General features: G+C 52.9%; 18 protein-coding genes across 39 annotated transcripts; 7 read left to right on the plus strand and 11 right to left on the minus strand.

Moving 5' to 3' along the window:
* Positions 1–664: 664 nt before the first annotated feature.
* TFEB (transcription factor EB) lies at positions 665–14,045 on the minus strand. The gene is given in 10 exon segments (XM_048926194.1): positions 665–2,085; positions 2,087–2,205; positions 2,545–2,692; positions 2,823–2,898; positions 3,204–3,260; positions 3,446–3,566; positions 4,279–4,359; positions 4,432–4,686; positions 4,760–4,998; positions 13,875–14,045. Coding segments are annotated over 9 exon segments (1,356 nt in total). The 5' UTR covers positions 4,955–4,998; positions 13,875–14,045; the 3' UTR covers positions 665–1,781.
* A 1,442-nt stretch (positions 14,046–15,487) lies between these two features.
* PGC (progastricsin) lies at positions 15,488–18,511 on the minus strand. Of its 2 annotated transcripts, XM_048925987.1 has the most exons (9): positions 18,438–18,511; positions 17,956–18,109; positions 17,503–17,620; positions 17,285–17,403; positions 16,702–16,901; positions 16,500–16,622; positions 16,230–16,374; positions 15,918–16,016; positions 15,488–15,779 (listed from the first exon to the last, which is right to left on the minus strand). In XM_048925987.1, the coding sequence occupies exons 1-9, from the start codon at positions 18,509–18,511 to the stop codon at positions 15,627–15,629; spliced, it is 1,185 nt and encodes a 394-aa protein (XP_048781944.1). In that variant the 3' UTR covers positions 15,488–15,626. The 2 variants fall into 2 exon arrangements, with proteins under 2 accessions (XP_048781944.1, XP_048781943.1); XM_048925986.1 differs by having other exon boundaries at positions 17,956–18,472.
* A 2,055-nt stretch (positions 18,512–20,566) lies between these two features.
* LOC125684124 (gastricsin-like) lies at positions 20,567–23,890 on the minus strand. The gene is made up of 8 exons (XM_048925962.1): positions 23,744–23,890; positions 23,175–23,292; positions 22,827–22,945; positions 22,319–22,518; positions 21,657–21,776; positions 21,261–21,408; positions 20,843–20,941; positions 20,567–20,722 (listed from the first exon to the last, which is right to left on the minus strand). The coding sequence occupies exons 1-8, from the start codon at positions 23,858–23,860 to the stop codon at positions 20,567–20,569; spliced, it is 1,077 nt and encodes a 358-aa protein (XP_048781919.1). The 5' UTR covers positions 23,861–23,890.
* A 2,419-nt stretch (positions 23,891–26,309) lies between these two features.
* On the minus strand, positions 26,310–39,972 carry FRS3 (fibroblast growth factor receptor substrate 3). 6 transcript variants are annotated; one of them, XM_048925580.1, is made up of 8 exons: positions 38,725–38,909; positions 37,895–38,157; positions 36,767–36,903; positions 36,464–36,552; positions 35,750–35,936; positions 33,640–33,801; positions 32,939–33,096; positions 26,310–31,341 (listed from the first exon to the last, which is right to left on the minus strand). In XM_048925580.1, exons 4-8 carry the CDS (start codon positions 36,527–36,529, stop codon positions 30,424–30,426), a joined length of 1,491 nt encoding a protein of 496 aa, XP_048781537.1. In that variant the 5' UTR covers positions 36,530–36,552; positions 36,767–36,903; positions 37,895–38,157; positions 38,725–38,909; the 3' UTR covers positions 26,310–30,423. The 6 variants fall into 6 exon arrangements, with proteins under 6 accessions (XP_048781537.1, XP_048781539.1, XP_048781541.1 ...); XM_048925582.1 differs by having other exon boundaries at positions 36,767–37,720; XM_048925584.1 differs by having other exon boundaries at positions 37,565–38,157.
* Positions 39,973–40,179: 207 nt separating this feature from the next.
* PRICKLE4 (prickle planar cell polarity protein 4) lies at positions 40,180–45,742 on the plus strand. 3 transcript variants are annotated; one of them, XM_048925577.1, is made up of 8 exons: positions 40,180–40,335; positions 43,350–43,502; positions 43,593–43,700; positions 43,782–43,919; positions 43,994–44,194; positions 44,414–44,600; positions 44,671–44,985; positions 45,258–45,742. In XM_048925577.1, exons 2-8 carry the CDS (start codon positions 43,353–43,355, stop codon positions 45,731–45,733), a joined length of 1,575 nt encoding a protein of 524 aa, XP_048781534.1. In that variant the 5' UTR covers positions 40,180–40,335; positions 43,350–43,352; the 3' UTR covers positions 45,734–45,742. The 3 variants fall into 3 exon arrangements, with proteins under 3 accessions (XP_048781534.1, XP_048781533.1, XP_048781535.1); XM_048925576.1 differs by lacking the exon at positions 40,180–40,335 and adding an exon at positions 40,373–40,582; XM_048925578.1 differs by lacking the exon at positions 40,180–40,335 and adding an exon at positions 40,610–43,100.
* A 1,174-nt stretch (positions 45,743–46,916) lies between these two features.
* LOC125683994 (uncharacterized) lies at positions 46,917–61,942 on the minus strand. Its single transcript, XM_048925579.1, has 14 exons — positions 61,214–61,942; positions 60,700–60,809; positions 60,302–60,415; positions 58,816–58,953; positions 51,489–51,602; positions 51,091–51,204; positions 50,533–50,612; positions 50,068–50,198; positions 49,816–49,949; positions 49,595–49,717; positions 49,215–49,328; positions 48,531–48,653; positions 47,815–47,922; positions 46,917–47,112 (listed from the first exon to the last, which is right to left on the minus strand). Exons 2-14 carry the CDS (start codon positions 60,757–60,759, stop codon positions 46,930–46,932), a joined length of 1,536 nt encoding a protein of 511 aa, XP_048781536.1. The 5' UTR covers positions 60,760–60,809; positions 61,214–61,942; the 3' UTR covers positions 46,917–46,929.
* On the plus strand, positions 61,764–62,733 carry TOMM6 (translocase of outer mitochondrial membrane 6). Of its 2 annotated transcripts, none has more exons than XM_048925588.1 (3): positions 61,764–61,942; positions 62,044–62,145; positions 62,398–62,522. In XM_048925588.1, the coding sequence occupies exons 1-2, from the start codon at positions 61,809–61,811 to the stop codon at positions 62,138–62,140; spliced, it is 231 nt and encodes a 76-aa protein (XP_048781545.1). In that variant the 5' UTR covers positions 61,764–61,808; the 3' UTR covers positions 62,141–62,145; positions 62,398–62,522. The 2 variants fall into 2 exon arrangements, with proteins under 2 accessions (XP_048781545.1, XP_048781544.1); XM_048925587.1 differs by lacking the exon at positions 62,398–62,522 and adding an exon at positions 62,529–62,733 and having other exon boundaries at positions 61,767–61,942.
* An 8-nt stretch (positions 62,734–62,741) lies between these two features.
* USP49 (ubiquitin specific peptidase 49) lies at positions 62,742–94,641 on the minus strand. Of its 5 annotated transcripts, XM_048925572.1 has the most exons (10): positions 94,571–94,641; positions 87,026–87,109; positions 83,856–83,981; positions 81,142–81,187; positions 80,082–80,226; positions 77,753–79,163; positions 75,799–76,003; positions 73,760–73,868; positions 72,845–73,050; positions 62,742–71,047 (listed from the first exon to the last, which is right to left on the minus strand). In XM_048925572.1, exons 6-10 carry the CDS (start codon positions 79,133–79,135, stop codon positions 70,857–70,859), a joined length of 2,094 nt encoding a protein of 697 aa, XP_048781529.1. In that variant the 5' UTR covers positions 79,136–79,163; positions 80,082–80,226; positions 81,142–81,187; positions 83,856–83,981; positions 87,026–87,109; positions 94,571–94,641; the 3' UTR covers positions 62,742–70,856. The 5 variants fall into 5 exon arrangements, with proteins under 5 accessions (XP_048781529.1, XP_048781531.1, XP_048781527.1 ...); XM_048925574.1 differs by lacking the exon at positions 83,856–83,981 and having other exon boundaries at positions 87,033–87,109; XM_048925570.1 differs by lacking the exon at positions 83,856–83,981.
* Positions 94,642–97,474: 2,833 nt separating this feature from the next.
* Positions 97,475–101,872, minus strand: MED20 (mediator complex subunit 20). 2 transcript variants are annotated; one of them, XM_048925817.1, is made up of 4 exons: positions 101,740–101,828; positions 101,501–101,652; positions 99,820–100,073; positions 97,475–98,104 (listed from the first exon to the last, which is right to left on the minus strand). In XM_048925817.1, the coding sequence occupies exons 1-4, from the start codon at positions 101,751–101,753 to the stop codon at positions 97,889–97,891; spliced, it is 636 nt and encodes a 211-aa protein (XP_048781774.1). In that variant the 5' UTR covers positions 101,754–101,828; the 3' UTR covers positions 97,475–97,888. The 2 variants fall into 2 exon arrangements, with proteins under 2 accessions (XP_048781774.1, XP_048781775.1); XM_048925818.1 differs by lacking the exon at positions 101,501–101,652 and having other exon boundaries at positions 101,740–101,872.
* On the plus strand, positions 101,837–105,214 carry BYSL (bystin like). Its single transcript, XM_048925816.1, has 6 exons — positions 101,837–102,240; positions 102,323–102,461; positions 102,740–102,873; positions 103,101–103,261; positions 103,543–103,645; positions 103,858–105,214. Exons 1-6 carry the CDS (start codon positions 101,837–101,839, stop codon positions 104,204–104,206), a joined length of 1,290 nt encoding a protein of 429 aa, XP_048781773.1. The 3' UTR covers positions 104,207–105,214.
* Positions 105,215–105,659: 445 nt separating this feature from the next.
* CCND3 (cyclin D3) lies at positions 105,660–143,486 on the minus strand. Of its 3 annotated transcripts, none has more exons than XM_048925823.1 (5): positions 143,364–143,486; positions 116,374–116,589; positions 110,308–110,467; positions 109,662–109,804; positions 105,660–107,463 (listed from the first exon to the last, which is right to left on the minus strand). In XM_048925823.1, the coding sequence occupies exons 2-5, from the start codon at positions 116,542–116,544 to the stop codon at positions 107,302–107,304; spliced, it is 636 nt and encodes a 211-aa protein (XP_048781780.1). In that variant the 5' UTR covers positions 116,545–116,589; positions 143,364–143,486; the 3' UTR covers positions 105,660–107,301. The 3 variants fall into 3 exon arrangements, with proteins under 3 accessions (XP_048781780.1, XP_048781781.1, XP_048781779.1); XM_048925824.1 differs by lacking the exon at positions 143,364–143,486 and adding an exon at positions 143,145–143,315; XM_048925822.1 differs by lacking the exon at positions 143,364–143,486 and adding an exon at positions 118,063–118,328.
* Positions 143,487–143,497: 11 nt separating this feature from the next.
* Positions 143,498–150,700, plus strand: TAF8 (TATA-box binding protein associated factor 8). Of its 2 annotated transcripts, none has more exons than XM_048925821.1 (8): positions 143,498–143,804; positions 144,812–144,968; positions 146,066–146,164; positions 146,401–146,463; positions 146,923–147,047; positions 147,353–147,500; positions 148,312–148,415; positions 148,878–150,700. In XM_048925821.1, the coding sequence occupies exons 1-8, from the start codon at positions 143,745–143,747 to the stop codon at positions 149,019–149,021; spliced, it is 900 nt and encodes a 299-aa protein (XP_048781778.1). In that variant the 5' UTR covers positions 143,498–143,744; the 3' UTR covers positions 149,022–150,700. The 2 variants fall into 2 exon arrangements, with proteins under 2 accessions (XP_048781778.1, XP_048781776.1); XM_048925819.1 differs by having other exon boundaries at positions 143,511–143,804; positions 148,273–148,415; positions 148,878–150,699.
* Positions 150,701–152,246: 1,546 nt separating this feature from the next.
* On the minus strand, positions 152,247–154,779 carry PIFO (primary cilia formation). The gene is made up of 6 exons (XM_048926222.1): positions 154,739–154,779; positions 154,280–154,422; positions 153,840–153,938; positions 153,144–153,277; positions 152,735–152,861; positions 152,247–152,333 (listed from the first exon to the last, which is right to left on the minus strand). Exons 1-6 carry the CDS (start codon positions 154,761–154,763, stop codon positions 152,265–152,267), a joined length of 597 nt encoding a protein of 198 aa, XP_048782179.1. The 5' UTR covers positions 154,764–154,779; the 3' UTR covers positions 152,247–152,264.
* Positions 154,780–155,305: 526 nt separating this feature from the next.
* CHIA (chitinase acidic) lies at positions 155,306–166,906 on the minus strand. Of its 3 annotated transcripts, none has more exons than XM_048925936.1 (11): positions 166,712–166,906; positions 166,075–166,104; positions 165,336–165,537; positions 164,895–164,951; positions 157,514–157,679; positions 157,288–157,412; positions 156,764–156,887; positions 156,422–156,607; positions 156,173–156,292; positions 155,928–156,069; positions 155,306–155,574 (listed from the first exon to the last, which is right to left on the minus strand). In XM_048925936.1, exons 1-11 carry the CDS (start codon positions 166,734–166,736, stop codon positions 155,306–155,308), a joined length of 1,446 nt encoding a protein of 481 aa, XP_048781893.1. In that variant the 5' UTR covers positions 166,737–166,906. The 3 variants fall into 3 exon arrangements, with proteins under 3 accessions (XP_048781893.1, XP_048781894.1, XP_048781892.1); XM_048925937.1 differs by lacking the exons at positions 164,895–164,951; positions 165,336–165,537; positions 166,075–166,104; positions 166,712–166,906 and adding exons at positions 157,771–157,827; positions 158,193–158,394; positions 159,165–159,194; positions 159,778–159,802; XM_048925935.1 differs by lacking the exons at positions 155,306–155,574; positions 155,928–156,069; positions 156,173–156,292; ... (2 more) ...; positions 157,288–157,412; positions 157,514–157,679 and adding exons at positions 162,414–162,676; positions 163,069–163,210; positions 163,314–163,433; ... (2 more) ...; positions 164,405–164,529; positions 164,631–164,796.
* Positions 166,907–198,180: 31,274 nt separating this feature from the next.
* BTG2 (BTG anti-proliferation factor 2) lies at positions 198,181–202,253 on the plus strand. The gene is made up of 2 exons (XM_048926199.1): positions 198,181–198,443; positions 199,454–202,253. The coding sequence occupies exons 1-2, from the start codon at positions 198,290–198,292 to the stop codon at positions 199,792–199,794; spliced, it is 495 nt and encodes a 164-aa protein (XP_048782156.1). The 5' UTR covers positions 198,181–198,289; the 3' UTR covers positions 199,795–202,253.
* Positions 202,254–208,622: 6,369 nt separating this feature from the next.
* FMOD (fibromodulin) lies at positions 208,623–240,353 on the minus strand. Of its 2 annotated transcripts, none has more exons than XM_048926073.1 (3): positions 239,205–240,353; positions 212,006–213,016; positions 208,623–210,077 (listed from the first exon to the last, which is right to left on the minus strand). In XM_048926073.1, the coding sequence occupies exons 2-3, from the start codon at positions 212,994–212,996 to the stop codon at positions 209,926–209,928; spliced, it is 1,143 nt and encodes a 380-aa protein (XP_048782030.1). In that variant the 5' UTR covers positions 212,997–213,016; positions 239,205–240,353; the 3' UTR covers positions 208,623–209,925. The 2 variants fall into 2 exon arrangements, with proteins under 2 accessions (XP_048782030.1, XP_048782029.1); XM_048926072.1 differs by lacking the exon at positions 239,205–240,353 and adding an exon at positions 215,178–216,592.
* LOC125684163 (proline and arginine rich end leucine rich repeat protein) lies at positions 239,007–248,223 on the plus strand. The gene is made up of 3 exons (XM_048926074.1): positions 239,007–239,169; positions 245,483–246,443; positions 247,733–248,223. The coding sequence occupies exons 2-3, from the start codon at positions 245,498–245,500 to the stop codon at positions 247,909–247,911; spliced, it is 1,125 nt and encodes a 374-aa protein (XP_048782031.1). The 5' UTR covers positions 239,007–239,169; positions 245,483–245,497; the 3' UTR covers positions 247,912–248,223.
* Positions 248,224–252,343: 4,120 nt separating this feature from the next.
* OPTC (opticin) lies at positions 252,344–255,321 on the plus strand. 2 transcript variants are annotated; one of them, XM_048926000.1, is made up of 6 exons: positions 252,344–252,660; positions 253,076–253,220; positions 254,156–254,314; positions 254,413–254,615; positions 254,761–254,856; positions 254,957–255,321. In XM_048926000.1, the coding sequence occupies exons 1-6, from the start codon at positions 252,418–252,420 to the stop codon at positions 255,125–255,127; spliced, it is 1,017 nt and encodes a 338-aa protein (XP_048781957.1). In that variant the 5' UTR covers positions 252,344–252,417; the 3' UTR covers positions 255,128–255,321. The 2 variants fall into 2 exon arrangements, with proteins under 2 accessions (XP_048781957.1, XP_048781958.1); XM_048926001.1 differs by lacking the exon at positions 254,156–254,314.
* The last annotated feature ends 17,765 nt before the right edge of the window (positions 255,322–273,086 follow it).

Genomic DNA, 273,086 nt, shown 5'->3' on the forward strand with positions numbered 1-273,086 from the left:
CAAGGCTCTAATTAACCAGCAGAATGCTAATTGGAGGTCCAGCACCCCAAAATCCAACCCTAGGAGAAATGGGGATGCAGCCCCCAACACGACTGCAGGAGCACAGCTCCGAGTGCCCCCAGGAGAAACAGCCCACACCACGACACTCCAGTATGTCGTAAATAAATATATTTTAATGATTCTTCTTCCATTCCAGTTCATTCTTTTATACATTTCTTTATAAAACAGTAGTAAAATTTCTTTCTTTTTTTTTTTTTTTTAATCAGAGCACAGTGCATTAAAAAATAAAACAAAAAAAAAAAACAACAAACAAAACCTCCAAAAAAGATTTAAAAAATAACAATAATCCACAGCTGCTTGCTCACGCACTGGGAGATGCCCCCAGCAGCAGGAGGGCCTGGCACAACCATCCTGGAGGACATCATCCCGCCCTGGAGGACCCCTGATCCATCCTGGAGGACGCTGTCTCACCCTGGAGGGCCGCTGTCCCATCCTGGAGGAGCTCTGTCTTTGCAGGCACTAACGGCAGTGATGCCCAAAGGCCTCCGGTGAACACACAGGTTGAAACAGCCCCAGCTCCACTGGCCCCTGCCAGCCCTGCTGCCATCTCTGCCCCTTCCCTCCTCTCCCCCCACCCTCCACACTTCCCCCCACCCTCCACACCACACAGGCACCTCTCCCTTGGGAGCTGGCTCACACATCCCTTCCCCACCTCACCCCACTGCTCCCCATCCTCATGGTGGAACAGGGCACACACTGACCCCCACACAGGCTCCTGCTCTCCAACACCCAACCTCCCCCCAGCCCCACAGCGCTGCACCGTGATGGGGCGCTGCAGAGGGCTCCATGCAGCCTTCCCTGGTGCTCCCCTTTGCGCTTCACAGATCAGTGCAGTATTTTTCACTTTTCCCCTTCGCACCCCCAGCTCCCCCCCCTGCTGCCAGGGAAGCAATGACCAACACCTCACAGCCCCACCGGTGAGGCTGGGAGCATGCTGCCAACAGTGGAACAAGAAGTGATGCTCAGGTTTAGCAATGGGCACAGATCCACCCCTGGCACGGCTGCCACGCTGATGCAGGGCAGGACGTCGTCTCTCGGCATGCATGCAAAGAGTCAGCATCAAAACCACATGCTGCTCCTGAGCTGAGAGCATAGTGTGATGTTTCAGGGCAGAGGCACTTCTGTGGGGTGGAGGCTGATGGACACAGTGCTGCTGGACCTCCACGACATCGAAGCGACGAAATTCCATAGGACATCCCCTCCCATGCCCTGGGAATTTGCTTGCTCCACTGGAGCACCGCTTCTCCCCGCTGCCCTGGAGAGGCACTGTCAGGAGGAGCCCCAGCAGGGAGGTGACTCTGTGACAAAGCCATCAGTGGCACTGCAGGGGAATACTGGGAGGGGGCAGCGAGGCAGAGAGCTGTGAGCATCACACCCAGGACGTGGAGCTCCGAGCCCACACAGGGAGCACAGCAGGGACACGGTGGGAGGCGAAGCAGCCGACATCATGCTGCCTGGCTGGAAAAGCTGCAGCCAGGCCAACGCCACGGCAAGCCAAGAAGGTTGGCTCCAGCTCTGGGCAACAAAAAAGCTTGCAAAAGACATGGTGGTACCCGGTGAGCCTTGAAGCGAGACCCCCGTTGCATAGAGAAAATGTACTCCTATGTAGATTCAAGTGCTCAGCAGGACGGGCTCCTCCCCCAGGAGGAAGAGTGCCCCGTGACTTCACTAACCAAACTTGAAGGCCCAGTCCTTGCCCCCAGCGCGGGCGCAGCTCCTCGTCACAGCATGTCTGCGTCCTCCATGCTGAAGCTGCTCCGGCGACTGCTGGCCTTGGAGGCCTCAGGGGACACGGCCGAGAACAGGGGGTCGGAGGCCAAGGGCAGCATGGTGTCCTGCAGCAGCATCAAGTCCAGCTCCTTCTTGGATAGGGAAGGGAAGGAAGCGCTGTGGCCAGGTTCCAGGCTGTCCGGGAAGCCCTGGGAGCCGTCGTCAAAGCTCAGGCTGTGGGTAAAGTCCAGCTGGTGGTAAGGAGACTGCGGCGGTGGAGGCAGCACCGGCTGTGACTCAGGGTCCGGGGGGGGGCAGCATCCCCTCATCTGCACCGGCCTCTTGCTTGACCACCTGCTGAGCCAGCTCAGCCACGTTGACACCTGAGGGCGAGGAGGTGGGCAGCCCGTGCACGCGCGCCTGCATCTCCAGCTCCTGCAACAGAGGACTTGGGTGGGACACGGCACACGGGGACAGAGCATATGGGGATGTGGTGCTTAGGGACACAGCACGCAGGGACACGGTAGGTGGGCATCCATGGAGGCAGCAGGGAAGGAGAAAGGCACAGAAACTGAAGGCAAAAGAGGACAGAGGGGACCGTGAAGCTCATTGGGAAGGAGCCTAAGGAAAAGTCTGGAACACCCCTGCAGAGCAGGACAATGCCCATCCCAGCTGCCTGGTGACCTGTCAGCCTAGAAGAGAGAGCCTGGCACGCTGGACTGAAATGTTTCAGAGGCTGGAGAAAGCAGGAGGGAAGAGCAGAAGGAAACTCACCTGGATGCGGAGTAGCAGCTGCTTGTTTGTCATCTCCAGCCGCCGAGAGTGGTTCTCCAGGTCCCGCGATCTCTGCAGGTCCTTCTGCATCCTCTTGATGTAGTCCACAGAAGCTTTCAGGATCGTCCCTTTGTTCCAGCGCACATCCCTGTGGTGCAGGATGGAAAAAGAGCTTGGCACCTGCAACTGTTTGCTCCCCAAAATAGCATCTCTTGCCACAGGGCGAGGAACACAATGCCCACTGCTATCCCAGCCCCACAGAAACCAGGGATACATACAGGTCATTGGCCTTGGGGATCAGCATCCCCAGCTCCTTGATGCGGTCATTGATGTTAAACCTTCGCCGCCTCTCGACTGCGGGGCGAGAAGAGAGGAGAGCAGTGAGGAGGGGGAGCACCTCGATGCCCTCCAGTCCGGCTCCCACCCCAGTCAGCACCCATCCAACCTTTCCCCCATGCTAAAGGGAACAACAACAGGGTGCCCTCTGCACCATGAGTGCTTTGCAGAGCTGGGAAAGAAGTGGCTATGGGGGTATCTCCCTAGGAGTGAGATGAGATGGGAAGAGGACTCAGCTTGGAGAGAGGAGGAAGGAGGAAGAAGAGTGACGAGGTCAGAGAGGTAACACCATGCCACCCATGGGCGGCCAGCACCCAACTCACTCAGGTTGTGATTGTCTTTCTTCTGGCGCTCCTTTGCCAGGGCTCGGCTCTCAGCATCTGAAATGGAGGCCCACAGTGTCACCCAGAGGGGATGAGGCTGCACCTTGCCCCATCAGCATCCCCCAGAACCATCCTCTGTGCCCACATGGACAGGGTCCTTGCTGCCACTGCAGTTCCCCACCGTGCTCTGGGGTCAGGAACTAAACCTGGTGCTGGGGACATACCCAGCTCTGGGGACGTACCTGTCAGCTCTCTCTTCTGGGTGAGCTCGGCGGGGCAGGAGCTGCTGGTGACACCAACGAGAGAGGCGGTCACTTGGGGGTCCCCACTATAGACATTCATGTGACTGCTGGACATTGGCAGCTGAAAACCAAAGGGACAGGCAGGTAAGTTCCATCCGGGGCCAGGAGACAGACCCAGCTGTGGGATCGGGGTTCAAGCCCAGCTCCTCAGCCTCTTGGACGCAAGTGTGCAGACAAGGCAGCTCTAATTGCCTTCCTCAGCACTTAAAATAGCTATAATCAGAGCAGCAAAGAAAAACAGGACTTCAAAGGGCACAGCTGGTGCCCTCCCACAGCCAGCATCACAAATGGGACAGATGAATCACAGCTGAGGAGGGCCCAGCAGGACAAGGAGGGCCCAGCAGGATGAGCCCCACATCACAGCACTGCTGCTGGACAGCCAGGGCTCTCAGCCAGGGCTGAGACACAGCGAGCAGCAAAGCCCTCCTGACTCCAGACCTCCACTGCACTGCTCTCCTCCTGCCTCTCTAGTATTTTATAAGTGCTGCAAACTGTCATTAAAGAGGAGCAGAAGCTGAAGAACTGGCTCTGGCAGCTGCAGAAGGGAGATTTCCTTCCCAGCCCCCATGTCAATGGGGCCATCCCACTGCTCCCATGAGCAGGTGAGCCTGCTCTGGTGCCTGCTGCCCACTGGCACGATGGCACATGGGGCAGCAGTGCTGAGGGACGTGGGCAGCTCTGTGTGGGCGATTTCCTGCCAGGATGAGAGCAGCCACGAGCTCCAGCACTGCTGCAGGGTCAGGGCTGGAGGACAGCCACCTCCCCGGACTCACCGTGTTGGGCATGTGGACCTCAGGGTTCATATAGCCCAGAACATCGTCCAGGCGCATGATGTCATCGATGACCTCATCAAACTGAAAGGGAAAGGCATCAGGTTGTCAGCAGGCTCCTCTGGGGCGGCTGTGCCCCCAGCAGCCCCTCCTCACCTCCCGCTCAGGGTTGGAGCCGATGTTGAGCATGGCCATGGGGCTGTTGGGCGCGCTGTTGCCCGCCGAGGAGGACAAGACGTGGCCGGGCCGAACGCTGGGGGACGCAGCCGGGGGTGGCTTTGGTGAGTGGCTGGCAGGGCTGACGTGGGCAGCAAACTTGTTCCCATAGGTCTCAGAGAGATACGCCTGAACCTTCTTGTCCCGTGACTTCTGCAGGTGGTAGGTGGTGGGGTTCTCCAGGTAGGACTGCACCTGCGTGGGCAAAACCCGTCAGCAGCCCTGCACCGCCGGGGGGTCCCCGCATCCCACCCCCCCGGCACCATACCTTGAGGACCTCTCCAGGCACGGGCGGTGGGGACTGGTAGTGGATGGGGGTGTTGATGGCGGGGGTGGAGGCCACCGGCATGCGCTGCTGCTGCATGTAGTTCATCATCAGCTGCTGCTGAGCGCGCTCCCGCTCGGCCTCCTGCTGTGCTTGCTGCTTCATCAGCTCCATCCGCAGCCCGATGCGGGACGCCATGGTGCAGCGGGGCGGTGGGACGCAGGCCAGGCACAGAGGTGACCCTGCAAGGAGGGAGGGGGAAATGCTGTGCATCAGGAACAATGGTAGGGAAACTGAGGCGCAGGGAGGGAGCAGGCATGCCTTGTGTGCTCTGCCTGAGCTGCAGGAGCGGCCCCGCATCCGACTTCACTATGTTGGGGCAACAGAGCCTCCAGTCTGCGTGCCGCCATCCGGGCACTGAGCACCGCCTGAATGCGGGTGAGTCAGACTCTAATGACAGACAGCTCTGCCTGCAGCTCCCCGGGCACAGCGAGGGAGGAGGGGACAGGGCACGTGGGGACAGCCTGGAGGAGATGGAGCACGGCGGGTCTTTGAGCCCAAGAAGCTCAGATGAGCATCTGCAGGAGCTCTCTCTGAGCCACCAACACTGAAACACAGCACAAAGCAAGAGCAACAAGCCAGATGCCAGGAGCAGCCCAAATCAGAACAAGAAAGCGAAGGAGGGCTGGGCAGAGAAGGCAGCGTGGTGCCAGGCACTGCATCCAGCAGCACGGGCAAACAACACGGCTTTGTGCAGGGCCGGCACGCGAGCGGGGTGCGGGGACACACAGCACAGCCCTTGTTCCCCTGCACAAAGGGGATGGCGGCCCGGGGAGAGCAGGGGACAGGGCTGCTGGGAAAGGGGACAGCCATGGGGTGAGGGGACAGCTGTGGGACGACCTGTCGGGGGTGTGAAGCGCTGCAAACCACGGTGCCAAGTTGCCACGTGGGGCTCAGATGGGGGCACGGAGCTGCTGTGTGGGACTGGGGCTGTGCAGAGTCCCCATCCCCTCTCGCAGCACACGGAGCACAGCCGGGCAACCAGGCTCTGGTTTACAGCCAGTCAGATCTGGAGGGCTCTGCTGTTTAAATACAATGCGTAATTGCAGACAAAGGGGGCACGGTGGGGACAACACACCAGGGCTTCGGAGAGGCATCTGATACGCAGTGCCACACAATATCCTAAGGGGGAAATTAAATCAAGCCAGCATGGACAGAAATACGATTACATGGATCAAGAGCCAGCTATTGAACGGCAAGAGGAAGGTAATTAATTAGACATGGTGGCCCATCCGAAGGGGGATGGGAGGAGCCTGGGACAGGCATCAGATGGAGCTTCAGAGCAGCAGGATGTGGGATGAGCAGCATCCCTAGGGGCTGGTGGGAGCCAGAGGGGCCACGACGGCCTGCAGTAAACAACACGACGCAGTGGGGACACATCACAGCTCATGCACACGAGGGACACCATAACCCCAAATGCTGACTGCAAGGCAAGAAGGAAGGCCTCAGAGGACAGCCAGGACTTTGGGTAAACCATCCAAACAGCCAGAGCTAGAGGGGTAAAAGCACTGGCCCCAGATAATGGTGTTTTCTGGGATGTGTTAGCACCAGGGGACGGACGGATAGGATTTCAAGGGGAACCTTTGGGATCATCTACCCTTTTCCAAGCAAACAGCTCCACATGGCCCCATGCCCCAGCAAGCTGCATCCTTGGCTAGGAGTGGAGTGACAGCACAGGGAGAGCAGCAGCAGGAAGGTGACCAACAAGTGGCCAGCATCTCGGGCACCTCATTCCCCAAAGTGTGCAGGGAGAGCAGATCTGCCTTGCTCAGAGCACTCTGAGGCTCCCAGGGCGCCTCTCAGAAAATGGGATGCAGGAGGCTGCCATCCATGGCACGGCACTGCCATCCCATAGCACCACCCATCCCATAGCACTGCCCACCCCACAGCATCATCCATCCCATAGCACTGCTCACCCCATGGCACCGCTCCCCCCAACCTGCCGGGCTGTAGGACCCCCCCAGCTGCCCCTTTGCAGGCAGTGGGGGCAGTGGGAGCAAAAAGTGCTCCTTGTCCACCTGTGAAAGCCCTGTATCTGTAGAGAAGGGATGGGGAAGGTGGTCAGAGTGGGGCTCTGCCCCGGCAAGCAATAAGGAGAAGGGTGGGAAATTAGGTCAGGTTTAAAATAACCCATTGGGTTCTGCTTGGCTTCACCCCCCCAGGGCAGCCGGCAGCTTCTGCTTTCACTCTGAATCAGCCCCAGTGGGAGCCCAGAGCAGGAGGGAGACCTTGGGGTGGGACGGGGACCAGGGCAGCACTGCGGGACTGACACTGCCCAGCACCCACCCCAGGGACACCTCCCACCCTGGGGACACATCCTGCCTCAGCTGGACCGTGTCTGGGATTCCTGTTATTGTAGGGATGGGCAGAGCGCATCGCTCACCAAGTGGAGGGCAGAGCTGGAGATGGAAAGGGGCGGTGGGGGGCACAGAGAGCAGGAGGGACGGAGAGACGGCTGAGGGGAAATATGGGGAGGGCTGGGGGGAACACACTGCCCTGCCAGGTGCCAGGTGCACAGAGATGCACCACAGGAGACACAACCTGGGCAGCAAACCCTGCAGAGCCACCCCAGGGGTCTCCTCGAGGGACAAGCAGAGCCCCACAACAACAGCACTGCACCCCAACGCCCGAGCAGGGGCAGCGTGCCTTGGCTCCCGGCCCCAGAAGCAGCATGGCCAGAGCAGGGGGATTTCTCTCCCTTCCCAGCACCTCCAGCACGCTGCAGCAACACGGTTATTTCTGGCCCTTCCTCTCTTCTCCTCCAGGGGTGTTATTTCAGCAGCCTGCCCCTCCCTCACCCCGGCAGCACTCAGCAATCACTGCGGCCGGAGCTGCCCGGCCACACCGACCCTGCGGCACTGTGCACGGCCCCAGCGCTGCCCTTTGGCCCCTCAGCGGCCGCAGACAACAGCTGATAAAGGAGCCGGCATCGGCTGCTCAGCAACTGCTGTGTGCTCGGCCGTGCCACCCCGGTGCTGCTCTACAACACACGCAGGGACAGGCAGCCAGGTGCACCCTGCTCCCACTGCCACCGCTGCCTCATCCCCAAGCGCACCTCTGGGCTCAGGAGTGCCTGGATGGCAAAGTGAAGCAGCTTAAGAAGCGGGGATTAAAAATAAAATGTGCCACAGGGCAGCTTTCAGATGCAGCCCCTGGAAGGATCACGCTGCCCTCTGCAGCAAAGCAGCACCCACACTGCCAGCAGTGCACGCAGCAAGCACGGCATCTCTTCCTCAGCAGAAACGTGGAAGAGCAGAGGGAGCAACGCTGCACTGCTGCACCCCTCTGCCTCAGCGCAGAGCCCGGCACGCAGGCAGCCCCGACCCCAGGCAGTCAGGGAAGTGAGCAACCCCCAGCCCCAATGCTGCTCCACTGACAAGCACGAGTGCTGAGAAAAGGAAATGGAGAAGGAAGAAGTGAAAGCAGCTCTGCTCCTTGCTGCGGGTGCCCGCCGAGATTTCCTTCCTGGTTCTGATTTTTCAACGTGTTGGTGTGGGGCAGACGTGGGGGCAGAGGGCACGAAACCCCCCTAAATGCCCCAGCCCGGCCCCATGGCAGCACTGCGGGTGATGTGGGGGGGCACAGCGCCGCTCGGCCCCCACTGGGATGCGCTCCTGCAGCACCAGGCGCTCCCTGCTCCCACCCCACGGCTTTGCTCCAGCCTTGTTCTGGGTGCAGAGTGGCAATGACGGCACCCAGCCGACCCCACACCTGCACAGCCGTCAGGGCCAGGCGGGAAGGGGAAAGCATTACCTGGGTAGGGGGCGATGGGGAGGTTTAGGGGGTCTCCGGACACCAGGACTGGCCGGTCACAGCTGCTCCGCGCTCCTCCCTGCCCTGCCCGGCTCCGTGGTTCCTCATTTTTAGGACCCCGCTTTTAATGTGACAGCAGCGCGGGCGGAGGAAGTTGCAAAAAAGGCCCCGGAGCCGCTCGCTGTGCTCACTGCCGTGCTGCAGTCAGCAACACCAGCAGGGCAGAGAGGGACAAAAATAGACGCCGCCACTGCCGCCCGCTGTTGGCTCTGCCCCACGCAGCCCCTCGGGTGACATCCCCTCCTGCAAGCACGGGCGCAGGGACAGACGCTGCCTCTGTCCTCTGAGGGATTGGCACTGGGGGTCCCCCTCCCACCGATCACTGCACCAGGACGGCCATGCTGCCTCCAGCCAGCACGGCCCTGACAAAGCTGGAGGTCGACAAGGACGCATGGGTGATGCCCCACATCCCCTCCTTCTACAAAGCCTCCTGGCACCACCTCCCCTTTGTGCTGACAGCACCCATAGGGCTGCATTCCACCAGGCGACCAGCTGCAGCTCCAGCATCCCCATCAACCCTGTGGGATGCTGCACACACACCTCCCTGCAGCCCCACGGGCGAGCCCCCAGGGAGACCGTGCCACCTCCATGCCACGCTGCCAGCAATGCAGGCTGGCACCTGGCAGCTGCCATACAGCTGGGAATGGCCCGCTGCCTCCCCTCACCCCAGCTTGGCTGTGTGGCTGCTGTTGGGTCAGGTGACACTGGCACCTGGTGGGAGGAAGGTCAGGGCCCTTCGTCTTCATCAGCACATGGAGGAGCACGGCTCTGCTCTGTGCACTGCACGTCCTGGGATGGGGTCTGGAGGTGAGCGTGGCACTCTCCATCCTTAGAGACACCCGGTGCTCAAAACACCCTCAGCCCTAAGCACACTGATCCAGCACCAACACAGCTCCGCTCGAGGCTGAACCAAAGGTCCCGTGCCCACCCAGCCCTCGAGGTTGAGGGTGGGAGGTAAGAAGGGGGAGCAGCGCCGTTCCCAGAGCACAGCAGTGCCCTCGGAGATGGAGCAGCAGGTGGACGGCGGAGCCCCAGCCCCAGCATGCAGCCCTGAAAGGGAGAAGGCGAAGGGGGGAACTTGGCACATCGCACCCGGAGTCAGTTGACAACACCAGTGAGCAACTGAGTCACCAGCACTGTTTTTAGCCCCGGCATTTCAGCAATGTGGACCACGGCGCTGTTAACAGGCGCGTGGGTCAGAGGCCAAATGTTTTCCCTTCCATGCGTTAAATGCTGCTCTTGGAAGCAGCCCAGATATTTAGTGCAGTAAAAACATTAACGGAGCTGTGGGTGACAGCGGCACTCCAGGAGCCCTCACCCCAGCGAGGAGCTGTTGGGGACCAAAAAGCATCAGTGTTTGAGCCAGGGCTGCACATCTCTCATCACAGCAAGGCTGAGGTGGCACCAAGGGCACCCACAGGAGCTGCGTTCCCACCGGTACATGCAGTTAACTTCTATGGGGTTCATAACGCCCCGCTCCTTCACCCCAAAAGGTGCGAGGCGGCACCAGACAGTGGCTGGCACAACAGGACGGTGGTTGGCACAATGGAACCATCCCTGCGGGCGCCGCTGGGACCTCACCGCTGCCTCCAGAGCAGAGCCAAAGCTGCAGGAGTGCAGCACTGATTGAAACATCACTGTCCGACTGACCGCCGCGGGAATTCACAGCCCGCCCGCGCACAGCCCGAGCCGACAAGTTCCTGCCCTCCCCTCCCATCCCATCCAAGCAGGGAGGCAATTAAAAATGAAAGCATTAACGGGCAGAAGGACGTTCCTAGGGGGAAGACGAGCCAACAGCAGTGCCTGGCACCACCTGGGCTGAGTGATCCATCCGCAGCGGAGAGGGGAGAATGGCGTGACCTTGGGGAGGCCCTGGAGTGGGGGGAGGACAAGGAGGAACTGGGCTCCAAAAAGCAGAGCGGAGCCCATCCTGGGGGACCCCAACCAACCGCAGGGTGCTGCTGCCTTGGGGTTACTTGGCAAAGTGCATCGATAAGCAATAAGGGAACCTGGCAGCACAGCGCTGTCCTCAGCTCCACACCTCGGGGTGCACGCAGAGCGGACATGACCCGCCACCTCCCCAAACCCCACATTGCAGGGCTGCCCCGAGCCACCGCAGTGCTGGGAAAGGGGTGACCACACTTCAGTGCCCCCCGGGCACTGCCAGCCCACCCCCAACCCCAGCCCTTCCCACCCCCCCCCCCGGCTCCCAGGAGGAACATTTATAAATACGCCACGTCCCGCCTGGAGCCGCGTCCCGGAGCCTCATGTAACCAAACCGGCCACCCCACGCCACGGCCGCCCCAGCCCAGAGCTGCAGCTGTTCTCCAGCCCCAGCAATAAACACGACAGGGACAGGCTGTGCCATGTCCTGCCCAGGGCCCGGGGCTCTCCCTGACACCAGCCCCACTCACAGCCGCTCACCGCAGCAGGGATGTGGGTCCCACGTGCTCTGCGAAGGTCACGCGCGGAGCCCCGCTGTGAAGGCAGCCCCGTCCTGCAGCAGTTTCTCAGCCCCACACCACGGTCACACCGGTTTGGGCACGGAGCAGCTGAGAGGCGCTGCCCCAGCAGGCTGGGTTTATCCAGGTGAAATCTTCGCCTGCAGCGGGAGCTGGGAGCTGCAGCCCGTGGCCTGGAGCGGGGAGCAGAACAGTGCCAGCTGTGTTGGGTGCTGCCAGGACCAACCTGACGCCACGCTGTGAGCCATAAGCAGGGCACGCAGCCCAATGCACTCTCCTCACCCTGTGCCATTCCTCCTCGGTCTGTGTCAAAGCCACCATCCCCTGCAGACAGCCCATCCCGGAGCATCCGACATCAGGAACAGCTCCTGCTCCCGGGGCCCCCGCTCCCATCCTGCTCCCACCGCCCGGCTGTGCATTCTGGCACCCGAGAGGCAGCACAGCAGCTGCACAAACTGCACCTGAGGCTCAGCCCTGCGCCAAGAGGGGAATTTACAACCAAGGTGTCCCCAGCACAGCGCTGCGAAGGGATGGGGAGAGGAGCAGGGCAAGAGAGAGGGCACAGCCAGCAGGAAGCGCTTCTTCACTGCCTTCAGCTCCACAGCTGTTCATGCAAGAAGTAAATCACTTTCATTAATGTCATGCATGCAGTAAGGAAGGCAAAAAAGGGCGACGTCAGGGCCTTTCAGGTTTATCCAGTGAGAAAGTTGCACTGATTTAACTACAAGAGATCCCAGGCTGTGGGACGTGGGGAGGGACAACACCCCAGTGAGTGGGGCTCGGGACCAGGTGGCACAGCGAAGGCTGTTGGACCAGTGAGGGGATGCAGACGTGTCTCCTACAGCTGCTGCTGGATGCCCCGTGCCAGGATGCACACTGCCAGCCCCCAAAGCAAACAGAGCGGGGGACAATGCAGCCACTACAGGTCAGCATCACAGCACCACAACCACAGGGCTCCCCAGGGGACAATACCCACATGAGGACAGAGATGCACACACCAAGACCACCGAGAGCTATGGGGCGGGCGCTGCTACCTGCAGTGCACCTGTATTTTTGGGGGGTGCATCCCCACCGTGCCCTCCCCAGCCCCGGAGGTGCCCTGCTGTGATGTGTCACTGCTCTGCATGCCTGAGATCCCCCCTCTGCGCTGAGAGCATCGCGGAAACCTCAGCACAGCAGAGGACACGGGCCAGCAGCTCACAGCACAGAAAGGAAAGAACACAGTGGCAGTGCAACCGTGCCCCAAAACACCCGGATATGGGGTCACCCCACCCCGACCCCACCCCAAGCAGTTTCCTCCTGATAAGGGCGGGAGGTGATGGCGGCATCCCTCTGAAAACAGCGGGGTCAGCACGTGCTGCTCACTGCCACACGGTGCTCCGAGCCCCACTGCACAACCCTGCAGGGTGCCCCCCGAGTTCTATGCAGAGCCCCACCCCACAGAGCTCAGCGCAGCCCCCCCCCCCAGAGATCAGCACATTGGGTCTCCTCCCCCATCCCCAAGCTCAGCACAATGCGTGTCCCCCCCATAGCTCAGCATAGGGTCCCACTCCCAGAACTCCACATAGTTTGTCCCCTCCATGGCTCAGCACAGTATGCCACTCCCCAGTATCTCAGCACAGGGTCCATCTCCCCATTACAGTTCAGCACAAGGTGACCCCCCCAGGACTCAGCACTGTGAGCCCCCCCTCCCAAAGCTCAGCATAGGGTCCCATCCCCCCCATAGCTCAGCACAGGGTCCCCCCCAGAACTCAATACAGCATGCGTCCCCCCCGGGAGCTCAGCACAGCGTGTCCCATTCCTCACAACTCAGCTCATTGCCCCCCCCGGAGCTGAGCACTGTGTTTCCCAGTTCAGTTCGTGCTCCCCCCTCCCCCCACCTCCAAACAGCGCGGCCCCGCAGCGGAGCAGCCGTGGCAGGGGAGAGCGAAACGAGGGGGGCGAAAGGGGGGGCGTGGGGGGGAACCCTCCCAAAAAAATCCTCCGTGCAAACAGCCCGTTTCCCAGGGCAGGAACGGCGCCCCGCAGCGCTTCCCGCAGCCCCGCCCGTCCGGCCCCGCACGGCGTTATTTAAGCATGTCGGTACAGCGCGACAATAACCGCCACACTTTCGCCTTTTTTCTTCATTTTTTTGTTTTTAAACAGAGAAAATTCCCCCCCCTCCCCCCCCCTCCTGACTCAGCGGCGCTGTCGCAATCCTTCCCACTCCGCAATTCACCCGCGAATACAGCGGAGGGGACCGCAGCCCCCTGTGCGTGCGTACCCCCCCACCCCCCATAAAGCGCTGTGACCCCGGGGGGGGCCGCCCTCTGCCCCCCCCCCCCCCCCCCCCCCCCATCATCCCGGGAGGGGTTCGACCCCCATAACTGCGAGCGGTCCCGTGAGAGGGGGCACCGCGGGCCGAGCATCTGTGCCTCAGTTTCCCTATGTGTGTGTATGGGGGGGGGGTGGGCAAGGGACACCGCCGTGCACGGAGCGCAACCGCTTCCCCCTTCACCCCCCATTAAAAATAAAGCGGTGGTGCGGCCCCGCGAGAGCGTTATGGAAACGGCGCTGCTCCCCGTTGTTATTTAAAGAGAAGGAGGAAAAAGGAGGGGGGAGGGAGGGGGGGAGGTGAAAAATAAGCATGAAAAATAAACACTCTGTCTCTCTATGTATATACATATATATATACATATATAAGCAAACCGAGAGGAAACAAACCAGCACAAGTTCGCTCCAGTGCCGGGAAGCACAGCCCGCCCCCCATCGCCCCCCTCCCGCTCCCCAGCCCCGCAACTCACCCCGCGGCTGCGGGCGGAGGGAACGCGGAACCCCGCGGGGCGGCAGCGCGGGGAGGCCCGGCCCGGCTCTGCTCGGCTCTGCTCGGCTCTGCCCGGCCCGGCCCGGTTCCACTGCCGGCCGCGGCCTCCGCTGCTCCCGTGCCAAAGGAGGGCAGCACTGCCCGCCCGGCCCGGCTCAGCACGGCCCGCACCGCAGCACGCCGGGATCTGTAGTCCGGAGCGGGGCAGCGCTGCCTGCCGGGACTTGGAGTCCCCGCCTCGGCCACAGCGGCGGCGTTCCGTGCGTGATTTCCTGCCGAACGTCGGGTTTCCAGGCGCTGCTTGCACCAGGGTTGTGCAGCTCCTTGCAAAGTGCCGTGCGTTTCCTTACGCCAGCTCTTTGCCCCAGGGTTGTGCAGCTCTTTCCATCAGGGTTGTGCAGCTCTTTCCATCAGGGTTGTGCAGCTCTTTGCACAGTACCGTGCAGCTCCCTGCACAGGGATTGCTCAGCTCCTTGCACTGCTTCTTATTGCTTACCGGGGGTCAGCTGTGAGACACAGAGGAACAGCAGTGTGTCCCTGCCTGAGGCTCGGGGCCGTTTGGGACCCTCGGGGAGGAGATGCCCCAACACTGCAGAGCTTCAGTGTGAGATGAGCTGTGCAGGTGCTCTGCAGCAGGGAGCAGGGACCTCCCAGGGCTGCCAGCACCTCCCAACCCACAGCCAGGAGTTCCCTGGGCATAGACCAGTTTGCAAGGAGCAGATTGAAGGGGAGGTGACACACTACAGCAGCTGGTCACCATCCGACCAGGACATGGGTGTTGGACCAAAGGTGATGGGACCCTTTGGTGCTGCATCCCCTGTGCATCCCTTGCATGAAGGTTCTGACCTCTCCCAGCCCACAGCACACAAAATATTGCATCCAATTCCCGCTGCACTGCTGGCATGAACCAGTTTTTAGCTGCCCAATTGCAACCACTCGACCATCTCTAAAAGAAAAAAAGGCCCTTTGATTCACTGCAGCTCCAAATCACACCAGGGATGCTCAGGTCGTGCATTTGGTGCATTAGAGATGCGTTCCTGTGGTGATGGTCCCCACGTCCCCAGCCTGGAATAGTGGTGCACAATTATTCCTTCTTTTGGGGATGAGGCAGGAGGGGCTGTGCTGCTCCCCCAGAGCTCTGTGCTGTGTTGCAGGGAGCAATGCCCAACCCCCTCCTGCTCTGCCTGATCCCCGCATTGCTGCGCTAGGGCTGCACCAATATTTTTGCACAAGGCATGGAGGCGCTGGTGTCCTTTCTCAGGTGAGATGACAGAGCTACTGAGAGACCTGAGAAGGAGCCCCAGTCATAAAGAGCTTCTAACAAACCACGCTTAGGGCTCCTGTGCTGTGGGATCTGCCCGCTCCCCGGGAGCAGAGATGGCTTTTGGGGAACCCCTCAGGGAATTCCTCTCCCCAGAGCTGTGCTTGGGGTGTAACAGCAACACCACGGGTATCTGAGGCCCCTCAAGCAGGGGCTGGATGGTGGGACCCCTTGCAGCAGGAGGGGCTGAGGCACGCAAGCCGTCAGCCTGTGCTCTGCCACCACCGAACAAATTCAGCTCAGAGAGCGTTGAGGCTCTGCAGTTTATTTGCAACAGGAGACTGAGAGCACAGCCTTACACAGAAACCTCGGAGAGACAGAGAGCACGTAGAGGAATGTAAAGGCCCATAGGAAACCCACAGCAAGGCTCGCTCAGAGCAGGAGGGGGCTGCATTTTGCTGCCCCACTCTTCTACACCGACTTGGCAAAGCCGATGCGGTTGTACGCCATGTCGAAGATGGTGTAATACTCCTTGAGGAAGACGTCGCCCAGAATCCAGAGCGGCTGCCCGTTCTGGGATGGCAGGTAGGTGACTTCGATCCCAACGGTGCAGTACCCATCGTTCTGTAAGGGGAAATAATGGGGAGTCAGAGCCTGGGGAAGCACCCGGACCCCGCAGCTGTGCAGGGAGGAGAGCATCGCTGTTCACCAGGAGCACCAGGTCTCTGCTGGACCCCTGGGACCTGGGAGGACAATACGTACATTGAGGACGTAGGCAGAGGGGGTCAGCGGGAGCTGCACCCCATTGATGATGAAGGAGATGGTAGGCAAGCTGTGGATCATACTGCAGTCAACTGCGTACTGTGGAGAGAGGGTGATGGGGAGATTATGGCTGGAGCAGCACAGGGAGCAGCACTGGCTGTGAGGCACAACACTTCCCAAGGCCCAGCTGTGCCCCTGCTTCACACACAGCACTGCGCCCTGCAGACACCATCTGAGTTTTGCAGGATTTGTCCAAACCCAGGGCTTGTGGCTCAATTACAAACCCCACCCTGACCCAAACACCTTCCTTACCCCATAGCTGGTCTCCTGGGCCCCCACAGCCTTCAGGAATCTGCTCAGGTACTGCGCGGGCACAGTGAGCAGGAACGTCCCTGTGTCCACGATGGCCTGGCAGCCCTGGCTGCACCAACCCATCGCCGACTGTCCAATAGCAAACCTGAGTACAGAAAGGTGGTGGACATCACTCTGAGCCCCCACCGGGCACAGAACCCACCTTGTCCAGGTCTTGGAGGCCAGAACCTGAGGCTGCACACAGCTCCGTCAGGGATGGATGCAACTCACTCATTGATCGACACCTGCCAGTAAAGCTCCTCGGTCACCGGCGCCCACACGATGTCCCCAGTGAACAGCTGAGAGTCCACTCCTCCCAGCACGAGCTCTCCTCCATAGTTGTAGGTGGGATTGCTGCAAGAACAACGCAGTTAGAGCAGCAAGGAACCTGCGTGGGGACAGCCAGAGGGACAGAAATGCAGGTGGGCTTTACCGAGAGAAGTAGAAGCTGAAGATGGGCTGCTTGAGCTGGTGCTGCTGCAGCATGCCCTGCAGGGGGGTGGGCGTCCCTCCAACCGCGAGCGCAGGGTAAGCCATCCCCATGATCCCATCAAATTGGGCGTAGTAGAACGGCTGGGTGGGCTCATCCCGACTTAGCCCAAACTCCTGGTTTCTGACTGAGATGGTCTGGATCTGGAGGGAGAGGGAGCGCCGCGTCAGCCTGTGCACTCGTGCAAAGAGTGCAAAGCCCAGGAAGGTAAAATCGAAGAGTGCTCAATAGAACGGTGCAAACCCAAAGATTGCAAACAGACAGTGCAAAGCCAAAGAGTGCAAAAGCAGAGTGCAAAGCCAAAGAGCACCCTACAAGGTTGTAGCTGGTGAAAACATCCCTGGACGCCTGGCAAAACAATGGGCAGTCATGCAAACAAAGCAAAAAATCCAGCTGGGTAACTGAAGGGAGCTATAATCACTTTGTATAGCTTCTGCCCATCTCAGGACCTGGTTTGTGCCATGCTATGTGCATAAGAGATATGCAGATCGCTGCCCCCAGCCCGTCCCCCCGGCGGCACACCCACCCGCAGTGTGTCGTAGCCCAGCACCACTGTCAGCGTCCCACTGCCGTAGGACAGCGTAACTTTCTGCCCGTTGTTGATGAAAGTGGAGGATGCGCTGGGTTTGAACTTGGCGTGGTTTCCTGCGGGAGAGACGAAGCAACAGAGCTGCTGGGGGTGCTGTTGCTGTGGGGCTCATCGCCGCTCGGGGGACAGATGGCGACGGGCTGCGGGACACCCACCGCATGCCGGCGTGTTGCAGAGCGTGGAGGGCACCCACAGGTTGGAGGAGCCGGTGTCGAAGAGCACCAGGAAGTTCTGCGGGGGGGTCCCGATGCTGATCTCCCCGAAGTAGGAGGACTGCGGACAGAGGTGGGTTACGTCATGGGACGGGGCTCAGCTCCGCCTCCCCACCGTGCGCCACGTCCCGGCGCCTTGCGGCAGCGCTGCGGATCCCCTCAATCTTACAGCGATAAGATAGGAAAGGGGCTGAGCGGCCTCCTCCCAGATGAAGTGCTATTAGGCATTTCTGGTGTCCCATATAGAAAACCACAGCTTTTCAGGCAGCTGGGGGAAAGCTTTGCTAAACTCTGACCCAAGAGCTTAAAAAAAGTCTGTTCCACTCTCGGAGGCTCAGGGCAAACAGATCGCTCTGACAGCAGGAGGGGGGCAGGGGGAGCAGTGAGAGAACTCACATCCAGGTGGGAGGTCATCGGCTCGTACACAACGTTGTTCTTGCTGAAGTTATATTTCTTAACTGGATCGTGCTTAATTTTCTTCAGGTATTCCTCCAGCACTCCTGCCTCCCTCATTTTCTCCCGTATGGACTTGCCTTTCTTCAACTTGATCCTGCGCAGAGGGGGTGGAGGGGAGAAAAACAAAAAGCAAACCAAAGAAAGCAGGAAATGAGGTGATTTGGGAATTTTCAGATGTCCTCTCCTTTGGGTTTCCTTGCATCTTGCCGTGCTGCGAGCCATCTGCACAGCATCTCTGGGCCGAGGGCAAAGCCCGGGCTGCCGCTGGCGTGGCTACGATGGGTTCTGGAGATGCACGTGGCCAGGTGCACCGAGAACCACATCCCCGAGCAGTGCTCAGGTGCAGCACACACATGTGATGAACGCAGCCGGCCTCTGCTCCCCGAGCTCCCCCCAGCCCTGTGCTGCTCCAGCACACCCACCTCACCAGCCCCTCTGTGAGCTGCAGGCACAGCACGGCCAGCACGAGGCACTTCATGGTGCGGCCGGTGGCCATGGTGCACCCGTCTGGAGAGCGCAGCAGCAGGCTGAGCCGCCTGGCCTGGCTGCCTTTATACTGGCACGCACTGACCGCCTTATCTGCGTGCCTCTGTTTTCCATTACCGCCGAGTGTAACCCTGGCTTGAAGGGTTTCTTTGTATTTTGGACCACGAGGAACTTGAGAAGTTTTTGTCATTAGTGGGGCACCCGGATGGGAACAGAGCACCTCGCACCTTCCACAGCCAAATCAAAGTGCGGCCACTCGATAAGGGCCGCCCTTATCACAGCGGGGAGAGGAGTTATCGCTCTGCCAGCACGCTGCACGGCTATCTGGATCCTTCCAAATCGCTTCAACCTTTCCCAAAACAAAGGCTCTCACAGCTCACGGTGCAGGATGGAAACTGGCTTGCAGGAAGACCCAGCGCCGTGAGGACGTTGAGGCCTGAAGGAGAAATGGGCGCTGAGGCTGAGACTAAAAAACCCTTCCATACTTTGCTTGGTGCCATTGCTGCAGACGTGCCTGCAGCGCCTGCCCAGCAGCCATTCATAGACGGCCTGGGGTCAGAAGGGAAGATCCCTGAGTTCCAACCCCCGGCCCACCCCACAGCACCCTGCACACCATGGGGGTTCATTGCTGCCCCCAGTAGCTGCTGTCTACCCAGCACCGCTGTCACTGCACTCATCCCACACTGCAGCTTTGCACATCTTGTGCTCCCTTGGGAGCGCCAGGTAGTGTGTGTCCTTTGCTGGATACTGAGTATAATAAAGCAATTATCTTGTTTGCTAGCAGGATTGATAGAAAGATCAACTTATTAAGATTGGATAAAAGGCAAATTCTGGCTGAAAGCAAAGAACAGTTATCAAAACGTCAACATACCGCGTGTTATCTGCAGGTCCCCAGGGGACTCAGGCTTGCCAAAAGACAAAGGAATTAGATGCCCTCTACAGCACATGCAAACATGCTACTTTTGTTTCCTTTTGACCCCTCAAAAGTTAAACAGCATCTGTTTGCTAAGTCTTAGTCCAACAGGAAATGGGGAATTCCACTCTCTGCCATCAGAGATGGCGCATCCTTGTAGGGGCAGAGCTCACCTGCACTGCTGGGCATGGGCACGTGTTGGGGCTGGGCTCTGGGCACGTCCTGCTGCTCCTGTTGCACCAACAGACCGAGCAGCTCTCAGGAGAGCACTGCACCAGGCTGCAAACGGCTCTGGAGTCCAGCCTCTGCATTCCCAAAGAGCAGAGGCATTCCCAAAGACATCGCAGTCACCTCTGACTTCTTGGTCTGCTCTAGGCTTTTCCTACCTGTGGCAAAAAGCACGGAGAGGTGACTGGTCCCAGTACCAGGGCAGCCGGCCACCCCCTCTGCTGGACCTGTTGGACACAAGATACTGTGATATAACCTCAGCAAATGGGAGCACGGAACAAAGGGAGCGTGAGCACAGGGCAGCTCAAACAAGCACCGTGCCAGCTGGAACCTCTCCCGAAGGCGCAGACCTCCACCTCCCAGACACCGAGCGGAGATCTGGGCAAAGCCCGCCTTCCACATCCCATGGGCTTGTGCTGGGAAACGTGTAGCCAGAGAGGGCAGAGATATCAGACCTGTGGAATGAGGAACGATGGAGCATTTGGAGCCTGAGATGTTTGCCTAGCACCTGGCTGCTTCCAAGCATTATTTTAGCTGCACAACAGCCTTGTGTGTGGTTGGATGTTGAGTTTGCTCCTGCCGTAAATGGACTACCTGCAGCAAGCCTGGCTGTGTCCTCTGCTCTTACCCCCTCACTTTTATTATGTAGGTATTATGAAGAGGTAATATTTTCAGCTTCATTCGGTTTCATTTGTACCAAAAAAAAAAAAAAAAAAAAGAAAAAAAAAAAAGGAACATAAGGACTGTGAAATAAAAAAACAGACTAGATATGCTTAACGTTATTTTCACTGCTTTTATTTCTTCACAGTATAGTCTGGAAAGAAACCCATCTTCAGTGCAAAGATTTCTCAAGAGAAGGGGTCTGGGCTCTGCGGGGATGGAGATGCCCCAATGCACAGAGCTGTGGCACGGCACTGAGGCTGCCTACACAGCAGTGGCAAAGCCCACGCGGTTGTTGCCCATGTCATAGATGGAGTAGTAGACCCTCAGGAAGACATCTCCAAGAATCCAGAGGGGCTGCCCAGTCTCGGAGGGCAGGTAGGTGGATTCAATCCCAACAGTGCAGTAGCCACTGTTGCTCTGTCAAGAAGGAATAACTGTGTTGGAAAGCTCTGGCTGCACAACTCCAGCCAGCGCCCTCCAGCTGTCCCCCAGCCCAAAGTGCCCCTGGCTGCTCTCCCTCAGGTTCTCATGCTGTACCTGGAGCATGTAGGCAGAGGGAGGCAGGGGGAAGCTGTAGCCGCTGATGACGAAGGTGAGGGTGGGCATGTACTCGATGTTGCTGCAGCTTGCCACGTACTGGGGAAAGAGAAACCACCACAGGTTTGTGCCTGGTGAGTTCTGTCAGTGATCCATGAACCCAGACATGCACACTTTACGAGATCCATCATTTCCTCTGCGGGATTAGAGCAAAGCCTCAAGGATGTGGTTTAGTGGGGCAGTGGTGGTAGGCGGGCAGCTGGACTGGATCGTCTTGGAGGATTTTTCCAACCTCAGTCATTTTCTGAAACTGGATTTCCAATGCTCCCCCAACCCAAGTGCTTGACAGCAACTGCTCACCCACGATAGATGCATCTCCCGCCTCTTCCCCCTCATTTTCCCAGCCCACTCTCCCTACCTGGCCGTTGCTATCAGCTTGAGCTCCAATGTACTGCATCAGCTTACTGAAGACCTGGTTGGGAACGGTGAGGAGGGAGGTCCCCGTATCGACGATCCCCTGGCAGCCCTGGCTGCACCAGCCACCGTTCTGCCCACCAACAGTGAAGCTACGGGTAGAGAAAACAGGCAGCTCATGAAACTCCCTGCTGCTGCAGGAGGAACACAGAGACACGGTATGAGGAATGTTCTCTACAGTTATACATCAGCATTGTCAAGAATAGCTCTCAGAGCCCAGAAAGCCTGAGATTTGAGATCCCTGAAGCCACCAGAGGTGACAGAAAGATTCCTCCTATGGCCGCAGATCTAAGAACAACCAGAGCTGGTGTGGAGGAAGCCGGAGAAAGTGATACTTTACTCTTCAATCCCGATCTGCCAGTAGGTGGTCTGGATGACAGGAGTCCAGAAGATCTGCCCTGTGTACAGGTTGGGGTTGACGCCGCCGAGGATGAGCTCACCACCTTGGCTGCCCTCCTGCCTGTGGGAGGAAGGCACAAGTGATAGAATCATGGAGTGTCGGAGTTGGAACGGACCTCTAAAGGCCATCCGGTCCCATGGCCTGCAGTGCACAGAGACACCCACAGCTCCATCAGTGCTCACAGCCCCATCCCTGCCCCTGGGGGGTCTCTGGGGATGGGACATCACCATGGGCAGCCCGTGCAGCGCCCCACCGCCCTGACTGCAGAAGACTTTGTTCTTATAGCCAACCTAAACCTCCCCTCTCTCAGTTTGAAACCATTTCCCCTCATCCTATCACACAGACCCTGCTATAGAGTCTGACCTCTCCTTCTTACAGCCCCTTTAGATACTGAAGGTCACACTCATGGGTATCAGTAGAGATCAACAGCTACCAGTACCAGCCAGCATGCCAGTAAGTAGAAGGGGTTGGGCAAACAGGAGAGGAGGAAGGAAGCATCAGCTGACGGGCTCTCATGAAGGTTTAAACAAGAAAAATAACAGAATATCCTTGGGAAGCACAAAGGCAGCACAAGGTGAAAGGAAGATCAGGAGCATCCCTACCCACTCAGGTAGAAGCTGAAGATGGGGGAGTCCAGCAGGTTTTCCTGCAGCATTTTCTGCATCACAGTGGTGGCTCCACCAGCAGAGATGGCAGGGAAGGCCAACCCCAGGATGCCATCGAAGGGAGAGTACAGAAAGTTGGTGCCAGGCTCCGTCTCGCTCAGGCCGAACTCCTGGTTTGTGACGGAGATGCCCTGGATCTAGGGATGAGGAAAAGAGGCAGAGCTGCTCTGAGAGCACAGCATGGAGCACTGTGACCCACAGGCACAGTAGGCCATGCAGAGGGGCACCAAGCCAACACGAGGCTCCATCCTGCAGCTGTAAGTGTACATCAGAACAGGGGACTGAGTTAGAGCCAAGAACAAAGTTCCCCTGATTTGCTCCTAAGGGAACACCCCCAGCCTCCAGAAGTGATCAGCCCATGTTTTTCCAACTGCGTATCCTTGGCTCAAGGCTGCAGGGCAAAGTTGGGGCACCCCTCACTCCCCCCATCTGCAGTGTCACTCACTGTCACTGTGTCGAAGCCGAAGATGCCGGTGAGGCTGCCGGATCCATACTGCAGGGAGAAGAACTCATTATGAGTTGAAAATGTGGAGGACTTATTGGGGTTGAACTCGTTGTGGTTGGCTAGATTGGAAAAAACAAAGCAGAAGAGTGATCGTTCCATCCAGGGGCGCTCAACCAGAGGCTGAGTGGCAAGAGAGGTTCAGGGCAAGCAACAGGGACCTGCAATCAAAGCACACACGTGGGCTGCTTTTGATAAAACAGGTGGTAATCATTGCTTGTGGTAAATAAAACAGTGGCAGCCAGAAGTCCCCCTGCTGCCCAGGACCCCCCTTCCTGCCCAGGTGCTCACCGCAGGCCTGGCTCTGGCAGAGTGTGGAGGGCACCCACAGGTTGGAGGAGCCGGTGTCGAAGAGCACCAGGAAGTTCTGTGGGGGGGTCCCGATGCTGATCTCCCCATAATAGGACATCTGGAGGAAAGGGAATAATTTTTACCCCGTGCAACTCCTCAGGCGTGCATGCTAAATCTCAGCCCATGCAGCCACAGGACCGCAGGTTTCCTGGGGCTGCAGGGTTTGCCAGATTCCTGCTGTCCGTTTCCAACAGCGCTGTGCACTGTGCCCTGAACACGGCATTGCTCTCTGCTGCTTCTCCCACCAGTGCAGGCACGGCACAGCAGCTGTGTTTACAAGCAGCACAGAGGCACGCGGACCCTTCCTGCAGTGCCACTGTCAGTGTATTTCCAAAACAGTCCACAGCTGAGCAGCTCCATCAGCACTCACACAAATATGCCTCTTTTCCTGCACGACCACGAGAACAGCTCCTGAAATGAACCTGGTTCAAGGTCTTACACTGAACTTCCCAGACTTCTCTATTCACGTCTCCTTTTCCCCCCGCTGTCCCCAAGGGATGGATACTCACATCCATGCTGTTCGCCAGGGGCTCATAGGCAGTGGCAAAGTTGCTGAAGAACTTGTAGGCAGGGTCATAGTAGCGGTGATTGGCCAGGTAGTCGTGGAGCACGCCGCTCTCCTTCATCGCCTCCCTGATGGACTTGCCCTTCTTCAGCGGAACCCTGCAGGCAACGAGCAGCAGCCATCAGCTCAGTGTGACAGGAAGCAAGTTTCCATCACACTCCCTCGTTTTTGCTCTCCGTTGGTCTTTTTTCCCTCCCTCCCTGCCCTGCTTGATGCTCACCTGCATGCAGGCCCCAGTTAAAACCCAGTGCTCCCAGTGCACGTTTCACATTGCCGCCCTCCCGACTTGCCACTATCCCAGGGGCAGCCAAACCCTCCCCACTCACCGCAGCAGCCCCTCGCAGAGGTGCAGGCACAGCACAGTGAGGATCAGCCACTTCATGGTGAGCTGCTCTCGCAGGCCGTTCCAGTAGACCTCCAGAACTCTACCTGCACCCTTATATACCCCACCATGGCCCCTATTGCCTCCACCAGTGCCATGCACGCAGCCAAGGGTTATCACTGCGGCCCAAAAATTCCCCCACGGTGCTAAGGAATATCTTGGAAACTCTAAAGTCAAATATCAGCAGCAAACACCCATCTGTTTGCAAGCTATTCCTTGAAAGAAAAAGAAACAGCCGATAAGAGCGACCCTGTAAAATTAAGCAAAAAGTCCTAAGAGTCAAGTTTGCTGCTGCCCAACTTCTTTTTGACTTGATAGGGTTATCAAAGACTCCCTTGAAAGAAGGGGAAAAGATTTCATTGTGTTTTCCAGGAATACGATGGAAAGAATAACACGGGTTATCAAGAGCTCTGTTATCTCCCATTTCCATTCCAGTTCTTACCTCTTGCATTTTTGAAAGTCCCAGAATGACCCTGGGGGAAGGAAACACAAGGGCTTGGGTTGGAAAGACACCGCACGTCAAGGCATGCTCCCTTTGGAAGGTGCAGATGGCTCCATTGGCTGCTCTGAGATGCTCTGCTGCTGGGAAGGGCTGTCAGGAGGGACTTTCAAAAGGCAAAGCATTAAACTGCCCCTGTGCACAGTGAGATCATAGCAGCTGGAAAAGCAGGCAGATCCACTCCATACAGAGCGATGGCAGAATCCATGGGATGGGCCAACAGGGTTTGTGCCCTAAGAGATCTCATAGAAGGGCCAGTGGTTCAGAAACTCAGCTGCCACGTTTACCTCTCCCTCCAGAGGTGCAGGGGCTCAAGGAAAAGGAACACAGCCACGCAGAGCTGTTGGCACCATTGGTTCTCTCCTCCTCAGCTGCACAATTTAGGAACACACTCCATGGCAAACATTGCGTGTTCTGCCTTACTATCAGAAGTACAAAACAACTTTCAGCTCAAATGTAATCTTATCATCGAGGTCTGGCTTCACCCCTTGGCCAGAACAAGAGGAACAGAAACAATGGGATTGACCGGGGACGCCAAGGGACAACATTTCCATATGGACTGGATTGGCTTTTTATGGAACCTATATCTCACCTTCAGAGTCCGTAAGGACGAGACAACGGACCCAGTGTCTGCTCATGGTGGAGGTGCACAATTTACTGCCACCTGCAAAAAAAACCCAACTGTGCTCTAGAAAAGAGGCTGGCTGCTGGTGGCGCCATCTCCAGGGACAGCTCAGAGGTAATTCCCCCCTTTGAACCGTGACCATGTTCAATAATTGCCACTTTGTCTCTTTCTTCTTTCCTGAAGGCTTAAGATCATCTGTATTTAAAAAACAGCAAACTCAGAGCATCTTCAAATTAGAGTTTGTAATACCTAATGCTCGTGGGTCCTTGTTTGTTTGCAGTAAGAGAAAGGAGCAGGGTACAGCTCAGAACAGCAGGTTTGGCAGCAGTAGCAGAGGTTACTTAGGAGTTATGCACAGCTGGTAAGATGTGCAAACCGCCCAAATTCAGGAGAAAGCTGAAGATCCTCAAGGTCAAAGCAGCCTGATGCAATGTGCCCAGCACAAGGAGACTGCGTGGGGGAAGGCAGCAAGCACTGCTCCAGTGGCGCACGAGGCCCACAGGGAAGTCCAGCTTCACACCATCCCACGCCCCTCCCCTGAGCCTTTAATTTTAGATAAAAAGCAAAGCCTACTTGGAACTGCGTCACTTCTCCTCCCCGCAACACACAAAGGAAGACACAAGCCCTGTATCGTCACCATATTCCATTTATTCAGTATACACTCGTAGTGCGCGTTAACAAGACACGAGCTCCTCAGTCACACAGCACTATTGTTCTTCACCTGCGAGGTTACACCTGCGTGAAACACAGAGGCTGACTGACACCACGAGGCAGCCTGCAGAAGCGCGATGCAGGGAGGGCGCCCCCCTGGGCACAGCAGCCCCATCCCCAGCGGCCGCGGCCCTGAAGCACCGCCGCTTTTCTGCCGTGTCAGAAATGCTCAGAGGCAGCGGGACGAGTCGCAGAGAGGGGAAGCGCAGAGGAGAGCTCGAGAGAACGCAGATGCACCTGGGCCTCCCGACTTCATAATCACATCCAGCGATGGAAGAAAAACAAATGACTTCCCCTAATGTATTCACCTTTGGTCCTGTTTGGGAACGGGAACCTAAACCTGTTCTGCTGCCTGAGCACGGCGCTTCAGGAGGAGCCAGGCTGCGGGGGAAGTCAAGCTTCAGCCCCCCAAGCTGAGTTTGGGCCTCAGGGTTGGAACCCGATGACCCACGGGGTCCCTTCCAGCCCAAGCCATTTTACAATTCTATATGAGGCAATGCATTCATTAACAACCGCTCGTTAATGACGCTTCACAGTCGAGATACAACCCGAGAAGGGCTAAGCAGCACAACACGGAGGGACAGAAGAACGACTTTGAGAGCAAACAGCTGAGAACGTACAGAAGTGGTGCTGAGCCCTGACAGAGAGCTCCCACTCGTATCTCAAGAGCATCGCACCAATGCTTTGGTGCCTCTTCCCCCATTTTGCCACAGTGACACTGAGGCACAGAGAAAGGACACCCAGCACCCATAGGCACAGAGCAGAACCAGAGCTGGGAACACTGCTGGGATGGGGCTCTAGGGCTCGGAAGGATGCAACCAGAAACACGGACAGCAGGAGCTGAAGCTGGGTTTGGGCTTCCTCACAGCAACCAGCATGGCTTGGGTAAGAAAAACAACACATAGTGCTTCGGTAACATCTGGGACATTCAAAGCTCTTTGCAAAAATATTGATCTTTTAATCCTCAGCCTCTCCTTTGCCACACTCTCTCTGTAAGGCAAAAACAGCTCACAAATAACCAAGCGCCTTCCCTAGGGGGAAAAGCAGGCACGTTAAATGGGTTAGAATTAAAAAAAAAAAAAGATAAACCCTCCCATGATAAAAGACAGCTGAGAGCCACGAGAAGCTGTTCCTACCAACCGAGTCTGGGGAGAGGGATGGGCAGAAGATCTGGGGTACGCAGTCCCCAGGGAAGAAATATCAGGGGAGAAATCTGCTCGGTTCACTCAAAACTCAAACGGGAACCACTCAGCCCTGGGTGAATCCCTCAATCTCTAAACCACAGAAGTGTTTATGGACGCAAGCACCGATTCTAGGCATGCTGCCCTGGGGAGGCCGTCCTTGCAGCACGGCTGGACCACGGGATGCTCATCAGCTGCCCCGGGTGAAGTTTCCCATCCAGCAGGCACTCACACACCTATCAGTGTGCGCTCATTGAGAAAGCCCAGCAAACTTGCATATAAGGCTCAAAGCAAGATCTGCCAGACCCACCTCTGTAAAGTGCTGCACAGGTACAACATAATTCATACAGGTGATTTTTAACCGAAAGAAACGAGTGAGAAGGAAGGAGCCCGCAGGGTTCTGAGGAGGGCTCTGCGCTGCCCACCACGCACATCCCAGGACGGAAGGAACGAGACAGAACCAACCCGCACCTCAACCTCCCGCTGGTTTCTCCTCCTGCAGCTGCTGCAGCTCTGACCACTAGAGGAAGCTGCGACACTGGAGAGCCGGTGGAAACGTTGGGGCGAGAGCCCAGACAGGGACATTGCCGGAGCCGTGTTCAAACTGCTCGGGTCTGTTCCTGCACTTTGCAAAACAGGAGGTTAAGAAGGTAAGAGAGAGTCCCGGTTATTTAAAGAGGACGTTGTGAAGTTTCTCACAAAAGCAAGAAAAACAGAGAAAATCATTTGTGAGCCTGCAGCTCCCAGCTCCTGGTCAGGGCTGCATGCTGAGGGGCACAGAGCAGCAAGGCTGGATGCTCTCAGAGCAGCAAGTGCAGCAGCAGCAGACGTCAGCTCTTCCTTAAAAACGAGACAAGGGAGTTATTTTTCTCCTTTGGACAGGCACAGCAATGCAGGGAATGCTGTAATGCAGCCCCTGTGTGCGTGCCCTCCTCACCTCTCCTGCTTTTGATATCCCAGCAAGGTTTGGGGGCTCCAAAGTTGCTGGGGGAGGAAAGGAAGGCCCAGAGCAGCCGTGAGCCGTATTTTGGAGCACACGTGTCTCAGAGCCCAGCAGCACACCCCTTATTGCACCAATCCACAGCCTGTCATCTTGCTCCACAGAAGTCTAAAATGTTCATCCTTTGTCACTTGTCTGGTAGGAGCACTTGGCATAGCATTTCTCACTGGGCTGTGATGCTGCAAATGCAGGTTCCTACTGGAACCCGGCTCCTCCTGGTGCTGCTGGAGCCACGGCAGGGGATGAACTTACAGAGCAAGAGCTCTGTACTTACACAGTTTTGTTAAAGCTTTATACAGTTCACTTTTTTTTTTTAATGTATACATAAACAATTTCTTCTCTCGCTTCTCCAAATGAAAGTTAGAGATTTTAGGGGGATGCCCATTTTCCTTCAAAGAAAGTCATTTGGCATAATACAAAAACATATCCCTTGGGTTTCCTTTCTGTTACAAATCACGTAAAAGTTGGCACAGAGTAAAGAATGGACAAGAAGAACTTCCCCAAAAAGGGAACAGTCACTGAATTTAAGCATATGGGGCACTTTGGATTCATAGTGCAACAAACAGCAAGTTGAGGATCTGCAGACACAGGTATGGCTCTGTGCACACTTCTGTTGCTTTTCCAGCTGCGCGGCACTGCCCTTCCTCACAAAAGTGCCACCTTTCAGTACAACATCAGGGCAGCACTTAGAAAAGCATCAAAACTATGGAAATGGGGTCTGTGCAGCTCCAAAGCAGGCGATGACTGCGTGCTGTCCTCCTTCACAGCAGCTGCTCACCGACCTCCATGCTGGAAGGAGGAGGGCACAGCTGAGATGGGCAGTGGGACAACCTGCTGGGTGCTGGGCCTCTCCGCTCACATCCCAGGGAGAAGAACAGAAAGCAGAAAGGTGGGACTCCAAAGCGACTCCGGAGCACTTCTGTCTCACAGATACAGCCCAAGGAGGCAAAAAGTAATGCGGGTGAAGCTGCAGCATGTCACCACGCAGAGGGGTGTGGAGGCATGCCCTGCACCAGCAGAGAGCCGACACAGGGCCTCACGTGGAGGCCTGACAGCTCAGCTTCAGCGTCAACAGAAAACTCCACATCAAAGGCCACACATTTACGGAAATTTAGCCCTTCCCAAGTCTGTAGCTGTAGGAAACAAATGACACATTCGCTCTAAACAGGATCAAATATTTCTCATGGACCTGGCCAGGAACGTGGGTGCAGGCAACCACTTTGATAGCGCTCCAAGCCCGGCCACCTCACACCCACCCACCCTCTCTGCAACAGCGAATCCCAGTTAAAAAACACTGAATCACAGCTGCTCTTTTCACTGACGGCAGCCCTACAACGCCAGCAGCTCTGCTCAGACAGAGGGCACATGAGCACACGTGTCGCGCTGGCACCACTTTTGGCCATCTCCACCGGGATGCAAAAAGAACATTTAATAAATAAACCAGTAAACAAATCAACAGTGTTTCTGAACAGCCCCCTCCCAGAAATCAAAACTGGGTACAGTACAATTGAAGGCTTCTATACCCAACCTACAGCCCCTCACACTTGCAGTCTGCCCCTCCTCTTTATAAGCAAAGTATCTTCGGGATATGAGGTTTCTGTGATCACAGTGTTTGTGTCCATGGCTGTCTGTCCTCTTCTATTAGTTTCTAGAGCTGCCCAATCTAAATCGAATCTAAGAAAGGGACAGAAGTATGGGAAGCTTCTACAAGCTTCAAAAAAATAGTGCAGAAGAAGAAAGGAGCAAATTGAGGAGGGAAAGACTGCAGCATGAGCTCCCATGTCATGAGGGACCAGAGAAATCACAAGGCAAAAACTGACTCTGGGGCAGTGAGATGCAGTCAGGTCTCCCCAGAGAAGATCCCAGGCTGCCAGCACTGCTCATGGAGCAGCAGGAATCCAGGAGGGCCAGCCCTGTTGGAGGTGGTATCCATGCAGTGCCAGCGCTACCGTGGGCACCCTCTGCCCCCCTTGCCAGAAAGACAGTGGAACTTCCAGATGGTGTCTTTAAACACCCCATAAGGCTTTATAAAACAAACTGCACAGAGGATGGAGAGGGCAGGACAGACAGATAGAGCAGCGTGAACACCAGCTGTAGGAGCCATCCCATAACACCAGGCAATGGGGCAAATGGGGAAGCAGAAGGCAATGGTGGATGGAAGCCACACCGGGCAACACGCTGAAGGGTGGGTACCAAAGCACAGCGCAGTGCTCGCACCGGGTGCCCTTACAGAGGCAGGTCGGTGCTGTTGTGTCGAGTTTTCCGTGAGGTCCCATCGTCCCTGGGCCGGGCCCGCTGCAGATTGGACATGGCTGCTGTCTTTTTGAGGTCAATCACCGCGTAGGAATCCGTCCGGGGCGCTTCGTGGGAGGCGGCCGGGCGGGCAAGGGAGGCCGGGGCGTTGGGCCGGCCCTTGTGAGGCTCAGCCTCCAGCTCCACCTGGATGTAGTTGAGCTGCCGCGGCTGCTCCAGCCGGGGCCGGGGGAAGTCAAAGCTGAAGACGCTGGGCACGCAGCCGCGCTGGGGTTTGGGCAGGAAGGCGCCGCGCCGCAGGCTGCTGCCCCCGTGCAGCGCGGTGCTCTCTGAGTTCACGTAGTTCTGCAGCGGATCCTCTTCTCCAGCCTCGGGACAGCCGTCGGGAGAAGGCGTCAGGGCGTCCCCAGCGTCCTCCTCGCCCCGGCGGAGCGGCTGGCACTCCCACACCGGGGGCAGCGCCGGCAAGTTCTCGTAGTGCAGCAATGCAGCCCTCCGATGGGAGCAGCCGGACGAGCCCTTGTCCTCGTGGGGGACCTTCACGCGCCCGGCCCGGCAGAGGGACGAGGTGCCGGGGGGCAGCAAGCCATTGAGATTCTCGTAGACGCACTGGGGCGCAGGGCACTCATCCTCGCGCTCGTTGTTGTTGCTGGGAGCACAGAAGTGCGTCCTGCACTCCCGGTGGTGCCGACTGATGCGCCTGTAGTTGGGCGCGGGACCCAACACAAACTTCACCTCCCCGGGCTGCAGGAAGACCTGGGGATTGCGGTCTTCGAGGGAGCAGCTGCGTTTCCTATGGGGGAAAGGAGGGTGGACTTCAGGCAAGGAGTGCATACAATGTTGGCCCCTCAGCTCCTGATCACCACTGGCTGTGTTCACGTAGGTGTGGGACTGCAAGGAGAGAAGCAGAGGGACAGTGAAAGGAGAAGCAGGAGCAAAGCAGCTGTCGGCAGCTGAGAAACCAACAGGAAAGACTGATGAAGCCGGAGATGAAAGAGTTTCAGAAGTTGAAAAGGTTTTGGGAAGCAAAACTCAAAAGACATTTCTGGATTTGTGGGCTGATGGAGGAGGAAAAAAAAAGAAAAAGGAGTCCAACTGCAGAAGGAACAGATAATCTATCTCACATTTGATGCATATGGCACAGAACAAAAACCAAAGCCACCTGCAAAGTATTTTCTTGAGCTCCTTATACTTGATGCATTGCAGCGCTCACACCCGCACAGGCTTGCCTGACAATGGGTGAGATAAGATGGATTATGTCAGGAAAACCTCAATTCTACAACTGAGAACAAAGAGCTGAACATCAAAAATAAAAATAAAAGGAGTCTGAATTTGGCTATGCATCTGCAGATCAAATTAGGGGATGCAATAGCAGCTGATAAGGCAATATGACAGACTCGCAGCTGAGAGCGCCACTGTCAAAGAAACTCAAGAGAATGCTACAGGATCACAGCATCACAGGATGGTTGGTTAGAAGGGTCCCTAAAGACTCCCTGCTGTAGGCTGGGTGCCCCCATCAATCAGGATGCTCAGGGTCCCACCCAGCCTGGCCCTGCCCGCCTCCATGGAGGGGGCACCCACAGCCCTCTGGGCAGCAGTGCCACTGCTTCAGCGTTCCCTGAGCAAAGAATTTCCCCCAGCAGCTAATTTGTATTTCACCTCTTCCAGTTTAAAACTGTTCTCCTTTGTCCTGTCACTGTCTGCCACATAGAAGGTCAGTCCCCCTACTGTTCATAATCTCCCCTTAAGTACTGGAAGGCCCAAAACCTTCTCTTCTCCAGGCTGAACAAGCCCAGCTCCCTCAACCTTTCTTCACAGCAGAGGTGCTCCAGACCCTGAGCATCTCCACGGCCCTCCCCCAGCAGCCCCATGTCTTTCTTGTGCCAGGAGCCCCAGGCCTGGACGCAGTACTCCAGATGGAGCCTCACGAGGGCAAAGCAGAGGGGGAAAACCCCTTCCTCTCCCTGCTGCCACTCCTCTGTTTGATGCAGCCCAAGAGCAGCTGGCCTTCAGGCAGCAAGTGCACACTGCTGGCTCGTGTGCAGCTTTTTGTCCATCAGGACCTTCAGGTTCTTCTCCACAAGGCTGCTCTCAAAGCATTCTTCTCCCAGGCTGGACTGATATCTGGGACTGCCCCAACCCAGGTGCAACACCTTGCACTTGGCCTTGTTAGACTTCATTAGGTTCATGCGGGCCCACTTCTAAAGCTTGTCCAGGTCCCTCCTCATGGCCCCCTTCCCCCTGTCACATTAACTGCACCACCCAGGGATCAAGGAAACCAAATCACTCCACCTAAAGAGAGTGCCTGTTTTAGGGAAGCATCAGAGCTGAAGTCCCCAAGACCAAAATGAAGCAAAGAGAAGAGTGGCAAAGGTACAAGGATCGCCTGAGCTTTGTTGGAGTAAGAGAAACCTTGAATTGCACGGAGCTGCTAGCAAATCAAACTTGTTCATTGCTTGGAAACAGAATTGAGGACATTTGTGTTTACCTGATCGTCAGGCCCAATGAGGGCATGAGTGGAGTCTTCACCCACAGAGGAATGCCTCAGGCTGCTCATGGAGGGGTGGCGGGCTGCCAGGTATGACAGGCTTTCTCCAGGGAAACTGTGGAATCCATTGGCAAATCCTGGGACGCTGTACCCCAGACCTGGGAGAGAATTACAACACAGCATTGGTCCGGTGCAAAAAACAGCAGACTGCATTTCCACAGTGAGCTGGTCCCCAAACTGCACCCTGCAAGTCAGAATCAGCTTGTCTGGAGAAGATTCCTATCACAAAGTGCCTCATATAAATACAAGGGCTAGGCCCTCCTGTTTACATTTATTTGACTCCTAATGGAGGCAGGAATTGAGCAAACCTGAATTCTTCCAGACGTGGTTTCCTTTGGGAACCACCTGACCCCTGTAGGTGCCGCTTTAAAAGGCCTTTTGGCAGAGCTCCAGCTGAACACGGGCTGAAGGGTGACAACCCAGCTGACTACTGAAGGGCTTTTTTGTTGCTGTTGCCTTGGAAACAAAATACCACACTGCAGACAAGTGGGGCCTTAAAATAAACACGCTGTACGGGGCTCACGCAGGCATAAAGGCACAGGTCAGCAGCAAGGCAGCATTCGGGAAATATCCGTGGCCTGCGAAGGGCAGTTTTACACGAGCAGCAGCAGGCATTGCCACATGGGCTGAGGGAAACTTACTGGTGGGGGCCTGGGGGGTGCGGGAGTGCTCCCTCTCTGTAGGGTGACTGTTCCTGGTGATGACAACAGGCTCCTCCACAACGTTGATGCTGTTACACTGCATCAGGTCCTGGAGCAGATTGAAGATCTCCTCCGCTCTGGAACATTTGAAGGCAAAAATCCCTGCAGGGTAACGAGGAGGAGGATCAGAAAAGCAAGAAAGCAATTCTGGCTTTAACAAGGGGATATGTAATTCTGGGCTGTAAATGAACTGGCAGTTTTGATTTCTTTTATTGTGTTTAACATAATCAACCCCTGAAACTCACAGCCACATGAGAACAACTAACATCTGAGTGGATTATTGCATCAACATCACCACGCAGTGCCAAGACTGCCATCTGGCCCAGCAGTGCACTGCTGTAAAAACAGAGCACCCCAATTATCTTCTGACACTCAGCGCCGGACGAGCAGAGGTGTGAAAGATACAAGCGAACCGGTTTTGTTTCGTCTCTAATCTTCTATTTCAGCTCCCCTGGCACAGCACCCAGCTCTCACTGCCAGGGGAAAGGCTTTCCAGGGACTGGTGGGAGCTGAACTGGGCCCCATGGGGTTTCTAGGCGAGGAGGAACAGGAGTGTCCTACTTCAGAAATGCATCGAGTTGAGCAGCGTCTCTCCAAGCAAGCAGCCGAAACCAGAGCTGATATGTGCAGAGCTGAGCAATCCCACACTGCAGCACACACACACACACACACACACACAAACACACACACACGTGCACAAAAGCCATAGCAACGCGGATGGCATGGCAACAACAGTTGCTACTCCAAAAAATAACATTCAAAACATTCCGACCAAAACACAGCTAGATCTGCCTTGTCTAAGACAGCATCAGGAAGGAATCCTCCAAATGAAATTAACTGAGAAGAAAAAAATCCCACAAGGAAGGGAGAAAACCCCTCACAGCAGTGTCACCCCACTGGCTTCTGTCTGCGTTGTGACTGGCCAGCACGTGCCTGCAAAACGTGTTTAACACACGAGGAGCAAACAGCTCTGCTTTATCCATCACCCCTGCCTGGGCCTAAATAAAAAGCAAAACGCGTTCACAGCAGAATTCTAATCCCTAACCCTGCATAAGGCAAAGCAGACAACCTATTCTCACTGCTGAAACACAATTCCAGAAGAGAAGAAGCCCAGATATTAAGAAGGATCATGCGGCACTACAGAGCAGCCCTTTACACAGACACAGTCGTGAAGAGTCCCTGTGGATGAGGAGGAGTCTGCAAACACATCAACAGAATGAGGTAACAAACTCCTCCTGCTCCTGGGATGCACACACCAAGAAAGTGCTCAGCTAAAAGAGAGGCAGACTGGGAGGGGAGCTAACAGGCTCCGTAGTAAAACCATTCCCAGTGCTGCTGACGACTTGGCACAGACCCCTGGGTGACTCACTTCCCTCTTCTGTGCACAGCATCCCTGTGCATAAAAATCAGCACAACACAAAACTCTTTTTCCTTTGCATTACAAAGTGCTGCCAGGCACAGAATAGAACGCGTGAAGCAGAAATAACACCAACCAGGCAGAGAGAATGCGCTGCAAAAACAAATCATGTTTAAGCCACTGCTGCTACTGATGTACGTTTGAAAGCTCTGAGGAATAACCAAATCTGAAGAGGGGTCTGGGAAAAGGTGCAGCTGATGTCCTTTCATTCATTCCCAGACTTAAGGGAGGCTGAACAAAGCTCTAGTCCTGCAGCAGGCGCTTCCTAGCCGCCCATGAAACACAGCTGTGGGCTGCTCAGCGCCTGCTACCAAGCCTGGAGCTGGGCTGTAAGCAGCACTCTGACATTAAATATGTTCCATCTGTTGGAAACTTCAGCTCAAGCATGGCTCATCAATTAACCTCCCAAGTGCCCAGGCACTAGCAAAATGAGACCGCTAGGCTCTGAGCCACAACAGCACTCTCATTAGCGTTTTAATTGAGATTATCAACTGCATGTGCATGCACACGGCGTTCAGGGGGCACCAGAGGCTGCATGAACAACCATTGGTTCATCAGATGCAGAAATGTGGGAAGCCACAAGCAGCAGCTCACTTCTGGGAGCAGAACCCCCAGGAAGCAGCCAGCACTCACCCTGCCCCGTGTGGCAGCGACGGCCGCTCTCGAAGGAGAAGAGGTTGGAGTCGTAGCCGTAGCGGCGCAGGCAGAGGTAGGGCCACCTGACTGCATCTCTCTTGTGAGTGTGCAAGATGAGCTCCGTCTGCGTCAGCTCCATCAGCCCAGCTCCCAGCTCGTTTCCTTCATCGTCCACGTTCGTTACCTGCAGAAGCCACGCAGCTCTCACCAGGAAGCTCGGTGCGTTTGGGAAGGGGGAAAAAAAAAGCCCTCCCACAAAGATCTGGTAATTCCCATGGATTTCCCCTTCATTTCCTGAGATGCCTTTTTCTCAGCTGAGAATTCACTGCTGGCAGAAAGCGCGGAGCCGGCAGGCCTGGAGGCTTCGTGCTCAGCAGTTCAGCTGATGTGTCTCAGCACAGACACTGGAACACAGCCCTGAGCAATAAAAGGTTTCTCTCCAGTTCTCCATTTCCTTGCTCAGGCTGAATCTCAGCATAGAGGAAATTTCTACTGCAAATACAGAAATATCTGCAGCAGAGGGTACTTAATTAAAAACAAAACAAACAACAAAAAAAACCAGCAACATATTTGCAAATCTTATCAAGTGAAAGACTTATCTGCAAGAGCAGCTCTTCTTTGCTTTCATGCCTAGAGCCCAACCCACGCTGGGCTTTGCTAGCAGTGAATGTTGCCACAGATTCTATAATGGGGATAAAGTCCAATACTGACCTTAAATTTGGTGGGGTGGTTGTCTGGGATGTTGTCTCCACACAGACAACTGCAGCAGCTCCCCATGACGCCAGCAGGAGAGGTAATCCCTGGGGAAAGGACACAGAACAGAGAGCAATCAAATTTTCAGACCAGCTCCTCCCAGTCCCTGCCAGCGTGCAGCATTTACAGCCCATACCCTCCTGGGTGCCCTGCATGCAGCTCAGCATGTTTGGAACTCAGACGTTTTTGGCCTCACAACGCCTTCCCCAGTGAATGGACTCTGTGCAATATAAGCCTAATTAAAAACAACAGCTTTCTTACCATTAGGCAACTGGTTGTTTGGGTTTTCTGAAGGTGAGAAAATCCCACTGCCACTGCCTGTCTGTCTGCTCTGGAACTTCACGGTGACCAGGTGTCAGAGCCACCGAGAGCACGAGGGAAACGGCCCCATCTTCCACCTGGCCAGAAAGTTACAGTTCAAGAGGTAAGAAAACAAAGAAGAATAAACACGTGGGGAAGGGATGGCGCTAGGAATGTCTCCTCACACGTCACGGGAAGGAAGAAGGCACACTTTGTGCTCCTCAATGAATATAGATCATAATTCCCCTCCTAAAATGCACAGCACACTTCAAGCAGACATCAGGTGTTCGGACGCACGCTTTGTAAAGCCTCTGCAAATCGTCCCTCTTTGCCATTTATTCCCATTTTCTAGCAAATGTACAGCACTGAGATGAAAGAGCAGACACTGGAGATAGAAGCACGTGCATCCCAAAAGGCAGAGACCAGCAAGTGCTTTTAAAGACATAGCTTTGGAAAAAAACACATCTACAAAGCCTAAAACTAAGAGATATTGATTTCTCAGCTTTGGGATCATATCCAGGAGCGGATGGAAGGGCAGAGAGCAGTGAAGACTCAGGACATGTGACATCTGCTGCTCAGGGATGGGAAGGTGTCTTCATTTGATGGAAGGTCCTTGAGAGTCACAGCCCTATCAGCAACTGAACACAACCACCGATCTGTTTCAGACTTTGAAAACTAACAGACGCCAAGTAACACAAAAATTCAGCCACCTGCTTACAGTCAGTGAGTGCGAGCACCGAGCACGCAGGAGTTACACACCCAGTAGTGAGAAATCAGGGCGACTCTGAATCAATCCCAACAGACCCACTCCCACTCCGGAGCACTGGGTTCAGCAGCAGGTGAACACGGGAAGACGTCACGCTTTGGCAAGAACAGCTGACAGCCTCTGCATCCAAGGCCTGACAGGTACCCAGCCTGGCACCACAGCAGCACATACAACAAAAAGGCTGTTGGAAATCTCCTGCTCTGCCACGCCGGAATTCACCTCACCAGTCCCTCTGAGTCAAACAGTGACTCCTGGGGCCACATCCCTGCGCAGCTGCAGAGGCTCCCCTGTTTGGTTCTCACATCAAGCCACAACCTACTGACCTTCCCTGCAGCTCCACGTCACCCTGCCTGAGCTCCGGCCCTTCAACACCTCTCTGCTGCATCCACATCTTGCAAAGTCCTCTAGTGGGGGAAGGCTTGGCGTGGGGCAGGCTGGAGCTGTCAGCTGCTGTCACCCAGCACATCTCTGCCGCTCTGCATCCCGGCACTGCGTGGTTTTATTCCTCACCGACCTTCAGCACCGATCGCCGATCTGCTGCCGACTCCTCAGGCCGGTTTCTGGGGGCTGCCATCCCATCAGTTCCCTCACGGAAACAAAAACCCCACAGAAAACACGTTATCCTTGCCCTCGTTCTTCTTCGTTCCCCTCTCTCTCCAGTGCTCCCTCTGCCCTGCGAGGGCTCTGGGATGGAGAGCCACCACCTATCCTGAAAACTCACTGCAGCCAGCATGAAGGCGAGGAGAAAAAGCAGAGGGAGAACCTTGAAGGGGGGCTGTGGAGGCACCAGGCTCAGCCCTTCGCTCAGCCCCCCCCTCCAAGCCCCGTAGGGCCCCACAGAAACACAGCGAGCACCGGAACCCGGCATGGGGATGGGGGGAACGGAAGGGGGGGGCAACGGGGCAGAGGGGAAACGGAGGACAAAGTGGGAACTCGGGGAGGGCTAAGGGGTCGGGGGAGGGGTGCAGCGGGGGGCACGAAGCGGTTATTGAGGGGGGACACAAAGGGGTTTAATGGAGCGGGAGGACACGGGGACCTGCGGGTGGGGCGAGGGGACGCCGCGGGAGGGGAGGGGACGCAGCCCGGCGGGCAGCGGCATCGGAGCGGAGCGGAGCGCTGCGCTGCGGGACGAGGCCCGGCCGTGGGTCGGTACCTGAGGCGCTGCCCGGCTCCGCCGTCCGGGAGCTGAGGCCCGGGCCCAGAGCTACGCGCCGGACCCGGGCCCGGCCCCTGCCCGGCCCGCGGGCTCCGAGCTCCGGGTCGGGGACCGGGACCCGCCAGCGCCGCGTCCCCCAGCCCGGGCCGGGGCCCGCCGGGAGCAGCGAGTCCGCCGGCCGCCGCCTAGAGCGTCGCGCTGGGAGGACCCCGGGCGGGCGGGCACGCGGCCGCCAGGGGGCGCGAGAGGTTCGCGGCGCCAAGATTGTGTGGGCGGGGCTGGAGGGAGGGGCGGGGTCACGTGAAGGGCGGGGTCACGTGGAGAGGCGGGGCCGAGAGAGCCGGGGTACGGTGGGGAGCGGGGGGCGCTATGGAAGGGGTCAGCAGCAAAAAAGGGTTCGGAAATAAAAGGACCGATGGATGGGGAGGGGGCTGCCGGGGCAACCGGAGGGGATGGGGGGGCTCAGAGGGGCCGGGAGCTGCGTGGACGTGTCGGTGGGGCTGGAGAAGTCGCTGCCCTCCCAGCACGCGCAGCCGGCGCTCGGGGGGCCCTACGGTGCCCCCAGAACAGCGACTCCAGCCGCTGCCTCCTGCGCGACCCCCAGCCTGGCGGCCCGCCGTCTCCTTATGTGGACTTTACCCATCACCCCCCCCCCCCCCGTGCAGCCGTGCTGAGGGTTGCGGGGCCCTGGGGAGCAAAGTCCTCGCCAGCGACCCAGCGGAGCGGAGCTGTGGCACTGAGGGCCCCCGGAGCGGGGCTGGGCCCTGTGGGGTCCCTGGGAGTCGCCACTGTGCGGCCCCACGGTGGGTGTCGGGGGGTGTGGGTGGGGGACCCCTGTAACCCCACACGCACGCTCCTCCTTCCCCAGCCCGGGGGATTTTTTGAGAAATCTCAAAAATCGGGGATATAAAACACGACAGGGCGCTGCAGGAACCGGAGCGCTGCCCCAGCCCAGCTCGTACTCCGATTCCTGCCCCGATGCCATCGCCGAAGCCGCGCTCAGTGGTTTTGGGAGGAAAGTAGGACATCCCGGCTGCCCTCCGGCTGAGCGCCCGGTGAGATCCCCGCGGAGGTTCCCCACCTCTCCGCTGGGGCGTAATGACACCTCCTCTCTTTTCATGAAGCTTCAGCTCTTTCTGATGTAGGGAGGAAAAATACATCGCGGCGGATCATAAAAGCCATCCAAACGCCGACCTGGGGCGAAGCGGGGCGTGGATGCTCGGAAAATGAGAGGTGGCAAGAGAACGCGATGCGATGGGAGCGCGTTCCCTGCAGGGTTAACCCTCCGCCAGCCCCTGCCCGTCCCCTCCCCGCTCCCTGCCATTGGCTGCCGCTGTGGGTTTAGGCTAACGAGCCTCTAATTGGGACCCCGGCTGACACGGCTCCAGTTTCCTGGGCAGGCAGATCGAAACAACAACAAAAAAAAAAAAAAAAAAGAAAGAAAAAAAGAAAAAGGGAAGAAAGGAGGGGAAAAAAACACAAATAACAACAACAAAGCAAAGGGAACGCTGCCCCGGCTGCGTTTGGATATTGGATGTTTTCCTTTCGTTTTGCGAAGTCCGCTCGGCTCATTGCTCCGACCCGACGGGACGGGACGGCACCGGGCAGGTAGGGGGGGTCCCGCGGGGCTGGGCGGGAGCTCAGCAACGGGGGGAAGCGGATGGTTTCCACGTCCGGGAATTGTTGCGGGGGAAAAGGAAGGGTGGAAAGCGGCGCGAGGGAGAGGGAGGTCGGCCGGTTCTTTGCGGGGAGGAATCGGCGGTGGGAGGGCGGCTCCAGGGGCCTTTGTCTTCGGGAAAAGCGTCCTCGGACGGCGACGTCCTTCGGGAACCCCCCGCCCACTCTCCGGCTGCAGGTGCGGGGTGGAGGGCGGCCCCGGGAGACGCGGCTCCGGACGGCCGTTGTGCCGCGGGGTTCCTCCTCCGCGCGCTGCGAACGGGGCGGTGCGGGGTCGGCCGTGACGGCGCGGAGCGGTGCTGGGGCTGCGCTCGGCACCGCGTTACGGCGGGGTAATGGGTCGGTACCGCTCCGAAATGCCCCGTTATGGCACCGGCCTGTCCCCCTGCCGGCAAACAAGCCGCCGTGCCCCGCCGTTCCCTCCGTTCCCTTGGGTGGCAGAATGGTATGCTGAGCCCCCCTCAACCTGCAGCTCTGCGGGGCTCCGATGGCCCTGAAGGTTTCTGTGCTGTGACGCCGAGCATCGGGCTGCTCTGCCAGCTCGGCCCCGCCGTGCTGCAGGACGAGCTGCTCCGGCTCACCCTGCCAAACGTCAGCTTATCTCACCCCCGGAGAGATGCATCTTTATGGCTCTGCATCTTTATTTCCATGTACATTCGCTGCAGCTGTGTTGACGGGAGCTGAAGCACAAACAGGTTATCCCGTGGGTGAGGTGTGCATACAGAGCCCCTGGGAGCTGCCGGTGTTTGGGGTGTTGGAAGGGGAATCTGGTCCTTTTGGCAATGGCCAGCTTTGTGTTTCCTTGGGGCCGTGGAGCTGTTTAGTGCTCTGGGAAAATGGGGTGGAAGTGCCTGGAAGTGGGGCTGCCGCCGTGGGGAGGCAGCCTCAGGATCCCAACAGCTGCAGCAGGCACAGATCAGCTGCGCTGTGTTAATGGTGTGATCTCCACAGGGAGAGGTCCAGGAGCCCCATGTGCTCCCACAACAGGATGGAGACGGGCTGATCCCAGGGAACTGAAGGGGATTAAAATTCTTGTGTATTTCAGGGAGCTGTGATCCCTTCTCCAAGGCAGGGGCCTCTTGTGGGGTCACTGGGGCAGGCGGTGCCAGTATTTGCTGGGATGGCTGTTTGCAGCCCCATGAGCAGCAAAAAGCTCCGAACAGGCAGGGCTGAACGGTGGCAATTTGGAGAAAGCCCCGGGTTGAGGGGCTCCAAAAGCCCAAGGGCACTCCATGTGGTGGCATTCGGTTCCTTCTGGAGGGACAGCAGCTTCGTGTGAGAAGCAGCTTCCCAGCTCTGTGCTGAGAGCATCCCGCATCCCTCCGCAGGGAAGGGTGATGTGGGACCGCCTGGAGGCAGAGAGGAGGGCAGAGGGGATGGGAGCAGAGGAGACGGACCTGTTGGGGCTGCCCGGCTTCTTAGCATGGGAGGCGCGTATGGCTGTCACAGTCTGCAGCTAATTACAGGGACCTGTCTGCAGCCCAGACGGCTGCCAGCCATCGTAATCACATCAAACTGGGATGGGATGGGCTCTCTTGCACGGCCCCATTGATTCACAGCTCTGTCCCCAGCCTTACCCCAGCGGGCTCCTGCCGGCCAGCCTTGCATGGGTAGGGCCCAGTTTGCTGCGTCCGTGGGGCACCCTGGGGATCCGACAACAGCAGATCAGCCGTGCAGTTTGGGATCTTAGCAAACAGAGCAAAGCTTGGGAATACCATCTATGTCCCATGGGAGGGATGCATTACCCACAGGGATTGAAGGCAGCAGCAGGGTTGGCACCCCACACCCACGGGTGTTTCAATTCAGCACCCCAGGGTCACAGCAGCTCCATCCCAGCTGTGGAGCTGCGGCCGTTTGCTGATCCAACACCACTGGTGGTCCTTCATCAAGCTGGCACCTCTGTGGTCTGCGAATGCACAGAACTGGGTCAGGCGTGTTCCTCCAAGCAGCAATCTGTAGCCATTCTCAGCATGCAGCCGGCCTGCCTGAATGCTGGCAAGGACGGGCAGAGCCCAGGGAGTAAGCCGCCCTTCTGCTTTATCCCATTGACTGCCCATCTGTTGCGTTAATCATTGACCCCGGTGCACGGCTGGGAATCCTGAGCTCAGAGCCGTGCACGTACATCCTGGTGCCCTGAGCCGCGGGATGCTCTGCTGCTGGGGCAGAGCTGCGGGACGGCCTGGAGCCTCCGAGCGCTGAGGTTACCGGCCTCCGTGCCCACAGCTCTCCGCCCTTTCCTGGGGAGCCATTTTGCGGGGGGTGTCAGCCCTCGGGCAGCTCTTGGGCGGTGCCAGCACAGTGCAGAGGTTCCCACAGGGAAAGCCCTGGGCTGCTGTGCGGGGAGCCCCAGGAGCCGCCGCATCGCTTTGTTTTGAAAAGCCGAGGCAGGAAGGAAGCGAGCGGTGACAAACGCTGCGTGGGGAAGGGACGGGACGGGTTCGCACCGCAGAGCCCTGAGCCAGGCACGCCGGGCGAGCAGGAACAGCGGCTCGGGGCAGAACAATAGCAGCCCGGGGGGAATAAATTATTTTCCACCGAATTGGGCGAGACCTCGGTCTCCTCCCACTGCTCCGCTCAGGGACAGGCCACTAACCCCGGACTCAGCCGTGCTGGGAAAGGGCTGGCGGCAGCTGCGGGACATCTCCCACTGTGGATGAGCAAACATCAAAGTGCGGCTCTCCCGGAGCTGCCCCAGGGTGAGCACAAAAGCCCGCGGTCCAACCTCCCCTCCCCACAAGCCTCCCGACATCCTTTCCCAGCGCTCCACGTCCGGCAGGCAAAGCCCCCGCCGCAGGTCTTATTTGTAAACCCGGAGATCGCTGCAGAGACTCAGCGAAGAGCCTCGATGTCCCCGCCGCGCTGACCCTGCAGGATGACGCCTCCTGGGGACAGACTTCTCCGCGCCGTGCCGAGGTTCTCCCGCAGCTCCGCTCTTCTCTCCGCAGCTCATGTCCCGGCCGAGTCCCGCATGGCCGCAGCGAGACGAACCCCCCCCGTGCGGCACCGCCACCGCGCTACCCCCGGCCTCGTCCGACAGCGACTCCGGCTGTGCCCTGGAAGAATACCCGGAGCCCCCCGCAGAGCCCGCGGCTCCCGAGGTGAGCAGCTCCGACCCCGAGGGGCAGACGCGCCTTTAGCTGAAGCGACGCCGCTTCATCCCCTCGGTCACCCGCCTGTGTTTCCCCAAGGTCCCCGCCTGCTTCGAGAGCCGCCCCACGGATCAACCCCGTCCTGCCGGCCGGAGCCTGCTCCGTGTCAGAGCCCTCCTGCAGCAGCTGCCGCCTCAAGACTGCGATGTAAGAAACGCACGCGTTTGCTCGATGCCGCCCTCCCCCCGCTCCGCTGCCGCGGGTCCTTCACCTCCACCTCCCGCGCAGGAGCGGTACTGCCCCGACCTCGAGGAGGAGGAGAGGAAGCAGCTCAGGGCGTTCAGCGCCCGCCGCCGACGGGACGCGCTGGGCCAGGGGGTGGCGGTGCCGGTGCCGGGCTCCCGCCACGGCTGTCCGTGCAGGAAGGTAAGGCCGCTCCACGACGGACAGCGCGGAGCCGCCCCCGAAACGCAGCCTCACCGCGACCCCGTGCTTTGCAGTGCGGCAGGAGGCTGAGCAAAGGAGACCCCGGGATTGCGGCGTCGCGGCTGGGAGAGCAGCTCTGGCACCCGCCCTGCTTCTGCTGCCACGTCTGCCACCAGCCCCTGGTGGACCTCATCTACTTCCAGCAGGATGGAAGGATCTACTGCGGTCGGCACCACGCCGAGCTCTTTCGGCCTCGCTGTGCCTCCTGCGACCAGGTGGGCACTGGGCGATGAGGTGCTTTGGGCTCCGTTGTGCTGCCGTTAGGTGCTCCTGTGCTCTCTGCTGGCAGCTGCAAATGCAGCAGGACGAGCCAGAGGAGCTCCCTTCCTGCACCCAGGGATCCCCATGCCTGCTCCAAAGCACAGAAAAGCATGTTCTGGGCAGTGTATTCTGTGGCTGGGTGCTTATGGGATGATTTGTTTGTTCCCTTCCAGCTGATCTTCTTGGAAGAGTGCATCGAGGCTGAGGGCCGGCGCTGGCACCCGGAGCATTTCTGCTGCCTGGAGTGTGATGCACCGCTGTGTGGGCAGCGCTACGTGATGCGGAGCGGCCAGCCCTGCTGCCGCAGCTGCTTCGACAGCCTCTTTGCCGAGCCGTGCCAGGCCTGCGGGGAGCCCATCGGTACGGCCGTGCTGCCAGAGGGACAGGTGGGCTGTGGGAGGCCCCCCCTTAACCTGTGATCCCCTCGTAGGTGTCGACAGCGAAGAGGCCACACACCAGGGTCTGCACTGGCACGCCTGCGCCGCCTGCTTCTGCTGCAGTCTCTGCCGAAAGCCGCTGCGTGGGCAGCCCCTCACCGCCCGCTGCGGGCGGCTCTTCTGCTCCGAGAGCTGCAGTCTGGGCCGGGATGCGTCCTCTGCTGCCTCCACCACCTCCGATTCCTCTGACTCGGCCTTTGTCTCGGCACCGTCCCCTGACTCGACGCCCGTCTCCAGAGCCAGCCACACCACCAGGGCTGGGAGCACCGCGGCAGCTGGGGGCTGCAGACAGCGGGTGGAAGGGGCTGGTAGGGGACCTGAGTGCTCCACTTGCAAGGGATTGGGAGGGAAATGGAAGCAAATCCAGGCTCTGGGTACTTCACTGGGGGTACAGCACGTGTGTGCAGCCCAACTCAGGGCTGTAGCAGCAGCTGTGGGCTCCCAGCCCACATCCCACATCTGAGGTTTGGTTGGGACAACCCTGTTTTGCATCCTGGGACAACCCCTGCTGCACAGGCAACTGCAGCAAGGCAGGCTCAGCCTTCTTCTCCCACACCCTTCATTGCTTTTTTTCTTCCAGAGGTGCTACCAGATCAGGCCTCTACACATCCTGCGTTCAGGAGCCCAGAGGACCATGGAGCAGCTGTGGAGAGGAGCAAGGATTCTGTGTGCACAGGGATGCTGGGAGCATCAACCAGCCACCCCTCCAACGTTCAGCCCTGCACAGAAGGTCACTGCAGGCTTCTGGGAGGTCCTGAATGCCGAATACTGCCAGGGGATGGAAACCCACACTTCCAAGTGGGTCGGCCCCCTGCCCAACCCGGCCTACATCTGGAGGACATGGACCCACAGGATATCATGGAAGAGGACGATTCCTGGTGTCCCACCTGCTCTTCATCCTCAGACTCTGACTCGGAAGAGGAGGGTTTCTTCTTTGGGAAACCCATCCCCAAGCCCGGGATGAGCTCTGTGGGCAGGGAGCCCCAGCGCCTGGAGCGGGCAGGGCGCAGGATGGCGAAGCTGCGTGGCAGCAGCAAGCACTGCAGCGTGTCCTAGCGCAGGGACGCTCGGTAAGCAGGGGGCCTCAGGCGCTGCAGAGGCTGTGGGGAAGGTGGCACTTTGTGTGGTATTGAAGCAGAGGGGCAGCGGCTGGGGGCCAAATGCACGGGCGGAGGGGGAGAGAGGGGGAGAGCGCCTTGTATGGCGCTGCCATCCTGCCAGAACTTGCAGTGGTCTCAATGCATTGCAAAGACTTTTTAGACACAGCCCAAGGCGGAGGTGGTGGGGGGGAGGGAGCAGCTGCTGGCAAAGCACGGCCTGCAATGCCTGCTGGCCTCTCCCTCAATTAGGAACAGGTAAAGCGAGCAGGGAGCAGAGAACCAGCAGCCCTCACTGGGGTATGGTCTGACTGCTGTCTCAGGCAAACCCAAGGCCCCAGAGAGCAGCTGTGCTCTGGGAGGGCAGCCAAGGACTTAGGACACGGGCAGACACCTGCATGGCACCTGCTGCAGGGATTCCTGCCCAGACTGGCCAGGAGAGATCTGGCCACCAGGGTCAGATCCAGATGCCAGGTGAGGATCCCTCACTTACAGAGATAGCTTGGAGGACCAGAGCTGATGCTGCCCCGCATCGGGCTGTGTCCCCTGCCACTGCAGGGAGGAGACCAGTGGGGCAGCTCTGCCACCATGATGGACGATGCTCCAACAAAGCTCAGCCAAGGCCTGAATACAGAAAAGCCAGCCACACCTGGCCTGTTTGTCTCCAGCCTGGGTTTGCAGCAGCATTAACTGTGGTGCTGGAGAACCATTTTTGAGGGCAGCTGAGGGGCCCCAGGGAAGGACCGGGCTGGGGTGTCACCGTGGGACCCCTCCCTGTGCCCGCTGCCCCAGCAGAACAGGAACGGAGCAATAACAGTGCAAAAATAACTCCTTTTTATTTATGAAGACAAGAACAAACCACAAATTTTAAGAGAACATCCATTAAAGACAAGAACAGAATAAAGAGAGCTCCCCCCTCCCTCCAATAAAACCATCTCCTAAAATGTAGGCCTCTAAAATATGTCTCTAAAATATAGGCCTACGTATGAATCCTATCTTGCCCACACTCCCCAGTTACTGCCTACAACATCAGCCCCAACCTCCCTCCAAACTCAGCCCCCTCCAGCCAACCCCCAACCCCCCAAGAGGGCCCACGGCAGCACATCCCTGCAGCCCCAGTGCAGGCTGTGCGAGCACAGCCCCACAGCTCCCTGCTCAGCAGCTGGGGTGCGTGGCATCGTACTGCTGGATGAAGTCCTGCAGCTCCTTGAGGAGTTGGTTGCGGAGCTCGCTCAGGTTGGCTCTCAGCGCCTTCATCAGCAGCGCCTCCATGGAGGGCTCCTTCTGCAGCAGCATCGTGGACACCAGGGCAAATTGGAGGCAGAAGTCATGGTAGCCCTGCGGGGAGCGGCGTGGTTCAGCACGGGGCAGCCCAGAACCTCCCCGCCAGCAGCACAAAGCGGTTCTTTCTTCCCTGAGCATCCCAGAGGCAGCAGCCTCTCCCCGCAGCGCTGTGCTGAGCTGCCCCACGGCTCGCCGTCACCCGGCTCTGCTCCTTTCCCCCACAGAATCACAGAGTTGTAGGGGTTGGAAGGGACCTCCAGAGCTCATCAAGTCCAACCCCCTGCCAAAGCAGTTCCCTACAGCAGGTCGCACAGGTCGGCATCCAGGCAGGTCTTGAACATCTCCAGAGAAGGAGACTCCCCCACCTCCCTGGGCAGCCTGTTCCAGTGCTCCGTCACCTCACTGTACAGAAGTTCCTTCGCACATTGGTGCAGAACTTCCTATGCTGCAGTTTCCGGCCGTTTCCCCTTGTCCTGTCTCCACTCACCACTGAAAAGAGTCCGGCCTCGCCATTCTGCCCCCCACACCTTAAATATTTATAGACCTGGATCAGGTCCCCTCTCAGTCTTCTTTTCTTGAGGCTGATCAGACCCAGTTCACTCAGCCTTTCTTCATAAGAGATGCTCCAGGCCCTTCACCATCTTTATGGCCCTCTGCGGGACTCTTTCCAAGAGAGAACCCTGTGGGTTCTGAAGCTCCCAACGGCTCTCCTGCCCATGGCCGGTCCCGCTCGCCCTCGCCTGTGCCAGGACTCACCTGCTCGATGCTCTCCTTCTTGGTGAGGATGGCGGCAGAGCGCAGGTCCATGCCGGTGGGCGAATGTGCGGAGCGCGGGGGGCGGGGTAAGCCCTGGAAGCCTGCAGCCTGGGCGGTGGAAGAAGGGAGGTGCAGTTGGACGCCTGACAGGGAGAAGGCCTGGGCAAGGGAACGGGTTGGGACCGGCAGCACCTTGGAACTGCAGGCTGGGGACCAGTCAGCCTGGGGGGAACCTGCTGGGACCCCGCCGCCTTCCTCCACGTGCACGAGGCGGCCCCTTGTTTCCCACTTCCACTGCAGCCCAGGAGCCTTGCCTTCAAGAGCCGAGGGCCCCGCTGGCTGATTTCCCTTCCCCACCAGGCCACAATTCGGCCTCCCTGCAGCACCCTGGTTTGCTTCAGTGCAGCTCGACTCCTGGCCTTGCTCATGCTGCAGCACGCTCTCAATCTCCACGTTCTTTTTTTGGCCTTTCTCCGCACGGACTCCCACTTATCAGCCTCTCCTGAAGAGCCAGCACCAGGGCTGCTGTGGGCTCCGCATCCAAATAAAGCAAGGCTTTACCCCCAGGACGTAATCCTGTGACTGGGGACGCCACAGAGGAGCTCCCCCCGAGGCTCCTGGCCTAGATTAATGCTCCTGGGCCTCCCTGCAGGTGCTTCCCAGAGACACGCGGGCACCATTCTGGCACAGTGCACAGGGCAGGGCTGCGCACATACCAGCTCTGTCCAAGCCCAAGGAGGCTGCCCGGTCCCGGCTGGTGCTGCTGCCTCAGTGCAGACACTGGAGCTGGCCGTGCTGGGCTGTGTGCTGCTGGGCTCTGCAGTAACTTCCAGCGGGATCTGCGAGTGTTCAGATTGGTGAAGGCCGCAAAGAAGCGGTGGGAAGGCGCCCAGGGGATGAAAACAGAGGCTGTGTGAGAACAGCGGGAGCCAGCGCTGCAAGCTAATGCTGCTGCCTTCAGGAAGGGAAACCTCAGGCACTCTTCTCCCAGGAGGAAACAGCACAGAGTAGTGCAGCCACAGGCTCAAACCCACCCCATCCCGGGCAGCCAACACCTCTGCTTCACCAGCAACACGTGGCAGACGCTGCCATGCTTGAGAGGGCAGGCAGAGCTCAGCGTGTGCCTCCAAAATGGGGCCAGCACTGACAGCCTCAGCAGGCTGCAGAGATAATGGACTGTGCGGATACAGCTCAGCACTTCCACTAGCCTCAGGGGCGCTTTGGCTGCGTGGCTTTATCAGTGCAAAGCACTACGGCTGCGTTTCAGAGTCCACACAGAGGCATTTGGATACAGCCCAGGCAAACGGAAGAATGAGGTTCATGGAGGGGACCGCAAAATCCCACCTCCCTGGTGGCACGACATTTAGGCAGAAAGAGGAGACAGATGCATGAGCGCGTACCAGCTCCAAGCCTTCCTCCTCGCTGGTGCTGGATGTCTCCGAGGAGACTGGCTCCAACTCCAGGTCACAGAGCTGCTCGTTGTCTGCAGCTCCCTCTCCTCCTTCGGGCTCAACCTGCAGACACGCAATAGCATGAGGCAGGGATGAGCTGGGAGACAGGACAGGCAGAGTGCTGAAACCCAAAGGAAACTGGGGCATGCGCAGCCCAAGGGAAAAGTCAGGAAAACATCAGGCTGCTCCCACTTCTGTCCAAGAGACACCAAAGTGAAGAGTGAGAGAGAGAAGTGAGGTGTGACACAGGTGGAACGGATCCCCCGAGCTGGGCAGCTCCCGGGGTGAAAGTCTCTCCATCTGCACTCGGGAAAGAGGTGCACACGTACTGGCTTTGCTCCTGCCGCTGGCTCCTGCTCTGCTGCCTGGGGGTCAGTGCCCGGGCTCTTCTCTGGGCTCTTCTCTGCATGCCCGGGCTGTCGCGGTGCCTTGCTGCTCGCCACCAGCTGGCCCTGGGGGAAATCCTGCTGGTCAAGGCCATGGCAGCACCAAGGGATCCACGTGGCCGTGAAACTGGAGTCAGCACCGTGTACTTGGGGTACAAACCCACCTCACCCACCTGCTGCTGGCTTTGCAGACTGTTTCTGCAGGCAGCAGGTGACTGGGGAGCAGCGAGCTGCTCTCTGACCCCTGGCTGGCTCTCCGGGGAGCAGGACCGAGATGGTTTGCAGGATGGATGGTAGCCTGCGGAAACACAACAGCACTTAATAAGCAAAGTGCCAACTCTCCCCATGCAGACGCTGCTGGCTGCACACACCACAGAGGGGTCCTGGGTGGCAGCCAGCGCTGCAGCAGCACCAACCTTGGGAGCTGCGGGGAGAACGGCTGCAGTCTGCTGTCTCCCGCTGGATGGGCCGAAGGAGTCGGTAGCGTCTCCGGCGTGGGCCATAGTGGCGCCGGGGGAAGCAGTCGTCCCAGGAAGCTTCTTGCTCCCTGCAGGAGCAAAGGCAGCCCCAAGGGAAATTCAGGCTGGCGAGGATCTCTGGCGCAACCTCCCACCTTCAGCAGGGTCAGCTTCAACGCTGCGCTGCCTGGAGCACTGTTTAACCCACTGCACCAGCCTGCTGCCCGCAGCCAATTGCTGTGCACCACAGCTGAGCCAAGACCTGTTTGCACATGCAGCACGGCTCCCCCTCCACCCGAGACCCCAGAAGGGACCACCACTCCTCAGCCAAGCCACGCGAGCTGTGCTCAGCCCAGACCCGCAGCAGGATGTATAAGACAACCCCTTTCCAGCCACTGCCCCAGCCTCACTGCAGGCACCCACCATGGGAATCCAGCAGGACGCTGCTCCTGGCTGAGGAACTCAGGCTGGGCGAAGAAGTCCCGGTGACGCAGCTGTGGTATCTGAGGAGAGCAGTGGTTTACACACTGAGCAAGTAAGGAGACAGCCCAGCTGGCATGAAGGCAGCCCATCCCAGGTGTCACGGCCACCGCCATTCCTCCCCAGCCTGCCTCCCTCACTGGCTGTAAGTCCATGACAAACATTACTTTATGGCGCTGCTGGTCCTCTCTGTACATCCAGGGAGGTGGTGGCACATCACGGTTCTGGGAGGACCGTATCCAATTCTCCTCATTCTGGAGGATATCAGCAGGGCCAGGGAAAGGCCTGGGCTGCCTGGCACCAGGCTGCCAAAGCAAACCGCCGCAGGTGAGGCCAGCAGCTCATTTGGAGCAGCAATGCACCCTGCAGGCTTCCAGGGAGATACTGCCTGTGCTCTGTGCTCCCCTTTCCAGTTCTCCTCTTCCCAATGGAATCCCACCCTTTGGACAACCCAAATTTGAAGGAGAACCCCAACAACTCTGCCCACACCCCATCTCTTACCAGATGCATTCTTCCCCTGGCTCTCCAGCGCTGCTGCTCCCACAGAGGATCGCGCCAGTCATCCTGGGGGCTATGAGCACGTGGAGGCGGCGGCCCAACCTGACGTGGATAGGGCTGCAGAGACACAGGGAGAGGAAAGCGGCATGAGAGACTCCCCGCTGCTGCAGCCTCCCCCTCCTCTACCACGAGGATGTCATGCAGGGATGGGGAGCCCAAAACCCTCCCACCTGTAGTCACAGACAATTCCCGGCCTTCCCAACTCGCTCCTGCACCACAGAGATGCTCTTCAAGCTACTCTGCATCCCAAGCAATGGAGCAGTGGGTGCCCACCCTCGCTGCCCCGCTCCCGAGTCCCACACAGCTCCTGTGCTCCCAGCCACAACCTCAGCTCCACCTACCCCCCAGGGAAAGGTCCAGGGCCCCCTCCTGCACCGCTGCCTCGAGGACATCTTGCCAAAGCGTTGCTTCAGCCCTGATCCCTGCACAGAGGTCCTCAGCGAGTCCTCACTGGGCTGTACAGAAAGAGGTGTGGGTGAGTACATCTTGCAGGATGGGCATTATGTCTGTTTGGGGTCAGTTTTGGGGTCAGCTTTCCCAGTGGTGCCACCCACAGCTGTCCCTGCTCTGCTGAGCTCCGCGCACTTGGACCCCCTGAAGCACAACGCGGTACTGCCAGCAGTGAAGGCAGTGCAGAACTGCCCCAGCCCTGTTGTCCCCCAGCCCTGGAGGCAACGAGGCTCCCCGCAGTGCTGGTGCTGTTCCCTCACACCGCACACATCCGCTGCCGGGTCTCCCCACCCATCCCAGATCTCCACCTGCTCACAGCGATGCTTCCACTGCCCAGTGCACCCTGCACAGGTCACAGCGCCCAGCAGCACCATCCCACTATTGTTCCTGCTGTGTTGGCTCACAGCACCAGGGCACTTCACAGACTCCCCCCCCAGCGGCCACAAGGCTCAGTGCTCATTGCACAGTACAGCAGCAGGGCAAGCAGGGCTGGCTCCGCCCTGACATCGCCAACTGGGGGCAGCGGGCTCTTGGAGCAGCTGGGCATCCTCAGCATCCTGCCAGGAGCCACAGCACAGACACCCTCCCCTTGTCCCACCGAGCAGCAGGCACCGAGCTACTGGACAGCAAGGAGTGCAGTAGCAAGAAAACAAACACTTTTATCCCCAGATCGGGGTTTTACCTGGCACGTCAGTCCCAGGGGGCCTCGCAGGGGGCTCACCTGCTGGCAGAAACCAGCATCAGCGAGTGCAGTGGGGACGGAACCTCCTCCACACACAGGGCAGATCGCACCACCTCTGTTTGCTGAATGCAGCCCAACAGGAAGCAGCGGCTGTCAGCAGCTGGCTGTTAATCCCCCCCCAGCCAGCTACCTTTGTACCCCTCCTGCCCGCTTATTTGCTGCAAGGCGCCAAAGCCAAGCTGCAACACTGAGATATAGGTTGAAAAATACAGGATATAAGGGTCCATAACACCGTTTGGTTTTGCTAACTCAAAAAGAATTCGCACATAGCATTGCTTAGTTTAACTTTTGCTAACTCAGAAGGAATTGCTTAGTTTTACTTTTACTAGCCCAAGCACAGACCCAAAAGGAAGCCTTCTCAAAGCAGAAAGGGTCCAATGAGATAACAATGGAAAGAGGAACAAACAGGATAAGAAACTGCAGAGGCACACAGGGTGGGCGAAGAGCTCAAAACTGGGACAAAGGTCGGAAGGACACGGCCAGGAATATTATGGACTTCATCCAGGAACGACCACCAGGTGGGGAGGAGGACATCGAACCTTCATCCAACGACCACCAGAGGAAGTTACTGCATACGCACCGGGGGGAGGGACAGTATGTAAATGAATTCCCAGAAAAGTAATGCATATGTCAATAGGTCTCAGGAAATACTGCTGAACACGTATGGCTTGGCTTACAAACGTACGAGATCCCACTCTCTGGTGTGCAAGCTAGGAGGAGCGCTCCCCCTTGAACCCAGTGTGTGGCGCAGCGCTGGAATAAAGGCGTATCTGCTCTTATAACCCCATGTGGGTTGGAGAGTTTGATTCCACAAATCAGTTTGGCAGCCCAGAGGAGACCAGCTCTGTTCAGCTGCAGGAGCGGTTGAGGAGGGGGACGCCTTTGTCGCGCCCTGAGAATTCTTGGAGGGACTCCCCCTGCTCCTCTGATCACTGTGGGACAGACAAGGACCGTCTGGAAGCGGAGCAGGTACGTTTAAAAGAAGGCTCTGTTAGGCGTACGCAGGAGCAGGGGACTCTGTGAGATGGGGGGGGACGCCCCAGCAGGAGGGTTTACCCTGAGGGTGGACTGGTCCAGAGGTACAGGACAGGAAGATTACATGGGACAGGCATTTTGCAGCACTGTATCTGATTCCAGGGATGGTGGGTTTGAGCCCCACGTCTGGCTGGCACTTGTAAGCCAGGCTGGCGTTGGGCACTAGGAGTCATGGGTTCGTAGAAATCTGGAACTCACGTTAAATGCAGGGATTGTGGGTTTAAGTCCCAGCCCAGGTTAGCGAGGTACAGTGCTGATACAGATACAGCTGCCCAATGGTAACCTACATCACTGAGCCATGGCCAGGAACAGCAATCTGCACTGTTGTTACCATCTGCTGCAAACGTCCAGTGCTGTGTGTTCCAACAACGGCTACCGACACATCTGGGATATCCTCCTAAACATCCAAACTGAGACGGCACCTGAGCCGGCAAACCTCAGTGTCAGAGTGAACGTGGTGTGACTGAGATGTAGCTGAGCTACGGAGGGACAGCGGAGCCCTGGTCCTGTCCTCCCGCCAGGGAAACGGCTGCAGGCAGACGAAGCAGGAGCTGTTAATTGTCTGTACAACTCCCTGTATGAATTATGTTTGATAAACTGGCAAAAAGCGGATCTGAATGGTTTTAGTGTAAATGTAAATGAACTTGTTGGAGTGGGATGAATATGGGAACTTATATGTCATAAATTACGGGGAGGGACAGGAAGACAGGTGTATATTTCACAGAACAAATGTATGCTGTCCAGTTTATGCTATACTAAAGACATAAATCGAGGGTAACGGTGTTACTCGTGCCCAGAGTGTGGACAGGAGTGGGGGAACGAGTTCTGGGGATTGTTTAGGGGAAACTTTAGGATAGAAGGAGCGATTTGTGGAAACGTAAATAAACTAATCAAACAGAACAGCGCTATGGGAGGTCACAAGGGAAAGAAATACCTAAAAAGACACCTTGGAAGGATGTTGCAGGAGGGCCAGGGGGCACTTTGAATAAGAAAACCCTGATAAAATACTGCAACCAGTGGTGGATGCTATACAAGTCAGAAGATGGGGAAAAGTGGCCCCTAAATGGGACCTTAGACTACAATACTATTTTGCAACTAATGCTGTTTCTAAGAAGGGAAGGCAAATGGGACGAGGTCGCATATGCAGACATGTTCTTTACCCTCCGAAACCTCCCAGAATGGCAAAAAGGATGTGGGATGGGGGCCCTGCAGGACCCTTCAGTGTTAGCATTAGAAAAAGAGCAACGAACAACAGGCAACAGGAAAATGAAGCGTTGCTGCTCAGCACATAGCACAGGGCAGCAGTGCACCAGACTAACAAAAACTAGAACCCCTGACGAATTGTTTGGTCACTGTCAGGCTCCAGGGGTAAGAGGTCTTGGTATGAACAGAGAGAATATTCAGAGGAAGAAGAGGATTCTTCCCTCCCCGGAGCTCCCCCAGGTTCCCCTGTTGCTTCAAGAACTAGAAAGCAGCAAAGTGCTTTCTGAGCTCCCCAAAGGGAAGCAGAAGGAACAGATGGGGCACGGATCTGGACAGGGCACCTGAGCGAGACGGCCTAAGAGCAAACCGAGAGCGGGCAGTAAAAGGAATGGAGAGCCACCCCCAGGACTGTCAGTTGGTCCGCCCTGTACGCTATAGAGCAAGGAGCAAGAGAGACTCCTCCAGAGTTTCTGGATAGGCTTAGAGGTACCACGAGGAAACACACATCCTTAGATCCAGGATCAGAAACAGGTATCCAGCAACTCACATCATTGTGTATGGACAGTCGGCAGGGGACGTGTGGCGGAAGCTGCAGAAAATGAGGGGTCTTGATGCACGAAACTTAGAAAGCTGCCCTGAGTTGGGCAGGCTGGATAAGCCATGGCTACGCCTCTCTCACCCCACCTGCCCTATCTAGGCTTAACAAAATGCAGACTAGCACTCCTGTCAAGAGCCTCAGCTGTGCCTGGAATCAGTGAAGGAAAAGGGAGAATAACACCTACAGCAAAGACACAGAAAGCACAAAAGCACGTCACAAAACCAAGGTCTTAAGGAATCAATCAAAGATTCACTTCCATTTTCCTTGACAAATCATACCTTTTCCATACCCATGTTTATTTCCTAATTTGCGTAACTTGTGACTCAGTACTTTCTTGCTTATCACAGGAAGGCATGTGAGAAAAGGGGATCCAGTCAGGATGCTGAGGACATCTTCTGGGGTTCCTCTCAGCCGGCCTGAGACCTGCCCAGCACACAACCCCTGGATCCAGACCTGCGACCGCTGTGCCAGCAAAACAGGTTGTACAGCCTCACCCACCCTAACTCACCTTCCCTGGGACACTGATGAGGTACAGACTGTAACAGCTTGCTCAGAGCACGTTTAGAACATTGTCTGAGTGCAGCTGATAGGGGTCAGGGAAGTGTGCTGCAATCACTGCCTTCCCACTGGTCGCTTCGGAGCACGACTGCAGCCCCCCCTCATCTCCTAAGGGCTGCACACACCCGAAATGGCTCCTCTGCTCCAACTGGTCTCCAATAAACAGAAGCAGACAATTTCTTCTCCCCAGTCACTCTTTTTTTTAACCAACCCTTGTTTAAGGCGCAGCTTAATGCAGAGCCTGCAAACACTGCGCCGTGCCAGTTGCTCCATCAGCCCCACAGCAGCCCTCACTGCTGCCTCATTCCCGCCTCTGGAGGCTCCCACAGGGACGGTGGCTCATGCAGAGAGCAAGCACATCTCCTGGGCACAGAGCCCACACCCCAGGCCAGGCCTCTGCCTCAATCCATGGCTGCCACGCTCTCCCACGATGCTCCCAGCTTTGTGCCAGGGGCATTTTGGGGAGCAGCGCGCCCAGCAGCACGGCCGCTCCGGCACAGCCTGAGGAGCCCAGAGGCAAGGCTGAGAGGAGCGTCTGGTGGCGGCGGTGGCCCCGGCAGGACAGCGCTCAGCACCGAGGGATGCTGCCCTCACCCCCAGCTACACAGACGGCAGAAGCTGAGCACAGAGAGCTCCGCTCCTCGGGCAGGGCTGGCTCAGCCGCGCCGGGACAGCCGGGAAGCTGCAGTTCAGCGCTGCTGGGCTGGCCAACAGCTGCCGGGGACGACGGGCTGCCACAGCCGTCCGGGTCGGCTCACCTTCCAACACCGCAGCCGGCTCCATCTCCCGCTCGCGGCACCGCAAACCCCATCGGCTCAGCGCCGGGCTGCTCGGAAGCTTTGCCCGCGGCGCTGCTGCCGGCCCAGCGCCCCCTGCTGGTGCAGCCACGCACACGGCGCCTCCCCTCTGCCCGCGCTTCCATCGGAGCCGCGTTCCCGTTGCCCCAGCTCCGACAGCCAGACGTGCCGGTGCTCGGGGCAGGCGTCTCGCCCAGCCGCCTAACGAGACCTCTCACTTTCCTGCTGCTTAACGAACATCTGCTTTCTTTCACGCCTGAAAGCCGACGCGGGTACGGATGGTGGTTGGCAACCGGCAGCGATAGCAAGCTGGTCCAAACTGGTCTGTCCTGCAGTGCAAAACTCCCTCCCTGTTCCACAGAGTACAGCAGAGTTTGTGACCTTGTGGTAATGTGGGAGGAAGATAAGGGAGAGCAGGGAGACCAAGCTTGAGCTCCCCAGTGCCAAACACCAGCAAAGGAGGACATGAAAAGGAAAATTCCAAGTCTGGAGCAGGCTCAAACCTTAAAAGCTGCCACCTGAGCAGTGCTAACACTGTCAGGGCAGCTCGTGGCCCATTGGAGCCGGCTGCTGCCCAGCGCTGCTCCTACCGGGCAGATAACACACAGCTTTCCAGCTGGTCGGTTAATTGCAGCCTCCAACAGCTATAAATCAATTAACTAACTGGGCGGATCAATTAGCTCTTTGTGATCTGGGAAAAGAATACAGCAGCACAGACAATACAAATGCATCCCCAGCCTCGGTGGCCACTGTAGCAGCACGTCACCTTGCGAGGGGAGCACCAGCAGCTCCAGCAGCTCCTTGCCTGCTGTTACGTACCAGACCCACGTCCTCCTCCTCACCACCGAGGCATCCACAGACAAGGGGATGAGGAGCTGCCAGGGACGTGGGGACAGTGCCACCTATTTGCAGCATTTACTCCTTGTGCAGCAAGGATCTAAGATGCAGCAGTTACACAATTCGTGGTGTAAAAGTCCAGGACCGCATTTTGCGGAGCTTAGCAAACAGGTGACTCTGCAAGGTATCCTGACATCTGCCTGCATGCAGACAACCACACAAACCCCTGCAGAACAACAGCAGGAAAAGCAGAAGTGACTGTCACTGGAATTTGAAAGCTTTGCTGTCCCTCGGAGAGCAGCACAGCATCTCCTGATGAACAGCTGCACGGCTGTGTGTGCCCTGCAGCAGGGACAGCACAAACCTCTCTGAGTGCCCCGGTGGTGCAAAAGTGTCCTGCAGAGCTGGCAGGGAACAAAGCTTCCACACAGAAAAAGCAGCAAAGGCTGAAGGGGTTAAGGCAGAAGTGAGCCCTGCCTGGAAAATTCACTCAGGCACAGGCAACGTCCCACGCAGCCTTTTAGGCATTCCCTCACTTTCTATGCGTTTCTCTCTTATCTCATGTCCTGCAGGCAGCAAGCCTCAGGCAGCAGCACAGCTGCCCTTATCACTGCTATGAAACACTGTTCCCAGGCACAGAAACCTTCCAGTCCAACCAGCGCTGCCTCGGCCAGGAGCTGATGGCGCTCACCGGGCGCTCAGTTTCCGCACAGGGGAAGCTTGTGGCCAGAGACACCGCAGGCTTTTGTTCCTGGCCCCAAACCGCTGCACAGGCAGCTTGCCAGGCCTGGGCTGGATGTGCCTGCTCACCAGCCAGCGTGCACCACGTGTTTGCTGGCCATGAGCTTGAGCAAGGCTTTTCCCTTAGTGACAGAAGCTGCCAGAAACGGGATTCCAGGTTAGAACTGGAAAGAAATACAGAGAACGAACAGCTCTGCTGGCCCAGGAGCCACCAACTTGGGAACACAGCACGGCCTTGAGGAGCATCCCTGAGCTGTACACAGGAGAAACTCAGACACCTGGAGAGATTCTCCAGAACGAAGAAACTACAAAAACGCTCTACTGCCTGGGAAAGCACAGGTCAGACTGGGAAACTGAAAACCGGCATGGGAAAGCCAAAGTCTGCAATGCACATTGGCCTCTCCACGTGGCCCTGCTCTCCAGCTGGGCCCAAAGATGGAAAGGCACCTCAGCATCCACCCAAGAGAGAGCACCTCAGAGAGAGATGCCCCACAAGAACTTCTCCCTATGATACGTCCCAACGCATGGATCCTTGCACGGACACAAGGCTGGCTCCCTGCACGTGGCGCATCCACAACAGCAGCCCTCATCATCTGCCCCCACTCACAGTACAGCAGAGAAACGTGACCCTGTCTGCCACCCTCATCACACCACCATCCCTCCCCAGCCCGCCTCCCTCACTGGTGCAAGTCCTTGGCTAATGTTACCTTACGGCTCTGATGGTCCTCTCTGCGGTATGAGGGAGGCGGTGGCACATCACGGTCTCGGGGTGCCCTTCTCCAATTCTCCTCGTTGCGGAGGATGTCAGCAGGGCCATGGAAAGGCCTGGGCTGCCTGGCACCGGGCTGCCAAAGCAAACCGCCGCAGGTGAGGCCAGCAGCTCATTTATTGTAGAGTCATGGAATCACAAGGTTGGAAGGACCTACAAGATCATCCAGTCCAACCGTCCTCCCATCACCACTGCTACCACAAGCACTGAACCAGATCTCGCTGCTCCTCATCCAGGCGCCTCTTGAACACTGCCAGGGACGGCGACTCCACCACCTCCCTGGCAGCCATTCCACTGCCTGACCACTCAGAAAAAAAGCCGTTCCTTGTGTCTAATCTAAACCTCCTCTGCTACAACTTGCAGCCACTTCCCCAGGTCCTGTTTGTTGCCTGGGAGAAGAGGCCAAACCCCTCCTCATCACAACTACTCTTCAGGAAGTTACGGAGTGCAGTGAGGTCTCCCCTGAGCCTCCTCTTCTCCACACTGAACAATCCCAGCTCCCTCTGCTGCCCCTCGTAAGAACTGTGCTCCAGACCCCTCACCAGTTTTGTTGGCCTTCTCTGGACACGTTCCAGGGCCTCAACGTCTTTCTTGTAGTGAGGGGCCCAAAACAGAACACAGTGCTTGAGGTGCGGCCTCACCAGTGCTGAGTACAGGGGGATGATCACCTCCCTGCTCCTGCTGGCCATGCTATTTCTAATGCAAGGCTTGTTGTGGCCAAAGTCCAGGACCCGGCGCTTGGCCTCGTTGAACCTCTTCCCATTCACCTCAGCCCAGCAATCCAGCTTATCCAGATCCTCTGAAGGGCCCCACTACCCTCAGGCAGATCAACACCATCTCCCAGCTTGGTGTCACCTGCAAACTTACGGAGGGTGCACTCAAAGCCCTCATCTAGGTCATCAATAAAGATACTGAACAAGATGGGCCCGATCCCCAAGGGACACCACTTGAAATGGGTCGCCAGCTGGACTTCATTCACCACGACCCGCTGCGCACGGCCCTCCAGCCAGTTCCTTACCCAAAGAAGGGTCTACCTGTCCACGCCATGGGCAGCCAGTTTCCCCAGGTGAATACTGTGACAGGCCGTGTCAAAGGCTTTGCTCAAGTCTAGGCAGACTACGTCAACAGCCTTTCCCTCGTCTGCCAGACTGGTCAATCAGCGGTAGAAGGACATGAGGTCGGTCAAGCACGACCTGCCTTTCGTGAATCCGTGCGGCCTGGGCCTGATCCCATGGAGCAGCCACACATCCTGCAGGCTTCCAGGGGGGTTTTGGCCGTGCTCTGGGTTCCCCTGCCCACTCTGCTCTTCCCAACTCTCCACTCTCCCCAGGGGAGTCCCACCCTTTGGACAACCCAAATCTGAAGGAGAACCCCAACAACTCCGCCCACCCCGTGCTGCCCTGCTGCTCGCCCCCATCTCTTACCAGATGCATTCTTCCCCTGGCTCTCCAGCGCTGCTGCTCCCACAGAGGATCGCGCCAGTCATCCTGGGGGCTACGAGCACGTGGAGGCCGCGGCCCAACCTGATGCAGATAGGGCTGCAGAGGGGACACGGAGAGGAAAGCAGCATGAGAGCCTCCCCACTGCTGCAGCCTCCCCCTCCTCTACCACGAGGATGTCATGCAGGGATGGGGAGCCCAATACCTCCCACCTGTAGTCACAGACAATTCCCGGCCTTCCCAACTCACTCCTGAACCACGGAGATGCTCTCCAAGCTACTCTGCATCCCAAGCAACAGAGCAGTGGGTGCCCACCCTCGCTGTCCCACTCCCGAGTCCCACACAGCTCCTGTGCTCCCAGCCCCATCCGCAGCCCCACCTACCTCCTGGCGCGCCCTCCTGCACCGCTGCCTCGAGGACATCTTGCCAAAGCGCTGCTCCATCCCTGCTCCTTCCCCTGCTCGGAGTCGCTCCTTAGCGGACCAGCACTCAGCTGCGAGGAAAGAGGCAGCGTGAGCGCATCCCGCAGCACGGGCGTTCCCATCTCCCCCAGCTCAGCTTCACAGCGCTGCCATCCACAGCCGTCCCCGCTGCGCTCAGCCCCGACCTCTCGGGCCCCCCGAAGCCTTCCCACGCTCCCGGCCCAGCTCGGCCTCCGCCCGCACACGGCTCTCCGCAGGTTTGCGGCACACGCCCGGGAACGGCGCCGGGAACGGGCCGCAGGGCTTGGGGCTCGCCGCTTCTCGCGCGGGACGGCGGCGGAGGGACCGGGGCCTGCTCCGATCCGACCCGGCCCGGCCCCCCCAGCCCGGGCTCGGCGGACTCCCGGGCCGGCTGGGGAGGGCCGGCATCCTCGACGTCCCGCCCGCAGCCGCCCGAGGGAGCCGCGGCACTTACATGTGGCCCTCGTCCCACGGGGCGGAAGGGTCCGAGCTGCGGCAACGGCCCCGAGGGCGCGGGAGGAGGGGGCCGGGATTCCCACCGCTCGGTGCGGAGCCTGTCCTGCCGGCTGTAAGCGCGGAGCGACGAAGGGAAGGGCCAGCGGCGAGGGCAGAGCCGCAACGCCGCGATGCCGGACGCGAAGAGCCGATCGGGCCGCGGCAAGGCGAAGCGAGGACGAAGCGAGGACGAAGCGAGGACGAAGCGAGGACGAAGCGAGGACGAAGCGAAGACGAAGCGAAGACGAAGCGAAGACGAAGCGAAGACGAAGCGAAGACGAAGCGAAGACGAAGCGAAGACGAAGCGAAGACGAAGCGAAGACGAAGCGAAGACGAAGCGAAGACGAAGCGAAGACGAAGCGAAGACGAAGCTCCGTGCGCAGCGCCGCCCGCAACCGCGCTAGGAGGCGCAGGACGCAACAACCGTTACCGGCGCAACGACGCGCGAGAGGATTCGGCACGCGGCGGGGCGTTACCGCGCAGGCGCGGAGCGCGAGGCCGCAACCGGCGGGGGTGGTGACGTCATCGCGCGGCGCCGGGCGGCGCGAGGCGGGATGGCGGCGGGCGGCGCGCAGGCGAGCGGATCGGCTGCATCGTCTCCGCAGCCTCGTCCCCCTCCTCCGCAGGGCCCGGGCGGGTGGCTGCGGGCGGCGTACCGCTTCGCCGCCGACAGGAACGACTTCCGCAGGTCGGTGCGGTGCGGTGCGGGAGAGGGAGAGGGACCGGGCCGGGGCCGGGGCCGGCTCCTCGGGCGCGGGGCCCGCAGGCAGCCGCCGCTGTGCTTTTCAGGAACCTGCTGGTGAACGTGGGGCTGTTCGCCGCCGGAGTGTGGGTCGCCCGCAACCTGGCGGACATCGACCTGATGGCCCCGCAGCCCGTGGCGTAGCGGCGGTGAGTGGCGGCGGGGGCGGCGCCGTGCGGGCGGGGGTCCGGTTGGGCGGCCTCGGCGGGGACGCGGTGCTCCCGGTGGGCCCTTCCAGCTCGGGGCGTTCTGCGGGTTGTGTCGCACGGAGATGTGGTGGGACGGGGGGTTGCGGCTGGAGCGCGCCTCAGCCCGGAGCGGCCCGCTGTGCGCAAGGGCTGTTGTGCGGGATTGCCTCGGGAAGCAGACTGAGACGACGCCGTTTGACTCCACTCTTACAGAGCCCGGGAAGAACTCGGCTGCGAGGCGGAAGAGTTGCCCTCCTGCCACAGCCCGGCACCAAATGGGAGCTCGTCAGCAGTTGTAAGTTCTGAAGTGCTCACAGAGCACCTTCCATTCTTGTCCTTTGCAGAACTGCTGCTCCCACTGAAAGCCGTCCCATGTGAAGCAATGCCAGGGAGCAGAAAAACTTCCACGTGGCAGAGGGAGAACTCCTATTCAACCCATTCTGCAAAAGGCAGTGAGAATTGTTTCTTGGAGGATGTAAAGCCATTGTGCATGGAATTCTTTTCTGTATCACCATTTAGTTCCTTAATAAAGGTAGAATAATTACATGACACAGTGAAATTTTTCTTTTTTTAATAAGAAACTTCAGTTTACAAAAAGAAGGTGTAAAAAGAGTAAAGATTTACAAAAATCATAAAAACATGATTTTTATTTCACACCCGAAAGACAAACAAACAAATCCAGTCCTGGGCTGTGTGCCGGATCCTTGTTCAAAAGGAAAACAGAACCGTGGGAAGCCGTGGGTAAACTCCAACCACCAGAAGGGTGCATGGATCGTGTGCGGCTGAGATGAAGCTGGTGCACTTACTGTACAGGAATCAGGGCTCTGTGGGAAGAAGCCATTCGGTGTTGCATAGCATGTTTGCACGCCGGACTCAAACTACAACTTGCCTTTAGTGACTTCAAGTCCCGCTATGGGTGGTGAAGCTGTTCAAGGGACACTGAAAGCACGACATGAGGCTGACGTGGGAGCTGTAGCTTGAATTCAATCAGAGACAGAACGCTGCAGCTCCCAGAATACGCTGCCTGAAGAGCAGAATGACTTCCCAGCCCTGAGCATTGTGGCAGTCTGACTGCAACATGGCTTTGGATTCTTTGGGCAGTTATGCACAGGGTTTTAAATGAAAACATTCTCTTGCAGTTGTACTGCCTGTGTTTTGTGACTGAGAACTGCCCCCAAAGAGACGTGTATTCCACTACTGAAACATATTTTAAAATGCTGTTTTCGAAGCAGAAATTTTAACATCTTGTAAAGAAATGGATTATCTGTACTTCAAAAGGATGTCAAATTTTGCAGGAACAGTTTTGTGAAGGAAAAGGGGATTAATTAGAACAGTAGGTCATTTTGTAGTTAATCTTGGTTTTGATTTAGAACACACTGATCTCCTCCTGAGGCCTGGGTTCAGCAGGGGGCAGTTCACAGTTAAGTACATAAGGCTGCCATAGGTGACTTACTGGCTGCTGTCTTCACAAACAACTGAAATAAAAGCTGCTCAACCTGCAGTCAGAAGCAGCGCTTCAAGAGTGTTTGCACCGAGCTGCGAGGCAGCCAGATTGCCTGAACACATTCAGTAATTAATTGGATTCTCTCGTCGCTTGCTGCTGCCTTGAAGCGTCCTTGAAGCAGAGGCAGCCTCAGTCATGAGCACAGCATGGGACACAGCAGCTTAAGTCATTAGCGACAAAAGGAGCAGAAACTCAGAGCAGATACCAGAGGCTGTTCTGACTTAAAGCCCCCACAGAAGTGACTGGAAAAAAAAAAAAAAAAATCAGAGAAGCCACCAAACTCCAGTGTTGATCCTTACCCAGGAAAGCAGAGTAGCTTTTTACTCATTTTCGTAGTGGCTGCAAGGGGATTTCATACTGAAAGAAATGCTCGTGTTCTAACCAGCCTGCAGCAGCACCCTTCCAGCAATCTTAGAGTGGGATTAACTTCAGAAACCCTGAGGATTAGCTTTCCTTCTACCCCTGCTCAGGTCAGCAGTGGAACTTTCAGGGCACCAGCAGAAAGGGGGGCTTCCCTGGCAGCATCCCTTGCAAGCCTGTCTCAACTCAAGGGAGTTTGCCTGGGCTGCACTTTTCTTGAAGACAGTTTTAACCATCCTGACCATTGCAGCTGTTTTTACCCAAAAGAAAACTGGTTGAAGTTTTACTGGAAACAAACATACCTACTTGTTCCTTTCCTGTAAAACTCTCATTTAGGTAAATGTACAGAAGGCTGTGCCTTAAACAGCTGGTGGCTGCTTAAACAAAGCTGAAGTTGAGCACACAAGAAACAGGGCCTCTTCCAAATGGGCTGAAGGTTGCTAGTGGCATGTTTCTGTACTCAGCACGTCTGACAAACAAGCTGTACACTTGGTTTTCACATGGATATTTGGAGTTCATCTCATAGCAGTAGGCAACAGCCGTAAGGGCCAGGCTTCATAACTTCATTTAATAAATATGAGGAGAATGAAGATGAGCTAGGAAGAGTTCATGAGTCAGAGGCACAGAGCTGTGCAGAACAGACACTGCACTCCCTGTGCAAAGGAGGAGCCACATGGGTAAGCCACCTGAATTCCTCAGCTACAGATTCTGTTCAGTGCCCCACAAGCTGGCAGTGGCATTGCTCATCTGCAAAGCTCTGGTTTGTCCATGTTATCATACATTCTTTAGCCTCACGAATCCACAGACGCTGCACTGATTCACTCATACTGACTCAGTGTAACAATTATCCCCATAGCATGGATATGGTTCTCTAAGGAGAGAAGGCTACAGCCTAAGTTCTCCATACTTAGCACTGCCGTGCTGGAGGGGCGATTGTTCCTCTTTGTTCCTCTTCAAGAGGAGAAGCACTCAAAAGCCCTACATTCCAATGAAGATGTGCTCACATGGAAAGTGTAAAACAGGAGCAGACACAGAGGGAGCCCTTTTCTACCCCGCAAAGTCCTACTTTGAGGAGTCAGGGCCAGACCCAGCAGTTCAGCACGGAAAGAATCACATTCAGCACCTGCCGCCTCCACTGAAAGCACGTTACTGAGACTAAGAAGTACAAATCAAATGGCGTTCAAATCATCAGCTGCATGATCTCTTGTTTCACTTCCAGCTACACAAGCATTTACAGTGACATGGGGGGCTTTAAGTAGGCAGCTCCCTCTAAAAACTCGAGAATTTGGGGTCCCGTTCCTTAGGAATACTTAATGGAGAAGCACCATTCATTTGGCAGTATGAGATTACCAGTAGGAGAAATGTTTGCACCCAGACTGCAGCTGATGAGACTGCATTTGGGTTTTGTTAATGTCCCTGCCTGCAAAATACATGATCCTCTGACACATAAGGTCACCAAACCCAGTGCCTCCCATTTCTCCTGGAAGTAGATCGCTGCTGTGCTCAGCTTGGCTTGATTTGTCCCCTTGTTTCATTCTCCCTTTCTCCTTGCTGGCCCCCAGCCTGCACAAAATCAGTAGCACAGCACTGCTCTGTAACTGTAGTGCATCCCTCCATATCATGCATACGCTTCAGGACAATAAATAGCAGTGGTTAAAGCCAATTCTGGGCCCATTGGGCTGGTCTTGTCTTTTTTTTCCCCCTCCTCTCTCTACCCCCCACCCTCCCTTCTGGAAATGTACTTTCCAAACTGCATTAGTAGGACTATCGGATCTCTCAAAACTGTTTTGGCCCACCATGCAAATTATCATTTACACAAATGGAACCCATTCACACACAGAGAATCACAGAATTTAAAATAAAACAAGCACAACAGGAGCGGCCTAAAGGCACACCCCTTAAATCAACTAGGACAGATAATCACCAACAGGTACAGGTGACAAACACATTCTGCTTTTCATCATTCAGTCTATGCTGTGGGTTTCAAAATTCAAAAGCCTGCCGGAATGCTTCAGATTCCCATCTGCAATAAGCAGGCATCAGTATTAATGTAACGGACATGAGATACCACTAAATTGAGGTTTCATATCCAAAGCCAGGTTTGGGACAGAAGGCCCCTTCCATAGGCACAGCTCCTCTACCAAAAGCTCCCCATGGAGCTTTGATTCCTCGCTCTGCACCACACGCTCTGCCAGAGCTCAGCTTAGTGACTGACTGGAAGGGGCTGGATGACATGAGAAAATCTAAATCCAATTGGCCTCTGAACAAGCCGTTCCTTCAATTATGACATATACAGATATTTCAAACATGTAAGGATAAAATCATAGCCTCTGAGCTTGCTGGTCAACTTCTTCATACGGACATGAAATGTGAAGATGCCAGTGATGCTGAGAGTACCTACAAAACACAAATCTGCTGCTTCAGTCAGGACTTATTTCCCAGTGTTTCTGTTCCATGCAAAATGTTATTGGATACAAGGCACCAAATCTAAGGAATCACACAAAATTAGCTCACTAAATTGTGTTGGCAGGTAAAACTAATCCTGTCTATTGTATCTTCCATAAATACTTCTCATTTTGCAGTACTGTTACTTCCACTGGAGCTTATCCTGGGGTCTGGCAGCAGCCAGAAGTTTTGTTAGGATGCAATTAAGCACATTCAGGCCTGGGGATGTTACAATCAACACAAGTGTGTCTAAATTACCCCCAGGACAATATTTCAGTATCTGAAGGGGCTGTAAGAAAGAAGGGGGCAGACTCTGGCAGGGGCTGTGATAGGACAAGGGGAAATGGTCTCAAGCTAACAGTGAGGAGATTTAAGTTGGACATTAGGAAGATGGCTTTTGCCTTTTAGAAGCAAAAATAACTTCTGACAGTGAGTCCACAGGATGCACTCAGTGCTTTTACTGTTTCCAATTATATTCCTGTGCTGAAAAAGAATGGCTGGAATCCCCTAAGGAAATGGGGGTGACACAGCCACCAAGAAGAGTCTGACATCACACACTTAATGCACATTATTCTGTTTGCTGCTTCATGTTGACAGCTTCAAAGCTGTCAGAGAACTGACAGCTTTGAACAGAGAACTTCAAACCAGACCAGAGAACTGTTCTGGTTGGAAACAGCGGGGGAAAAAAGTGTCTTTTTTTTGTTGTGTTTTTTTTTTCCCCCATTGCTTTGCAGAGAAACTGTTTTTGCAGTATGCATAGTTCAACTTGGGCATGCAGGTAGTAAAGTGGTAACAAAGGCAAATTTACGCAACTAACTTGCTAGAGGCAGAATGTTAACTAAAATAAAGTATTTCCCAGTAACTACAGCCAATGTTGCAGCCTATCTGGCCACGAACACATTAAGGTTCTTCATTCTTAAAATTAACACTGGTTTACGTACAAGTTGAAGAGAAGAAGGTTGTGCTGGGAACAGCTCTGTGCCAAGAGCTGCGTACTCACAAGCTTGACAGCCTGCAAGTGTCCTGTGGTTTGCTCTGCCTTCAGACAGCAACCTGCACAGTGCCAGGAGTCTAACACTTGCTCTCAGCATCTCTCAAGGCATCTGGCTTCTTGTTACATGACTGAAACCCCAGCACAGGTGTGCCTGCATGTACAGAAACAAATTCCACTCCCAGTTCAACCAGAACAAAGGTTCTGATCCTGCAGACACTGAGCTTGGGACTCAAAAGCGTCACCTCCACACCTGAGTTAAGTTAGATCAGTTGTGTAGGTGCTTGCAGGAGTAGAGCCTACATTTGGAATGATTCTGAATACACACCTGGATTGGAGAAGGATTTCAAGCCACACCATTAAAGGAGGGACAGAGCTTGTGTTACAGGCAGCCCACGGGCAGGCATTCACTTCAGTGGGCTTCACAGTCATCACAAGCTTGATGTTTGTCTTATTAATATAAAGAGGTAACTTCCAATTTTATTTCTGGCAAACAAGACACTATAGAACAGTGTCACCACGGCAGGGACATTGAGCTATGCTTATATGAAGATGCCTACAGCAGACCAACAGAAACCAAACAGCATAAAAAATGCTATACGCTATCGCTTCCAAATAAAAGCTGAATATCTCAGAAGCCTCACAGTGCTGGAAAAAGCAAGTTTACTTTGAAGTATAATTCATTCCTTCCCTATCAGGGCAATATTTTTCTGACCGCAGTATCTCCACGTCTCAGCGCAACCAGGCTACATGGAGAGGTCACTAATGTCAAAACTGTCAACAGCAAACACGACACAACCTGCGGGGCACCAGCTGCACCCACGGCTAATGGGCTGCTCCCACCCCCCTCTGTAATCTAGTCCATTCACATGACAACCCTATTTCTACCTGAATACAAATACTAATGCAAAACACTCAGTCAAAAGATGAGCATTCGTAGCAAAGTCTTGGCTCACTACAGCAACAACCATCAATCTGCACACAGACGGCCCGCACGGTGAGGGATGCAGGATGCAATCACAGTATTTGGCAGTCACAGCAAACATGACTGCTCCATTTTCCCTTCACTTCTGAGATTAAGGAGGCAGCACCGAACACCTTTTTTCCTTTCATTTTCCCTGTGAGACAAGCAGTCTCCACAAAGCTGCACTCTGCTCTAATGAAGCCTCCAGCACAGATCTCAACACCACAAGCATTTCATTTTCATTCTTTCATGAATGTCAGCTTCTGCCTGTGCTGAAGCCAGACCAGCTTCCCCTGCACTAAGCTGGGTCATTCTGTACCTCAGTCTGGCCTATAATATTTTTATTTTTATTACTAGTAGGGAAAAAAAAAAAGCTACCTAGTAAACACGTAGATATGCAGACATTCACAGGAAATCCTTCCAGACCATGCAACATTTAGAGAAACAGAATTAAAATCTTTTAATTTGTTCCCATAAGACTGTTTCAAACTGGTTTGTCTAAAAACAAACAAACAAACAAACAAAACCTCCACAAAATAAAGCAAGCATATAAACTCAAATTATTCTTAATTGCTAAAAATCAGTTTGTGTAGGCTGAAAAAGCGGCACACTGCTCAGACGCAGAGGAAATGGGATTCTTTATGGACAGAGGAGACGTGGAGCGGCGCTGTGCTCTAACAAAAGAGGAGTTTCTTGTTTGCTCTGCTCATCTCTGCATGACTGAAGTGATTAACAGCAGCTGAAGTGCCCACAGGAAATCAAAAGTTGAAGTAGCAGCAGTGAAAAAAGAGGAATTGTGTTTGGGGGATTTTCCTCTTTGCCCACTCCAACAATAATGCACAGCTGTCAATTTGTGGCTGATGGCCAATGCCAGCCAGGATGAAAGTAGGAAGGGGAAGAAAAACAAGCTTCCAGCTCCCCTACCTGAACACTGCATCAAGTGCTTGAAGAACTGCATGCTTCAACCCATAGCTGCTTCAGGAAAGAAGAAAAAAAGAACCAACAAGAAATGCAACACATCTCTTTGCAGTCACATATTCAGATTTGATGACAATAAGAAACATGAGCAGCCAGACTCCAAACTACAAAAATTCCTGAGGTCCAACGGCAGGCTGAGGACTGACCAGAACCAGTCAATCAGAGCCCTGCGTTCTACACCATGATACTCACAGACACATTTCTGTAACTTTTCAAACTGAGGAATACGACAGTTAACTTAATTGCCTCCCTTTATGACCCAGCAGGAATAACAGCTTCACAGGTTAAACGCTGCCCACTGCACCTGCACAACCTCGCTGCCTTCAGTCATTCAGGGCCTCGTGTGACAACCAGTTTGTCAGTATTGCCACTGCAGGTGCAGTCAGCAGCACTTCGCTCTGGCTCCGACTGCTGTCACCTCCACGCTATTCCCTTGGAAAACAAACCAAACCAAAACAAAGTGCTCGTCTGCCAGTGTAAGTTGCCTCCCAGTCACTGCTTCTGCTGTCACAGCTGTGCAAGTCAGGGTTTTCACTTCTTTCTAACCCTGATCAGGAAAGTTATGCCAGCAGAAACGTGCAATGTAGGCCTTTATTTTTGCTGCCAGTGCAAACAGATGTGACTCTGATCACACAGGTACGTTCTTGTTTTATTACAAGGTGTTTGGTTTTTTTATTTGTTTTAAAAAATAAAACAAAAAACATTCTCCAGAGCAGAACTGTTTCCAGAATTACATTCCTAGCAAATTTAGCTGCCAGTTCAGTTCAGCCTAGAGAGCAGACTATCAAGTGTGCATAAAGTCCCAGTAACACTGAGAAAAAGACCTATTGAAAGAAATTGCCAGCCATTTGTTTGCCTTTATCTGAGGGCAAAGAAATCGGTACCACAGATAGCTGAGGGCTGGGCAACAGTTCTTCTTGCTGATGAATGTCAAACACTTCTTCAGCAAGAAAGGCTTTTAGGGCAGCCAGCTCCAACTATTCAACAGCCATAAAAGAAATACCCGGGTGGAAATCCTAACGACAGTTAAAGGAAGGTACTAAACCTGCTCCTTCTGGAGGTTTATCAGCACTACGACGATCTGAAGGTTTTGTGATACCAGCTGAATGCTGCTATTTCTTGGTTGTGCTCATTTCCTATATGCCTTACTCAATTCCATTTTAATATGAGACTAACGATACAAAGCATCAAACTCTTTGCTTTGAGTAATTCAACAACCTTGTTTAAAAACAAGTTTCTGACTACAGTCTTACATATCAGAACTGCACAGCTTGATACACTTCTCCAAACCTGGGCAAACAATACCACAACCTGATCCCCTTCCTGCAGCCAGCCCTTTTCCCTACAGAGAGGAAAGATGTGAACACCAATGGTTTAAAAAACAAAAACAAACAAACAAGAGACCATTAATTGAGTCATAGAGTTTCCCATCATGGGAATGTCAGTATTCTGTCTTTATCAGTATTTTTGGACAGCACCTGAGCTTGGAGTTGTTTTTCTGAGATTCTTGCTTTGTCCTGCACGGTTCTTTGAGTGTAAAAAAGAATGTAGGCCTGGGTTTTGCACACCTCCTCCACGCTGCATACATTCAGTTTGGAGTCATTGCAGTGGACCCAAAAACCTAGGAATCAAAGTCAGAAAGAAGACATTAGTGGGGAGGCATCAGAGACCCATAGCATCTTCTGAGTTGGAAGGGATCATTAAAGATCACCCAGTCCAACTCCCTTGCCATGAACAGGAACATCTGCTGCTCAGTAAGGACGCCCAGAGCCTGGTCAGGCCTAACTTCAGACGCCTCCTAGGATGGGGCATCCACCACTTCTCTGGACAGCCTGTTCCAATGCCTTGCTGCTCTTACTGTAGAAAACTACTTCCTTATGCCCAATATAAATCTCCCCTTTTTCAGTTTGAAACTATTTCCCCTTGTCCTATCACACAGACCCTGCTACAAAGCCTTCTTTCTTATTAACCCCCGCTTTAGATACCAAAGGCCACTCTCAGATCTCCCCACAGCCTTCTCTTCTCCATGCTGCACAGCCCCAGCTCTCAGCCTGTCCTTGCAGGGCAGTGTCCCATCCCTGGGATCATTTCTGTGGCCCTCCTCTGATGTGCTCCAACAGCTCCACATCCCTCCTGTGCTCAGGACTCCCCATCTGGATGCAGTGCTCCAGGTGAGGTCTCAATGCAGAGCAGAGGGGCAGGATCAACTCCCTGGCCCTGCTGGCAGCGCTGCTTTGGATGCACCCAGGATACGGTTGGCTTTCTGTGCTGTGAGGGCACAGTGCTGGCTCATGCCCAGCTGCCACCCACCAGGTCAAAGGCCTTTCTGAAGTCCAGACAGAGGGTATCAGAGGCTCTTCCCCTGTCCACTGCTGCAGTTACACCACTGTAAAAAGCGACAAGGTTGGTCAGGCAGGACCTGCCCTTGGGGAAGCCATGTTGGTTATCCCATAGCACCTCCCTTTCTTTTACGGGCCTTAGCATAGCTTCCAGGAGGATTTGCTCCACCGTCTCCTCTGGCGCTGAGGGGAGGCAGACAAGGTGCTTTTTCCCTGGGTCCTTTCTACTCTTCTTAAAAAATGAGTGCTATTCTGCCTTTTTTCCAGTCACCAGGGACCTCTGCCTGATCACCGTGACTTCGAATATCATTACGAGTGGCTTGGTGACTGCATCAGCCAGTTCCTTCAGGACTCAATCATTTCCAATTGCATTCTGGAATTGTTCATAGCAGACATCCCAGAGAAAAAGGGTTATGTAGGAGAAAAGGCACCTCTGCCTTTTCCCCTAATGAAGCTTTCCGAAGGAGTTTCTAATATGGAAAACATTTTACCACTTCTGTGCTGTTAACATGGTTGACAAATATCAAATGATAATTTAACCAATTTCACATGATGGCCCCAAAACTCAATAAGGAAAATAAGAATTCCCTGGAGAAAGCCAATTTGTACCTCTTTCTCCATCAGTTAAAAGACAGAAACAGTGCTGATTCAGCTGAAGAAAGAGACTGCTGGAAATTCACAAAAACCCTGAGGATGTCATTCATGAATAGTTCCTGTCCAGTTTCAAAACACTTTCTGTTTATCTCACCATCCCAAGGATGCTGAGAAAAGACCCAGCTGGATTAGCTTCACAGAGTTACATCCCGTGAGAAAATGAAGCATTCATGCTGTTAACAGTGAGCAATAAAAGGCATCCCAAAGCGCCGCAGAGCAAAGAGCAGCAATCTGTGCTCTTTACACACACACCATTAAAAAAAAAAAGAAAACGTGCTACCAGTAATACATGCTGGGAAACAAACTACTGAGTGTCAGGAAACTTGTTTCTAAACAACCGTGATATGAAGCTTTACAATGCACTACATCTATGGAATAAAACACAGATTTCTTGAATTTGTTTCCCTGTAATAAGGCACACGCACCTCCCTCTGTGTTGTAGCAATATGCTGTGTAGTGTCCTGAGCCAAACCCTTTACCATGATGCATCACCACAGCGGAGAGGTCATAGACAAAGGTCTCTTTGTCAAGAGAGGAGAGAGAGTCCCTGCAGCAGTAAGGTTCCATGTTTAGTACCTGGTCAAAGAGGACATGGACCCCAATCTTCTCACGGTGATTGCGTTCAGACCACCTGCAAACACAAGAGCATCATCAAAGCCTCTGAATCTTTCTTGGCAGTGGCAGAGGGCTGCAGGAATGGAAGACAGACTCAGGAGCACTGCAGCACAGTTTGAGGAGTTTTCCTTCAAGTAGGCACCACAACTTTTTCATCTGCTGTCACTTTAACATCTACTGCGGTCATCTTTGGCATAAAACTCCTTCTGTCCCTGATGCTTATTAGCTGAAGGTATGTTTTAGATTTGTAACAGCCAATTTCAAGAAAACAGAACACCTAATGTAAAGGTCAAGCACAATTATACAAATACAAAATTCTCACATCTCATAATTACCTACACTAACATTTTAGAAACTTCGTATTTTCAACTGTGTTTAAGTCTTACTTCAGTAGGTAAAGAGCTGATACAGGCAGTAAAATTCATCCCATCTTTCACTCAGCAGATCAGTTCACCTGCCTCACAGCCACTGCTTCAAGCTGTCTGCAAGACCAGACAGATTTGCTGAGCACAGTTCACAACGTGCTGCACCGCATGAAAACATGGGACAAACATCAGTTTTTAACATTAGTGTTAATCAGTGTGCATCACACAGCTGGGCTGGGTAAAACACCTATAGGCACACACTGCTCAGAAGGTAAGGGAAGCTAAGAGGCCACGCTGACCACTTCTCTCCCACAAGACAGCAGCTGTGTGCCTGGCAGCTCCCTGCACTGCCCCACTCACCTGAATCGTTTAAGGTGCAGCCGGAGGACCTGAGGTAGTCTGTAGATCATCAACTGCTTCTTAGCTTCACTCAGAACAAGAGGCTTGGGAGAAGACTTTCGTCGTTTGCCTATGGGAAAAAAAAATCACAGCAAAGATTGTTAAGGTGCCATTACTGTTATTTTTAAAGGAAAAGAGCCTGTTTTTCTTCCAGTAGCAACAGTCCACCTCACAAACACTCAAGGTGTGTCTACTTGCACTTCCATCCTATGCATGCCCCTGCAAATCAGCAACTTTCCTAGAAATAAAAGCCATGCTTGAAAATATCTAAAGCTTTTTTCTTTTTTTTTTTCCTCTTGTGATGCTGATAATCACACAATCAGATATCAAACCTTGAGCTGTTTGTGCGGACTTGTTGCTCTAAGAAGTGCACCAAAGCATTTAGGGGAAGCCAGGCCAATGGCACCCAGGGCTGCAGCAATTTCAACAGGTGAACTACCAGCATTCAAATCACAGCCCTTGACACCGTATTCTTTAAAGTACTACTTTGATCCATTTACCAGGCCATCACAAGATGGCTTTAAGATATTAATCCAAGTCAGAGGAAAAATGCTTCCAGCAAGGTTCGACTTCCAGGAGTTCTGACTGCTCACAAAGGAACAGGAACTGCTAAACAGAAACTGAAGAGGGAAGAAAGGTTTCTCTTCCCAGTGATCACTCTTAGCAGTACACCAAACATACGACTGCACCATGAGGAGGACAGGTGGCTGTCAGTGCTTCCAATAAGAAATGTACCTGCTAATTAGACTTCTGCATCTCACCGCACCAGGCTGGAACAGATGGTTGCTCCTCCTCTATCTCATCTGACAGGCAGTGCCCCCAGTAGTTTTTGGCACTCAGATGCAGGCTGTCTGCCTCTGCCTTTTTTTTTCTTTTTTTTTTTAGCTGGTTAATATTTCTGCAGCCATTTAACTCTGGTGTTCACAAAGAACCACAGGAAACTGAGTTAAGGTAAAAGCCGCACTCGTCCGTGCTGACACTCCGCAAACATTACTTGTGAATCTGAGCTGTATTTGGCTTTCAGGACAGCTAAGAGAATGGTTACTCCCTAACATTTTGGGAATACGCTCAAGAGCAGATTCACACACTGATAGCAAAAAGATTTCTATGAATGCTTGCTGCTTCAGCTGCTTAGTTGCCATGTAAGTTGAATTACTGGGATTTTCCACACAAGAGGAGGAATATTTACCATAAATACCTACACACAAAAATTTCAAATCCAGCTTATCAGAGTAGCTGAGCTACATGATTAGACACAGGGGTAAAACTATTTTCATATAATGATCTTGGTGTAGGGAACAGCTTTGGCAGGGGGTTGGACTCGATGATCTCTGGAGGTCCCTTCCAACCCCTACAATTCTGTGATTCTGTGATCTTACAGTCAGACCTATGCAGGAAAGCAGAAATAATCTTCCAGCTGAGCGCAGCAAAATACATGCATTCAAATAACAGGCAATATAATAACCTGAACCTTCCATAATAATGTCAGTTCATTGCTTTTTGTCCAAACACCAACAGAGAGATAGAAAAACTAACCTGGTGGCACATGTGAGAAATCCACGGTTGTGATTTCTGGTTAAGGGACACGAGGGAACAGATGACATACAGAAAACTTGTTACAACAGCTTTCCTGCCACACAGATGTGAAAAACATACAGTATAATGGTCCCTTTCTGTCCTTAAGTCCAACCCTTCTGCATCCAAACTCTTGCAGTTACCTTCCCTCCAACACACAGAGTGAGAGCAGCTCTAAGCAGAGCTGTATTAAATCCTTGGTAAATCGCACTGCTCAGTAGCAGAGACAACAGAAGAATGACTTTTTGGTTCCAAACTGATTCCTGAAGGAGCAGCAGAAGCCACCAGCAGGAAGATACAAAACAGCATGAACAGCAATATATGTACTGGTTACAACATGTATGTTTTGTCTTGAGAACAGAAACCTCTCACTTGGAAAACACGGTGCTTCTCACTGGCAAAGCCAGCAGCAGCTCTGGACTTACTGTTGCATTGGTCGCACGCATATATCCTCCCTTCCAGAGCTTCAGTTTCTGTGAACTTGGCCAACATTTCCGTCAGCATGCACTCTGCCTGGTTAACAGGGATAATCCCCTTCTCAATAGAGTGATAGCGCTCAGGAAACTCCAGGGAAAGATCCCAAAAGGGCTCAACGGTGTTGGATTTGTAGTTGCATGTTATACAGGTGACCTGGGAATTAAAACGTTTACACACAGATGAAGATATGCAAAGGACACTTGCAGACAGGCATTTACACTCACACCTCAACAGCACCATCGTGCCCAGAAGGCAGTGTGTTTCCACAGACACAGAAACACTCAGTCAGTCAAGAGAAATGCTGCTTGCTTCCAGTTTGAAAGCTAAACCTATCCTGAGCAAGTAAGTTAAACTACTTCCCTCAGATCTCCAAAAATGGAGACAATATTCACCTGCATGGTGTTCAGAGGAAGAACATTACAGGTGTAACACAGGCATGAGGTTTCCTCACAGCTGGCAATAAGCAGTTTGGAATTGCAACCAGTAAACGTTAGCATTTATCGTGCCATTTCCTCCCACTGTTTCTCTATTTTCCTTGCACATTTCATCTGCTAACTATGCAAAAACTATTCATGACTGGAGCACAAAAAGACAAACTTCAAAAGCACTTGTTTTCTCACATCATCCTGGGGTACTGTTAGTGAGAACAGGAGAAACGTTCTCAACTAAACTCAGAGGCAACAAGTGAGAAAACGAAGAGGTAACGAAACCAGAGAGCAGATTCAGACTTTGCATTCTTATGGAAATCATCCACCAGGAAGTCAGCTTCCAGCCTGGCCCTGGCTCTCCAGCCAACTCCATCCACTGAAGGCACCAGTGACTGCAAGTCACTGTGGATAAGGAAGGAAGTCTTAGAGGGGTTAAAATTAAACCCAGACTCTATATACAAGTTACGCTGAATAAACAGCTTGTCCAGTTATTTACAGCACTGTAAATAATAACAGATAAATTACACGATTTGTGAACATCTTCCCACAGTTAACTAGAAACACTGACCTTGGGCACAACACAACTCCAGCCAAGAGACAGGGCTGAATAAAGAATGATTGGTTAAGAAGCACACAAGAATTTCATGCAATGCAAAGATGACTCAGATGAAGCATGACTTCAAGCATTCTTTCCCTAAAAAAACAAAAGCTTTAACTTGAAAAATACACCTTTTCTATTTAATATTTAATGTGCACTTATGAGTTCTTATGAGTGGCAAGCTTAGTAAGATTGGCACTAGGAAAACTGCACAAATACTAATGAGATCACACCTACACAGGGCGTCTCGTGGTCCGACCCTGCAGGCCCTGGAGCATCAAGTTATGTACACATTCATTTCTCCTGAAAAGCAAAAGTAGCTGAGGATGTTCACACACACTGTGCTTGAGGGTCAGCCTTGTGGGCACAATGTGTTTCAGACAGGGCAATGGCACAGGAATAAGAGATCAAGCAGTGTGACAGCGCGGGTGCAATCATCTGCTGCAGAAACATGTTAAGCACACTCAGTATCTCAAGATGACATTCAAATGCCTGCAAAGAAAAACTGTCATGAATAGCTTCTTCTTCGGAGCATAGGATGACTGCCCTCTGTCCTTCATCATATTCTTTGTAGCCACAGAAACAAAAGCAAAGAGATAAAAATTACAAAGATACTTTAAAAACACAATAAACTTAAAACTAAGAGCTCAGAACTTCCATACCAGAGCAGATGTCATCCCCAAGTGGCACTAAATTAACAACAGATGTGAAAAGCATCAAAACCCTGAGAACCTGCACAGCAATTAAGCAGTTTTCATTCTCAGGAGGCATTCCCAATCAATTCCTCTCAGTATTTGGTGGTTTCTGAAGAAACGAAACCTTTGCTTCTTGGTGCTAACCACTCCAATTGATTTCTGTGCAAAACCAGGTGCGTACCTGACTGAGCAACTGCCCGTGAAAAATGGTGTTCACCACCTTGAGGACCTGCTTGGTGAGCTTCCTCTGCGAGAAGGGGATGAGGATCCTGCGCTTTGTTCCTTCCGACTCCAGCTCCTGCTGCACTTTATCCAACAGCTCGCATAGGAATTCCTGAGCGTCCTGCTGATCGTAACCTCGGAACGCCGGGATCAGACTCCACACAGAGTGCAGCATGGCAAACGGGGACACAAGGGCCCACTTGCCAGACCACATCACTCTGAAGAGGGTGTGCAATTCGTGACAGAGGGAGATGTGCTTTGAACGCGGTTCCTTGGGTTGTATTAGTTCTAAACTCCTGCTTATTGAGGAGCTGCCATTTAAGCCAGCTGGCAAGCTCTGCGTGCCGTATGATCCCACTTTGTCAGTCCTCCCTGACTCGTTAGCAGCAGATCCATTTGCCAATCTGCCAGGCAACCTAGACTTCCCGTTCACAGTTTTGGCCAAGAGTTCTTCCGTTTCACAGAGATCAAGTGTCAAAAAACATTCTCTAAATTTCTGGAGGTGACTCAGCACTTGCAGAATAGAGTTCATGTAACATGTGTTTCCCAGGTTCCTCAGACCCGTCACCCCGGGAGTCATCAGATGCTTACGCCGGATGGAATAAAACTGATTCAATCTGCTGCTCTGCATCTGCCTTGAGGTAGGGGAAGCGGTCGCCACCTCCCTGAATTTCCTTGGAATCAAGTTCTCTCTGTGCACGTGCGACAGCAGCCTCGCGCTCTTCCTCGGAGGAGTGTTTGCCAGCTCCTCCAGAAGCTGTCTCTTCATCTCCTGCCGTCTCCGCCTCGCCGCCTCCTTCTTCTTCTCCAACTCCTCCATCTGCTTCTTTTGCTGTAACTTCAGCTGGCCTCTGGAGCTCTTACCAAACCAGGTCCGCAGTGCCTTGGCAAGCAAAGACTGGCGCCTGTGCCAGAGAGCTGTAAGCATCTGAGATTGTCCCTGAGGGCTCCTCTGATGGCTGCACACGTCCTCTCCCAAAGTCATGGATCGCAGCGTCCTCCCGCTTCTCGTTGATGGATCATGTTTTTGACTTTTAATCGCTGACAGGGAACTTCTCAGCAATTTCAAGTCCCCCTCCGGGTTATCATTCAAGACGTAATCTTCACAAAGGTAACAAAATACATACAGATCGTTCACTTCCATTGCCAATGGATGTCTGGTTTCTTCAAAGTGTTTTAGTGCATGCTCCTCCATGTACCTCCCACAGGCTACATGGGAGCATTTCAGACAAGCCCAGATCGATTCAGTTGTCTGGCAGTCCACGCAGTGCCACTTCTGTGGGTTCAGGATAGAATGGTCCTGGGCGAGTCGTAGCCGCCCAACATGTTTGCATCTATCCATCTCTTACAAAAGTCTTCGCTGCTTTGACCTTGTAAGGCAAAAAAAGATAAAAAATAAAAAAATCTCCGAGCCAGTACACATCTAAAATGATCTCTTTTGTATTAGATGTAAAGACCTACAAAAATACAGGTGTTGTGTTATTCCACTCACAGTTTTCCTTCGGCCAACTACATTATTTTCACGCACAATTTCTTTAAATGCAGTTTTCATTACCAGCAAAAAATACTGGACTGACAAACCGTACAGAATCAAACTGTCTAACTGTGTGCTAAGGATGGCCCAGACAGCTGCCAGCATGCCCTACCCAAACTGTGGGGGTTTTTCCAGAGAGAAAAAGATTAATTCAGTCCACACATACATTTGATCTTTAGCTGCCCTCTGGAAATTGATACATATGAAATGAATTTGGAATTCGAATGCATGCATCAGGAACCAGACAAGGGTTCCAGCTTTCCACAGAAGCCATGAAAATATCAGACAATTGCCATAACCAGAACCAATCTATATGCAACCCACAGCTCTACATTCTACCTGAGGTCTCCATCTTCCCCTCACTTCCCCAAATGTTCTAATGTTTAAAAAAAATAAGCACAGGGAAGAAATGAAATATGTAACAACATGTTACAGTAAACCTAACGGAATGGCTGCACGTGTACATGTGTGATGAACGCACAAACAAAAAAGCTGATTCTCTAAATTAATATATTGTAACAGAAGAGAATTCCAAACTGGGTATTACAATCATAACTGTAGTGTGAAAAAGCTTTCAGCCCTTGTCCTGTGTGTTTTATAGGAGAGATTCAGCTGTGCAAGGAGCACAGGCAGAACACCAAAGCACAGCTGGCAGCACCACGGCGCTTTGTGCAGCCCGACATCCCAACACAACCCAGAGAGATCGGAGCACCACAGCAGCACCCAGCCCCAGCCGCTGACACGCAGTACTCACTGAGTCACGTTGAAACATTCCTTCCTCTCCAATGCAATGCTCAGAGCCTGGAACATCCCCATTTCATTCAAAGGAGTCTTGGCGGTTCTTCGAGAATTTAATTACTACTTAAGTCTTCATCCTAAGGAAGCGCAGCTTCAAAGCCCTAGAGAGAGAGAGTATTCTCGTGATGCACATAAACTATGAAAGCCAGCAAGGTTGCTTTGAACAGAATTAATCCCCTCAGCTACAGAGAACACGTTTATCCCAGAGAACAGAGTTATCTGGAAGTCCAAGCACGAGCGCGCTTAGGAACCCAAGCATGCAGACGTTAAGAAATTTCACATGGAAGAGACCCTCAGGAATTTCGTTTTTCTGTTTTCGTTTCTGATCGTCCATAAATCTGCTGATCACATGTAGCCTCTTCGTCGTCAGCCTTTTGTAGTGGGTGACCCAACATATGGCAGCGGAAAAATCTGAGCAAAAACATGGAGCAAAAACGTGCATCTCCTGCGATGGCTTCAATTTTGGCTGCTTTGGTGACTTTGTGAAAGTAGGGGGGAGGAGAGCAGCGTGGGGGGAATCTTTCCTGAATTAAATTTCATTTCTGGATGATTTTTCAAACAAAACCAAAAATGAAGTCACGAATGGTTTTCAAGAATGAACTGCAACAGAATAAGAACTACACGGGAAAGAAAGATTGGAAAAACCTGCAGTTTGCAAAAAAGATTGGGAAAATAAAGTATCTGTTGTAATAATCCAAGGGAGACTAAATTAGCTTGCTTATGTCTCTGTGGCTACAGAACTGCAATATGCACAGTACTGAGAGGAGGGACAGCAATAACAAACACAAGGTGGTTACAGATGTCACAGATGGTGTCAGATCTGGTGGAGAGAATGCTTAGTTTAAGAAAAACAGAACACTTTCTGAGGAACAGGGTTTAATATAACGAAGGAAAGAGCACACTTTCTGAAAGCCATGGAATAAATATTTAACGATTGCCTGCAAACGTATATAGAAAATCTGTCTGACCAGGCTAAGACGACTTATTTTAGCGGACCTAAAATGATGCACATTTACCTCAATTGCAGTCTTTTTCCAGTGATGCTGCTGCTAAAGACGAAATCTGTTAAAGAAAAAGACAAATAAAACTATGTACCACAAAGGCCTTTTATTCTTCAACTCTCCTCTACTTCAGATTAAAGCACAAGCGGCCACTTCAGAATCAGTCCCAACGCAGTGACTCTGCAGTGCCCGAACCACTCCAATGTCCCTCCAAAGCAGCTCCAAGACTGGCTGCAGCTCTCACTTGGACTGTGTTCATTCTCTCACAAATTCTAGGACCTGCAAAGACACTTCTGAGAATCCTACAGTAAACAAAAGCACAGCTTTGGTCTCCTCCTTCCAAAGTGGAGGCGTTCCTTCTCACCTTTCTCTCCCCTTCTTCCCTCCTTTCCCTCTTCTTCTTTATTTTTCCGCTCAAGTCCTGATAGAAAATTGTGGAATAATCCTGTCTAGGCTTGGAGAGACCAAGTGGCATCGCATAGATTCCAGCTTGAAAGAGTATAGACACTATGGTAACATTGACAGCCTTCATTTACATAAAAGAATACTAATTATGTTGTATCATCAACATCTGTGATTCTGCTCACTGCCATATGCGACAGTGTTGGGAATTTAACCCTTGAGTCTCACCAGCATATCCAGTTTTTCTACCAGGAAAGAAAAGATGGGCTTTCTGAACGCTGTTCTCTAGAGACTGATGAAGCAGCTGCCCAGCACAGACACTCAGCAGCTCCGCAAGGTCTCAGCACTCAGTATTTTCAAAGAGCGCTGCGTTTATTCTCAATTTCCAAGGGAAAAAGAACACCAAAAAAGCAGATATGTTGCTGGTTTCAGCTGGGTAACAGGCTACAAGGAAATCAATCACACACCAGATACAGTGCATTAAAGAACCATGTTAAACAATGAAGGAGGCTGTGGTGTATGAATTACAGCCTTTTGTCAACAGCTTTTGCTTTTCCTGTGTGGGCCATTGAGGTCTGTTTGAAAAGGACAGATATTTTAACAACTTTGTTCGGTTAACAAAGCAGCTTTGCAGTGCCTCAATTCAGTCTCTCTCAGGACAAAAACACCTTTCCTATCACACGATATTCCCCACCTCCTTCTCTTTAGGCATCTAAGGATGCTTCTCTTGCAAACCTCGGCCCTGTGAACAAACAGCACTCATACACAGGGCTTCCCCTGCAGCCTGGAAATGCACGGTGTGACTCGGCGCAAACGACTTACATTACATGTCTTTTCAACTCCCTCTCCTAAGACAGCCCCCAGGGAACATCTCTGGTTTCTGGTCAGTGTGGGTTTAACACCAAAGCTGCCCCAGCATCCACCCAGGGCTCGCAGTGAGTGCACCTGGCTGCTGTGTGAGCTCAGCCTCCATCAGGCTCCTCAGCTCAGGATTTCTTCCTCCTGCTACCTGATTCCCTTTTCTTGACCCCTCCAACGAAAACAAAAAAATAAATGAAGTTGGCTCTGTGGTGCTGTGCAACACGTGCTAGCAGCAGGCAGTCTGAAGGGTGAGCCTTGCCAACATGCCAACAGATCACTGAGTAAGTCAGCGAAAGGCACACGCAGTCAATTAAGGGCAAATTAAGGGCTGCATTTGTTCCTCTGCTTTATGTAGGTAAACAAACTGCATGCCACAACCTACCAGAGAGAATAAAGACAACACACTGTCAGGGGAAATTAAAAAGCTATGATTAGAGGAAAGCAGGAAGATGAGTTGGAACCTGCATGCTGTTGCACAAGGTGGGGGGAAAGCCTGAGAATATTGGAGGCACTGAAGACATTTCACAGGGCAGCACGGCTGGGTCGTGGCCGGATTCAACGATCTTTAAGGTCTTTTCCAACCTGAGCAATTCTATGACTTTAGGATTCTGATTCTGAGGCTGCTGTGAGCCTCTAGCATGAGGCACGAGTAACCAGGTTAGTGATGGAGAATCAGCTCCCTGCATTTTAAGGTCTTGGATACAACAAACACAAAATCTTCTCCTGGTAGTTACAATACATTGGGTTTATATCTTGGTTTTGCAATTTCTTCCATCAAATTTATCTAATTTTAAATAAAGCTATCTAGTGGACCTTTCCTTCCCTTCCTGAACCTTTTCTTTCCTGAATATGGGATGGAGAAAAAGGGCAGCAGGAAAAATTTAATTGCATACAACCAAGCAGCTCTTCCCAGCCTCCCAGGAATGTTCTAGAGATAGCCTGAAAAATTCTCACTTTGCAAATGACTTCCAGTCCTTAAGCACAAAGTCAGCCTCTGCTTTCTTTACCTATGTGGCTCAATCCTGGGAAAACTTAAGGCAAGATCCCATCAGAACTTTAATAATCAAATGCAGCAAAACCAATTTTAACACTGAAGGAGTGTTAAGATAAAACACATGACTTCATTACGTTCCTTTGTATCACTGTTACATATTTGGAAACTGATTCAAGACATCTGTACAGATCTGTTGACGTTCACTTCTTTCTTTCCCTACATCAACCCTCATGAAACAAAAACGGTTTTGGGTCAGGAAAGGTGTGAGGTGCTCAGCTGTGGAAAGCAGACACATCATCCATTTGTCCAATGGATCCAGAATAAATACAAGTCTGGAACACCGACACCAAATCCTTCACTGCAATCTGGAAGTCACCTCTCAAAGACAGGTGAGAAGCTCAGGCTCAGTGATTCTTAAATTCCTTCATTCCTCTCCTGGGAAGGGCAAAAGTGAAACACAGCAGCAACTCACCAGTCCATGGGTGTAAGTACCACGTTCAGTACAACACGTTTGCCTTCATGTGAATCTCGTTTTGTTCTAAAACACTTCAGGCACAGCATCCTGAGGTGCTCCTGGTTTCCATCAAACCTCGGTATCCTGTGCAAATACACTGCATTTTGTCAAATTGGTTTAAAAACCTTGGGTGCAAAAAGCAAGGAGCTTCCAGTCACCCCTGTCTGCAAACAGCTTCCTACACACAGCGTTAGAGCAGAACTTGGAGCCTGCTGCAAGAGCTCACAAATGCAAAGAAGGAGACAGCAGGGAGAATGGGTAGCTAAAAATTGCACGCAACTACTCAAAACTTCCCTGCTCTGATTATTTTAACCTACCCACTTGTGAGGAACCAATTATCCACCCAGATGTCTAATGAAAACATGTAATCTGAGCTGCTCGGATGATGAAAAAATTTCCTGCTCACGACAGCCCCATTCCTCTGCTGGCAACAGCCACCCATGTGTGAGGGCTGCTCCAAAAGTAATGCTTCCTGTTTTATGATGCTGGCCCTAATATCAGGAGCAGAGCTGTACCATGAAAATAAAGGGTGCGTTACCAACTTTTTCCCAATTACTCAGCACATTTTATTTAAAGTTGTCAGCTTCATATCCTAAAATGGGTGCTTCCCTCCAGCTGAGATGACAGACTAAAGTTAGTTACAGGCAAATTAACACAAACGCACACAAAAAACTAAAGCACTAGGAGCATGTGGATCAGGTGTATAGCATTTCTTTGAACAGGAAGGACAAGCAATGAGAATACATGAAGGAAACACAGCTTAGAGCCAGACAGACAAGGGGAGGCTCAGACCAGCTGCAACAGGAGCAGTCTCATCTTTTGCACGCTACAACCCAGAATCTCAGGAATCAGTTTTCAAAGATCTTCAGTCATTGCACTCAGAACTACAGAGAGTGTGGATATCCTATGTCCTGCCCTGGCATCCTCAGTGAGAGTAAATGTGATTTCTGCAGGCCTTGGGAAGCCCAGGTTGGTGGGCCTTGGTCCACAGCTGGTGTTAAGCACACAACGAGGAGCACAGTCTCCACGATGCACTGCATGACTCCACTTCTAATGTTTCCAAGGCTTGGGGCTCCAGTGTGCCCATAATGCAGGAATCAGTCATCCTCACCTCACTACAGGGGATAACCGGCCCTGAAGATACCCACGTGCTTCACATGTTGCACCAGCAAGCAGATGCACGTATCTCAAAGCTTCCAAGGCACAGACATGAGGAGCAGCACAGCACATTGGGCAGCAGGCAGCAGCAGCCATCTGTGCTGGCCCCTTGTCACCCCAGCACCAACAGCAGCACAATACACACAACTCCTTCGGGTGCTATCTGCTCACCTAACCACCAAGCTCGTCACAGAAATCGTTAAGGCTGAGTTCCATTCAGCACTGAAAGCTTCCCCAGGAAAGGAGCAACGGTGAGAAAACATTCTCTTTTCCCAAAAACTCTGGAATTTTGAAGAATTTAGGAAAAGTTTTAACATCTCCCAGATTATTTTAAGCATGTCCGACACTCTTCAACATACAGCCTCATGTAAACTGAAGTGTTCCATTAACACGCCTGTGCTGATCAAGAGTGAAAGCAAGAACAGTGCTCTGCAGGCCCTGCTCCTGACCAAGGCAATGCCCTGCGCAGACACAAGAGCCTGACTCCTTTGCTGCCACGTTCTGCTGTGCTCAGTGAGCTGCTGAACACACAGAGCACTGCTGCACTATGAACTGCCTTCACCAGGAAGGCTGGCTGACAAATATCAGCTAGCAAAACTCCCTCTTTTTTCCTAGAAGAAATTTGTAACTAAAACAAAAGACTGCATGCTGTGTCCTCAAAGAGCAGTAATTCACACTGTATGCAGGCTAGGAGTTTAAAGCTGCATACCTTCTATCTACATTCCTTCCTAATGAAGACTCCCTTCAACTAAATACAGTTCAGCATTCACTAGGAACATAACTGGCAATTTATAGTTCGAAAATTATCACAAGAAGGCAAAGAGAAGACTAATTGCTTCAGTTCCCAAAGCATTGTAGAGTCCTCCTTATGAACTAGCCAATCTGCACTGCTGCTGAAATTCCCCAGCCAAGACAAGTTGGTGTGAAAGCTTTTAAAATTTAAAAGATGAACACTTAAAAGAAAATATTAAAAGATGAAATATAAACGTCCTTATTAAGCCAAACTTGCACTGCCTCAAATCCAAGTGCAAGAGATGAACAAAAATAAGTGACTAAAATTTCAGGGAATGCCCCCAGCACCCCTACTGCTTTCATTGGTAGGATCACCTTTTGAACTCGGGTTTAAGATATTTATTTTTTACAGTCACCTTAAACTAAATAGGAAGAAAAAATACACATCCTACAGCTGTGTGAAAGTCTGGGAACTTTCTATAGAATGCCTGTGGATGTTAAAGAGCATTCTCAAAATGCTATACACTTCTTAGTTCGTGGCTTTCTGGAAGTCTATGTTTCTTTGTTTACTGAAGCACATAAAATCCCTCCTTTCCCTTTTCTTTGCACAGGTTTTACTTCTTGGTTTGGCTTTTTGAAGTGTTCATAAGCTGGGAAACATGAGATGGATGTACTGTATAAAAGAGGCGTTCTGCATTAAAACCACTCACAATATTTCCTCTACTCTTAGTGAAACAGTCAACAAGGCCAAGAGGCAGCCCAGCAGTTCCACTGCTTGTTACATCTGTGTGAGCCCAAAGCAACTGCAGCAAAGACACATAGGTTGAATTTCCAGAATAAAATGTGAAAAAATGCTTTGCATTAGAACACTCTGAAGGTAGATGCTAGCTGCCCAGTATCGAATAATAACCTCACTTTATGAGCCAAGCAACCAGCTTCATAGAATCCATGAATTTACAGTTAATTCCATTGCCTTAATTGCTGACAACATCAGAGCAGCACGGCAGAGCAGTTTAAAGTTTAGTACATGTTTGTCCCTGAACATCACTCCTGTAAAAAGCAATAAAAGTCAAAACTGGGGAAAAGAAACAAAACAGAGCTGTAACTGATGTAAAATTAGCAGCACTGATGCCAAGTGAAAGCTACACCGATTTTCACTATTTGGCCATCCAGACTTCAGTTCTGACACCCCACCACCCCAAACCTGGAGCTGGCACCTCCTGCTGCCTTCCACTTACCACTGACCAGCTCAGCAAGGACAGGCGCGCGGTGACGCTGCTCGGACGGGCAGAGCACGTGCTTCCGTATCCACAGGGCAGGACCTGCACACAGGTAACAAGGAATGTTACAACTGCACACCTGAAAAGTCCAAGGTAAGCAAAGCAAGCACTGTTTCCTGTCAGCATGGCCTAACAAAGCAGGAGCACAGGAGACAGATGAACAGCCATTCACTCCTGCGCTCGCTTTCCCCACCTCAGAACTCCCTTTCATTACAGCCTGCTATGATGCAGTCAAAAAAGCTGCTCTCTTTCATTTTGTTTGCTTTCAGGATGCAGAAGCCATTATTTCTTTGGACCATAATCCTAATACACTTTTTCATACCATATTCTTAATACACCATTTGTCATACACAGTGTAAATCACACTGGTCCCACTCTGATGTAAGCAATACATTCAGAGTTGAGGCTGACAGCAATAGTTCAGACTTCATACTTTTAAAATACTTCAGAACTGCATTCAACCTTCTATAGGGAAAATTCTCCCCACATTCTGCCTGCCTTCACAACAGTATCAGCAAAATCAATTTCCCACCGCTGGCAAAGAGCTTTATTAACAAGGTCAGAACAGGCTGCATTCTGACCTGTGCATCTTGCTCCGTTCCCCAGTCTGTCACAAAACCTGACAGCTGTTGGTAGCAAAATACACTCAATTCCAACAAAGCAAAGCAGACCCAAGCGCTGTGTCACAGGTATGAGATGAAGTTTCACAGCCCCAGCACATCAGAGAATTCTCTTGGCTCCGCTCGCACACCAACCGATGGCTGCAGCAGAGCTCAGCTGAGCAGCCCTGGCATTCAGAAGCAGGCTAACAGTCTGCGAGAATCTCTTTGTGATGGACACAAAGACGGATTAGAGCGGGCAGTGAGCACTTGTAAGTTATGGGTAGTCCTCTGCTGTTCTTCCCCCATTCCAATTCATATTCATCTCGGCAAAATCTTGGACAGACCATTAACTAATCTAAAACAACATCGCAGCTGATACAACACAGAAAGCAATCACTCAAACGAGCATGTCAGTGCCATCTACCGAAGCAATAAAGAACAAGACGGCCCCAGCAGGCTGTGCTTATTATCTCCACGGCCGTAATGAATAGGCAAAGAGCATTAAATAGAAGCGCAGCGCTCCACAGCCACGTTTTGCGAGGCTCCACTTCGAGACATCTGAAGAACAGAGGTTAAAACAAGACCAAAATAACGAAAGGTTTCCAGCTTCTCGTGCCCCTTCCTAATGGGATTGCAGCTCATCTGTGTGCTGCGAGTCTTGCTCTGGCTGAAGGCGCTGCCTATGGGAGGCAATTCTGAGGAGCAGCACTGCTGTTCTCCCACGGCAGAACGAGGGACCTGATTAGCAAACTCTTAGACTGACAGCCTTCTCACAGAATTTAAGATCAGCTGAGGCCCAATTCGCCAGCATCTGTTATCTCTGTAAATTATCTTCCTCTGAGGTCAGAGGCCATCATATCAATTTGTTTTGAGGTGAAACAACGAAAGGACAAGAAGAAAAGGAAAGAGGGAGAGGTGGATTTGGTTTGGACATCACCACCTCAAAAAGCTGCTCCTGCAACCTTCCAACCTTCCAATACCCAGGAGACCAGCCCTCACAGTCGGGGACTCGCTCATTTCTCCAGCATCCGAAAGGAACCAGAAATGCTCAGAGACTCCACACCACAAAATCCAAACGATATTTTTCTGTCTGCCTTTGACAAACAGCAGCTATCGTCATCCCTGTCAACAACGAATTCGTGGCTGGAGAAGGGTCCTCATCGTGGCGCACATTCAGGTGAATTAACTATTCTTAGTTAAATAGATTTGCTTCCAGCCTTAGTCTGATGACAGATTAACTCATGGCTGGTAGGATTATAGACTTACCTCTGGAACTAAATCACTTCTGAATCTGAGTTATAGCTATTAGTTCTCTAAAGCTTAGCTGAACAGCTTTTAGTACCTCCTTTGTATTTTCGAAAGAATGATTAAACATCATTAAACCCAGGCTGAGGGCTCTTTCTCCCAACCCCTGCACACAAACAGTTGGCTGGTTTGATTTCTTTGGGTGGTTTTTCTTTTTTAAAAGAACAGCAGGGTTCTGTGTGGATTTTTTTCCCCTGAAATAATTCATACTGCTTTAAGCCTAGAATAAACCCCCCCACACCCCAATTAAAATACATTTTTTCCATGTTTGTGTGCGAGCGCGTATGGAAAGAAAAAAAAAGACAAAAATCCCCAAACTTTGTTCTCCTCGGGGAGAAGCAGCTATCCAGAGCGAGCTGCTCTTTGTGCTCAGCACGGCGCTTTTGTTCCCAGCACACTGCTCAAGCTGCAGAAGGCACGGCCGATGCTACAGAGCCTGGAAACGAAGTGCTCCATGCAGCAACGAGCTTCGGCTCCTCTCTGCTGAACACAGCGAGCACGTAGTTAAGTGGGGCTTATTTGTACACAGAACGTTGCACATGCAGCACCCAAGAGCTCTGTGCCGTGAGCCAGCAGCTTCCCTGCACACCAACAAAGCAGGGCAGCAGTGGTGAGCCGCGCTACCTGTGCAGGGCCACACCACCAGGCCTCCTCCCGCTCCCCACGCAGCACGGAAGGCCAGCAGCAGCCTTCCCATGCACCTGGACTGATATTTAGTGATGACTTCCATTTAATTGGCACAGGTGACAGCTCGGCGCATCGGTGCATGCGGCGCTTTTGCCTTCTGCATTTCCAAGACAGAAGCAGGGGAAGGGGCAGTGAGGAGGGAAAAAGTTTCCCTGAGAAAGCAAATGGAAGTGACCTGGTAACTACTAATGAAGGTCACTGGGAGGAAAAGCTGAAGGCATCACTCCTGCGAGAGTGCAGTGCTGCACTTGGATGTTGAGCTTGCAGACAGCAGAGCGCCCTGCGTTCCCTGCCCAAAGCCAGACACCAATCTGCCCCCACCAGGTGATGAGCTTTTCTTTTTCTTTCAGGAGCAGACCATCCAAGATTCCCTATTCATCATCAGGCCCCTCGTCCCAAGCCAGCCACCATTCCTTCATCAGGAGCTGCAGCTTCCCATCTCCAGCACACACCTGCACAGCCGTGCATCCACCCGCATGGGCTGCTCCGATCCGTGCTTGGAACTGCCACCCAGAAAATCCACCACCCACTGCCAACTGCAGAGCCATGCAACAAAAACCACACAGTGAATATAAAAGCAAACCCCTAATTAGCCAAAAAAGCCACAAGGCCCCCACGTGACAGTTACACAGATCTGCACACAGAGGGGGGGAAGAAGCATTCATACCAAAGCTGAAGTGCAATATATGAACAAATCACTTGTTCTGATGGCCTACAGTTCAATATTTCTTCAGATAATGCTTCGGTTAGAAGTCAGGCACACATCTGTGTGATTCTCTGCATACAAGGCACTTGTTATTCAGCCGGAATGCACTGAATGTGCAACATAAGGTGACATTCTGAAGCGAGATGGAGAAGTTAGCTTCAGCACCAGGAGAGAAGCTGGCCCCACCACAAGAAGGAAAAGATTTCATCCAGTGTACAGTTTTGCAATTGGAATAAAAGGAAAGCACACCTAGCGTGCATCATCTGAATGGAGCCCAGCTCAGAGCCACTGCTCTCTTCCAGGAAACGGGGGATCAAAGCAGCAGCGGTGCACAAACACAAACCAGCACTGACTGCCCTGCTTAAGATACCCTGTCAGTGTTTCCAGCTAAAAGCCATGCACTGCTCTATCTGCACAGCCACCAAGACTGGATGCAAAGATCCCTCTTCCTCGCCAAATCCTCAAATTCTCTTCAGAGGCTTTTCATAGCATGAGAGAGAGACAGAATGTAATTACAGGACAGTATTTCTTAACCAAATCCAAGCCGCCCACTGAAAGCGAGTGGGAAAATATGGTTACAAGGCAATGCTTCTCAATCAAGGGGACGGATTTGCATTTCAGAGTGAATAAGGGCACATAGCTGTGGTCACCATTTCTTCATCAGCTCAGCTGATGTCCTATAGAAGGTCTCAATGGAAGAATGCAGCTGCGGCCCATAACTCTTGGCTTGATCTTCTATGGTTTGACTGAAAAGACTGAAAAGAGCATCAATGAACTGGAGCTTTTCTCCATTAAATTGATTCTTTCAAATCCACCACTGGGCTCACACAGAGCAAAAAAAAGAAAGCTTCTTTTCCAGTACACTTGGTTAGAGCCTGGGGTGTCAAAGGTTTTGTGATATATGCTACACACTGAGGTGTACTGTAATAAATAAAACCTTTGAAGACCGAGATGGAGCTGTTATTTAGCAGTGGTCTGTAGAAATTTCCTGTGTCTGAAAATGTGCTTTTTCTCCTTACTTAAAGCAGCCTTTTGCATTTCAATTAGAAAACACTGAAAACACAGCTCTTGTGACCACACATTTGTCACGACCAACGTGTTACACGAGATACATTCCAGATGCACCTGTCCCAGCTTTGAGCCCTCGCATCCACACATTTCAGTACTCTTCTTCACCTGAACACACGGCTGAACCACAGAGCAAAGCAGTGGGACGAGGAGAGGGCAGGCGTGCGCTGCGGGAGGAAGAGCCTGAGACACAACCAGCTGCCCACGTTGTGCTGCTGCTTTCTCAGGGAGGTTCTGAAAAGGACGGTGTGATATTTGAGCTGCCCGACTGTTGGACCTTGCCTTGTGAGCTTCCTTCTGAAGCACGGCTTCCACCCAAGGTGCTCCATAACAAGACTGCTGGCACTTCCTCAGAGATCTCAAACCCATCTTTGTCATGCACTGGAGGTGTAATAGTTAACATCAGCTCATTACTGTCAGCTAATTAACAACATTTAGCACAAAGCAGCCAAGTTCTCTTTGTTTCTACCTATGGTACTAAATCACTTTGCAACAGTATGGGGGGGGAGGGGTAGAGCCTTCAAAAGCAGCGGAAAACAGCGCAATAAAGAGCACTTCAGTCTGCATTGTGCTCAGTACTGCCATAGGAATTACTCGCTGCAGGCGCACCACAAACTTGCTCAGACCACGGAGGAATTACTTCTCGATGACATTCACAGAGCTCCGCGTGGGTTTCTGCCTCCTCTCCCTCAGCCCTTGGTGAAGGGGCTGTTTGTGCTGCTCCCTGCATGCTGGGGCCATAACTCAGTGGTGGCAAAGCTGTGTGCAGCTCCGCAGCATCACCAGAGCCATCTTTGATCTCAGAAGTGGAGAGCGGCAGCAGCAGGGCGCACAAGCAGGAAGAAACACGCAGCACGTTCTGGTTTATGCACTGAATGTTAGGAATACATTGATTTCTGATTTAAATAATATATATACGTTGAAATTGCTTAGTGCAGCTCGTGCTCCAGAGCAATTGTTCCTCAAGGGCTTCGTGCTAACGAGGAAGGTCTTGCACTGAAGAGAGAGAGGTGGGGGTTCCTGCTGCCCAGCACAGCTCAGCTCGTTGTGCTGAAGTGCTCAGGGAAGGTGGAGAGTTCACACACACAGCAATTAACAACACTCTGCTGACACAACAGCAGCTCTGGAGGTTTCACTCCCCACAGTGGGGAAAAAAAACCAAAAACAACAACAATCCACAGAACCCCAACCCAAAGCCTTGATGGAACGCTCGAGGTGAGAACCACAGCGATGCTGCAGCAGAAGTTTCACACTCGTCCACCAGTGAGAATTCTCATACAGAACTCTCAGCAGTCAGCTATGGGGCAGACAGTCCTTCACAGCACATAAAGCAATGCAGCTCAAAGCTGGCTGTTCCTGTGGAACTCATACATTACCTTTTTCTCCCATTCCATCTCAATCGCTGTATGGCATTACAGGTGAGCTTTTCAAACCACCGATCTCAGCATCTCTCTGTTCCTTCCTAACAAGCAACTTGAAAGCAGAAGCCTTGAGTTCTGCTTTGACTCAGAACAGCTTCAGAAACCTTCACATACTTCCTCAAACCAAACATGCATGTGAAAGAACTCACATGTGTGTGTCTTGTAAGAGAGAAGCCAAATTTTCAAGCAACTCCATTTCCCGACTCACCTGAATCTACCAGTTAACTCCTCTGATGGTGAGCACACAGCTATGCTTCACTCTGTGAGTCCCAGCAGAAGTGCTAAGAAATTTCAGTGTGGAAATGGATATCAAAGGGGAAAGCGGGGGAAGAGGAGAAAGATGAAGGGAGGGGGGCGGACACAACACTACCAAAGGAAACCCTGAGGCTGATTAAAATAAGATCTTGAAAGATGGATTCTGTAACACAGACCACTTTTGCCACCACCAAAGTACTGGTGTACAAGTGCAGCTCGTCTAAGTGCCGAGAACCGAGCAATCATTTAAAGAAAGCAATTAGCAACTAAGTGCATCTTAGCAAGGAAGGAAACAGTGAACTCTCAGATGTGGACAGGGAAGAACTACCAGCAAGTGAACCCCAAATGAGAGACGACGCCGAGGTGCGAGCAGGAAGCCGCGCTCCGCACTTCCACACCGCGAGCAGCGCAGGGCCGGCCCGAGCCGAGCGGGACTCGGTTTCCCCAGCAGCATTCCTTCACTGACAGCGCGGTGCAGCCGCACAGCAGCCGCTCACAGCGCGGTGCTTTGGCTCACAGCAGCGCCGCTCCGACCCGCAGCACGCGGCGCTCAGCCCGCTCTCTCCGTCGCAGTGCGTGACGGAGCCGCTGCACCTCCGCAACGACCTTTAACTCTTCAGCAGCGATCTCTGGATGCGCAACAGCTGAATTCAACCCTGATTTCAACGCTCCGTAAAGCACCGCGTGTGCGGCTGTCGCCGGATCAAGCGCATCCACGGGGACAAACAGAACTTGCGCAACAGCGAAGGCCGTGCCAGCCCCGGATCGCCGCCACTTTCAGAGCCCCTTTCTCACGCGAAGCCTCCGATATCCACGGGAAAAAGGACGAGGGGAAAACAAGCGTTGGCAGCGCCGTGTCTGAGCGCCTCGAACACCCGCGATCTGCCCTCATCGGAGCGACGAACCCGCCGCCGGGCAGCGCCGGCTCCTTAACGGCACCGACCCGTCTGACCGCCGCCAGCTCCTCCTCGAGCTCGCGTCCCGCCCGGCCCCCGCACGGTGCCTCCCTCAGGCCGGAGCCGAACTCCCCGGGCTCCTTGCGACCCCGCGACTCGGCGTCAGGCGAAGGGCCGAGCGGATCGCAGCGCCGCCCGCCCGGTGCTCCCGGGGTTTCGTCCTCCCGCCAGAAGCGCCGCCGCTCCCCCCGCCCCCCCTTCACGACGGCCGCGCTGCCCCGCACCGCAACAAAGGGAAAGTTGGGGCCGCTCGAGGCTCCCGCCCGCACACAAAGGCGGCGGCGCGGCCCCCCCCGGCCCGGAGCCTCCCCTCAGCCCCCGGACCCCCCCGCGCGCCCTGCCCGTCCTCACAGGTACCCCCCCCCCCCCCAGAGATGCACCCCCCAACGTGGGACCGCTCGGCCGTGATCCCCCCCACCCCCCAGGTGGATGCAGGCTGAGGACCCCTCCCACACGCCCCGCAGGGGGTCACCCCCTTCCCCCCCCCCGCTCCCTTTATTTACCGCCATCATCGCACGCGCGAGCTGTCACCAGCGTGAGACACCCCAACGCCGCCGGCCACGCCCTCTCCCCGCCCATTGGCCGCCCGCCGCGCCCCGCCCCGCCCCGCTATTGGCCAGAGAGCGCGCCACACAGCGTGCTCGCTCCGCCCCTCGCTTCGCTCCCCATTCACCACCGCCGCCTACGCCAATTCCGTAGCGGCGCGGGTGTAGCGGAGCGCGGCGCCGTCCCGGGCGTGACGGCGCTGCCGGCGCTCAAGCGGACGCTGTTTGCGTAGCTAGCGCCGTGGTAGAGGAAGCTCTTGCGGAGCTTACGAGCTTTGCGCAGCCGCTAGGGGGTGCTTCTGAGTGGCTCACGATTGAGTAGAGGGACGGCGGCGCTGAGGGGCGGGGAGTGGCTGGGCCCGGCCCCGGGCGGTGACGTAGCGGGCTTTGTGAATCGCGGGCTGAAGTTTGGTTGAGAAGCAGGAGGGTAAATAAGGATGGTGCGGAGACAAAGGGACTCTTAAAGGGGCAGCGCGGCGTTGACGGGGCTCTGAGGCGATGGGGGCGGGGAGACCCTCGGGGGGCGGCGGGGCTGAGCTCATGGAGGAGCACGAGCCGCAGCGGGGGCACCCGGCGGGAAACACCGACCCCCCCCCCCCCCCACCTCCTCGGCTCTGACAGCCTGCCGCTCATCTTACGGAACCCCACCGCGCCGTTCTGGACAGAATTAAAATTGATGATTAAAATTGATGATTAACGAGGCCTGGGAAGAACCTTCCAGACCGTGCCTTGACAGGGAGGATGAGGGTGGTTTTCGATTACCCTGGCACGAGCCATTAAGGTAACGCCATTGAAAGCCCCCTGAAGACTTGTTAGGATGCAGACCGGCGTTTGGAGCCGCGCTTACCTGCCGCAGTGATGCTGGGGGCAGGGAGCAGAACGATGCTTAGTACAGCTGATGAGGATCGAAAGGAAAGAAGTTGTTTTGTCCACCGGGAACGTGAAAGATTGGGAGGGAAGACTGAGGTTGGAGGTCAGGGGGAAATTCTTTGCTATGAGAGTGGTGAGGTGCAGGAACAGCTGCCCAGAGAGGCTGTGATGCCCCGTGCATCCCTGGAGGTGTTCAAGGCCAGTTGGATGGGGCCCTGGGCAGCCTGGGCTGCTATGAAATGGGGAGGTTGGTGGCCCTGCGTGTGGTGGGGGCGTGGGAGATTCATGATCTTTGAGGTCCCTTCCAACCCTGGCCAATGCAGCAACAGCAGCAGACGTTTTTGCTCAGGCATACAGAGCCAAATCCTACCCATACGTACACACGTGGAAGCCTGCTGGCGTCAATGGCTGCAATGGTGTAATTGAAGGCAGAATGTAGCTCAAGGGGTCCCGTTTTATTACTCTGGGAACAGCACAACATATTAATAAGAGCACAGAAGTCCCCAGAGATGCCAGCACACGTTTTATATTTTTAAGACCATCTTTCAGGAATTAGTAAAGCACTGGCAATGTTCAGTGGGACTAATCTGGTCATTAAGAGGAAATTCTTTTTTTTTTTACCCTCAAGATTTAAAAAGTGAAACAAAGTGAAATAACTACCCATACAAACAGCAGAGTTTGTTTTCACAGCCGCACTTAGCTGACTGCAGCTCACGTTCTGTAACCATCACCTGAAAACCAATAGTCCCGCTGAAGTCAGTGCACAACTCATCAACTTGAGCTGGGAGCTGCAGAAACTCAGCACAGTCAGCATGTTGGAATTTCTCGTGCACTTATGGTGCGTTCTGCTATTTATGATGGCTTATCAACCAGCTCTTTCTGAGCCGGTGCTGATTAAATGTATTAAATGCCTACACTGAAAGCTCTAGACCCTGTAAGAGTTAATTAGATTTACAGGTATAAATGAAAATAAAAAAGAAGCCACTGCTAAGTAATTAGTTCTCCACCAGTCAGCAAATCAACTAAAAAGCAGCTTCTTCACTGCCTGCTGTTTCAGATTGAAAAAATCTATTTAGGAGGGAAAAAAAAAATCTCTGTTTTCTTTTCTCTTCACAATCTTCAAGATCCATTTATCGGCAAGTAACCAAAATTGTTTCTTGCTGGCAAGACACACGCTGCTTCTTCACCAGGAACCCATTGCTCCCTTTGCAAATCCCCTTACACCTTTCTTTTCGTCCAGGACAAGGGCTGCAGAGCTGGAACCGTGCTGAGCACAGCCTTCTCAGGAACTGCAGGGGAAGCTCAGCACAGAGGTTGGTGGCTGAATGAGGTGTTGTGCTGCTTCTGAGACGAGGCAGGGCCGTGCAGCAGGGGGAGAGAGGGAAAAACTGCAGCTACAAGGCAGGCAGATGCTGAGTATGTAAAACCAAGGGGACAAATAGCTCAAAAGGGACACGATATCCTGCTTTTCCTGCCATAAAAATAAGGCATCACTGAAAATATTCAAGTGATATCGTACAGTTAAGCCTCATCAGAAATTTTTGGCTCTCATTCCACAGATCCTTCTTACTCCAGTAAATCTGCTGATATCACCAGCATTTCTCCGGAGAGGAATGGTGTGCAGCAGTGGGGCATTTATTGCAGGCCTTTCAAACCGTGAGATAAAGCAGTTGGCTTCCTCTTCCAGTGCACGAGGCCTCCTGCCATGCTTATTTATTTATTTAGCACTGGGCTTCAACTGAGAAGGGGAAGACTTTAATACTCCCATCTGATATCAAAGATGAAGGCAAGCTAAGAACATACCTCTAACAGGAATACAAGACTTCCTGTAGACTTCCTGCCACAGGGAAATTAGTTTGCTACAGTGGTATAAAGCTCTTGAACCTAATCAAAGATAAAACTCTGTTAAAGAATTGTCTCCATGCAACAGAACATTTCAAAAGCTGTAAATAAACAATACAAAGCAGAACAAAACTCGCTGTGCACAGACTCCATCTTCTCACAAAAAGACAGCTTTTTATTTTGACAAAAAATAACAAGACATTTTCACACAAATATTGCAGTAAAAAAAAAAATCCTTTCTCCTAGCTGTTTGCATTCAGTGACACTCTGCCCTCTGCATGCGTTTGGCTGGGATTCCTTTGCCAACAAATGGTAATCCCCCTGCATGAAGCACTGCACTGAGAACCAGCAGAGCCATGGGCCTGAGCACAGACACACAGAGAAGGAAGAAGGAAGGGGAGGACAAGAAGAAATCCTCGTGGCATTCAAAACCTTTGCTTTCAAATGGCGCAAAGAGATTTGGAAGGAAAAAAAACCTTGGGCTGACAGCAGTGCCGCTTCTTGGAGGAACTCCTGATCTGCAGAAAGGATGCAGCCGCTCTGCACAGAGCTCTGGGAGTCCTTTCATCTGATTCCTGCTACAGGCACCTGCTGCTGCTTGCGGATCTTGTTGAACAGCTCCATGTACTGAACCATTGTGTCCGCGGGGCTGTAGATGCTGTCGTGTTTGGTGCCAAACACAGACGGGATGCCGGGAGTGTGGCTCCCCATGAAGCTCTGCATGAACTCCATCAGCAGGTTCCAGCAGTCGTTGGCTATCACACAAGGGCAGTATTCCACCTGGCAACAGAAACCACAGCCCTGAAGCTCACTGTAGGGCCATAACCACGCACAGGACAACGCACGTTCCTCTCTCTGCCTCACTGTTTTAAATATGAGATATGCATCGAGAGTTTGAAGGCAGCAAGCAGCCCCTCTGTGCTGTGGCTGCAGAAGGAAAACAGTGCTCTTCTCTTTGAGAATGTTGAGCATATAACAGCAGAAGGATGGACAAACATACGAACAGGACATGCAGGGAATATGCAAGGCACCTCTTCAAAAGAGAAGAAAAAGAAAGGGAAATTTACCCTGTAAGTTCGTTGGTCATATTAAATCCCCTGTACTGGAAAAGCAATGATAAACTTCATTCCCACAAGTTGGTATATGAACAGCTTATGTGGCCATGACTTCTTTCAGGTGTGTAATGATAAAGCCTTGGGATTTAAGGACTTGCAGTTCCAGATCAGGGATTATGTCCTAAAGGACACCCTGAAAACAAACTACTAAACCAAAGCAGAAGCAACCAGACTGCCAAGAAAATCTGGTCCTGAACTCAAGCTTAGGGTAAAACAGGCTTCTCTTTAACCCCAGGTCAACAGCAGTGCTCACACTACTACTTTTGTGTTTATTCCTGTGAAGCCACTTCTTAATCCCATCCCTGCTAGCTAGGAACACCTGCCTGGGTAGATGCAGTGTCATTATTAATTATAGACCAGATAATAGGATTTGTGTGTTTAGCAAGACATGAGCTCAGATTTTGAAAGATCTTCCAACACCTAATTCTCAGCTACCTTAAAGACTGCTAGGCACCAACACATCTACATGTCTGGAGCCCCACCTGCTCTGCTTTGCCCTTCCTGTACCAGCACAGCCCAGCTCCTTGTGTTAATCCAAGATGTTTCTGAGCTGCTGAGGCTTGTCCATAGCTTGAGTGCCTTGCACTCGCACCTGCAACCAGCCAACCACCTCCAGGACCATCCTGGGTCCTGCCACACAGGGTCCTGTGCACACATACATCTCCCTCTACAGCATTCAAGGATTGCTGCAGCCCAGCTTCTGCCCCATCAGACACCCGACAGCAGCAGCCATGCTGTGACTGATGCTCTCGAGTCTCATCAACAGCCACAGCACTGAGCAGAGCATGGAAGCCATCTGATGAGAGGCTCTGAGCCCACACAGCACCCCACAGTGCAGCAATCCAGGCCAGCACACCTGGGGCAGCACTGACGTCCGCAGCACACAGCGCTCTGATGAGGAGTGAGCAGCTTTAGAGCCAAACCTGCGGCAGGAGGGCACCGTCTGGTGCTGCTCGGCCCAGCCACTGTCTGCACAAGGTCAGGAAAGAAAGCAAAACCCAAACCAGCATTAAATTAGCAGCGAAGTGTTCTACCCGCCTCAGTATGTTTATTAACCTGAAGTGCACTTCCAGCATTGTGCATCAGTATTTTAAGCAACTTTTTGGTTGGATGGCTTTCCTTCAGGGTTTCGTCTATGGACACAACAGCAGGCTTTTCTGTTGGCACAGCTGAGCCCTGCAGTACCTGAATTAAACCTTACTGTGAGGAGATAAATGCTCTGCCTGCTGCACACATGAATGCATCCAGTACAAACTGCCAGCAGCTAATAACACAACTGATACACAGAAGGAATGGGGACTCAAGGTTTCAAGCAGAGCCTCTAGCATGGGATTTCCCTACCTGTAGCTGGATTTCATACCCTTTGAAGGTGATTCTTACCTCCACAGATATCCCCCGGGCGCTGGGACCCATCGTAACGGTGCCCACCTTCACCAGGAAGTCGCAGTACTGGTAGCGCGTGCCCCGGCTCTCGATCTTGTTTGCCTTGGCGTTCTGGAAGAAGCCTTTCAGCTTCACCATGAGCGTATCGAAGTTGGCATCTGCGATGAGGCAGGGCCCGTTTTCAAAGAGAGCGAAGCAGCTGAGGGGGTACTCAGAGTTGTGCATCACGTACATCAGCTTGCCCGTCTGCCCTGAAATAAAGAGCAACAGCGTTTGGGCTGCGACGCTGACAGCTCTGCACTCGTATGTGCTTCAGAGAAGGAAGCATCTGTTCTTGCTTTGTTCTCCTTGCTGCCTCAATCCTGATGTCCCTGTACCATTCACACACACACTGTTATCCAGCGGTTCAGTGAACAGACAGTATTTACTTCTTAACACTTAAAGAGGAAAGAACTCTTGCAACCAGTTCCTCACCCATCAAATGGTCCACCCATCGTATCTTCCCAATTTGGAGAGAAGGATGCTGTGGGGGACGATGTCAAAGGCCTTACTGAAGTCCCGATGGAGGACATCAGTGGCTCTTCCCTTGTCCACTGCTGGGGTTGCACCACCATAAAACGCAACAAGGCAGGACCTGCCCTTGGGGAAGCCTGGCTGGTAATCCCACAGCACCTCCCTCTCTTTTATGGGGCTCATAATAGCTTCCAGGAGGATCAGCTCCATGATCTCTCCTGGCGTGGAGGTGAGGTGGACAGGGTAGCAGTCACCACAACTTGGTGACTATGTCAGTCAATTCCCTCAGCACTCCTGGATGCATCTCATTGCACCCATGGATGTAGGGTCATTCACAATCCTCAGACGGTCACAAACCTGATCTTTGCTTCCAGCAGGAGGGGCATTGCTCCCCCAGCTCCCACCTTCTGACCCATCCACTCCAGGGCTGTGTGAAGAGCAGTAAAGACTGAGGCAAAAAGCTGTTGCATCCTTCAGCATTCTGCTTGTCTGTTGTTACCAGCCTGCCTGTGTTGCTTATGTGTACGGGGTCCATGCAGGTTTACTGGTTGAGACTTTCCTTTACTGGTTGAGAATCCTATAGAAGCCTTTCTTATTCTTCTTTGCACCCCTTGCCAAGTTCCAGTTGGGCCACAGTGCGGTTCTTTCTCATATTCAGAGGGAACTTCCTGAGTTCCAGCTCCCCATCCTATCACTGGGCACCAGAGCATGGCCCCATTATCTCGACACCCACCTACAATATTTGTACAGATTGCTAGGATCCCCCCTGCCTCCTCTGAACCTTCTCTTCCCCAGCCCCAGGGCTCTCAGCCTTTTTCCATCAGGAGATGTTCCAGGCTTCCCACCACCTCCATGGGCTCCGCAGCAGCTCCACGTCTGCCCTTTATTGGGGAGCCCAGGGCAGAGCAGAGGGGAGCAGCGCCTCCTCACCCTGCTGGCTGCGCTCTGTGCCGTGTGCCCTAAGGAACCACCAGGGCAGCCGATGGTTCACCGCCAGGACCCCCAGGTCCTTCTCTGCAGAGCTCCTTTCCCATTCTGCTCCAGGAGGGGACGGCACCGCAGGCAGAAATCCCTCAGCGGGCAGCGAGCCTCGGGCTCGGCCGAACGCACGGAGCGGCCCCGACGGCGGGCACAGCTCCGCTCCGCTCCACTCCCCGCCGCCCACCTTGGCTGCTGATGGCGGCGGCCGTGTGGTACGTCTCGCAGTCCACGCCGAACGCGCCGTGCTTCTCGGCGCCCAGCAGCTCCAGCTTCTTGCTCAGCAGCTCCACCGTCTGCTGCACGCTCTTCCCCTCCAAAACGGGCACCTGCGTCACGCTGCGGGGCGACAAACGGCTCTAAACGGCCCGAGGACACGCGCGGAGCCCATCCCGAACCCCCGGCCCGCCCCCCGCGGCCCCTCACCAGGTGACCCCCATCGCTCCGGCCGTCCCCGCCCGGCACCGGAAGCGGCGGCGGAAGGATCGGGCGCGCGCACGCGCAGCGCGTGTCTGAGGACACCATGCCGAAGGCGGCGCGCGGCGCGGAGCCGCTGCATGAGCAGATCCTGAGGGCCGCCGCCCCGCGAGTGCGGCAGCGCCGGGGCCGGGAGGCGGAGGGCGATGCGGAGGAGCGCGACGGAGGTTACGTGGGGCCGCGGCTGGCCCGGCGCATCCTGCGGGAGGCGCGGAGGCAGCAGGAGGAGCTGGAGGCCGAGCACGGCCCCGGGGCGCCCGCCCGACCGCCGCCGCAGCGCTGCGCGACCCCGGGCGGCTCCGGCTCGGAGGAGGACGAGGAGGACGAGGAATGGCCGAGCCTGCGGCGGGCGGCCGAGTGGGACGGGCGGAGCGGCGGCGGGGATGTGGAGGTGGACCCCGAGGACGAGAGGGCGCTGGAGGCGTTCATGAGCCGCGCTCCGCCGCTCAGGTGCGGGGCGGGGGGAGGAGGAGGGGGTGGGGAGCGGACGGGGAGCCCCGGTTCCTCAGCACCGACTCCTCCCGGCTCCCAGGCGGACGCTGGCGGATGTAATCATGGAGAAGATCACGGAGAAGCAGACGGAGGTGCAGACGGCGCTGTCGGAGCTGTCGGGCCGCCCCATGCCTCAGCTCGACCCCCGCGTGCTGGAGGTGTACAGAGGCGTCCGAGAGGTGAGGGCACTGCGGGCCCCCGGCCCCACACACACCTTTGTGGCACCCCCACCCCCAGTGCAGCAATGGGGTCATCCCGCCCCAGGAGGGGCAGCGCTGCTGCTTCTCTCAGGGCTGCCGTGGACCTCGTGCTGATGGGGAGGACGCGTGTGGCACAGAAGTGCTGCCCTGTGCTGAGCAGAGACTCAGCACAGCCCCTTTGCGGCGGAGCTGTGCAGGGAGCAGACGGCTTGCTTACAACCTTGAGACAAACCCCAGCCCCTCTGCTTTCACTGAAGGTGCTGTCCAAATACAGGAGTGGGAAACTCCCCAAAGCGTTTAAAATCATTCCTGCCTTGTCCAACTGGGAGCAGATCCTCTACATCACAGAGCCTGAGACGTGGACGGCAGCGGCGATGTACCAGGCCACAAGGTGCGACCAGCACAGCCCACTCTGAGCTGTTGTTTTCTCTTTCTGTAATGGAATGAGAAGTACAAAATACCATCATGTGTCCAACACCCTGCTCCTCCCTCCCCGTGCCTTGGAGCAGAGGGGATGCCCAGAGACAGAGCAGAGGTTTCCTGCAGTCCCCTTCTCTCAGAACCTGGCTCTGGAGATGCAGAACACACACACCTCACTTCATGCTTTGCATTTCACAGGATATTTTCATCCAACCTGAAGGAGAGGATGGCCCAGAGGTTCTACAACCTGGTGCTGTTGCCACGGGTCAGAGATGATATTGCTGAGTACAAGCGCCTCAACTTCCACCTCTACATGGCTTTGAAGAAGGCTCTATTCAAGCCAGGAGCGTGGTTCAAAGGTAGGGGCTCCCTGTGGGGCTGCACTCCACCCGTGGGAGCCTGCTGCAGTGCACAGCAGCTCGGCAGGGCAGTGTGTTGCACAGCACTACTTCTGTACACTGCTCTCTGTGGCTGTGGGGGCTCAGTGTGGTGGAGGAAGGTGGAAGGATGTCCATGATGCAGAGGAGCTGTTACTTCCATGGATTAAATGTGCCCTGAGAGAGCAAGGCTGAGCCTCACACCCTGCAGCTCTGCCTGCTGTGATGATGACCAGTGGTGCCCAACTCTTCTCCCCTCACAGGAATCCTCATCCCCCTGTGTGAATCGGGGACCTGCACGCTGCGGGAGGCCATCATCATCGGCAGCATCCTCACCAAGTGTTCCATCCCTGTCCTGCACTCCAGGTAACGCAGTGGGGCAAAGTCACCGTGGGGAGAACAGTTTGCTTTCAGGGACACCAGATCTGTCCCTCAGCCCGTCCAGCAGCTCAGAGCAGGGAGAGCTTTTGCTCATCAGCTTTGCCCAGGGCTGAGGTTGGAGACTGTCCTTTTTGTGCTGGGTGTCCCCCTGCTGCTGCTGGCCCTGCCCTCACCCGCTGCTCCCTCTGTCCCCACAGTGCAGCCATGCTGAAGATCGCTGAGATGCCATACAACGGTGCCAACAGCATCTTCCTCCGGCTGCTCATCGACAAGAAGTACGCGCTGCCCTTCCGCGTGGTGGATGCCCTGGTCTTCCATTTCTTGGCCTTCCGCACAGACCAGCGCACCCTGCCTGTGCTGTGGCACCAGAGCTTCCTGGCTCTCGCCCAGCGCTACAAGGAGGACCTGTCCTCAGAGCAGAAGGAGGCTCTGCTCGAGCTGCTCAAGTTCCACAGCCATCCGCAGATCTCAGTGGAGATCCGGAGGGAGCTGGCGAACTCCAAGACGCGGGATGTGGAGGGGCAGGAGCCTGTGGCCATGGAGTGAGGGGAGGAGGTGGGGAACACCACGGCCTGGCCTGCTCCTGGGGGCTGCTGCACACTGCTGGGAGCAACGCCTCCAGGAGGTGTTTGGGAACATACAGCCCTGGGCTCCCTCTGCTTGTGGTGCTGTACCCACAGGGCTGGGCTGCGCTCCCTGCATTGCTTGTTGCAAGGCAGCGCCATGCCCCTGGCACCCAGGAAAGAGTAGGGATTGTCCTGCTCCTGTTCTGGAAAATAAAGCCCGAGCTGGGTCCTGCAGTCTGGAGTAGCTCTACTCTGTAGTTGCATCTCTGCGGCTGCATACACGCATCGTCCTGTCCCGTCCCCAGCAGGGGGCAGAGCAAAGCCACCAACGCTGGGCTCCTTGCAGGGCTGCACTGCAAGAGCTGTCCCGACTGCAAAAGGAGAGCAGGGGCTGCGCAACCCCCTTGTCTCCCTGCTGGCAGCAGGCACCTTCCCGACTGCTGTGTATTAAGTGGTCTGCGATGTTGGGCAAAAGGGCTGGGGGGTAAACATCTTCCTTCAGTGAATAAGGTGGGGGCCAAGGCTGGGGCCCCCAGACTGTTCCCAGAGCCCACAGGAGCTCTACAGGAATGCTACAGGTAGTGCTTCCAGGTTTGCTGCCAGCACCTGACCTGTGCCAACCCAGGGACGCCGTGTACAGCCCCAGGCAGAGATGAGGGCAGAAGCTGCCCAGCAGCACTGGGAGCAGAAAGCCCTCTAAGAGCTCCTGTCCTTGCAAGGCTGGCAGCCTCTGATTGTTCCCCATCCCTCCCCACTCCCTGCAGTGCATCCTTTTGGAGATGTCTCGTGGCCTGGGCCTCCTTCCTGCCTGCTCCCATCTCAGCACATGCACCGCTGTGCTGGCAGCCCCTTCTGCACTGACCGTTCCCAAACACTTCCCAGTTGCCCCAAGGACTTTGGCTTTCTGCTCCACAGAGATGGAGCAGCCCCAGCACCGCAGACTGCTGTTCTTGGCCAGTGAGGCCACATGTGGCAAAGCCCACAAAGTGCCACCTCTGCTGAAGAACCCAGCAGGGACATCCCATAAGGCTGCACTTACATGGGTGCTTACCTGGACACTATAGGGCTTGCAGATGTCCAGCTTTGCTCCTGGAAGCATCACAGCCCGTGAGGAAGATTCTGTGCAGCTCTGTGCAGTGCTGAGCACCACCTCCTCCCAGCTCCACTTCTCCCCTTCCCCAGCAGCCACACGGAGCAGAGCAGCACACAGCACCTGGGGCCACTCACACACCGCAGCACTTCTTTTTTTCTTGGCTTCCTGATTCATATTTCCTTTCTTTAAAAAACCCAGAAGCTGATAAGCAAGAGACACACCATGCTGCCAGCACACGCAATGCACTGCGCTCACCTTCCTGCAGCACAGCGCCTGTCTGTGCAGGGAACGCTTCAGCAGCACTGAACGGCTGCAAAGGGAAAGCCCTGACACCACTGTGCTCATTTAAAGTACTTTATTGCAACATTATACGGTACTTGACTCTCCCAGCAGCAGGACTCTTGCATGTGAACACCAAAACAGATTACTCTTAAATTAAAACTCACTCATACATACATATATATAAAAATTTGTTTGTACAGACGCTCCTCGTGACACATCGGTGGTGGGAGAACAGCAGCCCCAGCTTTTTCCACCTGATAAAATTTGTTTCTGGTGGCACCCAGAGCAGATTTCCCCCCAGGACAGCAGCCACAGCTCTGTGTCCAGAGGGCAGCCCCAGCAGCACTGCCTCCCGCCCCACAGCGGCTCTCTGGCTATTCCTGGTTAATACAAGTCTACAATTTATTGATTCTCTCTTAGAAAAGCAGCATTATATAATGGTTTTTCTTTCTTTAAAAAAAAAACAACACTTTTTTTTTTTTTTGTAAAACTAACAGACAGGATCAACAAGAACGACAACAAAATGCAATCACTGTTCAACTCAAGTGCGCAGTGAGTTTTCTACCCTGTGAGGACACAGCTCAGAGCCATACGGGTATTGATGCAGAACAGCCCCCCGGACACGATCTGAGATCCCTGGCTTGGAGGAGTGAAAATGCATTTCAGACTATAGCAGCACATTCAGTGATAGTTTTTTTTCTTTAAATCTAGCCTGACTTCTGAGCTACCTACAGCCAAACAGCTTTCAAGTGAGAGCTTCCCACTGCCCAGGGAGCAAAGGAAGGGGACAAAGGATAAAGGCACTTTAGGAAGGAGAAAAGACCGGCATCCAGGCCCCACCGCATGGAGCAGCAGCCTTCCTCCCCCCTCTTCCCATAGCACTTAACAATAAATTAAGCAGCCTCGGTGGGGCAGCAGAAAGCCAAGGCACTTTGCACGGGTTTGCGCTGCAGCATCACGCTGCACCCACTGCTCTCCCCAGGAGTCCCCAGGACGAGGACTTCTCTGCGTCCATGCAAAAAAGGGAGCGCTTCTCCCAAGCAAAGCCAAGAACCCGCAAATCCCAGACCTAATGGCAACAAGAAACAAGGCACACACATCCCTCCAAGCAGAAGCAGCCACACCGCCCCGGAGCCACAGCTATCCACACACAGCAGCCCAGACCCAGGGACCCACGAGCACAGTGCTTGGTGAGGGGATGATGGACATTTTGGTCACTTAAGCCAGCTGAGAGCTGGCTGTGCACGATTGGTGGCCCATGCAGGGCTGGAAGTCATTGCAGTAAACACACCTGAGCACAGCAGTCTGCCAGCCAGGGGACAAGGAAAGCAAACAGAAACGTTTTACCATTTCCTTTTGGATTCTGTTCCCCTCCTCAGCTCTTCTGCAACCCAGCCCCCCCGGAAGGGTCACCACGTCCCCACCACCCCCAGCAGCCAGCGAGCAGAGTTCAAGCAGCACTGAGCACCACAGAGTCACCAGAGACCCCGGCGCCCTCCCCCTGCCACCCCCTTGGCGCTGGAGGTGGGGAGAAGGATGAGCACGGAGCTGCCCTCACACAGCCAGCAGGAAGAGCGAATCCCCACAGCAGGCTTCAGGTGGAGGGGCTCTCGGATGGACCGGGGGTCGCCGCAAACTCTGGGTGCCTGGGTCGGGTCCTGCTGTCGTGGGATGGGCAGCTCTCGGGCAGGGGCAGCCGGTCACAGGTTGATGTCCGTGACATCTGTGGGGGTGCTGGTGGGCTGGCTGGCCGGGTAAGCAGCAGTCTTGGCGGTGCTGTATTCCTGTTGGCTTTGGGATGCCTGCTTCAGGCTCTCGGCTAGGGCTGCCTCAATCTGCTCCTGACAAGCCTTCAGGCAGTCCTGTAGGAGAGGGGTGGGACAAGAGGCCTCAGTTCTGCTGTTCAGAGTTGAGGGCCTTAAAACAGCTCTGAGCGGCTGCTGGATTATACCTCCGGCCCCTGGGGCATCGAAGCACACACAAGCCCTTTTCCTGTAGGAGACACCTCCAGCTTGCCTGTCATTTAGACCCTTCCTGGAAGTCTCACACTCTGCTTATCCTCTTCCCACTGTATGCAGCAGTGAGCTCAGCAATGCAGCCAGCCACCCCCAACAAGCGCAGGGGCAGAGCAGAACACCTCTGGGCTGGCCAGAGCCATCCCTCAGGACAGATACACACATGAGTGCAGGAACCCTCAGGCTAAGGGTCTCCTCAAGCTCTGCATCTTGTCGTGCCACTGCCCAAGTAGGACCAGGGAGCCCGGTGGCACGCACATCACTGCGGATCTGGAAGCCAAAACTCACATGTCCAGCCAGACCCAGCCGTGACCAGAGGAGGGAACTCCTCCGCCTCACCGCAGCAGTGCTGTGACCACCACGAGCTGCACTACGAAAGGGCACAGCCTGGCCCCTCTCCCACACGCTGTCACTCAGCGGCACGAGGCGGCATTTCGCACTCAGGGCTGCAGCCCAGCCGGCTACACGGGGCTGTGCGCTCGCGGGATATTGTCACACACCGAAATCTCTTACCAGGAATCCACTGCCGGTTCTTAGAAACTGTCAGAGGATGTGGCGAGCAGAAATAGCAACGCCCACCACCCCTGCCCTGCGCCGCTTCCAGTAAGAGCAGCCCAAAGGCGCTGCAGCCCAGAGCCGCTGGCAGGCGGAGGGGACAGTGCGGGGCACGGCACGGCGAAACGGGGCTGCCCTCACCTCCCACCTGTCTGCAGATAGGGATGGAGGCAGAGGAGCCACCACCGGGCTTTCCATGGGTGATTTTGGCAGAGATGCTGACAGTTGGCTCAGCTGCGTGCAGCCCTTCACCTGACAGTGGAGCCGGGGGCTGTGGGGGCTGCCCCAGTCTGTGTGCCCTGACTCCATGGGCAGCTGAGCTGCGGGCTCTGCAGGCTGAGGGTACAGCAGCAGAATGGTGCGGCTCCGAGTCACAGCCCAGGGACAGTGCACGGCCGTGTTCAGGGAGAACCACCAGCCCTGAGGTGAGATGGGAGGCTGGGGGCTTCCCCTGGGAGCCCTGTGGTGCTGCAGGCACGTCCCCAGGGCTTCCTCCTGCTGCAGGAGCTGGGCAGAGGCTGGCCGTGCAGCACCCGAGCAGATTGGAAGGCAGCTGAGCTGCCCCTGACCGTTTTGGCTGCACTCCCTCTCTGGTGTCCTCCCTGCTTCCCACCTGTTCCCTCCACCAACTCCAGCCCACAGCCGGTTTCAGCCCCTGTCCCATTCACCGCAGCAGCTTGAAAGCAGCTGGCTGCACTGATTAACTCTTTAAAAAAGCTCCTGCAAACAAAAAAAAAAAAAATAAAAAGCTGCACGAATAAAGCAACACATCTTCCTGCCCCATCCCCTCTCTGCATGGACAAAGCCAGGTCACAGCCTCCCATCCGGCACAGGCACCAGTTCCAAGTCCCAGCACTGCTGTCAGGGGACTGAAACCAACCCCATGCCGGCTGCTGACATTCGTGCTGGGGCAGAAGAAAAGATCAGAAAGGGCCCAGGCAGGATAAGGGCTCCCGATGGCTTCACAGCATCCAGAGTGACCAGCACACGGGGAGCCTGGTGACACCCCTTCCCCACTCAGAGGGCAGCAGAGGGGTGGGTAGATGCCCCCCACCGTCCGATGCCAACATCCCAAAATGCTGCATAGCTCCAGCCTGGGTACCTGCAACCAGACACCACGGAGGCAAGCAGATGCCAAGCCCAGCTTTGCCCTGTGCCCCAGCCCACCTGGTCAACCCGATCTCAGCGACACCTGTCTGTGCAGGGAACAGACGCTCCCTTTTGTGCTGCTTTTCAAAGCCTCTGAGCTCATCTCCTCCACACAGATGGCACGTGGGGGCCGGGAGCCACCTGTAGCCATGGGCTGCACTGAGCACACTGCATCTAGAGATGCTCTCTGGTTGTCAGGCCTTCATCAAACCAGGGCCAGAATTATTACAGACAGCTTTCCCCCCCCCTCCATTCAAACCAAGCTGCAGAAAGGGGAAGAGCCTCCACCCAATCCCAAACCTCCAGCCAAACCTCCCCACCGCTGCCCAGCCGACACTCACCACCTCTGTGCCAGTGATGCCGGCCAGCAGCTCGGTGACTGCCTCCCCACCAAAGCCATTCACAGAGATGCTCAGGCCGTGCACTGCTGCACTGATGCTGCCCGTCGCAATCATGGAGGGGGGGTACATGGCAAAAGTGTAGTCTAAAACCAGGATGAGGACACATGAGAGAAAAAAGCTGTTAGCGAGGATGTGTGCAAACTCTTAAGTTCTTGGGACTGATTTCCATGGGAAACTAGTGAGGGCAGAGCAGTCTCCAGCTTAGCAGTGAGAAACAGGAGCAAAGCAATAGAAAACAGGTTGAGCATCACAACAGCAAGCTTCACCAAGCTATTTCCCTGGGCCTCCCTCACCAAAAGAAGTGTCGAAGGTGACCTTGCTCCACTGACAGAACAAGGCCGACCCAGGCTCACAATGAAGCTGCCTTTGCTCTGGATGCTCTCCAGCACACAGCCTCCCGCAGGCAGAATGATGGCACAGCTGTTCTGCTCCTCCCACCATCTCCTGGGCACCCACTAAGAGCCCCCAGGATACTTCTACTTTGTCAGGGAGACAAAGCTGCTGAGCAGCAAAGCACTCCGTATGAATGAAGTCAGGCACTCAAGGCCGCTCTCCTGCAGCTCTCCCCAGCAGAGCAGGCACCCACCTGTGGCACACAGGGCAACGAAGGTCTGTGCGTGCTTCTTCACCAGCTCCACCTTGTCCTTAGGAAGCGGGAGGTGATGGAGGATGTGAGCCAAGAAATCGTTTGCTATCACTGAGACAAGGTCCCACTTTAACTTCTCCAAGACCAGAATCTCCCAATCCTGTACAAAGACAGACAGACATTACTCAGCAGGGCTAAGTCCAGCAGAGACGCTCAACTCACAGGCAGTTACACCCAGAGTCTGGGGAAGGGCCAGTAAAGCAGCGCAGCCCTTTAGGCAGGGAGGAAGAGAGGGAACATCCCTGCCCTGTGCCTATGGCACAAATCCAGCCTTGTGGCGCTGCGAAGGTTGGAGCAACGATGAGAAGAGGAAGTGACAAATCCGGTTTCTTCTTCCCAAAGGTGCAACCAGATTAACCTTCTGCTTTGTAGACATTCCTCTGGGCACTCCTTTGCTTTGCAATCCTGCTGCAACAGTAAGAAAACCAGAGCAGGCAGCAGCATACGCATCACTCCTGTGTTTCCTCCCCACTCCTGAAAAGAGCCACCCAGGCTCCCAGGAGCAGCACAGGGTGGGGCAAACAGGGACCATCTGGTTGTCATGGCATGGGGAACACAGAGACCCTGCAGACGTGCAGGGGAAGGGAAGCACTGCAGCACCTGAGCAATGCCTCTGTGCTGGGGCTGGGAGGGCAGAGCTGAGCTGGGATTCCTATCAGGTATCTGCATTTCAGGGCCCGGTCCTGCCCAGCACGTATCTGTTCTTTGTCCAAATAGTCTAAGATTACAAGGTCAGTGCTGCCCACAGAAGTGCCACAGGGCTGCCAAAATAGATGGATTTGAAGAAGTGAGATTTTTTCCTAAGAGCAGATATCCATTTTCTTTTCTCTCTTTTTTTCCCCCCTTAACTCACTTTCCTCTCAAGACAACAACACTGGTTTTGAGTTGCTTAAATGAACAGCACTGCTCAACCTGCTCCAAATCCCCTGCCAGGCCCAATGTGCTACTTGCTGCTTCACAGCTTGTGCTTCTCCAACCAGAAAGCAGTGCTTTGCTAGAACAGACTCGCTGCCTCCCATATGGACAGCCAGTCTGCCAGGCTTGCTGTATTTTTTAGCCAAATCCACAGAGTAAAAGAAGAAATGCAGCAATGAGACCCAGAGCCTCAGTACCACAGCACACAGGCACCTGGTTCTGCAGGGAAAAAAATCAGGCTTACATGGGAGATGGCCACCAGCTCAACTGAGCAACATGGCAAGGTGACACGAGGGAAGAGTCGCAAGAGAGAACTGCCATGTACTGTCTGGAAGCTGCTGTGCTCCATGCAGCTGAAGCCCAAGGCATGGAGTGCTGGCAGGAGGTGAGAGCCCAGCAGCTCCCCCCTGACCCCCTGTACAAGGGACAAGGCTGGAAGGGGGAAATGGACATCACTGCTCATCAACCAAGCCCCAAGCACAACGCTACGCCTGAAATGGAAGCTCTTGAGAATGGACGAGATGCCAGCCCAGCATATTCCAAACCCTTGTTCCTTGTGTGCTTTCTCGGAGCTGCAAGCCAGCTCTTGGCACGTGGCGTTGGTGTGGTGTGGCAGAAGGCCTGTCCCTGCTGGGACACACTCTACCCTAAGGAGAAAATTCAAGGCACAGATTGGCTGTGAGACCTCACCTGGGGGCATGCTGGCTCCTGCCACACTGCGACTGGTCCAGCACAACAGCCTGTCCATCTGCAGTGCACAAAAGCAGCTCTCTTCCACCTAATAAAACAATTCAGCTTCTTGAAAACCTTGTTACAAGAGGCAGATCCCTAGCTGGCACTCACGGTGCGGGCTGATGGTGACAGGAGCTGAGGACTGCCACCAGCTCATGGGGAAAGCTGCCCTCCAGCCACACCAGCTCGCTCCTCCTTTCTCTCCTGCTCACCCTGGGGACTCCACACTCTCAGATCAGCAGGGCAGAATCTCTGAATCACTTTATCTGTGGAAGAAGCAGAACCAAAGGCTGCAAGAGATAGGCAGGCAGGTTTGTGACAGCAGCCCCGCTTAGTGTAGCAAACATCCTTTTCCTGGCATTTTGTTCTGCACCTAAGTGAATCAGCCTCTGCCTGCCTAATGAAAGAGAGGAAGAAAGTGGAAAATGTTTCCTTTGTTTCTCCTGCCTGTGGAGTCCCACCTCCCTGTGGAAGGGTTGCAAGCTGCCAGCATTGCTCAGAAAGCATCCCATCACTGGGAATACACCAGCCCCTGCCCTGCAAGAGCTCCCCGCAGTTGGCCAGCATCTCTTGGGCTGGAAACCACACAACAGCTGGGTTTTCCCTACAAGCTTGCATCCTCCATCCTTTCCGGCTGCATCCTACAAAAGCAAAGGAAGGGAAGCAGCTAGCATCGTCCAGCGCCTTCTCTGCTCACTATGGTCCTACTGCAGTGAAATGATCTCAAGCCCCTCATCAAGGGGGTTCTGAGTCACAAGCAAAGTTCTGCAAGCTCCAACTGGGATGTAACAGTTACAGCAGCTTCTCTCCTCATTACGTAGTGACAGTCACCCTGTAAATCAAGCTCTGCCCCCAGCAACACCCACACACACGCCGTGCCTACGAGGCTGTGTAAACACATCTGGCAATGCTGCACAGGGAGCAGAGCCCAGCTCCTCTGCAGCAGCCCTGCCTGCAAGAGAAAGGAAGTCGCGCTCGATTTTGTCACTCGGGTTGATAAGGTACCATTTTACACCAATGAGCCTCAATGAGACAGCAGCAAAGCAGGAGCTGCTCTGGTATGCTCGCGAGCTGACTCAAAGGAAGGGTGGAAGAGCTGCTGCTGTGGCTGCCGGCAACCCACCCTCCCCAGCAGCTGAGACACAGCTACAGAAATGAGAGGCCACGACAGCCCACCTGCAAATAGGAAATCTGGGGCAAACGTTCGTTTCCATCCCCTGACCAACCAGTTCAAGACTGGATGCCAAGGGTAAAGGTGCCAACTTCAGAGGCAGAAAGTCACACCTATTCCACCCGTGCAACAAGCAGAAGGCAAACTACAGACAAGCATGCATTCTGGAAGCTCAATGCTTATCACAACTGAACATCTCTTTCTGCTCAGCCATTATTCCTTCCTCTCATTTTCACTCCTCATCACCTGGTGTCACTGCTGCTGCCCTCACTGTGTGCCTCATGGCCTGGTTCTGCTCACAGTCTGTGCCAGTTGATGCCTGGAATGTGAACAATTGATCTTAGATCAAAGAGCTCAGAGGCAAGCCAACAAATTAGGGGCAGATCAGGCAGATGCATGCAGGCCAAAGAATAAGGTGACCTACAAGTGGTCTCCCAGCCCTTGAGCAGCTGAATGCCTTCTTGTAGAAGCCAGAAAAAAAAAAAAAAGAAAAAAAAAAAAAAACCCTGCACTTTATTAAAGGAAAAAAAAAAAGGTAGGTTAGATAACGCCCTCGACGGAAATCCAACTTCCTCCAAATGGACAAGTCCCTCGTTGCAGCACTTCCTTCTCTCTAGAATAACTTCAGCTAGATTGTGTTTCAAGTGTGTCCATTCTGAGCTGCTGAGCTGGTGCCAAGCATCCCCGCAGGAGAAGGAAGCAAAGCTCACGGGAAAGCAGGCTGGCTTCCTCCCAAAGGCCAGGAGGGACTGGTGGGAGCTGAAACTGCAAAGATCCCAGCAGGCAGCTGCCTGCACCACTGCCCACATCTCGATGAAGAAGCTCCCCTTCCCCTCCCCACCGTTTTCCAGAGCAAGATTGTGAAAGAGAAGCAACATTACCACAGCGGAGGGAAACAGCAGCTCACCCTGGTTTTGTAATTGGGGCGTTAACTCTTGAAAGGCTTGTCTCCACTTTGAGACCTGGCAAGTATCTTCAGATGCTACCTCTGCTCCCTCTTTGCAGTGGAGAAAAGAGAACTGGAGCAGAATCTGCACCCAACGAGGTGAAGCATCTACCAAAAGTAAGCCTTGGGAAGCTGCTCTGGTCACACTGACCCTGGTGCACAGTGAGGAACGACACATGCCAGCTACTCAGCTGTGCCCCAGTCTGCAGTGTCCCAGGATCCTGGTGGGAAAACTGCACAGGAAAAGCAGAACTCCAGCACAAAGACTTGCAGAAAAAAGCAAGCAACAGGTGGCTGGCAGGCAGCACTACTCTCCTCCATTTCCACTGCAACACGAGCAAGAGGAGGGAGAAAGGAAGATGAATGTTGTGGCATGGTTTAGCCACAGCTTCCTGCTGACAAACCTCTGGGGCGGGAGGGCAGCCTCCAAGCAAGGAGGCTTCAGCATTTCAGTGGAGGGCGAAGGAAAAAGTCTCTGGGATGGTGCTTCTGCGTGCAAACACATCCATGCCCACTGCCCACCTGCACATCTCCTAGCTGTTCTCTGGAAGGAGCCTGTTAAAACCAAGCTTGAGATTTGATTGACAGAGAAAACTTGCGCCAAAAAAGTCTTCAAATAAACAAGAATCTGCAGAAGATGTGGTATCTGCCATCCCTTTGTGGCCCAAGATCACTGCTGCAGAAACCATTAGGATCTGCTGTGATCACTGCCCCTCACCTGCAGGGGTAATGACAGTGGTAGGAAAAGGAGACAGAAACATGGGAGTTACTGACACTGTGCCAAGAGGAACCCTTCTGTTACAGGCTGGTATGTGATGGACTCCAATCCCAGGAAGATGCACGTGAAGAATCCACTGCCAGGTAAGAAGTTGCTCTCCAGGATGAAATCTTGCTGACAGTTGGACAAAACCATGGCATGGCTTTTATGGCAGCTCTAGCTCAGCATCTGAATCAGCAATGAGCATGAGCATCCCCTCTGCATTTCTCACTGTTACTCAAGGCAATGATCTGTGTACAACCTGATCTAGCTGAGCACATCCCTGTTCACTGCAGGGGAGTTGGACTAGATGACCTTTAAAGATCCCTTCCAACACTAAGGATTCTATGATTCTACTTTCTTCATGACTGCTAGAGAAGGCAACAACACCCGCAAATAACTAAAGGGAGAGACGTATGGAGGGGAGGGGGTTTTCCCCAACCTTCACTGGCGCTTGGAAAACCCACAGTCAGAGCAAAGCCCATTGCAGACCTGCCTTCTGATTCACACCTGAAAGTTCTGTCCCCACCTCGGGGACAAATCATGCTTAGATCTCTTCACCCACCACCAGCCCAGAAAAACAGATATTTAATACAGTGATGACTAACCCTGAGAAACTCTCACAGATAAACCTCCGGGGATGTTTATTACTCGAATCGAGGTGGCCGTTTCCTCCTGAGAGCTTTGACCCAGCAGCACGGGAGGTCCCCAAATAAAGGGGTTCTCTGGTTCCATTCCCCATCAGCAAAACTGAATTCAGAGGTTAGGATCTTTTATCAGACCAGAAAACGTTCTGCCTTTCAAAGCCTATGCAGCTAGTGCCCAAGTGTCTGATGGAACTAAGCAGAGCAGCCCTGCTTTAACTCAAGGATTGAAGCAGGGCCTGGGCAGCAGCAAGCTCCCAGCACTGCCATCACCACAGCAGCGCCGGCAGCCTGGACGGTGCAACCCAGCAAGCCAGCTCCGAGGTCATCCTGCTGCCACCCACTCCACTGGGTAATTCTGCACCTAAGGCTTCATTTCCCCAGCAGGGTGGAAATGTAGCTCCCACGCCATGCCCAGGAGCAGGGTGCACTGCAGCTGGAGCAGAGCACAGGGCACGCTCCAGCACCTGCCTGCTGCTCCGCTGCAGTGCAGATGCGGCCTTTGTTCCCCAGAGCTCACTCAGGAGCACGTTCAGGAGCAAGCTCTGTGCTGGCAGCCAGCACGTAAGGCACAGGAAGTTTCTCTGTAATGTAGAGGTGACAACCCTGCTTTCCACAACAGGGAGAGAGGCTGTGCCAAGGAGAAAAGTCTCCACCTACAGACATCAAACCCACCAAGGCAAAGAGGTGAGATGGTTGGTTGGGGAACCAAGAGGAAGGTGGAGAAATGGGACAAAAAGCACAAGGAGACACAGGGGCAGGTATGCTGCCAAGCAGCAGCACGCAGGAGATAAAAGGGCTGGGGAGGGGCTGGAGAGCCCTTAGAGATAGGGGTGGTTACCAGGAGCTGCTGAGGCGTGATGGAGTTGTCTGTGTAGATGCAGAGCTTCTCCACAGTAAGGGGCATGGTTTCCCGCAGCTTGGAAGCCAGCAGCATGCAGACTGCCCCCAGAAGCTGCAAGTGATTCTTCCGCACGGGGACAGACGACAGGTAGCGATCCACGTAATTCATGGCCAAAGGGAACACCTCCTCTTCACATTTCTGCTCCTCACACACCTGAGAAAAACCAATTACCAAAAAAAAAAAAAAATAATAAAATAAGGAAAGAAAAAAAAAAAGAAAAGAGAGAAAAGGGAAGAAGAGAAAGAAAAAAAAAAGGAAATTTTAATCAGCACCGGACTCCCCAGATCCTGCCCCACCGCAACTTCAAAGGTTCTGGTCAGGACGGTGTTTCACACCTATCTGCAGAGCTATGGCAGCACCGCAGTGCAAAGGTGCAAATGAGCTACAGGTGTTAAGTCTACAGCTTCCACAATAGCAACAGATTCCACCAAAGCTGTATGCCTTCATTCATTTCTTCCTGCAGAACTTGAATGTGGTTAAAAAGAGCCCAATTGCTTCATTTGCAGCCTTGTAACTTCTGCTGGGGATGCCTGCTGACAGCTGAGCCGCCTCGGAGAGTTGGGACCATGGGGGAAACTCACACTGCCAGCAGCGCCCAGCTGGAGAGCCGCTTGTGCAGCATCCCCAGCCAGCCCCAAACGTCCCTCAGCCACACTGGCACCACCACCACAAGCAGAACCCCAGGGCTCTCCATCCCAGTCCTTTGCTCTGATCAGTCAGCACCGCAGCACCAGTCACAGCCATACAGATATTGAAGTTTCTCCTCAGGCAGCACTGTGCTTCCCCAGCAGCGACCCTGCATGGGCTGCACGCAGTGCTGGGAGCAGTGCCAGGTGTCACCTACTTTTTGACAGCCTTCTGAGCTCCCCAGCAACAGGCTCCAAAGCAGCGTTTGTCTAACTAACCTTCTCAGAAAGGGAATGGCAGAAACAGGACAATGCTAATAGGAACAAGAACAAACACACTCGCTAAAAGCACCGTGCCCCATCGTTTCTTTCCGATGAAAAGCAGCGGGCTCGATCCGAAGTCATCTGCTTTTTGCAGAATGTTCTTTCTTTCTGTGCTTGCTGACGGCACGCTCCGACCGCCTCACCAAGAGCTCCCCGAGGCGTCCCCCTCTGCAGCGCATCCTACAGAGCCGCATTCGTTTTTCATTTAGGGAAGGAAACGCTAGCGATATTATTTCCCCCTTTTAACGAGGCGTTCTCGGCCCCGCGCAGGACACGCGATCCTCCGCACCGCCATCGCCGCTCAGCCCCCCCTCCGTGGGCGCTTTTTGGGGAGCACGGTGCGGTTGTGGCTCCCAGAACGTTATCGGGAGCGCATGGGGTGCACAGCTCGGGGCGATCGCTTCCAGCACAAGCGCTGCCCCCTCGCTCCCCCCCGTCCCCCACCCCGTACACCGGAGCCGCAGCAGGACGGACACAACGTCCCCGCCGCCCCCCGGGCCGCCCCGCACGCCGCACGAAGGACCGTGCCGGGAGCTGCCCTCCTCTCCGCCTCTCGCCGCCTCCTTCCCGCCGGCGCGGGGACTTGCGGGGAGGGACGACGGGTGCAAGAAAGCGCCGGTGCCAGGGCCAGGAGCTGCGCGCGGAGGCGTAGAGGAGGCGCCGGCGGGGGCCGTACCTCCAGCATCCAGAACGCCAGCATTTTCCGCATGTAGGGCTTGATCTCGCGCTGCACGCATTGGAAATAGGAGACGCGGGGGCTGTAACGCTCCTCCTGGCTCAGCAGGTTCTGCAGCACCCGCCGGTCCCCCAGCAGCTGCGGGTCGCGCCCGGCGCGCGGTACTCGAGCCGCGGGTTCCACGCACAGCAGCTCCATGGGCGCGGGCGGGCAACGCCGGCTCCGCTGCTGCGGCCGCGAGACGCCGGGAGCGGGCGGCGCGCCGGGAGGCGGGGCCTCGGCTCGGCGGGGCGGGGCCTGGGCGCTCGCATCCAATCGGCGGGCAACTTCGGCGTAACGCGCCGAAAGCCGGAGGTGGCCACGCCCCCCCAAGTGGCGGGGCTCGCGGCGCGCGGCGGGCTGGCAGCACGTGGGGCGGCCGCGGGAGCCGCTGCCATGTTGGGGGGAGGCGGAGAGCGGCCGCCCCCGGGTCTGTCCCGGCCCATCCGGCGGCCGCGTGGCCCCCCCGGGTCCGTTTGGTTTGCAGGAGCTGCTCTCGGTGCCTCCGCGAGGCCGAAGTGCCCGTAAGGGCGAGGGATGTCCAGGCAGGCTCCAAAGGGACGGTCCCCAAGCCCACAAGGAATGCACATCAAGCCCGTCATTACTGTTTCTAACAGTAATTTTTCAGCGTTCAGTCCTATTCCTTCCCCTGCTTTTTGTGGCCAGAGCCTTTCAAGGCTAGGAAAATAATCAGCTGTGTACACAACTCGGAGCCAGTCTGTACTTAGGCTGCTGTCTTCCAAAAGTTACCCTCGCGTTGTGACTGGTGCAGCTCCTCAGCAGATAGCAACCTCAGTGTCTGCAGAGATAAGGCCTTGCAGGGCTCCGCTGTTTTTGCAGAACAATGAACAATAGTTTGGAAATACCTTTGCAAATTGTACCCTGAGCAACTTCAGGAATTTTCAGGGAAGCTGAAGTCTTTCAAATAAGTCTGCAGTGTGCCTTCTGCAGCACAGGGTTTTTGTCCTGGGCTGGTACTTTGTTCAGTCTGCTTGCACCTGGCCCAGCAGTAACTGCTTTGTGGCATGGGAAGTTGAAGGCAGCAGGACACAAACCCACCCACATTGCTCCATACAGTTTCTAAGCATCTACAAAAACTGGGATGTCTCAACTTTGCTACTGCACCAGAAAACAGCCTCTAAAACGCACAGCAGATTCTGCAGTTGGGATGTCAAGGTTTGTCTTTGAGTCTGAAAATTAAAAGAATTCAAGCTCTAGAGGTCCATTTTTATGGACGTTCACAAAACCAGCGATGGAGGCAATGTGCCCTCCTGGGATGGTGCTGCAACGCGGCATCTGCTGCAGCAATGGGTTACAGCCACAAATGTCAGAGGTGGGAAACACAACGCACGTCAGCCATGTCTCTCACTGCTGGACTGCACGATTCCCTGACATTTCTACCTGTCTCAACCTTTGAAAAGAAGCACCTTGCAGCACGCGCTGCTGAACCACATCTGTGCATGGGGCACTTATTCAAATATAGCATTATATATCGCATTCTGATGTGCTGAGGAAAGATACACAGAACTGGATGGAGATAAACCCAAATCCAATTCACAGCAGCAATCTATCTGCAGTCCTGGGAAGACAATTGCTTGTGCTCCGTAAGGAACAGAATAATGGAGGGCTTTTGGGATGCAGCGTCATCGAAAGAGGGTTCAGGAACATCTCTGGGCAGTTCTGCTGGAGTTATTCTTTAGTATGTATGCCTGTACATACGTTTAGGGTAAGGAACAAAGAACCAAAGGAGCTAGCAGTGAACTGATTTGCCACAACAGCTACTGCCCCCAATAACTCCTTTCTACGGGTGTCATTTTGACACGCTCAGTACATTTTTGTATTTTCAGCCACCTGAAGTCTTTTAATGAAGAATGAACACACAAAGTTAATAAGTAAAACAAGACTGAAATCTTTGTTCTCTTTTTCCACACTGAAAATGAAAAACATCTTTTTGATCAGTTTAGAGATTTGCAATACCACTCACGACACTGAACACAAAGGTCACATACAGAACATCAGTACATCTCACACGTGGGGATCCCACCTCTGCACTCACACAGACGGCTTTCATTTGCTGACTGATGCCACTGTATCAATTTGTTGTGATGAATGCCCTCAGAATACCACACAGCAGTGATGCAGAGCTGGAGAAAAGAAAGGGTGACAGCAGAATGAATCCAATCAATTCCACCCCTTCCCTGAAAAGAAAAAGAGGGATTTCTGTAGGTGAGGTGAGATCCCCAAATCCCTCTTCCAGTTCATTTTTCTTTCACCCTACAAATAAATCTTCCCGTGGTGTGGGCAAGAAATATTTGAAGAATCCACGGGAGAGGTCTGTGTTGGGCAGCCTGCTGGTTTTCACCTGGGACGACCCCCAGCTCCACTCCCCCGTTCCCTCATTGTGAGCGGCCCCCATTTGTGCAGGGGAAGAGAAGGGCCCCACGTCCCACATTTTTAGTAAAAATAGCAGCTATTTTCTCTAGTCAGGCAAAGGGAAACCACAGCACTGGGTTCTTGGTCCTTCTGGTTTCTGGGCTGTGTCTTTTGAAATTGAAAGTTCCGGGCCCTTTTCCAGACTTCATGGTCTTGCTCCCATATTCCCCGGTGTCTGCAGGGCAGCCCCTCTGGCCGGAGCTGGGCTCGGTGGCAACTGTGGCCCATGGGGCACCGGGGGAGAATGCAGCCAGTTGCATAAGAAAGTTTCCTTCCAGATGATGACTTGGCAAAACCAGTGCCTCTGCAAGCCACATTATCAGGCTAGGAAGGCAAATTACAGGCTGAGGGCGTCCCCAGAAGCCTATTGTGTGGGTGTGCAGAGGGGAAAGAGAAAATTCCAGGAAAGCCAAATTTTGGTCACTGCTGCCCGTAGATAGTCAGCTTCCTGGCCCTGGCAACAGACAGCACAGCAGCATTAAAAAAGGAAATTCCTTCAGAGTAAAAATTAAAAAACAGATAGCCTCCAGACTTCCAGGACCTCCAACCAGCAGTGTTGTTCTTTGCTGAATCACAGAGCAGGCTCATTTTCTTGGTATGCTTCGGATGAATTGCGAAGACTGACCAGCAGCTGGGGCTTTTAAAGGGGCGATGCGAATGCAGGGCTGATTGTGGTGGGCATGGCTGGGATGGCCATTGAGAAGGGGCATTTCTGAAAGCTCTTCTCTGCAGGAATTTCCAGCTACATCACTTGGTATCGGTGGAGGATGTAGTTCCAAAGGCTCTCAATGAAGCTGTATTTTTTCCACACTGCTTTCTGATGCATTTAGAGCTGCCTCCCATCCAGTTTTGATCTACCAAGATCTAAGCCATCCTTGTCCTTGGTCATACTGCAACTACAGTGTCAGCAGTGACATCAACACGAAACTGCTCAACATACATCAAACCAAATCCAATGAGCAAATAACCATATGATTTGCTATAGGAAATCCCCCAAATAAAATGAAAAGCAGGTACCATTTTGTGCATGAGAGGGGAAGAGCGCAGGCGGTATTTCACCCTTTCTGCTTTAAGGATTTCAAAGCCCCTCAATCTGTTGTATTTCACATCCAGTTTTCCCTAGCAGTGCCCACGAAGACAGGCTGTGTTCACAGGACAGCACTCTAGGGCACAGCATCGTGCTCCTGCAGCCGTTCCCTGGCTCTCCATGCAGGGGAGCTGAGCATTTCCCAGTCCTGCTCCCATGCTTCGACGTGAGACAGCTGCTCCTCCCCATAGCAGCCCTCTCTCTTATTTCATATCTTATTCATTCTTAAAATTCGGGGGGTAAAAAAAAAAAAGAAAAAAGCTTTCACTGAACCGAAGCGCAGTTGGGAAAATGTAACGCTGCAGGATTTAACCCAGGGGATGTGTTTCCTAATAGCTTTCCCATTACTGGCAACCACTGCATTCCCTTTCCTCTGACTTGGTCAGACTTTTGAGTACAACTAATTAGTTCAGAGTGATATCATCTGAATACCGACTGTCCGCAGCGCTCTGATACGGCCGGCTCTGGTGTACGCCAGCCTACTGAACAAAGCTCCGTGTTCCTAAGGTCAAAATACAACCTTCCTGTCAGTTTCACTCCCCATATTAGAGCAGCTTTTGCTGTAATTTGGACCAGTCCTCCGTTTAAATGGAAATAAAAGTAGTGAGTTTGTTACATCCATGGCTTCTACACCCACATGCGCCCATTCCTGCCGACAGCAAAGAGGTGCGAGCAGGAACAGAGAGATGCAGTCATACACGAGAACTTCACCAACGAGTCCCTTTTGGCAAATCCGTTAGGAGAAGATTTCCAGATGCAGTCATGGCTTTGGGGCGCCTCCATTTCAGAGCAGCTGGGCCAGATCTGACCCCAGTGGAGCCAGGACAGATTGCCACAGCTAACCATTAAATGCAGCTCCACCTGACTTTCTACAAAAAGCATTAAAACAAGTCGGTCTTCAACTGTCATTTCAGCAGCTGTTTTCTGCCCCGGTTCCCTTTTCCTAACAAATTCTAAAATTAAGCTCCATTGTCATTGACTCAGGCTCCTGGCACACTGAGCAGCCCCAGGTGAATGCTCAGTTTTGCTCCTAAATCAGACATTTCAGAAACCTGCCCAATTCTGCTGGTAAAGATAGAAAGAAAGACTAAAAAAAAAAAAAAAAAAAAAAAAGGCAAAGTTGAAACCAATCAATTTCAGAAAGCTAACAGGGCTTGGAAAGCCCCCACTTGTGATATATTTAGTTAATTTCAGGGGAATATCTGTGGTAGCCAATTATGCAAATTGTTAAAAAATACCACCCCGAAATTTTAAACATAAAATATGTATTTTTTCAAGCACCCTTCCCGTGCCCATCCTTCCTGCCCTTTTCATTCCCTGCACTGAGATGATCTTCTTGTCTACGTATGTCTCACGTGCCCTGTTCAGCAGACTGGATGTGTTTGGGTTTTTCTAAGCACGTTGGATTGCGTGGCATCTCTCATTTGACATGACAGTGCCAGTACCTACGGCCTGTCTGCTAGCGCCAGCTGGAGCCAGCACAACAGCTCCCATCAGCACAGGCAGAATTTGCCATGGGCTGCACTGCAGAAAGGGAAGTGATGAGGCAGGGGACTGGCCCAGCTGGAATACAGCAGGGAGAAGGGAAGACTTTGGAGATCTGCACTCAGCGCTGCATACTGCAGCCAGGTATGCCATAGGACTGCCATGGCTGCTCCCTGGGTTCTTGCCCACAGCCACTCTTCCCAGAACAGCAGGGCGGGCAGCAGAGCACAGCAGCAAGGCCACAGCCAGCACTGCGAGGCAGCACAGCGGGCTGGCGGTCAGGAGGGCTGGGTTTAACTCGGACGGCCAGCTGGAGAAGAAGGGGCACGTCTCTGCACAAGGCTGGAGGGGACACTGGTCCTCGTTCCCCTTTAGACAAGCAGAGGATAACAGCAGCATCACACTGCTGCTCCAGTGAGGGGTGCAGGCTGGGCCTGAGCAGACTGAGCTCTCCGGCTGCAGAGATTCCGCAGTGCCAGTGATGGGAGGACAGGAATGTCATCAGAGCTGAGCCTGTGCCAGGTCCGAGTCCTTGGAGGGAGGCAGGACAGGACAGTGTGTGTGTGGGCCTAGGAGTGTTTGGGGGAAAGAAAGAAACAGATTGATACTCCCTGACTTCCCCACTCGCAGTGCACCTGGCTCGCTGCTCCCTTCCAGCACTGCCTGAGCACAGCCTACAAGAGCTGTGAACTGGAGGCAGACCTTGCAGGCAAGCCTTTACTGTGAGCCCGCTGGCTGCCCTCACTTCACACCCTGCTGTAACTGAAAGGAAACATCCTGCACCAACGCCGCCTCGCTCAGATGGCAGTGGGCACTGAGCTGAGCTGCTCCCAGCCCACGTCTGTGCATGGCAGATCCCCGGCCCTGCAGCCCCAACGGCAGCCCTAGAGCCCCGTCTTTGCAGCCAAACTGCTTTGGCACACAGTAGGTCAATGCATTTAGGACAGAATGCGTCCCCTCTACCTGGGCAGTGAGGAACACATGCAGCAGTTCAGATGGCAGCCAGAAAAGGAAAACTTTGAGGACCTACAAGGCACAGCGATTAATTACAGGTAAAGGCAAAATGTCAGACCTATGTGTTAATAAATGGAAATCAGATACAATCCACACAGCAGCACAAGGCATCTCTCGGAAGTCTCTTTTGCTGAGTATCAGTGTGCTCATCAACAGCCCTCCCAGGGGCACAGATGTCACCGTGTTTCTTGTGACTGCCACATCCCGGTCCCTCCACACATCTCAGCAGATAGAAGAAGATCAACTTCACTGAGATGCTAATATCCATCGTAACATATGGATGCATTTCTCCCAGCACTTCTGCTAGTTGTATATTATCTACATATGCTCCTGCATTCGTATCATCAATAATTACTGACATTAACAACATGCTAATGAGACATACTCTGTGAGTGAATACACATCACTGAGCAAGGAGCACTTCTGCTGTATTTAGGCAGATCTCTGGTGGAGCAATTCGAGCAGCAGCCTGACACATTAACCATTTCTTCCAACACCAACCTGCTGCTCCATGCCTGCTCTGAGCCCTGCAGCATAGCATCACAGCCCTGCCTCTCCTAGCACCACAGCAGTGAGGTGAGAGAAGATACTTTTGCCTCCTGAGCCACTGAAATGGTAAGCTGAAATCAATAGTGGTTTATGTGACTGTGCTGAGCTGGAAAAATTGGTACTGTGCCCTGTTCAACTATTCCTACAGCAGCCACCCAGTCAGACCTGTTGCCCTCCTGCTCCGTGTGTGCAGAAACACGCAGGGGATGGGAATGAGAGGTACTGCCATGCCAGCGTCAGGCTCCTACAGGGATACTGCCTGCAGCAATTAAAACACCAACTTCCTTCCCACTGTCAACTGACAAACAGGCTCCTGCAATCAGGCATGAGTGCTTCTGAGCTTATTTTTGTAGCTCTTCAGCATTCTTTACACAGCGAGGTGGCAGACCATGTCCTCAAAACAAGCATTAACGTTAGGACAGCAAGCAGCCTGCTGTGGGCACATGGATGGGAGCAGAGGACCCGAAAGCAGGCTGGGTGTGCTCCCACAAAGCGATCAGCCCACAGTATCCGTGTCACACTGAAGAACCCACAACTGCTGCCAGTGTTTTGAAACTGTCCCCCCATCAGCAGCTGGGGAAGGAGAGATGATGGGATGGCAGTGCTTAGACTGCAAAGGAGTGCAGGAGCATCCTCACCTACAGATGGGGAAACTGGGGCAAGGAGCACCAAAAGGATTTGCTCGGTGCTCCTGGCAGACAAGGCCACCTGGAGAGGGAGCCCACAGTTCCCAGCAAAAGCCAGGGCTCAGAGCTCTCCACCACAATCAAACACATTGCAGGGACAACATCAGTGCTGAGCTCCTCTCAGACACATTCTTGTGTGCTTGGTGCCATAGACACAGCTCTCTTGCCCCAGGCACTGATCTGTATGGCACTCACTTGCACATATTTTCCACTGCTCTGTGATGTAGGGCTGTAAACTCCTCTCTGGATGATTTCCCATAGCCTGGCAAACAAAGGGACCTTGCAAATGGTGTTGGCTCCTCATTACCTCCTCAGTGGGGAGACTCCCTGCCCAGGACCACTGTGCCAGTCCCAGAGCAGGCTCTAAGCAATGGCAAGCGCAGAACTGCTGACTAGCCCATGTCACAGCTGCTGATTATCTGCAACAGCTCAGAACTGGCACCACGGAGTACAATGCTTGCCAGGCCTACCAGAAACTTACGACGATAAAAACTTCTTCAAATATGCACTCCAAAGCCCACTGCAAGCAGCAGAAAAACGCTGGCCCGGCAGCTTTAGATGCTCAAACAGGAGATGCTGGTTTGGACTCACACTTTCTTCTCTGGCATTTTGGACCAGTCTGGTCCCCTGACCAACCTGAACTTAACACGAGCCTTGAAGGAAGTAAAGGAGAGAGACCCCTACCACCCAGCACAGCAGGGCAAGCAGGAGAGAATGGCGTGGGCAGAGAGCTGCAGGCAGCCGGTGGAAGATGCCTGTGGAGGACTGAGCAAAGCAAGGAAACTGAAATGCACTGTTCTGCTTGTTCCGTGACAAATGTGTGCAGCTCAGCTGGCAAGGTGACAGGAGGAAATGGTGCCGTCACATTCAGCCAAGGAACTTTTGCTTCCCAGGCTGAGCTCTGAGTAGCTCATGTGATGGAAAGCAGAGGGACTTGTTTCTCCTCCCACCTGAGCTCCAACCACTTCTTGCATTCAGATAAGGCAAACGTCAAATTGGCACATGATTTTGAATTCTCACCCTAAATCAAGACAGAAACTGGTAAGATGCATGCATGGATGCTAGGAAAGCCAGAAAGGGAAAGAAAATGGAGGGCAAGGAAGCAGGGGGGAGATCCAGATCAAGGGCTGCATTTTCTGAGGCACTCAGCAGCCAGCAAATCTTTTTGTTCTCAAGGCAATGGCGGAAGAACAGAGTCTGGATTACCCTTGGAGGCAGCTGAGCCTTTTTTTCTAAAGCTGCCCCTCCCATTCCACATCTAAGATGAAGATTTCACACAGACGAGAGCTGTTTGATTTAAAGGTGTAATCCTGTGGTCACTACAGTGCACGGCTCTGGTTATCTGAACAGAGACTTTGAGAGTCATGGCCTGCCCTAAGGTTGCCACCTGGGAACATGCGCCAGGCCCAGCATGCTGGAAGGTGACCTGGGAACCCTCCTGCAGGATCCAGCCTCTCAGCTATGTGGTCTTGCCCTGCTTGGCAGCTGACAGTCCTTGCAGTGCAGAAGGTCAAGAGAATCATGGTCTAAAAAACTCAGGAGAAAGTCAAACATACAGCACAGCAGCTGATCCCTGTGAGATGCTGAGGCCAGGAGCACAGATTACCTCCAAGAGTTAACAGAAGAGCCCAGGTCAGCTGGGAACTGGATGAACTCTTAATTGCTACAGAGGGGGAAAGAACAGGAGGCCCTGAAGGGAAAAAAGAAAGTTTGGAAGTGGTGGGAGATGACATTTAAGAGACCTCACTGCTACTTAGATCTCTTGAATACCCTGCAATTGGCCAAAGAAATTGGAGTGACTCCAGGTCCTTTGGGTCCCTTTGAGAAAATAGCTCAAAAATAACACACACAGAAAAAAAAAAAGCCTGAGAGGATTGACCCGTGCCTGATGCTGAGAGCAGATGCACCAGCAGAACTGAGAGCCTCTGGAAGCCCCTCCACGGTCCAATGTTCCTCTGATGTCCGCTGGCTCGCCTGGCACTGCTGAAGGGCATCAGTGCATCGCTTGCTATTTTGGACACCATCCCTTTCCTGTGGTCATGCTCTGGGGCAGACAAGTTGCACGCAGGTTTGCAGTTAGCACTCAGTGCTTGATTCACAACGCAGCTGTTGGGGGAATGGGTCGATCCCCTGCCTCACACGCTGGGTTAGCAGGCAGCTCCCTTGTACCCACTTACGGACCAGGAGATGTGCTGCTGCCTAAAGCGCAGCTGAATATGGAAGGGCTTCATTTTGGAACAAAAGCTGTGAGCAGCTCCAGTGGAGCCAGGAGCAGATTCTACTTGGAAAAAAAAAACTTTTCACTGGCGTCTGTAGTGAAAGGAACGAGATCTGGGTCTTGGTAGTGAATTGCTGGGTCTGGGAATGCTTGAAAGGTTTCCTAGAGACAACAGTGCAGTGCATGGAAATGTTTTCCATTTGCAACAGCACTCCTACCTCGTTCCTCTCAGTGCACCAACCTAAGCATGACCTTTTGGGGTCTGACAGCTAACAACCAGTCCTGGCTCCTGCCACTTCCTTTCCAGCCTACAATGCCAACTTCTTGTGATTCCTAAGCACGATTACAAGCCAGAAGGGGCTCAGATATCAAGATTATCTTGTATTATAAGAAGTGTAAGAAAAGATGCTAAATCACACGCTTCAGAGTTGATATCAGTAACAGCTCTTGCAAATTATCCCTGGTCTCCACACAGGAGGCTCTTCTGCATTCCTTGGAGTTAAGTCTCAGCAGCACAGCAATTTCTATTTTCTAGTATCTTAGCAATTTTCCCAGAGAGAATGGGCAACACTAATTTCTTCATCCAGATAATAAGAAATAGCATAAAAATATGCAAGAAGCGTTCATAGTAAAAACAAAAAGCACACATTGGAAAGAGCCAGGAAGCATTGGGGCTTTGGGATTATCTTTGTAGCTCCTTCCTGCCTTGCTTGTTGGCCTGGACAGACCATGTGCCTCAGCTTCCCCCCAGTAAAGGAGGAGCACAACTCTCCACCGATTTCAGTGGGATTGCTGCCAGAGACTCCAAAGTACACGTGTGCGGTGGAGTGGGCATATGCATTTATTCTGCATTTATCTGGCACCAAGCCTACTCCATTCATATTTAGGTGATTAATCATTAATATGTTCATTTATTAATGATGCTGAAAGCCTTCAAGACAGTAGAAAACTCCCAGGCTAAAGAAGCTACGCGATTATGTCTTTAAAACAATGCTATAAACATTTAAGCAGAGGATTTAATTCTCCCTGAAAATGACACGGAGCAATGGGACGACTCAGATCAGACTCTTGGAAACGGACTTAGTAATTAACTTGGTGTAAATTAACGAGCTTCAGTCAGGATTTGGAGACTTTAATAGCCGAGTGCTAGCTTTTGTAGCGACAGCTCCCAGACAGCACTTTGAAGTGGCCTGCCTCCTTGGAGTGGTGCAAGCTCCAGGATGGGGAAGCAGCAGCTATGATTTGCTTTATAATCGTACAGAAGCCCCCCACCCCCGGATCTGAGCCCAGCGCTACCATGCACTCAAGGCGAGACTGAAGAGGTGCCAGTCCAGCTAGATAAGGCAGACAAAGGAGTCGCATGAGAAACAGCCACAGGAAAGCAAGGACAATTTGGGCCCTGGTTTCCTGGGTGAAGCTGCTCGAGTCCAGGCTGCTGCCAAAGGCGCTGCTCTCCCTGCCACCAGCCCTCCAGCACAGCCTTTGTGCCCACTGCCAGGCCCAGCTCTGCAGGGCACAGCTCAGATCCGGCTGGCCATGAGCTGCTTCGCTGGAGCCGCTGTGTGGAAATGGACTTCTTCCCTTCCTCAGCCCAGAAAAAACCTTTACTCATCCCGCCACACAATGGGATCAGATCGGCAAAGCCATTTAGCTATTTTTAAATTAGCATATCCATAAAGAAGCTATGTTAATACAGTGCACTTCACGTCAGTGCACCATCAGTGCTTCTACAGCTCGCCTGATGCTGGCAAATAAGCCTCCTGCAGCTCAGCAGCAGATCACAACTGGTGCAGCATGGGCAGAGCTCCGTGCTGCCATTAATTAAAAAAGGAAACTGGAGCTGGGTCACTACAGCCTAAACATAGATGAGGGGAAAACAAAACACCAGGGGAATTTTTACGGAGGCTGCCGGACACAAGCACGCCCTGTGGTCCTGTCTGTCTGTCCGTCCAGCCATGCTGCTGCAGCCCGGCTGACCGCAGCGGGTCTCCCTCCAGGACTGCAGATGGGCAGGAAATATTTTTCCCATCCCACAAACATCTTCCTCTTCTCCATCAGGATGAAACCGAGATCTTTTAGAGTTCCAGTCTTATTTTGTGAAGAAACAGTCATATGCAATCTCGCTGTGTGGGTCAGTCCTTCCCTTTCCATATATTCTTCAGCCTTTGGCCAATCTCAATCAAGTCTGGCTGATGTGATACCAGCAACGTTCCTGCAAGTTTCAGACAGCCTGGGAGAAATGAGACAAAACACTTCTGCTACAGAAAAGCAGTCCTCAGCCACATAAAGCTCCAGTCCTTCTGGAAACCAGTTCGTAGCAGACACAGGAGCTGCTGGCAGTGGGCACTGCCTGACTTTGCTGCTCCCGGCAGTGTCTGCAAGGCCCTCATGCATCACGGCATGACTGGGACATGGGAATTCAAAGCCTGGCTCCGAGATGTGCTTCCTCAGACTACAATTCTTAAAGTGCACCCAACCTGTACACCTACAGCCAGCACAGACACCCATTCTCTTGCCCTCGCCCACTTCCATGCTGATAAAGAAAAAAAAACGTAAAACAGGGGCCTGCTGGGCTTGCACAGGGCAGGGCACAGGCTGCAGGCAGCAACCCTCCAGCACTCAGCTCACTGCAGCCCTCACCAGCAAGGAACTCAAAGGCCACAGTCACACCCGTTACCCTTCTGCAAAGCCCCTGCTGGGCCCCACCCTCCACCCAGGCCTTCCACCACCTCCTGGCACAGAGATTTCCTTGATTCATTTTCTCCCTTTGCTTGCCAACTTGCAGCTCTTTACCAGGCCTTTGCAGGTGGTGTCTCAATGCCTAATCGTGCACACCACCTCCTGAATTATCTGAGTCCTGGAGGCCACCCCATAACAAGCATCCCTGCCAGAAAGGTCAGAGATAAGAAGAAGGTCCCTTTGTGCTGTTTCCCTGCCTGGGTTTCTTAGAATCTAGCTGCCTTCGAGAGAAGAAAGAAAATAAACAACTGCAAGTAAGTCCCAGCACTGACTCTTAACACCTAGGTGAGAGGAAGAGGTTGCCTAAGGCATTAGCAGGGCCCTACCCTACACACAGGGAAGGCAAAAGGCAGCACTGACTGCACTTCTAAAGGTAGCTCTGCAATCACAACTGCAGGCCAAGCAGGTGATCAGCTTGCAGGGAATATAAGTGCAGGATAAGAGAATCCATTCACAGACAGATGCAGTGCACTAGTGCACTTTTAACTGCTGCAGGCTGACAGAAAGTCCGTGAACTAAACGGGCACACAGATCGGGTGAGATTGACTTTGGTGCTAAGAGCTGTACAAAGCCTGACTTACCTCCAAGCCCCACGCCGGGGCTGATGATGGGCAGAAGGGACAGGACTCCAAGTGCTCAGCTGGCATCCAGGCTAAAGGCACAGAGCAAAATCCACTCCTCTACCAGCCCTGAGCTTAGGAGGGACAGCAGCAGGGGACACAAACTGATTACTGCAACTGGGTGAAAATAAGCTGCATTTAATCAGTGACAAACTGGAAGGAACTCTGATGACAGCTGATGGAGAATTGAGATCATACGTACTGAATCACATCTCCCTAGGCTCTTGTATTTTAAATGTGCTTAACATTTTTTTTTTCCTCTCCCATCACAGCTACTGCAGCTTAGGCCAACAGCGACAGCTTTGGAAAACCCCATCATTGCAGTTTAATGATGATGAATTGGTTAATACCTGTAATGTGCTTTGCCAGCTAGATTCACACAGGCAGCACAAATACTGCTGCTGCTTCTCGACAAACAAAACCCATGCAACACACGTTTAGCTGCTAACCAGAACAAAACATAGGTGTCCCTGCCACTCACACTGCCTAACCTCTTCCTCCCTCACTAGGGGCGGAGGTGAGGAAGATGAGCATCCAGGAGAACAGCTGTTTTGGTGCGTGTTCATCACTCCCTGCAGGGCTGATGTTCTGCATGGCCCCCAGCCAGATGACACCATGCACGTTGCCTCAGTTTCCCCTTCTGCTGCTTGAGGTTGATGGAAGGAGATTTCATAGAACTCTGCATTTCTGTAATTGCTGCATTTTCACATTCATTGCTTTTTCTTAATTATTGACTGGGCATATAAACACCAACTGCCCGAGGCTACAGCACAGAAAGTCAAAGGCCTACGTCACTGATTTATGAGACCTCCATTCAGTTCAGTTTGCCTCCCTCTGTAGTTCCCATGGGAAAAGTTGCTTTTCATTTCCTTTCCAAAATCTCATGTACGGCATGGCTGGGAGCTGCTAAACCTCTTTTTGCCTTTGCCACAATTTTCTCCACCAACATGAGCTGGATGTGCCGCTTCTCCCTTCTGCTGCACTGAATTGGGTGAAGAAGCAAAGGTGCCAAGTTAATAGGAAACATGGGCGTTGTGTTTTTACTTATGAAAGTGGTGACTAGGTTAAAAACTTGGGTGATCCAAAATAATACACAGTGCAGAGGAAGAAACTGGCACACGTAAGCACTAATGGAAAACATCCTAGAAGCACACAGCACCCCTGCTACTTGCATGCAGCTGCTACATCACCACCTATAGGAACTAAAATACTCAGAAACCTTTTGCTCCCAGAAAAGCAGGTGCCAGAGGCTGGGATGGGACTCAGGAGAGCCCAGTCAAGCCCAAAAGCCTATGTAAATTGACAAATGCCTGCCTCAATCTTTTTGCTCTAAAATTGACACGACACCTTTTGCTTTGACTCCTTATATTCCTCAAGAAAATTCATTCCCCATCCCTCCCTATAGGCTGCTATGCAGCGATGCCAAGTGCCTGCATGAGTCATTTCAGGACAGAGATAATGATGCATCTCTAGGAGAGGAGACTCACATTCATCTCAGTGACAGCCATTACTGCAAACAATCAACCAGAGACACCAGAAACACTAACTGCATGCCCTGCAAGCTCCTACTTGGGTCAGCAGATTTACTCAGCTCTGTATACCAATTTGATAACCATGGCAGCTGTACATCTTTCATTTTCAGGCATACACAGCATGAGATTACAGTTGATCCTACTTAGCTAATAAACTGAACTGTGCAATAGTGCTCCTGAACTTAGTGGGGGTCTGGAGTTAAGAGATGCTACAAAACAAAGACCAGACTCCTATCTTCACAGTTCCAACCATCCAAACCATGGGCACCCATCCTGAGTGCTGCATGCCAAGGAGCAGAAAGGTCACCCTGTGGCTAATGACAGCAGGGCTACAGGGTGCTGTGCCTGCGTGCCAGCCACTGAGACAGCCAGACACAGAGGGCTCAGAGGGCTGGCATCTGCCGCCAGTTAGACCCTTGAGACCTCACCAATTTCAATGGGCTCACATGCAGTGTTAAGCAAACAGCATTCAGCCCCACAATATGCAAACTTAACTTCTGCCAGCATTTAGCTGACAAACACATTAGAAGTATGTGTATTTATTTACTTCCTGCACAGTGTAAGTTAAGAAGGAGAAAATAGATGCTCAGCAACGATCTCTGCTCACCTGCTGAGATTGATGGTTGGATGCACAGCTGAGAACTACAGTGGTGCCTTACAGACAGACAAATTTCCACTTCCATCTCCTGCCACTTCTTGCACCTGCAAAGCTGCCTGCCAAGACCCTGCAGACCCAGCTAGGTTCTTAAGGAACCTGTCTGGCTGTGCATATGGACACTTCTGAGCTCACTCTGCAAACCCCTTTGGATGTACTAAGCTGAAATGCATTCTGGCAGCAGAGATTATACTGATGGTCTTCAGCCATCAAATAATTTCACTGTGTTTAGGCCCACCCTGTGTCCTGCATTTACCCTACAGCACTGCAAGCTGATAATTTCAAAGAGCTTTAACAGCTGCATTGAAAAGAAGAAAAAAACAACAGATGTATGTGAGGCAGAAGACAAACGTGGCAGAAGCCCTTTGAAGACAGACAGTGGCACACAAAGCATTTCAGTGGTTATTTCCCTGCATGCACTGTCACAACCATGAATACGTAAACCCTTCCAGCTCCAGTGCCATCTCTGCTGCTCTCACACCTCATTGCACATGCTGGTAGCAGTATTACATGTGCTGGCAACACCAAGATGCTCTAATCAGAACTGAGACTCTCCTCTGCCAAGCTCTGCACTTACTCTGACGGTGCTCATCATCTGGGTATCACAGACCTACATCAATCAAGCCACGCAATGCAGAGCAACTGACCTACATGTCAGTATCTTATCAGGCCAGGGTTGAGGAGGTGGCCTGAGCAGCCACAGCTGGCTCTGTGTAAGATGACAAAAAAGTGCTGAGATGCTTTTTGGCTAACAATGAGAAGGGTCACACCCCCAGCTGAAGAATTTGGGGAAATCTCTGCCAAATCAGAGACTTTCTCGGGTATTTCCAGTGGAGAGGTTGATCCAGGCTCTGATCATGAATTAAATTGAATACAATGGACAAAAAAAAAAAAAAAAGTCAGACCTCCCCTCTGTTAATTTTCTGGCTCAGGCTAGAAATTTAAACAGGGATAGTTTGAAAGGTACTTTCCACAAGCCTGAAGTCCATCTGTGCTTGCCCAAGCCCAGCTCCTCCATAAGACATGTGCATACAGAAACCAGATCTGTCCTGAAAACAGCAAATCCCCAAATCCTTGAGTTTCAGACAGACCACTTACAAGTGGAAAGCCCTTGCAAGAGAAAGTGCCAGCTGCATATGCAAAGGAACACTGAGAAGCAAGTTTGTGCAAATGACTTCTGGGTCACACCAAGTGGATTTGTGTGCATCTGCATGAGGCAAGGACCGGCTCCACTCTGCCTCCCTTGTGCTGGTAAAATGCCACTCACTTCTGCTGCAACTGAACATCAGAATGCAGAATGGAGCTCTCTGAAACACACTGTGCTTTACTTCTCAGGAGCAGTACGTGTGGCAGTAGGCTACAAGGCCACAAGAAGGCTGTTTTGGGCCTCAACTCATCCTGGAGTGCAGGCAACAGCGAGGTCTCTGCACTCGGACTTACCTCCATTGCAGGAAGTGGTGCAATTGGCTGCTCTGCTCTTTGTGCAGGAGTTTGATGTGGGCCATCAGCCACAAAGGCAAGATGAAACTGGACACAGCAACGATTAAGCAGGAGCACGTTCTACATGCAGCACGATTGGCTTGTGCTGTGTTGGAAAGAGCAAACAGGACACTATCTCACTGACCTACAGGGCTGTACCCTGCCTTTCATCTCCCGTTTGCGCAAGCTGCAGGTCCTGCATTGCCAGCACCCTTGCCACCCCCACCACATGTACAGGCATGGGGCAGGAGGACACGAGCCAGTACTCCTACACCAGCTGACTTCTGCTCTCAGATAGGAAGTTGATAAAAATCTCACTTGGCTGCAGAAAGAAAAATCAGATTTCAAAACCTCTGCCAAAAGGCCTCCAGAGCCTAGCAGCAGACCTGGCACCAACCCTTGCCAGAAGTAAGGCCCCTTCCCAGCTGCACCCAAGGCAGACCCTGGTTGTGCCTTGTCAACTCTTTCAGAATGCTTTCCCCTCCTGAGCTGTTGCTTATATTCTCCTGTAATGCCTTTTTTTTTTTTTTTTTAAATCTCGGGATCTAGCACATGTCAAATCTGCTTTCATAAGTGAGTTGGGGGTGGAGGGGAGGGAGGAAAGAAGGGATAGGAAAAACTGCTATCTTGAGTTAACATGCAGATCCACTGCAAAAGATGCATGGAGGTGGGAGCAAAAATGAAACCTGGTGCAAGGTTGGATGGCAAACCCAAGGCATCTTAGCAAAATGCTCAGATCCCAGAGGAACAAGCCAGCTCCTGTGAGGTTGCATAGGCTCTCCCAGTTCTTGGTTCCAGCTCCAAAATCCTGATTCCAAGAACTTCTCGCAGAAGAGAAGATTTTTACTTTGACAGAGCATTGCATGCTTTCCAACAAATTTAAGCAGCCTCTAATTAATAGTTAGGGAACAACCTGCTCTCAGGGAGTAGATTTCCTGATTCGTGGAAGTCATCAGATTTGTCTCTACCCCCCAACACACACCCTGTGCTGCTGCAAAAGCTGCTGTGTGGCAAATTAACCAAGTCCTTCCAGCCAGCCCTAACCTCTTTGCAACACCCCTGCCCTGTTCCCACCCTACCCCAATGGAACATGCAGAAAACCTTGCAAAAGGCCCCAGGCACAGGACTTCCCAGCAGGCAGGATCTGTGCAACCCACCTTCCCTGCATACTGGCTGCCATGCATGTAGCATGGCCCAGAATAGGGCATGCTGCCCGGGGGTAAGCAGGTGCTTTGTGCTTCTCACCCTTCTCCCCTCTTTTCTCTCTGCATCTTATATCAGTCTATGATTAAATCGAGCCTGTTTAACCGTCACAACCAGATGTGGGGACCCCATTCGTTATACAAAAAAAAGGAAAGAAAAATGGCACGTGGTAACAGTTGTCTGCACGTGAAACATGGCCTGCAGCCCTCTGTACACCCCGAAGCCACAGGATCCTTGTTTAGGGCATGGGAACTCATTTTATCAGATCCTCAAAGACTCAGTTAAAACAGACCCTGTTGTAGGTTAGGTGGAGGAAACGCGCGCTCTGCAAGACACCGCACGCCCTCCCAGCTCTCAGCCCTCCTTGCCCAACGAGCCCCTTACAGCACAGACTCAGCCCTCATGTCCTCCTCATGTCCACAGACCGCTGTAATCCTTGCTACCCCTAGCCCCACAGATCCCATCCCTCTGGCCAAACCAGAGGGATTCACAGCCGCAGAAAGCTTGCCCCATGCCTAACCCTGCAGCAGCTTCCCCTGCTCCTCGTTGCCCTGAGCTCCAGTGAGTGCTTTTCATTATGATCTGTAGGTGTCTTACTGCCTTCACTAGACTGGACCCCTCAGGGGACTAAGGCTGAAAGCCCCTTGGGATTTGCACAGCAGAAAATGTCAATGAGCAGAGCCTGCAGCACAGCCAGGGCAAGCTAACAGGGCTTACAGAGAGCTTTGCACTCACAGAGGAAGAAGCAGAGACATGAGAGGAAGGAAAGGAGTCGGAAGGAAAGGAGATGATATCCATCCCCATGCCCAGCCCAGGGAGATGAATAGCAAGAGCAAGCAATGAAGCCTATCGTTGCCTCCCAGCTGGCACAGGCCCTCAGAGACATGCTGTGGGCTGCAGGCCGTTGAGAACAGGGCTGTCATCTCCACAAGGCTTTATCAGCAGCTGTTTCTTCTTTCTTTCTGTCTTGCTCCAAATTCTCAATTCCCAAAAAGGGTGGGAGATGTCACAGAATCAGCAACACATCCTGAACAGCTGCTGCCACCCTCTATCTCTGCCTCACCCCTTGTCCCTGCTGCTTCTGGAGCCCTCAGAAATGCAAACTGCTCCGCCTGGCTAACAAGGCCCAAGCAGTGATGCTACACCGCCAGTCTGGAGCGCTGCAGATCTCTGATGGGATTCAGTTCTGGGTTCCCATTGGGTCTGATCGATTCAGGACTTGTAGACTAACAGCCTTTGGACCAGAGTCCCGTACAGAGGGTCAACTGAAAAAAAAAAAAAAAGTTGTTTTCCCAGCTTATGCTTCTTCCATGACAAGATCTGGAGGCTTTTTTTTGTCTCAAGGAAATGAGAATAGGTGGGAGAGGATAAGGTTTTTCAGCACCCAAAGCTTTCACAGAGCAGCTGGTGTGAAACAGTCCTATGTTTCCATTGCTACTGCATCTGTATTTCCAGGATCCCACTGGGAGGAAAAAGTGACTGTCATCAGACACCAAGCTCCAATTTACAGATAACGGCATTTCCTTTAAGTGCGTTGCTCAGGAATGCCAACATTCTTAAAACAACAGATTTTAACAGGTATTTAAAGGTGATGGTAACCCCACTCAATCCCACTCTTGCAAAGCTAGACAACTGCTTAGCATTACAACTTTTCCAGTCAAATTACTGATTGTTCTTAAGCTATCTTCTTCCATTTCAAAAAAAGTAGAGAAAAGGAAGTACCTTGCTATATGCAACAACCAACAGCCTAGCCAGAACCAGACACCCTTCTGAACCCAGTACTATAGTCAGTGTGGCCCAGCAGCACACAGAAGAGCCTGCATTACATCTCCCACCACTATGGCAAGCATCTCCATAAGCCAGTAAAGCTTCTCAGTCCAACCCAGGATGGTTTCAAGAAGCAGTATCCACGTGTGAGCCCCTGCTGAGGAATGGGGGCTCTTCACAACCCCTTCAAACAGCTTTCCTGCCCTGCAGAAGTGTGAAGAGCTCCACAGAGCTCCACATCCCAAGCCCAGCTGGATAAGCAAATGTGCACAACTGTAGCTCAGAAGTTTCCAAATTTACATTCTACCCACTCACAACACAGCTCATGATCGGCTTCAGGAATTACTTCTGCTGGCCCCACATGCTCCATGCCTGGGGACAACACAGACGGCTTCACCTTGCTCAGCGGGAGGAGACAGCCCCAGCCCGATCCAGAGAGCAGCAGGATCCCAGGACCCCGTGGATCTGTGCCTGAGGGAGCAGGATTCCTCCCCCACCCCTACCCTGGAAGGGCAACACCCAGTGTGTGGTTTCCTGAAACAACAGATATTTGTCAAAGACAGCAGTAAGAAACGCAAATGTGGTAAAGTGGCCTTTGCTGAGCTGTGCAGGTTGCAAGCCTTACCTTGAAGCATGAGCGCTATCACCCCGTGGGGCCAGCAGCAGCACCTTGCCCTTTGCAAGATATCAAAGGCATGGGCAATGCAGCTCTGGCTCAGAGCAGACATGGCTTCCACTGGCATGCTTTCCACAGAGGGAAGTGTGCAAAAAGCAGACAGGAGACATTATCCTGGCCCAGCTTTACTGCTGACATCTGTCTTACCAGTGACCAAGCCTACCTCGTTGTTCCAGCACCTCCTCCAGCAATGCTAAGACATCTACAGGTCAGACAGATGGCTGAGGTGAGGAGCAGGCTCCAGCCCAGAGATGCTCATTCTGCTGCCCATGCCCTTGGCTCTCTCTGCCATGGCTGTGAAAATACTGATTTACAGCATACTCCACAGCAAGGGACTGCATTAGTGCCTGCTGCACCCAGCATCTGGCATGTCCAAGGCAGCCGCAAACAGTTTGCCAAAGCAAAGATGGTGACACAGAACAACAGCTTGTGAACAAGACTGGGCAGAGATCTTATGCTCTCCAGAACAGGACCAGTTGTATTATCTGTAAGGATCTAGAGAACAGAACATCACCACAGCTGACACTGTTCCTCTGCCTGTTTTTCAGCAAACTCTACATCTGTTGATCCTCAGTAACCAGCGCAGCCCATCTCCTCATCACCTTTGGATTGTAAAGTTTGAAGAAAACAGAAGCAACAAAATGGAGAACATCCACTGAGTCACCAGTGAGGCAGGAAAAGCTGACCTGGAATCTGCAATAGTTCCTGGCAGCAGAGGCTCTGGACAGCCTGGAAGTGTGGGTTTACATGCTTGCTGGGTTACATACAGCACTGACTCAAACACAGCTTTGAGCTTGTGGGATGGGAACGAACAGTTTTTACATCAGCTAAATAGCATTACAATAAAAAGTCCAGTGGATATCAACCACCCTGGGCCCATTTTAACCAGTAAAGATGCCCTGACATTCCAGTTAGGCCAAAAGAAAGCTCCTGGGAGCTCCTTGCTATGGAAGACTCACCTTAATGTAGTGCAATCCCCAGACACATGGACTCTGCAGCCCCTATAGTAAGGCTGAGGGGAAGTTGAGTGTGACAGGGAGAGGCAGGGACCCTTTGGGGCCCAGCTCCAGCACTGACAGTCAGTGCCATACAGCACAAGCCTTGAATGGGTAACAGCACCTCGCTCACTGCCTGAAGAAAAAAAAACACCACGCATTTCTGTGTCTAGCTCTGCAGCTGACATCTGAACAACAGCATTATCTTCCAGACAAAGCCAGAGCCTTGACATGTTTGGGAGCACAGTGCACCCTTGAGAAGCCTAATTGCATTCCCCTGTACAGAGGCACACCTCATTTCCTCCTCTAACTCCACTGACCTGCATTTCCAGCACCTGGGTGGTGCATACAGAGCCCTTCACCACCGATGCCCTCTCCCCCTGTAGCTATTTGTGTTTCTGTGTGGCTTGATGAAATGGCTTCAAGCTTTACTCAGAACTCCGGGGCTGGAACACCTAACTCATGCACTGAGATGGATTCTACACTCTGGAAACTCCATCTTCTACACACGTAACATCATTTACATCATTTTGAGATACGTATGCGAACTCCAGAAGCGACCCTGCAGAGCTGCACAGATCCCCATCTCGCAAGCCTAGGCAGGGCAGTGCTTTCTGCCAAGACATCAGCCTCTTCCACCAGGAAGCAACAAGTCCACAGGGTATTACTTCACACAAGTATATTGCCAACACTAACAGCACTGTTGCATTAGAGAGAAGAGTATTTGTCAATAGTAGCAAAGCAGCTTCTCTGCATTCAGGTCATGATCTCTGCAAGCCATAGGCCAATATCCTTAGGAGAAACATTCTCAGATGGACAACTTATTCCCTCCTCACCCTTCTCCTGTGTATCAAGTGCTTGTCACCATCATACTACGCAACAGTCCTCGCATAGCATCAGTCAAGGGACTTAGGGGCTTCACTTTTCAGAAACAAATGGGCACAGGGAAGATTTTGGTGACATCCTGACTGCAGGGGGCTGTAAGAGTCTAAATGAATTCACTGCTAGCTATTTTGGTTTCTGACATAAGCCAATAAGAAGAGCACATGGTGACAACGTGCCCTCTGGTGGCAGCGGTGCTGGGGCGGGCAGAAGCACATGCACAAGTTCACCCCACCTCACCTTAGCAATTACCAGCTACCCATCTCAGTTGTTGCTCAGAAACACCAGGCTCCCACGCCAGCCTCCTGCAGGCCCTCCTGCTGCACCAGCACCGCCCAGTTCAGAACTGAAAAAGCCTTGGGCTTTCCCTACCGAGGAGTGGACAGTCATCCATTCCCATCATTCTTTACAAAGCTGAATTTCAACAGGCTCACAGCTACCCCCACCCCCCTGGGACTATCAGTATTAGAATAACTATTCAGCTGTAGCTCACTGAGGTTTAATATGTTTGTCTGGGGTGACACAATAAGGGCTTGGGATTCCCACCTCCTACACCTTCTTTGAAATAATCTGCATGAAATTCTGTAAAAGCACATGAGCTTCTTTCCTTTCTCAGTTTGAAACCAATCTGAAAGTGCTTCTTGTTGCAAAAGGAAGTGTTCCAATCTCTGGGAAAAAAACACCACGCTCAGGAAGACGCACAGACTCCCACCATCCTGCATTTTCTTGTTTTGCTGCCAGCTGACCGATTTCACAGCACTGCAGAGGAAGCTGGCACCATAAACTGGCAAACATTTCCAGCGGCAGTGTCGATTCCCACTCCACATGGGCTCCAAAATAAGGATGTCACCCTCCACCTATGGACACGAACAGCCAGCATGGTTCAGCTCGCTTCCAGATTCCTTCTCTTTCACATCGGATCCCTGGCAACATCTTTCAGCACAGCCCTGAAGCACTCCTTCTTTCACTACGCCTCTTTCCCCTCGGCTCGCCAGTCTCCTCCAGTGGCTGCGAGCAGCTGCTGCTTCACACACACCGAGAAACCCTGACATCACAGAGGAGCCAGACCTTTATGGAAGCTTCTCCCATCCCACCCCACCAGGCAATAACAGAATGATGCACCCACGCCATAATACGGGATGCAGCACCTGTGATTTTAGGAACTTCTGCACATATTTAGTTGAGGGGAATTCCCCAGGCTCTGGATTTTCAGCTTGCAACCAAGTCCAGCAGGGACTGCAGTGCTCTGGGAAGCTTGCACCACCACCAACAGTATTCTAACATCAGCTGGTGCATTTCATCAGTTCTGAGAGCATCTCAAAAGGCATGCCAACACTTACTGATGGGAGAACGACATGCAGAGGAGCATAGAGGCTTGTGTATGGTTATTCAGCAGGCTGGCTGCAGTTAGGACTAGAGCTCAAAATAACAGTGCTCTGCACCAATAACCAGAGCACCCAGCCTCCCCCAGCACTCCTCACTGCAGGGCTTCCCCTGCCACCCCCTGCCTGGTGTCCAAAGAGACAGTTTTGTTTTCTGAAGTTTATGATACTTCAGGATGGGGAAAAAAATATTCCCAAGAGTAAAACAAACAATAACAACAAACAACAACACACAAAATCAACAAAAACCAAGCAGGCAGCACAGGGCTGTGAAGTACTCTCATTTATACAACAGCTCCCACACGTGAATAAACCAAGTAATGCAGCCATTGAAGATGAAGGTCAGATGGAGGCAGTGGGAATCCAGGCTAATTTCCCACAACCAGGTGGGAACAGGGCAATTCAGAAAGATTTAAATTACTTGCTGTGAGCTGCTGACAGCTGTGGAGTCAGAGAGCCTCTGCAGGGCTCCATCCTCCCTACAAGCACTGAAGGCAAAAACACAGTGCCCTGTAACTGCTCAGCATCTCTTCCTTCTGCCTCCTAGAGAAACACCCTCAGCTGCTTGGGAAGACAGTGGATGCCCTCCATTCATACTGACAGAGACAAGCATAGTAAAGAATCTGAGAGTCAGCTGGGGCAGGAAGAAGCTGTGTTGCTCTGCAGATCAACAGACAGGTCTCCAGAGCGGGAGAGGGGCATCGGGCCTTGATCAGTATTCTAAAGGATTGTCTCTATTTTTTTATGACACAGATAGATATGTAAACACCTGGAGGCAAGGAGTCAAACCCACGATTCTTTCTTTTCATGTATATGCTATAAGTAACATGGTAAGAAGTGACATTACAGAGTACTGGAGACAAGAGATCAGGAAGAAACTGTCCTCATGCACGAGGACTCAACAGGAGTTACAGATCTGCCACAAGCTGCATTTATATTAATGCACCTTTCCCAATCTCAGTGAGGTAACTCAGCTAAACAGTATCTCCATCAGCCCCAGTGTACAGACAGGGAAGCAAAAGGATGTGGGAGAGCTAGCAGATGGGAATAGCACACCAAAGTCCCGAGCTGCACGCATCTCCAACCCACAATTCAACCTCTCATTCTGCAATGGGCTCCCACTGGCACTCTCTTCTGCCTGAAATATTTCAATCTCTACCTTCACACCACTCACGTCATTTTGTTTTCTTTTTGCCCTTCATCTGAGCATGATGGCTGGCATGTTATACTCTGAGAAGGAAACACTACCTCACCGTGTATTCTGATGCACACAGCGCTCATCAAGCAAAAGCACCTTTCTGCTTGCTTCCATGTTTACACACCCCCTGGATTCGTTACAAGAAATGAAACTGACTGCACAGAAAGCTTAGACTGAGGAGCACGAGTCTCTTCTGGAGCCCTATTGATATTGAGCCATCCACAGCTCCCCATCACTCCTGCTGACAACTCCAGCTCAGCCTCAGCCTCTTCTCAGCGGTTGCGCTGCACTGCTTTCAGTACAGACCTGCCACTCTCACACCCTTTCCTCCCCAACGTAGCTCAGTCATCCCTCAGCAGTTAACCAGCAGGTTACAGCTTCACAACACGAACCGTTCCCATTTCCATCTCCTCAGGCTTCCTCAGTCCCGTCAACCCACTCACCTCAACCAACACCTCCAGGACCAGCACTTCGCACACAGCCCTCAAGGAAAGCTCGTATCGGCCTCCAGGCCCGGCGAGACCCCGACAGACACACAGACGGCAAGGCGGTCCTCGGTCACAGCACGCCAACACCTTCACGCACGGGGACCACGCCGTAGCCGTCACAGCTTCGCCCTCCCCCCCCCCTCCCACTTCCAGCCTTTTAGAAGCGCCTCCTACCTTTGATATCCAGCAGCTCCCCCTCCCGCACGATGCTCCCTCGCACCCATCCTTCCCCGCCCGCTCTCGGCTCCACGCGGCCGCAGCCCTTGTTTACGCCGCGCCCCGCGGAGGGCCGAGCTGCCGCACAGCGCCGGAAGCGCGGGGCGGAGATCGGGCTGAAGGTTCGCGCAGCCCTCAGCGGCACAGCCTGGAGCGCTGCCGCCCGCACCGCCGTTCGCTCTTCCAGAGGCTCGCGACGGGAACGCCGCCACTGCTGCTCGTTCTCCTCGCTCCCTCTCGAGCGCACCGGCAGAGCTGGGATGAGCCGCAGGCCCCGCGAGCCGCCTACAGCCCCCAGAGTGCACCGCGCGCCTCGAGCGCGGCCCCGGCGCCTCGCACATGCGCATAGTGCTGTATGGCTCCAAGATGGCCGACGCGGCGCCCGGCGGTTCCGGCACGGTAACGGCAGCTCCTCACCGGGCCGCGGGGTCGTTACGGAGGGCATCCCTCCGAGGAACCGGGCGGAACGGCAGCGGCCTACGAGTGGGAGAGCGGGGTTGGAGCGGGGAGGGGTGCAGGGTGCTGCTCCGCGTCCGTCCGTCCGTCCGTCCGTCCAACTGTGTAGCTTATGCATAACTGTGTGCATTTGCAGATTTCTGTATGCCTGTCTGTGTGCATATGCGTGTGTGTTTATGTGTGCAGATATGCCCATGTATGTATGTGTGTGTATCTCCACGTGTGTGCCTTTGTGCATGTAGAGAATCTCTAGTTGTAGATTGCTCCAAAAGTACTGCTTCTTATTTACTTGCATGAAAGCTGCAACATCTACAATGAGCCAAATAATACTATTTGATAAAGCACGTTTGCAGATAGAAACACTATTTTCCAACGTGGTCACCATTATTTTTATCATCATTGAACAAGAGCCTGCATGCTGCACTCATACTGCCTACATGACCCACTGTTTCTGCTGAAACACACCACCCACAGCCTCACTGTGATCATGTCTGCTGTTCTGTCTCCAGAAACATCCAGAAAGCATCGATGGAAGTCAATGCATGCCTTCATGGCTTTTTTTTTTTTTTTTTTTTTTTTTTTTTTTTTTTGCACAGAGGAATTCAGTAATACCTCTTTGCTTCATACACGCTTCTACATTACACACCATCTTGTCAGGCTGTTGCCATCTGTCGCATGGCAATGTAATGGTTACAGAACGTTGGCAGCAAGGTTCAGCCTCTGTTACCATACTACCAACATCCACCTCTGATGTCAAGGGCCAACAGCATAAAATAGGAGGCATTACTTTCAGAGCAGTTCTCAAACGTGTATGTCAGTAGGTGTGAGTCAATATGCGTAGGTGTCAGTGCTGCATGTGTACCCTTGTGATGTGTGCAGGACGTGTGAGCCCTGCCTGGGTGCTGGCTGCATGCAGGCATTTGGGTTCAGTTTGGGCTCTGTGTCCGCAGAGGTCAGGCAGCAAGCACACGACCACGCCGGCGGATAACTACTACCTGGCCCGAAGGAGGACTCTGCAGGTGGTGGTCAGCTCCTTGCTCACTGAAGCTGGCTTTGAGAGCGCTGAAAAGGCTGCGGTGGAAACACTGACAGAGATGTTACAGAGCTGTGAGTCCCCGTGTCACCAGTGTGGTGATTTAGGGCAAAATCACTTTGAAGTTAATTCAGATTTGCTTTTGCTCTTTCTGTTGTTTTTCGTTTGTTTGTTTTGTTGATTTTATTTGTAATTTTTTACATTAATGATGTTAGCAAAAGCAGAAGGCTTGGCAGGGCATTAGAGCACAGCCCTGGGGTCACAGACCTTCTGACTGTGAGCAGTTTGGCTGAACTCAGTGGTGCTTATCTTACTCAGTGGGCATTAGGAATCCTAATAAGGTATCCCGAGATTGAGATTCTACCAGAATAAACAGACTGGTAATGAAGTTCCAGACATTTGGTTAGTGAAGGCTGTAGAAATGGAACTGTCTAGCAGTTCTGCTCTTAATTTCCTGGGTGATGTGCCTAGGATCTCAGCTTACAGTTTTTTTATGTTGATTAATGATTAGGTTTGGTAGTTTTTCATACTTGTGCTGCAGATTTGCCTTTTTTTATTTGTGAAAAGCATCTGACTTGATAATCAGTGTTTCCATACTTCGGCTGTCCTTTACTTTGACATATGCAGGCTGTAAGGTACCAGATTCTGGAAGCTATTTTTTATTCCTTGCTAGGTGCACAGTGTTACTTCTAGGCCTGCATCCTTGTCAGGGGAGCAGCAGGCCCACAGGCCCACCAACCAAAAAAAATAAAGGGGGAGGGATTTCAATGGTTTACAGGCCGGTTTGGCCCAGGTCCATGGCTGATGGGGCAGGGGGACCAGGGACCAACACCCCAGCAGAAGGGGAAAAGGGGAAGGGTAGGGAGATGGGAGAGAGCAGTCTTGTGACTTGCAATCAGTTTTATCTTTCCCACTGAATGCAGTCCTCTGGGGTGTGCAGTTCTTCTCTTCTGAGAACCAGGTACCCAGCAAATAAGCAGTCCACAGAACTGGAGCGTTAACTCTTTAACTCCCTGTGCTTTACATGATGTTATGATGTGGAATACCAATTACAAAAATCATAAAACCATGACACTAGATTTGCTAAAAATTCAGGAGTTGGGCTGACACAAATGTGTGGTCGCTGCCTGAAGTGAATATGTAATGGTTGTTGTTGATTTTTTCCCTCCAGATATTTCTGAAATTGGAAGGAGTGCAAAGTCCTACTGTGAGCATACAGCCAGAACACAGCCTACACTCTCTGATATAGTGGTTACTTTAGTGGAAATGGGTGAGTAGCTGACTCATCTCACTAATTCCAGATGCATACATTGCAGGAGAATGGGTGCTCTGTGTTGCCATAACGATATATTGCTTGTGTTGCTGGTGCTTGTGTGATGTCCACCATTCTGGGTCTCACGCAGGTGATCCGATATCACTGTTGTTGATGCAGTTTCTATGCATACAGAGTACATAATTTTCCTTCTTCTTGGTGTGATTCCTTTTTCCTCCTCTTCTGTATTTCAGGGTTCAATGTTGAAACGCTTCCCGCATACGCAAAGCGCTCCCAGAGGATGGTCATCACTGCCCGTATGTGAGAAGTCCTTTTCTTGTGCAGGAAATAATTGTCATTTCCATCTGCTGACATCCAGAGGGCTGCTGCTTTTCTCATGAACGGTGCAGTCCAGTGCTCTGGGGCATGCAGTTTGTGTTAAGGATTCCTGTAATTATGATGTAATATGTAGAGGAGGGTATCCTTTGCCAAATCAGTTGCTTTTGCTTCAGCATCCTCATTGCACATGAGAATCCTCAAGATGGTTTTGGTTCTGCTTGTATAGGAGAGAGGGGTCATGTAATCCTTGTTCTCTTTGCCAATGCTGATAAAAATGCCAAACACAACCTGAAACTGTTGCTCATGGCATGTGCTCTGTCCCTATCACAGGACCTGGAGACATGGGTCACAGCTTGGTACAGACTAGCACTTCTTGATGCCTAACATTTGGCAGAATGATGCTGGCTAATTTAGTGCATGTGCTTTTTTAACCATAGCTCCTGTGACAAATCAGCCTGTGACTCCCAAAGCCCTGACAGCTGGACAGAACAAGCCACATCCATCCCACATCCCTGGCTATTTTCCTGAGTTTCCAGATCCTCATACCTACATCAAGACACCAGTGAGTGAAAAAAGACTTTTGTGCTGTTTGGGTTCTGTCTGAAGTCAGTAATGTTAGGAAAGCGCGTGTGTATTTTTATTGTAGCACTGTTCCAGAACACTCTTTCTGCTTCCTTGGCACAGTGCTCATCATTTGCACATTGTACTTGTTTGAGTTTTATGGCTGTTATCTGTAGCTGTTTGAAAACGTGTGCATGTTGAAGGTCAGTGCTTGCCTGTAGCACCCGCGTCCTAGTAGTGTTTGGAACTTGATCTGTCTTCATTGAATCTAGTGACTGTACTTGTTGTGTCCTCCCTGCTCTACAGACATACCGAGAGCCAGTGTCTGATTACCAAGTGCTGCGGGAAAAGGCGGCGTCTCAGCGGCGCGACGTGGAAAGAGCTCTCACCCGCTTCATGGCTAAGACAGGAGAAACGCAGAGTCTCTTCAAAGATGACGTTAGCACATTCCCATGTGAGTTATCTAGGAAGCTTGTGCTGTGAAGGACAGACATCTAACACAGTGTACACGCAGTGTTCTTGCGATTGCAGAAGGTGGGCACTGAGGGATCCCATTCTGAGGCATGGGAAGGGAGGGTGATGAGGGACTTTCTATTTTAAACAGGCATAAAGACCTCGGGTTCATAATAAAGCCTTGCTGTGCCTAATGGCAGGCTTCCCCTGTAAATGAATGCCCCCTTTCTTGTGATGGTGGAGAGGGATTTGACTGATAGATCCTTTCATTCCCTTATCCCAGTGCTGTCTGAGTTTCTGTAACTTCTGTACAAGCCATTTCTTTTCTCACACATTTCTGTGTGAGACAGTGGAGGTTGTTGTGTTTCTCTGCCTGCAAAGCAGGGATGAGAATTCCCACTTTCCCAAGCTTGGCTGAGAGCACAGCCTGTGTTATCTTCTGGGGAACTAAGCAAATACTTCAGCCTATGAGGCAGTTGAACTTGTATGAACGGTCAGGAATGAATTTTTTGTGTTTGTATGATGCTGTGTTCATAGCTGGAAACATAAAGGGTCTTCAGAAAATAGGGAATTAGAGACTGCCATCTTTTGGGGACAGCATATTTCATTCCTGACTCCTGGGAGCGGCAGGAGAAGAGGTGTGCCTATTTTGTTTAAAAGCAGAACTATGAAAGGGTTTGGTTTCAAAGTAACTGGTTACTTTGTGCTGAGGAGTCTCTGAGTTGATGAGCTGTCTCCCACCTTGCTCACTGCGTCCTTTTCCCCAACCTTAGTGATTGCTGCCAGGCCTTTCACTGTACCCTACTTGACAGCTCTTCTCCCCTCTGAGCTGGAAATGCAGCAAATGGAAGAAACAGATTCATCTGAGCAAGACGACCAGACAGACACAGAGAACCTGCCCTTGCATATGAGCACGGTACGCCCCCCCCTTAGAGATCAAGATCCCTAGGGCCTGCCTTTCTTAAACATACGAAACCTTCGTCTGTCTTCCTTGCAGCTGAGCAGAGGGGGTGGAAAATGGTTGCATTTTACCGGATGTAAATGACTAACACTGTCATGGTTCTTTAACTTTCTGCAAAATACATTGCACAATGAGGTTATCCAGTGTTGGGTCACGAGCTTTCAATGCAACCTTTATTTCCATGTTAGAGGAGAGAGGATTGTGCCACTATTCCATGCTGTTCTCAGAAGGGATCTGCTTATATTAAAAATCTGGACTTCCCACCTTTAATGCAGCTTTTTGTTTGCTTCTGTTTATCTTGGCTGTTGATTATGTTTCACCCTTGTGTTTTGTGGTTTGAACTTCTAAGCCTTGTTTAGACTAACTTTGGTTATTTATGCTTTTTTTTTTTTTCTTTTTTTTTTTTTCCTGTGCCAGGATGATTCCGGACCTGAAAAAGAGAATGCTTCAGTATTACAGCAGAACACCTCCTTGTCTGGCAGCCGGAATGGGGAGGAGAATATGATAGACAACCCTTACCTCCGGCCAGTGAAAAAGCCCAAGATCCGCAGAAAGAAATGAAGTGTGGTCAGCTGGCTGCTAGAAGAAAGAGGAGCCCATTTCTCTGGCTGTTATGAGTACTCACCTCTGCTGCTGTGGGTAGGAGGCATGGAGCACAGGAGGGGCAGTCCGACCGAATGGCAGAAGCAGAGGAATGATCTGCCTAACAAACTACACTGTCATCACTGCAGTGCTCCCTCTCTCTCCTCTGCTTTCCTCCTAACTGGGAATCCTAAGTGGTCAGTTGCCTTAAAAGTGGTGAAAACCACTGAGTTACAGATGGGAATTGTCTCATTTGGTTTCTTCTGACTGCTGGGGAGATTTACTCTTTAAAGAGGCGTGGGATGCAAAGATTCTTGCTGCTCTACAGAACACAAAGACATAATTTGTTTTTGGCTGCCTTACAAGCTAGGAAAGAAACTTCTGCAGTGAACCCTGTTTAGCTTTATAATCTGTGGAGCATGTATTTAGAGAGAGAAGAATCCCACAGAGGTTTCTTTCTTTTGGTTGTTGGCAGGTAAAAGCAAACATGTTTATTGAAGAATGAAGTGTAAATGCGAAGCTAAGATGGCATTTATTCTCAGCTTTTCTGACTGCAGCTGCACTTCCAACTTAAAAGTGCTGAGTGTGGTGTTTACCCTACTCTGCTTTGAGATTATTTGCTAGCAGTACCAATGGCAGATTCAGCAGCTGCCTCAGGCTCTTTTTGAGTTCTGTTGTTAGTTTCAGCACAGCGCAAGTCCTTTGAGAGTTCATGCCTTCACCAGCTGTTTTGAAAGATGCTTGCTGCAAAGCTTGGAGTATGGAATAAAGCTGTATTGATTACAGTCTGCAGGGCTGTGCTATTGATCACGCTTTTTAATTTTGTCTTTGTTCAGTATGGGCTCTTATCAACAGAAGTTGCTCTTTTTTCTTTTTCTTTCTTTTTTTTTTGTTGTTGTTGCTATTGTTGTTGTTCCCTTTTTTCCTTAGAGAAGGACCTTCATTTCAGCTCTGAAAATGACTGCTGGTGGGATTGCTGTAATTGTTATCCAATTATGGAGGCCTTTCCTTTACTTTTCATTTAGTCTTTACTTAGGGAAGATATGCACAGAATTCCTGTAACAAAGTACTCCTATTGTTTGGTACAGTCTCCCAAGCATGATATTAATACCTGAATTCTGTAGTTCATACTACATCAGCTTTTTCCCATTCATGCAGGTAAGTTCTGAAGGGAAAGTTGCTTTTAAGCAGTAGTCAAAACTGCACCTCTTTTAGATGAGAATTTGGTGCTGAGAGGCAGAGGCTGCCTGCTTCAGACTGCCAACTTACTGCTCCCAGAGCAGTGCCTGGTGCACAGTCACTGCAGTCAGAGGGAACAGAGTTACGTGTGGTTTGTTCTCTTCTGTTAGTGAAGGTACCCCTCTGTCCCCATCACCCAGAGAGGAGGAAGAAGAGGAGGAATTATTTCAGCAAGATTGGAAGTATTCCTGACAAACTATTTGAAATCGCATCTTTAGCAAAAAAAAGTCCTGCATGTGCCATTGCCACTTTTGCTGGTGCCTTGGTTGTACAGAAAATCAAATGTACAGACATTATGTATATATATATATATATGTATATAAAAAGATATATCTTTTTTTCTACCTTGGATTAGGTGTTTTTCATAATGAAAATATCCCTTTCTGAATAGGGGAAAATCTGGAATGAAAATAGTATCTTTTATGTTCATAATAAAAGAGATTTTATCTTCTACAAGCCAAAGCGACTGAGTTCTTAACATTTCAGGAAGAGTGGAAAAAAACCACCTGAATGGAGCCTGAATGTGTGCTCACGGGGGTCTGGTGAAGTTCTCACCAACTCGAAGGAGGCCTTATTCTTCCTGCTGTGTCTCTTCCTTTCTTTGCAACGATGTTTGATTGCTGAGAAGGTTGGGAATTTTCCCACGCTGTGTGTTCAGTGAGGACAAAGTACCTCCCTTTATGAGAAGGTTTTTCTCTGTCACAAGTGGAACATGTGGTTGAAAAAGACTGCAGAATCCTTGGTGCTTTCTAGTAGGTCCTGCATCTTTCTGATGTGTTTTTTTCCTTACAAAAAGCTCAAGAAAGATAAAGTATACAGTGTCAGCCATGAATGCAATGATGCAGCCATTGAAAACAGGCCTTACAACAGTAAAATGTGCAGGGAATAACAGCCCCTCCTTGAAGAGTTTTCATCAAAAGGTGCAACTGAGAGTCAGCAACTGCATCCTGTCCTGGCAGCTGCAGCTACAAAGCTGCCTTGTGTGGCTGGGAGGGTCGTGCACTGAGAATAAAGGCTGTGAGCAGCTGCACTGCATGTGTGAGAGCACGAGAAGCCTGAAAGCAGGGAACGGGAAGAATATATCTTGTTTTTATAGTCACAATTGGGCTGCAGGTGAAATGATACAGTCACAGCTAAGCAGACCCAGAGAATGCGAAAGCTTGCATTGTGGTTGGCAGTTATTTCGAGTACAAATATTGTGAGTTCCCAGTTTTCCCCTGAGATCCGATCACCGTGTGTGCAGGCAGGTTGTAAATATTTATAGAAGTCTCTGCAGTCTGAGCTGTGCCTTGCAGAAGCACCTGAAGGCAAACACCAGAACCTCTCTGTTTCACACCAGGGTTATTTTTGTGGCCTCACGGGTTGCTCATAGATTGAGAGCAGCTCTTCCTGTGCATTGGGCAGTGCTGGTCAGGCCCAGGCACAGCCGCTCAGTCTGGCCATTCCCAGCACTCCGTGCCCAGGACGTTTGCAGTCTGCAAGGTTAATGCAGCTGACTGCACAAAGCCATTACACTTCTTCCCAGTGCAGCAGTACTGCACAGCTCTTCTCTGACTGCGGTGCATTCTTCTACTGGAAGGAGATCAGTGGAAGAGGAAACCCTGAGGTGGTGAGGAAGCTGAGGAAGCAGGTAGTGGTGTCGAGGAGTTAACTGTGCTCCTTTCTGATGCCATCAAGGGCTGCATATGGGGGTGAAGCCCCCTGTGCCGGGGGAAACCATGCTGGGGAGTGCAGCGCCATGATGTGTCTCTATGGCAACCTGCCCAAGATGGCTGCCCCCATGCCTGAACCAGGAGCTGAGGGAAGCAGTGCTGAACGCTGGCCCCAGCGATGCCAAACACCCGCAGAGCCCGAGAGACCAGGTGCCAGATCAGGTAATCAAAACTAATTGAAGAAATGCGGCTTTGAACAGGTTTTATTTGAGGAGGCAGAGTATTGCAGGCAGACGTGCCCATGGCAGGCATGCACAGGATGCATCGCTGTTCAGCTCTCATACAAACTCAGGTAGGCCACGCGGTTCCGATACTTCCTGAATTCTCTGTCCACGATCAGCTGAAAGAAAAGAGAGCACAGGAAGACACGGAGTGGTGTTGAACTGCAGGCTGGTTCACCAGCTGGTTTTCCTGACTCTCAGTGTTTCAAACTGGGAAGTTTTTCCAGCAGAGCTGTGCAGAGAAAGAAATCTGGGCTCCGGTCTTCTCACTTTGTGGATGGAAACTTCCTTCTAGAGCAAACTCCCTACTCAAAGTGTTTTTGAAGGACTGTAGCTGATTTTGCAAACTGGCGTTTTCTGACAGCAGCTCACTTTGTGTCTCACTCCCTAAGCTGGTACAGCTCCACACCGAGCAGGCCAGAGAGGAGAGGATGGCAAAAGACAGTGCTTAAGTAATCATCTGATTTCCTCTGTGAGAAGTATTAAGCTGGGAATAGCATCCCCTCATCCCTGTCCATACCTTCTGAACTTCCATTTTTAGCATCCTCTTCGCTGGCATTGGCACTAAAGACCAATCTGGAGATCCAAACTTCATTGGCCAAGTGATCTTTTTGTGTAATCGCTTGTCTGCATCATAAGTTCCAGGTCTAAAGAAAACAGAAACAAAATATCTCATTTCTAGATCTGGTGTATGATGTTTGCAATATGAGAATTAACCAGACCTGCTTTGACCTATGGGAAAAATGCATGTTGTGGTCTTCTAGTCATCAGAGGTTGAAGACTGAAGCAAAGGAGCCTTTTGAAGATAATTAAAAAAAAAGAAACAAAGCACTACTGGGGACTCGTTACATATCTTCTATTTCTGTCTCAGTATTTCTCTCCTCTAGTACTCCTTTTTATTAGAAGAGTAAGAAAATGAGTCATATTACCCAGGGAAAAGTTCTTTCTTTGGAGGTTTATCAGGAAATCGTGGTGTCTTAGAGGAAAATGGAGCATAGTTAGACTGGCGTTTTCTCTCCTTATTGCAGAATGGCTGGTATGTTCCTGGTCCGGGAGTCACCGTCTGCAAGAGAAAAAAAATCAGTACCGAAGATTTTGTTCTGCAAGCCATTTCTGAGTGCTTTGAATCAGAGCGTTTAATGCCAGCTGGCTAGGCACTGCAGACCTGCTGTTCAATGCATGCCCTGGCTACCCTGATAGCACAAGAAGAGCAGAACAGATCAGATCTGTGCCTCCTGCTGTTTACCCAGCCTATCCTGTGACATCTCTCCTGATACAGTGTTAATCTTCAGAAGCTGGGTCGCTAAACTAGCATTGTTCAGTTAGTACAACTTGAGCTCCCTTCCTGATTTGTCTCAGTATGTACATCTAGGTGTGTGTGAGAGAGATCCAAAGGAATACGTATACAAAAGCACGCATCCATGTTTCCAGAGCTCCCATGATTGGTGATTGATTTCTAGCCTCACTGCTTGTGACAAAGCTAGGCATGGGGAGATCTCTGACCACCATTACTTTAAGCTGGAGGCAGGCCCAGCACGTGTTCACAGCTTACAGTCTATGGTAGGATCAGCCTACAAATTCTTTCAGAGCTGTGGCACTGCCTCTCTGAAGCATCCTTTTCTTACCCGTGGCTCTGGTACGAATCGCCGGGCCGTTCGGGCTCCTATCACGTAACCTTTCATGCTCAGTGGTTTTGTTCCAAAGGAGTACCTGAAGCTGCTTTCCTGCGGTTAAAAAGCAGAAGCATTGTTTGCATCAACGGAATAGAAGTTCCTGGGCAGCAGACATCGTTCCTTTAATTTCTCACTAATTTAGAGTATTAGCACAGCTGGAGCTTTGAGGACTGGTTAATTTAGAAGGTAACTTTTCTAGGAGATAAATGTATTTTATTTTTTTTTATATATATGCAGATTTATACAATGGCTTTACAGGGCAGGCACGGAGTACACTGTGGCTGGCTGGCCATGCTCTTATTACCTGTTACTTATCACTTACTCCTTACTACTGCTCCTATAGCATATGTCTGTTGTGAAGGAAAAGCTCTGAGAATAAAAAACAAACTTACCTCCTGACTGCAGTAGCCGCCTGGCCCTAGGAAGCGGTTTCCCCTGATGGCTGCTAGCTGGGTTCCCATCTTGTTTGGAGCAAGGTGGAGAGGGAACATTTTTTGATCTTGGCGTGACCCAAGGCAAATTTGTTTCTGCACATCTGTAAAACCAGGAGAGGGAACTGCGATCAGTGTGATTCACCCATGAGGGTTTGACCACTCGCTGCTCTTCTTCCTCCTCAGGTGTCTGCTGCTTCCTGAGGTGGGCCGTATCTCTCAGCTGCCCCTGGATGTCCTGGCAGGGCCTGCTCATTGAATGACTCCCTGCTGCCACAAAGACTTCTTTTTCCCCAGCCTGGGCAAGGAGGTGCATAGCAGCCCAGTCACAGGAAAGACTGCCAGGGGATCCTGATGCTGTCGGAGACGCAGAGCCCATGCTCACAGCCCCCCGTGCTGTGCACACCTCACACAGCTCACCTCTGGGCTGCCACTCTGCACACATGCTGGCACATCAGGCACTTACGGAACTCTGTGTACTGCAGTTGCTATGGATATGGGGAGGGGTGCTGGAGGAAATACTGGCAATAGGAGCTCTTGAAGCGTGCAGGAAAAGGAGCAGCTTTGATAAAAGCCCTGGGGATCACACTGTGCTTACTCGTACTCCCAGGGGTTGCAATTTGCACGGTGAAATTCAGACTCTGGCAAAGCAGTCCATAGAGCATGATGTCAGGACCCTTCACTGTGTGTTTTCAGACATAGCAATCTCCCGTGTCATCTGCTCCCTGTCTTTTTCCCTGTGTCTGGCTGTCATGATAAGATACTAAGAAATTGCTGGAAAAAGATACTGGAAATAAGATTACCTTCGGGATTTGAGCCCATCCCTCAACACAAGTGTAAAAACTGAGAACGAGGGAGCATCAAAATATTACAGGCAAGATGAGTCCAAGCAGCACGCATTTTACTTTTGCAGAACACTTTATTGACCATTATTATTCCATGGAATTCGTTCAGACAGGAGAGCTTGCTCTCACAGAATGGGTGGCTTCATGCCCAGTTGCAGCAGGAGCAGCTGGAATCAAAGACGAGACCGGCCTGGCACGACTGCGTGAAGGTTTCGCCATTACTGCAGTTGTAGAATTTGCTCTTGTTGGTTGGATCTGCGTAGATGCCGTTGGCCTTGCCAGCACAGAATCCACTCCCACCTGAGCTGTCGGGATTGCTGCCGGAGCTGCCACTCTCACTCCCGCTTTCACTTCCTTGCGTATTACAGAGAACTGCGGTGGTGGTAGGACTGGGCGTTGTGGGCACACAGCCTGCGAGAAGAGCAGGAAAAAGCTTATTTTATTGTAGGCAGTTTCTCAGCTCTCCTTTTCTGCTGCTGGCATCAGCAGAAGAGCGACTAAACTTTGTCCCCCTCAAAGTCTGGCTGGGTTCACTGTTGGCCTTTGAAAAATCGGGACCCACACATAAGTTCCAATCTCACACTTTCATCCCTGGGGACGTAGAGTAAAGGGATGTTTGCAGCACAATCTCCTGCTGTGGCTTCCACAAAAGAAGTGTGTCCACCAAGGCCTTAGAATTGAAAGTTCATGGGCTTCTGAAGCTCTGCACCAGCAGCAAGCTAGGGAATCCCCTGCAAGCAAGCCCCACCACTCAGGTTACTCACTGCGGCCTTGAAGACCAAGAGCGTTCTTCAGGGTGGTAATCAGGGGATATCTGCCCTGTTTACAGAAAGTGCCAGTGAAGTCATCCATATCAAGGGCCCAAACAATAGCACCGCCGTAGTTGTTCTTCTTCAGCCAGTCAACCTGTGCAATGACAGGGGAGAAATGACTGTTTGTCCCAAGACGTGCTACTGCAGAAGGGCTCCTGCTCTGTCCTTAGTACAGCTGCACCTCCCACCCACTGTACCTTGATGTTGAAGCTCTTGATGTTGTCATAGCCAACCCATTCGCTGCTCTTGTAGGCATAGGGCACATCCTGGGGAGCATCCCAAACTTGTGTGCCTCCAGAATTCAGTAATGTGCAGATCTGGGCAGAAAGGGAGAAGGGGGAATTTTCTTGAGTATCATGCTGCGTGCAGCAGCCATTCAGAAAGTTCCATGAATCCTTTCTGTGAAATTATTTGAAGTAGTATCACAAAAGTGATATTATACACACCTCATAGTAAGCCAGCGTCCCAGCCTCCTGAGTGTAAGGTCCAGCAGGTCCTGGTCCTGAAGTCGGAGCTCCGAGACCATGATTAGATGGGTTTTGCAGTCTGAAGTTGTTTCCGTAGGTTGGGAATCCCACAACTAGTTTCTCAGCTGGGGCACCATTGCTTTTCCAGTAATTCATAGTATAATCCTGTTAAAAACGAAACAAAACAAAACAAACAACAAAAAAACCCTGAATTACAGTCTGTGCAAGGTTTGGTAGACAGGATGGTGAATTCTTGCATTATTGTCACTGCTCTGACCACAGTGCTAACCTTTCTTACACAGGCTCCTAAATTACACTTACAACATTGAAATAGATATTGTCACCAGTGTCACTTGGGCCTTGGTATATAGGGCTGTTCTCCCCTGTTTGTGTATCCCATGAGCCATGGAAGTCATAAGTCATCACATGAAAGTAGTCCAAGTACCTGCGGAGAAAGGTTGCTGTGTCTGCACCCTGGCCAGTTCCATCACGCAGACCCAACTGTTCCTTCACACCTGGCCAAGGGCTGAGGCAAGTTCCTCCTCAGAGGGGGGAGGCAGAGCACAGCGCAGGGTGGGATTTGTGCTGAAGTTGTGGGAACTGAGAGATGTCTGCTGGCTTGGAGTGGCTGGAGCCCACCTGCTGTTGCCCTTCCCTCCCTCAGCTATCCATGTCTGCCCCAAACAGGCACTGCCTGCATGGCCTTCTTGCCCCGCACAACAGCGTGGGGGCTGCTCAGGCTCGGGATGCTCAGGATGGGCTGTGCCCAATAATGGCAGGAGGAGTGCTGCAAGAAATCTCTTGAAGGAAGCTCTGGAAAGCATACCAGAGAGTTTGCTACTCACTTTCCGAGCTCAGCAATCTGGTAGCCAGCCTGAATGTTGGAAAGTCCTGCAGCAACAGCAGCCGTGATCATGAGACGGGGCTTGTTCACCTGCTTGGCTTCCTGCTCAAAGGCAGCCAGCATTTCCTGCAGGATGACCACAAACGGCTCAGCGTGAACCCCAGTGGGGCTGTGGTCAGAGCTGTGCAGATCGCGGGGCCTGATCAAAGCCTTCTGTTGTGTCCTACCTGAACCAGGACGGTGAAGAGAGCTTTGTCCTGAGAAGAGCTGCCCCTTGATCCAGGGTATTCCCAGTCAATGTCCAGCCCATCAAATTGGTACTGGCGCAGGAATTTGATGACGGAGTTGATGAAGGTCTGGCGGTTCTCAGGAGTGGAAACCATTGTGGAGAACCTAAGGAAGCAGAGAAGGGCAGAACTGGGGCTTGCTTGGTGCCTCTTGTTATATTTCCTCTACTGCAGGGAAAGAAATGGTTTGAACTTACTTGGCTGTCCCAAAATTCCATCCTCCAATAGAAAGCAGAGTCTTCAGGTTTTTATTTCTATAGTGAGAGGGACATGAACACGTTTCACTGCAAAGAATGGTTCAGTATTGCTGTTTCCAACTTCAGACCAAAGACCAACACGAAGCACAGTGCTCCTGCTTTTCTGGAAAGTGGCTGCTGCAGCTGCATTTGTAGGCTGTGATGTTGTGGAGTGACACCCAGGCAGTAAGTCAGGAGCACTTACTGATGTGACTGATGTTCCTCATCCCCAGAGGATCAATGCTGGCAGCCTGGCCAGCCTTATCTGCCATCACTGTCTCCAATTCTCCTCAGCACCCCAGTGCCCATGCAGGGAACGGCTGCTGTGTAATGGGCAGGTCCTGAACCAGGATTAAATGATGCCTGATGATGTCAGTACGCACTGATTTTTCAGTTCATTGAAGGATTTGTAGAGGGTCTCATCATTCCATTCAATGGTTGTGATCTCATTGTGGGACATCCCAGCGAAGGCGTACAGCAAGTGAGTGCACAGGCATGGGTCGATGTTATCAGGCATGAAACTTCCCAGGCCTGGTCTGTATTGAGCCCAGTTGGTGAAATAGCATGACAGCACATAGGCAGTGCCTGCAGGGAAATAGAAATGGGATAGTGAGGGAAGAATACAGGGAGAACGTGTTCCAAATGCTGTCGGACGTGCATGCTGTCCATGTAACACAAGGCCGTGTTATTTCTTATTACCACCCTTCATACCACTCAGTCATCCAGCACTGGCTTGCGACCTATGTGAAATCTGATCTGGAATGACTGGGCAATACTTTCTTGCAGATAAGAGTTCAGAGAAAGGGAAATGGGACTGGTTGGTTGTGAGCCGTCTCAGCAAAATCATAATTCATTTCTTTCCTTCTTTCTTTGTTTCCATAAACAAGTCTACCTAGGAGCCTCTTGCATACTGATTGATCAGTATGAATCAGGGATGTTATGGCTGCTGAGTCTCTTCCCTAAACTCAGTCTTTCTCCCTTGCTGCCAGGTGAGGAAGAACAGGGGCAGAATGGATCTCCAGTGAGGCACTCAGAATGAGGAAGGTTGTTTTTGTGTCTGCTGTACTGCTTTCTTCACATGTCTGTGAAAGTCAAGCATAGCCTTTCTGCATCGCCACAGAATGGCTGCACTCAGACTTCATTAAAGCTGAGCAGGAAGGGACTAAGGGGAAACTTGTGTGAAGGTAAGCAGCATATTTACACTTCATGCACTCCATGCTTCATTAAAGCGCTGTCTGCAGAGACACAACTGCTGAGTGCTAAGCAGCCTTTGAGTCCTCCCTGTCTTGTAAAAGAGTTAGCCAGTGAGTCCATTCCAGGTACAGATGCTGAAAAACGTTTGGTAGAGCACATACCTATCTGGGAATTCAGCAGGAGGGCCAGACCTTTGAAGAAAAAAACATAGGATTAGTCCTTGAACTGAGAAATGCAAGGCACAGCTGGGCTGAACCCAATGTAACTTGTGCCCCAGGTCACTGAGGAAAGGGGAAACTGTGGTAAAGAGGTCATGTGCCACTAAAATATGAAATTGAATTTGTTTGTGATCGTTTTGTTTCCTTGAGTAACACGCAGGAACATGGATTGCTCAGCACAGGTCTGCTGAGTGTTCATTTGGAAATGGGTACAATTTGTGCAACAATTTCATGTAGAAGCATAGGAAAGAAGCTGGATAACACACATAGAGAATTTTGAGATTTTGTGGTTTTTTCCTTTGCTTTGTTCAAAAAGAAAATGCCAATTTTAAATAACAATGAACCATATTGATTGTAAATGTATACAGCATCTTCTCAGCGGTACTGAAAAATCTAACAATCCATCCTGAAAGCTACTGTTACGTTTTTTTTCCTTTGAAAGGAGTGTGCAACATCTTGAATGCCATAGCATCTCTCTTCTATCACCTGGTGTAAAAGTGAGAGAGCCCTGGCACTTGTCATAAAGGCAGAGAAGAAGTTTTAAAGCAGGACTTACCGGTAAGCAAAACGAGCTTGGCCATCTTTGACCAGAACTGATCTGCTGCAGACTTTTCTCACTTCTATATGCTGCTCTCATTTCTTGCAAGTCTTGTGTCAACAAAGATGCCCAAACATTATTGGGCATTATTGGGCAAGATTAGATTACCTTTCTTAGAAATTCTCTCTACCACGACAGACTTTGCATCGATATCAGCGATTATGTACAGTAGATGTCTGCTCAACCTTGCGCTGCCATTGTGTCTGCCCAGAGGCAGCAGGTGCTGCCAAACCTGGGTGCTTTACAAGGGTTTGGTCTCCTTGGCTGGGGGTCGCAGAGGTGAGACTGAGTAGAGCTTGGACCTACAGCAGCGGAGGGCTCAGGAGCTCACTGCTGTTGGCAGGAGGCTGGTCAGGATCCAGGGGCTTCTTGGGCTGCCTTCTCTCTTGCCTGTGCCACTTCCCCTGCTGTGAGTCGAAGCTTTGTTCATGGTAAGATGACGTGAAGGTGGTTCAAGGTGGATTTCAAGGCGGTTGCCAAGACTTGCTGCAATGGGAGCCCTGAAAATGCCCACAAAGTTGTCCGTGTCACGTACTTGTTCTGAAACCACGGACCTGCCTTAGAAGCTCATTAGGCTGCAGACGTGCAGTATGGAGGAGTGAGATGAGATACGGTGGATGATTGACTTTGGTGCTCTGCCAGGGTGCGGGATGGCACTGGCACAGCCTTGCACCCACCCACCATGAGGTGTTTCTAACAGTGACTGCCAGCCAGCTCTCTAACAAGTGCTGCATTCCAGGAAGGCCTCAGCCATGCTGTCCATGTTAACTCTGGGGTACCCAGGGCAGTGCTTTGGATATGTTTTGTTCTGCCTGCCCTTGCTACTGAGATTAGGCAGGTCAGTGTGGAAGGCTGTCCTGGGGAGAACTGTAGAGGTCAGTGAAGTGGAACAGTACCTTTTGGATAACCCTGCCCTTACCCTTATCTGGATACAGAGATATGGTTATCAGTCTCCTGATACAGGGTGGTTCGAGCTGGCAGCCAATACTGGCATTTGTGGTGATGGAAATGTTCCGTGGCCATGTGCCATGTTTGCAGTGCAGAGGCCTATGCTGCGTAGATGAGCACTGTCTATATGCATGATAGATCTGGGTTTGTATTTCTATGTGAAGTAAAATTGCTTTAGGTCATATTTGCTGTTGAGCTTGTATAAATGCATTCAGAATTTAACTTCTGGATGTCAGAAGCAAATGAAAACCTGGGGAGAGTAATGCTTGTCTTCAGCTGCTGCTCTTAGTTTCCTCACTGCAGACAGGCAACGTTGTACCACCTCAGAGAAAATCTGTTGCCAGTCTGGTCCTCCTTAGTGTGAAGTGATTTTCTTAGAAATTCCTTGGGACTTTTCCCTTGGTAATTTACCCTTAATATATCTACACAGTCAAAAGCTGCACATGTACATCTTGTGTCTACGCTGTTAGAGCTCATGCAATCATCAGTGTCTGGGCATAGCCTAGAATTTTCTGTGCACAAGGTTATGCCCTGGGAGATCTATGACTTCCCTGTATACTAAGGATGGTTTCTGGTGTTTTTTTTGTTTTTGGTTAGGTTTTTTTTTTGCCAGTCTGCTAACCCAGCAGTACTGAAAAGCTGACTGCTTTTCTAGCTCTCTCTCTGCTTCCCAGTCTGTTTCTCTGAAAAACTTTTGTGACCACTGCAAGTGAGACCAAAATGCCTTAAGAACCTCCACATTCTTGCCAAGATGCGGCTCTGGCACTTTGAAATCTGCTGGTCATACCTTAACTCTCAGATGAAACGCTGTTCTTCTCTTGCTCCAATCACATAGCCTTTTCTGCTCTGTCATTTCTCTTCAGAAAGCATCTGATGCTCCTTCCTTGTGGCTCAAAAGCATTTTTCAACACCAATTGCATCAGGGGAAATGCAGAAGTGCCTGATCAGCAAAACTTAACTCTTTTCTCTAAATATGTGTCTTTCAAATAAATCTTAGTTGTAAGAAAAGGAAGAATAGTGTTGTGATTCATGCTTTGACCTGCTGCAATGGGAATGAGGCTCCCCTGTTGCTGAGGCCATGCAGTGGACGTCTGGGGCTCCAGGGCACATCAGGAGTGTGTGTGTAAACTGTACATGCTCATTCCTGCACTGGTGGGGGAATCGCTGCAGCTGTTTCATCGCCAAGGCACAAGAGCTGCAGGACCTTTGAAGAATGGTGTCTTTGGAAGGCAACTTTTCCAGAAGGGGAATGCTTTTTTTTTCCTTAGGCCAAAGGAAAGGCCTTGCACAAGGGCTTCTGGAGAGCCAGGCTCTTGGTTGTTGCTGCCACCTTGCTGTGAGCGCTCTCTCATGGCACAGCATGATCTGCCCCGTCCCCTCTTCCTGTTGTTTTTCCCTCTCTGACTGACTGCTCCACTGGGAAAGTAAGGAAGCCCTGGGAAACGCCAGTCCAGGGCTGTTGAAATGCCACATCTGGATTCGGGCCGTACCCTGGGCATGGATGTAAGTGCTGAGAGAGAACAAAGATTACGAGCCAGATGAGTCCAAGCAGCACGCGTTTCACTTTTGCAGAACACTTTATTGACCATTATTATTCCATGGAATTCGTTCAGACAGGAGAGCTTGCTCTCACAGGATGGGTGGCTTCATGCCCAGTTGCAGCAGGAGCAGCTGGAATCAAAGACGAGACCGGCCTGGCACGACTGCGTGAAGGTTTTGCCATCACTGCAGTTGTAGAATTTGCTCTTGTTGGTTGGATCTGCGTAGATGCCGTTGGCCTTGCCAGCACAGAATCCACTCCCACCTGAGCTGTCGGGATTGCTGCCAGAGCTGCCACTCTCACTCCCGCTTTTACTTCCTTGCGTATTACAGAGAACTGCGGTGGTGGTAGGACTGGGCGTTGTGAGAACTGCGGTGGTGGTAGGACTGGGCGTTGTGGGCACACAGCCTGCGAGAAGAGCAGGAAAAAGCTTATTTTATTGTAGGCAGTTTCTCAGCTCTCCTTTTCTGCTGCTGGCATCAGCAGAAGAGCGACTAAACTTTGTCCCCCTCAAAGTCTGGCTGGGTTCACTGTTGGCCTTTGAAAAATCGGGACCCACACATAAGTTCCAATCTCACACTTTCATCCCTGGGGACGTAGAGTAAAGGGATGTTTGCAGCACAATCTCCTGCTGTGGCTTCCACAAAAGAAGTGTGTCCACCAAGGCCTTAGAATTGAAAGTTCATGGGCTTCTGAAGCTCTGCACCAGCAGCAAGCTAGGGAATCCCCTGCAAGCAAGCCCCACCACTCAGGTTACTCACTGCGGCCTTGAAGACCAAGAGCGTTCTTCAGGGTGGTAATCAGGGGATATCTGCCCTGTTTACAGAAAGTGCCAGTGAAGTCATCCATATCAAGGGCCCAAACCATAGCACCGCCGTAGTTGTTCTTCTTCAGCCAGTCAACCTGTGCAATGACAGGGGAGAAATGACTGTTTGTCCCAAGACGTGCTACTGCAGAAGGGCTCCTGCTCTGTCCTTAGTACAGCTGCACCTCCCACCCACTGTACCTTGATGTTGAAGCTCTTGATGTTGTCATAGCCAACCCATTCGCTGCTCTTGTAGGCATAGGGCACATCCTGGGGAGCATCCCAAGCCTGGGTGGCCCCAGAGTCCAGGAATGTGCAGATCTAGGAGGAAAGGGCAGGGAGAGGGAATTTAGTAACTGTCTCATAGAAATGGGTGGCTGGAATATTCCATGAATCCATGAGATAACATGCCTCTCTAGGAAGTTTAAAGTTTGTTTCTGTTCCTGACTGCAGAGATGTGGTAGAACACACATACCTCATAGTAAGCCAGCAACCCAGCTTCTCTTGTGTAAGGCCCAGCTGGCCCAGGGCCCGATGTTGGTGCCCCAACAGCAGTGTTGGATGGATTCTGGAGGTTGAAGCTATGTCCATAGGTTGGGAATCCAACCAGGAGTTTCTCAGCTGGAGCACCATTGCTCTTCCAATAGTTCATAGCATAATCCTATAAAAAAAGCATCTTAGTTCATTCGGTGTCCAATTTGCAGGCTTTAGGATGAATACTTAAATATCTCACTGGCTAAGCAACCACAGTGGTCAGTGAGCAGACTTCCAAATTGTACTTACAACACTGAGGTATACATTATTGCCACTGTACAGAGGGCTGTTCTCCCCTGTTTGTCCATCCCCAGAGCTGTAGAAGTCATAAGTCATCACATGAAAGTAGTCCAAGTACCTGCAGAGAAAGGTTGCTGTGTCTGCACCCTGGCCAGTTCCATCACGCAGACCCAACTGTTCCTTCACACCTGGCCAAGGGCTGAGGCAAGTTCCTCCTCAGAGGGGGGAGGCAGAGCACAGCGCAGGGTGGGATTTGTGCTGAAGTTGTGGGAACTGAGAGATGTCTGCTGGCTTGGAGTGGCTGGAGCCCACCTGCTGTTGCCCTTCCCTCCCTCAGCTATCCATGTCTGCCCCAAACAGGCACTGCCTGCATGGCCTTCTTGCCCCGCACAACAGTGTGGGGGCTGCTCAGGCTCGGGATGCTCAGGATGGGCTGTGCCCAATAATGGCAGGAGGAGTGCTGCAAGAAATCTCTTGAAGGAAGCTCTGGAAAGCATACCAGAGAGTTTGCTACTCACTTTCCGAGCTCAGCAATCTGGTAGCCAGCCTGAATGTTGGAAAGTCCTGCAGCAACAGCAGCCGTGATCATGAGACGGGGCTTGTTCACCTGCTTGGCTTCCTGCTCAAAGGCAGCCAGCATTTCCTGCAGGATGACCACAAACGGCTCAGCGTGAACCCCAGTGGGGCTGTGGTCAGAGCTGTGCAGATCGCGGGGCCTGATCAAAGCCTTCTGTTGTGTCCTACCTGAACCAGGACGGTGAAGAGAGCTTTGTCCTGAGAAGAGCTGCCCCTTGATCCAGGGTATTCCCAGTCAATGTCCAGCCCATCAAATTGGTACTGGCGCAGGAATTTGATGACGGAGTTGATGAAGGTCTGGCGGTTCTCAGGAGTGGAAACCATTGTGGAGAACCTAAGGAAGCAGAGAAGGGCAGAATTGGGGCTTGCTTGGTGCCTCTTTTCCCCTTCCCCTCCCTTTCCAGTGAGCTGCTGTGGGAAGTGGGAACTTACTTGGCTGTCCCAAAATTCCATCCTCCAATTGCCAGGAGGGTCTTGAGATTTCCATTCCTGCAAAGGGAGGGACATGAACACGTTTCACTGCAAAGAATGGTTCAGTATTGCTGTTTCTAACTTCAGACCAAAGACCAACACGAAGCACAGTGCTCCTGCTTTTCTGGAAAGTGGCTGCTGCAGCTGCATTTGTAGGCTGTGATGTTGTGGAGTGACACCCAGGCAGTAAGTCAGGAGCACTTACTGATGTGACTGATGTTCCTCATCCCCAGAGGATCAATGCTGGCAGCCTGGCCAGCCTTATCTGACATCACTGTCTGCCCCTTTTTCTTTGCCCCCTCAGCATGTGGGTTGAGCTGCCATCTTATACAGAACAGCTGCTCATTATTTTGCAGGACTTGAGTGGGAAAACACATGATGCCTGATGCTGTCAGTACGCACTGATTTTTCAGTCCATTGAAGGATTTGTAGAGGGTCTCATCATTCCATTCAATGGTTGTGATCTCATTGTTGGACATCCCAGCAAAGGCGTAGATCAGATGGTCACAGAGGCATGGGTCGATGTTGTCTGGCATGTATTTTCCCAGGCCAGGCCTGTATTGAGCCCAGTTGGTGAAATAGCATGACAGCACATAGGCAGAGCCTGTAGAGAAATAGAGGAGGTGGAGTGGGGGGAGAAGAGAGTAAATAGGAGATGCTGATGTCCTGTTACGTATGCTAACCAGGTAACTGGCTGCATGACATTTCCTGTAACCATCTTTCATGCTTCTCAGTATAGCCAACACTGCCCTGGGCTGCACTTGCTGTAAATTAAGACATAAATGAAATCTGATCAGAGATGTTTGGGCAATGTTTGCTTGGGAGAAAAGAGTTCAGCGAATGCGAAGTGATTCCGCTTATCCTTCTGGGAACTGGCTCCCTAAGGTCATTAAAGCATTTCCCTCTTTCTTTGTTTGTGCCCTGAAACTCACGAATCAGGGTGGCTGTGGCTGCTGTGTCTCTTTCCCAAACTGAGCCTTTCTCCCTTTGGTGAGGAAGAACAGACATGGAACAGATCTCCAGTGAAGTGCCTGGATGGAGAAGGCTGTTGGTGTATCTAATAAGCTGCATGCCTGCCTTGACTGTGTGTGCCAGTGCTAAGAGGTGTTTGGTGAGCAGTTTTGGGGTGTGAAGCACATACCTATCTGGGCGTTCAGCAGGAGGGCCAGACCTTTGAAAATCAAAGTGAAGGATTAGTCTTTGAAATAAACATCAGTGCTGAAAGAAGCAGAAATCATTTGATAGGTACACTGTCATACAGACAGTAAAATTGCTCTGTGCCAATATTTTAGATCAGTATTAACCCAACAAAAGTTCAGTCTGAGGTCACAGTTTATTCTGAGGGAAGCGAATGTGCAGAAAAGCTTATGGTCATTAAGATCTCAGTATGCTGCTCTGGTTAATTCCTTCAGTAGGTGATGATTCCTGTGAATATAGCTGAAACAACAGAGACTACAGGCAAATATGGACAGTGATAGCTCCTTTAGCAAGGCAGTTTTTGTCCCTAGAGTGTTACGTCTTGGTCCAAGGTTGTGTTTTGGTTAAAGAAATCAACTGAATAAAGAAATTGCATATCTAAGGAAGAAGAAAACACCAGAGCACTCCAGCATGTAAACAACCTGAAAATGCGGTATTGATTTTCCTTTGAATAAATAGAAAATGCAACATCCTGATTTCCATTGAACCCCTCTTCTATCACCTGATGTAAAAGTGAGAGAAAAGTGAGAGCCCTGGCACTTGTCATAAAGGCAGAGAAGAAGTTCTGAAGCAGGACTTACCGGTAAGCAAAATGAGCTTGGCCATCTTTGACCAGAACTGATCTGCTGCAGACTTTTCTCACTTTTATATGCTGCTCTCATTTCTTGCAAGTCTTGTGTCAACAAAGATGCCCAAACATTGCACAAGCTGGTAAAGATCAGTATCATTAAAATTGAGATACCAATACAATAGACTTCAGGACTTTGTTTGGAGACCCAAGCGTTATCACGGTCCACCATGTTGTGATGCTGCCTGAGCAGTGGAAGAACAAGATTAGATGACTTTTCTTGGAAGTTCTCTTCACCTCTAGAGACTTTGTGTCAATATTGGCGTTACGCCGGAGTAGATGCCTGAGTGTTCAACCTTGCGCTGCCATTGTGTCTGCCCAGAGGCAGCAGGTGCTGCCAAACCTGGGTGCTTTACAAGGGTTTGGTCTCCTTGGCTGGGGGTCGCAGAGGTGAGACTGAGTAGAGCTTGGACCTACAGCAGCGGAGGGCTCAGGAGCTCACTGCTGTTGGCAGGAGGCTGGTCAGGATCCAGGGGCTTCTTGGGCTGCCTTCTCTCTTGCCTGTGCCACTTCCCCTGCTGTGAGTCGAAGCTTTGTTCGTGGTAAGATGACGTGAAGGTGGTTCAAGGTGGATTTCAAGGCGGTTGCCAAGACTTGCTGCAATGGGAGCCCTGAAAATGCCCACAAAGTTGTCCGTGTCACGTACTTGTTCTGAAACCACGGACCTGCCTTAGAAGCTCATTAGGCTGCAGACGTGCAGTATGGAGGAGTGAGATGAGATACGGTGGATGATTGACTTTGGTGCTCTGCCAGGGTGCGGGATGGCACTGGCACAGCCTTGCACCCACCCACCATGAGGTGTTTCTAACAGTGACTGCCAGCCAGCTCTCTAACAAGTGCTGCATTCCAGGAAGGCCTCAGCCATGCTGTCCATGTTAACTCTGGGGTACCCAGGGCAATGCTTTGGATATGTTTTGTTCTGCCTGCCCTTGCTACTGAGATTAGGCAGGTCAGTGTGGAAGGCTGTCCTGGGGAGAACTGTAGAGGTCAGTGAAGTGGAACAGTACCTTTTGGATAACCCTGCCCTTACCCTTATCTGGATACAGAGCTACAAGCATTGGTCTCCTGATACAGATTTGAGCTTCTAAAAATAGGCTTATTTCCAATGCTGGTAAAGATAAAAAGCTGGAGCAGCTGATAAGCACAGGAGATGGAAGAGTTTTGAGGGACTTTTTTCATTTCTGCGCATTGGAGGCAGCTGTAATGAGAGCCAGTAGTGCTGAGGTGCAATGAGGGTTGATGTGCCCTTGGATGTAAGGCTCCCACAGGGGACTTGCTGCAGCATTTCAGTTCTGCTTCTCAAGGAGAGCTGAAGTGATGTGTGGAGCTGAAGCGCTGCACCTGAGTGAACTTCAGCCCAGGCACATGTGATCGAAACATGTCTGTGGTGGGAACAGACTGTGAATGCATGCAAGGCTGTGGCTTTGCTATTTTTAAGCAAATTCTTCTTTTGCGTGGCTTTGGTATGAAACACTTGGTTCTTGCTTCTACCATGTAGCCCTTCTTGGCCTGTGGTTTGTTTTCAGGGAGTATCTGATTCTCCTTTCCTGCATCCCAAGAGCAGAAGTGTTTAACTGACATTTTAAAGACAACGTTGCATTGTGGAAGGACAAAAATGCCTGAGCAGAAGGAAAGATCTCCCCTGGGGTATGGGAATGAGGCTCCCCTGTTGCTGAGGCCATGCAGTGGACGTCTGGGGCTCCAGGGCACATCAGGAGTGTGTGTGTAAACTGTACATGCTCATTCCTGCACTGGTGGGGGAATCGCTGCAGCTGTTTCAGCGCCAAGGCACAAGAGCTGCAGGACCTTTGAAGAATGGTGTCTTTGGAAGGCAACTTTTCCAGAAGGGGAATGCTTTTTTTTTCCTTAGGCCAAAGGAAAGGCCTTGCACAAGGGCTTCTGGAGAGCCAGGCTCTTGGTTGTTGCTGCCACCTTGCTGTGAGCGCTCTCTCATGGCACAGCATGATCTGCCCCGTCCCCTCTTCCTGTTGTTTTTCCCTCTCTGACTGACTGCTCCACTGGGAAAGTAAGGAAGCCCTGGGAAACGCCAGTCCAGGGCTGTTGAAATGCCACATCTGGATTCGGGCCGTACCCTGGGCATGGATGTAAGTGCTGAGAGAGAACAAAGATTACGAGCCAGATGAGTCCAAGCAGCACGCGTTTTACTTTTGCAGAACACTTTATTGACCATTATTATTCCATGGAATTCGTTCAGACGGGAGAGCTTGCTCTCACAGGATGGGTGGCTTCATGCCCAGTTGCAGCAGGAGCAGCTGGTGTCATTCATGAGGTCTGCCTGGCACTTTAGCAAATAATTTTTGATGTTAAGTATTGGTAGAAGCTGCTCTTGTTGAATAAGTCTGGATCACTTCACCAGCACAGAATCTGCTCCCACTGGAATTACTACTTTAGTACTTTGCTCACAAAACCTTTTCCACTTCTACTTCTGGTGTTAGGAGCTGCAGGGCTTGAGGACTGGATTGCTAATAGGTCAGACAGCCTGAAAGGAAATCAGGAAGGCATTTTCATAGAATCACAGAGTCATGGAATCATGAATTGGTAGAATGGCTTGTGTTTGAGGGGAACTTAAAGATTGTCTGGTTCCCAACTCCTTGCTGTGGGCAGGTTACCATTAGTCAAGTTTCCCAGGGCCCCATCCAGCCTGTCCTTGAGCTCCTTCAGGGATGGGGCATCCACAGCTTCTCTGGGCAATCTTTTCCAATGCCTCACCACCCTCTGAGTAAAGAATTTCCTTCTAACATCTAACCTAAATCTCCATTTTCTTAGCTTAAAAACTGTTTCCCCTTGTCCTGTCACCATCAGACCATGCAAAATGTCTGTGTCCCTCCTGTTTATATGCTCCCCTTAAGTACTGGTAGGCCACGATGAGGTCTCCCTGGAACCTTCTCTTCTCCATGCTAAACAAACCCAGCTCCCTCAGTCCTTCATAGGAGAGGTGCTCCAGTTTCTGATCATTTGTGGCCTTCTCTGAACCCTCTCCAACACCTCTATGACTCACTTGTGCTGGGGACCCAGGCATGGATGCAGTAATGCAGACGGGGACACACTAGAGCAGAGTGGAGGGATAAAATCCCCTCCCTTGCCCTGCTGTCAGCCCTCTTTCCGTGCAGCCTAGGATACTGTTGGCCTTCCAGGCTGCAAACACACACTTCTGGCTCACATCTAGCCATCCACTGTCGGGACCCACAAATCCTTCACCTCAAGGCTGCTATTAATTCCTCCTTTTTCTTTGCCGAAAGTGGATATTTCCAATAAGCATCCCTACCTTCCTTCATTTCCTTCCCTCTTTTCATGGTCCCTTGGTGCTATAAGCACAGCTTTTTGTCGTTGACATATTTTTAACAAGCTCCATGCTGCTCAGGTTACTCACTGCTGCTTTGAAGACCAAGAGCATTCTTCAGGGTGGTAATCAGGGGATATCTGCCCTGTTTACAGAAAGTGCCAGTGAAGTCATCCATATCAAGGGCCCAAACCATAGCACCGCCGTAGTTGTTCTTCTTCAGCCAGTCAACCTGTGCAATGACAGGGGAGAAATGACTGTTTGTCCCAAGACGTGCTACTGCAGAAGGGCTCCTGCTCTGTCCTTAGTACAGCTGCACCTCCCACCCACTGTACCTTGATGTTGAAGCTCTTGATGTTGTCATAGCCAACCCATTCGCTGCTCTTGTAGGCATAGGGCACATCCTGGGGAGCATCCCAAGCCTGGGTGGCCCCAGAGTCCAGGAATGTGCAGATCTAGGAGGAAAGGGCAGGGAGAGGGAATTTAGTAACTGTCTCATAGAAACGGGTGGCTGGAATATTCCATGAATCCATGAGATAACATGCCTCTCTAGGAAGTTTAAAGTTTGTTTCTGTTCCTGACTGCAGAGATGTGGTAGAACACACATACCTCATTGTAAGCCAGCAACCCAGCTTCTCTTGTGTAAGGCCCAGCTGGCCCAGGGCCCGATGTTGGTGCCCCAACAGCAGTGTTGGATGGATTCTGGAGGTTGAAGCTATGTCCATAGGTTGGGAATCCAACCAGGAGTTTCTCAGCTGGAGCACCATTGCTCTTCCAATAGTTCATAGCATAATCCTATAAAAAAAGCATCTTAGTTCATTCGGTGTCCAATTTGCAGGCTTTAGGATGAATACTTAAATATCTCACTGGCTAAGCAACCACAGTGGTCAGTGAGCAGACTTCCAAATTGTACTTACAACACTGAGGTATACATTATTGCCACTGTACAGAGGGCTGTTCTCCCCTGTTTGTCCATCCCCAGAGCTGTAGAAGTCATAAGTCATCACATGAAAGTAGTCCAAGTACCTGCAGAGAAAGGTTGCTGTGTCTGCACCCTGGCCAGTTCCATCACGCAGACCCAACTGTTCCTTCACACCTGGCCAAGGGCTGAGGCAAGTTCCTCCTCAGAGGGGGGAGGCAGAGCACAGCGCAGGGTGGGATTTGTGCTGAAGTTGTGGGAACTGAGAGATGTCTGCTGGCTTGGAGTGGCTGGAGCCCACCTGCTGTTGCCCTTCCCTCCCTCAGCTATCCATGTCTGCCCCAAACAGGCACTGCCTGCATGGCCTTCTTGCCCCGCACAACAGCGTGGGGGCTGCTCAGGCTCGGGATGCTCAGGATGGGCTGTGCCCAATAATGGCAGGAGGAGTGCTGCAAGAAATCTCTTGAAGGAAGCTCTGGAAAGCATACCAGAGAGTTTGCTACTCACTTTCCGAGCTCAGCAATCTGGTAGCCAGCCTGAATGTTGGAAAGTCCTGCAGCAACAGCAGCCGTGATCATGAGACGGGGCTTGTTCACCTGCTTGGCTTCCTGCTCAAAGGCAGCCAGCATTTCCTGCAGGATGACCACAAACGGCTCAGCGTGAACCCCAGTGGGGCTGTGGTCAGAGCTGTGCAGATCGCGGGGCCTGATCAAAGCCTTCTGTTGTGTCCTACCTGAACCAGGACGGTGAAGAGAGCTTTGTCCTGAGAAGAGCTGCCCCTTGATCCAGGGTATTCCCAGTCAATGTCCAGCCCATCAAATTGGTACTGGCGCAGGAATTTGATGACGGAGTTGATGAAGGTCTGGCGGTTCTCAGGAGTGGAAACCATTGTGGAGAACCCAGGGAAGCAGAGAAGGGCAGAACTGGGGCTTGCTTGGTGCCTCTTTTCCCCTTCCCCTCCCTTTCCAGTGAGCTGTTGTGGGAAGTGGGAACTTACTTGGCTGTCCCAAAATTCCATCCTCCAATTGCCAGGAGGGTCTTGAGATTTCCATTCCTGCAAAGGGAGGGACATGAACACGTTTCACTGCAAAGAATGGTTCAGTATTGCTGTTTCTAACTTCAGACCAAAGACCAACACGAAGCACAGTGCTCCTGCTTTTCTGGAAAGTGGCTGCTGCAGCTGCATTTGTAGGCTGTGATGTTGTGGAGTGACACCCAGGCAGTAAGTCAGGAGCACTTACTGATGTGACTGATGTTCCTCATCCCCAGAGGATCAATGCTGGCAGCCTGGCCAGCCTTATCTGCCATCACTGTCTCCAATTCTCCTCAGCACCCCAGTGCCCATGCAGGGAACGGCTGCTGTGTAATGGGCAGGTCCTGAACCAGGATTAAATGATGCCTGATGCTGTCAGTACACACTGATTTTTCAGTCCATTGAAGGATTTGTAGAGGGTCTCATCATTCCATTCAATGGTTGTGATCTCATTGTTGGACATCCCAGCAAAGGCGTAGATCAGATGGTCACAGAGGCACGGGTCAATGTTGTCTGGCATGTATTTTCCCAGGCCAGGCCTATACTGAGCCCAGTTGGTGAAATAGCATGACAGCACATAGGCAGAGCCTGTAGAGAAATAGAGATAGGTAGTTATGAACTGCACTGAAGAGAAGATAGTAACTTAAGAAAAATGATCATAACTAGATCTCATCAGAAATGACTGGGCAATGTTTGCTTGGGAGAAAAGAGTTCAGCGAATGCGAAGTGATTCCGCTTATCCTTCTGGGAACTGGCTCCCTAAGGTCATTAAAGCATTTCCCTCTTTCTTTGTTTGTGCCCTGAAACTCACGAATCAGGGTGGCTGTGGCTGCTGTGTCTCTTTCCCAAACTGAGCCTTTCTCCCTTTGGTGAGGAAGAACAGACATGGAACAGATCTCCAGTGAAGTGCCTGGATGGAGAAGGCTGTTGGTGTATCTAATAAGCTGCATGCCTGCCTTGACTGTGTGTGCCAGTGCTAAGAGGTGTTTGGTGAGCAGTTTTGGGGTGTGAAGCACATACCTATCTGGGCGTTCAGCAGGAGGGCCAGATCTTTGAAGAAGTGAAGAAAACAAAAGGATTTTAGTATTTGTGTTTGCAAAGTCAAAGCTCTAGTGCAAGACTGGACTGACCGCAACATGCAGGCAGTCTAACATAACTGGGACTGCTGGTACTTTTCACTCTGAGAAAGGGAGATTAAGGCAGAGAAGTCATATATTGTGAAAGGCTTATTTCTTTATTGTTTGTGATCATTGCATTTCCTTCAATCAAAACAATTTGAATCAGCTTGATTGTTTGTTTTAGAGGTGGTGCAATTTTTAGAACAGCTTCAAGTGGAAATATAGAAAAGAAATAGAAGTTGTCCCATCCAGAAGTTTCCTACCTTGGTCAAAAACTTCTCTTAAATTTCAAATAGCAAAGAACCACATTGTTTTTTAATGTATGAAGTATACATCCCAGCTGTACTGAAAAATATGGTAACCCTCCTGAAATTCCCTGTTGTATCTTTTCCTTTCATAGTAGTGTGCAGTATCTCCTAATCCCCAGTATAAGAGTGAGAGAGCCCTGGCACTTGTCATAAAGGCAGAGAAGAAGTTTTGAAGCAGGACTTACCGGTAAGCAAAACGAGCTTGGCCATCTTTGACCAGAACTGATCTGCTGCAGACTTTTCTCACTTCTATATGCTGCTCTCATTTCTTGCAAGTCTTGTGTCAACAAAGATGCCCAAACATTATTGGGCATTATTGGGCAAGATTAGATTACCTTTCTTAGAAATTCTCTCTACCACGACAGACTTTGCATCGATATCAGCGATTATGCAGAGCAGATGTCTGCTCAACCTTGCGCTGCCATTGTGTCTGCCCAGAGGCAGCAGGTGCTGCCAAACCTGGGTGCTTTACAAGGGTTTGGTCTCTTTGGCTGGCGGTCGGAGAGGTGAGACTGAGTAGAGCTTGGACCTACAGCAGCGGAGGGCTCAGGAGCTCACTGCTGTTGGCAGGAGGCTGGTCAGGATCCAGGGGCTTTCTGGGCTGCCTTCTCTCTTGCCCCTGTCACCAGAGCCTGCTGTGACTTCGTGGAAGTGGAGTGGGCTTCCTGGTGATTGTCAGTGAAGGCAAAGCAAGTCAGCTTGTGCTGAGCAGTTCTCTCACTTACTCTTGGGACTGTTGTTGGAAAGAAGGTGGGCAGAAAGCTTTAACAAAGTGCCTTCAATGGTGAGTGCGCTGCTGGCCTGAAAAGCAAACGTTTGATGGTACATTGCTAGGATAATTTCCTTTGAAGAAAAGCATTATTTCTTGGAGGCCTCACACTTGGAGAGAGAGCCCAGGGACAATGCATAAATCAGGACATATTAAAACGACTTCACTTTTGTCGTAGAGGACTTTAGATTACTGTGTGAGCAAACAGTCACTGCTAAGTTCTATGTTCAGCCTTTTTTCTCTTCAACTGCCGTTACGTTCCTATCTCTGGAGCATTTTCTCTCACATCTCTTTTTACAAATTGATGATATGAAAGATAGGAAGTGCTTCACAAGAGTATCTGTGTCTTTACTTGAAGCTCATTTGCTGAAATGACCTGATGAAGAGAAAAGTAATGGTAGGAAAGAAGATGTAGGGCTTAACTCTTTCAGCCTGGTTGCCAAATTCTTCCTTCATCTCTTGGTAGAGTCACTTAATCCTACACATGAAATCTCTCAATTGGGCTGGGAACAAAAAAATAAAAACAGCAGCATTGCATGTATGGAATCATGATGATGAGCGTTTTAATGTGAAGAACTCTGAAAGTGTTAGAAATTATCCATCCCTATCCACAAGGGACAGTAAACTTCTTCTTTCAAACCTGTGCTCTGTACCTGGCTGGTTTGTACTTCCTGATGTGCTCTGCAAGATGTTCTCTGTAGGAGAACCTCATTTCCTTGTGAGGTGGAAACTTCGACCCTTCTGAAGAATCTGCACGCTCTCACTTTGCATACAGTACAGCCTAGTCTGAGAACAGCAGCATTTGTTTGCACGTCTTTCATTTTTATAAGCTAGCCTCAAAAAAGCTCTCACTGCCTAAGGATCACTTAGTTCCACTTAATTCCCATGAGGAAATTGAGTTAAAGGAAGAGGTTTCCTTTACGTGCAGATTCTTGGCTTGCAATTAAGTGAAAGCACTGCAGGAGGCAACACAAAAGCAAAACAAAAGACAGCATGTAGTTTTAAGTAAGGTAAGTGTCTTCTGGTTCACAAGAATCTCGAAAGTTGGTGCCTTAGCGCTGTCAGCAATTAGTATGTCCAACAGTAGGTGTCAATGTTGCTTGCTCTTCCTGGTCACATACATAGAGCACTTTTGTAGCAGTCTTATGGTAACGTGGAAGCAGTGTGCTTGCAGACCAAAAAGCTTAATTGCTGCTTCTCTTTTTTTAGTTGTAAATAAAGACCTGAGATCAACATACAAATGGACTGCTTCATTCTTGGTATAGAAAAGTAACATCATTAAAGGCAAGTTTTATTTCAGTTCACTTATCCAGAGCTGTACTGCATGCATAAGATGTTAGAGAGAAAGAGGAACTATTAAACACTTATGTCCAAAAACTAAAGTAACCTTGAAACGTGTTAGGAGCAATGGTGTCTGCCATGGAAGGGTATCCCAGAGCCTCAGAAGGGAACTGATAAACCTGCTTTTTGGCTACCTCAAATGTCTAAAGCACCTGCTTATATCTCTAATAAATAATTTCGGCTCATCTTTTGTTTCTTCCACCTTCGTCTGCCAGCACAGTAAATACTTACTATGGGGGAAGCTGGGCCTGGCTGCTCAGATTAAAGACTGACTGAATTCCCATATTCCATGCTGTCTGCCATCTTTTCAACATGCCCAATTTTATTCAAGTGGCGTCAGGTGAAGCTCACTGAAATTGTGTGTCCTTGGCATACAGCCCTTATTAAGTGCTTCGCTAGGACTTCAAACCATCTCAGATGTGTTTACAGTTCCCAACCCTTTCCTCCCTATTGGACACTTTTTTGCTATGGAGCAGCCCCTGGTTTTCACACTGCCACAACACAGAGCCAAACAGTCACACTGGAGTATTCATTTACAGTATTTATTACAGCAGTTCAGCAGGTTCTCCAAAGAACTGCCTGTTTTTGCTCAAAGCTCTGTGTACTTGATAAGCATTCTGTTGTGAAGATCAGAGCAATTTTATCTACTTCTTCCTAGAAAACTACATCTGAACAAAGCCATCTCCTTCCCAGATGCAGTGAGCAGCTTCAGATTCCTACCCAGGGGCTGGTCCGTTTGGAGTTCAGCTCATGCTCTGGGGCCTGTAAAGAGGAATGTGCTTCCTGATGCCAGTGCATGCCAATGACCTACACCTTGGCCCTGCCTCTGCTGTGCCGTGTCAAATACCAAAGTCTTGGGAGTGTCGAAAAGCAAGCAGAACAAAATCAACAACCAGTGTGTGCATAAGTGCTTGAAATAAGAAGTAACCCCTTGTTTTCACCTTGCTAAAAGTGAGGGAGATTTTGTTCTATGATTAGGACAGCTTGACTCAAGGCTGTTTTTATTTCTTACAAGGCCTTGGCTTTAACTTTTTTTCAGCTTAACCTTGCTATCTTGGCAAAAGTCTCCCTGCTTGATGTGGTTTATAATCTAAGAGAGGGATATTAGTGCATCACTGACTGATCCACTGAGCTGTGCTGCTTCCAGTGCCCAGTCCAGGAGGTGTTAGGAGATACCTGATCTCCTTTCTTGCCTTGGTTTCTGCTTTAGATAGAGTCTGATCACTTTGGGCTCTAATGGGATTAAGATGGAGTGGGGCTGTGGGCAGGGGAATAAAGAGCATGATGTAATTCCATTAGAGGTTCATCCAAAAGAGATGAGCCTGTCTGGGTTCTTTTCTCAAGAGCCTTCATGGTATTGCTGGTTCCTCAATAGCTTAGCAGCTTTTTATATCTGAGCTCTTCTTGAAGGACACCGAGTTCCCTGGAAAAACTGTCTCCTTCTCTTTAAGAGTCTGGCCCCACATCCAGTTTGGTATACGTACCCTTGCTTAAGTTACTGCCACTATAATCCAGTGCCTGTAAATGGAGTCATGAAAAGGGATCTCTGCGGCCTCCAGGTCGTGTAACCCCCATAGGTGTCCTTCACTGTGCAGCCCAGAGCCGATGGTGTGTAACATTGGTGTGTAACAGCACCCCATGCAGCAAGGAGACAGCTGGAATGCCTAAAATCTCTTTCTGTGCTACTGAACAGATCATTTGGTGTAGCTGAAAGGCTCCTGTTGCTGGTGCTGTGTCCTGTGGCAAGTCCAGGCCAAAGAGCCAGCCATGCTCCTGCAGTGTGATGTCATCGGTCCATGAGCACGGGTCGTACAGGCAATGTCTGATATTAGTTCTTGTTCAGATTCACAGCAAGAAATTAGGAGCTTTAAGGATCCTCAAGTTCTCTTCTCCAAAGATAATCTCCAGGTGGGCCTTGGGCACAGACAGGAGTCTTTGCTTAACAGGGCAGTCAGGAGAGCCATATCTCTTTGGTACTTATGAAAACGATTCATTTGTTTGAAGATCTCTGTTCTTACGCCTGGTTTCCCCAGTACTAACTCCTTGTTCCCGAGTCTGTCCTGCTTCACACCATCTTTCTCTGGCATTTGATTTCCCTCCTCTCTGCAGCTCATTGACTGGAACTAAAGAACTGCTGACTTTCAGATACCAGCCATTCCCTGGCTCCACAGGGGAAATTCCTCCCTTCTGCACGTAGATTCCCAGAAATACACCCTGACTCAGTGTGATTACAGAATGCTGCAGCCATTTCCCAAGCTACTTCTACAGAGTGTCATCGTTTATCCACCTTTTGTCCCTATGTATGTTTTATTGGGACCTTGAAGTGTCCTTTTCATGAAGAATTAGATGTAATATTGCAATAGAGCATTACACATTTTTTCCTTACATCACGGCTTTTATCTTTCTGTCTGTTGGCACTAAATAGCTGTAATTAGGCACTGTAAGCACACCCCTACCTTCTCTGATGTTAGGAAACGCTCAGGCTTGATTTCTGCCAATCCTGTTCCTTAAATAAATCTTGACTCTGCACTGTGAGCATCTGCCTGATGTTCCCAGGTGGCCAGGACTGAGGGGATGAGTTCACCAGCTCTCCGTGGTGGTGGTGAACCCCAGTGAATGGTAGGGCACTATCTGCATGTAGGAACGGGCAGCAGGGCTGGATCCTGCCGCCTACCCCGTCTGAGTTCCAAGAACGATTCTGTGTTGCCTGCCAGTAAGAAAGGCCTTCAGAAGTGGGGGTATGTGCATGGTTCAGATCCACAGGCTTGCACTTAAATATCTGTGCCCAAATGCAGGTGTGTGCAGGTGAGCAAAACACATTGAAAACAGGTATATGCATGAATGAATGTGTGCATGGTGTTATTTTAGCTATGGACATATCACATGAAGAATGCTTTGTTTTAGCTATTCTGGATTTTTCTTTCTCTATTTTTATGCAATTTATGTCACATGCAATTATTTATGGTGTGATCTTTTGAAATTTGGATTTACTAAAGCATAAGATCTGAAAAATCCACTTAAGATTGGCAGGGCATATTGGAGCCTAATCTATTACAATTTATTATTTTTATATATATATGTCATCACTAAGCATGCAGATCTGAAACTTCTTCCATCGGGATTGGAAGGTTCCATCAGGCTGCCCCATGTAACAGGACCTATTTTCCCCACCTGTCTCACCCATCAATCCCCATGGTCTGCAAGGAGAGGACCAGCTGTGACTAGCGGAGAGCACTGGCTGCTGCCGTCACCAAGCAGAGGGCTGCAGTACAGACATCATCTTGCATTTGTGACCGCATTCATCAGGTCTCATCCCTAAGAATGAATTGTAACAAGGCCCCAGGAAGTTCCTTCTGGACTTGGTTTTGCTCTGAACCCTTCAGAGGAGGCTTTGCTCCCACAACAGCATCCTGTCTAATTACTTATTAAGCTCTTTTTCTGGTAGACGACATCCGCCCATTTCCAATTAATCCTTGCTCACAAGCTCAATAACCTCAGCCATCTGTGTAGGTAAGAGAGATAAGCTTGCCATTAAACATTTACAGGACATAACAACAGAGCACTGAAGCAACAGGCTGAGAGAACCCGGCAGACAGGCTGTGTGGGGGGAGCTGCCCCCCATCCTCCACCTGCCATGCTGCAACTGAAGGAGAAAAACGTCCCTATGTCTGTGTGTGATGTGGGCCATCAGGCACCAGGAAAGGGTGGACGCTCCTCTCAAATTCATGAGTGTTTCTGCGACATTAGCATGATAAAGGCTTTTAAAATGATTCAATAGCACTTAGGGCCCTAGAAATTCTAGCAACCAAACCGCCTTTAAATAAAACATTCTCTACTTAAGCAGCAGCTCTAACTGCCCTTTAACCTCAAAGGCTTAAAACAGTTTAGAAGTCACTCTGACCGCTTTGTTCAGCTTTCTCAACAGGGTGAAATGTGTCCCTAATTCTAGACAGAGACATCATCTGTCCCTGCACTTCATCAGATACTGTCCTTGTTTTGAAAGAACAGTTTTGTTTCAAAATACTGCCGGGATGGGGTTTTATCTCAGTGAGTGACTTTGCCCTTTTTCCCATTCAAGGTTTCAGTCTCTGGGGCAGCAAAGAGAACATCTTTAGCTAATGTACTACAGTCCCTGAACCGCAGCGAACACCAACAGAGGATGAGCTTTTGCCTATAAACATTCATGAAAACATTCACGATTCTGTGATGATTCTATGAGAACTAAGGGGCTACCACTATTCCACTTATTATTGTTATTATTATTATTATTTTGTAATGAAGCCAAAGCATTCACAACCTTTTAAGAAATCTCAAGATACAGGGGCAGGATTGGCAGATAACTGCTTTTAGGAGAGAAGAGTACAGGAGGCCACAAAAAGGGCAGCGCTCTCTCCTCTGCTCCCTCAGAGCCGAGGAAAAATAGCAGCAACAAAAGCAGAAAGCCTACGAGCTGTGAGCAAACTTCTCGAGGCAGCAGGCAGCAGGCAGCTGACACAGGCTCAGTATGGCTCCATTCTCACCAATTCCTGAGCACACAGACATGAACTCAGCTCCATAAAACGGAAGCAAGCCAAACACAGACACAGCCCTGACAGCATGTTTAACTCCAGTGTGGGAGACGATCCAAAATCTCTTGTGCAGTCAACACACCGGAGGGACAGGATGCCATCCTGAGGGACCTCAACAGGCTTGAGCAATGGGCCCAGGTGAAGCTTATGAGGTTCAAGGAATCCAAATGCAAGGTTTTGCACCTGAGTCGAGGCAAACCTCACTACCAATACAAGCTGGGGGATGAAAGGATGGAGCACAGCTCTGTCAAAAAATCCCCGGGGGTTTTGGTGGATGGCAGCTGGACATGAGCCAGCACTGTGCCCTCCAGCCCAGAAAGCCAACCGTATCCTGGGTGCAGCCAAAGCAGCGCTGCCAGCAGGGCCAGGGAGTTGATCCTGCCCCTCTGCTCTGCATTGAGACCTCACCTGGAGCGCTGTGTCCACACGTGGAGTCCTCAGTACAGAGGTGCTGGAGCTACAGAAATAATCAGAGGGGCAGGATAAATAACACCTCTCCTGCAAGGACAGGCTGAGGGGTCGGGCTGTGCTGCCTGGAGAAGACGGGGCTGAGAGGTGACCTGACAGTGGCCTTTCAATATCTAAATGGGAGCTACAGGAAAGAAGGGAACAGACTCTTTAGCAGGGTCTGTGATGACAGAACAAGGGAAAATGGCTTCAGGCTCAACGAGGGGAGATTTAGGTCGGATGTAAGGAAAAAGTCTTTTACAGTCATGGTGGTGAGGCACTGGAACAGAATGCCTAGAGATGCGGTTGATGCCCCATCCCTGGAGGCTTTCGAGGCGAGGCTGGATCGAGCTCTGGGCCATCTGATCTGTCCCTGTTCATTGCAGGGGAGTTGGACCAGATGACTTTTAAAGGTCCCAAACTCGAAGGATTCCCCCCAGGAGGTGGGAGCGCAGGGCCGGGTGCTGCGCCGCGCTGCGCCGCGTGGTGGCGCCATAAACCCTCGTGGGCTGAAGAAACGCGGCGCGCTGCCGTCCATGGCCGCTCCTTTCCCGGAACTTATTAATATCCGCTAATGAGCCTCTGGGCATGCGTGATCTCATGTAGAGTGGGCGTACGCCTACTTACTTTATCCCCATTTTTCCACTATCAACTTCATCGCTGAGACTTTTGGCTGACCTTTAGCTGTTTTTCCCTGATTTGGCAAATTCCCATTGTTTGTTAGGCTTCTTCCAAAACAATATATGTGAAATGTGAGGAAAATGTCCTTGCACCTCATGAAATGCTAAGATAAGTAGTCTATTGTGACTCTGTAAGTGCTTTTAGTGAAGCGGAATTAAGAGAAAACAAGGCTGTTCACACAACAAGCAAAGTTCAAATGGAAAGTTTTAGAATTAGTACTGGTTGATTCCGTTTGGTAAACTAATCTATCTAAAATACCGATCCCTGTTGCTAGACAAACCAGCATGAACCAGCATGAAGTTAGTTCAGAGCTGGCTCAGGAGGAAACACGTTGAGCTCTCCCATCTCTTCCTCGTGGGGTGTGAGGTGGTGATGGGGACTGAGCCCAGGGGCACCAATGAAACATGGCTGCTTTCTGTTAGCTGAAGGCTTCAGGAGGCTCCTGGTCCCAGTGCAGGCCAGTTTGGTGTATAATTCAGTAAATAATTCTGAATATTGCAGACATGAGAGAAAACCCAGGTAAGCAGAAGACTGTGGCTAACTTGAAAGCAGTAAAAGTGAAATTCATCAAAGGAGCTGCCAATTATTTACTTCACTCAGGGACATGCTGCAGGGAAGGAAGCATTAGGTTTCTAGCGTGTGAATACGCTTCTGCTGGCTAGCCTGCTCAGCAGGGCGTGGGAAAGCTGGAGCAGAGCACGGTGCTGGGCTTATTGCTGTGTTTCTGCCTTTTCCTGGGCGCTTCTGGGGCAGCTCTACTGCAGAGGGAGGCTTGAAGGGCTACCAGCTGTTTGGGTTTTTTTGATTGGTTGGTCAGGTTTTTTGGGGGGCTGGGGGTGGAGAAGGAAGTGGTGGAAGCATGTGTCCCAAAATACTCGGCTCACACTGCAGTCATTTCTCCTCGTTGATCAGACATGGGGAGAGATGTGTGATGGGGCTTCTGTTTGATTTGTGACCCTTCGTTTTTCCCCCAGGGAGGCGAACACACCCACGTCCCATGCAGGACGCAGCCGTCGTGCCGTGCAGGCCCATGGTGAAACGTCTGTGCTGCTTCTCCTTTCCTTCCTAACTTACAGCCTGGATGCAGGCACCCTTTCAGGCATCCAGGCACCCTGTGCTTCTCACAGGCAGCCCTTTCTTCTTGTGCCAAATGTGTACAACCTGCCAGCACCGCAACACCGCGAGCCCGCGCACTCCTGGCAGCAGCACAGCGGGTTTGGGAGGCTGCTACAGAGCTTTTGTTACCCAGGGAAGGGCCATCAGGCTCTCCTTCTTTGGAAGCGTGGCTCTGCTCCACATCCCCACTCTGCGCGCGGTGCGTTGGGCTGCGTGGCCGTCTCCTACGTCACATGTTTGCAAGAAGCTCTCGCCAGCTTCCTGCTGGGGAGCTGATCCTGCTGACGTGTGCAGGCCAGGCCACGTCAGGCACGGCTGGGAAGGGAAATGCAGTCCTTTTTTGGGTGCAGATTAGAGCGAAATCTATTGGCCTGAGCAGAGGGGAGGGCTGAGATTCACGAACAGCTGGGCTCTGTCAGTAATTTAGCACTGAGAGCTTAAACAGTGTCCAGGATAAACACACGCCTGGACTGGCAGACCTCCCTCTTTTTCTCAGCTCAGCACAATATTTTCCTTTCTCTTTTGAAAATGTTATTTCAGTGCTGATAATTAATTTGAGTGGAATGTTTTTCCAGAGTTATATTTAGATTTTCTTCTCTGATAGCACTCCCCCATTCCAGCTTCTCTGACAGAGCTCAACACCGTGCTTTATGAAGGAAAAACAATTATTTGCCTTCGACAGAATTTAGCAGTTTCATGTCCCGAGGCAGCACCTGAACTGGGGCAGTTTGGGGGATTCAAAAAGGTGGTGTATTGTGGGAAGGACCAGTGTGGTAGAATGGAACCTTCAGCTTCAGTCTGGGGGCTTTCAGCTGCCCAAAGAAGGGGAAACGAAACAGCCCGAGAGCGTGCTTGAAGTGGTGTGTTACTGCTAGTGGGTAAGATGTACGCACACACATTTGGCAATTTGGGCATCGACAGCAATTCTCTAAGACAGACTTAGGTCAGGTCCTCACCTGACTGCTTCTCAGCTTTGGGAAAACTCCAAGCTAGATGCAAAATCCATGGCAAGGCACCTTTCTCCAGCACCCCTGTCCTACCTGCCTGGCAAGGCTTTGCTGCTCTGCCTTCCCTCCAGCTCTGGCATGGCTGCACGCTGCAAAGTTCCTTTCATGTGGGCGCCCGTGCGATAACACAGCTCTGCTCTGTGCCTACGTGGTGTAGTTTGAAAAAAATAAATCAGGCTACCAAGGTTACAGAGCTACGAGGAGGAGATAGTTAATCTGAGAACAGCTTTCTAGCCATGCATACACAGGCTGGAATGAAAGACAATTACAGTGCTGCCATTGTGGGATCGGCTGCTCAGCTGGAAAGCCCCTTCCCCCCCACCCCCAGCCCAACCCAGGGTTCTGCCTCCTTTAATGTGTGTTGCCATAAGCCAGGGTTACACCCAGGTTTCTAATCTTATCGGGGCGGTGGGAGAAACCTGCTCGGCAGGGTCACAGGGCAGGAGGCACCGTGGGTCCAGCTGGAGTCCTTCTGTTTTTCTCATGTTGGTCAAGACTTGGTCAGAATCTTTTCTATCCCACATGTGATGCCTTCGCATAGTTAAAGCTGCATAAAGTGTAATTAGGCAGACCCCTGTAATTAAGATGATTATGTAAGGTAAGCACCCCACAGAGTAATTGTGGTCAATTTTTAGCATACCCAGAGGCAGTTATAGGGCCCAGAGTGGCTCTTCAAATGATTTACCTGCTCACAGGTGAGTGCTCTAAAGCACCTTAGGTGTGTCTTAGGTGACATCTTTGAAGTGGACTTTGTTGTTGTGCTCCTGCTGGGAAACAGCTGGCTGCAGAAGTACTCTTTTTTTTCTTCCGTCTTTCACTAAAAAAGAGCAGTTCTGTGTCTTGTCTCTATTCTGATGCAGCCTGAAACTGAGACCCGAGATGTGAGCGACCCAGATTCGGACGTGACCTGCCAGAAGGCAGCCTTGACTTGGAGCACTCTCATCACAGGTGCGGTGTGGGTTGCTCTGGGCAGAGGCTCACTTGCTCATTGTCCTCCACTGTTTTTCATGAGAAATTCCACCCTGGTTCTGAGAAATGTTCCCAATAAAATGGTGCTAATATGAACACACTCCCTTGACGTGTTTTGTTCTCAGTGAAAGGACACATTGATTCTGCTGCAAATACCATGAGACTCCCTGTTCTTTGGAGACAAAAGGCAACTTTCTGCTCTCTTTTAGCTTTTTGCTGTGTTCTTGAAGCCATTTTATCCCTTCTCTGCCTGGAGATGGACCTCTGCTCAATCAGCAAAACGCCTGAGGCGAACCAGATCCTACCCTGTACCTCAGCTCTGAATATGGAGTCACTCTGTCCTCATCCAGGGACACAGGAGCCAGGATCTGGCTACAGTTGCTGAATATCAATCAGTACCAGTCTTGATACAACCCAACAGGGAAGGACACTATTAAGATTCAGAAGCTGTAGGAAGTTGGAAAAGAAGGTTGGAAAAATATTGCCTCATTTTCCCTCTCCCACTTTCCAGGAAGAGCTCATCTTGCTGCGTATGTGCTTGGAGGAGGGGGCATCAAGAGCAGGAATGGTCTTTGGGAAGCAGCAGAGATGCCTGCAGGGCACGTTTGCTCTTGGGCTGGACCAGACCCCCCTCTGGTTTGCCAGCAACACATCCCGGATGTTTCCTAATGCATGTTTTCCAAGCTACACAGTGCTGAAAAAAAAAAGCAAAACTGAGAACACTCTGTGAATGCATTCTGGGCCAATGCAGAAAGCACTGAGATACCAGTGTGTGCTGCTCCAATGTTCTGCCCCTCTGGCTCACGGGGCCCTGTGTTCTGCAATGTCCATCCAAGGAAGCTTCAAGGATGTCAGTGAATACACCGCTTTTTGTAGCATCTAAAAGGTTTAAAAATCTCTCATTGACCTCCTTTATTCATTTTCTCAGATTGTTTTAGCTGATACCTGTTTCAGACCTTAACTTGAGATAGTTCGTGTTTTCAGATTGCCTCTCAGTGACAACCTTTCTTAAATTAAAAGCTCAGCCCTTGCAAGAGGAGAAGAAAAGCTTCCAAACATGAGGAGTCTTGTGATAAAATCTGCACTGGTGATTTTGAGCTGAAATTTATGATGGTGGAACAGAACAGTTTGAGCACAATGTGGCCTTGCTAGAAAGAGGGAGAACAACCACTTATGGCAGAAAAACATGTCCATCTGCTGAGCAGGGTCTCTCCTGGGCTCTGGAGCAGGCAGGGTGAAGGGTGCATGGTTATTATTAGCTGCTTTGTATCGTAAAGAGGACTTCGGTTGCCTGGTCTCTGCAAAAGCTGCTTTGCTGAAGAGTACTCTTGAGAATGAGGGAGTGGAAGGCAGGAATTTCAGCCCCTTTTAAGGTCTGTTTACTCTTCAGCCTCTGCAGATCTCAAGGGCGTGTGTATGAGGCAAAGCTAAAACGGTTATCATGGGGAGAGCTGGGGGCACGGGAGGGAGCGGAGATCCCTGGAGCCATCAGCCAGGAGGTACGGAAACATTTCCCTCCTCCACAGGGCCATTGCTGTTCTGAGTGACCATGGTGTGTGCCAAGAACGGGATCGTAACACGACAGTGCCATGCCTCATGTGGTCAAAGGGCTTGTAGCTACTGGAAAAGTGCAAGGTGACTTTTCCCTCTCTTCTTGAAGACTAGGGAGAATGTGGTTCCCCTACTGAGGGGGGTGTTCTGGTAATGGGGGATGCTGAGAAGGCGGAGATACTGAATGCCTTTTTTGCTTCAGTGAAAAAGCTCTTCCTCAGGAATCCCAGATCCTGGAGGTCAGTGAGAGGGTCTGAGGAATGGAAGACCTCCCTGCAGTCAGGGAAGAGGTGGTCTGAGAGCGCCTAGGCAGCACCAATGTTCATAAATCCATGGGACCCGATGGGATGCATCCATGGGAGCTGAGGGAGCTGGCAGAGGTGATTGCTAAACTGCTCTCTGTCATCTTTGAGAGGTCTTGGAGAATGGGGGAGGTGCCTGAAGACTGGAGGAGAGCCAATGTCACTCTGGTCAAAAAGGGCAAGAAGGAAGATCCAGGTAATTACAGGCCAGTCAGCCTCACCTCTGTCCCTGGAAAGGTGATGGAACAGCTGGTGCTGGATGCCATCTCCAGACAACTGGGAGAAAAGGAGGTGATCAGGAGCAGTCAGCACGGGTTCACCAGGGGGAGGTCGTGCTCAACCAACCTGGTGGCCTTCTGTGATGTTGCCACTGTCTGGGTGGATGGGGGGAGAGCCGTGGATGTAGTCTACCTTGATTTCAGCAGGCATTTGATACTGTCTCCCATGACATCCTTATAACAAAGCTGAGGAACTGTGGGATAGATGAGTGGACAGTGAGGTGGGTTGAGAACTGGCTGACTGGCAGAGCGCAGAGGGTCGTCGTTGGCGGTGCAGAGTCCGGTTGGAGGCCTGTAACCAGCAGTGTTCCTCAGGGGTCTGTGCTGGGTCCGGTCTTGTTCAACATCTTCATCAATGACCTTGATGAGGGGATGGTGGCCACCCTCAGCAAGTTTGCTGATGATACAAAGTTGGGAGGATTGGCTGACAGCCTGAAGGCCGTGCTGCCATTCAGCAAGACCTGGACAGGCTGGAGAGCTGGGCAGTAAGAAACCGGATGAGGTTTAACAGAAGCAAGTGTAGAGTCTTGCATCTGGGGAGGAATAATTGCATGCACCAGTACAGGTTGGGGGATGAGCTGCTGGAGGGAGCTCTGCGGAGAGGGACCTGGGTGTCCTGGTGGACGACAGGTCGGCCATGAGCCAGCAGTGTGCCCTTGTGGCCAAGAGGGCCAAGGGCATCCTGGGGTGCATTAAAAAGAGCGTGGCCAGCAGGTCGAGGGAGGTGATCCTCCCCCTCTACTCTGCCCTGCTGAGGCCTCATCTGGAGTACTGCGTCCAGTTCTGGGCTCCCCAGTACAAAACAGACAGGGATCTCTTGGAAAGAGTCCAGTGGAGGGCCACAAAGATGGTGAAGGGCCTGGAGCATCTCTGCTATGAGGAAAGGCTGAGTGAACTGGGTCTGTTCAGCCTGGAGAAAAGACGACTGAGAGGGGACCTGATCCAGGTCTATAAATATCTAAGGTGTGGGGGGCAGAATGGCGAGGCCGGACTCTTTTCAGTGGTGAGTGGAGACAGGACAAGGGGAAACGGCCGGAAACTGCAGCATAGGAAGTTCTGCACAAACATGCGCAAGAACTTCTTTACAGTGAGGGTGACGGAGCACTGGAACAGGCTGCCCAGGGAGGTCGTGGAGTCTCCTTCTCTGGAGATGTTCAAGACCTGCCTGGATGCCGACTTGTGCGACCTGCTGTAGGGAACCTGCTTTGGCAGGGGGTTGGACTCGATGAGCTCTGGAGGTCCCTTCCAACCCCTACAATTCTGTGATTCTGTGATTCTCTGTCTGCACAGTGTTTTCTGCGAGGAGATCTCAGCAATCATCCTCTTCATTGTAGGGGATGGTTACACAGCTACATTCCTGGCTCCTTTCCCTCATTGGATGTGCATCATTTCAGGTTCAGAAGTATCCATGTGCATCTGGAAACTGAGGTACATACCAAGAAAATATAAGTTGCTGTTGCAAATACACAGCAGGTGTGTCCAGCAGCAGGATCAACTTTAAAATGTGATGGAGCAACTAGTTCTGGATGCCATCTCCAATCAATTGGAAGAAAAGAAGGTTATCAGGAATAGTCAACATGGATTCACCAAGGGGAATCATGCTTGAGCAACCTGATAGTCTTCTATGGTTTCACTGGCTGGGTAGATGGGAGGAGAGCAGTGGATGTTGTGTACCATGACTTCAGCAAGGTGTTTGCCATTGTCTCCCACTACACCCTTGCTGTGAAACTTATAAGATGTGGGATAGCTGAGTAGACAGTGAGGTGGACTGAGAACTGGTTGACTGTCAGAGCTCAGAGGGTTGTCATAAGTGGTGCAGAATCTGGTTGGAGGCCTGTAACTAGTTGTGTTCCCTAGGGGTCAGTGCAGTCTTGTTCGATGTCTTTATCAGTGACCTGGATGAAGGGATAGAGTCCACCCTCAGCAAGTTTGTTGATGATACAAAGCTGGGAGGATTGGCTGACACACCTGAAGGCTGTGCTGCCGTTCAACAAGACTTGGACAGATTGGAGAGCTGGGCAGAGAGGAACCTGGTGAGGTTTAACAAGAGCAAGTGTAGAGTCTTGCACGCGGGGAGGAATAACTGCATGCATCAGTACTGGTTAGGGGATGACCCGCTGGAGAGGAGCAGTGGTGTTTTGCCATGAGCCAGCAGTGTGCCCTTGTGGCCAAGAAGGCCAATGGAATCCTGGGGTGCCAAAAGAGCATAGCCAGCAGACTGAGGGCGGTGATCCCTTCCCTCTACTCTGCCCTGGTGAGGCCACATTTAGATTGCTGTGCCCAGTTCTGGGCTCTGGTCAGACTGGGCATGTGTGCGGCCCTTCAGTCTTGCAGGCCTTGTACCCCAGGAAGGCAGGGTGGGTTGCTGACTCGAGGAGCTCAGCAACACAGGCTGTAAGGGAGGCAGCCGGGCCTCCCGTCCCCCAGCCCTGGTCTGTGCTCTGTCTTGGCTGTGGGCAGATGGGATTGCACGTTCTCAGCTGGGAGGGAGGCTTCCTGACAGAGCTCCATGTATAATTCACTCAGCATGGCCTCAGCCAAGGCTCAGTAAAGGGAGGGGAAGATGGTTTATTGTTTTTCCAAACCTTCTTTTGTTTCCTAAGGAATGCAGCTGCAAAGTCCTGCTGCCAGAGCCTCACTGGAGAGTTGTTCTGAAGGAAGGTGTTCTGTGAGATTGCTGTGCCCAGCAGGGGAGCTGTGCCAGCAAGGGAGCTGCGTGTTGTTTTTCTTACAACCCATGATCTGAATTCCCCCCGTGACACCACTCTCACACCACTCTCCAGCCTCCCAGGCACTGTGGCAGATCCATTTCCTCTGCACGGCTTTTTCCTCTGCTACCTCATGGGGAACAGTGCCCGTGCATTGGATTTCCAGCTGTCGCTCTTGGCATAGCCTCCCTGTTTGGTTTTTGGTGCCCATTCACATTCCAGGAGTGCTGTGACATCCCAGACAGCTTCACTGACCTCCCAGTGGGAGACAGGAACAGAGCTGTCTGGGTGGGAGTGGGACCATCCCTGCCATTACAGGAGGGTGGAGTGGAGCAGGGCTGGGGTGTAAGTGGGCACCCAAAAGCATTAATTATGGTGTGATGCACGTGGAGGTCAGTCACTTCAATGAGCTCTGGGAATGCTGATCAGCACGGGCAGCACTGAAACCTGGGCCAGGTCGCTGGTCTCAGGATCTTCTGCACTGCTGCCCTAGCTCTAAAAGACTCCTTGAGGCCAAGTCTTTGACCATTGCATCCCTGCATACCTTGGAGGTAGCCTCCCAGAGGCCATTTCCAGGACACTGACATTATGTTTAGTTTAAGCAGGTTCAAGTGTACCAGTTTCATTCCAAACCTAGCTTCTGTGTGAAGCCCCTGAGTTTTCATAAAGCAAGACCAAAGTCCTGAGCAGAAATTGAGCAACAGGGCAGGGCCTTGGCCAGGCACCAAGGTCCAACCTGAAAATGGCTCAGGAATCCACACCCCACCTCCTCTCCTCAATGTACACTGATAAAATCATGTCTGCTTTAATGCTTTTAAATACAAGTGGGGAAAAAAAACGCCCCTAGAGACTGTGCTAAAGCCTTGGTTGTTGCTGATATGCAGAAATATGAAGAGAGAGTTTATGTGCTGCTTCTGTGAGTAACAGATGTGGTTCTAACCTGAAACTTGGAATCCAAACCCGGATGAACTCTACACGCAATCCAAAGCCATGCCTAAACCCAGTTTTTGGGGGTAAATGATCCCTTACCTCGCCTACTCCCTCCCCCCCTGGCTGCACACACCTGGCAGTGTGGGGTGGATTCCAGCTCCCCAGCCGTGTGTCCAATTCCCATCTCTCAACAACTTTCTTAACAAATAAAACTTTTGGTGGGACTTCAGCAAGAGGTAAAATGAAGGAAACCATGTTTGCTGCCTCTGCTGGAGTCTCTTCAGGGCAGCAGGAAATGAATGCAGTTAACATGCTGAAGTGAGGGGCATTCACTGGGGTCAATAGGATTTGGGAAGCAAAGGGCTGTTTTTCAGTCAGTTTTTCAGCAGTATCATGGTGAAGAAGGTCAGATGTTGCTGAAGAGAACTGTGTCACCTCAGTGCTGGCTCCCAATGAATACTTGCTGCATTCTCCTTCCTTCCAAGCACCACCAAGGGAAGATACTAGCTCTGTCTTTGCCCTGTGCTTGGCTGTCTGTTGGCATCAGCTACAAAAATGAGCAGTGTGCTGCTCAGAGTGAGCCAGGGGCCAACACAGTGTGCTGGTTGCTTGTGGATTGTGGCCGTGGGGAGATTGGGAAATTAGGAGGGGTGGATGCATATGGTACACCCTACGCCTGCCTCCCCCTGCTCAGGCGCAGCACTCACCAAAAAACAATGAACTGGCTTTGCCAGGGAGGGCCAGGAATCCTTGGGAACAGCCTAGAGCAGTCCTACAGAGTCCACCTGCTATTCAGGAGGTATCTCTCCTAGTGAGGATCAGGCTGCCTTTTGGGAAAGGGCACCACCCAGATCTAAACTCTTGTAGGGTGTTGCCCTGCTTTATCTGGGCTGCCTTTGTGCACTAATTGATGTTTGCAGGGGTTGGGATGTTTGCTGGGCTCTGAGAACTACTGGCTTCTTTCCTATTTGTGGGTGTAGCCTGAGAAGAACCCCAAGGACCTTCTCCCAGTGTCCCTTCTTTCCCACGCTGGAGCCCGGACCATCTGCACACTGCTGCTCTCCCTAGCTGTAAGACAAAAGTCCCCTGTGGGTTTCATTCTGTGTAGATGGAGGCCACAAGGAGAGGGATGCACTGAGCAGAGCTTTGTCCATACAGCAGCTATTGATTATGCCTTGTCTAATCCATGCTGCGGCGTTTAGCTGGGGATCAAGAAGAGGACTGGTAGAGAGGGATAAAAGGGAAGCCAGATCCATAGGTTTGATGGCAGTGAGGTTCTGGAGTTAACCATAAATGAGATTGAGTGTGGCTCATTACCAGTGTTGGTGCACGCCAAAATCTGAAAGCTGTAGAGCTACTTACAGAATCACAGAATCACAGAATCACAGAATCACCTGGGTTGGAAGGGACCCCAAGGATCATGTAGTTCCAACCCCCCTGCCTAGCAGGGCCACCAAACATACATAACTTACCTTCTGCTGTTAGCAGCACCAGCTACTACTTTGAAGTCTGTGTGAGATGGGCTCAATCTCTTCAGCCTTGATCTTCTCAGAGATCTTCTCAGAAAGATCTCATTTTCTGTTCAACACTGTATGTCCTATAAAACCCTTGAGAAAAGGATTCTGTGTGTGGAGACCCTCAGGTCTCTTGTGCCACAGTGGAAATCACTTTAATCTGTAACCATCTCCTCTTTGACAGTGGTAAATCAGCTGCTGTCCCTGAACCCACCTTCAAGCCCAGCAGACTCCTCACTCGGTGCCAAGGTGTCGGGTGGCTCTGAACAGGGTCAGTACACTCACTTACCAGCTGCTACAGCAACAGTGCCTTTGGTTCTCTTGCCCTTATTTTGTTGCTGATGACTGGGGTTGCCATGGTGCTCAAGACACGTTATCCTGCATTAATGCTTTATAGGCAATAAAGGCAGATTTCGGCAATGTGCTGCTCTGGCAGCTCCATCACAGCATTGCTCCGTGGCTGAGCTGGAGTTTGGCAGATGAACCGCATTCTCACTGCTGAAAAAAATCCTGTCTTGTGGTTTTCAGCCAGAGGGTTTTTCTTAACTTCTCATTTCTAAGAAAAGAAAAAAAATCCCTTTTTCGTAGCGTGGCTGCATTGCAGGGAAGTGTGAAAGCACTATATATAGCCCTGCAGCCTGCCCTCGATGATGTGCAATGGGCCCGAGGGGGGAGGTTTGCTTCGGAATGTGGAGGGGCGAGCAGAGGACCCCTGTTGTGCTGTAGCACCAGGGAGGATGGGTCCCACGTCCCACCCCTGCTCTGCAGCTTGGAACAAAACCCAGCACCCTGCAGGCTCAGTTTCCTGCCCTCATACAGAGTGAGATTCTCGTGTGGTTGTCCATGTATCTTTGTGGTGCTGGGGAAGCTTTGGATCCCTGTCCCACGGTGGATTTGGTGGGTTTGCCACCAGTTGCTCTGTGTTTACCTATCCCCAGCTATGGCAAGGGAAACCATGTTTTGACTGGAGCTAGTCTGTGCCTGGGGACTTTCTAGAGCAGCCACACCTCAGGATGCTGCAATAGCAGAGATGGGCCAAGGGGCGCTTTGCCTCTGCACACAGCACAGCTGTGTTGACCTTGCTGTGCTGCAGGCGGGGGCTGGGGGCAGATGTCAGCGTCGAGGGCTGCGGGGGGCAGAGGGGTGGAGCAGGACATGCATCTGCCAGAGTCCCACTGATCCTTGTTCCATTTCAGAGCACAGGCCAGGGCTCTGGACTTGTTGTATCTCATGAACCAGCAAGCCCGTTCCAGGCTTTACAGCTGGCAACTTTCTCTGGATCTGCCAAAATCCCCTTTTTTACCCCCTCAAGCTTTGTTCAACCGGAACAGATGTAGGTGGAGGTGGTGGCATCCTGCACAGAGGATGTGGAAAGAAACAATAACTACGTGCAAAGAACAGGAAACAGCTATGAAATAGCACAAGGTCACCTACACACCTTCCCCAATGCAGCAGCTTCAGGAGGAACTATTCTCTGAAGCTTCTTCTCCAGCTGATTATACTTTGCTTTGAGCAAATGTATTACAGATGACACTTGTAATATGGGTTCAGCAAGTAGCTGGGAAGGCTGAGAAGAACCCCCAGACTGTGCTGATGGCACATGGAGCCAGTGAGTGTTGAGCACCATTGGAAACCAGGCCCAAAGTCCTAAGAAATCAGGAGAAAAAGCAGATACTTTGCTTGTGGCTCCCTTGAGTGCAGCAATGTTTGCTTCTTAAAATACTTTTGAACAGATGTGACGTTTGCAGTGGGCCAGATAGGCTGTTTTCCATGAGGAAATACGGCCTGCTATAAGGAAAGAGGCTCAGAGGGAGGTTGTTGGGTGAAAGGCATCTCCTGGGGACGAGGCAGGCGGCTGGAGCCCTGGGCTGTGCTCCCAAAACGCTGGAGAACATCCAGCCCTCGCTCCGTCCCCTCTGTGGATGAGGCAGAGGGGAATATTCAGCATCCTGATAGCCTGCAGATGGAACTGCCCGATGGAACAACCCACAGTGCTTCCAGCCATCTGTCCCGTGCTGCAGCTGCACAGGCACTGTGGGAGGGAGCCAGGTGATGGACAGCATGAACTGGGACAAGAGAGGACCGAGCTGCCAGCAGCCATTCAGCAAGGTGCAAGGTGCTCAGTGAAGCGCAGGTGCAGGATGCTGAGCTCCCCGGAGCTCGGCCTGGCTAGGGCAAGTTCTGGCTCTGGTTCATGCTGCCAGGAATCCATACATGCTGCAGAATGAGGACTAATCTCAGTAGCTGACAGGTTAAAAAGTCTTTGTTTTCTGCCCGGCTCCTTCCCCGCTCTCAACTGCGTTTCACATGGCTCAGTCACAGCCATATTTCACAACTGTGTGTTTTGAAAGGCCTTATTAGCTCTAAGTGTAGGTTGGGCTTAAGACTCTTGCTTTATTGTTTACCCTGCCTGCTAGGCCTGTTTCTGGGGTCAGACCCAGGTTACCAATTACAGCTATGATTAAACACACTCGCCCTGCTTACCCCTGGGCTTTTTTCCCCTTAAATTCCAACTGATCATGCTTAACCCATGTTAGCAACCAGGTGGCTGCTGGCAGCACCATCACGATGTCTGCGCCGTCTCCGGCAGAGCCAGATAATGAGATTTGAAGCTTCTGGAAACTTTAAACTTTTTTTTTTTTTTAACTTAAAGAAAGCCTTCCTGCATCCGCACAGATAACCTTACAGTTTTTCCTCAAATGCTGGAGTAATTGGGAGGGACCCAACCAGGAGAAGTGACAGCTAATTTAGCAATCGGTGGGACATGTCTAATCAGGCGGATTTGGATGTGAGTTCTGTGTGTAACTATTTCACTGCTGATAACAAGGGCTGCAGATTCACACCGTGGCTCTGACTGGCAGCTGACTCTTCTGATATTCAAAACCTGGGTTTTGTGTCCAACGCCTTATGAGCTGCAGCCCAACGTGTAAACAGGTGCCCTCCAAACCCGGCAGATGAAAGCACAGCGTGGGAACAGTCGCCTCTTAGGTGTACATGAAACACCGGAGTTGCTGACTCTGGAAAAGCCTGAGCCATGTGAGCAGTTTGTTCTGTCCATGCTGAATTTGAACCCTTCATTGAAAGCCAAATATTACCCTTTTATTGTAAATTTTCCAGCTCAACTGGTTTTGAACCTCATTTGGATAAACAGGGCCAAAGTGTTTGAAAGCCTATCGGATGTTTAACTCCCATCAAACCAGTTACAAATCTAGCCTGGCCAATCACTATGAAGAGGTTTATTGGTGGCTTTGTTTTGTTTGTTTGTTTGATTTTAAATTGATATCAAGATGCTCTCAGCCATTTCCAGCTGACGCAGGGCAGAACCGAATCTGGCCAGACTGACATTAAAACAGCTCTAACTTCTGTTTTTCAAATGAATTTTATCTTCTAATTGTTTGTTTACTCTGTAACTCCTCAAAGCAATTTGAGAGCGTGTATTAAGCCTATGTCCTGTCTTTAAGACCGCAGTCTTCTTGTAACAGGGCCAGAAGTTATGGGCAGTAACCCGCTTAGAGATCCTTCAGCTCCACAGGAAATCTCCTATTGGAAGGGCTTAAGGAAGACAATCTGATTGCAGGGCCTGGGGCCGCCAGACCATCGAACACAGAAGACAAAGGCCCTGAGCAGTGCGAGGGGAGCCTGCATTAACACGGAGATTGAGGACAAATGGAGGATCTCAACTGGGAGAATGGTGCCACTGCTGACTGCACCCACTTGTGGAGCAAGGGGGACCAGGGGAACCTGCTTGCCAAGGGCAGAGCTTCAGCAGCACTTAGGGAACACTGTGAGCCCCGGTGGTGAACAAACCGGCGGGTGCAATGAGTGCTGTTCTTGGCAGACGGAGCTCTGAGGGCCTCTTCTACTGACTCAGTTCTGGGTGATGCCATCCCAGTACTTCTTAATTAGCTCCTTCTGTCGGATGGGGGAACAGCCCCTTTTCCCAGCTTGCTCAGTCAGGCTGCAAGCACAGTTCAGCTCTCCTGCCTTTTACTGTGGTAGAAAAGTTTGTTTTTGCTTTGGCTTTTCCCGATGCATTTGTACAAAGGTGTCCTCTACGAGGATGGCTTTGTTTACTTCCTAATTTCGTGCCGCTTATGACTGCATCCATGCGATCCAAGTGTGTTTGCTGGCTGACAGAACAGGTGTGTTTAAAGTAATCAAGCTCTGTGTGGCCAGCCTCGCTCTGTGTGTTTGTGCAGCTTCTTCCAGGGCCCCCCGCTGCTGCTCCAGTACAAACGCACTGCCCTGCACCGTGCCCTGTGCTGGGTTTCACATGGACCCATTTGCTCTTTCATGTGTGTTGCTGACTTAAAAAAAGTCCTTAGACTTTAATCCTTAGGTTTATTTCAAAGATTACAAAGGCAAATCTGGTTTATAGCGAGAGATTTGCCTGATTCCTTGTGCTTTGTGGATGAATGGAGCAGCAGATGGAGTGGGGAGGAGAGGACCAAGGACCCCTTGGCTCCCTCTTCTTGCTTGCTTGACCCTACTTCTGTGCTGCTGCACAAAGTATTTCTTTTGAGCTATGCAGAACAACAAATGTCAATACAGACCTCTGCGTGGGCATTATCTTCTATTACAGTCTTCCACGATTTCAAAAGCTATTTTCTCCTCGCTCCTTTTTTTTGGGCTATACATTGCTACACAGCCATAGTTTCATGCTTTGGAAGGTGTGAAATCCCCTGCGCAGTGCCTGCAGGTAGGAATGACAGAGGTGCGAATAAAATGAGCTGCAGACTCTGGAAGCAAAAAGCTTCCAAAAAATCCAACTGAATCTCAAGCCATGGACAACAGCTGGGACTTCTGAGACCTGCTGTGCAAAGAGGTGCTGGAAAGTCCCCCCACAACCCTCACTGAACTCCCCACTGTTGGCAGAGGGTGCTGTCAGATGGCTCTTGCCAAAAGCAGGGTTCCCAGGTGGGCCCCACAGGGCTCGGTGGCAGCCACACCTTATGATATCAGGGAGCCTTATCAGGGAGTGAGCGCAGTGCCAGGACGGGAGCGGTGCTGTGGGAACCGCCATGCCCCAGCTGCAGGCTGCCCTCACAGACAGCTGAGCTCCTGGCCTGCTTTGGTGCCTGCAGCTGCAGCTGCTGCTTGTGGAGGAGCCAGGTGAGGCCCTGGCCATAGAATGCCTTTCCACCACGGTTTGCATCACACTGTGGCTTCAGATCCTCCCCAGCACACACCAAGGGAGAGATCTGGGGCTGCCAGACAGTGGCTCCAAACGACCCCAGCTCTCTGCCAGGGAATATCCAGAAAACCCATCCTGTTTTGATACCAACTGTCTCATGTTGGATCAAAGCAAAGGCAAGAACAGAGCTTGGTCTCCCGCTGTTGCTTTAGCTTCAGGCCAGTTTCACCAGAAGCTGGCCGAGTGCCTCCATCCTGGCAGTGGGGCCGGCTGCTGCAGCTTCCTGTTTTGTAGTGGTTTTTGGGTGCTGCCTCCATCTTGCTACACATCAAGGCCGTGTGCTGCTTGCTCTGCTCCTGTCCCGCGCTACTGGGCTGGATGGAGGCACCTGAGGACACTTGTCCAGGCTCTGTGATTGCCTTGCCCTCCCCGTTCCGTGGTGTGACACGTCCCTGTGCTGAAGCCACCTCCACTGCAGCCACCTCCCGGCTCCTGCTGTCCGGGCTGCCGTCTGGAGGTGGCTGCCCTCGCCCCGGGCAGAAAAGCCAACAGTGGGGCTGCGATGTCCCCCTCACCCACGTGGGACAGTACAGAGGATGCCGAATCCTCCCTGCACGTTTCAGGGAACCCCGCCACGGCTTTGGTCTTATCCAGAACCAGGTGATGGGAGAGTGTGGACCCTCGGACGTGCCCTGGGGAAGGAGATGCGGCGGCGGCAGCGTGCCTGTAGGCCGCTGGGGAGAGGCAGTGCAACGAGGAGGGGGCATCCCCGGGTCCGTCCCGGGGCCAGCGGCGGGGGCCCGGCACAGGCAGCCTGCGGTGGCCGATCCCTGCAACCCAGCTCAGCAGAAGTGCCGCCTCGCGGACACCAAAGGCGCGGCGGTGCCGAAGCGGCTGTCCGGGAAGTGATCCTCGGCAGCACAGCCCGCAACGCCCGTCTGTCGCCGGTCGCCGACAGCTTGACGGCGAGTGGCCTTCGCTTCACCCTCACAGAGCGTCGTACCCGTTAACGGGTCCCCTTACCCCCCTGGCACCCCTCGGGTACCCATAGGTGCCGCAGCTCCGGAGCTGCCACGGAGACCTCTCTCCCTCTCCCTCTCCCTCTCCCTCTCCCTCTCCCTCTCCCCCCTCCTCCCCCTCCTCCCCCTCCTCCCCCACCTTCTTGGCACCCACCCGGTCCTTTGCCCTGGAGCACGGCAGCGCGATGAGCCCCGGCCCCGGCCCCCTTTTCTTCCTCCTCCCCCTCCCGGGTCGGCCCAAAAATAGCCCTCCCGTAAGCATCCCTGCCCCCCCGCCGCCCTCTCACGGCCGCTCCGACGTCACTCCTTCCACCGCGCTGAGCTCAGCCGCTGTTTGCATACCGCTCCGCGCGCCCAATGGGCTCCGAGGCGCCGCTGCCGCCCCCCCGCGCGGCGGTACTTAACGGCGGAGCGGAGCGGGCGGCGGCACTGCGAGCTGAGCCGGGCAGCACCGCGCAGAGCCGAGCGGGCAAGCAGCCGGCAGGCAGGCACCCACCGTCAGCCCTCCCCTACCAGCCATGAGCCAGCGCCGCGGGCCCCCCCCGCGGGCCGACATGCTGCCCGAGATCGCCGCCGCCGTCGGTTTCGTCTCCGGGCTGCTGCGGACGCGGGGCTGCGTCAGCGAGCAGCAGCTGCAGGTCTTCAGCGGAGCGCTGCGGGAGGCGCTCGCAGGTGAGGGGGGCGGGGGGGGGCTGGTCGTGGAATCGCGGTGTGATTTGGGTCGGAAGGGACCTTAGCCGTCGTGGAACTGTGGAATCGCCGCGTGGTTGTGTTGGAAGGGACCTTGTGCTCCCCCATCCCCTGCCGTGGGCTGAGTGCCCCCTCCCCCACTAGCTCAAGCTGCTCAGGATCCCATCCGTGGCCTTGGGCACCGCCAAGGATGGGGCTGAAGCTTCGTGGTCCCTGCGGGGGCGGCCCGGAGCGAGCAGAGTCCACTTCCATCCGGTCCTCGGCACCTTTTGTCGAGGCCAGAAGCCTCCGTGTCGCTCCTGGGGTCGGGGCTTCCCAGCTGGTTCCTGCCCTCATCCTTCTCTGCTACCCGGCTGTGCCCCCCTCGGTGTTGGGCATCCACGTATGTCCCTGTGGGCACCTGCCCGTGTCTCTGTGGTACTTGAGCTCTACAGCTGTCTGTCTGTCCCATGTGGAGGGCTCTGTGCCCTCAGCACCCTCTCTGGGGGTTGCCCTGGGGGACCAAAGCCAGGCTCTGTGCCCAGTCCCTGACAAGTGAAGATCCACCCTGTGTCCTGTTGGGTGGTGTGAGGCTCTCCTCCCAGCACAGCCTTGGTGCTATCAGCCCGAAGGAGGGCACTTGTCTGCTGCTTTGCCAAGATAAGGGGCAGCAGCATGCCCCAAATGATCCATCTGCCCCTCCCTGACCATAGGGTTTTGTTGTTGGTGATACTGTATCTCCCCCAGCCACCTCAGTCCCAGGGTAAGGAGACTTTGGGGTGCCCCCATGGCACTACTGGGGCTTTTCAGGACCTGAAGAGCTGCGTTCTGCCTTGGGTTCTGCAAGTGGCAGCTGAGCACTCTGCTCTGGAGCTGCTGTGACAGAGGTGGCTGAAGCAGGATGTGGTTTCTCCGCCTGCATTGGGATGTGGGACCCCTTAGGACTGCAGTGAGATGCAGACCTTGCTGCTCCACGCCTGCTCACCGTGCTTCCCTTCTTGCTTCCCTTGCAGAGCACTACAAACACCACTGGTTTCCTGAGAAACCGTTCAAAGGCTCTGGGTACCGCTGCATCCGGATCAATCACAAAATGGACCCCATTATCAGCAAGGCAGCTAGCCAGATCGGACTCAGCCTCCCGCAGCTCTACCAGCTCCTGCCCAGCGAGCTCACGCTCTGGGTGGACCCCTATGAGGTCTCATACCGCATTGGTGAGGACGGCTCCATCTGTGTCTTGTACGAAGCGACAGCAGCCAAGCCTGTGAGCTCCTATGGGATGCTTACCTGTAAGAACCAGATGATGTTAGGTCGCACAAGCCCTTCGAAGAACTACATCATGACTGTCTCCAGCTAAATACTCCTCTTGTCCTTACACTGCCAAGACATGGGCTACTGTATACCTCACCCGAGGATCTATTTTTAAAATGAAGAGCTATTTATATTTTTTAAGAAAATCCAAGAAAATCAAAATTAAAATATCAGGCGCTGCTTCACACAGAAGCAGTGCTTTTAGGTGCCTTTTTTTTTTAAAAGCTGTTGCAGGCTTGAGGTTTTTATTATGAAGCTGATATCTACCTAATTAGTGTTGGATGGCAATTTTGGTGAGCTGGCTTGCTCACTGGGCAGCTTGGAATGAAGGAAGAGGGGAAGGAGAGGCCAGCTGGGAAGTGTGGCTGGTGACAGGACCTGAGTGTCACCTCCTCTCCATCCTGGTACCCAGCAGTGCCGCAGCGTCGCCAAGCATTGCAGTGCTGTTAAGGAATGGATGAGAGAGTTACTGTGTTTCCTTCACTAACTCATGGCCAAGCTGGTCTGATCTCCCTGGGGATGGTGTTTGGTAACCCCAAGGGCTGGGTGGTGCTGGGAACCTGTGCAGTGGAGGTTCCCAATACTGTAAATGTTGTGGTGGCACCCTGTGCTATTTGTTCCTGGTGCTGCCCAGCACCTGGCTGTCACCGCAGCTTGCTGCTCACTGGGGGGCTGCTCCAGGCCCTGAAACCAGCACTGAGCTGCACTCCTCCATCGGGTTCAGACATCAGCCTGTGCCCTGCAGCTGTGTCCCCTCTTGTGTGTAGAAGTTGCCTAATCCAATGCTGATCCCACTCTGCATCACTTCTCTGGAAGAGCTGAAGCAACTCGCCTTGTGCCCTAGAAGTTGCTGTGTAAGTTCCCCTCTTGCCCTCTCTCTTTAAATCTAAAAGTATTGGGAGACTCTTCCCCTGTGCTTGTGGCTGCCTGGGGTTGGTGTCCATGCTGGTTTTAAATTCACATCTTTTCCTCCTTCCCTTCCTCCTCTGGGTGCTCAGCACGTGGCTGAGCCTTGGAGCTGCCCCAGCTGAGACCTCAGAGGGGCAGTACCTGGTTCTGGTTTCTTGGTACTTGTTTTGCACAGTGCCTGGCCCTTCACCTCCTGAAGCAGAGCTCCTATCACTGGTACTTTTTGTTCAGGGAGGTTTGCCTGAGTGGTGTTCAGGTGTTTGGCCCTCTGGCTTCTGCAGGTGGGGTGGGAACTGAAAATGCTGCCCCAAACACTGCCTGTGGGGAATGAGCCTTCACCAGCATGAGATCCATTGCCTTTCTTAAGAACAGCTGGTGCTCCTCCAATGATCCCAGTAGAAGTGATGGGGAAATTCAGGGCATTGACGTGGCCTGTTCTAATGAAACTTCCTCAGATCTGTTTTGCAGAACGCTTTTATTGTAACCTTCCTCCTTCCTGAGCTAGCAGCTGACTGGCATCCCGGAGCTGCTCTTTCCCTGCCTTGGGTTCAAGTTCTCAGACAATTGTGCAATATATTTCAAAACCATGGATGCTCTGGGAGAGGAAGGAAGCCTCCTGTCTGCTGCTTGGCTTTTTTATCAATACACGAAAACAAAGAAGTGCAGCTCCCCAACTCTGACTACTACTTACGTGGGAAAACTTACAGATTCCTGTAGCAGTTTCAAATAATGATTTCCTGAACTGGAAAACCAGCATTTTGATTAAATGTCAAGTGGTGTTACTTTGTCCTTGAGCTGTACGAGGCGGTGGCTCAGGAGTTGCATCACTTCAGTTCCTCACAGCAGCGAAGCAGAAGCTGAACTGAAGCGCTGGGACTTTTCCCCTGGTGCAGTAGGTGACATCACCAAGAGGAGAGCGCTTGGGAACTACCAAAAACCAAGTTCCCTTTTCAGCAGAGAAAGGATCAGGGTGCTCTCTGGAGTTCTTGCTTCAAATCTGCTGGTGTGGGAACTGCAGTGTGCTCAGGACAAATGCTGTTTGCTTTGGCCCTTGTGGCTGGGTGTGGGCTTCCCTGGGCTTTAATGTCTGCCTCCCTGTTACTGTTCCCTCCCTCTTAGCAGAAAAGAAGTTCAGAGGAACAGCCCACACCAAAGGAACATGCTGTTGTTGCACTTACTTTGCTCCTGCTTCTGACACAAAAGCTGTCACGTCCTGTTCCTTGTCCCTGGCGTGGAGGAGCCTCACGTTCAAGTGTCTTGGTAGCTTCAAGCCCAATCAAATTCAGGTGCAACCCCTTCCTCTTGTATCTGGTTCCTTGTAAAAGCTGTGAATTACTGTGCTGTTGCCTTCTTGCCCACAAGCCTGAATGGTGTGTTTTCAGAAGGTGTTTGGGAGCTGGGGGGTTCTCTCACTGTTTAAACAAAGCTGGACTGTTGACCGGGACCTGCTTTTTTTATTGGGTGGATGTGGTGGGACGTTTGTAAGCTACACATGGAGGAAGAGATGGATGGTTACTAATTGTACAGTAGTGTTTTTATATACAGAGTGTACAGATCCTTATGCTTTTGTTACTTTAATAAAAATGTAGCAGCGTTGCTGAGCCTCATTTCCTTGCTGGGCTGGCACTGGGGGTGGGCTGCAGCCTCCATCCCACCCTGTGACCACGCAGTGCTGCTGGGCCTTGTTAGTGTGGGTGGCTGCTTCTCTCTGGCTGCGTCATGGAGGAGGTTTAGAAAAACCTGCTTACTCAACGTGCTGGCTGACGGCTGAGCGTGGCCCTGCGGAGCTGGGGGCTGGGCCTGATGAGTAACGTGGGACTGTGGGGTGCTGCCCTTCTCCCTGGGGCTGCCTCAGCTTGTCCCACAGAGGCAGCTGGGGGGCTTAGTGCAGAGCACAAAGGGCATAAAGCTGCCTGCCGGGTCGTTTACTCGATGCTAGAGCTGCTGTTCACCTTGGAAATGAGCAGGTAATGAGCTGAGCCAGGCATAGGGCAGTTCCTGGGTATCTGGGGGTGCCACCCTGCTCCCTTCCTGCCTTCCTTCCAGGGGTGGCTGAGTCAGCAGGAGGAAGGCTGAGGGATCAGAGGATCGCAATGTCGGGGCAATGCTTAGGGCTGTTACGACAAAGGCACCTGGGGCTGATTCATGGCAGATCCTGTTTCAGTTGTGCCCAGGCTGGTGACTGCAGCTTGCTCACTGTGTGGCTTGTGTGCTTCATCCCTCCTCTTCGTGCTGACCTTATTTAGGGGTACTGGGCTGAGCCAGGCTACGTAGGTGCTAGCTTTGGTCCCAAACTTGCCAAAAGTTTTTGGACTGTGGGCACTGCTACCCCCCAGCTGCTCCCTGGTGGCTTCCAGAGAAGTGATGCTGGTGTGGGCACTGGCCTGGGAGCAGAGCCATGTTCCCCTCCTGCTTTTATCCTGCCTGGAAAACAGCTGGTGTGTTGGTTTTGGTGCTCTGTCAAGGCCACTCCTTTTTGAACTCATCCCTTCATTAGTTTCAATAAGCACACCCAAATTGCTGCTATTTGTGAAACAGGGCTGTTAGGGAGGAATGGGCGTCCGTTGGTTGCTGATTACATTGGAGTCATGTGGGTTCAAAGGCACAGAGTCGTGGGCTGGCGCCCATTTGCTGTATGCATGATCCGGGGGCCAGCACAGCCCGTGCCCCCACTGTGCCCATGGGTTCTGTTTGGGCTCTTGCAGAGCTGCAGCCACCACCGTTTGAGTTCTCACAAGCAGAGCTGCGATGGCCCAAAACTGGAGTGCTCCCAGCCTGGATAAAAACACAGCTCTCACGTAGAGGAGTGTTCAGTGAGGAGTCAGCACTACGGCACAGCCGCCAGGTCTGCCCACCGGCCTTCTCGTAGGTGACTCATCTCCTATTTTTATTTTGCTCGTCATTTTCCTTCTGGTCGGATCGCGGCCCCTCAGGATCGGCTCTGGGATGGGGAGGGGTGCAGGGTGACACCCCAGGACCAGCTCAGGACAGACTGGAAGTAAATAAAGGCACAACTGCTGCTCCCCACCTCCTGTGACCATTTTGACACTCCTTCTGCCAAGCTTTTTGTTGGATTTCTGCTGGGATTTTTTAATTATTTTTTTTTTAAATTTGGATGTTTGCTGGAAGTGTCTGACTCAAGGAGCCCAGGTTGGTCGGTTCCCCCAGCCACCAGCAATTGGCATGTTGCACAAACCAGCATTCATCCTCGATGTGTCCTGGGCCGGAGCACTGCGCGATGCCCTTCACTCTGCCCACGGTCCTTCCCGCTGGGTTGGGGCTGTCTGTTGGAAAAATGCCATTTGTGCAAAGTCCAAATGAGCTGCGGAAAAAGTCCTGACCTGGCAGTGACCACTGCGGACAGACTCTGTGAAGATATTTTGCTCAATTCCCGACAAAATATTATTGGATTTTTGTGCGTTCATTTTGCACTCTTTCCAGGGGTCCCTTTAGCAGAAGCCGAACATTTCTCACTTCTAACTTACCAGAAAAGCAACATCAGCAGAAGTGAAACCCAGCCTCCACCCGCCCCAGCACACGGCGTGGGGTCAGACTCCTCCAGGTGCTTCCTGCCCGGGGTTTGCCACTGGGACGGGAGCGGCGATGTCGGCTCAGCTGAGGCCAATCAGCACTGCGTGGGTGCCTGTATCTGGGGCAATGCAGCAGCTCTGCCCCAGCCCTGGGGATGGGAGGGGATGCCCAGGGCACGCCGTCACCTGCGGTGTGCGCAGCTCAAACCATCTTCCAGGATCTGCCAGAGCCGGAGAAACTCTGCGCTCACGTGGCCCAGCAACGGGACGGAGCTTTGTGTGGTTGGAGGGGCTGCAGCAGCACCAGCTCCGGCAAACCCACGTCTTGTGCTGCGTGTGAATTCCTGCTGGTTTCTGCCCCTCGGCAGGGCTGGCAGAGCAGATCCTGCTGGGAGGCCATGCTCCCTGCCTGCCCTCTGTCCTGACAGAGCTTTCCTCCCTTCCCCTTGCAGCATCTGCAGAGCAGAGCCTGAGCTCCCTGCAGCCCTGACCCTAAGGCTGTGTGTCCCCACCAGCACTGAGAAGATCACCCTTTTCCAATCCTTGATAAAAACAGGGGAATGGGATCCTGGGGGCTGCCTCACCCCAGCCACCCTCCCACTGTGTCTCCTGGGGCCTTGACAGATGGGCAGGCGGCACAGAGCTGCTTTTTTTGTTCTCCACTGCACATCCCATGGGGAGAATCATCCCTGTCCCCATCCCCATTTCAGTCGCCCTTCCTGCCCTATCCCCATCCCATCTCTATCCTATCCCTGTACCCATTCCTGTCCCCATCCCCACCCCTATCCCTGTCTCCATTCTCCTATACCATCCCATCCCCATCCTTGTCGCCATCCCTATTCCTGTCTCTGTCCCCATTCCAGCTCCTCCATGACAGCGGCTGCTGAGCTCCAATGCTCTCATTTATGACCTGTTGGGGGATAAAGGGGCTTATTGGCAACAGTGAGCAACTGGTGTGCGGGGACAACTGCTGCCATCTGTCTGCTGGGGGGGGTGGGGGGGTTGCGGCTGGGGCCGGGTTTTGTTTCTCTTTCATGCACCACTGAACTTTGCACCTTTTGTTTTCCAAGAGAAGGGCTGTGGAGAAAAGCGGCCTCCCCACACCGTGCAGGTCAGGGCAGAGCTTGCTGCTTTGCATGCTGTTCTTATTAAATATTCTAATGGTAATTATTGTTATTTGAGGAGTCTGTTGGCACTGGGCAACCTGGTCCTGAACCCTTCTGTCCTCCACCCTGTGAGCTGGGAGGAGTGCAGTGTCCCAGCACACTGTGGGGCACGAACCATAGGGACAGAGCTGTGCCCTGATGTCCCTGGGGACACTGTGCCCTACTCCCATCCCCAAAGCACACCGAGGGACTGCAGCAGTGGGGACACAGTGCCTGGCCGGTCCTGGGATGGGAGCATCACCGCTTCCCACAGTTCCTTGTCTGGGATGCTGAGCCCCTGAAGAACTCTGCCAGGTGGGGGTTCAGAGCCATATGAGGAATGTAGGGCTTTCTCTGTGCCCCATTACCCACTGAGTGAGCTGGGATTGGTGACACACTGTGTGCTCCTCCGGGACACGCCAGGAAACGCCTTATGGAAACGGCAACAATGCCCCTGAGCCCCGCGCCGTCCCGGCTCCCAGCTGCCAGACGGAGGGTGAGGCCCATTTTCCCTCTGACAATACCCTTTTACCGCGAGTTTGTGTCTATTATAGCCCCAGATAAAACGGGGAAGGGGAAGGACCGGGCTGAAGCGGAGCAGCTGCCCTTGCTGATGGGTTGGTGGCTTTGTTGTGAGCTAAAAGGCCGCGTCCAGGCTGGGACAGCAGCTGGGGTGCTGCTCCCCTAGAGAGGGATTGGGACCCCTTCTCACCCAGGGATGGCTCTGAGAGGGAATGGCACACTTACAAATCCCCGAGAAGCGGAGCACAGCAGGGCTGCGTGCCCCTGATCCCAGCAGTCAGGAAGGAGCAGCCGGACCCCCGGCAGTGCCAGCCCTTGAAGCTTTAAGGCTGGCACTTAGGGCTGCAGCACAGCTCTGGGTGCGCGGTGCCTTTAGAAGCAGAGACAAAACCCAGCTTGATATTTACAGCACGCGCAGGGTGTGCGGGCCTGCAGGACAGATGGCGAGTGGAACAAAAGGGGAAGCAAGAATGGGAGCCAAACAGATTGGGAATTTCTTGCCCTTCCCTCTGTCCTGAGGTTCCGCAGTGTGGGGGCACTGGCCTGCCCAGCAGTCCCCAAAGCTTTTGCACTGAGTGCTGCCTGAGCATTGAAACCCCACATCCCAAATCTTTAGCCCTGGTGTGGAGGAGTGGGAGCTGGGTAGTCTCCAATCCTCATTCTCCTCCATAATGTGGGACCACGCAGTGCTCGGGGTCCGGTTGATCTCTGCTGGGAACACACTAGTTCCCCCCCCCCCCTTGGCATGTTTTCCCTCTACCTCTGCAATTTTCTTTATCTCTTCCCAGCAATGTCGCAGCAGCCGTGGCCCAAATCCATGTGGCTTATTAATAATCAACCTTTATTGCTGCCCATCTGCAGACAGCCGTGTGTGTGGGACTCAGCCCTTTTGTCCTCAGCAACAGCGTGAGAAATGTGGCACGGCAGAAATCAGAAAAAAGCAGAAATCCCGATGGCTCTGTCTGCACCAACACATCCTAACATCCTAACAATAAAGGTTTTAGGTTAAGGCTGGGGAGAATGGAGCAAAGGGAAATGCTGAAGGACGGGGGGTGTGTGCTGTGCCCAGCACTCGCGTCCTGGAAGTGGCTTTGGGTCACAGCTGTCCTTTGCTTCGTTCTCATCTGTGTCCCCAGAGGGTAATGTCTGGGATGGTGGTGTTGAAACATAAATCCCGGGGAGAAATGTGGCGGTGAAGGGCTGTTTGTGAGCAGCCTGGGTAGGTCTGAGCTGAGGGATGCTTCAAAGAGGGGGGGGGGGTGGGGGGGGGGGAGGGGAAGGAAGAAAGGAGCGGAAGAAAATGTGGGAAAAGATGTTGAAAAAGAATTTGGGACTTTGGGACCTGAAATGTGAGGGAGTTTGGGGGGGCTGTGGAGAAGCCCTGCCCGTCCTTGTGGGAGCTGCTGTGTGGCGTGCGGTGCCCCACAAAGTCATGGGGACACCTCGGGGGGGAGGGGACAGCGGAGTCGCTTTCAGTTGCTTTGGAGTTTTCCCCTGCTTTATGCTTCTCGGTGAGTCCGGACAAAACCCCGCGCCCCTCCTCCCTGGGAGGACATCGCTGCGGCCCCGGCCACCGCTCCTCCCAGCAACAGGAGGCGGAGGAGGAGGAGGAGGAGGAGGAGGAAGGGGACGCGAGCCCCCATCCTGCCGTCCCCTACACAGCAACACGGCGCTGATTGGGCGCCAGCGGGCTCGCAGGACCAATGGGATCTCCCACTTTTTGGGGGGAGGGGGGAGAAGTTGAGGAGTGCGGAGAAAGGGGAGCGCCCTGCTCTTCGTCCCCCCCTCCCCGCTGCTATCGAGCCGCTACTGCGGCCGCCCCGCCGGGGAGGACGGAGCGACCCCTCGGGGCAGCTCGGTACCAGCCGTGCGTGGGCTCTGTGCGGTCCCGTCTGCCCGTTTGTCCCTGCAGGGGCTGTGACTGCGGGGGGCAGCGATGGCGTGCGGAGGGAATGGAGCCGGGCTAAGCGGGCCGTGCGTGGGCTCTGTGCGGTCCCGTCTGCCCGTTTGTCCCTGCAGGGGCTGTGACTGCGGGGGGCAGCGATGGCGTGCGGAGGGAATGGAGCCGGGCTAAGCGGAGTGGGGCCGGAGCGCCTCCCCCGCTGCCCGACGGCCGCAGCACAGAAAGCCAACCGTATCCTGGGTGCATCTAAAGCAGTGCTGCCAGCAGGGCCAGGGAGGGGATCTGCCCCTCTGCTCTGTGCTGAGTCCTCACCTGGAGCGCTGTGTCCAGATGGGGTTTTCTCAGCACAGGAGGGACGTGGAGCTGTTGGAGCACATCAGAGGAGGGCCACAGAAGTGATCCTAGGGATGGGACACTGCTCTTCAGTTTCTAAAGGGGCTGTAAGAAAGAGGGGTCAGACTCTATAGCAGGGTCTGTGTGATAGGACGAGGGGAAATGGTTTCAAACTGAAAAAGGGGAGGTTTAGGTTGGATATAAGAGCAAAGCCTTCTGCAGTCAGGGCGGTGAGGCGCTGCACGGGCTGCCCATGGTGATGTCCCATCCCCAGAGACCCCCCAGGGGCAGGGATGGGGCTGTGAGCACTGATGGAGATGTGGGTGTCCATGTGCACTGCAGGCCGTGGGACCGGATGGCCTTAAGGGATCCCTTCCAACTCAACACTTGTACCATTCTGCGAACCCCGCAGTGCAGCGCAGTGCCTGCAGCAGCCACCAGACGGCCGATGCACAGCGCAGCGTTATCGTAGGTTCTGAGCTGCGAGCGGCTCCACGTGGTGCTGGGATTCCTCAGACACATTTTGTGCAGTTACAGAAAGGGCTTTATTCGTCGGTATGACATCTACAGTTCATGCGCCGGTGATAGTGCAGGTTTTTTTGTTTTTTTGTTTTTGTTTCTATAATGTTAGCATGCAGTTTAAATGCGGAGGGTCTGGATGACCTCTTCAGCTTTGCAGGTCATCTTCAAAGCTCAGCTGCCCCTTTGGTTCTCAGTAGGCCTGTCCAAGGAACCAAGTTGGTGCTTCGGCTCTTGATAAATTGAGATGTGCTGCCCATGCAGACATTACTGCTGCATCGTTTATTCCTAATGGGAAAGCCCAGTTCCCTGAGTGGGAAGCCCTGAGCTGTGCCAGCAGGTGGAGGGGTGGGAGGAATAGGGCAGATCCTGCAGTGTGGGTGAGTACAGGAGTTAGGCACCAGAACTTTGGGAGCAGTGAAACCCTCCCCTGTTAAAGCCAGGTGGGCTCCACCTGGTTCGAAACCTCACCTGCTGTGGGGCTGCTCTCCCTAGGCTGGGGCAGCTGCAGCTGAGTGGCACGCAGCAATGGGGTGGGTCGGCAGAGTGGGAGGACACGGCTGTGTGCAGACCCAGAATGTGGCCCAGTTGCTCTCATGGCAGCACCTGGTGCCTGGGCAGGGGCAGCAGGGACAGAGGGCTGCTCATGGCATGGACCTGGAGCTCTATGGGGTGACGGCACTGCAATGTGCCCGTCTCTTGGCCCCAGTCCTGTCCCAAAACCTGGGGACGTGTGAGGGTCCCTCTGGCCATGGCTGCTCCTCAAGGAGTTTCTCTCTGACCTTAGCAGCTGAAGGCTGCTGGGCAGCAGCAGGAAAGATTTCTTTCCTCTTGGCTTGATGTTTGCAGCAGGAAGCTTCAGGGAAAGGTGGTAAAGTAAGGATAGAGATTTGCTTTTTCCCATCCTAGAGAGAGGGATGCTGCTGGTTGGGAAATCTGTAACCCTTCACCTGTTGAGCTCCAAGCGATCACCAAACCCTTGCCCAGGGGGAGCCACCGGAGTGGTTCTGCAAGACCCACATCCGGAGCCGAACGCTTAGCACCACATTTCAGAGATGGGATGAGCTCTCCTTCTTCCCCACTGCCTCCTGCACGGACCAGGGCATGGCTACATGGGATCTGTGAGGCTGGAGAGACGGGGGGAGGGGGGGATTTGGGGATGAGCAGATCCTGCCCCCCTGCGTGGGCTGGCATTGGAGCACCCTTATTGCACTATTGCAGAAGCCAAGTCAAACTGTCAAGCTGCATTAAAATAGGAGTGAGTGTCTCCCCGGGAAGAAGGGAGCAGAGTCCTGAGGAGCAGGGCTGGCAGCAGGCTAGATCTCGATGACAGTGGCACGCCGCAGGCACAGCGGGGCGTCGGGGGGCATCGCGTTGCGCTTGATCTCATTCCCATCCAACCGCAGCACCTGGAGCCGGGAGTAGTTCATCACATCCACGACAGTGCAGAAACTGCTGATGGAGAATTCTGTGGGGGAAGGAGAGCTGTCAGGGCCCCGTTCTGCAGTGGGTCAGAGGGTGCCCAGCCAACGCAGGTCGGGCAGTAGAACAACGATCGCAACCCTGAATTAGCAATTTACAGCCAAATTGGACTCCACACCTTTCCATCCTAAAGCAGTAGAGCAGTTGGCGCTTCCAGCTGGAGCCCAAAGCAGCGCTGAGGCTGTGCGTGCTCAGAGCTTTGGGAGCTGTGACTTTGCCCAGCACAGCTGGAGTCCTGGTAGGATAAAAGAACAGAGCTGGGTGGTGTCAGACAAAAACCGTCAGTTTTCAGAGGGAACTGGTCACTGCAGTTCATGAGTCTTCCCATGCTGCAGCATCCAGACCCTCTGGCACCGACGGGGAGCGGGACCACCCAGGCACTGTGTCTGTGGGGGGAGGTCCCCGTCCCATCCGCGTTCCCTCTCCTCTCTGCCACCCACTGCTGTCTGCGGCTCCCAGGCCCATCCCTCCCTGTGTCTGCAGGACAGATACGGAATAAATTTCGCTTTTGTGCGGGACTTAGGAGAGAAACGGCCGCCTAGGGGGCAGCAAAGCTCCAGGCCGAGAGCTTCTGGGGAAGGCTCTGGGGCGCGCTGGGGTGCGCAGCCCTCAGCCCAAACTCTCCGTCCGCGCTCAGCCTGTGCGCCTCAGGGGCTGTGCAGCTCCGCACTGTCTGAAACAGCCCGGGAGGAGAGCCGGGGGGACGGGGGCTTGGTGGCAGGAGGGGGCACATGGAGGGCAGCAGCTTCTCCTAGGGGCTGCACAGCACCCAGATATGATGCGAGTGCCCCACTCCACCGAAGGGCACACGAGGCTCCAGAGGTCTGCAGCAAATCTGCAGCTGGAGCAGAGCTTCGGACAAGCGTGGAAAGCTCCACAGCGGTTTCATGGCGTTTGTGGGCAGACATTAACAGCTACAAATGTTGAAAGCAAACATTTGGGAATCTGTTCTTGTTTTCGTGTTCTGTCAGTTCCTCAGTGTGGGGTTGTTTCCCCTGCAACAACTGATGGCAACAACACCGGTGCAGCAGCACTGCTCCTGAAGGGTTCTGCCCTCAGCCCTGCCAGGTGAGAGAAGCAAGTGGGGATTTTTCCAGGAGATGCAGTTTGCTTGTTGTCCTAATTATTATTATTTTGCAAACAGCAACCGTTCCTTTTATTTTTGTGTACATGTGCGTGTGTATTAAATAGAGTGAATGTTAGTCCTGGCAGAAGATGCTCTAAAAACTAAAAGCTGTTGCCTGTCACAGCCCTGGCGAGGATGTACCCATCAGCTGCAGGCAGTGGCTCCTGGGGAGGTCTGGGTGTTTCCAGGGGCTGGGGGAGGGATGGAGCTCATCAGGGTCACCTCTGGCACATGGGGAAGGACCAGAGCTACATCTCCTGTGGATTACTGAAGGCTTGAGAATAAACTGGAGGTGTCAGACTGGGAGAGCTGCAGCTGGAGAGCTCAGGGCATCCTGCTGATGCGGGCAGAGGGGCTGCAGGGGGATGTGCCGGCCCCAGTGCTGCAGACCACTGAGCACTGCGGGGTTTGCCTGCAGCCGCACACTAGCCCTGCCAAGGGTGATGCCCGTTCCCATGTTCAGTGACTCTCCCAGCTCTCTTGGTGACCCTTCATCCTTGGAGGCCCCTCCCCAGGTTGTGCATCAGCCTCTACCCACAGTTCTGGCATGTCCAGCCAGAAGATGCTCAATAAAACCAAAGAAATGTCTCTGTGCATCACGCAGGAGATCTCAGAGCTCGCAATAGATCAAGCCCCTTTCCTGCCTTGCAGCCTTGCACCGAGGAGGTCAGAGATCTGCCAAATTCCAGTGTCCTGCTCAAACCGTTCCCTGGACAGCCTCATGCTGGGCAGCACAGTTCCCACCTCCCCACCTCCCCATCCCCACTGCGCGTGGCTGACATGCTCACCATTGATTTGGTTCCCTTGAAGGTAGAGGTTCTCCAGGTTGGTGCTGACCCGGGGGATCTTCTGGAGCCGGTTGTAGGAGAGGTCCAGCTCAAGGATGCTGCTGCTGTTGAAAGTGTTGGTAGAGAGCCCTTGGTTTGTCAGGCTGTTGTGGGACATCCTTACATAGAGCAGCTTGGGAGACACCTTGAAATAGTCATCAGGGATCGTGTTGATGTAGTTGTACTCTAGGTAGAGCTGTTCCAGAGCCATTGGGAGCCCATCAGGGACTTTCCTGAGGTGGTTATAGCTCAGATCAGCGAGGATCAAGGACTTGAGCCCTTTGAGGGATGCTCCCATCTCAAAAATATAGTTGTGACTGAGGTACAGGGCAGTGAGGTTCTCCAGACCCTCCAGAGCATTGGAGGGGACCTTGGAGATCTGATTGTAAGACAAGTGGAGCTCCCTCAGGGACCGGGGCAGGGGGCTGGGCATCTTGGTCAGGTTGTTGTTGTTCATGTACAGTCGCTCCAGGTTTTTCAGCTTGGCAAAGACCCTCTTGCCCATCTTCTCGCTGCTGATCTGGTTGTTGTGCAGCGCGAGCCACTCCAGCTCGGTGGCGTTGTCGAAAGCTCCCTCCTGGATGGCGGTGATTTGGTTGTTCTGGAAGTAGACGTACTTCATCCGGGTGGGAACGAAGGGCAGATACCTCAGGTTGCGCGTGTCGCAGTACATGGCCGATGAGAAGTTGGGGGGACAGTCACACTCCTGGGGACATTGCCAGGATGAGGCCTGCTGAGCTTCAGGGACGGGCTCTGCCTCAGTGTCCGGGGCTGGGAGGTAAGAGTAAACGTAGGGGCTGTTCTCGTCCTCGTAGTAGGGCATGTAGTTGTAGGAGGACATCCGGGACTGCCGCATGTAGTACTGCAGCCACGCCAGGTCCTCCTCCTCATTGTATTGGCCCAGGGAGGCTCCGCAGAGCCCGGCGACGAGCAGGATGGTGGCCCAATGCATGGCGCTGGCGCTGAAGGGACCTGGGGGGAAGCAGCAGCAAAGTCAGGCCCAGCGCAGGGGCCGCAGGCAGGCGAGCTGCTCCCTGCGGGCTGGGCTGAGTGGGCTTGGGTGGAACGGGTTGGGATGTGGGGCTGATGGCGCTTGGCAGCAGAGCCGATGAACTGAGATGACCTGAAGGAATCCTATTAAAACAAATGTGCCTGCCAGCATTTCCCTTTTCTGAAGCTACATGATCTCCCCCTCTTTCATCTCACGCTTTCCAGAAACATTCTAGTGCCCATTTTCTTGCCAGCTCTTTGACCGCTGTTGTTTCTGGGGAGAGGGTGCCCATGGGGGCCCATTGGCAGAGTTGGTGCAAGGCCACAGCTGTGCCTGCAGCATCCTAATTCGCCTCTGCTGGTCTATGCAGGAGGGAGGAGAAGGGTCTCAGCCGCCCTCCAAGCAGCAGGAGCTGTGGAACAGGTTGCTGGAGCTCAAGGCATGTTTCGATGCAGCTATATTTATACTGTGCTTGCTGGCGACGCGAGTTGCTGTGGGTTTAATCCAGCTGTCCCCTCCCCCACAAACATGCTGGATGCTCACACTGCTTGGGACTGATGTAAATCCTGGTAAACAAGTTCTGCCTTATTTTGAACTGAGACCATTTTAGAGCTGTTTTCCCCCATCTCTTGTCCTGATGAGAATCAGGACACCTGTCCTGAGACTGTCACCTGCTGTCCCATCAAGGCCAGTGTGACACAGGAGAGTGGGGACATCCCCAGAGTTGCCATTGGGACCTTGTTTATAGGAAGCAGTCTGTGTTGGGCTGAAGGCCAGCTGGGAGCAGGGCTGGATGCTCAGCAGTGCGCAATGGCTCTGGTGCCCTTTGGCTTGGTGTGGGCTTTGCTGCACTGTCTCAGGGCACTGCACTGGCAGAGGGAGAACACCAGTTATGGCTTCTCGTCCTCCCCTGAGCCTCATGGCTGTGCCAGCACGCAGAGCGAGGTGGCTTGAAATGCCTCCAGGAAATACTCTGAGCCGTGCTGCTTGCAGGGGGAGTGCGGGCTCCTGTACACGTGGCTGTGCTGCTGTGCATGGGGAAACCATGCTGCATCCTCACCCTGACCCAGCTAGGAAAATGGTGAAAACAGCAGGTTTTGTGGTTTTCTCCTCCACCCGACCCCTGCAATGCTGGGGGCTGTCACCTAGCCCTGCAGAGCTGTGATGGTGGAGCTGGCTGAGCTGGCTGTGCCCACTAGTCATTCCCAAATTACATCCTTGGGGATCCACTCCCTCTTTCCCATCCAAACTGCGCTCCCAAAGAGCCAGCAGGATGCTGGTCCCCCTGCCCTGGCACAGCAGCAGGGAGAGAACCGCTCACCCATCAGACAAAGAGGGCACAGCTCTGCCCAGGCTGCCCCTGAGCGACCCTAGCAAGTTGCTCCTGCTGGAAGAAAGCAGGGATTGAGACCAAATGAGGCAGGCACGGCTCTTGTTTTCTCTTGCTCGGAGGGGCAGAGGAGCCATGGCCCTCCTGGCGGCTGCATGTGTGGCAGGATCTTGGCAGTTGCAGGAGAGTTTCTCCTCCTCCTTCTCCCTCCTGCTCCAGGGCACTCTGCCTGGTAAAACAGAGCAGTCTGCTCCGCTCTGGGGCTGCTGCTCCTTCCTGGGGTCCTTCTGTGTGGTGCAGAATGGATCCAGGACTCTCTGCCCCTTTCTCAGAGCCTCCTTCAGTGTGCCACCAGCCCCAGCGCCTGTCCGCAGCAGCCACCCCTGCTCCATTTGAAGGCTGCTCTCCCCTCTCTGGTGTGTTCAGCCCCATTTTTGGGTGGCATCTGCACAATATCCGTGCAGTCTCCCATGCTCCATCATTCTCTGCTAGAGGGCCATGTGTCCCATCAGGGCCAGCTCGTTGCTCAGGGAGGGAGCAGGATTTAGAGCGAGTGGCATCACAGGCACGACACAAGCAGCAGAAGATCTGGCAGAGCTGTGTGGGGCCGGGGGGGCTGCATGTGCTGTGGGTGTGTGGATCCCATGGCAAATATTTGGGGAGCTGCTGCTTGGGGCAGGAGCGGGAGAGGGCACGTTGGCACCCATGCTGTGCCACCCGTGTCGCTGGCATGTGCTCCGCGTGGCACAGCAGGGCTATGGAAATTGAGCATTAAAAAAAAAAAAAATCAATAAATATGGAGATGGACTTACCAAGCAGAGAGCCTCCTTTCCAAAGCCTCGCTGTGCTGCTCTGGGATCTCCCGTGTGTCAAGCAGCATGTGAGTGCGTCTCCCAGTGTGCAAGGACTGGTGCCCGCCCTAGATCCCAGATCAAACACTGTGCTTGCAGGTCACGGGCTGTGCAGGTTTTTGGGAGTGACCTCCTAGCAGCAGACAGTTTGCAGGAGAGACTGAAGAGACCCTAACGCAGCCTGGCGTTATAAATAACCTGCTTTTTCTTTCCTCCCTCTCTCTCTCTCCCTCCCGTCTTTTCTCATAGGAGTGTTGGCACTTTTCAGGCTCTCTCTGTTTAACGAGTTAGTGGAATCAGGGATGTTGTTTTTAAAAGGGCTGTTGTTAGGTCTCCTGTGTTTCTCATCAGGAAGTGATGAAGAAGCCTCTGGCCAGATGAAAAACTCCCTGATTTTGAGGCGCTGAGGATGTGATTTTTGGGGAGAAGTGAGAAAGTAGCTGCAACTTTTGCAGTACCGAGGGAAGGGACGCTGTGCCTTCCCCAACTGCAGCCTGGGCTCCTTCCCCAGGAAACCTCCGTTTATGCAGACCTGCTATTAAATATTTAGGATAAACATTTCCATGAACGATAAGGCTGCAGCATCCAAGGTAAACAAATTGCCTACCAAAGGGCCACTGTGACACTCGGAATTTCTCTTCAGCTTGGAAGGAGACAGATGCCAAGCTGGCATTCTACTGCCTGTGCCCTTCCACCCAGGGCTGGGGGGTCCCCACTGAGGCTCCTGGGGAGGGGACCCGAGGTGGAGAACATGTTCTGGGTGACAGAACTGTGGACATGGCAGCTTGCAGCACCTCCTACTATGCAGTGCCCACTGTGTCCTGCAAAGCTGTGGTGTGCTGGGTGCTGATCCCTGGTCCCTGTCCCTGCATGCTTCAGCACTGGCCATAGCTTTCTGATGGCTGTTGAAGCATTTCTTCCTGCAGGGAGAAGGAAGGAGGAGCCCTGACCGCCCATTGCCTGCTGCTCCGTGCCCTGTTCCAGCAGCACACCCGGCTCTGCCGAGGAGCCTGCAGTTATTCAGAGAGCTTGGCAGGTGCCACGCTCCCTCTGGGCTTGCTTTCTCCTTGCTTCCCATTGATATTTCCCAGCCAAAACATCCTCCGCCCCTGGGGAGACTTGCAAAGATCCTTATCAATCTGTGTTCCTCACTGTAGGGAGGAGGAATGTGCGGGTGGTTCATGGACAGGGTTGTGAGGGACAAACTGTACAGTGGGGACTGTGCCAGGATGTGAGGCTGGGAAGGACGAGCATGCCTGGAAAGCACAGCTCTCTGTGGTGCCGCAGGCAGAGTGCTGTTTGCTCCGGGGAGAAATCTTGCCTTCAAGTGGGGAAAGAGGATGGGGGGCTGTGCTGCCCCAAAGGAGGTGAAGCCCTCATCAAGGTGGGGGGGGGGGGAGTAGAGGGGTGCTCTCTGAGCCTCCCCATGAGCTTCAATTGAGCTGACAGCACCTCTTTGTCCCTGTGGGGCACTGCCACTGCAGCTTGAGAAAGGGCTCACACCTTTGGTGTGTGTATGGGGGCAGTCTGAGGGTGGTGCAGGGGAAAACCCCACTCAGAGGGCTCCTGCTGCCCCAGGAGCCCATTCCAGAGAAGGCAGCCAGAAACATCTGCTGCTTGGTGCTTGGATGGTGTCAACCAGCACCGCATCTCTGGCAGCTCGAGGTGTCCTGCTGGCCAGCAGCTCAGAGGCTTGCAAAGGGCTTGGATGTTTTTCTGGAAAAGCACCACGTCCATATCTAGGTTAGATAAGGAAGGGGGCCTCTCCACCTTCTGGAAGTCAAAAATACTCCTGACTCCGGGTGCGCAGCCCTGGGCAGGCTGTCCCACAGAGCTCTCATGCATTGCTGGCTCCGTACCCACACTCACATCTCCCTTTCCCAGCCTAAACTAGAACAGAATGACATGCTGGAGCTCAGTTTCGGTGTTCCCTGCAGTTACCAGGGCTTTTTGCCTGATCATCCTGCCCGGCTCCAGTGTCCTCTGGGCTGTCTCAGGGAAGTGAAAAGCTGCCGTCTAAAGAAGCACGTACATCTTATCTGGTTACCCTGCAATCTCATGTTCCAGGTGAACACTGTCTCCTGAGCCACTTCGGGGGTGATCCTGCTTGATTTGTCTGGTTCTGCTGGCATGAACATGGCTGTTGATGAGACCTCAATGCTACTGCTCATCTCAGGCCAGTGCAAAGCTTCTGCAGCTGTCCTCAACTTTCGTCAAACTTTTTGGACATCTATAGACACCTCTTCCCAATGGCTTACTGTTGAAAGGAAGACTTGAACTGGTACCAGGAGCTGGGAACATGCTGTCCTGCTTGCTCAAAGCCAATGGTCCCTATCACTGCATAATCCCATCCGGCGCAGTTACGCTTAGCAGTTGTAGTCTGCATTTCATCAGGGCCAGACAGATGTCTGTATTGGTTTGCTTTGGTTTTCTAAACCAAACTGATGTGAGCAGTATCTGTTTTGGTTGGGTTTGCTCCAGTTGTTTTGATCAAATGCTCCTGAGCTTTATCTGAAACCAGCAAACCTGGCCCAAATTTGCCTTTAATTTACAAACACGGCTCTTGGAGCTTGGAGCACTGTCCTGTGCATGCACCACCACTCTGGCACAGGTAGCAAATGCTCCATTGCATAATGAAGAATCAAAACAATCTGATGCTCCTGCTCATTCTTCCCAGTGGATGCTGATGTCCCACGTGCTTCCAAAATGATTGTCATAAAACACAGCTACTTCAGATTGGCTTCCCTTCTTGCTCATGGAGACGTTATTACTGCCTCTTTCACATTTCCATGAAGTTTCAGCCATGCTGGAGCTGCTCACTGCTCTGTCTTCTCCTTCCCTGTTTTCTTTGGTTTCCAGTGCCCGTCGGTCTGCGGTGCTGCAGGTTGAGGGGTGCTGGTTCTGCTTACCTGGGGCTTTCAGCTGGGGGCTCCCAGGGGCTCCTCCTGAACTTTATAATGAAAAGCCAATTCCTGAAGATGAAGGTCCCAGCTGCTGTTTTGAGGGACTCCAGTCACAAGAATCCAAGAAGAACCCAGGGAGGCCCTGAGCCTCAGCGTGCTCCAGGTAGAAATGAATGAGGCAACATCTGCAGAGCCACCATAGGGGAACATCACGAGGCCATGGTCTGGAGCCCCTTCTTTGCACCAGGCTCCTGTTCCAAATACCAGAGCACAGGTGCCCTGGAGGATGGTGGCTTCCAGGTTTGCATGGCCTTTCTGGATGTTTGCAGCCAAATCTTCTCTTTCTCACCTCTCCATCCCCTCACTGGGCTCCTAAGCCCACAGTCGATGCCCACAAAGGGGTTTGTGTCTCTTGTACCCAGAGGAGCAGCCATACAGCTTCCCTAGTGGTTGTCACCCCCCCAGTGGTTGTCACCCCACCTCAGCTGGCAGACTCCTCTTGGTTTGTAAGGGTGTCCACAGTGCCAGAAGCTAAACCAGACCAGGAAAGGGAGAAATGTGGGGAAATCATGGAAGGAGAGGGAGCAGATCCTTGGTTCTCAGCCCTGGCCGAGCTGCGCAGAGGGATTGCACTCAACATCTGGTGGCTGCTGCAGCTGGGGCTGTGCTCTCCTCTCCAGAATTACGGCGGTCAGCACGGAAGGACAGAGCGAAACCTCTCTCATCTCACCCTGGCCTCCTTCTCTTTTCTCTCTTTTTTTTTTTTTTTTCTTTCCTCTTTTAGGCATACTTTCTGCAACCCAAACAACATTCTTGAACTGAGATTTGAGGCGATGAGAATCGGTCACTCGGAGACAGTGTGACGGCAGTGGGGCCATGGGGCTCTGCTGGAAACTTTGAGTTGGGTGCAGGCGCAGCTCCTTCTGTGGGACGTGCTGCAAAGCTTTCCCTGTGTGCAGTCAGCTGCAAGAGCTGCCTGGGTCTTTCCCAGATGAAATTGGGGTGGGAGATGGCTGCAAATGGCTCTATTTTGCAACCCCCAGATCTCTTCTGGGAGATGGCACAAGGGGAGGGAGAGCAAAGCCTGACCTATCCCCTACCCCTCTGCTCTGCTTTGCAGAGCACTGGGGGTGATGGTTTAGCTAAGGAAAGCTCTGCGCTGTCCCACTGTAATTATGGGCTGCTTTTGGGGCCTGAGTGCTGGAGGTAATAATGGCTGCCTGCGGGTTATGATGGGGTGGACAACATCCCCACTGCCCCTGGCCGCACCAGTGTGCCTCTGGGTAACAAATGGCCTCAGAATATCCGTGTGCGTTCTGATCTGCTCCCCTGCAAACCTTGCCTGCTGGATTTCCTCAAGCAAGTGCTCCTCACAGCGCGGCCCTGGGCCGTGCACAAAGCGGGTTGCACTACAACCACCATCAGATGTGTTTGAAAAGGTTAAGTGCCTAATTTAGAACAGAGCTGGAAACTATGAAGCGTTTCCTCATGCAGTCGCTCCCTCGGCTGCCCCTGGACGTCTGCTTTGTGCTGCGAACATCGCCGTGGCTAAGGGAGGCTTGTTAGGGAAGAACCTTCCTTCTCTCCCTTTCTCTCCCCATTGTGCATCAAGGTTGCACGAATGTCTGCCAGATGCTGGCTGCAGCTGTCCAAGGAGCAGAAGGAAAAAAATGCAGCATTTCTTTGCTCAGAGACCTCGATTCATGTTGTCAAAGGCCCTTTGAGCGCTTGGCTCCCTTCAGAAGCCTCCCAGCTCTCCTGAACAAACAGCAGAAGGGAACAGGTTCACTCCAGCCCATCGTCTGAGGCTCCTGGATGGGGAAGATCTCAATCACATTTCCCGTAAGCAGAGCCCCATGGTCCCATCCCAGCCCTGTCCCAGCCCCACTTGGTGCAGACTGACAGCGCCCGGCACCCAACGCTCTTTGCACGCGGCTGCAGACGCTCTTGGAGCCAAATATAAACCTGTGCAGAGATTAATAAATCATAACCGGCAGCCTGAGCTGCACCAGGGAGCAAACAAGAAGAGGTAACGTGCATGCAGCCGTGTGTACCTGCCAGACAGCGCTGATGTGGTTGACACACACTGCCCTGTTTCTATCCATCTCCAAAATGAGGCCGGCTCTGGGGGGGCAGCAGGGCTGGGGGAAGAAGGGTGAAGGTGGGGCCTGGTCCTGCCTTCTGCCCGCAGCCATGCGATGGGCACAGAGCATCCCTGCTCCCCTGGCATACCCTGGTTCAGGACGGTCACTGCACCGAGCTCCTTTCCCCAGTGGAGCATGGACTGTTTTTCTCTTTAAAGCATCTGAAAAATGAGATTTTTTTTTTTTTTAAAGCATAACATCAACTGCCTGGGAAACCCATTAGTGTTCCTGCCTGCTCTGCCACCTGGCTTCCATGCGCACAAACAAATCTCAGGTCCCGCGGCAGGCAGCCTCTGAGCCCATGGCCAGGGGCACTGCATCGCAGCGCTGCCCTCCACACTCCATCTCCCATCTCCACATTCGGCTGCAGCACTCCTCCACATTGAGGGAAGGCGTGTTTTAGTTTTCTTCTCTTTTTTCTTTTTTCTTTTTTTTTTTTTTAAAGAAAAGCTTTGGAGATAAACAGGAGCAAGAGCAGGGTGTGGGCGTTCTCTGCTTTTGCTTCTGTTCAGCCGAATTGTGTTTTTCAGCGGGAACTCGGGGACCTGGCAGCGCCTTTGCAATTTAGGGGGAATAAAAAGCATCGAGGGGGATGTGCGTTGAGGGTTTAATCCCTGCAGTTTGGAGCAGTGGTGCTCCAGGACCTCTGTCATACCCCGGGCTGTGGGACACACTGCTGGTACTGTCTGTCTGTCTGTCTGCCCAGCTGAAGGTGGATGTGGGGCTCCAGCCCCACCGGCAGCACCTACAAACCCGCTGCAGCGTGGGGCGATGGGGGAACGTGGGCGGGCACAGCTGAGCTGGGGGTGGGACAGCAGAGTGCTGTCAGCCCAGCAGCAGTAATTAGTGATGATCAAAGCGGTTTCTTCTCCACAGCCCCAAGCACTGGGGCCTGGGAATCTTGACACCATTCAGGATGTCGGCATGGAGTGACGCCCACTCCTGCCTGGGGCATGCAGGGCAGCATCTGCAGAGGCTGAGCTGCTCCCGGGGCAGGACACCCGCATCCCCACCTCATGTTGGCACCCGAGGCTGTGTGGCTGTGTGTCCCTTCCCTCACTCCTCATTATCGTTACCCCGCTCCCGCAGCCCTTCCCTCCTCGGTTTGCAATGCGAGGCCGGGCTGAGCAGTGCCCCAGCCGTGCTGCTGTTTGATTCTTGCTTTGTTTTCTCTTGATTTCTGCTGGCCCTCTCCAAGCACAGTGTGTGCGGGCTGATCAGAGCAGAGACAGCCGCCAGCTGTGCTGATCCATTGCCCCCAGTGCGGCACCGGGGCTTCTCCTGCCCTCAGTGCTCCTCAGCATTGGGAGAAGCTTTCTTGTGGGTTCCAGATCATCTCCTCGCTGCTGCTGGCTGTCTTCTGCTCCATGGAGGAGCAAGCGCAAAACAGTAGCAATGCCCTGCCCCGTGCTGCTGCCTCATTCCTACCACAGCAACAATAATTTGCAATGACAAAGCAGGAGAAGCCCCATCCTGCTCCAAAGCATCCCAGCCATCGCCCTTCTGTTTGCTGCCTGCACCTCGCTTTGTCCACCCGCCACCCCCCATCCACCCCTCTGTGATTGTGCAGCACCGAGAGAGACGAGGAGAGGAAAAGATCTCCCAAATAGGAGACAAATTCATACGGAGAGATAGGTGGGCCGTCAGACCCCGGGAGTGACCACGGGGAAAGCAGCTCCTGCAGCACAGATTTCCTTCCCTTCATTTGCTTTGGAGGTGGCTCCAGCTCTTCCCACTGAGCCAGCAGGAGGGAGGAGTTGGCTGCCTGCGTTCTCCTCCCGTTTCCCTGCGAGGCCCAGATGCTGATGTGTCTGCTCTGGGTCTCTTTGGCTCCCCAGGTCCTCCATGGCTGCAGCAGGGAGGAGGCGGCCGGGAAGCCGCCCCTATGGACCCGCTCTGCTCCTCCGGCTCCCGCATTACATCTGCACGGCTGTCTGCCCGAGCTGGAGCAGGAACGTGCGCCTCCGAAGCAGCGCGGGGATTAATGGGCTGGAAGGAACAGGGCAGCTCTGCGTGCCGTCCTCGTCCCAGCGCTGTGGCTCCGCGCCGGCTCCGCTCCAGCAGCTCCTCTGAAACGTCCCAGCTCGAAGTGATTTTACAACAAGCCTTCGTTTCCAGGGAGTCTGACCTCCTCATTAATAAATCAGCTGTGTTATTGAATGCATGAATAATGCATGATCGTGCTCAGCCCTGCGCTGAACGGTGTGTAAAAAGTAATTAATCCTCTCACATCACAGCCTCGGGCACTGGTGATGAACGGCTGCGTGCTGCCAGTGGTACCCGGGCTCTGCAGCACCATATCTGGGCATCCCAGCCCCACGTGGCTGCATCCTGCTCACCTTTGGATGGTGGTTCCCCGCTGCCAAGGCCTCCCCTCCCTCCAGGGATTTTTTGGATGCTTCTTTCCTCGGGTGTTTTAATGTGGAAAGTTCCCCTTTGTTATGGAGCTGCTGGAGGAAACCCCAGCAGCATCCTCTTGCTCAGTGTCTCCCCTGGGAAATAACATGGGCTTTTTCCTTTCCCTGACCTTTTCCCGCTGTGGCTGTTAATAATGTGAAATCCTAAGTAAATGTCTCCATTCAGATGTGTTTAACAAGAAACCATGAGCTAACACTGTCATTGCTGGTGCAGTCTCCCAGGGACCCTCAGATGGAAATCAGCCCAAAGACTTGATCCCAGCAGGATACTTCCCTGCATGTCATGGGAGTGGTGGGAACACATTTGCTTGTTTTAAATCATGACAAAAGCTTTTGCCCTGTGCAGGGTGCCAGGGAGCTCCTCATTTTGCTCCAGGCCGCTTGCTCCCATGCTTTGCTGCTGCTCTGACACAAGCATCACACCCACCCCTCCTCTCATTCCTCTGCTTAACCATGCATGTGCTTTGGGCCCAAAGTTGTGGCTGCTCAGAAGTGATGTGGGTGTCCTGGGGAAGGGGATGTGGTTGCATGTGGGCTCTGGGGGGTTTGGAGCTGGTGTAAGCTGGCAGTGCCCTGCTGGCATCGGGAAAACTCTGCTCCCTACCCAGCACACAGCGTTTCAGCAAACGTGCTGAAAAATAAACATATTTCTTTATAGCTCCACATGCACAAATGTTACCCTTGGCTCCACACAAGTGGCCAGGCGCCCTGGGACTAAAGGGGTTTTTGTTGGGGAAACGTTTGCAAGAGTCATTTAAAAATTCCTTCTAGGCTTCTCTGCATAGCTCCTTCTCCCAACTTTACCCCATACAGCAAAGGTGATCCTGGAGGTTTCCAGCAGCCCCCATCACTGGGAAGTCCCTCGCGCCTCATCCTCACTTTCTGAGCTCCTTCTCAGCTTTGCTCTGCTCCATGTGAGCTGTGTAGCTCTCTCACAGAATCACAGAATCACAGAATGGCCAGGGTTGGAAGGCAACTCAAGCATCATGAATCTCCAACCACCCTGCCACACGCAGGGCCACCCATTTCATACCAGACCAGGCTGCCCAGGGCCCCATCCAACCTGGCCTCGAACACCTCCAGGGATGGACGGGGCATCCACAGCCTCTCTGGGCAGCTGTTCCAGCACCTCACAACTCTCATAGTAAAGAACTTCCCCCTGACATCCAACCTAAATCTTCCCTCCCTCAACTTAAAACCACTTCCCTAGTCCTGCTGTTATCTACCCTTCCAAAGAGTTGATTCCCCTCCTGTTTGTAGGCTCCCTTTAAGTACTGAAAGGCTGCATCCTCTCTCCTCTCCTCTCCTCTCCTCTCCTCTCCTCTCCTCTCCTCTCCTCTCCTCTCCTCTCCTCTCCTCTCCTCTCCTCTCCTCTCCTCTCCTCTCCTCTCCTCTCCTCTCCTCTCCTCTCCTCTCCTCTCCTCTCCTCTCCTCTCCTCTCCTCTCCTCTCCTCTCCTCTCCTCTCCTCTCCTCTCCTCTCCTCTCCTCTCCTCTCCTCTCCTCTCTCCTTTTTTTCTCTCCCAATCATCTCAGTTAAATGTTTATGACCGAGGTTGTCTTGAAGCATCTGCAGCTTCAGGAATCCTCTGCAGGCTGCCTATGAGAATTGTTTCAACGGGTTTAATCATTGATACTGGCCCCACACTGCTTCTTGCCTGGATGCTGAGGCTCTGAGGTGGCTGTCTGCACACAACCTGAGGGATCCAGGCATAGGGACAGCATGACCTGAGGTGCCACAATCCCCATGGTTTTAACAAACTCTGGCACAGGGCCACCGAACCTAGCAGCTCCTTGTGCATGGCTTGGGTCCTGGGTGCGGCTCTGCAGACAACCAGGACAGGGCTGGAATAAGGCTGGGATGGAAACATTGCTTGTTTGCGCCCGTAGCTACGGCTGCTTTCTGCGATAGCCAAGAGCTATGTAAGGAGCGGCTTGACTTCATATGTCAGGATGGTGTCTGGTGGAAAGAAACTGGGGGTGGTTGGGCGGGTGAGCAAGTGATGCTGGGGAGACAGGGAGTGCTGGGACAGGGCTGGGTGTCGGGAGTCCGGCTGTGTGTGGGATGCATGGCTCGTGGGGCCATCTTGCTCAGCAAGGAGTTAGGATAAAGGCAGGTGTACGGCTGCCCTCCTGGCTGTGGGGACAATTTCCAGGGCAGGGTTCACCCCCAGGCTGGGATCTGCTGCTTCCTGTCCTGCCCAATGGTGACAGGCTTGGGGCTGCTCCTGGGACACGCACTGTGCTCCCAGATGGGGGAGGACGGCTCTGCAGCAAAGCCTCCGGATGCGCATTGCATTCTGATTTAATCAGAGCTTTGCTGCAAGACCATGGAGCTCTGAGCTGCTCTTGGTGGTGTCTCCAGGGCTCTAGCACAGTGTGTTCCCCTGCACAGCCACTGTCCCCAATGCCAAACCCTTCCTGTGCTGTTTAAGTTTCTCACTTAATCAATGCAAATTAGTTATGAACCATGAACTGTCTCTGATCCCAGTGCAAATCCCTGTAAAACAGCTGGAAAATCTCTTCGCCAGCCTGTGCCTGTTTTTCCTGTGGGTTGCTAAAGTGTGTGCTGCTCACCTATGAAGCAGACCGTCCCCTGCCCTGCTGGCAGTCTCATGCCCAGCACCAGGCTCAACAGCAGAGCTCTACCAGACTCAGGGCTTCAGGTGCCTCTGTGGTGCTTTTCCTTTTGTGCTGTCCTCATCACTGCATGGACGGACCTGCACTCATCAGCAACTTGTTGGTGTTGGGCAGTGCCTGCACCTGTGCCCAGAGCAGTGGGTGCCCTGTGCTGTGCCCTGGCCATGCCTGCAGTGCTGGGGCAGGGGCAGAGCAGCACACGGTGATGCCTGCTGGCAGGGGCTGCACTGCTGGCGAGACACAGCTGGCAGCCTCGACATTTTTCCAGGCCTGTGTCTCAGTTTCTCTTTATTTTACGTGTTTTTATTTCCTATTAAAAGTGCGCTGTCTCATTTCCTCCATGAAAAACAAGGCTCTTTCAGCAAGAGGAGTTCCTCCAGCTCCAGCAAAGCCTTGCTCTGTGCTGAAAAACAAACAGGCTGCACGGGTGGCAGCCTCCTTTGCCCCTGGAGCTCCGCTGCTGGCCTCGGAGCAGAGATGGTGACCCACTGTGAGTGCTGCCAGCACCAGGCCAGCCCCATGCCACCCCCTCCTCTCAGGAAATTTCCCCAACCCCTGTCCTGTTAGTGCTAGAGAAAGATCAGTGCCACCATTTCCCAAGCAATGGTGCTCTCTGGCTGTGTTGTGAAGATGCTGGGGAAAGCAGCCAAGGGCTTGGAGCTGCCTTGGTCACAGTTTTGGGGTTTGGCTGTGGTTTTGCAGCCCTCCACCCGCACGAGAGCAGGTCCTCAGAGAGCTGTGGGGCTGCAGAAGCTGCTACCAGAGCATCTGCCTCCACTGGAACTGCAGCACGGATGCCTTCAAGATGAACACACTTCCTCTGCTGCTCCACCTCCACCTGACATTTGGGAAAGCAGAGCCACAACTCCCTGGAGCTTTCCAGCTCTTCTAATTGGAGTCATTATGCATGCTGCTAATGATGCCAAATAGTCTGCATTGCATGGTGGGGGGGACAGCATGCAGGGAAGCCAGCATGGTGCTGTGCAGGGCAGGGGGTGCTGGTCCTGCTGAGAGCACTGATGAGGACTCTGAGGGGATCTCTGGGAAAGGAGGGGCTGATGTGCACAGCTGACTCAATGCTGTAGATAGAGAACTGCAGCCCAGCCCAGGGAATTTGGGGCTGGGGGTAAGGTTTGGGGTAGAGCTTTGGGGGTGGAGGCTCAGCTCCAATAGAGACACCCCCAGTGCTCATCTCCTCACCTAGTCCCAGACCAGATTTGCACCATTTGGGGGTTAATCTTCAATTCTTGGCCATATTGAGATGAAGCCAGCAGAAAGCAGTCCTTCCAGATGGTGCTGTTGCTGTGGGAAGATTTGGGGGTTGATGCCCCCAGGGTGGCTGCTTTGCCCCCTGGAGCTTCCTGTGCTTTGCTCTGGTCTGGAACCATCCTGTCCCTCCCTGGCAAATATGGTGGTGGGCACAGCACCTTCTGGGAAGGCTCCTGACAGCTGATTGTACAGCTCTGACAGCTCAGCTCTGCCTTCCATCCACTTCTGCTTAATCAAAATAGATGGGTAAAATTAACGTGTTGGAGCTGATCTCCCCAGGCAAGGAGAAACAGAAAGATGTTTATTTTCCAGCCTTGAGCCATGTATTCCTTATGAAACGCCGGTGCATGCTGGGTGGAAGGCATGGCAGGGCTCTGCAGCCCCAGTGAGCATCAGGACAGGATGGGGGCTGCCATTGTCACCATGGGGCAGCTGCTGCAAAATGAAGGGAAAAGATTTTGGGAAGAAATTATCTGAGGCTGTGGTGGATTGCTTTGATAGCTTCAGGTTTCCACTGGAGCCAGAGGAGGCCAAGGGCCACACGTGCTGTGGTGACCTGGCTTCAAATGGGGAGGAAAGGGTCAGGGAGTGGAGCTGAGGGCTGGAAATGCAGTGGGAGCTGCCTGCACAGCTCTTGCACTTCCAATGAAAGGCACAGCAATGCCCAGAGCCTGCAAATACCTGACCTCCCAGCATGTCCCTGATGAGGGGTGAGAAGCAGATGTTAATTACTGGGTGCCAGCGATTGCATTAACTGGGGAGTTATCAGTTGCCCTGAGCTGCTGGCAGCAGTTCTGGAGGGAGGAATGAATGTTTGCATCTCCAGGCGATAATTGCAGCCAACTTTCAGGCCCTGGAGGAATAACAGAAGTGTGGGGAGGTGAGAGATGGGGAGGTGAGATGCAGGTGGTGGTTCCAGCCCTGCTCTGGGCTCTGGTGCTTGCTGCGTGCCGAGGATGCTGTAGGCTGGACTACATCAGGTGGGATTTGGGTTCTCAGCTCGGCCAACAGATGTGTGGGGTTCACGAACTCGAATTGGCTGTGGAAATCTTTGTGTCTACATCTGAGGGTTTTCAGGGCTCTGCAAGGCCGGGAAGATTCAAAATGCAGGTCCAGTGGTGGCCCATGGGGACCAACGTGTTTACTGGGATTCAGGAACGCTGTGGATGAGGAAGGAAATAGCACATGCACAAAATCCTCTGTGGATGCAGAACTGGGAAGATTTGCAAATACCAAAGAGGACAGAGAGGTTAGAAAAATCTGCAAGAAATACAAAGACCCAGATTGGGAAATGAAAAGCAAATCCATCTGGAGGGGAGTGGAGTGTGGCAGCAACACAATGTGCAGTGGATGCTGCAAGCTGCTCGGGGTGGCCAATGTAGGACAGGCACTCAGGGGTACGTAACACAGTGGAAGGAAAGAGCAGGAGCCCCTCGAGCTGCCCCTGCCCCCGGGTGCACGCTTACTGCTGCTGGGTGAGATGGAGTTGCAATCCGCCCTCCATGACCAGAGAGGCGATGAGCTGAGCAGGGGCTGAGTGGGTCAAGCTGCCCATGTAGGAAATACCCATTCCCACGGCTGCTCTGCAGGAGCTGGAGTGGAGCTGGCAGTGGTGGGATGCTTCGATGTGTGCCCTGGATCACCCCCACCCCTTTGGGTAGCTCCCAGGGAAATGGGCCCTGTGGGCATAGGAGTGGGGAGGCTCTGCTGTGATGGATTAAAAGCAGATTGTTGTACCTTAATGGCTCTGCCATAAATCCCTTCTTCAAACGCTGTATGAGAGCAGGGAAACACTGATGTTCCCAGAACTCCCTTGCTTATTAAACAACCTAATTAAGTGATTTGATTAAATGCAAGGAAGTCTTTCTGGCTGCCCAGGTGCTTCGTAGCAACCTGGGATTACTGAGACTCATTCGAGAGACACAAAGCTCCAAGAGCAGCTCCTGCCTCGGGGGCTAAGCGGCTTTGCAGAGCCAGCGGCAGGGTGAGTCCTATAGAAATTCTGCTGCTCAGAACTTCTGAACAAAACCACAGAGTGCAGAGGGATGAATACCCACAAAGGAAGAGAGGGAGAGGAAAGGGAGTGGGGTGAGCGATTGGCACCCATCGCTGTGCTGTGCTCCAACAGAACCAGCATCACATGGGGCTGCCAGGGGCTCCTCGGGGCTGTGATAGTGCTGATAATTAACAGCAACAGTAGTAAAGAGAGCTGGTGAGCTGGAGGGAGAGAAAAGTCCAGGCTGCAGAGGGAGAGTGGGAAGGAGCAGCATGAGTAACAGACGTAAGGAGAGAGGAGGCAGTGTGACCTCTGCAGATACACAAATTACTCAGCTCCTTTTGGCTGCATCAAAGACTTCTGACTCACCAGCCGGGGGATTTAACCCCTGGATCCTGGGCTGTGCTGGCTGCTCCAGCCCCTCCCCTGCATGGGAGCATTTTGGGGTTTCAGGTGCCCCCTTCTCCTTGAGGCTCTTCTTGTCCCCAGGACTTGGGGAACTCATTATGGAGGACCAGGAACTGGGGAGGGAGATTTGCCCTGGCAGATGTTCCGCACAAAGGTCCAGATACCCCTGCCTTAGCCCAGCCCCAGCTTTGCCTCCACCAGACCAGGAGTGTTGATGTGGGGCTCCGGACTGACCCCCCCCCAGCCCCCCTCTCAAAGGGGTTCAGCAGCCCCGGGCTTGGCTGTTACCTCCCAGCCATTGCGATAAGAACTGCTGTGAAGAGGGGGCTGAGCACAGAGCTGTGGGGCTGAGCTGCAGAGCAGCTGGGAACAAGAGGGAAGAGACAGGAGATAAGGGGTGGAGCTCAGATAGGTGGAAAATACAGGAGCAGTGTGATTTATTTGCCATTTCCCTTCATCTCCTTTCCTCCCAGTTTTCATCATGGTTTGTGAGGAGTTTATCTTGAAGCTTGTGCAACAACTGGACTGTCTCCATGCAGACATAGTTTCAGAGCAGAGCAAAAACCCCACAGCCAGGAAAATAAACCTGGAGCTGGAGTGCATCCGTGATTGATAACCTCGGCTCAGGCTCTCTGGGGTCTGTGTGAGCCCAGCTGGGACTTCCACCAAGGCGAGTTTCATTATGAGATTCCATGTACTGCCGGGGGAGGCAGAAGCCTCCGTGCTGCCACCACCTTGCTGCTTCACTGCTCAGCCTCCGTGCTTCTCTGCTTTAAAGAGGAGTGAGCAGCAGTTTGTGCTGGACAGGAGGAAGGTTTTCAGTTCCATTGGAAAGGCTGCACATTCTGCTTTTTTTGTTTTTTCTTTCCCACTCCAAAATAATACGAGAACAAAAATAAGAAGTTTCTCGTAAAACTGTGGTCGTTTGGAGCTGCAGGAAACATTATTTTTCGATACTGTCAGAATACCTCCATTCTATTTTTACTCTCAGTAAAGCACTTGGTGGGAAATCGAAACTCTGGGATGTTTCTGGGGATGCGATGTCACCTGTGGCTGACGCTGGTTGCTCCCCCCAGGGCTCTGTGTGCTGGCAGCTGTGGTGGCACAGGGCACACAGCCACAGCCATCCCCTTGATGCCACCAACCGTCTCTGTGGCAAAGGACAGGCTGAAGCAAACGGATTAGGCTTTGACTTTGCTGCTAAAGCACCCCATTTCTGACCCCTGAAATGGGAAAATGGGGAGCCCCAGCGTCTGCAGAACTTCAGTAGCTCCTTTTGGATGGTAGATGCTGGCAATGGCAGATGCTGGTACCCCCAGTTTTGGATCTGAGGTTTTGCTCACCTCCCCTTCTGAGCAGCTGCCACAGCCAGCAGCTGCCCGGATTTCTGCTCTGTCCCTTTGCACAATTTGCTCTTTGCACAACCGGGCCTCAAATATTTGGGTGATGAGTGGCTGGAGAAAGGGCTGGGTGAGGAGTCCGTGTTCTGAAGCATTCCCAGCTCTCCCAACCCCAGGGATGATCCAGGATTAATTATAGCCCTGCTCTTCCTGAGGAGAAAGGAATACGTTTTTGGGGGGGATGTGAGGATATAGTCTCTGGAGGATCAGTCCTGGAATGTTTTTGGAAATCTGATGCTTGCCTTCAATGTACACAGCTGAGGGACATGCAGAGCTTGTGAGGAAGAGTTAACTCTTACCTGCAAATAGCCACTGCAGGGGAGCAGTGGGGCTGGGTCTGTCCTGTGTCTGGGGCAGCCAGCTACTTGTGTATGATGCAGCATGTGAAAGGAAGAATATGAGAAAAGTCAACCTGGAGAGAAAAGAAAACCATCTCCAGTGGGATCTGCCTTCCCTGAAAGAGCCTGAGAGGAGAACATGGAGCCTTTGCTCGCGTGGGGAAAAGCACAAGGCAGAGCAGCCACACGGAGTGGTCCCAGCAGTGCTGCAAAAGTAGCCATGGTTCAAGGGGACAGGGGAAAGCTGGCAGGAGGGGAGGGGGGGAATAGATGGTAAGACCTTGGGGACAGAAGGGGTGTGAGAGTGGAGGTTGCACCAGTAGGAGCTTGGGGTATGGTGGGATGTGTACTGCAGACCCTCATGAGGAGCTGCAGGGGGAACAGTGTCTGGTGGGATTCGGCACAAAGCCACCAGGAGAGAGATTGAGTCAACCTCCCTGGCAGCTCTGAGCATTTAGAGAAATGAGCTGAATTTATAGCTGTAATATTTGGAGCCATTTCTGGGTATCTCTGGGGTTTTGATGAGGCCTGTTTGCTACTCACACTCCGCCAAGCAATATAGGCAAATCCGCACCGAGTGCAATGAGCAGCAATAGAATGGGGCCACTGAGATTGCTTCCCAGCTCAGGCTGCATCCATCACCCCCAGCCTCCTGTGCTCTGCTTTCACCTTCTCATCACACACACATAGTGTGGAGCTGGGGACTGCTGCATGCTCAGTGCACAGCAAGGGACTGCATGTAGGAAATGTCCCCGTCTGAGACGTGCAGCCCAGCCCCCAGCTCGGGATGTCTCACGTGCCCTTGGCAGCTGTTGCAGTGAGGCTGTTGGAGGTGTCTGTTGCTCAGGCTGGGGTTTTCCATGGGGCAGCTGAGCAGGCAAGGGGCTGCTGTGTTGGAAGGGACGGTGTTGTCATTCTGCCCAAAACGCACTGTCAGGTCATCATAGGAGGAGCATATTTATTAAGAAGCAAGACCAGCACCAGGATGTCCCCAGTCATGCCTTCCCCAGCTGGGGTTGCTTGCTGGGAAGGAGCTGTTTTTACCCTCCAGGTCCATCAGCCTTAGCCCACATCACCCCAGTTATCGCCTCTGAGGACACTATGGTGGAGCAGATGCTGGGGGTGGGAGCAGTCCCCCAGGCACTGGTGGGCTGCAGCACTTTGTCCCCTACCACCCTGGGGAGCAGCCAGGATCACAGTGCAGCTGATGTCATGTGAGGGAAGCAGCCGGCTGGCTCCTGCCTTTGGAGAGGAAAAATACTGGGCAAGGAGGAGGAGCAGGGATGAAGGCCAAACCCAAGGGAGGGCTGGAAGGGCCAGATGCGCCTCAGGTGTTTCCTTTGCAAACAGCCAGCAGTGACGCCTGGACAGGGCAAGGGAGGTGACAGAGGCTTTGGGACAGCGCTTCAGCCAGTGGGGAGCTGTGTCACCTGCACACCAACAGCTGGGTAATCCCTTCCATCCCTCCAGGGGCATAATGCATCACCTGAGAAGCAGGCAGATGTCCACCACGGCTTGATGATTCCTTTCTGTGTCCCCAGCACTTTTCTGCTCATTGGAATGCTTGCTCCCATTGCTTCTGCCGCCCCGAATGACAGCGGTCTCCCTACATGTGGGCATTCCCTCACATATTTTTTATGTATTTATTTAAAACCCCATAGAGCCATTTGGCCTGAGAGGCATCTTGTGATGATGGGTCCCACCAGCTAATTGTGTGCTCGGCTTGGAATATTTGCTTTCATGGTTTCCAGTGTGCTTCATTCCATTGAATCACTGCCTTGTTCTTATTCTGACCAACACTGCCTGCTTTTTCAGCTCCAAGCTGCCCCCAGGAGCCCCCATCCTTCCCTGCCACCATGGGCTGTGGCACAGCGCCCTGTCCCTGCCCCACTGTGGGCTGCAGCGTGTCAAGCAGCACGAAATGCACCAGGGAGCACAGTGAGCTCCTGTCCTGTGTGAATAACAAGAAGAGGGGAGAACTGTCCCCTTTTATCAGGAGCTAAATCAAGTGTGCCTGCTGGAGAGCAAGCAGCTGCACAGCTTGTCTCAACTGACAGCAGCTGTGGGATGCCAGAGTGGGGCCATCTGTAAAGCTCTGCTGGAGCACGTGGCACTACAGAGAGGATGTGGGGCACTGTGTCCACCCCACATGCCATGGGGCTGGAACTGCAGGCCACCCCATTCCTGGGTGGGAGGGGATGGAGGGGATGGTGGGATGAACATGGGGTGGGTGATGTGGAGGAGCTGTGGATGGGCTCTTGGGGAGGATGCTGGCAGCTGCTGGGTCTGTGCTTGCTGGGCTGTTCCCAGTGCTGGCTCCCAGAAAGCTGCTAATGGGGAGCAGGCACTGCTGCTGCCTTCACCTGGGGGGTGATGGGCATGTGGGGGTGGTGGGAGCAGGAGGGCAGGAAGAGGGGGGAAATCCTCCCCATCTGAGGTCTCTGGGCAGCAGCAATATCCCAGAGCCCGTGGGGTCTGTGGTGGCACTGGGGACTGCAGGGCAGGAGGAGGTGGCTCCCAGCCACCCGAGCTCCTTCCAGGAGCTATCTGAAGCATTTCCATGTACTTTTGGCTGTCTCCTGAAGCATCTGGGTCTGAGATGCTGCCTAAGATCACATGAGCTCCCTAGCCGTGTCTCAGGGACGGGTAAGGCAGTCACTGTGGGGTTACTCGGTCACCTGCCCTTGTCGCTGTGCCTGTCTGGGGACCCATTTGAGTCATGGCCCTCTGCCAGAGAAGGACAATGAAGGTCCCCACATCAGCACCATTTATCCCCAGGGGTAATAAATTGCTCCCCTGGGGATTTAGGGCTCTGCAGCCAAAAAATAGCCAACAACAAGAGATGAAATAGACATTGGCGGGGCTCCTGGTCTGCTGGGGCTGGGTAGTGCTGCTGCTGCTGCTCATCCTCTGCTCAGCTGCCAAATGGTTTGCTCCCAGCTTGACATTCATATGAGTTGTTCTGTGAAACCCATCACATATAGTTCAGTGAGTGGTCAAACTGCTTGTAAAGAGCAGGGAGAGGATGTCCTGGGGTTTCCAAGGATTGGAGAGGTGGAGCAGCGTGTACTGGAGCTTGGTAGGGTCTCTTGCAGACCCCAGGGATGTGGGAACATGTTGTTGCCTTCTTGACATCCCTGGACACATGCCTCAGTTTCCCCTCTGTTCTCAGGGGCCCAGTGGGCAGGATGGGATCTCTGGGATGAAGCACTGACACTGGGGCAGGGTGGAAGCAGCAACTTCCTCAGGAGCAGCCCTAGGGTTCAGCATGAGCTCCAGAGCCTGGGTCACTTTCTTTTTGTTTATCTAAAATATCAGCCCTAATGTCCTTTCCATAGAATATCCAGACAGGGAATGATGGGGGCCATTTTCCACATAGAGGCTACTGTCACACCCAAGACAGCTTGGAAAAATGCAGCTTTTGCTCAGGGGAGGAAATGTCCTCGTGTCCTGTGCACTCCTAGTGCAAACCACTGTTGAACCATAGCAAACTGGGCCACGAACCCCAGGAGAGGAGAGGACACGATGGCAGGGCTGGGTGGGGGTGCTCCAGGCAGGGGCACCGTGGGGCAGGGAGGGGGCCCTGGTTGATGCCCCGCAGCTCCCAGCCCCCGGCACTGCGGCTGTGAGCTGAGCACGCAGCAGCAACTTGGCCCAGCGCCGTGCCCTGCTGCCAAGAGCTAATGAGTGGCTGCTCGGCCCTGCAGGAAAAAAAAAAAAAGGGGGTTTGGACTTCTCTCCCTCAGAGAAATGAGCTGGATGATTTAATCCCCGAGAAATGCGAGGTCTGATGAATTCTGTATCTCCTCCCTGCACTTAAAGCAGCCATGAGAATAGCCCAGGAGATGTGGAATGGGGAGGAAGGGGCTGGGGGTGTGCTGGGGGGGCTCAGTGGTCACAGTGCAGATGGAGTGGAGCTGACAGCTGTGCCGTGTCCACCACCAGCTATTGGCCAGCCCCACTGCCAGCTGTGTGTGACATGCAGCAGGGACGGGGTCCTCATGAACTGCGATGCCACTTCCCTTCTGCTTTGGTAGCTTTGAGCCCCTTCCTGCATTTTGCCTTTTGCTTGGGCTACTTCCTCGGGCTGTTCCAGCAATGAGTTTGCTAGGTCTCAGTCCCTTGGGGAAGCGCTGCTCCATCCCCACGGGGTGACTGCAAGCTCAGCACCGGGGGTGAGACAAAGCTCAGTGCTGGCTGTAAAGTACTTGTGCTGGTGTAGGTATGCCAGCTCCCCCATGCCAAGGCTGAAAGAGGAATAACAATAAAACCTTGGCATTGCTTGGGAAATACTGCAGGTTGTGTAAAGGAAAAGACAGCTGGTTTAGAGTGGAGCTCCCTCCTGCCTCAGTTTCCCCAGGTGATGGGGGATGCAGATCCACTTTTTCTCCTCCCTGCATTTTGTCCCATAGCAGGGCAAGACTGACCACCGGTGCTGTCCTGATCCAATCTGGCCTGTTCCCGCTTCATCACGTCTCTGGCAACAGCCAAGCAGGAAGGGGTTTACGGCTGCAAGCGAGAGGCATTGGGGTTTGCATTCCTTTTCTGCGTCAGCTCTGGTGGGGCTGTGGGACGAGAAGCTTGCAGGCATTTTCCATTCCCTAACCCTTCCCTGGCTGCCGCAGCGCCTGTGCTCAGGCACCCAACTGCTGAGGATGATCTTGAGAGGTGATTTGCCTGTAAATTTAATGACCAAAACAGCAGCTGTGCTCAAAACAGGATTATCTCTTGTTTTTCCTCTCTTTCTTTTTAAACACCTGGTTAGGGCAAAGGTCAGCTGGCTTTTTCAGCTGTGTTTCTCACTTGGAATCAAGGGCAGCTAGTTTTTTCCAGCCTGGCTCCATCTGCCTCTGTCTGAGCGGGTGAAGAAGCATGTCCTGGTCCATGGGGTGTTTGCATCCTGGTTCCAGCAGCATGAGATGCCCAGGGATGGATGGAGGGGCCCGGCCACACTTGGAAGGAAGGCAGCAGCGTTTGGGCTGTGCGTATCTGTGAGGAATTGATTTGACCAATTTCCTCCGCCTCACTTTGTGTTGCATTGACTGAAGTGACCCAATCTCCCACCCCAGCCAAGCACTGGGATGAATCTTTTTGCCTGTAGAGCACTTGGGGCTGGGAGCTGCTTTGTTTGATGGGCATTTTGAACACCTTCCACACATCCCCTTTGCAGCTGCACACACAGTGCATGTTTCCGAATGTTCGCTGGAGGTGTAAATGTAGGCATGGAGCAGCCGTGCTCTGCCCAGCCCTGTGTGCAGCACATCCCGCAGCATCCCAGCGACGGGAGAGCAGGATCTGTGCATGACAGAGCAGCATACTTTTCCCCTTTGCTCACTTCCACCTCCAGAGCTTTGTTTGTAGCCATATGTTTCTCCTGGTGACGCTTTTACAGCTTCTGACTCCTGGGAATGAGCTCTATGGTGAGTCGGCGGGGGTGGGGGGTGACAGCTTAATTCTGCAGGCTGGTGGCAACACCGTGCGCTTCACACGGAGGTGCAGAGCCCCAGGGGAGCTGCTCAGGGCTTCCCTTGTCCCTGCTCAGGACTCGTTCCCATGACTCCGGGTCACCGCAGCAGCACCCGTGGGAGGGGTGGCCTGGGGATGTCACTGCTCAGGGCCGGGGCGCTCGGCGAGGGCAGCCTGCTTTGACGTGGTGCATAAAGCACGCGCTGATCCGACCCGCTGGCCGCAGGGGCGGCTCGGATTTCCTGTCTTTATTTTTTCCCTTTCTGATTTTTTCTTTTTTCTTTTTTTTAAAGAAATTTTTGAGCTCTCCAAGGGGAGTTTGAAGATCTGGCTGTCAGAAAGAAGCACCATGCCATTAATCATCTGTGTTTGCACAGCATCGAGCGGAGCAAAGTCTTGGCTTGGGATGGGGCAGCCGATGCTGTCATAACATGAAGAATAAGCATCTTCCTCTGTCCTGGGCCTTACCTTTGGGCATCGTGGGCTGTAGCATGGGGAAGAGGAGCCCAGCCTGGGCTCAACTCTTTGCTTGTCAGCGTTTGAGAAGTCTCTTGCAGTGCATAATTCTACTTACAGCCCTGGGGCTGCTGGCTCTCAATGGCTTTCACAGAGTGCTCTTGTCACAGATTTCCTCAGACCCCCATCCCTAGCCCTCTCTGCCCGCTGTTCCCCCTGTGTGTGCTGCAGCTCATGCCCATCCGGGCGCAGCCTCGGAGCCCACAGCAGAGCTCCCTGCTCTGCATGGACGCCCTCAGCAGCCGCTTGCTGCTCTGCCTGGTGGGGACAGGCCGTTCTCACAGCCCTGGCTCTGCCTGTTGGTGCTTTCACACTCAGACATTTCCTTCTCTACATCCGCCAGACCAAAGAGGTATTTCTGTTGCAGAGCAAACGCACGAGGGAGGGCCAGAAGCAGGATGGGAAGGGGCATCAACCAAAGGGAGGTGGTACCAGGGATGACCAGAGCCAACAAAACCCATACAGCAGGCATGCCACCGGCTGCCCTCGAGCATCCCTTTTGCCTGCAAGAGCTGGGGAAGGTTTCTCTGCAGCCATGCCATGTGGCAGCCAGGGCTGCAGCTCACAAACCAAACCAGGACAGCTTTGAAGGTGGATTCAGAACTTGGACTCCGTGAGAAATTCCTGCAGAAAGAAAACTCAACAAAGTCTCTTGGCTGAGAGTAAAATTCAGATTTGCAGGATTTTTCTACAGGTTTTTGTTCTTCCCAGCAATGGGAGCTGTGCGAGCAGCTTCACAGCTCTTACAATGCAGTGGATAGTCTGGAATAGGAGACCTTTCCGTGCTGGGCTTTGCAGGAAAGCTTTTGTGCAAGAAATGCCCCTGTTCAATGCCTTAGTTTCCCCTGTGCATACCTCTGTGCTCAGCTGAGGATGTATTAGGTAACAGGAAAAAAAGCAAAACCTAAACACATTAAAAATAGCCGTGTTCGTTTCAATTTGGAGGCTTTCAACTATTTTTTCAAAGCAATTGGTGTTAATCTCCATGCTGGAAAACAGCATATTCTTTCCATATTGATTTTGATCTTTCTCCAGCTGGCAAACACGTCTCCATCTCAACCCTTTGTTTAAGCAACATGAAGTACCAACATGGCTTCTCTTTGTGCCTCTTCGGTGTCCTGCAGGTTTTGGGGCATCCATGTCACTGGGGCATCACACTCCCAGGAATCAGTCACCAGTGAGACCCCCATTATGGAGCAAGGAAGAGGCCACTGCTGGAACAGTCAGAAGGGCTGCAGGGAGCTCAGGGCCAAACGGGGGATGCCAGCTGGGGGGAGCTTTGGGGAGGGTCTGATTTTGGCTGTTTGAAACTTACTGCTGATTTACCTATCAGCCAAGTGGGGCAGTGCAGTATCAGCCCCTGCCAGGCAGCTGCCAGTGTCCAGCAGGTTTTGGTCCAGGTTCTCTTTAAGCAAAAACAGCTTTTCCTGGCCCTTCCTGCAGATCCACATGGCTGGAAGGAGGATGAGGAGCGTGGGAGCCCCTGCCCCCCAAACCTGAGTGGTGCTTGGGATGGGGATGCTCATGGCCTGCTGTGCCTGTGGCACTCCCTGCTTGGCCCCAAGCTATTTCTTAGCACAGTGAATATTCACCTGGAGCCCCTGGGAGCAAAACGATCCCCTTGGGCACCCACCAGCCCACCAATCCCTGCAGCCCCAGCACTGAGGTTCCCCAGTACATCCCCTCTGCACAGAGCAGTTTTCCAGCCCAGGACCTGCAGAGACTGAGGGTAAAACCCCACAGCCCTTCACCCACGTCCCACTCAGCCACCCAGCACTGCCAGAGCTCTGCTCCTTCCTCTTCACTGAGCATCATCAGGATTTGAATTAAAGCTCTCACCAACTGGGAGCGAATGAAACCCGTACCATGTCTTATGATGCCATCCTCCAGACCCCTGCACGGGACTGGTTCCATTCTGCAGGACAGAGGGCAGCTGTGTGTCCCCGTGCCGTGTCACCGCCTCGCGTGGGACGGCTCTGGGGATGGGTGGCACACGCAGAGTCCCTGCACTCTGTGCCCCCTCTGTAAACAGAAGCACAGCTGGAAAACACCGGCCCAACGGCACGCTCCCGGAGCAGGGGCCGTGGCAAGGGAAGGGCTTATTGAAATTATTAATTAGCTTTGTTTTTAAACACGGGCTCCGAGCAGCCTCCGCAGCAGAAGGAATTGTTATTAAACGCCAGCCCTCCGGCAGGCAGGCCATGTGTGCGGAGCCCGCAGCGCTTGGCTGCCAGATAAAGACGTTATTGTTGTCATCTCGCCTCCATCCCAGCCCTCCGCCTCCCGCGCTCCCACCCACCCCGCGCCCGCGGTTCCCAGGAACAAAACCCCCGCGCAGCGCCGCGCGCTCGGCCGCCGCTCACTCGTGGAGAGGAGGAGGAGGAGGAGGAGGGAGGCAGCCAGAGGGAAACTGCCCTGGGGATTAATAAGAGGCAGGAGGAGGGAGAGGTGCACGCAGGTAAGCGGTGGGCAGGCGCTTCCCCCGAGGCTCACCTCGCCTTGCCCGATGTCCCAGCCTGGACGCTGCACTGATCCACGATGCTCCTGCCCTCTCCAGCGTCTCTTACATGCACAGCAGCATTCGCTGCTCCTTTTCTCTCTCTTCTTGTGTTTTTTTTTTTTTTTTCTTTTTCTTTCTTTTCCTTCTGTTCTTCCGCAGCTGGAGTCTCTTTTTCCTTCACTTTGCTCTGTTTTTGCAAGAGTTTTGCTCAGCGTGGTGCAGGGCTGGGGGTGGAGGGGGCTGAAAGCAGAACTAAGTCCCGTGTGTGACAGCGTTGTGCCTACTGCCAGGTGCTTTCTGTGGCAGCTCCCAACCACACGCAGGCTCAGTTCTCCAGCTGGGTAGAAGTGCTGGGGGTGGACAGGGGGCTGCTCAGCCCACGCCGTGCCCAGAGCAATCTCCTGCTTGGGAAAGCAGTGCGGAAAGTGTTCAAGGAGTGGGAGAGGCTGAGAGGAGAGCGCACACCTCTGGAGTCAGGACTGCTCCCAGGGAACCTCCGTCACTCCGTGTGTTGTGGCACCGGGTCACTGAGCTCTGGGTTTGCAGGGAATGGGGTGGGGGGCTGCTGCAGGGTGCTGCTCCCACAGGAGGAAGGCTGGGATTGTAGAGCGAGGTGGGATGAGGCAGCCAAACAACATCTGGGAGCCTCAGGAGCAATTTTAGCATCCTTTTGTGCACGGTGGTTGAGCTTTTCTACCCAACAGGCAATGTCTGTGCCTGGAACACGCAGCCCACTCCCAGGGCACATAACACTGCCTTTGCCACCCCATTAGATGGAGCAGCTTGGCTCACAGCCGGCTCTTTGTGCCTGCTTCAGCAGGCGAAGGGAGGAAGCAACGGGGCAGGGATGCTCACTTAAATCCTGGAAAAAAAATTTTGGTGTGCAGAAGAGATTCAGTTTTACACCAAACCTGCCCTTCTTTGCCTTTTTGAGAGCTGGATGCTTTTAGGAAAAGAAAGAAATAAATAAAAGGATGAAAAACAGAAATTCATTCTCTTGGCAGCCGAATGCAAAGCACGCAGCATGTGAGAGCTTGGAAACTTTCCTAGGAGCTGTGGGCTGCCTTATGTGGTGCTGGGCTGCAGCATCCCATAGCCTGGGGGAGCGCCGGTTCCTGGGTGCCCCTCTGTGCTGCAGGGCAATGGACTGGGTGCTCCCAGCAGGAGGGATGGAAGTATGGCTGTGGGAGGTCTGCTCTGCCTTGGGAAGAGTCTGGGAGAAAGGGATGAGGCGGAAGGAGCTGACAAAGCATCAGGGAGTGTTTCTCAATGTTTTACAAAAGCGGAGCTGGCACGATGCGTCTGCTGGGAGGGGAGTGGGGTGTGCATGGGGGTTTGCTTCTGTGGGTGCAGCATGGAGGTGTGTGGGCTGAGCCAGGAGCAGCCTCAGGGCATGCAGGGAGGAGGAGGAGGAGAAGAGAGGAATTGCTGAGATGGAGGAAGCAGCAGTGGTGCTTTCTGCCTGCGTTGCCTTCTCACAGACCATCCCAGGGGGAAGAGGTCGTGGCAAACACAACGAGCTTTTCGCAATGAGTCTGGTGACTGTGACACAGCGGGGGGAGCACTCATGGGCTGCGCATCGCCATCCCCACAGCCCGCAGTCCTCAAGCTGAGCCCACAGGCATTGCTTGTGAGCCCATGCTCACATTTGAGCTGCTCTCCAGCCAGACTACAGCTGGTCCCCTGGGACACCCATGTTCACATGAGAAGAAATGCAGCACCGACCCCAGCTGGATCAGCAGCCCACGGCTTGTCTTTTGGCTGGGAAATTACTGGGAAAGGGCAAGCAGGGCTGTTGTATCACTGCTCCGCTCTGCTCTGCTCCCCAGGCGCCTCAGGAACGTGCGGGTGGCAGCATGTCTGCCTCCCTCAGAGGACAGCCTGGCACTGTGCACTGTGGTTTTCCAGCATTTCCAGCACTGCGGCACTGCTGGATAAAGAACCCCCTGTTTTGGTTAAAACTGATCAGACCCAGAGCCTCGCAGAGAGCTAATGGGCTGTTATGGAGACTGGAGGTGGAGGGAGACCAATAGGGATTCTTTGCTGGCTCCTTTTGGCTGTTTTTAAAGTCACTATTTCTTGTTCTGCTGTAGAGTGCAGGTTCACAGGGAAGCTGGGGGTATTTTCCAGCCTGGGGAGTGGAGGTGAAATGAGAGATGGAGGTAGCAGTGGGAAAGCTGTGAAGGGAGCGGGGCTATTGGCAATGGGCTGGAATGTAATGGTGCAGCAATCAAGTCTTTACCCTCACCTTCCTAAAGACAAAGGTCCCCTTTATCCCTCCTGGCCTCTCCACAGGAGGAGGGGTCCCAGAAACATCTGTCCAGAGCCTGCTGCTGCTCCCTGTATACCCAGCTGCTTCTGGAGGCAGCCCCGAGGGCAGGAGACACCTGAGAGAGAGTGATGTGATTTGTGCCTGCTTAAAATCTCCCAACAGCCTTTACAAAGCTCCCTCCTGTCCCAGAGGCTGTGATTTCTGCACTGGTCAGTCGCTGCGCTAGCAGCAAACATTGCTTCGGAGCAATGGGCTCAGATGCACCAAAGGTAAACTATTTGGAAAGCAAAGTGTTGTTTGGGGATGGAATTTCCAGCTGTTGTGCTGAATTTTTGTTGTTTGTAATGGGATACTGAATGCACAGCTGTCTCTTCTTGGGAAAAGCTCCAGGCCGGCATTTATTGGAGGCTTTGCCATAACTCCAACCAGGGTCTTGTAGGAGATGCTGGTCTTGCACCCAAGCCACTCAGCATGGCTCAAGAGGCGCCTGAACTGTTAAAACTATTCACAAAATGGGGCTTTCCTCTGCAGTGAGCAGTTGGTTTCCTGAAGGCATTCATTGCTTCATGATTTAACTCTATTCCTACTGCAGGGATTCCTTGGGGAGGCACCCCGGACCTGTGTATCAGAGAGCGATGGGAAAGGTGGAGGCATCTGCAGAGCAGACACTGCCACAGATTCAGCAGCCAGTGCTCATGCAGCATCAGGGTGTGGGATTTCAAAATCTATTTCTTGCATTCATGTGAGTTAATTCAGTGGTATGAAAGTCGACAAATAACAGACTGCTGATGGCGCTGTATCCAGGGAGAGCCAGCTTTGAACCTTCCAGTGTGCTGGAGGCAACTGTAAATCTCATGGCAGCCTCAGGCTTGTTGCAAAAAGCCTGGTTGGTGATGTTTTTCTGGATGTGGGTGCCACAGGCCGTGAGCTGCTGCGTGCAAATTGCAGGGGAGAGAGTGCTGCTTTCTGTGCATGGGATGGAAGCAGTGGGCAGACCGGCTGCAGTCCTGGCCCTGCAGGCTGCAGGTTGCAGGTTGCAGGCAGTACAGTGGTTAGGAGGGTTTGCATCTGCCTGCTGACACTTTCTTTCTGCACTGACAAATGGCACATGATGCTGTCGCTCTTGGGTCTGGATTTCTGGCTCAGACACTATTTCTGCAGAGTCCCTGCAGTGATGGAGGCTCATGCGGAGGGGACAGCATGGCTGTGTGTGTGACAGCACTCACGTGCCAGGTGTTTTCTGAATGGGCTGAAAGCTGACCCAGCTCTTGAGTCTGATGGGGCAATGGGGCAACCTCGTCCTCGCCCCTCGTGGTGAAGTTGCCCCTGCAGCAGGGAGGTGCTGAATGGCTGCACCAAAGAGTGCGCTGAACAGCAGCATACTGCATCCCAGCCACCTCCTCCCTCCACCACCACCCAAATGCAGGCATCAGATCTCCCCCCACTCCACCAAGCTTTGTGGGTGTGAAAATCCAGAGCTGAGTTTTGGAGCTGATGCAAAAGCCCGCGCAAAAGTTTAGGATAATGTGGGGGGAGAGGGTGTGCAAAGGGGGACGTGGCTGGAGAGGAGGGGGATGCTGTGGGGCCAGGGAGGGGCCTGTGTGTTGGGAATTTGTCTGTACTCCGCGGCCTGCTGTCGAATCTGTCCTCCAACAACACAGAAGCATGCACGTACATCCCCAAAGGGAACTGACTGCAATACTGCTGAGCTGAATATCTGGCGGTGCTGCTCTTCCCCTGTTCCTCCCTTCCCCCAGCGAGATGCCAGAGCTCTGATTGAAAACAGCAGGCATGGGAGCCTTGTAGGGTTAAACAGAGCCAGATGGGAGCGGAGTGAGACAAAAAGGAAAGTAACACAGGCCAGGGGAGGGCGGGGGGTGGGAACAGGGTTTTTTTTCAAGGAGAAAGTCAATTACTTTGAGCCCCAGGAATGCATGGGATTGCTTCAAAGGGAGCAGGGCTGGCACAGCCTCAGGGGCTGGAAGAAGCACCCACCAGAGTTGGAGTGGAAAGGGGGTTGTTATGCTGGAGGGGACCTAGACAGGCATTTCTATGCCAGGAAAAGGCAACAGGAGGAGATTTGGTGGTGGGTGCTGTGGGTGCTGCTATACCTTGAGGCAGACTGATTTGAGCTCCAGCATCACTAAAGCCTCCTGCCTCATGCTGCTATCCCAGCTGTAATGTCTCCCACGGCATCTGCTCAGTTAGCCTGGGAGATCCATTCTCCTCTCTGTCTCATCTTCCTCCCCACCCTCCTCCCTGTCTCCCCACTCTTGGTTCCCCTTCCCATCCCGGTTCTGCCCAGCTTCTCCATCTGCTTTGCTGTTCATCCACCTGGGCTCCATTCTCACTGGAGTGCCAAATGCCTTTGGTAGAAGCCTGACAAACACCCCCAGGTATCTGCTGCCTGCACAGAAAGTACAGAACCTGGCCTGCTCCAGCTGGCCTGGGAAGCATCCAAAGCACCTCTTTCACCAGGCTTTCTGGGGAGCTCATCTGCAAAGAGCTGGATTCTGCCACCCTCCAAGCTGTCAGCTGGAGAGCACCCAGCAAAAATCTTGCAGGGATGGTTGCTGCTGCTGTTTCAGGCAACAGGGATGGGACAGAAAGCCTCCGTGGGCTTAGTAACAACCGCAGAAATCACAATGTGGTTGAGAAGGAGAAGTGGGGGATGTGAGCTGTTGGGCTGGTGTCCAGGAGGGGCTCCCAATGGCTAGGGACAATCAGAGGCCTTGTCTGATCCCTCTAGATCCCCCACTGCTATTGCACTCCCCCTAAATTACCAGCCCAGCCTAGCACCCTGCAGTGGGGCTGGAGGTGACAGATCAGTTATCTGGGTAACATAGGGAGCCGTATGGCAGAATATCTTCAGTATTGCCCAATCGTAATCTTGCAAATGTCCTTTTTTTATCACACAGCCTTGGAAATGGGCCGTCCTGCATTAAATCCTGGTCCCTGAAGCACAACACTATCCATCTTCGCTGCTCTGCTAGCTGCTGCAGGCCTCCTGCTACTGTTGCTCAGCCAGTTTGTTGCTGAATCATTGATTATTTGGCTCAAGAGCAAAATTAACCCTAATCCATCAGGGCCTCTGAAAGGGCAATCCATCCTTCTGGAAGAAGGGTGCAGTGAGGCTCCCAACCCACACTGGGGACATCTTCCCACCACAGGAGATGCTGCTTATTGAAGCTGAAGGGATGCTGCAGTTCAGAGCAAGAAAATGTCTCCTCGTGGCCCATCTGCTCACCTCTGCTCTATTCAGGGGATTTCTGCCCTCCCTGCCTGTCTTTATGACCACTCGTCTTTTGCCAGAATTACTGCACAGTTTCCTTGCAGTTTTAGGACCCCTGTGTAGCTTTCTTCCCTCTTAATGTGGAATGAGTAGGGTTACCTTGATCTCATTTCTGTGCCCTGATGTAGGTGACTTTTCTCTCAGCTGTGTTTTGTTCTTTGAAAAGCCAAAAAAGTTAAAGTAAAGATCAACCAACCAACCAACCAAAAAAAAAAGAAAAAAAAAAAAAAAAAAGAAAAAAAAGAGACAAGCCCACCAAAAACACAAATGAAATGGAAAAAAAAGCAACCCTCAATGGCATAAAGCTGAGCCAGAGGAGATCTCAGTGAACTCATGCTTGGGAAAGGGATTGGATGTAAAGATAACTCCCAGGGGGAAGGAGAAAAAGTAGCAAGTTACTGGCAGAGTAGTGGAGTAACTCCTGGTGCCAGAGACTGTGGTGATGGGAGATGATGCAGAACCTAAACTGGTCTCTTCACACAGAGGGTGGTGAGGCACTGGAACAGGTTGCCCAAGGAGGCTGTGGATGCCCCATCCCTGCAGGCATTCAAGGCCAGACTGGATGTGGCTCTGGGCAGCCTGGTCTGCTGTTGGTGACCTGCACACAGCAGGGGGTTGCTCATCTATGAGCACTGTGGCCCCTTTCAAGCCAGGCCATTCTAGGATTCTGTGATTCTTCCTAACCCACCTCTTGTTGTCTCACTTAGGCAAACATCTGGACCATGAAGTTGGCCTTTAGCTTGCTTCTCCCACTTGTTCTCGTGCTGATCTCAGAGGTGAGTGGGCAGCGGAGGAAGCCTCCACGGAAACCCACCCGCCCGCCTCCTGAGCCCATCGAGCCTGTTGAACCCGTGGAGCCCACCGAGCTGCCCCCACCCCTGCCGCCTGGCCCACCCTCCATCTTCCCTGACTGCCCCCGAGAATGCTACTGCCCCCCAGACTTCCCCTCTGCCCTCTACTGTGACAGCCGCAACCTACGGAAGGTCCCCATCATCCCGTCCCGCATCCACTACCTCTACCTCCAGAACAACTTCATCGATGACCTCCCGGAGGAGTCCTTCAGGAACGCCACAGAGCTGAAATGGGTCAACCTCGACAACAATCGCATCCGGAAAGTGGACAGGCGGGTCCTGGAGAAGCTGGAAAACCTCATCTTCCTCTACATGGAGAAGAACCAGCTGAAGGAGGTGCCTGCCTTCCTGCCACCCAACCTGGAGCAGCTGCGCCTGAGCAGGAATCAGATTTCCAAGATCCCTGCTGGGGTCTTCAACAAGCTGGAGAACCTGGTGCTCTTGGATCTGCACCACAACAAGCTCAGTGATGGAGTTTTCAACAAAAACACCTTCAAAGGACTCAAGAATCTCATGCAACTCAACCTTGCCCACAACATCCTGAGGAAAATGCCGCCTGGGGTGCCCAGTGCCATCCACCAGCTCTTCCTGGACAGGAACAACATCGAAGACATCCCCAGTGACTATTTCAAGGAGTTTCCCAACCTGGCGTTCATCCGGCTCAACTACAACCAGATCTCTGACAAGGGGCTCCCCAAGAACTCCTTCAACCTCACCAACCTGCTGGTGTTGCACCTAGCTCACAACAAGCTCACCAACGTCCCTTTCATCAGCGCCAAGCTGGAGCACCTCTACCTGAACAACAACTCCATTGAAAGTGAGTCACGTTGGCCAGCCGGGAGAGATCTGGGAAGCAGATAGATTGAGAGATGGCAAGAGTTTTGTTCCAAAGGGCATTTTTCACCCATGAACCTTTCAAAGGGGGGATGCAGTGATGAGATGAGCTCAGGTTTTAGTGTTGGCAAATGAAGGTGGGTTTGCACGAGGTGAAGGACGAACCACAGATGAGGGTAGCAGCAGAGGAGCAGGGCTGAATGATCCTTGGAGCTGCAAGGCTTTTCTTATTCGTTGCCATGGTCAGACGTTCTTAGGGGCTAGCAGTCATTGAAGCAGTTACTTCCCCACCAGGGTTCAGAAATAGGGCTGCTCAGAAAAGAGTGTCTGTGCACATGTTTTACAAACTGATGCCAAATACACAGTCAAGATGGTTAGAAATAACCCAGATTAACTCTCAAGCAGAGCCTCACAGAGGAAGGAACAAGGAGAACAGGGCTGTGATGGAGGTTGTCTTGGCAAACCAACCTGGGCAGTTTCACGCTGCTCCAGGCAAAGCATAGCGACTTGATGGTGCTGGCCTGTGAAATGTGTAAACACAGCCAGCACATTAGAGAAGAAGACAGAGAACCATTCCTGGTCAAGCCAGATGTTTCTGCTTTTAGAGGTCCAGTGACCTGCTGTCCTTGCTATCTGCAGGGGAGCAAGAATGCTGCACTCCTGCCAGAAACCCTCTGTGCATTGGGGAAAGAGAGCTGGGCTCTCGTATTTCAGGCTCTGGTTTGGGGGCTGCAGGACCTGCACAGGGAATACTCGTTTGTGAAGCAGCTGCCAGGTAGGACATTGGTCCCAACAGGTGGCGTGACGCCACCACTTCCACATGCTGCAGTGTTTGTTTATTGGGCAGTGACTGTGCGGCTTTACATGGAAGAGCAGTGTGCTGCCACGGAGATGTAAAATCGTGGACCGGGCTCTGGCTGCGGCATCAGGAAGGGGCAAGGCAGGAGCTGTCTTCTTACCTGCCAAGCACTGACCATGTTGTGATGATCCCTTTTGTCTCCAGATTGGCTTTCTGTATTCCTCACCTTGCTTTGGCTGAGTGACCTGCTTCACTTCTGAACAAAAGCAGGATTTCTTTCTTGCTTGGTCTGCACCCTGCCCCTTGCAGGGGCTGGGGATTCTCCCTTTGATAGCAAAGCAAACCCATCGTGGGGGTGACCCTATGAAGATAGGGACAAATGAATGGAGGGGAGGGGGATGGTTCTTTAGCATCCCACCCTGCCTTCCTTTTCCTCGTTACCTCTAATCCATGCCCTTCTCCTTTCCCTGCAGAAATCAATGGGACGCAGATCTGCCCCACCTCACTGATGTCCATCCAGGACTTCTCCCCCTCCGACCTGGACAGCGTGCCCCGGCTCCGGTATCTGCGGCTGGACGGGAACCTCCTGAAGCCCCCCATCCCCTTGGACCTGATGATGTGTTTCCGCCTTCTGCAGTCCGTGGTTTTCTAGCCCTGCGTGCCTCTCCTATGACTTGGCTTTGCACAAAGACTTGAACCCCATCAGCTTTTGACACTCGGGACTCTCTTTGCTTCCCCCTTCCCTCGCTCACACCCTGGCCTCTCTGTTCCTCATCCCCTCCCTCCCCCCTTTCCTTGCCTGCAGTGGCTTCTGTGTCCCCAGGGGTTGTCTGCAGGACAGCATCATGTTGCAGCATCTGTCCCAGGTCCCAGCATCAGCCTGGGCTGCATGGGGGGCTGTCACCTCTCACTATGCTGTCACACTCCTGTCACCCTGCCCCTGCCCTCACCCCCTCCCCTCCCCACCTGGCCCTTTGCCAGCACTGGAGCTGGCTTCATCTCTCCCCTGGACCTGGCAGTGTTTGGGGGAGGATGGGCTCGGTCCTAGCCAAAGCATGTCCTGATGGAGCTGATGAGGAGGCTGTTTGGGGAAGGGATGGCACAGGAGCGAGCGGTGCTGCAGGACAGCAATCACACAGCCCTGTGATGGAGCTATTTCAGCTCAGAGCAGCAGTATTCTGCACCAACACCAAACCCAAACAGCCACGAAAGCCGAGACCAGCCTCTGTGGGGACAGCTGCATCCCTGCGCTCGGGGCTGCAGCACGCGCTGAGGCTGACTCCCGGCTTTGGGAAGCGCAGCCCTCCGTCCCCGCACCGCCTCCCATCAATCCAAGCGGGTTCTGCGGTCACATCCAACCGACGGCGGTGGAGCGGTGCTGCGGGTCCCAGCCCGATCACGGGGCGTTCCCCCGAGGTCCCGCGGCCTCCGCCCGGTTCGGTGCGCGGGGCGCCGGCTGGGACCGCCGGGCAGAGCCGGCAACGACACCTCGTGGCCGCAGCCACGGCCCGGGGCCGGGACGCCGTCCTCCCTCAGCTCCGCAGCCTTGCTCTCGGGGCGGCGTGGCTGAGGGCGATTGGGCAGGAGATGGTGGAGGGGGGGTGGTGGTCCTTCCCCTGCTGCTGCCTGTGGGGTTGCAATACACTCCGCGCGTTCTGCGCCCCTGCCCCGATTTCAGACCCCCCCCCCTCCCCTCCCTTCCCCCCTCCCTCCCCCCCCCTCCCCCCCCCCGCATCCTGCCGCCCCCGTGCTGAGATGCTGACGTGAAGAACATCTGGGCTCTGCTGGCTGGGTGACCTCCGTGCCACCCCTCGCCCTGCCCTCCCCTCCTCCCTGCACCCCCACCTCCTGCAGGTTCCACTCTGTCGCTTTCTTGGACCGAACACACGTCTGGTTTTGCCTTGTGGTTTTTAATTTTTTTTTATTATTATTATTATTATTTTTAAGGAGAGGAAAAGAAAAGGGAAAATTACTCTTTTGGAAAAGCTGTTTTTTATCCCCTCTTCTCCCCATTTCCACATGTATCACTTCCCTCTTGGATAGCTGTGCCTGCATATATAGGGTGTCCGGGTTTAGAGGGGATTACTCTTTTTTTTTTCCTTCCTGATTCTCAGGACTTACATTTGAGGAGAAAAAAAAATCCAATCAAAACAAATATAAAGCAATAAACCAAAGAAACCAGCCTTGGTATTCATCCCCCAAAGTGACCCTTCTCTGGGGTGGGCATGGACAGGCACTGTGTCCCACTCCCCAGGAAGGGGTGGGCATGCTTCCTACAGGTGCCCTGCATGCACCAGAGATAGGAAGGATCAGCAAACTCCCACGATATTCAGGATTTTTTAAATAATATGAGTCTCTCCAAGTCTTCTTCCAATGGGCTTTGTTGGGTTTGACAGGTTTCAACCTTAGACCCGGAGACCCTATGTATATATTTATATATAATGTGTATATATACTGGTAGACTGTACAGATATATCTAGAGACATATGTAGTTCTCAACTGATTTCAACTTAATGGTATTTTCACTCCTACTCTCTGCAGCAGTGAAAATAAAGTGATTCACAAGGGACCTGGAGCCGTGGTTGTCTCTGCATCTTCTCTGTTGCATGGGAGCAGCTCCGTTTGGGAGCACAGGGCAGCCCTCCCAAAAGCTGGAGCTTGTCTGTTGCTCACCCAAGGCTCTCCTCTACCTGTGGTGATCAGGTTTCTGGAGCATGGGCCTGGCCTAATGAACAGTTCTGCTAATTAGGAATGCCCAACTTTGACTGCAGCTCCCAGGGCTGTGGATGCAGATGATGGGTGTAGTTGTCCCGGCATGGCTGCATGCACTGCATTGGGGTGGGGTCTCAAACTGGGGCTGAGGTGCCCCGCCTCACTTTGGTGCTCCCAGGAAAGCCAGACTAATGCCTTTGGGGTGAGTTTGCCCCTCTGGTTGGCACAGGTGGACTTTGGGACACGTAGGAAAAGCATTTCTGACACACTGCAATAAGCGTGGACCCCCAGCGCTGTGGTTGTGCGGGTTGCATGCGTGCTTTCACATGAGCAGAATTGGTGTGGGCAGCAATTTATCTTCTGCCCATCACTGCAGGTTCAAAATCTCTTTTTGCTGCTGCTCTCCCCATGCGAATCATGAGCAGAGAGGGACGGTGTGTGTGGGTCTGGAGGGAACGTGTGGGCTCTGGCATGGGGCACACAGGTGTGTGCATGCGCCGTGCAGAGCAGGCAGCTAGCTCTCCTGTTTTTCTGCTGTAGAATAAAATCTGTGCTTTGTGATGGGCACATGAACCCCATGCTTCGACGTGGCTGCCCCTCCAGACGAGGAACCCAACACCGAAGAAATGAGGGGGGCTGAGCAGTGGTGCCCCTGAGCTGCCATGTCGTCTCCATCACTGTGGCTGCTGAGCCGCCTAATGAGGGGCTTAATGGGGATTAGCGGCCGCCCTTTGCTCCACTGCGTCCGGAGGGGGCCAGGGCTGCGTTGGCAAGAGGGGAACGTGCGTGGGACATGGGACATGTGTGGGACAGCTCAGCCACACCACACAGCTGGGTGTGCTGGGCCTGTGGGTGCGTGGACAAGGATGGTCCCCGCTGCGAGGGTGTCCTTGCCTGCCAGAAAGAAGTGGCAGATGGGCATGACGTCTGGGGTGGGTGAGCGTGTGGGCTGCGATCTGAGTGCAAGAGAGAGGAACGTTTTCACAGTGGTGGGTGGCTGCATGTGCACCGTGCTGCCCAGTATTGATGGAGCCGATGGGGCTGGTGTGCACACCCAGCCCATCTTGAGGTGTCGTAGCCCTGTAGGACACATCCCCAACACTCAGAGGATGCAGCAGGGCTAGGAGCTGCAGGTGGCAGGGAGCCAGCAGCTCTACTGCACACATGGGTGCATGGAGGGGAAGAGGGGGAACTTCTCCCACCCCACTCTGGTGGTGAGAGTGGTGCTGCCCCCAGTCTGTGCCTGCTCCCTCTCCACAGACCGCTCCAAGTTTCCAAAGCAGCACTGCACAGAGGGACTGAGCAGAGGGGAAAAGTGATGGGGGCAGATGAGCCAAATGTCACAAGGTACTTGGCTGCTTCTGGGCATGTGCTGAGCGAGGACCCCCAAAGGCTGGGGAGCAGGAGTCCCCACACACCCTCCCCAAGGCTGGGGTGCTCACTGCACCTTGATGGAAACCCCACTCAGCAGCAGGGGCTGCACCTGATGCTCTGCCAATCCTGCATCCATGAAACAGCCACATGTAGAAATTGCCCTTGCCTTGGTAGGATCTGGGCTGCTGGGGCAGCCCACTATGCCCTCTTTGAAAAGGACTGCATGTGCCTATCATCCTTGGGGGCACAGAGTGTAGGGAGTAGAGTACGGTCCTGATCCCATCCCATCTCACCCATCACAGCCCCAACACAAACCCAGGCAATTGGAGGAAAGCCACCACGGCTCTGGCTTGTCCGTGGAAACAAAGTAAGGTCGCAGTGGAGTGCTGGGGACAGCTGGAGGCTGCCAGTCTGATTGGCCACGTCTTACCTCTCCCCCCAGCAGTAACTGCGCCAGGTCCTTCCACCCATCCTCTGCAGGTATTAAAAACCCAGCAGCACTTTCCAGGCCAGCAACAGCCCACAGGAGTGGAGTTCTGCGCCAAGGAGGGGAAAGGGGGTATGTGCATGCTGTCTTCTTTGTTTCTGCTCCTTCAGCACTGAGCCCAGTGGCTCCATGTGGGGTTGGGGTGAGCGGTGGGTCTGGGTGAACTGGGTGTTGATGTTGCACACAGGAGGCTAATGGATTTTATTGCTCTTGTAATGGTTTGATCTGCAGGAAAAGTAGAAATTAGGGAGCAGCATTCTCAAACCAGATGCACTCTGGGTTGTTTGTGTGGGAGAGTTATATTGGGGGGCTGCTGGGTGCCAGACTGCTCTGCTTGCTTGGCTGGGAGTGGGTGGTGCTCCGAGCCCCTCATCACCTCCTCTGGGGTGGGAAAGTGAGGGCAGCCCAGCTGCTTGGGGCCTCTCCTGCACAGCCGTGCAGCCAGGCGTGAAATGGGCTGAGAAGAAAATAAAAGCTCATCCCCCACTGCAGTCCCTGGCACGGCTGCAGAGCGAGGCCAGCGTGCTCATCCTGCCTTCCTGCCCTTCTCTTTGCTTTCACCGCTTTGCAGCTGTCTTAGGGTAGATGGCTTTAGGGCACAGGATGCAGACTCTGGCCTGGGTGGGCATCGCCAGCCTGTGTTTGGGAGCAACCTGGGCTGTCCCAGCCAAGAAGGAAAGGAAGAAGGTGGAGAAGCCAAAACCTGACCTTGTGCTTTATGAAAACCTGGATCTGGAGAACTATGACACGACTCTGGACAGCTATGGGGACATCATGGACCTGAACAACTATGAGGAGCTCTATGACTATGGTGACCTGGCTCCCAAGGTGAGGGGAAGAGGAGGGCATGTAGGGCAGGGCTCACCTGGGGAAGGAGGCAGGGGATGCCCCGAGAAATGGACCACAGCTGGTTCTTGCGGGCCATGGCTGGAGAACAAACTCGGCCCCTTGCACAAGCCTATGAGCGTTGGTGGTTCTTCCACTTGTTTTGCTGTTGGGAAGGCTTTATCCAATCCCAAATTTCTCCTGCTTCCTTGTGTCCTGCCTGGGCTGAGTGTTGCTATAGGATGAACCATGCGAAGACGAGGAAAAAGTGTCTGCATCCCTCTGGGTAGTAGAGAGTAGATTCTGAAGGGCCAGGAAAGCTGCTGAAGGAGCAGCTGGCTTTCCTATGAGAGGTGTCCAGTACCCCAAAGGGGAGTGGGAGAACTTGCTCAGCCTTCATGCCCCATCTGTTTTGCAGATCGAGGTTGGGACTTTGGCTCCTCGCCCCAAGGACCGCGGGACTCTGCCAGAGCTGGGCACAGCAGCTCCAACACCAAAGTTGCAGCCTCTGGCCACCACCAATCCCACCCGCCCAGCACCACTGGGACCCAACACTGCGCAGGGTGAGCACAGACCGACAGGGTTTCCATCCACTGCAGCCATACGGCCCAGGGTGGGCATAGATTGTGCTCTGCAAGAAAGAGAGCAAACTCTTTTCCAACAGCAGACAGCAGCAGTTATTTGCTCTGCCCATGCAGCAAGAAGAGGAGGGGTGCTGGGGTTTGCCTTATTGCACAGCAGGCAGGAGTGCTGCAGCAAGACATTTCTGAGAAATGAGCTCCAGCAAACACCAGCAACATCTTAATGAGCACAGGCATTGTGAGAGTTGGACAGAGTAGGAATTAGATTAGCGACAATTAAAATCCTGTAGTGAGGGATAAATATCTTTATTCATTTTCTGTGATTCCGGACTGGGACAAATTAAGGAGGAGGCAGAGGGAAATTGTTGCCTTTCTGCTTTGAACTCTCCCATTAATGGATATAGAGCCTGGTGGCCCAGGGGGAGAGGAAGCCTGCATGGGAGGCACCCAGCTTTGCCCCTCCTGCTGCCCCTGCCCAGCTTTGCTGGGACCACCTTGCTTGCACAGTGGAGTAAAGTGTTTTGCTCAGTGCAGAACTATTTTCTTTTGCTTTCTTTTGCCACATTTTTTCTGTGAGAAAAAATAATGCGTCCAAATGAGCTTTATGTCCAACTCTGCTGTGCTTGGGAACCTCGCATCTACCCTTCTCCCATAGGAGCTACCCTGATCCTGAGCAGATTCATTTATTAGCAGACCTCAGGCTAGTGCTTCCTGACCCTTCTTCTGCTGGTTGGGATGCTCAAGGGAGATGGAGCAGCCCAGCTGTGCCATGCTCAGCCATGTCAAGCCATGCTGTGCTATGCTGAGCCGTGAGGTGCTGTGCTGTGCCATGTTGTGCTGTGCCGTGCTGAGCCGTGAGGTGCTGTGCTGTGCCATGCTGTGCTGTGCCGTGCCCAGTGCTGCCTCTCTGCCCCCAGGCCTCCCCAGCTGCTTGCGCTGCCTCTGCATCAGAACCTCCGTGTACTGCGATGACACCGACCTGGAGCACATCCCACCTCTGCCGCCCGACACCACCTACCTGTACGCCCGCTTCAACCGCATCGGTGCCATCCGGGCTGGCGATTTCATGGGGCTGAGTATGTTGAGGCAAGGCAAAGGCCAGGCCCTGGGGTGGCCTTGCAGGGACAGGTGATGATGTGTGACCTGCGCACCCCCTCCCTCCCTCTCCCATCAGAGAAACTGAAGCGAATAGACCTGACGAGCAATTCCATCTCCTGGGCAGACGTGGATGCTTTCCGTCTCCTCCCCAGCCTGCAGGAGCTCATCCTGCCTGAGAACAGGCTGACAGCTCTTCCCGAGCTGCCCCGCAGCATCGTCAGGCTGGATGCCCGCCTCAACAGGATCCCCAGTGCTGGTCTTCGGCCCGAAGCTTTCCAGGTAGGTGCTGGAGCTGTTGGTGTGCACTGAGCCGTGCCGTGCGCCCACAGACCCATCTGGATGGTTTTAACCCCGTGGCAAGGGATGATGGGGCTGGTGCCGGGGGCAGGGAGCGAGGAGCTTCACCTCTCATCTCTTCCTGCAGGACCTCACGCAGCTGCAGTTTCTCCATCTGTCTGACAACCAGCTGGACTACATCCCTGCACCCCTGCCAGAGAGCCTACGCTCCCTGCACCTCCAGGTGAGATGTCTCTTTTTTCATAGCAAATCCTCATCTGCAGAGCTCCCTGAAGTTCCTCTGCACTTCTAAATCCCATTTTCCCCTTTCTCTCACCTTCCAGAACAACAACATCCAGACCATGCATGAGGACACATTTTGCAACAGCCAAGACCAGAGCCACATCCGCAGGGCGCTGGAGGACATCCGCCTTGATGGCAACCCCATCAACCTCAGCCTCTTCCCCAATGCCTACTTCTGCCTGCCCCGCCTGCCCACGGGGCGCTTCCTCTGAGCCCCAGCATCAGCCCCTGATGGCGAGCATCCCCAGGTCCCTGGCGCTCCACCTGCACTCCCTTGTTTCCTGCTGTCCCATAGAAAACATGGGATTAAGGCAGACGTGTTTAACCTTAGTGTGAGCTGAGCATCTGAATGCGGGTGAACTCAGTTCTGGGGCAAATAGAGCCGGGTGTGAGCAGCTGTAATAAAATGAAGACTTTAAAAATGAATTCAGTGGGTTTTTTTGTTTTGTTTTTGTCTCTGGACAGTGAGAACAATGGAAAGTTCTCACCCAACCCAACAGCTTCTTTGTGACCTGTGCTGGATGCAAGGATGGGCACTGCTCTGTGTCCCAATTCTTGCTCAGTTCCCTGCCTCCTGGGGACCTTGGGAAGACTTTGTGAGTTTGCTTTAGGGGTTTCCAGGCCAGGAGTTGCGTTGTTGCAAGGAGGTGATGCTTTGACCTGTACAACGGGCTGTCCCTCACCTGTGCCCAGGTCCATGGAGGATCTGTCCCTGGCTGGGACACAGAGCTAATGTGAGCTGTGTCTGGAGGGTTTGTGCAGAAGCTCCCTGCGTTTTGGGGCTGCTTCACAGCCCAAAGCCTGAAGGCAAATGTCCTCTCATCCAGCAGCAAAGAGTCACTTGGATGTAGTTAAAATATCTCATGTCAACCCAGCGTTTCAAACCTGAAGAGTTCTGCCCAGTGGTGAGATATTTTAAATGTAATGTATTCATCCTCAATATTTTTAAACACATGTAATAAACATGCGTACAGTGAGAGAGATGATGCACCCCCAGAGAATCCAAAATCCTGAACTGAAACCACTGAGCTCAGCCCACATCCTCCAGGCCTGGGGATGCAAACTAAGGCAGCTCGAGAAAAGATTCAGCTTCTCATATATGGGCACGCTGTGAGCACTGCTGGGTGCTGGTGCCTCAAGTCTGCCTTGCTGGCACGGCTCGGCGACACGCTGGGTGTGCCTGCGTGCACTTTTCCATGCAAAGCCCTAAGAGGGGCTGCTCTGACACAGGCTATGTCCATCCAAAAGCCAGGACCTTTAATAAACGGTGAAAGGAATTTGTTTCTGCTCCAACCATTCCTTCCAGGCTCTAGATGCCAGGATTTATTAGCCCCGTTTCCTTGCCATCCTGGAGTCACCCGGCTTTCCCCAGCAGTGAACTCCGCTCCTTCACGTTCATCCCACTAGATGGCAAGGCAGAGTATTTGGAGACGCCTGACCTGAACGTCCGACTGCAAACTGAATCTCTGCTGTCTGTATTCCTTTTCGGGATGTTTTAGCGGTTTTGAGAGATTCACGGGCATGCCCATGTAGCTGGAGAAGAGCTAGAGCTGTGCCCAGGTGTGCAGAGAAGGTAATAAAAGCAGCCGCAGGACGGAGAAGGATTTGCTTCAATTAGCAGGGGTGAGGTAGGTGGGGATTTCTCTGGGCGTGAGGGCTTTGCAGAAGCCGAGCTTTAATGCCAGCAGTGCGATGACCCGGGGGCTCTGCTGGGCGCAGCTGAGGTGCGTCTAGTGTGGCATTCAGGTCTCTTCATGTCTAAAGGAGGAAGGGGCAGCAGGCCTCTGTCTTCCTCACCTCCAGAGTACCAGGGGTCTGCTAGGGAGCTGAGCCCTGTTACTCCGCAGTTGGTACCTGTGCTCCTGTATCCTTGCTGCTTCTGAGGAGAGAGAGAAGAAATGAGTGCCTCCCTGTGCAGGGAATAGAATGTGGGATGTCTGATGCTTCTGCTGCTGGCCCATGGCTGTTTCCCACCCTTCTAAACTCCCTTGTGACCTCAGTGGAGACCAGGTGCTCAAACTCCCCCCAGTTACCTCGAAGAGGTTGGAGGAACCTAGCTGGCACTTGCATGGGGACACAGCCTGCCCTGGTTCTGAACGTAGCAGCTGATCTCAGGGGACTCCGCCCAGTCATGTGTCCTCAAGCTCCCTCGCTCCTGCTCCCCATGTCCCCAAGTTGTGCCCAGGCAGTTGGCAGTCCTGGCTGCTGTCCATCCTTGACATCCGTGGCTCTGCCCAGCTGATGGCTTGTACCATTTGTGGAGACCTGTTTGGATCTAAAGTCAATTCTGTGGCAGAGATTTTTAGGGCTGCACAGACTATCCCACGGTTATACGCATGCAAAGTTCTGTGCAGCTCTGCTCAGATTCATGAGCTGCTTCTGCTGACCTGATGTGGGCACAGCCTGAGCACAGCAATTCAGGGCCGGCAGCTGCCAGACCTGCTGCATGTATGTGGGGCTGAACAGCTGCAGGGGAGGGAGTGGAGCAGCCCAAGAAAGAGAAATGAGTGCAGGGCCCTCTGCTAAGAGCTGTCGGCTAGAGCTGTGTGAAGGCAAAACATCACTCTGATCTCAGGAGCTTTCATTGAGGAGCAGCGGGAGCTGCAGGGCTTCAAAGCTGCTGTGAAACGGTGAAGGCTGCACTGCTGGAGATGGTGAGATGAAGGGGGACAGGAGCATCCCTGCTTAGAGGGGATGGATGGGACAGGCAGCTGCTTCTGAGATCTTTTAATCTGGGGGCTGTGTACAGGAAACCATGTCCCCACTGGCATGAGGATGAAGCGGGAGGAGCAGAGCTGTGCTGGGTATTGAGCTCCAGGGCTTGTGTCCTGCCTGTCCCTCTCTTTCCTCTGTCCCTCCTCCCTCTGCCATCTCCATGTGTAATTCATGCTGCTCTCCTCTCACTGTCTCTCTCTGCTTGCTGCTCAAGGTCACCTTCCTTGCTGGGCTGGATTTTCACATATTGATTGCTTGGCTCCAACAACCAATGTCTCAGTGAGCTCCCAGGCTCATGCCAGCTCAGCATCTTGTCACTCTCTGAAAGAAGCTTCTCCATATGGGCCCCCCTCCTTTTTCATCCTGCCCTCCCCTGCACACTCTCCTCCCATCCCCTGCCCAGGCACGATTAGCAAGCACCAAAAGAAGTAGGGGAAAGCCTTAGAGGCATGGAGGAGCAGCCTTCCCCTTCCTCTGCCTGGTCATGTCCCTTGGTACTGCCTGGGGACACAGCCACCCTTTTCTTCCCTATTGTAACTCCACTGCCAGGGCAGTGCAGTGGGGACTGGAGGTCAGAGGCAGAGGTGGGAACCAGAGCAGCAGCAAGAGGAGGAGAAGGGAGGTTTTCAGCAGTCCTGGGAGCCAGGTGATGTGGGATGAGGTCACAGAGATAACACACATACCGTGTCCACACCAGCCAGTATCAGTGTCCCCACAGTGGCAGCCCAGTCCCCAGCCCGCACCCAGGGTGGACATCCACTGAGTTTATTGGCCAAGTGCAGTATCAATGGCAGGAGGGGAAAAGGCCACTGAAGTGTGGATGCTGACAAGATCCTGGCCTCCTCCAGGCTAGAAATCACCCTTAAATGCTGTTGAAGAGGAAGCGCTGTGGCCCAGCTCGCTCAGCGAGTGAGGCTTGGATGATAACAGTTTTATTTATAGCATTAACTGGCTGTTGGCTCAAGGCACCGATTTGTGCTTAGTGTGTGCAGTCCTTTAGGGTGGCTGTTTGTGCAGCTTGTGGCCGGAGTGCTTGCCTGGCCCTGCCAAAGCCATTGCCGTGCTTCCATTGCCTGGCATTGATCCCACCCTGTCCCAACTCTCATTCCCAGCCTCCCAGTCTGGCCAGAGCCTCATTTCCTACCTGTATGTTTACGGCATCCCATATGGAGAAATCCCACTTTAGTGCCATAGGGTCTGGGAGGTTGTGCTTCACTAATGCTAATGGACTAATTAGTAATGGCCACCTGGTCACCACTGCGTTGCTTCTCAGCACCTCAGTTTCCAGATCTGTCCTTTATTTATCCATTCTTTAATTTATTTTTGAAGGATCCCAGTGCTGGGATTCATTAGATGGGAGCTGCAATGGTTCTGGAGACAAAATCACTGCTCATGAATTATCGCTGGGGTGCAGACAGCTGCCGGGGCCTCTGTGGGGAAACTCAACAATGGAAACTGAGACAAAATAAAAAAAATACAGCCCCAACTCAAATTGTTTGGGCTTTTCCTCTCCTCATTTTCCTCTTTATTGCTAGGTGAAGGAGGAGGAAAAATACAGCCAAAGAAAGAAGAGAATGCCTTATTTCCCTCTTTACAACCTTTTCACCCAAATCCTGAAGGTTTAGGGCTGAAATGACAAGCCAACCCCCTCCTTGCAGCCGATCTGGGAGTGCCTGAGCACCCCGGGGCTCTTCCAACCTCCTCCTCCTCCTCCCTGCCCGGGGGGGGGGGAGTCATTGCAGCGAACTGCTCGGGTGGAGATGCGCCCAAGAAGCAGCTATTCTTAGCGATGTTGCGTTAGGTCTTGTCAGCAGGAGCCCTGATGCCTGGGGGAGGCACGTGTCCCCGGGGGGCCCGCACAACTTAACCCAATTCCTGCAGAATCCCTGCAAAGCTCTCCGGGAGCTCTGCTTTGGGACAAGGGCTGCAAGGAGCCTGGGGTGATGAGGCCGAAGGGCAGGGGTCTGTGCTCTGCTTCACATGGGGGACGTGGCTGCTCTGGAGGATGCTGGAGGCTGCAGCATGAAAGCTGGTGTCCCCAATGCAGTCAGGATTGACAATGTTCTTGCTCCTTGCAGCGGGGGGCAAAAGCTGCTTGGTGTGTCCCCGGAACGGGGGTTATGCCCTCCCTGCGGCTGATCCCAGTTGTGGGGATCTGTCCCACACCCACGACCAGCAGCATCACTGCCCGGAGCATCCCTGGCTGTTGCTGCAGAGAAAGGTTTCCCAGCACCACTCCTAAGGTCACTCTTTGTTCTCACCCAAGCACACCAAACCATCTCAGCAGAGAGGAATGTTGAAATGGAGGAAAGCACTGATGAATCGGCTCTACCATCTGCGTAAGCCAAGCTTTTCCCAGGCTGCTGGCACCAGCACCAGCACCTCACTGGGCACATAGCTCTCCTCACCAAGCATTCATTCCCCATCTCATCACTTCTCTGCTCCTGCCTTTAGATCTCACTTTTGACCCAAAGCCCTGTGTTGGCTGTGGGGCAGGAGGCAGCAGCCGATATGGAGGACCTGCAGACCACGAGCAGAGGAGGAGAGCCCCCACTCCTCCCAGCACGCCTGAACGAGTGCCGGCTTTTAAAATAACCAGCCCAAAGCCCTGCTCTTCTGTTTCTGTGGGATGTAGAAAACCTGGAGAGGGGGAAGAGAGAACAAGCTTTGAGTGAGTGCGTGTGAGTATCACTAATTTATGATCAGAGAAATGTGTGTTTGAATTCGAAGATTACAGGGAAGGACCTGGTATTCAGCTGATGATAAATCTGTTTTACTGGGGGGTTATGAAAAGGCTTCCCCACTGGGCAAATTGCAGGAAGGCAGAACGTAATTACCCCAAATTCCAATTTGAGTAATTATCTCTACATACCTGTCACTCCCCTGGTGCTTTCAGCTGAATGGGGAGGTTTTGCTTTCCCTTGCCTCTCTGCTTAAGAGAAAAAGCTTTTTTGCAGAGCTGCTGGGCTCCCTGAATAGCTGGGCTGCTCCGTGGGGAGGCAGGGGCTGGAGGCACTCGCTCTGGGAGTAGCTGCCATCCCACCCGAGGCTAGAACACCCGTCTCTCTGCCTTTTGCCTGTGGCACCTGGGAAGGAGCCATCAGATGTTTTGCTGCATGTGGGGAGAGAAGAACGGGGGTAGGGGATTCGGGTGTCTGCATCCAAGGACATCTTTGCCCTTGCAGAGAGGGCAGCACCATCCTGGGCAGAGAGACCCATGGGGAAAGACCAAGCAAGGGGCCAGGATACCGAGATTTCCTCCTTTGTCTGTGAGCAGGATGGCTGAGGTTTGGCAGAGGAGCCGTGGCTGGGAGGGGTGCTGGCTGCTTCAGCTGCAGTCTGGGGCTGTCCAGCCCTGTGCCTCCTCTCCCTGGCCCCTGGGCTCCCTGCAGGTGCAGCATCCCTGCACCTCCACACCACACATTGAGGCAGCTGCAATGGACTGTAGATAGCTGTTCTAAGTGTTGTCTCCTAACGCTTCCCTGAAGAGCCAGGCAGCGTTTGGGGACATTAGAAATCGATGCACATCACATATGGATTGCTTTCCCTCTCTTCCACACCTCTTCATCCTCTCTGGTTGCCTCCATGCTTGTCCCCTCCTCCCGCCCCCAGCATTCAGCTCTGCTCATGGCATCAGCTGTCACCAGGAGGTAACAAGTCCGCTTACCCCCACCCCAACCTGGGAACAAGGGGCAGCTCCATCGTGATCCAACCATGCCCTCACTCTGCATCAATTGCATCTGCACGACTTCACCCAGCACTTGCCATGCGCCGCAGACAGAGCAGTGGCCGTTTGCACGGGGCAGCCAAGCAGAGAGAAAAACGACGCCAGCGAGAGGCAGGATGGCTCTGCATCTCAAGTGGCTCCGGGGAGCTGCCAGACGGCTCCTCCGCCGGGGGCTGGGCTGCAGCAGTAGAGGGCATTCACAATGTGAGCGCTCTGCCTGCAGCGGGGGCTGGGAGGGGGCAGCCCGGGGAGGGATTTTTCTCGTGGAGTTTCCTTCAACTCCAACGGGTTATTCTGTTTTACCTGCATCAGGGAAAGAAGAATTGGAGCTTTTAAGGGCTCTGAGGTGCGCACCCAAACCTGTGGCTGATGGTTCTGGTCTGCTCTTGCTGTTAGCTTACAGAGCGAAGATCTCTGTAAGTGAAGGAAACTGAGGCATGGAGGGAAAAGGATATTTCCTGAGGGCTTGGTAAACTGTGTGTGTGGGGGGGGGCAGCTTCACCTGATCTGGGAAGTCGCTTTCATGTTGACTGAAGCACAGCGCAGGGGTGCAGAGACCATGGTGAGGGTTTGGGTAGGGCTCACTTGGGTTGGGGCCTCACATGTCTGCTTACATCCTCCTTTGGCTGTTCAAACACAGTGTTTGAACCTCTCACCTGGAGGATGTCTGCCCTGTACCTATGAGAGAGACACGCATGTGTCCTCTGCACTGCTGGCTGGGGACAGAGGGACACAAGGACAGGTGGGCACCATGTGGGTAAGGGGGTGGAGAAGCAGAGGCACCTATGGTTTCCCATACAGATGGCTGTATGGGGGAGTCATTAGGATGAGAGCTGCTCTGGGGTCAAGTTTGTGCCTTCCCACGTGGTGGACGCTCACATGGCTGCACTGCTGAAACTTGCAAGAGGCCATGCAGAAAAATCAATGGTTGTGCTTCCGAATTACCGATCGCTCAGCAGATCAATGCAGCCTGCCCTGCAACTGCTGTACTGATAATGAACACCAGCAGTGGGAGCGCAGGAAGGGCTGCGGGCGTCCTGCTGCAGTGCCTTCCACGTCTCTATTTGTTCATGCTTTCACTGTAGTTCTTTTCCATTTCCTCACGGAGCTGCTTTAAACAGAGATCAGGTGATTGGTGGGGAGGGGGCTGCTACAGAGAGCTGCTTGCTGCTGTGCTGGAGGGGCTGGGATCAGAGGCACGTTCTGTAAAGAGGGATGTGGGTAATTTCTGACTGGAAGTGCTGGCTGGCGTGTGTCATTCCCATGGCGTTATTGTTGCGGCGAGAGCCTTCTCCCACAGTTGTGTAATTGTGACTCACCAGGTCTGGGAGGAGCGAGGCACACGGGGGTGGAGGTGCGCGCAGTGCCACGCTCTCTGGTGCTCCCCATCCAGCTGTGCTCCCTGGCTCTGCCAGCAGCCTTTGCCAGGCTCTGGGATGCACAAACACAGTGCCAGCAGGTTTCCCATCCGCCTGGCATTGCTTTCTGCCTGGGGGAGGTTATTTTTGTCCTTGTCATTGTGGTTCTGTTTGCACTTTGGTGACCCCTTGGCACCGATAATAACATCTTTTAGATCCCCGATTAAACTTGCTGTGGTGTCACAATCAATAAGCGTTGGCAGCTGAGACTGTAATAAGTATAATAATCCCCATTAGGGTAACAAATGGGGGGCAGAGAGAGCGGGGCTGCTAATAAGGTAATGGCAGGAATCTGCTTCGGTCCGTTGCAGCTGCAGCATCCTCACTGCAAGTGGTGGGGACAGGGCTGTAGCCTTCTGCTTCTGCTGCTCTCGTGTCTTGCATACCCCAGCTTGGAAATTTGGCTTTGCAACATCTCTTATTGGTATTCTGAAATGAATGCTGCTCGTGTCCCCTGTACTCAGTGTGGCAGAGGGGACAGGGCTCGATGCAGCCAAGGGAATGGCAATCCTGCCCCAAAGCTCAAAGGAAAAGTGAAGACTGATGTTATCAAGTGGAGAAATTCCTGCCCCAACCCATCCTGCTCGCTTGTCTTATGCAGAATGGGAGTTCTGGGGGCTGGGAGGGAGGGGATGCCGATCGCATTAAAGCAGCTGCCCAGAGGAAAAAAATCAATATGTAATTCTGTCCCCATTGATCCATGGCTCCGATGCTGTGGCTGTCTGCTGTGTTTTGATCACATTTCACAGTCACAGATGAGAGAGCCCCAGCAGTGGGAGCCCTTTGCACTGGGAGTACTAAAGGATGTCAAATGCTTTTCAAGTGAAAACTGTATGAGTTTTCCTTAAATAAACCCAAAATAGAGCAGCGGGAGCAGGGAGGGTTGAAGTGGTCACGGGGCTGTTGCTGTTATCATTTCTTGCTGAGGCTTCTATGAATGCAGGAGTGATGCTCCCTGCCCTCCAAATGTCACCTGGCTGAGAGGTGGCCACCAGAAAACCCCATGCCCTAAAAGCTGCTGGCACCAGCACGTGTAGGGGGCATCCGTGCTCCCAACCGCCTTTCATGGGAAGGGAGCAGCCCTACCTGGACCCAGCGGGGAATTTCCAGACAAGTTATTTTCTTGCTCAAAAAACAGAAGTTTGTTGAAATGCAGTATGTTTATAGGGAAACATCAATTTCTACACATTTCTATTTCAAAATGCTTTTTTGGGGAAAAAAAAGAAAGCTTTCGCCAAAAGACCCCACTTGACCACTTTCTCAGTAGAACATAATCCTTTTCTCGCCTCCAAATTACTTTTCATTTTGAAATGTAAGTAAATGTATTGCAAAATCCCCTTTTGAAAAGGGGCTGGAAGCCCGCTGGAGCAGCCAGGGAGGATCTTGGTGGCAGGTTAACTCCTTCCAGCCTGGGCTCTGCGTTTTCAGACCCGTTCCCTCTCCTTTCCTTTCGATGCCGCTTTGCATCCTGCTGCAGCATGGTTAATGCCAGTGTTTTCTCCCTGGTATGAAGATTACTTCATCTCCAGGCATCAGGTTTTAAGGGCTGGCAGAACGCAGGGCAGAACTGCTCCTTTCTGTGCTGTTTTTCCTCCCATTTACCCTACTTTGCAGCAGTTTCACTCGCTTGGGGACAGGATGCTTGTGGTTGCCCTGGCCCTGCTGCAGGCGTTTCCCCACAGTGGGTGCGAATGCTCTGCTGCCACACTGCTGCAAAGGCTGCTGATGGCACCAGCCCAGCAACAGTGCCCAGCAGCACCACATCAGTGCCCTCTCAGCCCAGCACCACTTCCACTGGTGCTGCTCTGCCCCTTTCTGAGCCATTGCAGGCCTCATCAATAGAATAAAACACGCAAACAAGATGCATTCCGTTAATAAAACAAACATCTCCATTGATCACCCCTGAGTTATTAATCCAGCTAATGGCTCAGTTGCAGATTTTAGTTTCCCCTCGCCTGCAGCACGTGTGCTGCACCCTTGCATGTGCAAGCACTCATCAGAAGCACCAGTGCAGCTGGAGAAATCAGCTTTGCTTCTGGGACTGGGGCAAAGGCAGAGGTTTTCTTATTTGTGAACTACAGTTGAGACCAATTGTGGCTATGAAAGGAGCTTGTCACCTCCCACAGGAGAAATGCCAGCTTGGCCACAGCCCTGCGGCAGCTCCCAGCCCAGATGGATGCCTCCAGTGATTTCTGCAGGAGATGAAAGCATCCATCACTACCTCTCCAAACCAGTCTGCTGCTGCGTCTTGCAGAGAAACATCTGATCAATTAACATCTGTTGGGGTGATTCAGTGCTGTGCAACGCAGAGCGTGCTTCCAGGTGCAGGGATCCAAGGTATTTCCCACCCTGATACTGGTGCCAAGACCCTTCCTGCCTGCAGCACCCCCCTGGCATGGCTCAGCATGGACCCCAACGTTCCATGCCAGCTCCTCCCCAGGCTTCCTGCTGGAAAAGCCATATGCCTAGAGCACATCAGCCCCTTCTGCCCTGCCCAAAGCCTTTCCAGCATTGGAGGGGTTTGAGGTTGGGACCCCCAGAATGGAGCAAATGTGCTCAAATCTTGACATAGCAAGCAGTGACTGTTGGTGAGCAGCCAAAATCTGACCTGCTTTTCTCTTTATTATATCTGCTTGGAAATCTTGTGCAGCTCTTTAATCAAATGCTTCAATGCCTCTAGAGCTGGAAAGGATTCAGAGAATGTGCCTGGACTGTTTGCAAACTTCTCCTGGCTCCAAATGCATTCCCTGCTTTCTTTTCTTTGGGGACAAAAGGAACTGGAGCAGGGAGCCCTGCACACATCAGCTTCACCCCAGCTGTGCTCTGGAGAAGGGTGCAGTTGAGCTGGAGCTGGAGCCAGTGGCCATGCTTAGGCTGGGGCAGGGGTGTGCAGCAATGCCCAGGGCATGTGGCAGTGGGAGCCACTTCCCTGCTAAGCTCTGTGGGATGGAAGAGCCCATGAATTGGGCTGCACCCTTTGTAGCTTGCCAAGGGTGGTGTTTTGGTATCCATATGGACTTCAGTGGCTTTGAAGCTTGATGCCTCCTTTGGAAACGGAAACCTAAAATTATAGCAAGCACATCAATGCATCTGCTGGAGAGTACCCGATGGGCTGGCAGTGGGATATCCAGTTCCCAGCTGGGGAAGGCTTGTGGAGAGATGCAGGAAAAAGCCAGGAGCTATTTCAGCTCCCTGTGCCACCCCCTTCCTCACACAGCTCTGGTTTCAGTGCTAACAAATGCTTTGCAGGGAGCTGTGCCAGCGATGCTCAGAGCACGCAGCATGGGAGCAAATTGTCACCCTGCCCCGTGCAGGGAAATCCCTTTGATGCTAATGTGGCTGGAGGGGGAAGGAAGAGGAGTGGGCATGAAGGCATCCTGCTCGGCTGGTTCTCTGAGCCCTGACAGGCTTTGCAGTGTTCTTCTGTTGCTTTTCAGCTTTTGCTGTTAGATTTGATAATTGCAGCTGGCTGGCTTGCTCCCTCCTTGCTGGAAAAGCACTGACTTGTTATGCGCCTCAGTGCACCCAGGGCAAGGCTGGATCTTGCAGAGCTGGTGGGGGAGGATGGTGAATGCATCCATTGCCTAGAAGGCTTGGAAGTGAGCCTGATAACGGAGAATACGCCTTGCTGGAGTCAGGCAGAGGTGTTCAACACTTGGGATACAGCCAGAAGGAGGAGCAGGGTCTGCAATGGGCAAATAATGGGGTTTTCCAAGTGTCTGTTATGCCTCTTTCCTGGCAGCACCAGCAGCCTGGTGTGGATGGAGCAGCCGTCTGGGTGTTTCCCGGTGGACCTGAAGAGTGATGCTGCGGCAGCTCCGCGCTGTCATCCGTGACGCAGATGTGTCACCGTCCCCCGGGGTCCCCGTGCGGCAGCCAGTGCCAGCTCCTGCTGCCACCACCATCTCTGAGTCTGCGAAGGAGGGAACCTGAGGCCGGAGCATCTGTGCACACAGCAGGGAGCTGGCTGCTGGCCCCAAGATGCGCTGAGCGGTCACAAACAGGGGACAGAAATCCCTGCCTGGCCTGGAAGGAGCCCCTCGGGCTCAGGAGAGGTGGATGTGGTGGATGTGCTGTCTCTGCCTCCCACATCCCTCTGTCACCATGAAGCTGAATGCTGGGAGCTTGGTGGTGCAGCCCTGCTGCAAATCCTGCTTCTGCTTGGGTTCTTCTGGGATTCATGACAGCCTGGAGGCCTCAGGGTGGGTGCAAGGGAGGAATCCAGGAGGCAGAAAGAGCTGGGAAATGTGAGGGAAGAGAGCTGTGGAGGAGGTTAAAGACCTGAGCTGGGTATCAAGGGATGGAGCAGCTGCTGCTAGCAGTGTCTGTGCCCAAGCAAGCTGCTCCTCTCTCTTTTGTAGCCCTCCCTGAGCCCACTGAGCTGAATCCCCCCCATATTTCTGCCCTCCTCCTTCCTCTGCCCCTGTGTGTGCCAAGGATGTCCCCTGAGACCCCACTACTGCCTTTCCCCTGCAGCCTCCCTGCAAAAACACTTTCCTAAGAACTCTGGAATAAAAAAAAAAAGAAGAAACAGCCCCCTTGTTCTGCTGTGACCAACTGGCTCTTTTTCCAGTCACAAGGGCGAGCTGAAGCAAAAGTTTCCATGCTGAGCAGGAACAGAAAGAGAGAGGGAGAAGTAACAAACCCTCCACTAAAGAAAAAAAAAAAAAAAAAAGACAAAGGAAAAAAAAGGGCAGCAAAATCAAGCATTGCTTCCTTTCCCTCATCTACTTCCTTTTTGGAACAAGGCAGGGTACTTGGAGAAGTGTGCTCTAAGCAGGCGCAGATGCGTGTGCTGCTGAGCTGGAGATCAGAGTTGTGCAAACGTTGGTTTAGTTCTGCTCGAGCGGTGGAGTGAGGGGCGTGGGGTGCCTCTGAATTCGGGTGCTTTGGGGTTATTGCCACATCAGTGTGCAAGGCTTTCCTGGCTTGCTTGCTGCCAGGTTCAAAGAGGCAGAAATGTGGTTTAAAAGCTGATGGTCCCCATGACATCTCAGGATGCTGGGCTTTGGAGAAATATTGAACAAGGAGAGATGGGCACCAAGTGCTTCCTTTTGGGTTGTGCTTCTGGGAGGTCAGCTTGGAACCACCAACAGAGCTCAGGTCCAATGTTTTGCCGGCAGCAGTGTTGTTGCTTTGGGGGTCTGGATGCACATTGGAAGTGACAGTCCCTGTCCCACGGTGCTTCCTCTCTCTGCACCATCAGAGTGATGAGACATTCTTGCTCTGGGGCAGCTATGAATAGCACTGGGATTTTCAACCCGCAGATTTTCAGGACAGAACCTCTATCCAGGAATCCTCACTGCAGCCTTCTGTAGGGCAGTGTGGGGCGGTGCTGGTGGCCTGCTAACAGCATCCCTTCCTCCACCACTCAGCTGTGTGTCGTCTGCAAGCATGCTGGGGGTGCACTCAGTTCCACAGTCATCATTGACAAAGATGTTGAAGATCACTGGCCTCAGCATTTTGGTTTCTCCAAAATCTCCCCTTGAGGTTCCTCCCTTGGTCCCCTCCTGCTAAATGGTTCATCCTGAACGCCCTCCTTATTGCCCCTGATAGTCACGCTGGCATAAATGCCTTTTGGACAAAACGCTGTCTCTCTGTACTCTGTACAGCCCTGATGAGCTGCATCCTTAAAAACTGATCCAAGTGATGTGACCTTTCCTCAGTCATTCCCCACTGCCCCAGGAATTTGGGAATGATGCACCTGTTTGTCTTTGCTGGGCCATAAAGGAGAAGAGAAACAAAACAGCGAAAGAGAAATAAAGCAGGGCAAGAGCAGCCGGCCCTCTCCTGGCTTGTTCCTATGGGTGCCAGGGGCAGGATGGCCCTGCCAGCAATGGTAATTCCCCACGGTGACAATTCCCTGGCAATTTCCTCCTTTCTCCTCCCTTTTCCCAGCATCACTCTCACATGCCAGCTCAGGCACGTCTCCACAGCTCCAGGCAGAGATGTGCGCCTGGCGCTGGTGTTGCACGGAGGTGATGCTGCTCTGCTCTGCTCTGCTCAGGCGGTCCCCTGCAACCACAGCCCCGCCATTCCTCTTGGAGAAGCAAATCCTGCTGGCTGTGACACCAGCACAGGGGAGCAGCCACCCCGAGCGCCCTTCCCCAGCTCTCAGGAAGGGTGGATGCTGTTTGAGGAGGCGATGTGGGAACACTGCACCCCACATCCCCTGGCTGTGACCCTCCCTTGGGGAAGCGGCGCTTGCTGGGAGCCAACTTGCTGTCGTTTCTGGAAAGTGGAGCTTTGAGCAAACTATTTATAAACGGAGTTTTCTTTAACTCCTGAAATTGAGCCATAACTTCAGACAAACAGGAAAAAAAAAATGCAGGCAAATAAACACAGGCAAAAATAAATATATTGGCAGCCTAATTTTGCAAACAGTCCAGTGGTCTTGGGAAGGGTCCAGGTTTGGAAGCATTGGCACTGGAGCTTGCCAATGGCTTTTGGTGGCCTGCGGGGCTGCAGGGGTTTCTTTCTGCCTACTTTGCTCAAGGATGAATCCTCCAGAGTATTTGCCCCCCAGGTTTTGGAGGAGCACAGACGGGACACATCACCCAGCATGTTTGCCTCCCAGAATCTGCCATCCCAAAAGCAGAGCTAGGGTGTGCAACCGTGATGGGCTCCCCGTTGTTTGTCCCTCCACAGGACTGTGGAAGCCAGCAGTGCTTTGCTGTGCTGGGGCCACCGTTGCTGTGCTGGGGCCACCGCAGCACAGGACTGACAGCAGTGCTGTCAGCCCCCAGCATAAATCCTGCTGATATTTAAGCTCTGAGCCATCTCTGCCCACCCACAATTACCTCGGTGGGAAATGCCAGGCACAGTGACCTTTCTCCATGCGGGGGATTTATGGCCTTGCATCGCCAGGGCTTTTACAGCCTGGTTTGTCGACACAGCCTCAAATGCCACCAGGGATGGGTGCCACTCCATACCCACAGAGCGTGGTGCTCCTGCATCTGCAGGGCACGAGGCTCGTTGGATGGCAGCACCTCACCCACTGCACTGTAAGCCCTGCCCAGCCTTGTCAGCACTTCGTGCCCCGCTCCCTGCACTCCCACCGGCAGCCCCAGCCCATCTCAAACGCGTTCATCCATTTCTGCCACCGGAGAGAGCAGCTTCAGGAAGCAGGGCCATAAATCACTGGCGATGATTAGAAATAAAAATCATTATTGTGATGAATGGGGTTTTATTTCTCTTTTAAGAGAGATCGTGGAAAACCAGAGCAGAGGAGAGGCTGGGGAAGAGGAGGTGTTACATTTTCAATTTTTGACAAGTTAAGGAGGATAAAGCTGACTGCATGAGAGATCTTTGAAACAGGCGTTTGCTGCGTGTCCCTTGCTGGGGATGGAGGGAGCATGAGTGTGTGTGTGTGAGTAAGGGCTTCAGTAACCAAGCCTGGCCTCCAGCACCTCTCCTACCAACACACCCCATACCTTGGGCTTCCCATACGGTTCTGCATTATCAGGACAGCGTATTGCACTTCTCAGGGCAATGCTTGGACCTTGGAGAGGTTGTCTTGGCCACTCATGGCGAGGTACTTGGTGCTGTACAAACCCTGTGAAAGCAATGGTCGTGGCTTCAGTCTGCGGGGAATCATCTGCTGGTGTCTGCAGTGCCCACATCCCACGTCCTACAGCATCCCCATCCCATAGCGCCGGCATCCCCGCATCCCTCTGCACCCACGCTCCTGTCGCTGGCTCAGCTCCTTCTGGCACTGCAGCTCCCAGATCCAAGGGGAAGCTACGCACATGATGACTTCAGGATTGGGAGCTTGTATTAATTAAGCAGCAATGATCCAAGTCACAGACCATTTCCTGGGGATTAATGACTGCCTGGGAGGAGTTAATGACTTGAGATGAAGCCAAAAACCCCATTTACCCCAAATGATGCTGTGTGAGCACACACCCTGTGCCAAGGTCAGCACCACCATTTTAAGACAATATTTTAAATCAGTGCTAAGGGTAATGAGGTCTAGGAAATGGATTTTCCTTCTCACCATGGTAATGCAGATCAATCGTGGGTAAGTTTGGGGAGAGAGAATGCCCCTGGCATTAAAGCATGGGCCCATTACTGGGGGCAGGATGGTGCCCAGGGAGTGCCCCCCACCTCTGCTTGCAATTTCTAGCTGAGCTGCATAGGCCAGAAGCACTCAGAAGATGCAGGCGTGAAGAGCAAGGGAAGCAGTGAGGCAGAAAGAGCCCCACTGCAGCGTTGTGCCTGGAGTAAGCCAGAATCCGTCCACTTGACGATTACTGCCGATAAATGTTTTAGAGTTGTCATGGCAATGAAAGAGCCCGGCTAATCCTTGGGTTGCCTTTCCTCAAAGGGAAGAAAGTTTGCAGCGCCGTGGGGTGGGTACCTGCCTGCGGGAGGGAGCAGCCCTGCGGGTGCTTTCATCTCAGTGCTGCCAGTCCTCCCACGCGCCGATGAAAACGAGTCCTTCTGGAGGAGGGGGAGAGCTTCTCCATCCCCACCAGGCAGTGAGCGATCCCTTTGTGATCACTGATTATTTATTTGCAGTATATCCCTGCCTTGTATGTCAGCGCATCCCTGCCTTCCCTATCGCGGGTGGGATGAGTGAATGCAGCACCAGCTGGTCACGGGATGCTCTGAGCAGACTGCAAATGGGGATTAAACTGGAGGTGGATGTAGACAACATGATGCTTGGGGAAAGAAGAGTCTAAATGCATCCTGCCCAAGCATCTGTCGCTGGCTGCAAGTAGAAATCATAGAATCATAAAACACTTGGTTTGGAATGGCCTTTGAAGTTCATAGGACTGTACAGCAGCTGGGTTGGAAGGGACCTTACAGCCCTCCTTAGCCCCAACCCCTCCCTCAGCCTGTCCCCACAGAAGAAATACTGCAGCCTCTCCAAGCATCTTCATGGCTCTCCTCCAACAGCTCTACATCCTTCATGTGCTGGAGGGCCCAGAGCATTGGCTTTTCCCTTCATCCCAGTCAAAGCAGAGCAGTCCAAGGCACCAACAGACAGCAGTGTGGTGGGAAATGGGGCAAAAACACCCAGCCCAGCAAGTATCTCTGTCTCCTGGGCAGATGAACATCTCCAGCCAGGTGTCTCCCCTCTCTGAAGCCAGGATGGAGCTGAGCACTTGGTGAACAACCAGGCACCATCCACCTCATGGGGCACACACAGCTGCTTTCCCACTGCAGCCAGGAGCTTCCACAGAGCTGCTCATTCAAGGCTCACTCCTATTACTGGAAAGTTTTATAGCCACTGACTGTTTGTGATTAATCATTTTGTTTTAATCGCTGCTCCCTTGGCTGGCAGAGGCTCAGAGGGGATTTTATGCCTCTTGGCTGCTTCCCTCAGGTATGTTCCAGGATGGTCTGATTGCAGAGCACCAAGCATGAGAATAGTCAAAGCACGCATGCAGGTTCAGTGGGGTACGGGCTTGGTGGCCGTGCCACCAGCAGTAGCTCAGGAGCCAACATGCCACGGAACCCCTCACTCAGCATCTCTGCTTCCCAAGCAGCACAGTGGGAGAAATCTGCACTGCATTGGATGCTGGCAGCCCCCTGCCAAGAGCTGAAAGCAGGCGGATGCAGGGTGAGATGCAGCAGCTGTGAAATATCCTCCTGTGCATCACTGCACACTGCAGGAAAGAAATGCAAGGAGCAGCTTCAGAAGGCAAATTAGGAATCCCCGAGATGGAGTGTGCCCCAAGATGTAGGTGAGGATGCCCTTGCCTCTGCAAACAATGGGGTGTTCCCAGGCTCGAGCCAGTCCGAGTTCCACATCTCTTTTGTGGGAAATGATGACATCTGAAAATGGGATTTAGATTCCAGTAGTGCTCAGGATGCTATGGTCAGCTGGGAAAACAGTGGAGCTGTTGGCATCTTGGGGCTGGCTCCCTGCACCTGCAGCTCCTGCAGCCCTGGCAGCAAGAGGATTTAGAGCCCCAGACCTGACAGCTCTGCAAGAGTTCCTCCTGGCTTGCCTCACGAAGAAAATCCTCGTGGGTAGCAGTTCGGAGTTTTCATGAGAAAGGGGTTACTCAGAAATCATTTCCAATTGCCATTTTCAAACATATGTGGGGGGACACTACTTGGTACCACTGCAGCACTGCAGGCTGCTTCCAAGCAGGCACGCATGTGCTCCCATGCTTTGGAGCTGCAAGTTCATCGCTCTGCTGATCCCAGGAGCTGTGCCTTCTTCTGCCTCCGCTACACATTGAATGAGGCATCAGCTGCTGTCCTCCACATTGCATTGAAGTCGATCATCAAACACAGCCTGAAATAGTGCAAGTATTCCCTGTGAGATGATTTTGCTGGCAAAGGGGCTTTTTCCCC

Source organism: Lagopus muta, chromosome 24 (genome assembly GCF_023343835.1).
Source record: "Lagopus muta isolate bLagMut1 chromosome 24, bLagMut1 primary, whole genome shotgun sequence".
Lineage (NCBI taxonomy): Eukaryota > Metazoa > Chordata > Aves > Galliformes > Phasianidae > Lagopus > Lagopus muta.

Coding starts and splice junctions, on each gene's coding strand:
- PGC (XM_048925986.1), bottom strand. CDS start 18,237: ATGGCTCGCAGCACGGCAAGATGCAAGGAAACCCAAAGGAGAGGACAT. Junction 16,623..16,701: donor TTCAGCTTCTACTTCTCTCG/GTAAAGCCCACC, acceptor TTGTTCTTGCAG/CAATCCCACCTACAACTATG. Junction 16,017..16,229: donor CCCAGGAGACCAGCTATGGG/GTAAGGAAGGTG, acceptor CTCTCTCCACAG/TACGCAGTTGACTGCAGTAT.
- LOC125684124 (XM_048925962.1), bottom strand. CDS start 23,860: ATGAAGGAGAGCGGCGTGCTCCACGACTACCTGGCCAATCACCGCTAC. Junction 23,293..23,743: donor CCCTGGCGAACAGCATGGAT/GTGAGTATCCAT, acceptor CCTTTCCTCCAG/ATGTCCTATTATGGGGAGAT. Junction 21,409..21,656: donor TGGCAGATCGGGATTGAAGA/GTAAAGTATCAC, acceptor CTCTACCCGTAG/CTTCACTGTTGGTGGGCAGA.
- FRS3 (XM_048925586.1), bottom strand. CDS start 36,529: ATGGGGAGCTGCTGCAGTTGTCTGTGTGGAGACAACATCCCAGACAAC. Junction 33,097..33,639: donor CACCCCCCAGGCCCCCACCA/GTAAGTTTCCCT, acceptor ATTCTCTCCCAG/GTCTGGGGTACAGCGTCCCA. Junction 31,342..32,938: donor TCATTGGGCCTGACGATCAG/GTAAACACAAAT, acceptor CTCTCCTTGCAG/TCCCACACCTACGTGAACAC.
- PRICKLE4 (XM_048925576.1), top strand. CDS start 40,388: ATGGTTTCCACGTCCGGGAATTGTTGCGGGGGAAAAGGAAGGGTGGAA. Junction 44,601..44,670: donor GGCCTGCGGGGAGCCCATCG/GTACGGCCGTGC, acceptor ATCCCCTCGTAG/GTGTCGACAGCGAAGAGGCC. Junction 44,986..45,257: donor ACAGCGGGTGGAAGGGGCTG/GTAGGGGACCTG, acceptor TTTTTCTTCCAG/AGGTGCTACCAGATCAGGCC.
- LOC125683994 (XM_048925579.1), bottom strand. CDS start 60,759: ATGGAGCAGCGCTTTGGCAAGATGTCCTCGAGGCAGCGGTGCAGGAGG. Junction 51,603..58,815: donor AGGACCATCAGAGCCGTAAG/GTAACATTAGCC, acceptor CTTTCTGTACAG/CCCAGTGAGGACTCGCTGAG. Junction 49,718..49,815: donor GCCAGCAGCAGGTGGGTGAG/GTGGGTTTGTAC, acceptor GATTTCCCCCAG/GGCCAGCTGGTGGCGAGCAG.
- TOMM6 (XM_048925588.1), top strand. CDS start 61,809: ATGGCGGCGGGCGGCGCGCAGGCGAGCGGATCGGCTGCATCGTCTCCG. Junction 61,943..62,043: donor GACAGGAACGACTTCCGCAG/GTCGGTGCGGTG, acceptor TGTGCTTTTCAG/GAACCTGCTGGTGAACGTGG.
- USP49 (XM_048925574.1), bottom strand. CDS start 79,135: ATGGATAGATGCAAACATGTTGGGCGGCTACGACTCGCCCAGGACCAT. Junction 73,869..75,798: donor TGCGTGCGACCAATGCAACA/GTAAGTCCAGAG, acceptor TTTTTCCCATAG/GCAAACGACGAAAGTCTTCT. Junction 73,051..73,759: donor CTGCACCTTAAACGATTCAG/GTGAGTGGGGCA, acceptor TTGTGTTTGCAG/GTGGTCTGAACGCAATCACC.
- MED20 (XM_048925817.1), bottom strand. Junction 100,074..101,500: donor CGCCGCCATCAGCAGCCAAG/GTGGGCGGCGGG, acceptor TCTTTATTTCAG/GGCAGACGGGCAAGCTGATG. Junction 98,105..99,819: donor CCCGGGGGATATCTGTGGAG/GTAAGAATCACC, acceptor TTCTGTTGCCAG/GTGGAATACTGCCCTTGTGT.
- BYSL (XM_048925816.1), top strand. CDS start 101,837: ATGCCGAAGGCGGCGCGCGGCGCGGAGCCGCTGCATGAGCAGATCCTG. Junction 102,241..102,322: donor AGCCGCGCTCCGCCGCTCAG/GTGCGGGGCGGG, acceptor CCCGGCTCCCAG/GCGGACGCTGGCGGATGTAA. Junction 102,462..102,739: donor TGTACAGAGGCGTCCGAGAG/GTGAGGGCACTG, acceptor CTTTCACTGAAG/GTGCTGTCCAAATACAGGAG.
- CCND3 (XM_048925822.1), bottom strand. CDS start 118,260: ATGGAGCTGCTGTGCGTGGAACCCGCGGCTCGAGTACCGCGCGCCGGG. Junction 110,468..116,373: donor TCACGCCTCAGCAGCTCCTG/GTAACCACCCCT, acceptor GTCTTTGTACAG/GATTGGGAGATTCTGGTCTT. Junction 109,805..110,307: donor CGTTGCCCTGTGTGCCACAG/GTGGGTGCCTGC, acceptor TCCTGGTTTTAG/ACTACACTTTTGCCATGTAC.
- TAF8 (XM_048925819.1), top strand. CDS start 143,745: ATGCGCATAGTGCTGTATGGCTCCAAGATGGCCGACGCGGCGCCCGGC. Junction 143,805..144,811: donor CGCCCGGCGGTTCCGGCACG/GTAACGGCAGCT, acceptor CTGTGTCCGCAG/AGGTCAGGCAGCAAGCACAC. Junction 147,048..147,352: donor ATACCTACATCAAGACACCA/GTGAGTGAAAAA, acceptor CCTGCTCTACAG/ACATACCGAGAGCCAGTGTC.
- PIFO (XM_048926222.1), bottom strand. CDS start 154,763: ATGTGTGCAGAGTGGCAGCCCAGAG. Junction 153,939..154,279: donor GCGGCTACTGCAGTCAGGAG/GTAAGTTTGTTT, acceptor TTTTAACCGCAG/GAAAGCAGCTTCAGGTACTC. Junction 153,278..153,839: donor GATTCGTACCAGAGCCACGG/GTAAGAAAAGGA, acceptor TTTCTCTTGCAG/ACGGTGACTCCCGGACCAGG.
- CHIA (XM_048925936.1), bottom strand. CDS start 166,736: ATGGCCAAGCTCATTTTGCTTACCG. Junction 164,952..165,335: donor TTCAATGGACTGAAAAATCA/GTGCGTACTGAC, acceptor CTCCCTTTGCAG/GAATGGAAATCTCAAGACCC. Junction 157,680..164,894: donor TGGAATTTTGGGACAGCCAA/GTAAGTTCCCAC, acceptor CTGCTTCCTTAG/GTTCTCCACAATGGTTTCCA.
- BTG2 (XM_048926199.1), top strand. CDS start 198,290: ATGAGCCAGCGCCGCGGGCCCCCCCCGCGGGCCGACATGCTGCCCGAG. Junction 198,444..199,453: donor GCTGCGGGAGGCGCTCGCAG/GTGAGGGGGGCG, acceptor CTTCCCTTGCAG/AGCACTACAAACACCACTGG.
- FMOD (XM_048926073.1), bottom strand. CDS start 212,996: ATGCATTGGGCCACCATCCTGCTCGTCGCCGGGCTCTGCGGAGCCTCC. Junction 210,078..212,005: donor TCAAGGGAACCAAATCAATG/GTGAGCATGTCA, acceptor CTTCCCCCACAG/AATTCTCCATCAGCAGTTTC.
- LOC125684163 (XM_048926074.1), top strand. CDS start 245,498: ATGAAGTTGGCCTTTAGCTTGCTTCTCCCACTTGTTCTCGTGCTGATC. Junction 246,444..247,732: donor GAACAACAACTCCATTGAAA/GTGAGTCACGTT, acceptor CTTTCCCTGCAG/AAATCAATGGGACGCAGATC.
- OPTC (XM_048926000.1), top strand. CDS start 252,418: ATGGCTTTAGGGCACAGGATGCAGACTCTGGCCTGGGTGGGCATCGCC. Junction 253,221..254,155: donor GGGACCCAACACTGCGCAGG/GTGAGCACAGAC, acceptor CTCTGCCCCCAG/GCCTCCCCAGCTGCTTGCGC. Junction 254,857..254,956: donor TACGCTCCCTGCACCTCCAG/GTGAGATGTCTC, acceptor CTCACCTTCCAG/AACAACAACATCCAGACCAT.